Genomic DNA, 288358 nt, shown 5'->3' on the forward strand with positions numbered 1-288358 from the left:
AGACACATCCATGACATTTTGGGCCGAACGAAATTTCTTTCTGTCATGCTTATGACACTTCTATGGCGAAAATTGTGACAAAACCTAGTATCATCATAGATGTGGTAGGCTTCTACTTCTATGACAAAAAATCATGACAGAAAATGGGCTTTTCGTCCTAGGCGGGCCAGAGACGCAGCTGCATGACATTCTTTGGGCTGTCCATGATGGAAAAAACCATGGTAGAAGCGAGGGCCTGGAAAATATTGGGGATTTCCCGGTTACGGTGGCTGGTTGTGGCCGAGAGATGCGCGTTTCTCTCGTACACGTACGAGCGTGTGTGCGAGGTGTTGCGCTCTAACTGAACCCGAGTGAGGCGTTGGGCTCTAACTGAACCGGAGCAATTGTACTAGCTATGTTATTGAGCCCTGATCGATCCCTTGCTGTTAACTGAACCAGAATGATTCCTTCGCTACTGCTCCTAACTGAAGCCGATCGATGCTGCCTCTGGATGAACGGTGAGCGTTGTTGGGGAGTGTTTGGATGAACAGTTCCCAGTGGGGGGGTTGGATGAACAGGACCCCGTGGTAGTAGAGGCCGTTGCCGCTGGATGAACAGGACCATGATCGAGCCTTTTGGGGGTGGATGAACAGGACCCCACGTGTGGAGGACTAGATGAACATGACCCTATGGAGGGCTGGATGAACAGGATGACCCCGTGGAGGGCTGGTTGAACAGTAGCCGGTGGAGGGCTGGATGAATAGTAGCCCGTGGAGGGGTGGTTGAATAGGACCCCGTGGAGAGGGCTGGTGGAACAGTAGCCGGTGGAGGAGCGGTGGAGGCTGGATGAACAGGAGCTCGTGGATGAACAGTCGCAGGTGGAGGCTGGAGGAGGTCGACGGTGGATGAAAAATAGCCCGTGGAGGCTGGAGGGGGTCGACGGTGGAGATGAACAATATCTCGTGGAGTCCCGTTTTGTGGTACGCCACACCCCTCCCGATGAACAGGACCCCCATTTCGACCATAGCACTCCAACACAAGTCCGTTTCCTCAGTTTTGTGGTACGCCACACCCCCCCGATCAACAAGACCCCGTTTCGACCATAGGAGGTCAAAGAGAAGTCCGTTTCCTCCGTTTTGCGGTACGCCAGACCCCTACCGATGAACAGGATCCCGTTTCGACCATGGCTGGTCGAACACAAGGTCTTTTCCTCTGTTCTACGGTACGACATGCCTTGTTTCGATCGGCTGTTCCGTCCAAGCCAGTTGGCTCCCGATGAACATGAAGTATTCTGTTGCCTCCCAATGAACACGACGCATTTCGTTGGCTCCCGATGAACACGACGACGATGTAGTTTCTCTGTTCCGACCCATCCATGTACATGAGCCCTTGCCATACGTATGCGCGAGTAGGCATTCGAGACCCGCCCGTATGTACGTATGTGGCCGTATTTTCTTTCTTGCACCCTAGCTGTACGTACGTGTACGTGCTACGTGCATGCCTCTACTACGACACGCGCGCGCCTGTACTATGACACATGCCCTTCCTTACACGGCCACGATTCATCGCCGTAGCCTCTAGGCAGACCGATCGACCAGGATGTACGTACACGTTCGCGACCAGAATGACAACGCTACGTACGCTTCGACCAGGTGGGTCCCGACTGTCAGACACTTCCTTGCGTGCGAAGATGTAGCTGGTGGGTCCTAGCAGTCAGGGGGCAAATCATTTTTTTGCCCATACTATGGACGCACTTCCTTGCATGCGAAGATGTTGCTGATGGGTCCCAGTAGTCAGGGGGAAATGTTTTTTTTCATGAAATACGGTGGCCCGTCTGGTGGGTCCCTGCTGTCAGGTGGAGGAATCATTATTTTGCACGTAATAAGGAGGCACTTCCTTGCTGCGGATGTGGACCCAACTGTTCGCCTCTCCACGTACAGTAATCTTCCTATGGAAGCCATTCGTTGACCACATTGACCATGCCGCGTCGAGAGCACCCAGGTGGTGGACGATGACAAGGCCGTGGAAGGGGGCGATGCGGACCCGGGGAAGACACGACAGTGGATGCCCACGCGGAGAGGAGTATGAGGGTTCACTCGTTCGGCTGCGGTGTGAGGATGCCGTCACCACAGAATAACAGGGGGTGTGGGTTAGTAGAGGGATGGCCTGGCCAGCGGTGGGAGTAGTAGGGGGCGGTGGGGCTTCTGTGGCAGCACAGCCGGCCACACGAGGCATGACTAGCACTGGTTTAGGCAGCTGGAGCAAGAAGACCAGAGGTTGAAGAAGCACTAAGGCCGTTGGATGGACATCATACAGTCACTGGAGCTAGAACCATTCATATTGACTAAGTTAACAAAGCCCTCCGTCCCCGTCAACTTAGTAGGCCCACCAGTCAGCTTGCCACTATGGTGGGTCCCAGCTAGCTGGGGGGTATTCATTTTTTGTGTGTAATAAGGAGGCACTTCCTTGCGTGCGAATATATAGCTGGTGGATGCGACCTGTCAGCGGGGGGAACATTATTTTCGTGAAATACAGAGGCCCTTCTAGTGGGTCCCAACTGTCGGGTGGAGGAATAATTACTTTTCACGTAATAAGGAGGCATTTCCTTGCGTGCGGCTGTGGACCCAGCTGTCAGCAACTCCACGTACAGTCTACTTCCGATGGATGTCGTTCATTGACCATGTTGATCACTCCGCGCCAAGCGCATCCAAGGTGGTGGATGACGACGAGGCCCCGGACAGCAACGAGCCGGAGATGGGAAGATGCAGGAGTGGATTCACAGACGGATAGGTGTACGAGGGTTAACTAGTTCTGGTGCGGTGTGGTTCGGCAATCGGTGGCGAAGAATAGGAGGTGTGGAGGGTTGAGGGATGGCCTGGCCGGCGGTGGCGTGCTAAGCAGAGCTGCTAGTAGCAGGAGGCGGGAGCAGGTGGTCCCGGCGGCGCTGGAGGAAGAAGACAAGAGATTGAAGATGGATGCCGGTCGTTGGATGTAAATCCAATGGATAACGATGTCAGAATCATTTGTTGACTAAGTTGACAACGACTTGCGTTGGCTTCGGCTTATTTGCCCACATTTCAGCCTCCAAAAATGTGGCACATATTCAACCCATTTTTTCAGAATTTACAGTCAATTTGATCTTTTTTTAGAATTACAGTCCATTTGCTGGGCTGGGTGAACAAATAATGTAGCGTCCATGCGGCCCATTTAATTTTTTCCAAAAAAATTACACGCCATTTGCACTTTCTCGAAATACACGATTTTGCTGGGCTGATTCTAATTATAATGTTGGGTTGGGCACAACAATGTTATCAAAAATTAATAGGGACTGAGCATTTTGTTATAAATATATTTAAATAATAAGTGATTTATTATTACATTCATCCTTAAATCTTACCAAGCTTTTGTACACAATCACCATGATTTTCATGGCCAAAAAATCCAAGATTTTATTGTTAAGAATTTATTTTTATAAGTTAATAAAATGTGGGATATTGTTTTGTTACATATGTAAGTATATGTTAAATATATGATGACAATAACAATAGTATATAATAACATATAAAATAATTTAAATATATATAATATAGTTAGAAGGGAAACATAAGTTGGACCAGGCATTCCTATTCTTATATAGAAAAATAGAACACACCTCTGCGTTTTCTTCAAAAAAAACATAAATTGGGCTGCCGATGTTTTATTAAAATTTACATGAAGGCCCTCAAGAAAATACAAACAGGCATGTCATGGGCTGCACATGTTAAAAAAGAAAGCCTAGATGGGGCAGCCCACAACCCAGCTGATACTTGCTGCCCCAGTGATAATAAATGATACCTACCAGCTCCCGGGCTTCGTTGTGAATTTATCTCCTTTAGTAACTACGTTGAAGCACCTAAAAAATGTAACTACGTTGACAAAGCCGTGGGCCCCAACGTCAATATAGCATTAGGAGGAATTGTTTTTTCAATGAGGCACTATCTTGCGTACGGCCATAGACCTGGTGGGTCCCGACTATCTGCCTCTCCACGTACAGTCCTCTCCAGATTCCTCTCATTTGTTCAGCATGTTCACAACAGTAGACAGCGGCACCGCGGCGAGCACACAAAGGAGCAGGAGGAGATCGGACTGCCTGAGGCAATGCCTTATTTGTAACTAAAGTACTGAACTAGCCAAGTGGCAAAGTGACACTACCCGACAGCTGTTCTGCCCAGGTTCGATTCCACCTGATGTAGGGAAAATATCTCCAATTTTTTTGCCTCTGCCATTATTGACATGTGGGTCCCCATTGTCATCTACGCACACCACGCCCAACACTTGCCAAAACTTCGTCCCTCGTTTTCTCTGTTTTTCGCACACTCGACATTGTGTGGGCATTTTGAAAATAGCATATCTTTTTGACTGTGCATCATATGAAGATGTGATATGCATGAATGTTAATCAGCATGATGTTAACTAGATGGTAGTTCCATTTTTGACCATGAATAAAACTTCCAACTTGATGTTTTCCCTTTTTCAAAAGGCCATGTTAATATAAATGCTCTGCCTCTGAAAGTTGCAGTTTCTTATCTGAAACTGAACTTGCAGTTTCTTATCTGAAACTGAAACTTGCAGTTTCTTCCCTAAGAATCACATTGTCTGCACTTTTATAATCCTATGAAACTACATTTTTAAGTGCTAAAAATAGATCTCTAGAATTCATAAAATAATTCATATGCTCAATACTACAAATCTCAAATTCAAAAGACATTCATATCTGAAAGTACTCTCACAATACACAACACAAAACACAATTCACAACCTGCAAATACTGACAACCCTAAGCTCCTCCCGAGAATTCACAACCTACTTGACTATTGGGATGGGGGGCGGTCCCCTCCTATTCCTTGGCGACAGACAGCTGCCCCGTGAGATGATGTGAACGGCGAGGGAGAGGATGGCGGGGAAGCGTCATCGGGCCAACTTCTTTTCTCCTCTTGCAGTTGGTTTCAATCGACGAAGACTCCACTGGCTCACTATGGCATGACACCCTCACCAACGGCACCGTATAGATGCTCGATCCTTCAATATCTGGTGGATGATCCATCTGGGATCGATACTCCCACCTCCGCTCCCTCACGATCAGATTCAGTGAATCTGTTTGCTTCATGGCCCAGAGGAGCAGCTCTATGTACTCCCGTGCGACTCCCTTCGGGAGTATCGTCGCCTTTTCTCTCTGTTGCAGATATTTGGCCATGGATGTCACCGTCACCGAGACTTGGTCCTTCTTGTCAAACCAAGACTGTACCTCCAACATCCTAGCTAGCTTCACAGGGTCACCGTCTGTGATCCTCATGTATCGGTTGTACTCCTCCATCGATCTACTTCTCGGCAGCACCTTCACTCGTCGGCGGTGGTTTTTGAATGGAAGAGGCGAGGAGCAGCGCTGGTTTTGGATTAGAACAGGAGAGGGGCGATGCTGGTTTTGGATTGGAATAGGAGAGGAGAGGCGGTGGTTTTGAAGTGGAAGAGGAGCGGAGCGGTGCTGGATTTAGATTGGAACAGGAGAGGAGCTGCGGTGGTTTAAGAGGAGAGGAGCGGTATTGGTCTTGGAAGTATTTTTTTGTTTTCCGTATTTTGGGTCAAAGTTTGACCACGTACTGTATTTGACAGGAAAAATGTGAATGCATGTCACCAAAAATTGTATCGTTTGGTTCGTGTTTGAATGTACTTTCAAATTATATTATTTTTGCAACGTATAACATATATTTTCTTTGTGAAAATCATGGTCAATTATGACGCAAAATAAAAGGGAGACTAGTTAATGTGGGGTCACTTTCTTAATTTAAGGGTAAAATTGATCTTGATTTCAATCCAGTCACATCGCGCCGGCCCTCTCGTCCAATCCTAAATCGCTGCCGCACGCTCCTCTCCCTCTTCTCCATTGCAAAAGCACCTCCTCTCCTCTCCATCATCTCCATTCCAAAACCACCGTCTCGCCTCTCCCTCTTCTCCATTGCAAAACCACCCCCTCTCGTCTCCATCATCTCCATTCCAAAACAACCTTCTCGCCTCTCCCTCTTATCTATTGCAAGACCGCCGCCTCTCCTCCCATCTGCCAAAGATAGCACCAGACCACTCAGGAGGACATGTATTGAGAGGATGCAACAGCGAATCAGGCAGATCACCGGCGGCGACCAGGCAAAGTTAGCCAGGTTGAAGGAGATCCTTACTTGGTTTGACAATAAGTGGGAGATTTCGAGGACGGTGAGGGCCATGTGGCAATGTATGAGAAAGAGCGAGATGGCGGCGATGAGGGTGGCATGATCAAGGCAGAGGTGGTTGGTGTACAGGTCGAAGGTCGAGCACCGAGAGGATAACGAATTGATCGAGTACGGTGTGCCGTTCGTGAAGGTGCAGAGTCAGCCGGAGCCAGGAGTATTCGTTCTCCCACCGCAAGAGGAGGCCAGATGGCGAGATGTCGCTTCCCTGCCGTTCTCCACGGTTCCCTCGATGCTCGCCTTGTTTCAACGGCGGCGGTAGGGTTTAAGGTAAGCTTCGCACTAACCTAATCTTCCATCTGCTCATGCTTACAATCAGTGTGACAGCTAATGAAAATCATGCTTACAATCAGTCTCCGAGTACTAGGCTAATCACCCTAAAATAGCTCTGGACTTTTGGGTCAAAGTTGTGACACCGTGTACAAATAAAGAAAAATAGATTGGTGCTTCTTTTCGAAAAGAGTACTCCTTAGAAAACTGCCAATATAAGCTACTAGTATTTGGTTAGAGGATTTGCTGCCGAGAAAGATCTGTCCATAGAGAGCTCCACACATCCCACTGGTGGTGGTGGATGCCAATGCGTGCATGGAGCATGGTTGGTGTTGGTAATTTTTACTTGGCACACCTCGCACTCTGCATATATGCCGGCTCCATCCGTACATTTGTGCAGTTCCACCAAAATGTAGCTAAATAACCGTGTTTGCATAGATAATCAAAAAGCGTGATTACATTATAGTGGCACTAGTTGATGAAACATACACTAATAAATAGAAGAAAAATATTGCGATGGTATCATAGTATGCCATGCTGCGAGGGCGAGATGGGCCCTGTGACGCCTCATACTGGAAATCGACCCAAGTCTCCCCGATACACCTTCTGTCGGTGATGAACATTAGTGTACAATGGTACTACAAGGAGGGGCCTTGAGACATTCCAATCTCTATTTTTGTGTAGGTTAACTAAAATTAAGCACCCAAGTTTGGAGAAATGCTTAAACATTAACAATGGGACTAGTTGATGAAACATATACTAACAAAGAGAAGCACTTTCTTTATATACATTGGAAATGAAATGGTAGAGAGGACACTCGCTCTATTTTAACTGTATTATTACTTCTTTTTATCAGTGGCACTAGGGTCGAGCAGGTGGCAAATGAGGTGTACCGTGTGTCGCAAGGCTGGAGGCCGGGGGTGCTTAGACTGCGATACTGAAGCTGGCTCTTTCAGTCCCTATCTCTGCCCTGATGTTTCTGTGGTAGCATTTGGGTTGTAATCCAAACTTGGTTGAGATGGTGCTGCGTCCCCCTACCCACCTAGCTTATGTGGCGAACTTGTCTCCTGCTAGTACTCAGTCCGTTCTAGTAGTAGTTGCATAACTGCCTGTTTACACTGAGATGTTGTCGGATAATGGTTCTCTATGCTTGGGTTTCTTCAATGAAATCGGAGGAAATCCCCTCTTTCGATATATAAAAAAATCAGTGGCACTAGCGGTGCCAAAACATTGCCTCAAATTAAAAGTGCGACTACATTAAGGTGCAAAATAATAACATTACTGCTTTATCATGGCAGTGCCAAAACAGTAGCGCAAGAGCAGACTCAACATGCAGGATCTTCCGCAAACGGTCAGACCAAAAAGGAACATACCTCGTGATGGGAACCATATCTGTAGTCAATGCCATCGTAGAAGGGATGACACCAATCACCAACATGGATGATTCAATTCATGGGACCTTTTGGTGCAGTTCACCTAAAATTAAGCAATGTCCCATGAGCTAGCAGCTTCTTCTTCATATTTTTAAATAAAAGGGCTCCAGCCCCGGTTCCATTTCCATCAGAAAACAAAACCCATAGAGCTTCTTCTTCATTAGTTGCAATACAATTGAGCAACATCAAGGTTGGTTGTGAAGCTCTTGGAATGTTCAACTATAATTTGGATATCATTTGTGTAGTTCAACTAAGATCAAGCGTGAATGTATATCTCTGTTTGCACACAATAGGTGGAATGGAGGGTGACTAACAAGTGATGAAACAAACATCAAATGAAAAGAAGCATGTTCCTTATCTGAATGGCAATCCTACAAGGACAGTAGCAATTTCTAAAGCAGCAACATTGCTAGATATTAGTGTGGGCATTAGGATTAACTATGACAACCGTTAAATACGACATTACTTTAATGGTGACATTGCTTCATTTTACCAGCAACATTACATTAACAACTGCTACAGAGTTGGTATTTGGGGACAGGAGAGTAGGCGGAACAGGACACTTGCATTTCAAACAAAAAGAAGCAACTTATCATAATGGGAAATTTAGCAGGACATGAAAAAAGTGTCATTGATTCATATTACTAGAGGCATTACATTGAAAACAACATTGGTTGAACGTGTCCTTACTATTAACACTTCGAGTACTACATTTTACCAATGGCGTTACATAAGTGTGGCTCGGGGCAACAAACATCAGAATAGGATATCTGGGTTGGTCCCATTTTTGTTCGGTATAGCCACGTTATACTGTGTGAGGCTAGCAAATCTAGTGCTGGACTTACTCTGTTGACTTGTCCCCCAGTCCCCACTTTATTTCCTTTTTCAACCAATAGGTCGGGTTTATATTGAGTTTGTACTGCGTTTCCCTTTATTTCCCTATTTAGACCAAGCAACCAGTTGGATAGCCAGTCTCTGCTGCATTTCGCCCCCATTATTTCCTCTTTCGACCAAGTCCTAGATTCAGGTAACAAATATTCCCCCACCCACCCCCTTTCTTCCTTGTTTGAACCAAGTAGTACTAGATTCGAGTGCATGAACTAGTTTTACCTCTTAACAGTAAAAATTTAGGTGGCTTTCGAACAACCGATCGATCCTATCTACGAGGGGCCCTGAGAAATAGTAAAAGATACAAATGCAGTAACGACAGGAGCTCGGGAAGTAGAGCAAGGCTGGTTTCGATGGAAGTTATACCTGAGGGTCACCGGGATGTCGCTTGGTGGGTGGCGGGAGGCCAGATCTGCCCACACTACGACAACGAGGAAGAAGGGGTCGGAGACCCTCCCTAGGCAGTTGTCGTCATTTTGATCTAAGGCACCGGATTATAATATAGTATAACACGAAAAAATGCCACATGACATGAAACCATAACCTCACTGCCCAAAGGAGACAACATGAATCCTGGCGGACAAAGTAGATGAGGGATCCATCGATAGATGTCCTAATTAACATAGGCGGCTTGACCTAGATGGCAGCCGAGTAGTCTTCGTGCATGTGCCCCCAGTGACCAGCGCCTTGGAGGAACTCAGTTGTTGTTGTTTACCCCTCGTAGTTATCCGAAGCCCATGACACCTAATATATATTGCGAGATGACAAGAAACCTTTTTTAGATTTCTCATCAAAACTACAGCCCTGTACAACACAGCCTGCACGATATGTAGATGATAGTCAATCCAGGCGTGTCTGCTGGAGTGTGGTCACATGCATGGATGAACTGATGTTCCGTGTCATCCAGGGATCGTCCAGGCACCAACGTCTGTACAACACTTCTCTAGTACTATCGCTCGTCTCTCTCTTCTATTAACTTACGCGACTTGCGGGGCTGGGGAGTGTGCCTATGGCCCGTTCTCAATTGCGGTCCCACATATGTGTGCAAATGCAATATGACGCGCGTTCCATTCAGAAAGCGGCATGCCAGACCGACCGACCATCTGGGGTTCGACGCGAATGCGACGGGCGTGCTGGATACTCCGTACATGTGTACCGCTGTTTTCTTGAGGCTTTGCTCCATAGTGCAATCCATGGATACAAAATTAGTATACTATACTATTTAAAAGTCGAGGGTGGGGCTTTTCCTGCGTGGTAGGTGGGGCAGTTCCGCCTAGTCGATTCGACAGAGACGTGAGAAGATGATGGAGTAGGCTGCTGCAAACGTAGGGCTGTGTGATTTGACAGCGAGTTACTGCTGGACAGGTAGGGGCTCGTGATTTGACTTGCGATTATCATTTTAACTGTGGCGCAATGACCGGCGTGAGTCTCCTAATTCCTAACCAACTCCATGGTATACGGGTGCCTCTCCCAATGCTCCACCATGTAGAGGCTGGCTCTTGCATGTGAGCCCACTCCTCCACTTTTTCCTTGCCTCTTTCCTCCACATATGCAAAAATACCATGTAAGTGGGCTTATATCCCACTATTGTACTTGCTCGTACAGGTCCTAAGCCTGCCACATAGGAATAAAGTCTGATGTGGCAAGTTAATTAAGAAGAAAGAGACTAGTTTGGTGACCCTAGGAAGAAACGGTGCTAAGCGCGTGTACCTAGGTGAAAAGACAATTTTGAGTCTATAGCTAATTAAATGAAGCAAACTTAGCAACAAAAAACTAAGCACCTATGCATTGGGGACTTGATTTGCTAAGCCATTTAATGCCCTTAGCACCTCATCTAAGCACCATTTCACCGGAAGAGGTCACTCCTTGGCAAATGCAATGAATACTATGAAGAAAGAGATAGAGAGAAGTAAAAAAAATACTCTTATAGCCAACCTTATAGCTAACTATGTGATGACTATGTATGACATGCCAACATGAGATAGCTTAACGCCCCGTGTTAAATCTTCATGGGCGCGACCACGCGAGTGAGGCGACGATCGTGGTAGGCGCGACCATGATACGGGCTGCTGGCAGCCCTTGGATCTGAGATCGAACGGTCGCATGCTAAGTTGCTGAAAATTTGTAGAATAACCCTCCATGATAGGATATTCACCCATAGGTCTAGAATCACGCCATGCAACCGTTCGATCTCATATCCAAGGGCCCTCGCAAGCCCGTATCATGGGAGAATGGAAAGCTTTGTATCACCTATAATTTTCCCGACGCTCGACATGACATCGAAAGGCATTTAATTGGGTGTCGAGTAGACATGACATCTAATTGCGCCCCTATAGTACTGTGCATGAATCCATTTATCCACCAGGCGAGCCATTACCTTGTTGTTCGCACGCCCCACTCAGAATTTTTACAGTCGAAAAACCGTTGGCAGTTCGCTCCTACTCGTCCCCGAACATCCTTTAACATTACAACAGTTCGCTCCTAGTCGTCCTGTCCTTTCACATTACGGCAGTTCCACTAATCCTAACCCTCCTACCAAATCCATGGCGTCCCAAATCTCCATGATCAGCGGTGAGCACAAGGTTAGAACCATCAATGGCGATGAGTTCGACATCATCTACACCCGTTCTTATGCGACCGTGAAAGGATGCCTTGCTCGCTTCAGACGCATGTTCAAAAACTCAAATGATGAGTGGGTCGCTGGGCTAGATGTTGAGTACACCACAACCCTGGACAAAGAGAAGAATCTAAAGGAGGAAGAGAAGATGCAACCTGCCATGGTCCAGGTTTGCGTGGATGACTTATGCTTGGTCTACCACATATGCCATGCCGACGTTCAGTGCGAGGAATTTAAGAACTTCCTCAAGGGCAGCCTAGTCAAAGTCGTTACTGTAGACTTTATGAATGACAGAATAGTCTTGGGTCGGATATGCCTCGTTATAGGCAACCCCTTCAACCTCCAGAAGAAAGGGCTGGTGCCCTCCCTTGACCAGCCTTCAATGCTGACCCTGGTAGGAGCCATGGTTCATCCTTCCTACGGTAACTGAAGAAACCTCCGCCCAACTTTCATCGTGCATGGTAGTGGAATGTACTAGATATAGACCACATCCACTACGCTAGAATGAATGGCTGTGTTTGTTTCAATATCTACATGGTTTGGATGAAGACAAAGAGCCAAGTGTGCGGTTCAAGCAAAGAAGTATCGGCCAAGATAAAGAGGGACAAGGACGAAGTCGAGGACGTGGACAAGGACTCCGAGTAAGGTGGCAGTGTCGTTGCTCATGGTGGTTCTAATGCAGTGTCTACCGGATTAGTTTCTTAGTTTAATTTCAGGTGTGCTTAGTTTTATTTGAGGGGTGTGTTGTGCTGAGCCCCCATCAGAACTATGTTATGTTTCTTCTTGTTATATTAACTCTTCATTACGTACATACTAGTATTTCTTACAGTTCATCTTTTAGTTGGTATAGTACTACCACTCGTTTGTTCACATTATATACGTACAATGTATATGGCCAACATCATATAGCCAGCAGTTTAGTTGTCAAAGAATTTCAGGGTGCTTACTTTTGTCAAAGAATTTCAGGGTGCTTAGTTTTATTTGAGGGGGTGTGTTGTGCTGGACACCATTATTGTGACTGAAATCTCTTTTGCCATGTTATAATGACATAAATACCGATGGACCAACATGCCAGCTCTCCCTCTATCACACTACAGTAAAATAAAGTGCGGGGCCTACTTAATCCCAACAGCGTTCTTATTTTCCTACAAAATTATTCGCTTGGTTACTCCTGACAAGAAGAGCCACACTTACCATTGTGAGAATTGGCTTATTTTTGTCATATAACATTGTCAACGGGTTTGACGTGAAAATAACACTCTCTAATGGCATTTTTGAGCAAACATCTAACTTAACGATGTCATTTTTGAGACATCTAATTGCATTTTTTAGGAGGCATCTCATGGATCGATGGCATTTTTGAGTAGTTGTAACCTTTAATGGAAAAACTGAGTAGTGATACACAACTAGTGGCATAAATAATAAGAACCCAGGAATTAAATAGGTATGCTAATTTCTTTAATAGAATTTAGCACCCCATTTAAGCATGTACTAGCTTTTTTAATAGTACTGTCGTGGGTTTGTCACGGTAGATGTCCTTGTGAAAGGACTTAGTCGTGGAGCCATCGCTATGGGTTATCTTAAAGGGGTTAAACCGGACAAGGGGACACGGGGAATTTTATACTAGTTCGGCCCCTTCGAGGAAGGTAAAAGCCTACGTCTAGTTGTGATTGGTATTTCTAGGGTTTCGAAGGCCAGGGAGCGAATCCGCTTTGTCTGGCTCTCGAGTTGTTGTCTGTCCCTAAACCGCTGTTGGGTCGTCCCTTTATATACATAGGTTGACGTCCGCCGGTTTACAGAGTCCCGAAGCCGGATCATAAATGTATCCAGTTTGGTCTCTATCCTTCCTATCTTACAATACAAGTTACAAGACTAAGCCGGTTTACATTTACAGGCTTTAACCCGCCTTTGGGCCTTGGGCCTCCATGAAGCGCCATCATCCTTGCATCTTTATGGGCTTCTAATCTTCAAGGAGTCAACCCGAATACATAAGGCCGTTTTACCTCCAGTAGTAATATCCCCAACATTAGGCCTCAGATTGGTTTGAACTCATTCATGTCAATCTTCTATAGTTAGAAAAATTCTTCCCTCATATCTTCACCTCGATCTTGTAAACCGCCGTGACGTCACACTTCAAAATTATGATAAACCGTCCTGACGTCATCCATCCGTTGATGTCGAAGATTACCTTCATTTAATATGTCTTCAGCCATCGAGGCGACACCCTTATTAACTTATCCATTTTTGGGCTCGTCGATTCCCGCACTTGCTGTTTCATCTCTTCGCCTTATAAATAGGGACAGCGGACCCCTTTTCTTTTCTTTCCGCTACCCATTCATCTTTTCTTCTTCCTCTCGAGGACCTCGCACCCGAGTGCCACCGTCATCTTCGAACTCCGCCTCTGCTTCGCCGTTGGCCGCTGCATCAACCTGTTCGCACCAGAGTTCCACAGCGCCCTTCCGCTGCTTCCGCCGTCGCAGTAAGTCTTTTCCCCTTTCTTTCTTATATCCATTAGGGTTTCCTTGTTCTTCGCTGTTCTTGAGGTTCATCAGAGCTTTCAATGTTACTCTTTCATGGCCTTTAGGTGAATACTTCGTATATGACGTACTCCTTGCCATAGCCAACCTTCCATTGTCACCACAAACCCTTATGCGCAAAGAACTGATCTAGTCCTTCATAAGTTGCTTCGGTTCTGCACCCCTTCTAGATCCAATTATTTTACTTTTCTGTCTTATCTTAGATCCAAAAATTTCATATGTCACTGTGGGATCTGTTTCTATGTCCCTATGAGATCTGTTTCTCCTTACACCAACATAGGCGGTTTAACCTTGTATAAGCAGTCTATGCCATTAGCCCTCTGATAAACCGGAGGAGCATTTTACCTTCATAATTATGCTCCGGTTTAATAGTGTCTGAGTAATCCTGTGCTAGTATTACATTTTCCCTTATTTCATTAGTCTCCGGTTTACACCATTTCACATATCAGTATGTTTCTTACTCCCTTGTATCTTGCATATAATCATGCATAATTTATAAACCGGCCTTTCATTTTCAGCTTGTTTGTTTTGCAATGGCCAAACAATTCACTGCCTGTAACTGGGCTCGTTCCCGGGTTACTGAGACTCAGTTGAATGAGATGGTTACCATCGGCTCCCTGCCTAAGAAGACTGAAATCAAATGGCGAGTTCCAGGAACAGAAAATCCTCCAACCCCTAGGCAGGGCGAGGTGGTGGTCTTTGTTGATCATATAGGCCGTGGCTTCAAACCGCCAGGGTCAAAGTTTTATCGAGATGTACTTGCCAGCTTCCAACTTCATCCGCAAGATATTGGTCCCAACTCGGTTTCCAATCTATGCAACTTCTAGGTCTTCTGTGAAGTATATTTACAAGAAGAACCAACTGCAGAACTGTTCCGGGATTTCTTTCACTTAAACCGGCGCACAAAGTTTGTAAATGGCCCGAACACAGAACTTGGTGGTGTCTCGATTCAAAAGCGGAAAGAAGTTGAATTTCCTCATGCCAAACATCATAGCCACCCAAAGGAATGGAACCAAACTTGGTTTTATTATAGAGACACTTCGCCTGAAGATGAAAATCCCCTCCCCGGCTTTCGTGATCATAGACTATCCAATACTCATCCAATGCCACAACGCCTGAGCTCTTCAGAAAGGGCGAAATATGCTCCTCAACTCGCCAAACTTCGGGCCTTTATGGTGAACGGTTTAACAGGCGTGGACTTTGTACGCTGTTGGATATGATGGAGTATCTTGCCACTAAGCCTGCGTCCTGGTTTAGTGTGTGAATATACCGGCGAGGTTGACGACCCTCAACGCCATTGCAACATCCAATTATCTGAGTAAGAAGTCACTGAAGGTGTAAAAACATTCTGAATGAATCGGAACTGATCTGCAGTCAAACCGGTCTGAGTCCCTTCTATGCCAAGAACAAACCGCCTGTTGTAAGCATTATACTTCCTCTTCATCTCTAATATCTTTAACTTATGCAACCTGTAACCCTTCTTCTTTATATGTAGGGTGATGACCCCTTCTGGAAACAGAAAACCGTAGAGAAAGTGGCAAAGCCGATTGGAGACAAAGCGGTCAAGCCATCCCGCCCAAAGACCAAAGCCGTAAAACGGACGTCAAAACGGAAAACAGCTGACCGGATTAATATGGAGCTTGATGATGATACTGATGATCCAGAAGTTGAGGTAGAACTTGACTCACTTGGCTCTCTTTTCATGCATCTCATTAACAATGATCTTCCTCAGGAGGACGCAGAAGCTAGTCAAGCTGATGATGTAGAGGTAATTACCCTTTCCTCCGGTTCAGACTCTATGCCAGCACAAAAAACTCGCCAAGCAGTCCAGAAAGTAAGCTTTTCTCATCCTCTTGCTCACTTGTATCCAACATTTATTTTGAAGACTCAACATCATGAAGCTCGGCGGACAACCCGGCACAGTGGCCAACAGGTCACTTCAGCCGGTTTACCTGATACTCCAGTTCGGAAACGCCGGTCTGAGGTCTCTCCTACTTCTGACCATTCTTACCCCAAGGCAGGTTATTTCAGACAGCCCCTTAATCCGTCCGATTCAAATTATCAAGTGACACCTCCTTCATCTTCTGGTGAATCGACAGCAACTCAACTCCCCCTTTGAAAACTGTGGCCGGGTGAGTTGTAAAAACCTTTCCTTTCAATGCGCCATAAATTCTTTGAATGGGATGTTAACCCTCTTTTATTCTGTTTGCATGGCCAAAGCCAGACCTAGCAAGAAAGCTCGGGTCACCAATCCGCTAGAAGACCCTGTCACCGAAGAAGAAGAACCAAGAGGTGAACCGGAACAGACTTGTGAACCAGAAGGCCCTCATCCTGAAGCTACTTTTGATCATCCACCCCTTGAAGGCCAACATACCAATGAACCAACAGATGCTGAGCCTGCCGCGCCCGATACTGAAACGACAGAACCAAACCGGGCTAGTCCGGTGAAACACACTGAAATTCCAGTATCATCAACCAAAAATCCTGAAGGCCAAGGTGATGATGTTACTATTACTGGAATGGGCCACAGCTCTCCTGGCCATCCCGTCATTTTGGCTCAGCACAGTGCCAAAGAAGAGCAAGCTGCCCGGGATAAAGGTAAATGGAGCACTGACTTATCAAGCTATGCTCATCTTAACGCTGATGAGCTTCATTCTGGCTTCTTGAACCGTCCGCACTCAAATCGGAATTATGAAGCCGGCTTGGTGAACTTGATGAAAGAACGATATGAGGTAAATTCTTCTCCCTTTGTTGATTGATTTACAACTGAATTACTATCCCAAGTAGCCCCCAAGGGTCGTTTTATGATTCTTAATCATAAACCGGGTCTTTGTAACACTTTAAGCATCTCATCATTGATCCTTGCAACGGTAGGTCTCTAATAATAGATAAGACTCATCTTGAAATAATTAGATAACTTTCCGCAGCATAGCCCCCAAAGGCCGGTTTAACTTGGCAAGTTAATCCGGGTTTTAATCTGCACATCCGCTTTAGAATCGATACACATTAGCCCCCAAGTGTCAAGGACCGTGCTTGCATTGTTCTGGAGACTTGTATAAAATGTAGCACTTTAGAACAAATAGGCATTAGCCCCCAAGTATGAAGAGTATAACTTGTTATATGCTTTACACTTAGCACATATATATATGTTGTTTGTTGAATATACTTTCAATGTTGCAGGCTGAACTGAGAAGCAAAGATGCCCGAAATTCTAACTTGCAAGAAAATGTGAAGTCACAACAAGCCGAGGCTGCAAAAGCCGAAGAGGAGCTGACCCAGGCCCTGGCCGTAATGGAAAAGCTGAAAGAATCCTTCAACCAAGAGCATGCTGAATGGGAAACCGAGAAATCCGATTTAACCAAAAGAGTTGTAGACGCCGAGGCAGCCCTGAAGCCAGTGGTTGAAGAACTAGCCGGTTTGAAACACCAAATCAATGCTATGACCTCTGCTATCTTTGGTAAGTGTCTGCTTATGTGCGTTGCGCCAGTCGATGAATCTTATAACTGACCAAAATGTTGATAAAATCTTTGGCAGGCACTCGGGTCGCTCATCTTGGTACAGATATGCGGATGAATCTCAAAGTGGCATATACATTGGTTCAACAACTATACTCTGGGTCTCAAGGGGTTATTAGCACGACAACTTATAACAAACCGGCTCCAACTTTGATTAAGGAGACCCTTAAGAAGCTGGGCATGTTACCAGCCCGTATTGGTGAGTTGAAGAGAGCAGCTGCCAGAGAAGGAGCTTTAACCGTCCTTATTTGAGCCAAAGCCTGGATTCCAGACCTTGAAGCAGAGGATATCATTAAAGGATACCCAGGCGTTAAAGAAGACGGTTCAAACTTCAACAATGATGATCTTCGGCGGCTGACCAAACTGATGCGGCCAGCAGCCAGCAAGTTGGTTGATGATACCGATTTGTCCCATTTTCAACCGTTTTATGATGCAGAAGGGAAAAGACAGCCAGCCGACATCCATGAAGTTGAAGAACTTGTGCCTCCGATTCGTAAGCACACTTATGCCCCTGATATTAACACTTCCAATCTTATCCATGAGGAAGCAGTGTTCCAAGCATTAACTGGAATCGATTGGTCAACGGCTGATTTCCAGCGTCTGGGGAGGGATGAAGAAGTGCCTACACCAACTGACCCTCAACCGTCAAACCGTCGCGATGAAGAGTCCTGATCCAGCCGCCGGTTTATATGGCTATTGTGAAAAACAATGATATTATTGGAGCCGCTTTGAAGCTTCATGTAATAGGATAGCCGAAACTCCGTTATCTGCCATGCCATCGAGCATGTTTCGTAATACTTTGTGACAATCTGTGCCGCCCTTTGGGATATATTTATGCATAACCCATGATGAATTGCTTTCCAGGGTACAATAACTTAAAAGTATCTAGCGGTTTACCGCTAGACGTGTCATGATGTCCAAGAAGTTTATAATACCTAGATGAATAATTGAGTGTTTGTACAAAAAGTAATGTACATAACATACCTCATTGGTTGACCAAACGGGTATATGGCAAAGGTGTTAATACCAATCCGGAACTTTGATAACTCCATCTTCATAATGCCGGTCTATATATTAAACCGGATCGGGATAACTACCGGATTTTCTTTATAACACTGGTGATTTAGTCAAACCAGACCAGGTCAATGAACACCAGTTTATAATTGATCATGTGCCAACAACTTGTAGTTGAAAAGTACGCCGGGTCAAGGACGTCGGTTTGCTAAAAAATACTTATGATTTTCAACAAACAAAATTCAAATAGGAAAATATGCAAGGCTTTTTACGAGCTGCCAGGCTCCAAATCGAGGCTTTTCATGGGCTGTCAGGCCTCTGAGTTAAACCATTTAACAAAGCCTTTTAAGATGGGCCTCCAATTAACCAATCATCGTTTTAACTTTGACAAGTTCAGGGTCTGTAAAAGATTGACTTGTCAAACGTTCGATGGGTCATACCAGGATTACCTGGACAAGAGTGGCTTACTTGATGAAGGCAGGTTAACCCGGGTTTTTAGGTGAATACACCAGGCTTCCAAGCCGTGGCTTGATAGCCAATTACAAGGGTCCTTTCAAACTCTTTGTTGCTTTGTAAAAAGAGCCCCCAAGTAACTTTGTGAGCGATGCTCAGTGTGTGCCCATGTTTGAGTCTGTACTTTGTACAACACTCTCTTTGGCTCCACAAAATTTTCCCTTTGTGGCTTAAATACCTATCAAGAGGTGTAGCTATGGTGTGAGGACAACCAAGCCCCCTAGTGATATCCCTTCGTGGTTTAAAAACCAATCAAGAGGTGTAGCTGTAGTTCAAATATGACCAAGCCCCCTGGTGATTTTTTTATATCTATGCAGCTGCTAAAGCCGGATTAACAAAAACTCTGCTTTGTTAGTTAACTTGTAAAAGAACACACAGGATATAAAAAGAACAGATACCCCACTTATAACGGAGGCTCCGGTTTATTATATGATATATACACTGTCATAAATATGTACAGATGAAGAGCCTATGGCTTCAAGTATAGTAAGGCCGAAGGAGATCTATGTTCCATGGACTCTTGGTCTCCTCCTCCGATTGACGTGAGTCTTCATGCTCTCGAACATCAACGAGGTAGTAAGATCCGTTGTGCAGATTTTTGCTGACCACAAAGGGTCCTTCCCAAGGTGGGGATAACTTGTGCATATCAGTCTGATCCTGGATGAGCCGGAGCACCAAATCACCTTCTTGAAAGGTTCTGGTTTTAACCCGGCGGTTGTGATAACGTCGGAGATCTTGTTGACAAATCGCCGATCGTGCTGCTGCAAGATCATGCTCTTCATCCAACAGGTCCAGAGAATCCTGACGTGCCTTCTCATTATCAGCTTCAACATAAGCTGCCACACGGGGCGAATCGTGACGGATGTCACTAGGAAGAACCGCCTCCGCTCCATATACCATGAAGAAAGGTGTGTAACCCGTAGACCTATTGGGTGTGGTGTTGATGCTCCATAACACAGAAGGTAGCTCCTCAACCCAACAACCCGACATCCGCTTTAAGGGAACCATAAGCCTTGGTTTGATACCCCGTAGAATTTCTTGATTTGCCCTCTCTGCTTGACCATTAGATTGGGGGTGAGCCACTGACGCTAGATCAAGCCGGATGTGCTCACGTTGACAGAATTCTTCCATCTCCCCTTTTGACAGATTAGTACCATTATCTATTATAGTGCTGTGTGGAAAGCCAAACCGGAATATCACCTTCCTGAGGAATTGAACCGGCGTGGCTGCATCACACTTGCTGACAGGCTCTGCCTCCACCCATTTAGTGAATTTATCAACTGCTACTAATAGGTGGGTCTTTTTGTCCTTAGAGCGCTTGAAGGGTCCAACCATATCAAGTCCCCAAGTTGCAAACGGCCACGTAATTGGAATCATCCGCAACTCTTGAGCCAGAATGTGCACACGACGGCAAATTTTTGACATCCATCACATCTCTTGACTAAATCCTCCGCATCAGTATGCGCCGTCAACCAGTAAAAACCATGGCAAAAAGCTTTGGCAACCAAAGACTTTGAACCAGCATGGTGACCGCAATCCCCTTCGTGGATTGCTCGCAAAATCTCACAACCTTCTTGAGGAGAAACACAGCGCTGAATTGCTCCTGAAACACTGTAACGATGTAACTCCCCGTTGAGTATAGTCATGGACTTGGAACGACGGATTATCTATCGAGCTAACGTTTCATCATCTAGTAACTCGCCCTAGTTCATGTAAGCCAGATATGGGATCGTCCAATCCAGTATGGCATGCAGAGCTGCCACCAATTGAGCCTCCGGATCAGGAATAGACAAATCTTCTTCAGTTGGCACCTTGACCGATGGATTATGCAACACATCAAGAAAGACATTGGGCGGGACCGGTTTATGTTGGGAACCAAGACGACTTAAAGCGTCCGCCACTTCATTCTTCTGCCGGTCTATATGGTCCACCTGATAACCCTTAAAGTGACCAGCTACTGCGTCCACCTCTCGCCGATATGCAGCCATGAGCGGGTCCTTAGAGTCCCAAGTGCCAGACACCTGCTGAGCCACTAGATCTGAATCGCCGAAGCACTTAACCCAGCTCAAATTCATCTCCTTAGACATCCGAAGACCGTGGAGCAAAGCCTCATATTCAGCTGCATTGTTAGTACAAGGGAACATTAAACGGAGGACATAACAAAACATGTCACCTTGTGGGGAAGTTAGTATGACTCCAGCCCCCGAGCCCTCCAACTGTCTGGATCCATCAAAATGAATAGTCCAATATGTATTATCTGGTTTCTCTTCAGGTGCCTGTAACTCCGTCCAATCATCGATGAAGTCCACGAGTGCCTGGGATTTGATCGTTGTGCGGGGTATATATTTGAGCCCATGAGGTCCAAGCTCAATAGCCCACTTGGCAATCCGGCCGGTTGCTTCTCTGTTTTGAATGATGTCGCCCAGAGGAGCTGAACTGACCACTATGATAGGATGGCCCTGAAAATAATGTTTAACCTTCCGGCTTGCCATAAACACTCCGTACACTAGCTTCTGCCAATGCGGGTACCTCTGCTTTGACTCAATGAGCACCTCGCTGATATAATAAACTGGTTGTTGAACCGGATATTCCTTGCCAAGCTCCTTGCGCTCTACCACAATGGCTACGCTAACAGCCCGGGCATTAGCAGCCACATATAATAATAATGACTCTTTATCGATCGGAGCTGCAAGCACGGGCGGTTCAGCTAGCTGCCTCTTCAGATCCTCGAACGCTTTATCAGCTGCCTCGCTCCAGACAAAGTTATCTGTTTTCTTGAGCATCTGATATAAAGGGATGGCCTTCTCTCCAAGGCAACTGATAAACCGGCTCAAGGCTGTAACCGACCGGCCAGACGTTGAACATCGTTAATACACGCCGGTTTAGCGAAGGACGTAATTGCTGCAATTTTTTCCGGATTAGCCTCAATGCCTCTGTTTGACACCAGAAAACCTAAGAGCTTGCCTGCCGGGACACCAAAGACACACTTCTCCGGATTGAGCATCATCTTGTAAATTCGGAGATTGTGAAAGGTTTCTCTTAAATCATCTATCAATGTCTCCTCCTTTCTGGATTTTACCACAATATCATCCACATATGCATGAACGTTGCATCCAATTTGTTTATGAAGGCAATTCTGAACACATCGCTGGTAAGTTGCCTGGGCACTCTTGAGTCCAAAAGGCATGGAAACATAGCAGAAGGCTCCAAAGGGGGTTATGAAGGTTGTTTTCTCCTGGTCCTTAACCGCCATTTTGATCTGATGATAACCAGAGTAAGCATCTAGAAAACACAAACGATCACAACCTGCCATAGCATCAATTATCTGATCAATGCGAGGGAGAGCAAAGGGGTCTGCAGGGCAAGCCTTGTTTAAATCTATGTAGTCCACACACATGTGCCAAGTGCCGTTTTTCTTAAGAACCAGCACCAGATTAGCTAACCACTCTAGATGAAAAACTTCGACAATAAACCCTGCGGCCAACAGACGGGCTACCTCTTCACCTATAGCCTTACGTCTCTCTTCATTGAAGCGGCGGAGGAACTGCTGGACCGGTTTAAACTTAGGATCAATGTTGAGTGTGTGCTCAGCGAGTTCCCTCGGTACACCTGGAATGTCAGAAGGTTTCCATGCAAAGATGTCCCAATTCTCACGGATGAACTCGATGAGCGCGCTTTCCTATTTGGGATCCAGGTTAGCGCTGATGCTGAACTGTTTGGATGAATCGCCAGGAACAAAGTCAACCATCTTAGTGTCTGTAGCCGATTTGAACTTCAACGCCGGATCATGTTTTGTAGTTGGCTTTTTCAAAGACGTCATGTCTACCGGATCAACTTGCTCCTTATAGAATTTTAATGCTTCCGTGGCACAAACCGACTCGGCATAAGCCGCATCACCTTCCTCACACTCCAAAGCAATCTTTCTACTTCCATGTACTGTGATAGTCACTTTATGACCTGGCATTTTAAGCTGTAGATAAACATAACATGGCCTTGCCATAAACTTAGCTTAAGCTGCCCGCCCAAACAAGGCATGGTACGGACTTTTGATCTTTACCACCTCAAATGTCAATGTTTCTGACCTTGAATTATAGTCATCTCCAAAAGCTACCTCCAAAGCTATCTTGCCAACAGGATATGCAGACTTACCAGGTACCACACCATGAAAGACCGTATTTGACGGTTTAAGATCCTTATCTGTCAACCCCATACGGCGGAATGTATCATAATACAAAATATTGATACTACTTCCCCCATCCATGAGCACTTTAGTGAACTTGTATCCCCCAACTTGAGGGGCTACCACCAGGGCCAAGTGACCTGGATTTTCAACCTGGGGTGGGTGATCATCTCTACTCCACAAAATAGGTTCCTCAGACCAACGTAAATACTGATGTACTGCCAGCTCAACAGAGTTTACTGCCCTTTTGTGAAGCTTCTGATCACGTCTGCACAGACTAGTAGTGAAGACATGATATTGCCCGCTGTTCAGCTGTTTGGGATTGCTCTGATAACCCGACTGCTGCTGCTGATTCCCCTGATGGTTGTAACCTCCCTGGTTGCCTTGGTGCCCTTGATTGAGGTGTCCGGTTTGGTTGCCTTGAAACCCTGAACCGGAACCACCACCTCCGTAACCCGGCCCGTGGAAACCTCCTACTGAACCGCCGGGCGGGCCGTTGTCATATTGGAACATATTGGAATTCTTGAAATCCCGCATGATATAACAGTCCTTCCAAAGATGTGATGCCGGCTTCTCCTTCGATCCTTGCTTTGGACATGGCTGATTTAACAAGCGCTCCAAATTGGGGCATGAACCTCCACACCGCTGGGGCTGCTTGCCATTACGGCGCTGACCATTCTCCCGCACATTGGTATTTGCAACAAAGTCCAAGCTACTGTCGGCCTTGCGCTTACCACCGTTTCCATGGCCTGCCGGATTATGCTGTTGACCCTTGGCATTGCCGTTCTTCTTACCTTTCCCCGGTTTGTCCTCCTCTGAATCCGGATCCTTGGTATTATCTGAATTGGCGTATTTAACCAAAGCAGCCATGAGTGTTGACATATCATTGAAGTGACGTTTGAGTCTTCCCAATTTCTGTTTTAGCGGTTTGAAACGACAATTGCCCTCTAATGTAACACTGCAGTGTCTGCATTGATACGATCTGATGAATGCAAAATTGCTGAGACCCGTTTGACCCAATGGGTCGTGGACTCCCCTTCCTCTTGGACACAAGCGGCCAGATCCACGATTGACATCGGCTTCTTACACGTATCTTTGAAGTTCTGGATAAACCGGTGCTTCAATTCAGGCCATGATCCAACAGAGTTGGTCGGCAAGCTCTTCAACCAAGTGCGAGCTGTTCCTTCCAACATCATGGTGAAATATTTAGCACACACTGCCTCATCCACATCTAACATCTCCATTGCCATCTCATAGCTCTCCACCCACGCCTCTGGTTGCAAATCGGCGGTGTAATTTGGTACCTTACGAGGTCCCTTAAAATCCTTGGGCAGTCTTACATTACGCAAAGCAGGGATTAGACACGGCACCCCTAAGGAACTGAATACCACACCTGGCTCCACGGAGGCCGTGGGGTGAACCGGAGTATGTTGCCGTGCTCCGTGTCGAGCTACCAACTCGGCCTCCCGACGTGCGCGGCCATGGTCCACAACATCCTGTGCATTAGCGCCTCCCCCAGCTGGGTTGTTTCCTTGTGGTGAATTTTGGCGACGTGCACTACTGGACATGGCCGGTTCGTCCTCCACGTGTCTGCTATAGCTCCGGCTTGGATGGGGAGTGGAATGAATCCTCTCACGACTATGTGAATACGCCTGTTGTTGATTTAGTGCTGTTTGAAGGAGATCCCTGGCCCGACGTGCTTCCACTGCAACTGGTGACTCGCCGTCGGTTGGGAGGGCCGCCAAGCGTGAAGCGGCGGCCACAATGTTGTCCAACGGGTTGGAATAATGCCCGGGTGGTGTTGGTACATACTGTGACACAACATTGTTCTAGCGAGGCGGGTCCGTCATGCGCGGTTGAACCGACGCTCCTGTTCCCGGCGCCTCCGCCCGATTTAGTATGGGTTGGCCACCAGCTCCTGCTCCTGGTGTGTTGAAGAGATTCTGCGGCTCATAAATCGACGGGAGACGTGATCGATACCTTCTTCTCATGACTTCCTCTGAAGCATTCTGATCCAGCCTAATCCGGTAGGCATGTGCTTCCAATTCAGCCCGCTCTGTAGCCATCCTAGCATTCTCTGTTGCCAGGTCCGCTTTAGCCTGGGCTATCTGATCTTTTACCTTCGCAATCTCCGCATTATGCTGATCCTTGGCTGCTGCATCCACCACTGCGGCCATCAACGTTGCCAAAGCGTCAAACAAATCGGACAGGACTTGGGCTGGAGTCGGCGCTGAGCTTCCTGCCCCTGCTGGTGTGGCTGTTGTTGAACCGGAGAGCATTGCTGCGGCGGTAGATGAATGAAGCGCCGATTGTGTGCCGGCCATGAAGATGGCGGCCCGGTTTGGCAGATCAGGGGAATCCAGAATACTGTTGCCCTCGGATCCTCCATCAATCTGGCCGTCCTACAACTGGTAAAGTGATTTGGTCTCTCCAGAAGACTCGTCATCAGAACAGACCACAGTCTCTCCATTGGACACCGGTCCATCCTCGTATCTCGATCCATGGATGACACCCACGAAAACATGCCTTGCCTCGGGCTGAACCGGCGAAGAACTTGCACGCCGAGCCGTTTCGATGATGTCGGTGTAGATGTCTGGCTCAGGGGCCGGTTCGCAGATCTTGCCGATGAAGACGTGAATCCCACCAAAGGGGACCCGGTACCCGTATTCGATTGAATCGGCCTCAGGACCCCATCCTGCATTGTCGATGTAGAGCTTGCCGTGACGACTCTTTGTCATCCGGCCCACGGCGTATCCCTTAAGTCCATCAAAGCTGCCCTTCAAGAACTCAAAACCATCGTGCGATAGCCCCACGGTGGGCGCCAACTGTCGTGGGTTTGTCACGGCAGATGTCCTTGTGAAAGGACTTAGTCATGGAGCCATCGCTACGGGTTAGCTTAAAGGGGTTAAACCGGACAAGGGTACACGGGGAATTTTATACTAGTTCGGCCCCTTCGAGGAAGGTAAAAGCCTACGTCTAGTTGTGATTGGTATTGCTAGGGTTTCGAAGGCCAGGGAGCGAATCCACTTTGTTTGGCTCTCGAGTTGTTGTCTGTCCCTAAACCGCTGCCGGGTCGTCCCTTTATATACATAGGTTGACGCCCGCCGGTTTACAGAGTCCCGAAGCCAGATCATAAACGTATCTAGTTCGGTCTCTATCCACCTATCTTACAATACAAGTTACATGACTATGCCGGTTTACACTTACAGGCTTTAACCCGCCTTTGGGCCTTGGGCCTCCATGAAGCGCCATCATCCTTGCATCTTTATGGGCTTCTAATCTTCAAGGAGTCAACCCGGCTACATAAGGCCGGTTTACCTCCAGTAGTAATATCCCCAACAAGTACTATATGCATAATTTGGCGACAAAGCGCTAACTATATGTACCACATTTTTTCTTTAATTTCATCTTGTTAGTTTTGCTCCATGGTGCAATCCATCGATACTAGTACTGTACCAAAGCATACATTTTTTAAAAGGCTAGAGGGCGGGGCAGTCTAGCTTGGTCGGTTTCGAGAGACGCGAGGGCCTTTATGATTTGATGGCTCATTACTGCTGGAAGGCGGGGCCTTGTGATTTGACTGCTCGTATAAATGTGCCGACGACCTGAGGAGGAGCAAGGAACCGTGCGGTATACTCAAGTTTTCCATTGGAGTATGACAGAGGAGCACGAAACACGGCAGCCCAGTGCCATATGGCGATAAAAATGATCTAATTTGCTAGTCATCTCATTGTTAGCATTGTTCTTGTCGCAGGATATCTGTGGCCACCAATGGGACCGGGAGGCCCCTTGCTAGTTCGGCGGGGGACATCGCGTTGCACAAAGAGCATACCAGCGTGCGTCAGCACGGCAGAGAGCACACAAGTAATTTACCCAGGCTCGAGCTGACGCGAGGCGTAAGATCCTACTCCTGCTTTGGTGGATTGATGGTGGAAATGAACGTGGTGGTATGTGTTACACTCGCCCGACAAGGCATGCCTCAAGGCTACGGTGATCACAAGCATATGGTGGCTTGGGTTTTGTCAAGTTTCCAACCCACTAACCCCCTCCTACGATTGCCATGGGCCCTGAGGGAGTCCTGGATTAGGGGGTCTCCGGACAGCCGGACTATATCCTCCGGCCGGACTGTTAGACTATGAAGATACAAGATTGAGGACTTTGTCTCGTGTCCGGATGGGACTCTACTTGGCGTGGAAGGCAAGCTAGGCAATATGGATATGTATATCTCCTCCTTTGTAACCGACCTTGTGTAACCCTAACCCTCTCTGGTGTCTATATAAACCGAAGGGTTTTAGTCCATAGGACAACAACCATAACATACAATCATACCATAGGCTAGCTTCTAGGGTTTAGCCCCTCCGATCTCGTGGTAGATCTACTCTTGTACTACCCATATCATCAATATTAATCAAGCAGGACATAGGGTTTTACCTCCATCAAGAGGGCCCGAACCTGGGTAAAACATTGTGTCCCCTGCCTCCTGTTACCATCTGGCCTAGACGCACAGTTCGGGACCCCCTACCCGAGATCCGCCGGTTTTGACACCGACAGGCCCCCTTTCATAGATTAAGGGGTCACGACAGTGGCAAAATAGTCATTACCCACTGATATGATAGCAAACAGTGCTATCATACCTAACTCTGCGGGCTGGCAGGGTGCATTAAATGCACCGCTCAGTGTCACATCACTTTTTGCCCCGCAAGGCCTGCCAGGCTTATCTCGCCAGCAACGCATCTGTTCTCTTGACACGTCGCTAGACGGGTGTCATCTATGGATTTCTTCTGTATGAGTGGGCTGCCATGTGGCAAATTCTGCCACTAAATCACCTTGCGCTTTACACCGCACTGATTGACGACGTGAGTCGCACTTGCATTGCAGGGTGGTTTAGGCCCCGCAAGCCCCGACAGGTGCTGCCGGGGAGTCTTGGTTGCTTGCTTCTGGTGGTGGCCTAGCCCCTTGCTAGGCTCGCCTGCCCGGCGAGGGAGACCCTTCTGTTTCAGTTGTCTTGCTCATTTGGCTTGATCCTGGCCTGTCCGTGCATGAGTCAGGGGAAAATGTATGCCCCTGTATATTTTCACCGACATAAGCCCCCGGACCTGAGCCAACCGTGACGCGTGGCACGTTAGGTTAGTTCCCAAAAGTGCGCGGACATATGTCAGACAAAGGGGATGTGCGGGGCTTCTTTCAGTGGCCAGACAAGTCCAACGGCCACTTGCACAATTATTGCGGGTCATGGGGTTGTGGGACTGTTGCAGTTAAGGTAAAACGGTAACTTTCTAAAGCATCACGCCTCTGTCCCACCTTCCCCTCTCTTAAGAACAGGAAAAACTGGAACAACACGATTCATCTGTCTTCTCGCCATGCTCCTCCATTTTCCTCCTCTGCAAGCCAAACAACAGTTCCCCATCTTGCTTGCTTTCCCCTACCACCCAACGAGTTCCTCCCTCTCTGCACTGCTGCAGCAATTGGGAAGAAACCCGCGAGGTTGTCGACGACCACGGTGAAGGAGCACACCACCGAGGGGAGAAGAAGGTCGGTGGAGCTGAACAAGAAGCGGAGCGAGGACGTTGTCTTCATTCTGTCCAACCTAAGTGGCCCTATCCTTTAGGAAAAGTACTGGTACCTGTGGGGGCGGCCCATCGAGAAGGGGCATGGAGCGCCCACAGTCTACGCAGCGGGCGAGGTGAATCCCCCTGATTCTTATCGGTTCTTTGCTGCGTATTTCATCTGTGGTCTGTGCCCTCCTTTCTCTGAGTTCTTTGAGGCCATCATGAATATCTATGGTTTCCACCTCCTTGATTTAATGCCAAATGCAATGGCAACCATGGCCATCTTCGCGCATTTGTGCGAGAATATTGTCAGGGGGAAGCCCAATGTGGATTTATTCTGGCACTACTTCGTCCCGCTGGTGGAAAGTAGATTTAACCACTCTGGGATTATCAGTTGGATACTGTGGTCAAAGAAGAATTATCTCCCGGGGGATCTCCGTGAGAGATGGGAAGAATGGAGAGGAGACTGGTGCTAGATTCAAGACAAGGCAGCCCCTGAATTTTGTGAAGCGCGGCAGGAGTGTGTCGAGCGCGGAAAGGATTGGAGCGCCAAGGGCCTCTCCGATGACAGGTTGTGCCTGGTGATCAATAGGATCGTCCGCCTAGTGGCTGCCAGGCTAACCATCAAGCATGTGTGGGCAGATTTCCTTCTTCGCCGCATATCACCGCTGCAGGAAAGGGATCGTCCTGCCTGGCTGTACACTGGGGCTGCGGATAGGATGAGGTTGCTGCCGGGACTGGCCAACAATTTGTTAGTTTATGGCCACGCATGGTTGTGTGACCAACTTTTTGGTTGTTTTGAGATGTTTAAGCTCCCGGCAACCATCATTCCCGTGAATGTCCACTCTGCGTGGGATTAGAAACTTAAGTGGATGCCGGATTGCAACGTCGAGGGAGTACCGGGCTCCTGGCAGCTTCCTTCTCTGATGAAGAGCTCAAGTGGTCGAGGTCCTTAGTGGAGAAGGCCACCAAGGCCAAGGATGGCATGTACAAGCTCACCTCTACTGCAGAGGTGTCGTATATTCTGAAGAGAGTCGTGGAGGACAAGGAGGCCCACCGCGCAGAAATGGAGAAGGCTGCGAAATCTGGGAAGGGCAAAGGAAAAACCGGGAGTTCTTCCCAAGGCGACAGCGAGATGCAAACCACGGAAGACACTGCCGGGGATAGCTTTGTCGGGCTAGATGCTCTATCCATGGCAGCAAAGGAGATCCAGAAGGGGGAGGAGACTGAGAGGGAGGGGAGCGCGACAACTACCACTAAGGAGGAGGGTGGCTTGCAGCAGGACCGCAAGCTCCTGCACCGGATCCAGGTCTGCGTACCCGCAGGCGCGCTGCGGCCCGGGGAGCAGCAACCTCCAATCCAGCGCCACCTGCCAAGAAGATGAAGAAGACCTCCGCCAAGATCAACAAGGCCGAGGGGGCGTGCCGTCAATCCTCCTATCTTACCCGGGCCAGGGCATCTACTGCAAAACGGCTGGTGTCTTCGGAGGATGAGTCTAGTTCCAATTCTGGCTCGATTTCTTAGCAGAGCTCATCTCCCCTGGAACCCTTGATGCGGCCGCAAGGACTGAAGATGTCGGAGAGCTCCACCCTTCCGCCTCAGAAGAGAAGACGAGAGTCCCCTCCTCCCATGGAGTTCAACTTGAACTCCATGCTTATTGCGGAAGAGTAACGAGAATTTCTCTTTGCGGTAAACCTCTTCTTATGCAAATTTTGAATGCTTTCACTAACTGAACTATTGTCCTTGTTATCGTCGGCAGGGAAGTGGAGGAGGAGATGGAGACCCTCATCCACCACTCTCGGAGGAAGATTCGGCGCCTCAGGTCACTGAAGGGCGTAGGGGGTTCGACCTCAGCGGGGAAGGATGCGGGAGACGCTGTGTCGAGGCCCCAATCCAGCCCCTGGCCTGGGTGCGGGGACCTGACCCCGCCTGCTGGAGGTGATGCAGATGGCCCTTTAGCCCCTTTGCATGGAGGTAGGGACGAAGTGCCGTGGGACGAGCCTCTCTTGGAGGGGCATGTCTCCCCTGCCGCCCAAGTTGAGGATGTCATCATGGAATCCTCTGCGGCAGAGACGACGCAGAAAACTGCCGGGACTTCTTTGGGAGAGGGCTAGGCCTGTGACCCGGCAATGACTATTGCCGGGGAAACAGAAACCACTGCCCGGCAGACTTCTTCAGGTATCCAGCTTATCCTTTCTTCTCTTCCATACTCTGGAAGCTTCCACTGGCTCCTTTATTTGCTTTGAACCTTCCATTCTCATGTTTGTTTCCTGGCTCCTTCCACCCGCAGCCCCCCAGGCTGAGGAACTAGACTTGTTGGAGGTGGTGGCGGACATAGGGAGGTCAGCCGCAGGTGAGGCCGCAAAGGTCGCGGCCGCTGAAGGGAAGGATCTCGTAGCCGGGGGAACGCATGGTTCCTGGGCAGTGACAGAGCACTCTCTAGAGAGCGCCCCGGTGGAGGAAGTGGTCACCGAGGTGAAGATTCCTCTTCAAACCATGGGCCCACTCCCCTCCACCGGGGGTGTTGTCGACACCCCGCCATATTCCTTGAGCACGCTGGTCGTGGTGTCGCTGTTGCCTGATATCAGAGCCCCCGGCCGGTCTTTGACAGACGCAGAGCTTGATGAAGAACTTCAGCATCTTTTGGCACCACTGCATCTACAAGATGGTGAGGGCGATGATACCGCCGCCATCACCATGGATTTGTCCTTCATCAAATCCATGACGGTGGGCTTGAAGGAGATGCAGGATTGACACGACCAGAAGTGGCAGGAGCTCAAGGAGCGGCGCGAGTCCATCGACAATGTGGATCGGAAGCTGAAGGACAAGTGCCTGGAATTGCGTGAATGGCACGATAAGAAGTTCAAGGCGCAAATGAAGCAGCAAGAGGTCCTTCAGATGATGAGGGAAGATGTCGTGGCTTGGGAGGGGCGCTTGGTGGACCACAAAGCATCTTTGGATGCCAGGGAGCGAGAGATCTCCCTTCGGGAGGTGAATCTCAAAGATACCCTCTGCCCCAAGGATGAAAGTTTGGATGCTTTGGTGCAGCAACACACAAAAGAAATGAAGGATGAGCACGGGGCTGCTCTGGACACCCTCTCCACTGATCACGATGCCCATCTGATGAAGCTTGTTGATGATCTGGACGCTGCATCCTCTGCTAAGGCCGAGCTCGACCGACATGTGGCCAAGTTGAACGAAGACCTTGCCGGGAGCGCCAAGGGGGCGGAGGTGCTTAAAGAAGACGCACGGCAAGCAGAGCTCCATCTAGCTAATGTGCAGTCGCAACTCTCCTCCAAGACCAAAAGCCTTGAAGCCGCCAGCAGCAAACTTTTTGATATGACGTCAAGGATTGGCTCGTTGGAGAAGTCGGCAGAATCTCTTGAATCCTGGCATCAGCTGCAGTCCAAGGACTTGGAAGACACCAAGCGTCTCCGGCAAGATGCAGAGGACAGGCTGAAGGATCGGGTCGACATGTATAACCTCTAGATCAAAAGCCTGATTGATTTTGCTGAGTGCCTTGGGGCCCAAGCTGCGGCGATGGGTTTGGATGGCTCAGTCTACTCAGGCAGCAAGCAGGAAGTCCCGAGTTTCAAGCTGGGGATCTTTTTCAACAAGTTGATCGACAAGCTGAAGGTGCATGAAGAGGGGAGGGGCGAGCGCTTTGCGACCAACTCGCGAAGGCTTGCTCGTGACGCTCTCTTCATGGTTCTGAGCAACATCGCCTGCCTCCACCCAAAGCTCGACCTTGGTGACGGCTTCAAGAAGCCGCTAGTGGGTGCTGATGTTGCCGCTGCCGAGGAGAAGGATGCTCCCCTTGCCGATAGGGTTCTCCATGTTTAAGTTGTCCCTTCTGGTCCTGTATAGAACATGATGCACATTTTGTGTTTAGTCGTCTTATCTCTAGTGTTTATGTGAAACTAATATTCCTATATGGATCTTTAAATGTGTGTTTATACCGTTGAACTCTATATGCTTGTGTTTGTACGATCAATTCCTATGTATGCTCTGGATGCCTGCCGATATCATATTGCCACGGTTGTCGTAAGGGTCCAGCCCTTAACAGTCACTTTGGCATGGATGCGTCTCGATAGGTTTTTCCTAGGTAGCTCTCGGTGCAGCCTCTCATCCTGTGAGCATGGCTCTGGATAGGACGATGGAGCGACCAAAGAAACTAACCGAGGTTCCATCACATGAGGGTTTTCACAATACAAACACTTGCTAGAGTCAAGGAAAAACGACTACAGAAATTTGAAACGCATCAAACAGAAGTGATAGCATGGACTTAGCTTTCATTTTGAGCTTCTTTTTCCTCTGCCAGGCCGTGCACGTTCGACGCGCCCGCGGTGCCCGGAGGAGTAGAGGGCAATCTTGTGGCTTCTTCGCTTCTGGCAATGGCCGGCAAGCATTTCTTGTGATCGGCGGTCATAGGGGCACCGTGGTGAGCTCCCCTGGTCCTCTTCTCTTTTGCTTCCCTCCCCTTGAGTCAGTACGACGACAGCCATCGCACGGATCGTGCCAATGCAGGCAGCCTCACCGAAGTGTGCTTGCCGGGGTATCAATCGACGGACTCATATGATACGCCTCCAACGTATCTATAATTTTTAATTGTTCCATGTTGTTTTATTATCAATCTCGGATGTTTCGTAATCATTTTATATTCATTTTATATCATTTTTTGGTACTAACCTATTGACATAGTGCCAAGTGCCAGTTGCTGTTTTTTCCATGTTTTTTGCATCGCAGAAAATCAATATCAAACGGAGTCCAAATGACTCGAAACTTTAGGAAGATTTTTTATGGACCAGAAGGAAGATGTTGGGCCTTGGTTGCACCTGGGGGAGTCCCGAGGAGGGGACAACCCACCAGGGCACGCCAGGAGGCCCAGGCGCGCACTCGTGGGTTGTGCCCACCTCGGGTGCCCCCCGGACCGCCTCTTTGCTCTATGAATACCCCAAAAATGCCAGAACCCCAGGGGAGTCTACGAAATATTCATCCAGCCGCAGCAGAGTCCAGAACCACCAGATCCAATCTAGACACCATCACGGAGGGGTTCACCACTTCCATTGGTGTCGCTCCGATGTTGCGTGAGTAGTTATTTGTAGACCTTCGGGTCCGTAGTTAGTAGCTAGATGGCTTCATATCTCTCTCTTGATTTGCAATACAATGGTCTCTTGGAGATCCATATTATGTAACTCTTTTGCGGTGTGTTTGTTGGGATCGATGAACTTTGAGTTTATGATCAGATCTATCTTTTTATATCCATGAAAGTATTTGAGTTTCTTTGATCCCTTTTATGCATGATCTCCTATAGCCTCGTATTTCTTCTCCGATATTTGAGTTTTGTTTGGCCAACTTGATCTATTTATCTTGCAATGGGAAGAGGTGCCCGGTAGTGGGTTCGATCTTACAGTGCTTGATCCCAGTGACAGAAAGGGAACCAACACGTATGTATCGTTGCTACTATGGATAAAAATATGGGATCTATATCTACCGCCATAGATAAACGGATCTCGTCTACATCATGTCATCGTTCTTATTGCATTACTCCATTTTTCGATGTGTGGAGTAATAGTATTAGATGCAGGCAGGAGTCGGTCTACTAATCTTGGACGTGATGCCTATGTAATGTCATTGCCTGGATATCATCATAATTATTTGAGGTTCTATCAATTGCCCAACAGTAATTTGTTTACCCACCGTTTGCTATTTTTCTCGAGAGAAGCCACTAGTGAAACCTATGGCCCCTGGGTCTTCTTTCTATATATTTGACTTTGTGATCTATTTTCCTCTTGCATTTATTTTCAGATCTATTAAACCAAAAATACAAAAATACTTTGCTGCACTTTATTTTAGTTGCGATCTATTATCTCAATCTATCACAAGTTTCTCCCTTCCATGCACCGTTTGAGGCGCCGTTACCCGAAAGGGATTGACAACCCCTTTAACATGTCGGGTTGTGAGGTGTTGTTATTTGTGTGTAGGGGCTGTTTACGTTGTGTTGCTTGGTTCTCCTACTGGTTCGATAACCTTGGTTTCATATCTGAGGGAAATACCTACCGCCATTGTGCTGCATCATCCCTTCCTCTTTGGGGAATACCGACGTAGCTTCAAGCGACATCATCATACCAGCATTTTTCTCAGGATTACCCATGGCGGGGGAAATACTGGACCGAGCGGCGCATGGTAATTGTCGACGTCGACGATGCCGAGGCTAAAGCAGTTCGACAACTGACGTGGTAGAGGGATAGGAAGGAGGGAGCTCGTTCCTGCAAGCCTTGTCCCACTTTCCCCTGGACGGTGCTCGGATGGCGATAATGCCATATGAGCCGCCGGGGTTAATCTATCGCCATCGGTGGTTGCCTTGGTCATAAGCGTTGCCACGGCGAATCCTGGAGAGCGACAACGCGGTGGAAGAGTGGATCTTCCCCCTGCTTCGCTTCCGTGTTGCCGCGGGCACCACGATCTATGGCGTCATCAAAGATGGAGACGGTGATGAAGATGACGCGCTGCGCACGCTTTCAGGTTCGCACAAGTGAGCCCCCTACCTAGCGCGCCAAAGATGTCACGGGATAGCCGCGGCCACGTATGGGACCGGGCGGCCCCTTGCTGGTTCGGCGGTACACAAAGAGCATACCAGCGTGCGGAAGCATGGCAGAGAGCACACATGCAATTTACCCAGGTTCGGGCCGTCGCGAGGTGTAAGACCCTACTCCTACTTTGTTGGATTGATGGTGGAAATGAACAAGGTGGTCTGTGGTACACACGCCCGGCAAGGCATGCCTCAAGGCTATGGTGACCACAAGCGTATGGTGGCTTGGGTTTTCTCAAGTTTCCAACCCTCTAACACCCTCCTACGATTTCCATGCGCCTCCTTTTATAGATTAAGGGGTCACCATAGTGGCAAAACAATCATTACCCACTTATATGATAGCAAACAGTGCTATCATACCTAACTCTGCAGGCTGGCAGGGTGTATTAAATGCACCGCTCAGTGTCACATCACTTTTTGCTCGGCAAGGCCTGCCGGGCTTATCTCGCCAGCTCCGCATATATTCTCTTGACATGTCGCTGGATGAGTATCACCTGTAGGTTTCTTCTGTAGGAGTGGTCTGCCATGTGGCAAATGCTGCCACTAAATCACCTTGCGGCTTGACACCGCACGGATTGACGACGTGAGTCGCACTTGCACGGTTGGCGGGGTGGTTTAGACCCCTGAAGCCTGGCCCCTTGATGGGCTCGCCTTCCCGGCGAGGGAGACCCTTCTCTTGCCGACGTCTTGCTCCTTTGGCTTGATCCTGGCTTGTCCGTGCATGAGTCAGGGAAAATGTTCTATTCATGCCTCGCAGAGAAGGTTACACGTTCGGCGGAACACCTGAAGCAAAAGAAGAAACACAGGAGCAAAAGAAGAAGGAAGATTATCACCCCCCAAAAAGAAGGAAGAGACACACACAAGTCTGCGGCGCTGCTCTCTACTACATGAAGGGTTGCTGGCCGCGAAGTCGTAACTGCTTCTTCATCACCTCCACGACCTCCATGTCCTTGCGCGTATCCTCCGCCATCCTCTTCATTCTGTCCATGACACGGGATTTCTCGATGCAAGCCTTCATCATCTGTTCCACGGTCGCATTACGTACCTTGACAGCAGTCGGGTGCTCGGTGTTGAGCTTCGCCAACTCCTCCTTCTGTTCCATGATGAGGGCCTACAGCATCTTCATCGAGGAACTACTATTCTCATGCAGCTTCTTCTAGCCGGCGTTCTCCTCCTTCAGCAGGCCGAGCTCATGGTCGAGATTCACATTTTCCCCCTGAAGTTGTAGGATTTCGCTGCTCGCTTTCTTCTCCGAGGCAATGCTCTTGTTCAGCAGCATCACCAAGCTGGCGGTCAACCCCCCTGCTCATTGAGCTCAGTCGGCATGTCATCGAGGCTCTCCTTCAGCAGCTCCACCAAGCCATGGATGAAGTCCTTCTGCTTATTGAGGTGCTTATTGAGCTGATCAGGCATGCCGTCGAAGGATAACATCTCCAGTGCCGCCAGCTCGGCATGTTTGCCTCCACGGCTAGGGCACTCCTGGGAGCCATCGCCCACTCTTGAGAGATCTTTCGAGGTCTCTGCGAGGCGTGAGCCCTCTCTTTTTTCCACAGCCTTGGTTGCCGCTCGCTTGTTACGAGTAGTTCTCGACCTAGATCTCTGCACACCGGCTATGGCAAGGACGGACGAAGAAGAATGATTTATGAGGAGGAAGGTAGAGTAATTTTCGGTTAGGTAGTTCCCCTTTTTATAACCTAAGTACTAGCACTAGTACTAAAACCTACATAGTGGGAACACGTTCAGGTTTGGTGCGTACTAGTAGGTGTGAGCAGGCCTGCACCTAATTGTAGCAATAGTACTTTGGAATGTGATGGGAACAAGGTAAATATTAATTGATGGTTTTGGTTTCGAGGCCTGAAACGGCTCCCGATGAGTTTAGTGGAACATAAATTTCAAGTACTCCCTCCATCTCAGTTTACAAGGCTTGCACGTGTATATAGGTCGTCAATGTAACTTATATAAAATAAATTGTTCAACATAAAAAATGTATCATTAAAAAATAGAATATTTGAAGTTTGTAATGATATATTTTGCATAATGTATGCCTCTTATTAAGTTGGTCAAATTAACAACCTAGGTACACGTGCAAGACTTGTAAACTGAGATAGACGGAGTGTTGGGGAACGTAGTAATTTCAAAGAATTTCCTACGCACATGCAAGATCATGGTGATGCGTAGCAATGAGAGGGAAGAGTGTTGTCCATGTATCCTCATAGACCGTAAGCGGAAGCGTTATGACAACGTGGTTGATGTAGTCGTACGTCTTCATGATCGACCGATCCTAGCACCGAAGATACCGCACCTCTGATGTCTACTACACAACCTTCTTCTTGTAGACTTTGTTGAGCCTCCAAGTGTAGAAGTTTGTAGGACAGTAGAAAATTTCCCTCAAGTGGATGACATAAGGTTTATCAATTCGTGGGAGGCGTAGGATGAAGATGGTCTCTCTCAAGCAACCCTGCAACCAAATAACAAAGAGTCTCTTGTGTCCTCAACACACCCAATACAATGATAAATTGTATAGGTGCACTAGTTCGGCGAAGAGATGGTGATACAGGTGCAATATGGATGGTAGTTATAGGTTTTTGTGATATGAAAATATAAAAACAGCAAGGTAACTAATGATAAAAGTGAGCACAAACGGTATTGCAATGCTAGGAAACAAGGCCTAGGGTTCATACTTTTACTAGTGCAAGTTCTCTCAACAATAATAACATAATTGGATCATATAACTATCCCTCAACATGCAACAAAGAGTCACTCCAAAGTCACTAATAGCGGAGAACAAACGAAGAGATTATTGTAGGGTACGAAACCACCACAAAGTTATTCTCTCTAATCGATCTATTTAAGAGGCCGTAGTAAAATAACACGAAGCTATTCTTGCCGTTCGATTTATCTTAGAGTTTGTACTAGAATAACACCTAAAGACACAAATCAACCACAACCCTAATGTCACCTAGATACTCCAATGTCACCTCAAGTATCCGTGGGTATGATTATACGATATGCATCACACAATCTCAGATTCATCTATTCAACAAACACAAAGAACTTCAAAGAGTGCCCCAAAGTTTCTACCGGAGAGTCAAGACGAAAACGTGTGCCAACCCCTATGCATAAGTTCACGAGGTCACGAAACTCGCAAGTTGATCACCAAAACATACATCAAGTGGATCACGTGATATCCCATTGACACCACAGATAAGCACATGCAAGACATACATCAAGTGTTCTCAAATCCTTAAAGACTCAATCTGATAAGATAACTTCAAAGGGAAAACTTAATTCATCACAAGAGAGTAGAGGGGGAAAAACATCATAAGATCCAACTATAATAGCAAAGCTCGCGATACATCAAGATCGTGCCAAATCAAGAACACGAGAGAGAGAGAGATCAAACACATAGCTACTGGTACATACCCTCAGCCCCGAGGGTGAACTACTCCCTCCTTCTCATGGAGAGCGCCGGGATGATGAAGATGGCCACCGGAGAGGGATTCCCCCCTCCGATATGGTGCAGGAATGGGTCTAGATTGGTTTCTTATGGCTACGGAGGCTTCTGGCGGCGGAACTCCCGATCTAGATTATTTTCTGGAGGTTTCTGTATTTATAGGAATTTTTGGCGTTGGTCTCATGTCAAGAAGGTGCCCGAATTGTTCACGACGCAGGCCCACGCGCCTGGGGGGTTGGGCACGCCCCCACCCTCGTGGACGGTTCGAGACTCTTCTATCCCAACTCTTTCACTCCGGGGTCTTCTTTTGGTCCATAAAAAATCGTCAAAACTTGGCACATCAATTGGACTCCGTTTGGTATTCCTTTTCTATAAAACTCAAAAACAAGGAAAAAATAGAAACTGGCACTGGGCTCTAGGTTAATAGGTTAGCCCCAAAAATCATATAAAATAGCATATAAATGCATATAAAACATGCAAGGTTGATAATATAATAGCATGGAACAATAAAAAATTATAGATACGTTGGAGACGTATCAAGCATCCCCAAGCTTAATTCCTGCTCGTCCTCGAGTAGGTAAATGATAAAAAATTTGATGTTGAATGCTACCTAACATATTTATCTATGTAATCTTCTTTATTGTGGCAAGAATATTCAGATCCATAAGATTCAAGACAAACGTTTAATATTGACATAAAAATAATAATACTTCAAGCATACTAACTAAGAAATTATGTCTTCTCAAAATAACATGGCCAAAGAAAGTTTATTCCTACAAAATCATATAGTTTGGCTATGCTTCATTTTCGTCACATGAAAATGCTCTCATCATGCACAACCACGATGACAAGCCAAGCAATTGTTTCACACTTTAGTAATCTCAAACTTTTTTCAACTTTCATGCAATACATGAGCGTGAGCCATGGATATAACACTATGGGTGGAATATAATATGATGATGGGGGTTATGTGGAGAAGACAAAAAAGGAGAAAGTCTCACATCGACGCAGCTAATCAATGGGCTAGGGAGATGCCCATCAATTGATGTCAATGCAAGGAGTAGGGATTGCCATGCAATGGATGCACTAGAGCTATAAATGAATGAAAGCCCAACAAAAGAAACTAAGTGGGCGTGCATCCAACTTTCTTGCTCACGAAGACCTAGGGCATTTGAGGAAGCCCATTGTTGGAATATACAAGCCAAGTTCTATAATGAAAAATTCCCACTAGTATATGAAAGTGACAAAACAAGAGACTCTCTATCATAAAGATCATGGTGCTACTTTGAAGCACAAGTGTGGAAAAAAGGATAGTAGCATTGCCCCTTTTTATTTCAATTCTTTTTGGGCCTTTTTTGGCCTTTCTCTTTTTTTGGACAATGCTCTATTAATGATGATCATCACACTTCTATTTATTTACAATTCAATGATTACAACTCGATACTAGAACAAAATATGACTCTATATGAATGCCTCTGGCGGTGTACCGGGATGGGCAATGAATCAAGAGTGACATGTATGATAAATTATGCATGGTGGCTTTGCCACAAATACGATGTTCACTATATGATCATGCAAGGCAATATGACAATGATGATGTGTGTCATGATGAACGGAACAGTGGAAATTTGCATGGCAATATATCTCGGAATGGCTATGGAAATGCCATAATAGGTAGGTATGGTGGCTGTTTTGAGGAAGATAAAAGGAGGTTTATGTGTGACAGAGCATATCATATCACGGGGTTTGGATGCACCGGTGAAGTTTGCACCAACTCTCGAGGTGAGAAAGGGCAATGCATGGTACCGAAGAGGCTAGCAATGATGGAAGGGTGAGAATGCGTATAATCCATGGACTGAACATTAGTCATGAAGAACACACATACTTATTGCAAAAATCTACAAGTCATCAAAAACCATGCACTACGCGCATGCTCCTAGGGGGGTAGATTGGTAGGAAAAGACCATTGCTCATCCCCGACCGCCACTCATAAGGAAGGCAATCAAAGAAACACCTCATGCTTCAAATTTGTCACACAACGTTTACCATACGTGCATGCTACGGGACTTGCAGACCTCAACAAAGTTATTTCTAAATTTCACAATTAGTCAACTAGCATGACTCTAATATCACCATCTTCATATCTCAAAACAATCATCAAGTATCAAACTTCTCATAGTATACAACGCACTTATATGAAAGTTTTTATTATATCCCTCTTGGATGCCTATCATATTAGGACTAAATTCATAACCAAAGCAAATTACAATGCTGTTCTAAATACTCTCAAAATAATATAAGTGAAGCATTAGAGTTTAACAATTTCTTCAAAATAAAACCACCACCATGCTCTAAGAAGATATAAGTGAATCACTAGAGCAAAGGACAAACTACTCCGAAAGATATAAGTGAAGATCAATGAGTAGTCGAATAATTATGTAACTATGTGAAGACTATCTAACATTTAAGAAATTAATATCTTGGTATTTTATTCAAACAGCAATCAAAACAAAAGAAAATAAAATGATGCTCATGTGGTGACTAAAAATATAGCTCCAAGTAAAGTTACCGATGAACGAAGACGAAAGACGGGATGCCATCCGGGGCATCCCTAAGCTTAGGCTCTTGGTTGTCCTTGAATATTACCTTGGGTTTCCTTGGGCATCCCCAAGCTTAGGCACTTTCCAGTCCTTATTCCATAGTCCATCGAATCTTCACCCAAAACTTGAAAACTTCACAACACAAAGCTTAACAGAAAACTCGTAAGCTCCGTTAGTATAGGAAAATAAATCAACACTTTTGGTACTGTTGTGAACTCATTCTAAATTTATATTGGTGTAATATCTTCTGTATTCCAACTTCTCTATGTTTCATACCCTCCGATACTACTCATAGATTCATCAAAATAAGCAAACAACACAATGAAATCAGAATCTGTCAAAAACAGAACAGTATGTAGTAATCTGTATCAAACGTATACTTCTATAACCTAAACAATTCTGAAATAAAATTTTGGACCTGAGTAATTCGTCTATTAATCATCTGCAAAAAGAATAAACCTAATCGCAGTCTCCATTAAAAAATGGCAGCTAATCTCGTGAGCGCTAAAGTTTCTATTTTTTACAGCAAGATCGCAAAGACTTCACCCAAGTCTTCCCAAAGGTTCTACTTGGCAGAAACACTAATTATAACATAAAACAACATATAAACAGAGGCTAGATGAATTATTTATTACTAAACAGGAGCAAAAAGCAAAGAACAAAAATAAAATTGGGTTGCCTCCCAACAAGCGCTATCGTTTAACGCCCCTAGCTAGGCATGATGATCTCAATGATGCTCACATAAAAGATAAGAATTGAAACATAACGGGAGCATCATGAAGCATATGACAAGCACATTTAAGTATAACCCACTTCTATGCATAGGGATTTTGTGAGCAAAGAACTTGTGGGAACAATAATCAACTAGCATAGGAAGACAAGACAAGCCTAACTTCAAAATTTTAAGCACATAGAGAGGAAACTTGGTATTATTGCAATTCCTACAAGCATATGTTCCTCCCTCATAATAATTTTCAATAGCATCATGAATTAATTCCACAATATAACCATCACATAAAGCATTATTTTCATGATCTACAGGCATAGAATTTTTACTACTCTCCACATAAGCAAGACTCTTCTCATTCGGAATAGTGGGAGTATCATAAGAAACTCGAATACTATAAATTGTTTCCACATTAAAATAGTAATATTCAGGAAAAGGGTTATCATAATCATGAAAAGTTTTAATATAATCATCACTACTTTTTATAGCATACACATCATCACAATAATCATCATAAGTAGCAACTTTGTTCTCACCATAATCAATTGAAACCTCTTCCAAGATAGTGGAATCATTACTAAATAAAGTCATGACCTCTCCAAATCCACTTCCATAATTGTCAAAATAAGATTAAACATCCTCCAAAATAGTGGGATTATTACTTCCTAAACTTTACACTCTTACAAACCCACTTTCATCAATATAACCATCATAAATAGGAGGCATGCTATGATCATAATAAATTTGCTCATCAAAACTTGGGAGACTAAAAATATCATCTTCATAAAACGTAGCATCCCCAAGCTTGGGACAAACATTAATTGCAGCAAATACATTCTCAAACATGTCATTCTCGTCAAACATTGCATCCCAAAGCTTGGGCCTTTTCATATCATAAGCATAATCACTCTCATCATTAATAGTATGGATAGCACCAATAGTATGACAATTATCATCATCACAATGAGTAATAGGAGCAACATCATTTGGGAGGGATACCTCTTTACCTTTACTTCTCCCTATTTCCTTTTTCTTCTTCACATTAAGTATGGGTTTAACCCTCTTTTTGGAGATCTTTATTAATGAGATTGGTTGAATAGAAGGCTCCTCCTCGTTACCTGATTCATCATAAGAAATAATAGGAGGGCATTGGGAAGTCTCTTCCCTTTCATTATTATTCTCTTCTTCTTCTATTTGTTTTCTTGTCTTTATGTAATTGGCAATATAAGGATTTTCAATGCAATTCACCGCACAATACATAAAAATTTCTTCTAGATCAAAATCAAGAAATCTATCAAGATTAAATTTTGGAATACCTTTAGTTACATGTTTCATTTCTTCATACCCCAAAAGAAGACTAAGCTCTTTCTGATGCTCAAGGGTAATCAAGTTATCACAATTTTTGGGAACGATTTGATCATGAAACAAATAGCATTGCAGCTTTAAATGACCATGTTCATTGCAAAGTTCACAAGGATGGCGATAAATATTGAATATTTCAGCACAATCATCTAGCCTTTATTGCAACCATTTAGTTTCCAAATACTTATGCCTCTTACGAAATCTATCTTCCCTATGTGGTGTGTTCTTGCAAGCTCTATGTATTTCACAAAAGTTGACATGCTTATAATAGACATTTTCATCATGACTAGTGCAATCATCATTAGTACTATGGATATTCAAAGAATTCATACTAACAACATTGCAATCATGCTCATCATTCAAATATTTAGTGCCAAACATTCTAATGCATTCTTCTTCTAGCACTTGAGCACAATTGTCAGAATCCTTATTTTCATGAAAGATATTAAAAAGACAAAGCATATGAGGTACCCTTAATTCCATTTTTTTTGTTTTCTTTTATTAACTAAACTAGTGATAAAACAAGAAACAAAAAGATTCAATTTCAAGATCTAAAGATATACCTTCAAGTGCTAACCTCCCCGGCAACGGCGCCAGAAAAGAGCTTGATGTCTACTACACAACCTTCTGCTTGTAGACGTTGTTGGGCCTCCAAGTGCAGAGGTTTGTAGGGAAATAGCAAATTTCCCTCAAGTGGATGACCTAGGTTTATCAATCCGTGGGAGGTGTAGGATAAAGATGGTCTCTCTCAAGCAACCCTGCAACCAAATAACAAAGAGTCTCTTGTGTCCCCAACACACCCAATACAATGGTAAATTGTATAGGTGCACTAGCTCGGCGAAGAGATGATGATACAAGTGCAATATGGATGGTAGATATAGGTTTTTGTAATATGAAAATATGAAAACAGCAAGGTAACTAATGATAAAAGTGAGCACAAGCGGTATTGCAATGCTAGGAAACAAGGCCTAGGGTTCATACTTTCACTAGTGCAAGTTCTCTCAACAATAATAACATAATTGGATCATATAAATATCCCTCGACATGCAACAAAGAGTCACTCCAAAGTCACTAATAGCGGAGAACAAACAAGGAGATTATTGTAGGATAGGAAACCACCTCAAAGTTATTCTTTCTGATCGATTTATTCGAGAGTCTGTAGTAAAATAACACAAAGCTATTCTTTCCGTTCGATCTATCTTAGAGTTCGTACTAGAATAACACCTTAAGACACAACCACAACCTTAATGTCACCTAGATACCCCAATGTCACCTCTTGTATCCGTGGGTATGATTATACGATATGCATCACACAATCTCACATTCATCTATTCAACCAACACAAAGAACTTCAAAGAGTGCCCCAAAGTTTCTACCGGAGAGTCAAGACGAAAACGTGCGCCAACCCCTATGCATAAGTTCATGAGGTCACGGGACTCGCAAGTTGATCACCAAAACATACATCAAGTGGATCACGTGATATCCTATTGTCACCACAGATAAGCACATGCAAGACATACATCAAGTTTTCTCAAATCCTTAAAGACTCAATCCTATAAGATAACTTCGAAGGGAAAACTCAATTCATCACAAGAGAGTAGAGGGGGAGAAACGTCATGAGACCCAACTATAATAGCAAAGCTCACAATACATCAAGATCGTGCCAAATCAAGAACACGAGAGAGAGAGAGAGATCAAAGACATAGCTACTGGTACATACCCTTAGCCCCGAGGGTGAACTACTCCCTCCTCGTCATGGAGAGTGCCGGGATGACGAAGATGGCCATCGGAGAGGGATTCCCCCCTCCGGCAGGGTGCCAGAATGGGTCTAGATTGGTTTCTGGTGGCTACGGAACTCCCGATCTAGGTTATTTTCTGGAGGTTTCTGTATTTATAGGAATTTTTGGCGTCGGTCTCATGTCAGAAAGGTGCCTGACTCGTCCATGAGGCAGGCCCACGCACCTAGGGGGGGCACGCCCCCCACCCTCGTGGCCGGCCCGGGACTCTTCTAGCACAACTCTTTCACTCCGGGGTCTTCTTTTGGTCCATAAAAAATCGTCAAAAATTGGCACGTCAATTGGACTCCGTTTGGTATTCCTTTTCCGTAAAACTCAAAAACAAGGGGAAAACAGAAACTAGAACTGGGCTCTAGGTTAATAGGTTAGTCCAAAAAATCATATAAAATAGCATATAAATGCATAATAAACATTCAACATTGATAATATAATAGCTTGGAACAATCAAAAATTATAGATACATTGGAGACGTATCAACCTCCATGATCTGCACACGTTCGGCTCGGTGACGTCCCACGAACTCATGATCCTGTAGAGTGTCGAGGGAGAGCTTCGTCAGCACGATGGCGTGATGACGGTGATGATGATGCTACCAGAACAGGGCTTCGCCTAAGCACCGCTACAATATGATCGAGGTGGATTATGGTGGAGGGGGCACCGCACACGGCTAAGAGATCAATGATCAACTTGTATGTCTATGGGGTGCCCCCTCCCCCGTATATAAAGGAGTGGAGGAGGGGGAGGGGGCCGGCCTCCTAGGCGCACCCCAAGGGGAGTCCTACTCCTACCGGGAGTAGGATTCCCCCTTTCCCTAGTTGGATTAGGAGAGAAGGAAGGGGGGGAAGGAGGAAGGAAAGGGGGGGGCCCTCCCAATTTGGATTGGGCTTGGGGGCGGGGGGAGGGGGCCTCCTTTGCTCCCTTCTCCTCTCTCCCACTATGGCCCAATAAGGCCCATATACCTCCCGGGGGTTCCGGTAACCTCCCGGTACATCGGTAAATGCCTGATCTCACCCGGAACAATTCCGATGTCCAAATATAGTCGTCCAATATATCGATCTTTATGTCTCGACTATTTCGAGACTCCTCGTCATGTCCGTAATCATACCCTGGACACCGAACTACCTTCGGTACATCAAAACACATAAACTCATAATATGATTGTCACCGAACGTTACGCGTGCGGACCCTACGGGTTCGAGACCTATGTAGACATGACCGAGACACGTCTCCGGTCAATAACCAATAGCGGAACCTGGATGCTCATATTGGTTCCTACATATTCTTCGAAGATATTTATCGGTCAAACCGCATAACGATATACATTGTTCTTTTTGTCATCGGTATGTTACTTGCCCGAGATTTGATCGTTGGTATCTCAATACCTAGTTCAATCCTGTTACCGGCAAGTCTCTTTACTCGTTCAGTAATGCTACATCCCGTAACTAACTCATTAGCTACATTGCTTGCCAGGCTTATAGTGATGTACATTACCGAGAGGGCCAAGAGATACCTCTCCGACAATCGGAGTGACAAGTCCTAATCTCGATCTATGTCAAATCAACAAACACCATCGGAGACACCTGTAGAGCACCTTTATAATCACCCAGTTACGTTGTGACGTTTGGTAGCACACAAAGTGTTCCTCTGGTATTCGGGAGTTGCATGATCTCATAGTTATAGGAACATGTATAAGTTATGGAGAAAGCAATAGCAACAAACTAAATGATCATTCTCTAATGAGATGATCCCGTTAATCAAATGACAACTCATGTCTATGGTTAGGAAACATAACCATCATTAATGACGTGATCCCATCATTCTCTAATGACGTGATCCCGTTAATCAAATGACAACTCATGTCTATGGTCAGGAAGAATAACCATCATTGATTCAACGAGCTAGTCAAGTAGAGGCAAACTAGTGACACTTTGTTTGTCTATGTATTCACACCTGTACTAAGTTTCTGGTTAATACAATTCTAGCATGAATAATAAACATTTATCATGATACAAGGAAATATAAATAACAATTTTATTATTGCCTCTAGGGCATATTTCCTTCAGTCTCCTACTTGCACTAGAGTCAATAATCTAGATTATATTGTAATGATTCTAACACCCATGGAGTCTTGGTGCTGATCATGTTTTGCTTGTGAGAGAGGCTTAGTCAGCAGGTCTGCAACATTTAGATCCGTATGTATCTTGCAAATCTCTATGTCTCCCTCCTTGACTTGATCGCGGATAGAATTGAAGTGTCTCTTGATGTGCTTGGTTCTGTTGTGAAATCTTGATTCCTTTGCCAAGGCAATTGCACCAGTATTGTCACAAAAGATTTTCATTGGACCCGACGCACTAGGTATGACACCTAGATCGGATATGAACTCCTTCATCCAGACTCCTTCATTTGCTGCTTCTGAAGCAGCTATGTATTCCGCTTCACATGTAGATCTCGCCACGACACTCTGCTTGGAACTGCACCAACTGACAGCTCCACGGTTTAATAAAAACACATATCCGGTTTGTGACTTAGAGTCATCCGGATCAGTGTCAAAGCTTGCATCAACGTAACCATTTATGATGAGCTCTTTGTCACCTCCATATACGAGAAACATATCCTTAGTCCTTTTCAGGTATTTCAGGATATTCTTGACCGTTGTCCAGTGATCCACTCCTAGATTACTTTGGTACCTCCCTGCTAAACTGATAGCAAGGCACACATTAGGTCTGGTACACAACATTGCATACATGATACAGCCCATGGCTGAAGCATAGGGAACACCTTTCATTTTCTTTCTATATTCTGCAGTGGTCGGGCATTGAGTCTGACTCAACTTCACACCTTGTAATACAGGTAAGAACCCTTTCTTTGCCTTATCCATTTTGAACTTATTCAAAATTTTATCAAGGTATGTGCTTTGTGAAAGTCCAATTAAGTGTCTTGATCTATCTCTAGATCTTGATGCCCAATATATAAGCAGCTTCACTGAGGTCTTTCATTGAAAAATTCTTATTCAAGTATCCTTTTATGATGTTTAGAAATTCAGTATCATTTCCGATCAACAATATGTCATCTACATATAATATCAGAAATGCTATAGAGCTCCCACTCACTTTCTTGTAAATACATGCTTCTCCAAAAGTCTGTATAAAACCATATGCTTTGATCACACTATCAAAGCGTATATTCAAACTCCGAGAGGCTTGCACCAGTCCATAAATGGATCGCTGGAGCTTGCACACTTTGTTAACACCTTTTGGATCGACAAAACCTTCTGGTTGCATCATATACAACTCTTCTTTAAGATATCCATTAAGGAATGCAGTTTTGACATCCATTTGCCAAATTTCATAATCATAAAATGCGGCAATTGCTAACATGATTCAGACAGACTAAAGCATCGCTACGGGTGAGAAGGTCTCATCGTAGTCAACTCCTTGAACTTGTCGACAACCTTTTGCAACAAGTCGAGCTTTGTAGACAGTAATATTACCGTCAGCGTCAGTCTTCTTCTTGAAGATCCATTTATTCTATATGGTCTGCCGATCATCGGGCAAGTCAACCAAAGTCCATACTTTGTTCTCATACATGGATCCCATCTCAGATTTCAAGGCCTCAAGCCATTTTGCGGAATCTGGGCTCATCATCGCTTCCTCATAGTTCATAGGTTCGTCATGGTCAAGTAACATGACCTCCAGAAAAGGATTACCGTACCACTCTGGTGCGGATCTTACTCTGTTTGACCTACGAGGTTCGGTATTAACTTGATCAGAAGTTTCATGATCATCATCATTAGCTTCCTCACTTACTGGTGTAGGAATCACTGGAACTGATTTCAGTGATGAACTACTTTCCAATAAGGGAGACCGTACAATTACCTTGTCAAGTTCTAGTTTCCTCCCACTCACTTCTTTTGAGAGAAACTCCTTCTCTAGAAAGGATCCATTCTTAACAATGAATATCTTGCCTTCGGATCTGTGATAGAAGGTGTACCCAACAGTCTCCTTTGGGTATCCTATGAAGACACATTTCTCCGATTTGGGTTCGAGCTTATCAGGTTGAAGCTTTTTCACATAAGCATCGCAGCCCCAAACTTTAAGAAACGACAACTTGGGTTTCTTGCCATACCACAGTTCATAAGGTGTCGTCTCAACGGATTTAGATGGTGCCCTATTTAACATGAATGCAGCCGTCTCTAAAGCATAACCCCAAAACGATAGCGGTAAATTAGTGAGAGACATCATAGATGGCACCATATCTAATAGGGCCAATTCCAGTTCTGCCCCTAACTCGAACCCACTACTCAGTTTTGCCCCTAATTTTCAGGTATGCTCAGTTTTGCCCCTCCGCCGTTAGTGTCACTTATAGAAATGCCCTTTTGCGCAGTTACCGTCTGGTCAAAGTACTTTGACCATCCAGAAAAAATAGCAAAAAAAATCAAAAAAATATGAAAGTTCGCGGGACTGAAGATATTCAGGTTCGCAAGATGTGTGCATGTTTTTGTTGTGTTTGGACATCGTAGGAGCTCATGGCAAAGGAAAAATAATAATAATTTATGCCTATGAACAGTAAATTCGAAAAAAATAGCAAAAAAGTTCAAAAAAAATTGAATTTATTTGGCGTCAAAGAGGCTTGAGTGCACAAGGTGCTTGCAAGTTTTGGTGATCAAATGACGTACGAGGCGCTCTAGAGAATAAAAACAAAATACTACATTTTTTTCAAAGTTTTTTTGAGCTAAAATTTGTTTTTTTTCTCCACGAGCTCCTACGATGTCCAAACATAATAAAAACGTGCACACATCTGGCGAAGCTGAATATCTTCAGTCCCACGAACTTTCATATTTTTTGATTTTTTTTCTATTTTTTTTAGTTTACTGCACGCATGCGTACACAATTTATGTTTTCCTTTGACACGAGCTCCCGGAGTGTCCGAACGGCATGAAAATGTGCACGCGCCTTGCGGACATGACTATCTTCGATCCCACCAAATTTCATATTTTTTTTTATTTTTTTTCTATTTTTTTAGGACGGTCAAAGACCTTTGACCGGAAGGTAACGGCAGAGAAGGGCATTTCTATAAGTGAAACTAACGGCGGAGGGGCAAAACTGAGCATACCTAAAAATTAGGGGCAAAACTGAGTAGTGGGTTCGAGTTAAGGGCATAGATGTAAATGTCCCTATCTAATAAAGTGCGGTTACGATGTTTGGACACAGCATTACGTTGTGGTGTTCCAGGTGGCGTCAGTTGCGAAACTATTCCGCATTGTTTCAAATGAAGTCCAAACTCATAACCCAAATATTCACCTCTACGATTAGATCGTAGAAACTTGATTTTCTTGTTATGATGATTTTCCACTTCACTTTGAAATTCTTTGAACTTTTCAAATGTTTCAGACTTATGTTTCATTAAGTAGATATACCCATGTCTTCTCAAATCATCTATGAAGGTGAGAAAATAACGATATCCGCCGAGAGCTTCAATGTTCATTGGATCACATACATCAGTATGTATGATTTCCAATAACTCTGTTGCTCGCTCCATTTTTCTGGAGAACGGAGTTTTAGTCACCTTGCCCATGAGGCATGGTTCGAAAGTACCAAGTGATTCATAATCAAGTGATTCTAGAAGTCCATCAGAATGGAGTTTCTTCATGCTCTTTACACCAATATGACCTAAATGAAAGTGCCACAAATAAGTTGCACTGTCATTATCAACTCTGCATCTTTTGGATTCAATACTATGAACATGTGTATCACTACTATCAAGATTTGGTAAAAATAGACCACTAATCAAGGGTGCATGACCATAAAAGGTATTACTCATATAAATAGAACAACCATTATTCTCTGATTTAAATGAATAACCATCTCGCATCAAACAAGATCCAGATATAATGTTCATGCTCAACGCTGGCACCAAATAACAATTATTTGGGTCTAAAACTAATCCTGAAGGTAGATGTAGAGGTAGCGTGCCAACGGTGATCACATCGACTTTGGAACAATTTCCCACGCGCATTGTCACCTCATCCTTAACCAATCTTTGCTTAATCCGTAGCCCCTGTTTTGAGTTGCAAATGTTAACAACTGAACGAGTATCAAATACCCAGGCACTACTGCGAGCATTGGTAAGGTACACATCAATAACATGTATATCAAATATACCTTTCACTTTGCCATCCTTCTTCTCCGCCAAATACTTGGGGCACTTCTGCTTCCAGTGACCAGTTCCTTTGCAGTAGAAGCACTCAGTCTCAGGTTTAGGTTCAGAATTGGGTTTCTTCACTTGAGCAGCAACATGATTGTTGTTCTTCTTGAAGTTCCCCTTCATCCCTTTACCCTTTTTCTTGAAACTGGTGGTCTTGTTGACCATCAACACTTGATGCTCCTTCTTCATTTCTACCTCTGCAACCTTTAACATTGCGAAGAGCTCAGGAATCGTCTTATCTATCCCTTGCATATTATAGTTCATCACGAAGCTCTTGTAGATTGGTGGCAGTGATTGAAGAACTCTGTCAATGACACTATCATCAGGAAGATTAACTCCCAGTTGAGTCAAGTGGTTGTGGTACCCAGACATTCTGAGTATATGTTCACTGACAGAATTATTCTCCTCCATCTTGCAGCTGTAGAACTTATTGCAGACTTCATATCTCTCAATCTGGGCATTTGCTTGAAATATTAACTTCAACTCCTGGAACATCTCATATGCTCCATGACGTTCAAAACGTCGTTGAAGTCCCGGTTCTAAGCCGTAAAGCATGGCACACTGAACTATCGAGTAGTCATTAGCTTTGCTCTGCAAGGTGTTCACAACATCTGGCATTGCTCCTGTAGCGGGTTTTCACCTAGCGGTGCTTATAGGACATAATTGTTCTGTGCAGCAATGAGGATCATCCTCAAGTTACGGACCTAGTCCGTGTAGTTTATACCATCATCTTTCAACTTAGCTTTCTCTAGGAATGCATTAAAATTCAACGGAACAACAACATAGACATGCAAAATACTATCAGGTACTAAGTTCATGATAAATTAAATTTCAATTAATCAAATTACTTAAGAACACCCACTTAGATAGACATCTCTCTAATCATCTAAGTGATCACGTGATCCACATCAACTCAACCATGTTCGATCATCACATGATATGGAGTAGTTTTCAATGGTGAACATCACTATGTTGATCATATCTACTATATGATTCACACTCGACCGTTGGGTCTCAGTGTTCCGAGGCCATATCTGCATATTCTAGGCTCGTCAAGTTTAACCCGAGTATTCTATGTGTGCAAAACTGGCTTGCACCCATTGTATGTGAACATAGAGCTTATCACACCCGATCATCACATGGTGTCTCGACACGACGAACTGTAGCAACAGTGCATACTCAGGGAGAACACTTATACCTTGAAATTTAGTGAGAGATCATCTTATAATGCTATCGTCGAACTAAGCAAAACAAGATGCATAAAGGATAAACATCACATGAAATCAATATAAGTGATATGATATGGCCATCATCATCTTGTGCCTTTGATATCCATCTCCAAAGCACCGTCATGATCATCATCGTCACCCGCTTGACACCTTGATCTCCTTCGAAGCATCATTGTCGTCTCGCCAACTATTGCTTCTACGACTATCGCTACTGCTTAGTGATAAAGTAAAGCAATTACATGGCGATTGCATTTCATACAATAAAGCGACAACCATATGGCTCCTGCCAGTTGCTGATAACTGTGTTACAAAACATGATCATCTCATACAATAAAATTTTTCATCATGTCTTGACCATATCACATCACAACATGCCCTGCAAAAACAAGTTAGACGTTCTCTACTTTGTTGATTCATGTTTTACGTGGCTGCTATGGGCTGAGCAAGAACCATTCTTACCTATGCATCAAAAATCACAAAGCGGTATAGCGATTGCTTTTTGATCTTCAGAAAGAACCCTGTTCATTGAATCCGATTCAACTAAAGCTGGAGAAACACACACCCACTAGCCACCTATGTGTGAAGCACGTTGGTAGAACCAGTCTCGTGTAAGTGTACGCGTAATGCGGTCTGGGTCGCTTCATCCAACAAGGCCGCTGAATCAAGAATCAACTAGTGATGGAAAGCAATATGTATATACCCACGCCCACAACTCCTTCGTGTTCTACTCATGCATATAACATATACACATAAACCTGGCTCGGATGCCATTGTTGGGGAACGCAGTAATTTCAAATAGATTTCTATGCACACGCAGAACATGGTGATGCATAGCAACGAGAGGGAAGAATGTTGTCCACGTACCCTCGTAGACCATAAGTGGAAGCGTTATGACAACGCGGTTGATGTAGTCATACGTCTTCACGATCGACCGATGCTAGCACCAAAGATACGGCACCTCCGCGATCTACACACGTTCGGCTCGGTGACGTCCCATGAACTCACGATCCAATAGAGTTTCAATGGAGAGCTTCGTCAGCACGACGGCCTGATGACGGTGATGATGATGCTACCAAAACAGGGCTTTTCCTAAGCACCGCTACGATATGAACGAGGTGGATTATGCTGGAGGGGGGCACCGCACATGGCTAAGAGATCAATGATCAAATTGTGTGTCTATGGGGTGCCCCCCTCCCGCGTATATAAAGGAGTGGAGGAGGTGGAGGGGGCCGGCCTCCTAGGTGCGCCCCAAGGGGAGTCCTACTCCCACAGGGAGTAGGATTCCCTCTTTCCCTAGTTGGATTAGGAGAGAAAGAAGGGGAGGAAGGAGGAAGGAAAGGGGGGGGCAGCCCCCCTCCCAATTCAGATTAGGCTTGGGGGGCGCGCCCCCTCCTTTGCTCCCTTCTCATCTCTCCCACTATGGGCCAATAAGGCCCATATACATCCCGGGGTCTTCCGGTAACCTCCCTTTACATCGGTAAATGCCCGATCTCACCCGGAACCATTCCGATGTCCAAATATAGTCGTCCAATATATCTATCTTTACGTCTCAACTATTTCGAGACTCCTCGTCATGTCCGTGATCATATCCAGGACTACGAACGACCTTCGATATATCAAAACACATAAACTCATAATACGACCATCACCGAACATTAAGTGTGCGGACCCTACGGGTTCAAGAACTATGTAGACATGATCGAGACACGTCTCCGGTCAATAACCAATAGCGGAACTTGGATGCTCATATTTGTGCCTACATATTCTACGAAGATCTTTATCAGTCAAACCGCACAACGATATATGTTGTTCTTTTTGTCATCGGTATGTTAGTTGCTCGAGATATGATCGTCGGTATCTCAATACCTAGTTCAACCTCGTTACTGGCAAGTCCATTTACTCTTTCCATAATGCTACATCCCGTAACTAACTCATTAGCTACATTGCTTGCAAGGCTTATAGTGATGTACATTACCGAGAGGGCCCAGAGATACCTCTCCGACAATCGGAGTGAAAAATCCTAATCTCGATCTATGTCAACTCAACAAACACCATCGGAGACACCTGTAGAGCACCTTTATAATCACCCAGTTACGTTGTGCCGTTTGGTAGCACACAAAGTGTTCCTCCGGTATTCGGGAGTTGCATGATCTCATAGTCATAGGAACATGTATAAGTTATGGAGAAAGCAATAGCAACAAACTAAACGATCAACGTGCTAAGCTAAGGGATGGGTCAAGTCAATCACATCATTATCTAATGACGTGATCTCGATAATCAAATGAAAACTCATGTCTATGGTTAGGAAACATAACCATCATTGATTCAACGAGCTAGTCAAGTAGAGGCAAACTAGTGACACTCTGTTTGTCTATGCATTCACACATGTACTAAGTTTCCAGTTAATACAATTCTAGCATGAATAATACACATTTATCATGATATAAGGAAATATAAATAACAATTTTATTATTGCCTCTATGGCATATTTCCTTCAGGGAGTACTACACTGCTCAAATGCGGTCGCACAAGTCAGTGATGTAACTGGTCGTACATGTCAGACCCAGCCGATGCGTGTCCCTTCGGTCGCAGGTCCGACCGACCGTCTGTTGGTGCGGCCGACCGTAAAGTATTACGCGATGAAGATTTCTTGTTGTGGCTTCAGTTGATTGTCACGACCAAGCATTCCAAAACTAGTGATAAATTAGTTACCATTTTTTTCCAAATGACCAAGTATTTTCACAGGAATAGAATACATATAGATGGAGTGATTGTCAAGGTTGCAAACCGACATGGCGTTGCAAGTTCACTGCAGCAGCAACCGACTAGGTCACTGAATCGCTTGCGGGGAAGGAGGGTAGCTCACCTCGCCTATGATGCATGCCCAGCGGCACCGCTGCAACTGGTCCCGGGATTTGGCTTCTCCTCCCGCCCATTTGAACAGTTGCACCGGCTGCTCATATCATTGCGCAGGCATGCGCGTTCTTTCCTCCGCAATCAACTTCGTGAATATTATATCTACCATTAGCCCTAGCTTGAAATCAACGCGACTATCGGTGTCAAAACCGGCGGATCTCGGGTAGGGGGTCCCGAACTGTGCGTCTAGGCGGATGGTAACAGGAGGCAGGGGACACAAAGTTTTACCCAGGTTCGGGCCCTCTTGATGGAGGTAAAACCCTATGTCCTGCTTGATTAATATTGATGATATGGGTAGTAGAAGAGTAGATCTACCACGAGATCAGAGAGGCTAAACCCTAGAAGCTAGCCGATGGTATGATTGTATGTTGTCCTACGGACTAAAACCCTTCAGTTTATATAGACACCGGAGAGGGTTAGGGTTACACAAGGTCGGTTACAAAGGAGGAGATATACATATATGTATTGCCTAGCTTGCCTTCCACGCCAAGTAGAGTCCCATCCGGACACGAGACGAAGTCTTCAATCTTGTATCTTCATAGTCTAACAGTCCGGCCAAAGGATATAGTCCGGCTGTCCGAAGACCCCCCAATCCAGGACCCCCTCAGTAGCCCCTGAACCAGGCTTCAATGACGATGAGTCCGGCGCGCAGTATTGTCTTCGGCATTGCAAGGCGGGTTCCTCCTCCGAACACATCACAGAAGAATTTGAATACAAGGATAGTGTCCGACCCTGCAAAATAAGCTCCACATACCACCATAGAGAGAATAATATTTCCACAAATCTAATCTGCTGACACGTTTTGGCAACATGACATTGTGCCATGGCCCGATAATTATTCGAACCGTTTCCTTTAACTAGCCCCACACATAACGTGAGGCAGTTTTTTGACACGTCTTGCCAAAGCAGAGATCGTGTTCCCCTAATTACGGGATTCTCATCAATACGGTTGTGGGTAACCCAACCATGTCTAGGACTCCTAGATTATAGGCAAGTCCCAAACAGCTACGGAGAGGATGCTTGATATTCACCCTCTTTATAAAGGGACAAGGCTTTTACTTTTTTCCCTCCCGCGCTCAATCGAATCCTTCCCCCGCCTCGAGTTCTAACACCAAAGCCCAGGTTAGGTGCTTCGGACCTTCAATCATGTCCGGATCTAGCCTTCAAGGCCGGTGGATGCCCTCCTCCGTTACGGAAGAAGACATCAAGAAGTTGAGGGAGGCCAGATACCTGACCGCCGAGGTTTCGCATCGGCTGCCTGCCCGAGGGCAGGTCGTCCCTACACCTGAACCCAACAAAGACGTCGTGTTCATCTCCCACTTCCTCCGAGGTCTAGGCCTCACTCTGGATCCCTTCGTTAGGGTGTTGATGTTTTATTACGGGCTAGATTTCCACGATCTAGCCCCGGAACCCTTTCTCCACATCTCGACATTTATTGTTATATGTGAGGCCTTCTCCGCATTACCCCTCACTTCGGCCTGTGGCTCAAGACCTTTGACGTGAAGCCGAAGATGGTTGAGGGGCTGGACGTAGCGTGCGGAGGCACATTAATAAGCAAGATAGCTGGAGCTCCATGGCCAAAGGGTTCCATTCCAAAGGTGTCCGGACTATGGCAACAGGAGTGGTTTTACATCACAGTTCCCAGAAGTGCCAAGTGTGCGGCTGCCCCTGCTCTCCGCTCAGGCCCTCCACCACAACTGATGTCATGGATTAGCAGAGGGCTGAGCTGGGGTCCAGCCAAGGACGTGCCTGTACTGCAGAGCCGCATTCAAGATCTCTTCGAAGGAGATTTCAGTTTGATTATGGTAATGCAAGTCATGCTGGTTTGACGAATCTAGCCATGCAAACGCCGGCCCCTCCGCATGTGGGAGATCAACCCAGAAGGACCGCGCGCTATTCAGAATTTCCTCGCCCTGATGCACGAGGAGATGTATAAATCATTCTTCGGACCCCAGATAGAGTGTCCAGACACTACCGAGGATGTGGGCCTGAGCAGCAACCGCACCGCCGACCAAGTAAGTTATCCTCTAGCCGAACACACCGTCTTTCATTTATCATGACGTCATTCTGAGAAATCGCTCTTTGACCAGGACTGGATAACAAAGGCGATGATGATTCGGTGTTCGGCCCCCCTTCCTAAGGGTTTGGAAAATCCGATACTGGAAAATATGCTCGAGCTAGCACCTTGCCCGGAGCCCTCAAAGGAAGATAAAGGGGAATAAAGAAGGCGGAAGCGGGCCTCCACCACTACCTATTCCGACCGAGGGAACGGGCGCCTCCGTGAGGGAGGATAACCAAGGGGAGGAATCTGACATTCTCTCACCCCGGGGAAGGAAGAGGACTACCCCTGAAGATCCGGAAACCAAGGTTTCCAAACGGGAGAAGAAGTCTCCACCAGAGGGTCCTGCCTTGGAGGGTGCTCTTGCCACACAAAGTCCGCGCGGGGATCTGCCCTCTAACGAGCTGTAAGTAATCAAAAAGTACTTTAATAGTGAAGATATACTACTTAACCTCTGAGGAAAATAACCGAAGCATTTATCTTGCAGTTCGGATCTTAGCCCTTCTCAGCAGAGCTCGTCTTCGAGGGATCTTCTTCCGGAGATGATGGAGAGCGAAACGCCTCCCCCGGATTCCCCCTCTCAAGAAGTGGGCGACCTTGAAGTGTCGTCACGGAGGGCCTCTCTGGATCCGGTGAGGCCAGAAGATAATCCTATAGTCACCCGAAGTGCTCATCGTCCGGCTCTTGAAGAGAGCAAACAAAAGAGTCCGACACCGTCTGGTATGCGGTCGGACGTACTGAGGGAGCTGTTGGAGCGAGCGGCCACCTCAGAAGAACACCGTACATTAATGGGTACGGCGATGGAAAGAATTTCGTCCGCCAAAAGCGGATTTCATGAAGCCTTTATGAGTCTACTGACATGCTTTGAGGTACGTGATACTTTTTGATAGTACATCACATTTTGAGGTGTGCCCTGTGTAGATAGTAGCCCCTGAGACTCTGGCTGTCGTCGAGAACGGCGGCGAACAGAGGATCATAGTCCCAGGTAGTAACCAAACCGCCTTTATGTGCAGGTGGTGGAAGCTCCAGTGGCTAGCCGGACTAATGAGTTTGCCGAACTAAAGCGGCAACTGGATGCGGCAGATGCCGACATCGAGCTTGTTAACAAGCGGCTTGACAAGGCACATGGTAAGTAATGCTTTCTGGTGAATGTCACATAGTAAGAGCAGCACGATGCCAGTATCTTTAATATGTTGTGACTGCAGATGGAGTTGCCACCGTGGAGACCCTTCGGGCGGAACTTGCCCGAGCCAAAGAACAAGCAAGGAGTAGTAATGCAGCTGCTTTGAAGGTGGCCGAAGAGTTGAGGGCCGAGAAGGCCGTGCATTGCGAGAGCAAAGAGAAAATGGCCAAGATGGCTGTAAGGTTAAAAGACACTGCCGGCCGTTGCTAGTTCCTTGAAGAAGAAAACCAAGTGAAGGCGACGGACCTTGAAAAGGCCACGATGACGACCAAAGACACCCACTCTGCTATGAGAGCGAAGAAGGAGGAGCTGCGTGAAGCCGGGGATATTGCGGCTGGGAAGCCCTTCATGCTGCGGAGGAAGTTCGGAGATCCACGGTATGCCCCTCTGGATCGACTGTGGAGTTCGGTAGACGCATATATGGACTTGGTGGCGAGCGCTGTCGATGCGGCCAAATACTTCCGAGATCAAACAGATCGTGAAGTGGACAAGCTGTTCTGGTCGCAATTTAACGTTCCAGAGCATCCGCTTCCATTGACTGGTCAGCTAGCCGAATGGGCCGAACTCAATAGGTTGTCCGGACTCGCGATGACGTCTATCGTGGATCCACTGTGGCCGGAAAAGCTGAAGCCGGACAGCTATTTCAGCTTAGTGCAGCAGTTCCTTGGTGCAGTGCCGCGCATCAATGCGATGAAGAGGTCGGCGTGGATAGAAGGCTCGCGGATGGCCCTTGCCCGTGTTAAAGCATACTGGGCGGAGATGGATGCTACCACTGTTGCGGCGCAGGGTTCGGCCATAGGCCGAGTGGCTACCGAGCACTATTTCGAAGAGGTTCTCGAGGGTGCTCGTTTGATAGAGGCCCAGTGCTCGAAGAATATTATGTTTGAGTGACATGTATTCCCATTGTAAACACAATGTTTTTATGAAATTTATTAAGGCTGTGTTTATACTTTTGCCTGAAAGTAATATGATGCCTCATGTGCGGCCATTTATGTATACATGTGTATAACCTGAAAGATTGCAGTCGTCGGCTTCAGCCCCCACGCATATAATGCAGAGGTGTTCGCAGAAGACGCGGGTTCACACTTAACCCAACGTCTTGGCCCTATTAAGGTGGTGATAGCGCAGCGAACGAGACAACCGGACTATAATGCTTTAACACTTTAACTTAGCCATAGGAGTTTGACGGTGGGGCTACTATATAGCCCCTGGTGGCTCCGCACTCTCCCGAATTCGGGGCGCGTATATGCCTGGCCGGGAAACTGCCCTTCGTTAAGGCAGAGAAATTCTAACATTCTGATAGGTCATCGAGTGGTTGACCAGTCTCACGCTATATCATGACAGTCAGTTTTCGGCTTTCTCTACTGAGGTTCTTGTCCGGATGACCCGGGGCACAATCGCAGTAGTTCTCCTAGTGCTACCTTAGCCGATAGAGCGGAACGTAAGGTACCAAAACATAGGAGCCGGGCAAACCCAACACTTGACCAAAGACATGATTCGGAGCTGATGCATATAAGGCCAAACTCGCGACGCCGAACACTCCCTAAGGTATTCGGTCTTTATGGTATAAACCGGGCCTAAATAGTGCCCTTTGTAAGAAGCCCCTGGTGTCCAGGTACGTGCATTATTCTGACGTGGCCACATGCCAAGACGCCAACATCCTTCTCAATTGTACTGAGAATCCGAGGGATGTGTATCAACAAGAGACAGTAAAAAAGGTTGACGCAGGGTCTTAATCTAAAAAGAATCCTTGGGACGGGTCCCTGCTGCACGTCTGCGCCTGTATCTCCGTTGTGCCGTGTCCTGGACGGGTGTAGCACGATGGTCATCTGTAAAAGAGAGGAACTTAGGTGAAAAGTTGTCGTGCAAAAAGGTAGGTTTTAAAGAAACCATGTAAATTTCAAGATGAGTAAAAATTGCCACTTGTCTACGCGCGTTGAGCCCCTTGTGTTTGTGATAGGGGTGTGGCTATCAAACCTGTACGAATTACATATAGCTGCGCCGGACTCGTCTAACCGTGTCCGTGGTCTTGACGACCTATCGAATACTTTAGTTGGTGAGGCCGTTTTAGTGTGCGGCTGCCGAGGCTGCCGCACCCTCCTCGGCGCACGGGGATCGCTTAATATTTCCATTTACTGTAATGATTCCACATGGACCGGGCATCTTAAGCATGAGGGAAGCATAATGCGGTATTGCATTAAAGCGAGCGAAAGCTTCGCGTCCAAGTAGTGCTTGATAGCCACTTTGGAACGGAGCAATGTGGAAGGTTAAATTTTCGCTACGGAAGTTATCCGGGAAGCTGAATATAACTTCTAGTAGTAGGGAGCCCGTGCAATGAGCCCCTGGGCCTGGCGTTACTCCTTTAACGGTAGTATTGCTGAGGCAAATTTTCGTTGGGTCTATCCCCATTTTGCGGATTGTGTCCTGATATATCAGGTTTAGACTGCTGCCACCGTCCATCAGGACTCGTGTGAAGTGGTATCCGTCAATTATTGGGTCTAGTACCAAGGCAGCCCATCCTGCACGCCGGATACTTGCTGACTAATCCCGATGGTCAAAAGTGATCGGTCGAGACGACCGGTGGCAGGACTCCGTGGTGATAGGCCCTTGGGCATATTTCTCTGGGAGTGTCGCTTTGTTTCTCCCCTTGATCACGTGTAACACGTTTACTGTTTTGACTTCTGGTGGAAATTTCTTTTGTTCCCCAGTGTCTTGCTTGAGAGGCTCATCCTCGTCTTCGCTTGGTGTATCCTCCCCCTTGTGTACCGCGTTGAGCTTGCCGGACTGCTTGAAGACCCAACATTCTCTATGGGTATGATTAGTGGGTTTACCAAGGGTGCTATGGATCTGACATATTTGGTCCAGAATTTTGTTGAGGCTGGACAGTTCATCTCTCGCGCCTTTAGAGGGTGGCTTTTACTGACCTGGCTGAGAGCTTTTGAATCCGGCGTTTACCTCCGTGCTCTTCGGGTTGTCTTCTTTATTCCGGCGCTTATTATTTTTGCTGCGTCGTGATTTCCCGTTTTCATCTCTAACTTCGGATGTACTTGGGTCGCTGGTGCTTCATCTGGCTAGCCAGTTGTCCTCACCCGCGCAAAAGCGGGTCATGAGGCTTGTTAATGCTGCCATTGTTCTCGACTTTTCTTGGCCGAGGTGTCTGGCAAGCCATTCGTCGCGGACGCTATGCTTAAAAGCTGCCAAGGCTTTGGCGTCCGGACAGTCAACTATTTGGTTCTTTTTAGTAAGAAACCTGTTCCAAAGCTTTTGGGCTGACTCTCTGGGCTGTTGAGTTATATGACTCAAAACGTCCGCATTCGGAGGTCGGACATAAGTCCCTTGAAAATTTGCTCGAAAAGCATCTTCGAGCTCTTCCCATCTTCCAATGGAGTTTTCGGGGAGGCTTTTAAGCCAATGCCGAGCTGGCCCTTTGAGCTTGAGGGGTAAGTACTTGATGGCATGGAGATCATCTCCTCGAGCCATATGGATATGGAGGATATAGTCCTCAATCCAGACCCCAGGGTCTGTTGTTCCGTCGTATGCCTCTATGTTTACGGGTTTGAATCCCTCTAGAAATTCATGGTCCAACACCTCGTTGGTGAAACATAGGGGGTGTGCGGCACCCCTGTATCCGGGTGTACCGCGTTGTTCGGATGTTTGTTGTGTTGCATCGTATGCTGGAGCACGCTTGCGTGGTCCATAGATGGATCTGGTTGCGCCATCCTTTTGATGCGAGCCCTCGCGTGGATCGCGTGTTGGCTTATGTGTGGCATTGTTTGCCGCTCCATGTTGGCCGTGAGGTCGTCTATCCGGCTAGATGGCCATTTTAATTTTTGCTTGCGGGGGATCTAAGGCCTCCTCATCGAATTCAGGTAGCAACTTCCGCTTTGGGTAGCTCTTGGTGTGGCGATTACCGCTGTACTTCGCTGCTGTGTTGAGTACTTTACTCCATCTGATTCTGAGTGTGTCTTGCGCAGCTTTAAGACTTTGCTTCTGCTTTTTTAGACTCCTCGGGTAGCAACAAGCCTTTGATGGGCATTCTGTTGCTCCGGGTGTCTGTCCGGTGTGATGTCGTCCGGACTATTATCTTTGACAGAGTCGGGTTCTTCGGTTTGATTCTCCGTGTTGCCGAGATCCGGCGATGGTTCACCCTGCTCTAATGCTGGGTCTATATGATCATTGTTTCTGCCGAGGCGGGATTTGGAGCGGTGCTTATGCCACCGCTTTGACTGCTTCTCGAGGGGACAACCCTTCGATGCGTCCTTCCGTTCCTAGTCGTCATTTTCTTTTGGTGTGTCCACCATGTATACGTCATGTGATGAAGTGGGCGTCCTGTGCCCTGTGGGCCATGGTTCCTGTTCGTCTCCTGCATCTCCGTCCATACCATCGATGTCTTCAGAGTCGAGGTCGAGCATGTCAGTTAAGTCATCGACAGTGGCTACTAAGTGGGTGGTGGGTGGGTGGCGAATTTCTTCGTCATCCGCATCCCAATCCTGCCTGATAAGGAGAGAGACCTTAATGAGTTCAGTACGTCGCCGAAGGGCGAGTGCCAAAAAATATCCGCGGAGGTAAACTCCATGATCGGCGGCCAATCGGATTCGCTAGGAACGGGCGCAGGCGGTTCGGAGTCCGTGCCCGGAGAAAGATTCGGCAGTTTGATAACACGGCTCTCGTGCAGGGTAAGGTCGATGTTCGGCTCGATGGCCGCTGAGGGTAAGGCCTCTGTGGAGGGGTCCACCCACCCGTCCATGGACGGCGCAACTGGCTCCGCATTGAGGGTCGGAGCGGCTGCCGGTGCGATCTCCTGAACAGTGTCTGATGGTAGAGCTAAATCGTACTCATCGTGACTGCGTGACGCACAAGGCAGAGGCTCGAATCCGTTGAAGATCAAGTCTCCGCGGATATCGGCCATGTAGTTTAAGCTTCCAAACCTGACCTGATGGCCAGGGGCGTAGCTTTCAATTTGCTCCAGATGGCCAAGCGAATTGGCCCACAGTGCAAAGCCGCTGAATACAAAAATCTGTCCGGGGAGAAAAGTCTCACCCTGGACTGCATCGCTAACGATGATCGAAGGAGCCATCAAGCTCGATGGTGATGACATAGAGGAACTCTCAATGAAAGCACCAGTGTCGGTGTCAAAACCGGCGGATCTTGGGTAGGGGGTCCTGAACTGTGCGTCTAGGCGGATGGTAACAGGAGGCAGGGGACACGAAGTTTTATCCAGGTTCGGGCCCTCTTGATGGAGGTAAAACCCTACGTCCTGCTTGATTAATATTGATGATATGGGTAGTACAAGAGTAGATCTACCACGAGATCAGAGAGGCTAAACCCTAGAAGCTAGCCTATGGTATCATTATATGTTGTCCTACGGACTAAAACCCTCCGGTTTATATAGACACCGGAGAGGGTTAGGGTTACACAAGGTCGGTTACAAAGGAGGAGATATACATATCCGTATTGCCTTGCTTGCCTTCCACGCCAAGTGGAGTCCCATCCGGACACGATAAGAAGTCTTCAATCTTGTATCTTCATAGTCTAACAGTCCGGCCAAAGGATATAGTCCGGCTGTCCGGAGACCCCCCAATCCAGGACTCCCTTAGCGACGCTACCCGATGCTAACATCCCTCAGCATCTCTCCCCTGAGATCGACTTGCAGCTCTGACTTGTGCTGCGCCAGGCGCAACTCCTTGGAACTTCTCTCCAATCGATGCGACGCTTCGTCGATCTGATTTTCCCTTGCTGCCCATCACCTGAACCGCAGCCCTGGCATGTCCTCTAGCGCCACCGATATGTGATTCCAGAGCACTGGATCCCCTCTAAAACACATGTGGGTTTCGCTCAAAGGCAACAGTGTTGCAGGCCACAACAAGAGGGCAGCCCGCGGGATCCTGAGATCTAAGGGATTATCCATGGCGGGATCCTCCATGGTAGCATCCGGTGGCGAGGCGGGGAGGCGAGCCTAGGCACTGGAAGAGCCCTACGAGCCTAAGATAAAGATAGTACTACTCCACTCCGTCCATATTTAAATACAAAGGCCACCAACAGTAGCCCTGGCAAAAATTGATCATGGTGCCTGCGTCCTGCTTTATTGGCCCCTTTTTTGTGGCACTTTTTATGACATGCATAAATACTATGATACTTAAAAATATGGTCAAAATTGGCACAAAATATGAAGGAGACCAATGGAAGTAGCAAATCCATGATTTAACAACTCGCTTGCACGCAATGGAGTAGTAATGTCTTTCTTCCTCCCTCACGTCCACTCAATTTGCATGCGCTATATTAATTGACCATCAATGAAGTGAAGGACTTTACACGCGTCAAATTATCACATCGGGTGGAGCTTCGTACAAAAATGCGCCCCCCGTGTACCCACGTGTGCGTGCGAGGGAATGATTGCGTGCGTGACGTGCGTGCACATCTTTGCTTTGTGCATGTATCGCCAGTGTGCCTCAGAAACGACGAGTACATTCTTCTGGAACCAGCAGCACGTCACTATGATCAATCCACTCAAGGAGGTCGCAACAATGCCTCCACATGTGCCACGTGGCTTCATGAACTGTAAGAGAGACATTGTGTCACATGCCATTGGAATTCTAATTTACGTGTTTTGCACATACTCGAAGTACTAGTAAGGTACACGTGCATTGCACGCATGAGATTTGGCAACTAAATTATGAATAAATACCACACTATAGCATGTAAGCTTTGAGTCAGATATGCATGATGTAGACGTTTGTTTAATTCTTATAGTTCATCTCATTCAAAATCAATTAGTTTTTATAAAAAAGCTAGGGCCTCTTTGATTTGTAGGATTTACAAAACACGGGAATAGGAAAAACATGGGATTAGAGTGGAATGTCGTCTTGAATCATACAGGATTGTACGAGTGTTTAATTGTGCATAGAAAAAATGCAGTATTCTTTCAAAGAGGTTTGAGTGGATGGGATGTTTCCTATGAAATCTAGTGCAAATGAATCCTATGGAAAAAATCCTATGGTTTACAATCCTATGAATCAAACAACCAAGATAGGAAAAATTCCTAAGGATTAGAATCCTCCAAAATTCCTTTGAGAATCCTTTGAATCAAAGAAGCCCTTAATCTATTTTATGATTCATGGAATTGTGCATTGTAAAGCATAAAGTAAAAAAACAAATAATGGCAATTTAACTAAAAAAAGTTTGGGCAGTTATGATACGGAAGATTCTAGAACAAAGGAGAACCACTTGAGTTTTGAGGTTTGTGCATCATGCTTAAGTTCAACCATGGAGTCTGCTAGATTGTACATGTGGCAAAATCCGGTGGGGGCTATAAGATGGTGCGAGGGGCCTAGTGGAGGGAACCTATGAAGGAGTGCTCAAGTGCGAGATTGATATTTAAAGAGAGGGGGCGAGAACGTGCGCTGTTGCGCACAGTAGTGCAGCCATGAAAAATAAATGAGCTAGGGGGCCAAGCATTGCTAATACTTTACGAGGAGGTCCAATTCATCAACTTAAACCATTTTTCCAGCAATTTTCTAATGATCACATTCATATTAGCCTCGATATATAGTGATGTTAGGGGGGGAGGGCCCTTGCTGCCCCCTATCTTTGCCACTGCGCACGTCTGAGAGATGAAGCGGAAGGCATGGATGATGAGCGGGGGACGTTGGATATATAATTAATGTGGGTGTATTAGCTATATAATCCTATATAGATAGGTATAGATTGATCGATGTGGATGTGGGAAAGAGGGTGAGACCTCACTAGATATATAGATTGATCTGTTTGTGTGGAAAACTATGAAAGTCCTAGCTATATGCACACACATAGAGGAACATCGATCATTTTGCCTGCACGTGAGAGATAAAGAATGCCCGATATGGTGGAGAGGGGGGTTTGTGTGTGTGCATGCATGGGAGACAGACCTGAAGAAAAATATTGCATGTGTGTGATGGATAATGTGGACTGGTAATTGATACGTCTCCGACGTATCTATAATTTTTGATTGCTCCATGCTATATTATCTACTGTTTTGGACATTAGTGGGCTTTATTACCCACTTTTATATTATTTTTGGGACTAACCTATTAACCGGAGGCCCAGCCCAGAATTGCTGTTTTTGCCTATTTTAGGGTTTCGAAGAAAAGGAATATCAAATGGAGTCCAAATGGAATGAAACCTTCGGGAACGTGATTTTCTCACCGAATACAACTCAGGAGACTTGGACCCTACGTAAAGCCAATTAACAGGAGGCCACGAGGTCGGGGGCGTGCCTGCCCCCCCCCCCCAAGGCGCGCCCTCCACCCTCGTGGGCCCCCTGTTGCTCCACCGACGTACTTCTTCCTCCTATATATATCCACGTACCCCCAAACGATCAGAGACGAAGCCAAAAACCTAATTCCACCGCCGCAACTTTCTGTATCCATGAGATCCATCTTGGGGCCTGTTCCGGAGCTCCGCCGGAGGGGGCATCGATCACGGAGGGCTTCTACATCATCATCCAAGCCCCTCCGATGAAGTGTGAGTAGTTTACTTCAGACCTACGGGTCCATAGTTAGGAGCTAGATGGCTTCTTCTCTCTTTTTGGATCTCAATACAATGTTCTCCCCCTCTCTTGTGGAGATCTATTCGATGTAATCTTCTTTTTGCGGTGTGTTTGTTGGGACCGATGAATTGTGGGTTTGTGATCAAGTCTATCTATCAATAATATTTGAATCTTCTCTGAATTCTTTTATGTATGATTTGTTATCTTTGCAAGTCTCTTTGAATTACCAGTTTGGTTTGGCCTACTAGATTGGTTGTTCTTGCCATGGGAGAAGTTCTTAGCTTTGGGTTCGATCTTGCGGTTTCCTTTCCCAGTGACAGAAGGGGCAGCAAGGCACGTATTGTATTGTTGCCATCGAGGATAACAAGATGGTTTTTTTATCATATTGCGTGAAACTATCCCTCTACATCATGTCATCTTGCTTAAAGGAGTTACTCTGTTTTTAACTTAATACTCTAGATGCATGCTGGATAGCGGTCGATGAGTGGAGTAATAGTAGTAGATGCAGGCAGGAGTCGGTCTACTAGTCTCGGACGTGATGCCTATATACATGATCATACCTAGATATTCTCATAACTATGCTCAATTCTGTCAATTGCTCAACAGTAATTTGTTCACCCACCGTAGAATACTTATGCTCTTGAGAGAAGCCGCTAGTGAAACCTATGGCCCCCGGGTCTCGTTCTCATCATATCAATCTCCTTCACTTTATTATTGCTTTGCTTTTTTAATTTGCCTTTTACTTTTCACTTTGCATCTCTATACCAAAAATACAAAAAATATTATTTATCATCTCTATCAGATCTCACTTCCGTAAGTGACCTCGAAGGGATTGACAACACCTAAGCGCATTGGTTGTGTTGAGCTATTGTTTTTGTGTAGGTACGAGGGACTCACGCGTAGCCTTCTACTGGATTGATACCTTGGTTCTCAAAATTGAGGGAAATACTTACGCTACTTTGCTGCATCATCCTCTCCTCTTCGGGGAAATCCAACGCAGTGCTCAAGAGGTAGCAAGAAGAATTTCTGGCGCCGTTGCTAGGGAGGTTCGTGCAAGTCAAGATTTGACTCCCGACAACGAGCAATTTCTGGCGCCGTTGCCGGGGAGTCTGTGCAAAAGTCAACATACGAAGTACCCATCACAATCCCTATCTCCAGCATTACATTATTTGCCATTTGCCTCTCGTTTTCCTCTCCCCCAATTCACCCTTGCCGTTTTATTCACCCTGTCTCTCTATCCTCCCTCTCTTTCTCTATTTGCCTCTTTTTGCCCGTTTCTTGTTTGTTCATATGGTTGGAATAGTTGTTTATTTATTACTAAACAGAGAACCTAAGATCTATGGATCCTCGTCCACTTGCTAATCTTTTTAAGAGATCCAATTATGATGAACAAATTGCTAGTGAGTTTTGTGCACTAGATTATCTTTATGAAGTTTTGCTTGAAATTCGTGAATCTGAAAAGCGTGATGAATTACTTTATGGAACGATTCACGATAGATCTTTGAATAAAAAGCATGATTGCAATAATTTTACTATAAATTCTCTTGATGTCAATTATGCTAATAATATGCAAAACCCTAAGCTTGGGGATGCTAGTTTTGCTATGTCTACTACTTGTTGTAATGATCATAATTGGGGTGATTCTTCTTATGATATTGAAAATTTCTTTAAGCCCCATGATGAATATGAGATTGATAATAGTTTTTGCAATATTATTAAAAGTGGGTTTGGAGAGGTCATGACTTTAGTTAATGTTAATCCCACTATTTTGGAAGAGTGTCAACTTTGCATGCATGTGGATCATGTTGAAAGTATTTTATGTGATAGCTATTTTGTTCAATTTGCTTATGATCCTACATATAATTATTATGAGAGAGGAAAATATGGTGGTAGAAATTTTCATGTTACTAAATTACCTCTCGTTATGTTGAGATTGCTATTGTTTCTTTCCGCTTACTTGCATATGCTAGTTTTTGCTTGCCTTGATAATTTGTTTTCCTATAAGATGCCTATGCATAGGAAGTATGTTAGACTCAAATGTGTTTGTCATGTGTTTTATGATGCTCTCTTTGTGCTTCAATTCTTGTCTTTCATGTGAGCATCATTGAAATATTATGGCTAGCTATAAGGTTTTAAAGAAAAGCGCTTGTTGGGAGTCAACCCAATATTTATACTTGCTGTTATTCAATAAATAAATTATTTATCCTCTGTTTTGGTTGTGTTCTTTTATGTTTAATTAGTGTTTGTGCCAAGTAGAACCGTTGGGAAGACTTGGGGAAAGTCTTGTTGAACTTGCTGTAAAAAACAGAAACTTTAGTGATCACGAGAACTGCTGTCATTTTTATTTTAAAAGTGCTATTTAGTTAATTCTTTTTGCAGATGATTAATAGATAAGTTCCTCATGTCCATAAATTTATTTTAAAATTTTTGGGGTTCCAGATATTGTGCTAGCTACAGATTACTACAGACTGTTCTGTTTTTGACAGATTCTGTTTTTTGTGTGTTGTTTGCTTATTTTGATGAATCTATGGCTAGTAAAATAGTTTATGAACCATAGAGAAGTTGGAATAAAGTAGGTATAACACCAATATAAATAAAGAATGAGTTCATTACAGTACCTTGAAGTGGTCTTTTGTTTTCTTTTGCTAACGGAGATCACGAGATTTTCTACTTTAAGTTTTGTGTTGTGAAGTTTTCAAGTTTTGGGTAAAGATTTGATGGATTATGGAACAAGGAGTGGCAAGAGCCCAATATTGGGGATGCCCATGGCACCCCCAATATAATCTAAGGACACCTAAAATCCAAAGCTTGGGGATGCCCCGGAAGGCATCCCCTCTTTCGTCTACTTCTATCGGTAACTTTAATTGGAGCTATATTTTCATTCACCACATCATATGTGTTTTGCTTGGAGCGTCTTTTATGATTTGAGTCTTTTCTTGTTAGTCTACCACAATCATCCTTGCTGTACACACCTTTTGACAGCCATACATAATTTGGAATTTGATAGAATACTCTATGTGCTTCACTTATATCTTTTGAGTTATATAATTTTGCTCTAGTGCTTCACATATATCTTTTAGAGCACGGTGGTGGATTTGTTTTATAGAAACTATTGATCTCTCATGCTTCACTTAGATTATTTTGAGAGTCTTAATAGCATGGTAATTTTCTTAATAATAATATTCTTGGTATTCAAGATTTGTAGAACTTTCTTTTGAGTGCGTTGAATAATAAGAAAAAAATTGATGCTTGATAATTGTTTTGAGATATGAGGATGGTGATATTAGAGTCATGCTAGTTGAGTATTTGTGAATTTGAGAAATGCTTGTGTTAAAGTTTGTGATTCCCGTAGCATGCACGTATGGTGAACCGTTATGTGATGAAGTCGGAGCATGATTTATTTATTGATTGTCTTCCTTATGAGTGGCAGTCGGGGACGAGCGATGGTCTTTTCCTACCAATCTATCCCCTAGGAGCATGCGCATAATACTTTGCTTTGATAACTTCTAGATTTTTGCAATAAGTATATGAGTTCTTGATGACTAATGTTGAGTCCATGGATTATACGCACTTTCCTTCCTTCCACCATTGCTAGCCTCTCTAATACACCACTAGGGAAAAGCCTAGCAGCAGCGCGGGGCGATGCGCTACTGATAAGGCGCTACAGCTAACGTATAGTAGTATCGTGCCTCCGCTGATGCTACTGCTAAATCGACTTAGTAGTAGCGACTTCGCGGAGGAGCGCTACTGGTAATTACTAGTAGCGCTTCTCCCATCCCACGCTACTACTATTATTCCATATTTTATTTCTTTTTCATTTCATGTTGTATTCATACACCTCTATACAAGTTTTCATACAACAACAATTTAGAGATTGTTTTTACATCATAATGAGTTATTACATCATTGGGTGAAAGAACCGTGGACTAGTTTCAAGTGGATGGACATCCACTTGAAACTAATCCGCGGTTCTTTCACGCAATGATATTATAAATATCATCATCATCATATCATTAACAACTTATCATCACAATACATCATTTTCATATAACACCTCCTCATGATCATCGTTTTGATTGATGATACATCACATAGCAAGTTGGTCACTAGTCATAATCACAACTACTCCTCATCATCAACCCTAAAACATTGTACCACATAATAAACCTATTGTACCTCATAGGACCTACTACATTCTCTTAGGACCTACTATATTCTCTAAGGTAAAATAGCAAAAAACAAGATAGCCCCTGGCTCTCCATTATGGAGGATGCAGATTATCATGTCTCCAATTCTTGCCTTTTGCTTAATGTTGCTTCCAAGAACCTCCTTACGAATGTCCAAACATTTTTCCACTCTTTGATTAGCAAGTGTTCACCGGTTTCAGAAATCAGATATGCACAGGTGAGATCCGTAGGTTGACCTGGTTGTATGTTCAGAACTTCAAGGCGACCATTGTAATACATCAGATGAGGCACACAATCCATCAGGATTTTCTATTGAAAAACATAGTAATAACTTCGTAGTTAGCAATGATGTACTAGTTTTAGAAGTATGCAAAAGATGAACGGATGTCGTAATAGTAAAAAAGCTTACGAGGGTATCTCCATAGAAGTTATCGTGGTTCAACACGTGCACTAGTGGCACGTATTCACTGTAATTTGGAGGAGTTCGATAATAGGTATTGTAATTCTCAAAGAAAGTACAAAATGCGATCAGATGATTTTTCTTCTTATAAGTTAATTCGGAGCCATCAGTGTAGTGGGTTTTGTCTACCATCTTCTGCACATTCTTTGAAGATTCAAAATAAGTTGTCAATGGAAATAAGCTGTCAACTATTTTGAAATAAACAATATAAATTAGTTAATAACTATGTTTGAGAAACTCACATTGCGGTAGAATCGGAAGCGTATCAACAAGGACCCAAATGTCCATATTGTTTTGCTCGATGTCAGGATCACCAAGATCCATGGTGACAATCATAGCCTCATAAAAACCATACATTTTGCAAAGTGCTTCCCAATTTTGGCAACCAAAATGGGTTACGCTCTGAGAATTGTACAGATTTACTTCAAAATCGATATCATGATGGGACCTTAGGTGTATTTTCTTTGTTTGAAAATTTTCATGGTCTTCAAAACCCATCCTCTCCAAGAGATAGCGTCTTGCATGGCATGGGATAAGCTAGTCGAATTGTAAAAGATGAAAATTAGACATTGAAATAGTTGAAGTCATGCTTAATTACGAAAAAAACACTTGTCGTTGTCGTGTACCGTTTCAACATCGAAGGTCTCCTCGAGCTTAATGCTGAAGCGTCGATCTTCGTCCAGCTCAACGAACATGTCGCACATACCTCGATCGTCGTGGCACCAGCTGCACTCCCCCGGGAGACTGTCGTCGTCTGAGTACGACATTTTGTACGTTCATAATTGAAAGATTAAACTTGTACAATTAAATATATGTACTAAAAACCTAAATTAGATCATTATTTTTCGAGAAAATCTAGGGCACTCGATATTTCCTACATATTCTAGCACAAGTCATGCAAGAATTCACGGAAAAATCCGGCATGACCTTTGCTAAAAAAGGACATATCGAGCGCCTGAAATTTGCTGGAACGGAAATTAATCAACACTCCGGCAAAACATAGGCCACTCAGAGGTGTAAACTGAACATGAACGGCCACTTGGGCAACAACATATCCTATTTGAGCAAATATGACATGTTCAACTAGTTTTATTAATTCAACTAGTTCTTACTAAATATAAACTTACTATAAATAGAAAAAAGTAGTTCTTTCTAAAAATAAAGTAGTTCAACTAGTTATATTAATTATCTTACTAAAAATACATTAGTTCTATTAATTCAACTAGTTCAACTAGTTTATTAATTTACTTACTAAACTAGTTCAACTACAACTAAAGTAGTTCAACTAGTTTATTAATTTACTTACTAAAAATAAAATATTTGCTTTAACTAAAAAAATAAACTAGTTCTATTAATTTTCGTACTAAAAATAAAATAGTTGTATTAACTCAACTAGTTCAATTAAGCACTTACTATGAATAAAAATAAACTAGTTTTTACTAAAAATAAACTAGTTCAACTAGTTATATTAATTTTCTTACTAATTCTATTAAACACTTACTAAAATTTAACCCTAACTAATTTTATGAACTCTAAAATTTAATCCTAACTAATTCGATGAACTCTAAAACTAATTTTACTTAACAACTACTGCCATAATTAGCATCTAATTTGATGAACCCTAACTAATTAGATGAACTCTGAAATTTAACCCTAAGAACCCTAGCTAGGCAGAGGTAGGGGAGGAGGAGGAGGAGGGCGTGCTCACCTCTGGCGTCGGCGGAGTTAGGGAGAGGGGCACGCGGCTTCGAGGTTGGGGACGGGGTCGGGGCGGCGGGCGCACGGCGGAGGGTGGCGATGTAGGGGGGGTTGTCGAGGTAGGGGTCGGGGGCCGCGTCGAGGTCGCGGTCGGGGGCGGGGGCGGCGTCGAAGGTGTACGGAGAGCGACGGGTCGCGCGCGGAGGCCGACGAAGATGCATGGCGGCAACAGCGGAGGAGTAGGGATTTGGGGGAAGTGGCCATGGGGAAGAACGAACCGCGCGGTTAATTAAGTTAAAAGTAGCAGTAGCGCGTTCCAGGAAGTGCGTTGCTGCTACGGTAGCTATAGCGCATTTCCTAACAAGCACTACCGCTATTCCTTCTCTTTTTTATTTGCTTTCCATTCAATTTTATTTTCATTAGCAGTAGCGCCTTTGTCCGTAAACGCGCTGCTACAAAACAAGTAGCGGTAGCGCGGTTCCACGTAGATCGCTACTACTATGTGTAGCCTATCGGCTAAGCCGTGGGAATTTTAGTAGTAGCGGTTTTGTAGTCGGGCACGCTACTGCTATAACGGTATCTGTAGCGCGCTTTTAAATACCGCGTTGCTGCAAATTAGCACTAGTGTGCATTTTTATCCCGCGCTACTGCTAATGTTCTGTGTATAGGGTTTTCCCTAGTAGTGATACCGCGCACTTTTTGCCGGTATCTTACATCCACCAAATGCCTTCCTCAAAACAGCCACCATACCTACCTATCATGGCATTTCCATAGCCATTCCGAGATATATTGCCATGCAACGTTCCACCATTCCGTTCATTATGACACACTCCATCATTGTCATATTGCCAGCATGATCATGTAGTTGACATCGTATTTGTGGCAAAGCCACCTTTCATAATTCTTTCATACATGTCACTCTTGATTCATTGCATATCCCGGTACACCGCTGGAGGCATTCATATAGAGTCATATTTTGTTCTAAGTATTGAGTTGTAATTGTTGAGTTGTAAGAAAAATAAAAAGTGTGATGATCATCATTTTTAGAGCATTGTCCCAAGTGAGGAAAGTATGATGGAGACTATGATTCCCCCACAAGTCGGGATGAGATTCCGGACGAAAAAAAGAGGCCATAAAAAAAAGAGAAGGCCCAAAAAAATGAGAGAAAAAGAGAGAAGGGACAATGTTACTATCCTTTTACCGCACTTGTGCTTCAAAGTAGCACCATGATCTTCATTATAGAGAGTCTCTCATTCTGTCACTTTCATATACTACTGGGAAATTTTCGTTATAGAACTTGGCTTGTATATTCCAATGATGGGCTTCCTCAAAATGCCCTAGGTCTTCGTGAGAAAGCGAGTTGGATGCACACCCACTTAGTTTCTTTTGTTGAGCTTTCATACTTATAGCTCTAGTGCATCCGTTGCGTGGCAATCCCTACTCACTCACAGTGATATCTGTTGATGGGCATCTCCATAGCTCGTTCATACGCCAAGTTGATGTGAGACTATCTTCCACTCTTTTTGTCTTCTCCACAACCACCATTCTATTCCACATATAGTGCTATATCCATGGCTCACGCTCATGTATTGCGTGAAGATCGAAAAAGTTTTGAAAATGTCAAAAGTATGAAACAATTGCTTGGCTTGTCATCGGGGTTGTGCATGATTTAAATACTTTGTGTGGTGAAGATAGAGCATAGCCAGACTATATGATTTTGTAGGGATAGCTTTCTTTGGCCATGTTATTTTGAGAAGACATAATTGCTTTGTTAGTATGCTTGAAGTATTATTATTTTTATGTCAACATAAACTTTTGTCTTGAATCTTTTGAATCTGAATATTCATACCACAATTAAGAAGATTTACATTGAAATTATGCCAAGTAGCACTCGGCATCAAAAATTATGTTTTTATCATTTACCTACTCGAGGACGAGCAGGAATTAAGCTTGGGGATGCTTGATACGTCTCCAACGTATCTATAATTTTTGATTGCTCCATGCTATATTATCTACTGTTTTGGACATTATTGGGCTTTATTATCCACTTTTATATTATTTTTAGGACTAACCTATTAACCGGAGGCCCAGCCCAGAATTGTTGTTTTTGCCTATTTTAGGGTTTCGAAGAAAAGGAATATCAAACGGAGTCCAAACGGAATGAAACCTATGGGAACGTGATTTTCTCACCGAATACAACTCAGGAGACTTGGACCCTACGTCAAGCCAATTAATAGGAGGCCACAAGGTAGGGGGGCGCGCCTGCCCCCCTAGGCGCCCCCTCCACCCTCGTGGGCCCCCTGTTGCTCCACCGACATACTTATTCCTCCTACATATATTCACGTACCCCAAACGATCAGAGACGGAGCCAAAAACCTAATTCCACCGCCGCAACTTTCTGTATCCACAAGATCCCATCTTGGGGCCTGTTCTAGAGCTCCGCCGGAGGGGGCATCGATCATGGAGGGCTTCTACATCATCATCCAAGCCCCTCCGATGAAGTGTGAGTAGTTTACTTCAGACCTACGGGTCCATAGTTAGTAGCTAGATGGCTTCTTCTCTCTTTTTGGATCTCAATACAATGTTCTCCCCCTCTCTTGTGGAGATCTATTCGATGTAATCTTCTTTTTGTGGTGTGTTCGTTGAGACCGATGAATTGTGGGTTTATGATCAAGTCTATCTATGAATAATATTTGAATCTTCTCTGAATTCTTTTATCTATGATTGGTTATCTTTGCAAGTCTCTCCGAATTATCAGTTTGGTTGGCCTACTAGATTGGTGGTTCTTTCCACGGGAGAAGTGTTTAGCTTTGGGTTCGATCTTGCGGTGTCCTTTCCTAGTGACAAAAGGGGCAGTAAGCCACGTATTGTATTGTTGCCATCGAGGATAACAAGATGGGGTTTTTATCATATTGCATGAAACTATCCCTCTACATCATGTTATCTTGCTTAAGGCGTTACTCTATATTTAACTTAATACTTTAGATGCATGCTGGATAGCGGTTGATGAGTGGAGTAATAGTAGTATATGCATGCAGGAGCTGGTCTACTTGTCTCAGACGTGATGCCTATATACATGATCATACCTAGATATTCTCATAACTATGCTCAATTCTGCCAATTGCTCAACAGTAATTTGTTCACCCACCGTAGAATACTTATGCTCTTGAGAGAAGCCACTAGTGAAACCTATAGCCCCCGGGTCTCTTTCTCATCATATCAATCTCCATCACTTTATTACTGCTTTGCTTTTTTACTTTGCCTTTTACTTTTCACTTTGCATCTCTATACCAAAAATATTATTTATCATCTCTATCAGATCTCACTTTCGCAAGTGATCGTGAAGGGATTGACAACCCCTAAGCGCGTTGGTTGCATTGAGCTATTGTTTTTGTGTACGTACGAGGGACTCGTGCGTAGCCTCCTACTGGATTGATACCTTGGTTCTCAAAAACTGAGGGAAATACTTACGCTACTTTCATGCATCATCCTCTCCTCTTCGGGGAAATCCAACGCAGTGCTCAAGAGGTAGCAGTAGTGTGTGTGTGCATGCATGCACGAGAGAAAGTTAGTGGTACAATTATAAGGAGAAGATGACTGTGTGGTTGTAAAAGACTAGGTGAGGTCATAACCAATATATAGTTGAATTTAAATATCTGAATAAGAGATCGTGATGTTTGAAACCCATGCATGCATGAATATAACTGAGATATGCGCGGTGTGGTTTGGAAACGAGCATGTTGTATTGTATACACAATGAACAAGGTGAGACTGATTTGAATTTCAAATACCGATGGCAGACATCGTTTGGCCACATTGCATCCGTGCATGGACACACTATTCTAATTGAAGATGATGGGTGGCTTTCCCATCACATATCTATATCTATACACCTATATATTATATTTTATATTTTTTATATAGTGTGCGAATAACTTTAACTTTGAAAGATGGTCGTTGGATGAAGCCAATCCGATGGTGCAGAGATGGCAAATCTAAGCACTACTGGTCGTTGGATATCATCTAGATTCTTCTAGATTTTGCCACATGTACAATCTAGAAGACTCCATGTTTGAACTTAAGCATAATGCACAAACCTCAAAACACAAGCACTTCTTCCTTTTTCTTGAATCTTCCGTATCAGAATTGCCCAAATGTTTTTCTACATGATTTGCCATTATTTGTTTTTACTTTATGCTTTACAACGCACAATTCCATGAATCTTTAAATAGATCAGCTTTCTTATAAAAACTAGATGATTTTGAATGAAATGAACTATAAGAATTAAATGAACATCTACATCATGCATATATGACTCAAAGCTTACATGCTATAATGTGGTATTTATTCATAATTTGGTTGCCAAATCTCATGCGTGCCATGCATGTGTACCTTACTAGTCTAAATGGTGTTTGTGTGTGTGTTGTGCGTGTTAAACACATTGTACGTAGTATCATACATGGTTTAGATTCCGAACATCTAGTTAGAGCATACATGTACCATGATTTGAATTCAACATAAAATGGATACATATATTTGATTTTGAGATCGTATGAACATGTAGTTCGTATTTATATAGGAATTTACTTCTCCTATATTCGTGACATGTGTTGTGAAGGTAATATTTAGATGGTTGTATAACTAAGCCGAGTACAATCCCATTCAAACAGGGAAAATGTACTCAAATTTAGTCCATATGCAACACACATTGTTTTTTTATTGTTGAGGGAAGTGCAAATTGTTTTGGTACTGTACACGTTATGTTTGTTGTCCAATTTTTTTTTACTTTTTTTGTCGTATTTGAATGCATTTATAGTAATATAGTAAAACGGGACATGGCTCTCTCTAGTGATGAGGCGTGAATTGTCTTTTTTGGGGTACACGTTAAGTTTGTTCTCCCAAAATTTCAAGTCGCGCCTTGTTATGCCAAAATTTCAAACTAGCATCTCTGTCTATCTGCTGCAAAACTCCCACCTCTTCAACCCGCGCCTTGCTACCCCAAAATATTAAAGATATATATTTGTCTCGTTGTGCTCCAAAAACGCCCTCCATCTCAACCCGCGCCTTGCTATCCCAAAATTACAACGCGCGCGAAAACTCCCACCTCCTGCCAAATCCCGACATGCGAAATGCCCGTGATACCCCTGAACCGAAAGAACCGCCGATCTCAAATCGGTGGGGGTACTTTCATAACATACCCAACATTTAGGACAAGCTCGTCCCTAAGCCATGGTTCTCCACTCCATTCCCATCTGCCCACATATTCGTACATCGAGGCCGCGAAAACCCGTGAAGCCCCACACCCTTCTCCATCCGCCACCCAGCCGGAGCCTCTTCCCTGATGACATCGTCCACAGCAATACCTCGACGTCCCTCATCCACCATACTGGATGAGGATCCATCATCGATCTCGTCGTCCCGTTGGTTCAGCCACCCCATCTGCCACCTCCAAGTAGCTGCCCCGATGTTCCCCTCATCTTTCGTGCTACCTCCATTCCCACACCGCCTCTTCACCTGCACCAACGGAAAAGCAGCATCATCACCAATTCCTAGGATGAAGTTGAGGCCAAATCGGCACCACCAAAGAGGTTGTACACTAATCATCGCATTTTCATGTTGATTCGATATCACGGTGCTGCTGGCGCTCGGTCTCAAGCCGACATGGTGCGGCTCCATCCACGGCGGCGCCGCCGGCCACTTCCTCCACGACGTCTCTCCCTCGGCGGCGACGTCCTCATTAGTAGGAGCTGCTGTTGCTTTAGCTCTCCCTCGCGCTGCTCCTCTACTCTTGCTCTCGGTCCCCTGCCTGGTCTGCTCTTGCTATTTCTCTTGCTCGTGCTGCTGCTCTCGCTCTTGCTCTTGCTTGCGATGCTCCTCCGATTTGGCTACACTCTAGTCGACTGAATCGACATTTGGGTCGGTCGATTTTTAGGGGGTGGAGGGCTCACCGGAGTTAAGGAAGAACTAGCCATAGCAGGGAGGGGGGCTCGCCGGAGAGCTACCCCACTATCTATCTTAGGGTTTAGGGTGGGGGCGGTGGTCGCGGGTGGTGGCGTGGGGATCGCCGGAGAAAAAGCTCGGCACGGGGGGTAGGGGCTAGAGGGATCTCTAGGGCGGCGGCGGACTGGCGGTGGGGAGTGGTTTCGAGGCGGGTGCACCGCCGGCCACGGGCAGTGGGGGGCGGCAGTTTGACTGGTGGTGGCTGGCGGCTTAGGGGGATGGAGGTTGAAGATGAAGTGCTACATGACCAGCTACCCTGGCTCTCGCAGGCGCTGCTACTACTGCTTTTTCTTCTACTAGTGCGTTCAGTTTCAATAGTAAAATTCAATTTCGATAGAAAAATTCTGTTTTGACAGTTAAGTTCAGTTTTGACAGTTAAATTCAGTTTCGAGAGTTAAGTTCAGAGATGAGCGGCTGGTGTATTTTACATCTAGCATTTTGTGGTTATGTATTTTACGTCATCTATTGGAGATGCTATTATAATTCCACTCAGGTTAACGTTGCGTCTCTTGTCCTGCTTCAGCCTCGGCATCGTACAACTGACCGGAGCTGCGCCAATGATGAAACCCTCCATCACAGTTGAGATGTACCCCGGGCTCAACATCCAGACGCCTAAGATCTTCTTCCCCTCCTCCGACAGCCAAGCTAGCCAGAGCATCCTCACCGACCAACCCAATCATGCTGAGATCGACATGGCTTCGCCAAAGAGGTTGTACACTTGTTGCATCTCATTTTTACTCTACATATTATATATATTGTCCACTGAGCACACGTAGTAATGTGAAATATGATTATTTTATCCTACTATATGACAAGCAGTGAGGTACCAGGAAACTTAGCTATCCGTGATGGACTTTCTTGAACGCCATCATTATTTATCTCTGCGTGTTTGAGTTGTGCATTTGTCGATGGGCCTGGGAGTTGAGCTAGTAGGGCAGTGGCCTGGGTCCCAAGTAGTAGAAGTAGCACAAAAACATTTTTTGAGTGTAGGATTTTCCTTGCTCAAGCCTAACTAATAGAATCGCCAGTGCTTGAAAGGAAAAGTGAAGGATAAACATAGGAATTGGAAAGTTTCCTATGGTACTACTATTCATGCATTTGGTTCAAAGGAATGGAGCAAAGGAAAATTGTAGGATTTGTTACTTTAGTGTCTCCTTGAAAGAAAAACCATAGGATTTTAATTTCCACTTGTCCTCCTTTTGAAATTCCTATTCATGAAGCACAAGACTAAGAGATAGTAGCATAATAGCAATATAACCATACATTTTCTTATGGTTTGACTTAATATCACCATGCTTCTTTGCATCATGTGATCTTCCAATTCTTGTGAACCAAACACCCAGATTGGCAGAAATCATGTGTTTTTAAATTCACTGTTTTGCACGTGCATTCCTATCCTATTCCTATCTATTTCCTATCCCTGCACTATTAGAATCCTCAAATTCAAACAAGCCCTTACACAATTACTTCTGTTACAGATAGGTGTCAAAGAAATCCTTGTGTGGTTTGTCCTGCTCCTGTTGCATTGTGTTCCACCCCAGCTCAGCTGCTCCAACGACGGAAGGGTCCACCACAGCAGGCATCCTCTCTCCATACTATCTTTCGCCGCCACAGATCTTCTCTCCTGGCGTCGGCATCCACGAGAACTACATTACCATCATCAACTGAGCAGATGACCTTGAGGAATACATGGGTCCACAAGAGAGGTCGCACTCTTCCATGTCTGCTTACCTTATGCATGGCTTAATATGATGACATGCTACTTTATCATCGTGTTCACCTATTAGACTCCGAGTCAGGTCCAAACTAATGCTGAAACTTGAGTTTTTAAATGGTTGTGGGGTACATATTGGGGCAGCAATCAGTACTATCTGTCTACTATCTGGTTAATCTTGGGTGTCTACTATGAGTTTCATGTTGGGTGCAAACAAACATTAAAGGAGCCATTATCTGTATTTTTTTAACTAAAGCTATTATCTGCCTGCTATCATTGGTTTTGGGTCTATCCATAGTTTGCTACCATCACTCTGGATTTGTGCATGCACTCTTTACATAATCTCACTATGTTTTATTCCTATGCATGTCAGTTATTGTACACAATGGAATTGAACATGTAGAGCAAAAGAGACGAGTCTTGCGTGGTAATAAAATTTAATGCAGACGTCACTCCATGGTAGGCGCAAAGGCAGCCCCCTCCACCCATTTTGGATTGTAATCAAGAGGAAGATAATTGTTCTGAGGGGGATTCAGAAGGAGAAGACCACTCCTATTTACCCCCTGAGGCCTTCACTCTAACTTGGCATGCTGATGTTGGTAATATCATGCATATGGTGCTTGCATTGCTTACTTTATACATCAAATATGTCATCTGCTTAGTTTAGACATGCTTTGTGTGAATGGCATCTGTTTAGTTTCCTTATCGTATATGTGAATCATCCAATGCCATCTTTTTTAGCTAGGCATCATATATGTGAATTTTGCAATGCCACCCTGGTTAGCCAGTCATCTTATATGTGAATTATATCATGCCATCATTTTTTTATTACGTGTTAAATTTGTCAACAATTTTAGTACATTCAATTACTCTTCCTATGCATCAGCCATTCGGCACGGTCATGGAAAAATCTGGAGTTGAAAGAAGGTCTTTAGAGCAGACAATGCTATCTGACGAAGCGCATGTCTTGCTGGTTACGGATAGCTCCTTAGAGGAGGATTTAGAGCCAGATGACCAGTCCTATCCCCCCTGAGGTGCATGCTCTAACTTGGCAGGGTTATGCTGCATATATCGTGCATATGGTATCTTGCATTGCTATGTCATTTGCTTAGTTTAGACATACTTTGTGTGAATGCCACCTGTTAAGTGTCTAATTACCATATATGTGAATTATGCAATGCCATCTTGTTTCAAGACATTATATATGTGAATTATGCAATGCTATCTTGTTTCAAGGCATTATATATGTGAATTATGCAATGCCATGCTGTTTAGCCAAGCGTCATATATGTGAGTTATATCATGACGTCCTTTTTTTGTATTTCTCATTGCATTTGTCGACAATGTTTGTATATTCAACTACTCTTCCTATGCATCAGCCATTTAAATTGGTGATGGAGAAATCTTGAGTGTAAACAAGGTCTTCAGAGTAGACAATGCTACCTACTGAAGCAGATATCTTGTTGGTTACAGATAGCTCTTCAGAGGAGGATTCAGAGGCAGATGACCAGTCCTATTATCTCCCTGAGGTGTATGCTCAAACTTGGCAGGGTTATATTACTCATATCATGCATATGTTGTATTGCAATGCTTAGTTTTTACATCATATACACAATATTGAATGCCATCTCCTTAGCTGACACATCATATATGCGATTGCCCTCTGCTCACTTGCTTAGTATATAAATCACATATTTGAATTATATCATGCCATGATGTTTACATAGACAGCATGTATATGAATTATGGCTTGCCAACCCATTTTCTAAAGACATAATATAGTTATATCGTTTCATCCTGTTTACATAGTCATCATATTTTGAATTATGTCATTCTATCTATGAATTATATCATCCATCCAGTTTCCATCGACGGCATGTTTGTGATTTATGGCATGCCAACCACTTTAATAGACACATCATATAGTTATATCATGTCATCATGTTTACATAGTCATCATATTTTGAAGTATGTCATTCTATCCTGTTTAGTTAGCCATCATACATGTGAAATTGTGTCATGCTATCCTATTTAATTAGCCATCATATATGTGAAATTATTTCCTGCTATTTTGCTTGGTTAGACAACATAAATGCGAATTATGTCATGCCCCGTTTTCTTCCCTACTATCCATTGCACTTGTCTATCTTACAATGTCTATACATTCAATTACTTTTCTTGTTTATCAGCCATTTCAATTGGAGGGGGTGATGGTAGTATCTGTGGGAGTAAAAACACGGTCTTCAGAAAAGATCGTGCTACCTGTCGATGCAGATAGAACCACGGTTGTACTTGCCAAAGAACCAGCCCCACCACACATAACCCAGACTCACGCAGATTGTACCCCTACCCAATTGGACAAAGAACCAGCTACACCCCTTCTAACCCCAACCCCAGCAGATAGTAACCCAGTTCCAGTTGACACAGCTGTCGGTGTCAAAACTGGCGGATCTCGTGTAGGGGGTACCGAACTATGCATCTAAGGTCGATGGTAACAGGAGACAGGGGACACAATGTTTACCCAGGTCCGGGCCCTCTCTATGGAGGTAATACCCTACTTCCTGCTTGATTGATCTTGATGAATATGAGTATTTCAAGAGTTGATCTACCACGAGATCGTAATGGCTAAACCCTAAAAGTCTAGCCTGTCTGACTATTATTATGAGGATATATGTCTATGGACCTAGCCCTCCGGTTTATATAGACACCGGAGGGATCTAGGGTTACATAAGGTCGGTTATAGAGAAAGGAATCTTCATATTTGGTCGCCAAGCTTGCCTTCCACGCCAAGGAGAGTCCCATCCAGACATGGGTAGAGTCTTTGGTCTTTGTATCTTCATAGCCCATCAGTCCGGCCCATATCTAATAGGTCGGACGCCCGAGGACCCCTTAGTCCAGGACTCCCTCAGTAGCCCCTGAACCAGGCTTCAATGACGAGGTGTCTGCCGTGCAGATTGTCTTCGGCATTGCAAGGCGGGTTCCCCTTTCCGAATACTCCAAGATAGTCTTCGGACATGACGAACGTGTCCGGATCTGCAACACAAGTACCACGCACAACCGCAGAGAGTATAATATATCACGAGTCCAATCCGCCGACAACTTTTTGTAATGTGACATCACGTTTGACCGGTCATTATTTCAAACCGTTTCTTGTCCTACTGTTCCATGTTTTGAGGCACGATTTTTATTGGCACGTCTTGTCGAAACAGAGATCGTGTCCCCTTATTGCGGGATTCTCATCAATACGGGCATGGGTAACCCAACCGTTCCATTGGAATGATACCTTTGGAATAGGCAGGGTTTCAGGCTTAGGAGGAGGCATTCGATATCCGCTGCCTTTATAAAGGAGCCAAGGGCCGTCATATTTTACGCCGACCCTTTCCTCAGCCCTTCCAACTTCGAGTTCTCGCACCCGAGGTTCGACTTCATTGCTTAAAGCTTCCCAATCATGTCCGGACCCAGCCCACAAGGCCAATGGGTGGCTTCCTCTATTACAGAGGAGGACATTGTGAAGGTTCATGCAGCTAGATACCTGACCGCGGAGATCCCCCACAGGCTTCCTACTCGAGGACAGGTTATTCCTACTCCTAGATCCGGCGAGAGGGGCATATTCATCTCCCACTTCCTGCGAGGGCAAGGATTTGCTCTACATCCCTTCGTCCGGGGGCTCATGTTTTACTACGGACTAGATTTTCACGATCTAGGCCCGGATTCTTTCCTTCACATCTTGACGTTCATCATCACGTGCGAGGCCTTTCTCCGTATTCCCCCACACTTTGGCTTATGGCTCAAGACGTTTAGTGTGAAGCCGAAGGTAGTCGACGGGGAACAAGCGGAGTGTGGAGGTGCTAGAGTGAGCAAGCTTACCAATGCTCCCTACCAAAAGGCTCTTTCACGGAAACTCCCAACCTATGGCAGTGGGAGTGGTTTTACGTCACTCAACCCCGTGGTACCAAGTGGGCGGCTATACCTGCGTTTCGATCTGGCCCTCCATTACAACTTGCATCATGGATTAATAAGGGACTAGACTGGGGATCAATTGATGAAGTGCAGACTGTACAGAGCCACATCCGAAGCCTCCTTGAGAAGGACGTCGGTCTTATCAACGTGGTTCAAGTAATGTTGGTCCGCCGGGTTCTGTCGTGCCAGCGACGGCCTCTCTGTATGTGGGAGTTTAATCCGGAAGGTACACGGACCCTCCAAGACTTCTTCAGTACTACGCACAAAGGAATGTGGAAGTTGTTTTTCAGGAAACGAAAACAGTTGCCGGACACCACCGAGGACATCGGCCTCGACCGCAACCATCCAGATACCTCGGTAAGCGCTCAACTCCCAAACAATTTCTAGCTATGTGTGTCATAGTGCGATACTGATCACACTATCTTCTTCCAGGGCTGGATGAAGAAAGCAGAGCAAATTAGGTGTTTGGGCCCCCTTCCCGAAGACTCAGCGGGTCCCGTATTAACAAGGATGCTGGCACCGGCACCATACCAGATCCTTGTGAAGGAGGATAAGACAGAGAGCGGAAGGACCGAAGGTGGCCTCCATCCCGGAGGTATATTAGACGCTGCATCCGGGGAGATCAAAATCCCATCGCCTGGAGACAAAGATAAAGGAGAAGCAAACATCCCTTCCCCTCATGGTAAGAAAAGGGTCGCCTCCGAAGGTCACGAGCAAAAGGCTCCTAAGAAAGCCAAAATGCCCCTGTCGGGCGGCTCAGGCTTGGAGGACGACATCATCGTGTAGCCGCATGGTGAGGACAAGCCTTTAGCCAAATCATAAGTTAACAAGGGTGTTTTAAACATATCCCATTCATCTCCTGTGAGCAAGGTAAAATCTAAAATATATGTTTTTACAGCTCGGCACACAGTCTTCTTCAACAATCCTCTTGCTCGAGGGATCATCTCCCGGAGATGATGGAAAGTAGGACACCTCCACCGGTCTCCTCGCCCAATAGGGCGGACGACTTCGAGGTGTCGTCCCGGAGGGTCTCTCCTGATCAACAAGTGATGCGCGGGATGATGCAAACATTAACCGAAAGTGATACTTCGGAAGCCCAGGGTCCGGGGGGCAACAATAAAGGCCCTGGACTGTGCGGCTTATAGCCGGAGACAACTCTAGGGACGAATGGATGGATCCCTTCGAAGGGATGCCGTGCTGCTATAGCAGCTTCCGGAGATCCAGAAGCGCTGGATATATTGACGAACAAGCTGCGACAGGCGTCCGTCTCCGAGAACCATCGTACCTTGATGGGTACGGTGGTTGAAAAGGTCCTGTCCGCGAAAAGCGTATTAAATGAGGCCTTCATGAGCCTGCTAAGAGGCTTTGAGGTTTGTACTATAATGCTTTCGATTATGTTTTATTCACAAAATACTCCTGTGTATAGATAGTAGCCCCTGAGACTCTGATTGGCTCCCAAGGGAGGCGATCAGAGGATCAAAAGGATATGTCCAGGAAATAATCTGACTACTTAGAACACAGGTTGTTACCTTCCCGGCTACTGCTCGATCCACAGAGGTTGTAGATCTGCTGCGGAAGATTGATGAGGCGGATGATGGCATCACACTTATCAACAGGAGACTTGACGAGGCACAAGGTATGTTTTTAGGGCAGTCAGTATATGTATGTATGATAATATATGCACGAAGCTAGAATTGTATACTAAGATGCGCATAACTGCAGATGGTGCTGCCGCGGTGGAGGCCTTTCAGGCTGAACTTGCTCTAGCGAAGGAGCAAGCCCGAATGAGTAATTTGGCTGATGAATTAAAAACCGAACAGGCTGCTCGGCGCTAGTGTGAGGAGAGAATTTCCGTCATGGCGTGCGAGCTAAAGGAAACCACTGTCCAATGCGAATTCCTCGAGAGGATAACAAAGCCAAAGCGGCCAATCTCGACAAGGACTTACAAGAGGCGAGAGAAGCACGATCCGAGTCTAGAGCGGCTCAGGAGGAGATCCGGCAAGCTGGGGAGATAGCGGCTGGTAAGCCTTTCTTGTTACAGACTAAATTCGGCGATCGGAAGTATTCCCCGCTTTATCAGTTGTGGAGCTCTCCAGACGCATTCTTGGACCTGCCGAAGAGCACCTCCAATGCGGCGCAATTTTACCAAGCACAGGAAGGGTGTGCCATGGAGAAGCTTTTTTGGTCACAATTCGGCGCGCCAAAGCGTCGGCTGTTACTGAATGAACAGATGGCCCAATGGGCCGACCTCCACAGGATATCCGGTTCTGCCATGAAGGACATCATAGTCCGGATGTGGCCTACTGAGACAATTCTGAATAGTTATTTTGGTTTGGTGTAGCGGCTTGTTGATGCGGTGCCGCGTATCGATGCCGTTAAGCGTTCAACGTGCATTGAAGGTGCATGGATGGCCTTTGCCCGCATCAAGACATACTGGGCGAAGATGAAGGCCATCGACGTTGCAGCGAGGAGTCCCCCCAAGGGCAAGGAACATTACACACCAAAGCATTATTTCGAGGACGTCTTAGAGGGTGCCCGCTTGATAGAGGGTCAGTGTTCGAAAGACATGATATTCGAATGAAATGTGTTGAAATTGTAAAAGACAATATTATGATATTTGCTTAAAAGTTTTGGTTCCTCATGTGCGGCCGTTTTTGTTTAATCTTAAAGTTTTCTAGTCATTGGCTTCAGCCTCCCCCCCCCCCCCGTAAAAAATACAGGGGTGTTCGGAAAAGCACTTGATCGCTCTTAACCCAACATCTTTGTCCATGAAGGAGGTGTCAATGCGGTGAACGAGGCAATCAGAATATAGGGCGTTAACACTTTCACTTAGCCATAGGAGTTTTATGGTGGGTCTAGTATATATACCCTGTTATGTATACGGTTATCCCTATATGGTGCTTTACATGTAATACGGAGGGAATCACAAAAGATTCCGATAAGACATCGAGTGGTTGACCAGCTCTCGCCGCATCATGACAGTCAGTTTTTGGCTTTCTCTACTGATGTGTTTGACCAGATGAATCGGAAATACAATTGCAGTAGTTCTCCCTTTACTACCTTAGCCGATAGAGCGGAACATAAGGTAGCAAGCACAGGAGCCGGACAACCCAACTATTGACCCAAGACATGATTCGGAGCCGATGCATATAAGGCCAAACTCGCGACGCCGAAGTATGCTATAAAGTTGTTCGGACTTGTTGGGGATTTATTTTGTTCCCATATCGAGCCCCTAGCGAGTTTTGTCGGAGTGTGTGAAATAACACAAGGAGCAAAATTCAGTTCTTTAGAGGAAAGTGAATACTGGATACAGATTATGTTCACTAGAACTTGAGTGATATGCCAATCATTGTTTTGTATATAATAACGCCACGACCCCAGCTATTTGACATGCCAGGGGTCGACGGCTGAGGAAGAAGGCACTTTACAGGCTCGCAAAATAGAGAGTGCGGTCTACAAAAAGTTGTTTTGGACCTCCTGTCGCACGTCTGCGCCGCCTTTCCTCAGTGAAGCCGCTCCTTAACAGGAGTAGCCTTTGGGTGAATGTACAAACCCGAACTCCGATAGAGTCAGTGAGATGACCAGCCTTTGAGTCACCTGTGGTAAAGGATAGTGAAAAAAAAGAGTAGTTAGAAAAGAAAACAAGGAGGTTATGGGAGTACTTGGAGGCCCATCCGTATTGTGCTTCCGCCGATGCCCATGGTATTTTAAGTGCATAGTTATGTATGCATGGTACAGATTTTGCGGGTGTATGACACGATCGGCGGAAGCCGAACTGCTAATCCAGCTCCAGAATTGGTCAGTCCTGCGGAATGGAGACTGGCAGCTTAATGGCCGACAAGGTATGCGGTTTAATAAGACCGCTTTGTACTCCGGCTGAAGGAAACGTAGTATGATCCTCAGTCCAGAGGGAGTGCTTCTCATGCTCCCTTGTAGGGGTGTGTGTCACGTATACCATGTTCATTGTTTTTACCTCAGGGGGAAATTGCTTCTGACCCTCAGTATTTGGTTGGTGAGTTTCTTTGTCATCGCTATCACCAGGCGGCCTCTTCCCCTTGTGTTCAGCGTTGAACTTGCCGGCCTCCTTGAAGACCCAACAACTTCTGTTGGTGCGATTAGCTGGTTTATTAGGGTTGCCATGAATCTGGCAGGGCCGATCCAATATCTTGTCTAAATTGGATGGTCCGTCTCTGTATGCCTTGAATTGATTTTTCCGTTGACCGGGTTTGTGGCCGCTGTATCCGCCGTTGAACCGTTGTGTCGTGCGTTCTTTCCTCATCATTACTACGTTTGTGATTGCCCCGTCGTGGTTTGCCATTGCCGTCTCGGACTTCCGAAGTGCTCGGATCGCTGGCGTTGTTGCTTCTACGAGCGAGCTAGCTGTCTTCTCCCACGCAAAAGTGGGTCATCAGAGTGGTAAGGGCTGACATGGATTTCGTTTTTTCTTGACCGATGTGGTGGGCGAGCCACTCGTCTTAGATGCTGTGTTTGAAGATCGCTAGGGCTTCCGCGTCCGGACAGTCGACGATTTGATTCTTTTTAACTAAGAACCTAGTCCAGAGCTTCCTAGCTGACTCTCCGGTCTGCTGGACGATGTGACTTAAGTCATTGGCATCTGGTGGCCGGACATATGTACCTTGGAAGTTGTCACGGAAGGCGTCTTCCAAATCCTCCCAACTGCCAATAGTGTTTTAAGGCAGGCTGTTTAGCCAATGCCGAGCTGGCCCTTTGAGTTTTAGTGGGATGTATTTGATGGCATGAAGGTCATCTCCACGGGCGATATGGATATGGAGAAGGAAATCCTTGATGCATACCACGGGATCAGTTGTTCCATCATATGATTCGATGTTCACGGGTTCAAACCCTTCTGGGAATTCGTGCTCCATTACTTCATCTGTGAAGCAAAGATGGTGTGCGGCACCTCTATAATTGGCCACATTGTGACGTAACTCCGATGGGGTCCGTCTGCGGTTTTCGGCCCGGGTGTGACTAGGCTTGTTGCGTCCGAATAGATGGTCGTCGTCATGTGTCGGGGCATGTCCTCGCGATCCATAGATCGATCTGGTATGTCCTGCTCTATTATCCAGGTCCTGCCGCAGGTTGTGTGTATGACCACGAGCTATTTTATCTCTGTCTTTATGGTGAGGTGGGGCGGGCTGATGTTCGGCTTGAGTTGCCGCTTTGTCCTGACCGCGTGGTGGTTGGTTAGCCGCATTGTGCAATGATGGTATGGGCTCCGGCGCCTCATCATCGAACTGAGGTAGCAATTTGCGCTTCGGGTAAGTTTTGGCTGGGCGCTTGAGGCTATATTCTTCGGCTGCTAGGACATCAGTCCATCTATCATTGAGCAGATCTTGGTCAGCTTGAAGCTACTGCTGCTTCTTTTTCATGATCCTTGCAGTCGCTATTAGCCGACGCTTAAAGTGCTCCTGCTCCTGAGGTTCCTCAGGCACGATAAAATCCTTGCTGCCGAGGCTCGCCTCATCCTCGGAGAGTGGAAGATAATTATTGTCCTCCGAGTCGTCATTTATGGCCTATTCATCAGGGCTAACTTGCCCGTTTTCCCGATCATCCTGTTCGACAGATCGTTCATCGGGATCTTCTGTGTGTCTTCGGCATTGTTCGGAGTGTTATCGTCTCCCGTGCCGGTGTTGTTGTCTTTGTTGTGGTGTGATTTAGAGTGGCGCCGCTGATGCCAGCGTTTTGGTTCTTTCTTAGCAGGTTCATCCTCAACTGGATTATTTTTTTCATCGCTGCTATTTTCTTTTGGTGCATCCACCATGTATACGTCATATGAGGAGGTGGTCGTCCATCGTCTGATGAACGGCTGGTTTTGGGCCTCCTCTTCTCCTGCATCGTCATTCATACCGTCGATGTCTTCGGAGCTGTAATCGAGCATGTCGATTAAGTCTTCAACAGTGGCCATGAAGTGGGCGGTGGGTGGGAAGTGAAATTCTCCGTCATCAGCCTCCAGTTCGAACCGGATATAATTCGGCTGAGAGTCCCCCACCAGGGATAGATTTTTTAGTGAGTTTAGCATGTCACCCAAAGGCGAGTGTCGGAAGATGTCCATGGAGAATGGTTTGATGATCGATGACCGATCAACCTCGACACACGCGGACACACAAGGTTCGGAACCTGTAGCCAGAGATGAGTCCATGGTTCCGGTGACACGGATGTCACTTGAAGTTAGGTCTGTGTGCAACTCCAACGCCTTTGAGTCTGCGGCTTCCGCGGCGGGGTTGAGCTTCCCGTCTTCGGATGGCGCGATCTGCTCCGGATCTAGGGCTAGAGCAGCTACAGGTACTATCTCTTGGGTATGGTCCGATGACAGATTTACGTCATGTTCATCATGGTGGCAGGGAGCGGCTGCCGTGGTCTCGAATCCGTTGAAGATCAAGTCTCCATGGATATCCGCGACGTAGTTCAAGCTTCCAAATCTGACCTGATGGCCAGGGGCGTAGCTTTCATCTACTCCAGATGGCCAAGCGAATTGGCCCGCAGTGCGAAGCCGCCGAACATGAAGATCTGTTCGGGGAGGAAGACTTCCCCTTGGATAGCGTCGTTGTAACTGATTGAAGGAGCCATCAAACCTTTAGACGACAGCACAGTGGAACTCTCAATGAAAGCACCAATGTCGGTGTCAAACCCGGTGGATCTCGGGTAGGGGGTCTCCGGACAGCCGGACTATTTCCTTTGGCCGGACTGTTGGACTCTAAAGATACAAGATTGAAGACTTCGTCCCGTGTCCGTATGGGACTTTCCTTGGCGTGGAAGGCAAGCTTGGCAATACGGATATGTAGATCTCCTCCCTTGTAACCGACTCTATGTAACCCTAGCCCCCTCTGGTGTCTATATAAACCGGAGGGTTTAGTCCGTAGGACAACAACAATCATACCATAGGCTAGCTTCTAGGGTTTGGCCTCTCCGATCGCGTGGTAGATCAAGTCTTGTAATACTCATACCATCAATATCAATCAAGCAGGACGTAGGGTATTACCTCCATCAAGAGGGCCCGAACCTGGGTAAACATCGTGTCCCCTGACTCCTGTTACCATCCGCCTTAGACGCACAGTTAGGGACCCCCTACTCGAGATCCGCCGGTTTTGACACCGACATTGGTGCTTTCATTGAGAGTTCCACTGTGCCGTCACCATAAGGCTTGATGGCTCCTTCGATCATCGGTAACGATACGGTCCAGGGTGAGGTTTTCCTCCCCGGGCAGATCTTCGTATTCGGTGGCTTCGCACTGCAGGCCAACTTGCTTGGCCATCTGGAGCAGATCGAGAGCTACGCCCCTGGCCATCAGGTCAGGTTCGGAAACTTAAACTACACTGCCGACATCCGGGGAGACTTGATCTTCGACGGATTTGAGCCCATGTCAGGTGCGCCGCACAATCACGACGAGCATGACGTAACTCTGCCGTCAGACAGTGTTCGGGAGATCGCATCTTCAATTACTCCAGCCCTAAATCCGCAGCAAATTGCGCCATCCAAGGATGGGGGGATATACCCCACCATGGAGGCTGCACTCTCAATGGCGATAGAGCCAGATACTGACTTCACCGCTTACGAGAGCCGTGTTTCCGAACCACTGGATTCATCTCTGGCCACGGACTCCGAGCCGCCTGCGTCCATGCCTATCGAATCCGGTTGGGTGCCGATCATGGAGTTTACCTGCACGGATATCATTCAGCACTCGCCTTTCAGCGACGTGCTAAATTTATTAAGGTCCCTCTCCTTGTCAGGAGAACCTTGGCCAAACTATGTCCGGCTAGAATGGGATGCGGACGACGAAGAAATTCGCTGCCCAGCCACCACCCACTTAGTAGCCACTATCGACGATTTAACCGACATGCTCGACTTCGAATCCAAAGACATCGACGGTATGGACGACGATGCAGGAGATGAACTGGAACCACCACCCGTAGGGCGCTGGACCGCCACCTCATCATATGATATATACATGGTGGACACCCCCAAAGAAGGCAATGGCGACAAGACAACGGAGGATGACCCCTCCAAGAAGCAACCCATGCGTCGACGTCAGCAGCGCTGCTCTAAGTCCCGCCATAGCAAAAGTAGTGATACCGGCACAAGAGACAATAACACTCTGGACAGTGCCGAAGACGACAACAATCCCCTCTAGCATGATTTAGAGTGGGAGGACGAACAAGCTAGCCCTCCAGAGCGGGCAGCAGACGAAGAATCGGAGGAGGACAATTATATGCCTCCCTCCGAAGACGAGGTGAGCCTCGGCGACGAAGAATTTATCATGCCCGAGGATCCCGTCGAGCAGGAGCGCTTCAAGCGTCGACTTATAGCCACAACAAATAGCTTGAAGAAAAAGCAGCAACAGCTTCAAGCTGATCAAGACTTGCTAGCAGACAGATGGACCAACATCCTTGCAGCCGTGGAATAGAAACTCGAGCGCCCAACCAAGAGTTATCCAAAGCACAGGTTGCTACCTCACCTCAAGGAGGAAGCATTAAAACCCACATCAACAGTGTATGATGCGGCTGACCGGCCACCTTGTGGCCGAGACAGAGAGGCATTTCAGCCCGAAGTCCAGCCCGCACCCCGCCGCCAATCAAACAAAAATACCAAGGCCTGGGGCAACACGCGGGACCTGCGAGACGTATTGGAAAACAAGGCAAATCATGCAAGATCGATCTACGGATCACGGGGGCGCGTACCAACACGCGACGATGATCGTCACGCCGGATACACTAAAAGCAAATCTGGCCGAGCCGAACACAGCAGACAAGACTCATACGAACCGCGTCGTGATATAGCCCGGCACAGAGGCGCCAGACACCCCTTATGCTTCACTGATGAAGTAATGGATCACGAATTCCCAGAAGGGTTTAAACTCGTAAACATTGAATCATACGATGGTACTACAGACCCCGCGGTATGGATAGAAGACTTCTTCCTCCACATTCACATGTCCCGCGGTGACGACCTACATGCCGTCAAGTATCTCCCGCTAAAAATCAAAGGGCCGGCTCGGCATTGGCTCAATAGCTTGCCGGAAAACTCCATCGGAAGTTGGCAGAAGCTGGCATAGGCATTCCTGGACAATTTCCAGGGCACTTATGTGCGACCGCTGGACGCTGACGATTTAAGTCACATAACTCAGCAGCCAGGGGAATCGGCCAGGAAATTCTGGACCCGGTTCCTAACCAAGAAGAACCAAATTTTTGACTCTCCAGATGCAGAGGCCTTAGCGGCATTTAAGCATAATATCCATGACGAATGGCTCACCCGGCACCTCGGCCAAGAGAAGCCAAAATCCATGGCAGCCCTTACGACACTTATGACCCACTTTTGTGCGGGCGAAGATAGCTAGTTGGCTTGTAGTACCAATACAGCAAGCAAACCTGGCATATCAGAAACTAGGGATAGCAACGGCAAACCACGACACAACAAATACAAGCGCTGCAAATGCGGTAAAAACACCGAAAATATGGCAGTTAATGCTGGGCTCAGGGGCTCAAAGTCCGGTCAGCGGAAAGGGCCACCCAAAAATAAAATTCCGGGTCCATCCAGTCTGGACCGCATACTCGATCACCAATGCAAAATTCATGGAACCCCAGAAACGCCAGCCACCCATACCAACGGAGAATGTTGGGTCTTCAAACAAGCCGGCAGGGCAGGCGCCAAAGACGAAGAGGGGTCTCAAAGCGACGATAGCGACGAAGAGCCCAGATCACCGAACAGAGGAGGGCAAAAGAAATTCCCCCCCCCCATACTCAATCGGTGAATGTGGTAAATACCACCCAAATTGCCACAAATCATCTGGTTAACGCTAATTATGGGAATCCAGCCACACTAATCCTCGACCCAATAGTAGATGGGTTCAACCTCACTCGAGTCCTTATGGATGGATGTAGCAGTTTACATCTGCTTTACCAGGACACAGTGCGCAAGATGGGGATCGATCGTTCGGTGACCAAACCCACTAAAGCCACTTTTACAGGCATCATACCAGTGATTATCAAGTACTGCTCGGACGAACCGCGTTGGCTCGATTCAACGCGGTGCCACATTATGCCTACCGTAAGCTCAAGATACCCGATCCACGCGGCGTCATCACGGTTCATGGCAAGGCCGAACCTTCCTTCGGCACGAACAAATACACCACTGCCTTAGCAGCAGAAACAACGAACAACACCTTGCCGCCGAACCTCGAGTCAACGTCCAGGCTCCCGGACACCGTCAAGGGGCTCCGAACTATTTCGTGGAAGGATACCCCGCCTTGTCCAGAGCTCAACTAAACACTTCGGCGAAAGCCATGACAGGCCGAACTCAGCGGTTCAACCGCCCTCCGGCACGTATACATTTCTTATATTTCCTTCGCAGGTTCACCTTTGCACCAACCAGGATGGACTACACGGAGGCAGCTTAAACGCGTTAAGGAATCCTTAGACATTCCCCGCAGTGAACGTCCGGATATATTATGGATCCGCACTCAACCTCCTCCCCCTGGTCACAGCAGGTTCCGCTATCACAACTCCTTTTTTATCACATTACTTGTACCCATACGCATAGACGTATTATTCAAATACAACATGTGGATTTATATGACGTTTTACCTGTTGATTATTTCTTATCGAAATCATTTTGTCAAGTGGCATCCGTACACAGTGATATGCCTTAAATATGCCAGGGGCTTCGTTTTTTCCGTAACATGGCAAAAAAAGTCCGAACACCTTCATGGAAGTTCGGCACCCTGAACCTATAGCATTATATGCATCAGCTCTGAATCATGTCTTGGGTCAATAGTTGGGTTTGCCCGGCTCCCATGTTTTGGTACCTTACGTTCCGCTATATCGGCTAAGGTAGTAGTGGGAGAACTACTGCGATTGTGTCCCGGTTCTTCCGGATGAGCACCTCGGTAGAGAAAGCCCAAAACTGACTGTCAAGATAGGACGAGAGCTGGTCAGCTGTTCGAGTGGTCAAAAAATCTTTAAGGGATTCTCCCGCATAATGCCATAACCAATGCAGCATGCGATGGATCGGTTTTTCCTCCGATCAGGTGCTTATAGAGCCCCTAGTACGGTCTTCCGAACACAAGGGTTGCGCTGACCATACTAAAGCTCTTATGGCTAACTGAGAGTGATAAAGCCTGGTTAGTTGTGCTGAGCACCTCCTTCAGAGGACCCAAAACTGGGATAAAGACTGCTCAGGTTTATCCCAAACACCCCCGTACTTCTTACATGGGGGCAGAAGCCGACGACTGGCCAACTATCAGTTTTAACATAAAAACGACCGCACAGGAGGGTAAACTTTTACATAACAGGCGACATATAAACGACCTGGTTCAAACATTACAATGGACAACATGATTGACATTCATGGAAATATAATGTCCTTCGTGCATAGCTCCGCTGCAAGGTAGGATCCTTTCAGGACACTCTTATAATATAATTCGGGCTTGCGGTGCTCCTTCCCCTCTGGCGGTCCCTCGGTCTCTAGCTTTTCGGCATCCATCTTCCCCCAGTGCACTTTTGTGAGGGCTAAGGCCATTCGTGCTCCTTCTATACAGACCGACCGCTTGATGACGTCAAGTCGAGGGCAAGCGCTTACAAGCCGCCTCACGAGCCCGAAGTAGCTGCTTGGGATTGGCTCAGCAGGCCATAGCCGGATAACCATATCTTCCATGGCTGGTTCCGTCGCCTTATGCAGTTCGATCAGCTATTTCATTTGATCGACAAAAGGCACCGGATAATTTGGCGCCAAATACTGCGACCAAAAGAGCTTATCGGCAGTGTTCCTCTCTTTGGCTCGGTAGAATTGGGCGGCATATGATATGCTGTGAGGTAGCTCGGCAAACACACCTGAGAAATCCGGATTCACAATCAGAAACATAGTTTTCCCCTTCAAATATTTGCTTTACATGGGAAAAGCCTTACCCACCGCGATCTTCCCCGCCTCTTGGATCCCCTGCAGGGCGCTTTGGGTTTCCCCCCGGGCATCGCTCGTGGCTTGATGCACCTTGGTGAGTTCGGACTCTTTCTCCGTTAAACTCTGCTCCAAGGTCTCGCATGTACTTACGGCCTCTTGCAGCTCCTACTCAACTTTAATAACTCTGGCCTCGTGTTTCTCGCGAAGAGTTCACACCGTGGTCGCCTTTTCCTCAGCCTCGGTCACGACCCTTTTGAGGGCCTCGACTTCGGTCATAACCCCTAGCAAAAATTATGTGGCTTATTTCAAACTGAACATTTATTTCACAATAAATGTGTGCAACGCCTGTGCATACCTTGTTTATCCCTCAACTACATTTTCAATTGGCCAATTTCTTCTATGGCCCACTCCAGACTTCGATTCAGTCCAGAGATCTTCGCAGTCCGAGAGGCAGCAGCCGCTACAGGTATCTGCTTAAAATAGAAGAGAAATCAATGTCACTCAATGAGTCTTCCTGTGATCATCAATTCGATCCCCTATCCGATTCTTTCTTTCAACAAACAGTGTATCAGGGGCTACTATCTATACTATGACACTCTTCGACAACTCATAAAACATACCTCAAAGCCTCTTATAAGGATGATACAGGCTTCGTTAAATCCAGTCTCAATTGACTGAATCTTCTCAATCACCGCACCCATAAGGGCACGGTGTTCGTCAACGATGGAGGCGTCTCATAACGTCACCAATAAAGCATCCAACACCTCTAGATGGACAGAGGTCGCCGGTGGAACAAGCACGCCCCCTCCAGCCGAAGGAGGCTGCCTTCTTGACTCTCGAGCCGTATAGGCCTCTGGAATCGCACCCGGTGGGGAACCGGACTCAGGACCGCGCCCGCTGTCAGACCCCATGGGAATCTTTTCCCCCACGTGTCCGGCCCCTGAGGTTTGACCTCCAGGCACCGCCTTCATAGTTTCTTCCTTTCCTCCTTGGCCGGGGTCCTTCTGGGACGAAGCCTCAGTGTTATGCACCTGTTTGGAGGAAGGGGCCTTTGGGGGCGTCCCGCTCTCCATAGCATTTGAGCTTAGCAGATCCTATGATGAGGAATGTTTGGTACGGGACCTCACCGGACTACCAAAAAATATGGCTTAAGGTTAAAATACTAAGCCACGATGAGTCAGGACGCTTAAACGTACTCGGATTTTATATACTTACGAGTTCACCAGGGGCTGGGCCCTGGGATCCCATGTCGGGCCGTTGTTGGCGGTGATAGTGGACTCCTCCGGAAGAGATGCCCTTCCCCTTTTGGGCAGTTCGGCCTCCAAGGGTGCGGAGGCCGTCCTCTTCCTTCTTCCCCCCGCAGGGGATTCACCTTATTCCTCCTTTTCATCCTCTTCGAAGGCGGAATGGGCATCAGAGCCTTCGGTTATTGTGTCTGAAGTGTCACGACGACGAAGGCCGCCCCGGGTCTTTTTGGCCTCCTTCTCGGCCGTCTTCTTTGGCACCTTCTAAGCGCCGGGACCAGCATCTTCTTCAGAACTGGGATGGCCAAGTCTTCGGGCAGCGGGGCTGGACAATGGATCCGCTCGCCTTCTTCGTCCAGCTCTGGGAGAGTTGAATAAACACGCGTCAAGCGCTTCCTTTGGGTCATGCGGATAGAAAAGTTCGATAAACTCACCGAACTTGCAGGGCGGGACAGTTGGTACCCGAGGTCTTCGGCGGAGTCCAGCCATGATTTGCTGGACTTGAAAAACACCTTCCAAATGTCCTTGTGTGAGGAGCCAAAGAACCCTCGCAAGGTTTGGTGCCAGGCCGGATCGAATTCCCACAGATTGCAAGTCCGGTGTTGACAAGGCAGTATCCGGCGGACTAACATCACCTGGACTACGTTGACAAGTTCAACGTTCTTATCCCCCATATCTTTAACGCGCGTTTGGATCACCGACAGTTCGTTGGATGAGGACCAGTCCAGGCCTTTCTTGACCCAGGATGTAAGCCGCAGAGGGGCGCCGGATCGAAACTCGGGAGAGGTGGCCCATTCCTTGCTGCATGGCTCAATGATGTAAAACCACTGTTGTTGCCACTCCTTGACATAATCATTAAAGGTTCCCGTTGGCCATATGACGTTGGGCATCTTGCTCACCATGCGCCCCCACACTCGGCGTGCTCGCCGCCCACCACCTTGGGCTTCACATTAAAAACCTTCAGCCATAAACCGAAGTGCAGCGAAATGCGGAGAAAAGCTTCGCACACGACAATGAATGTCGATATGTTGAGGAAGGAATTAGGGGACAGATCATGAAGATCGATCCCATAATAGTACATGATGCCACGAACGAACGGGTGGAGGGGAAACCCTAGCCCACGAACAAAGTGAGGGAGGAATACAACCCTCTCGTGGGGTTCTGGAGTAGGGACGATCTGTCCCGCCGTTGGGAGATGGTGGCTGATTTTGTTGGCCAGATACCCGGCCTCCCGAAGCTTTTTGATATCCTTCTATTGGACGGTAGAGGCCATCCATTTGCCTCCTGCTCCAGATCCGGACATATTTGGAAGACCTTTTGTGGGTAGAGAAGGTGAATGCTCGGGCGCTGGAGCCTGAGCAGAATGGAATGAATCGGGAAGAAGGCATGGGTGAAAAGAGTGAATCCTTGTCCCTTTATAAGGGCGGAAGAGGCGATGCACCTCCCCACTCACCTGGTAAAACCCCTTATTCCCCAAGCACCGTAATTGATGGCGCGGTTGGGTTACCCACATCCGTATTGATGAGAATCCCGTGATAAGGGAATACGATCTCTGCTTCGACAAGACATGTCAAGAAAACCGCCTCGCAATATATGCAGTGCTGGTAGAGAAAAACGGTTCAAATAATAATCGGGCCATGGCGTGATGTCATGTTGCTAAACATGTCAGCAGATTAGATTTGTGGAAATATTATTCTCTCTACAGTGGTATGTGGAACTTGTTTTGCAGAGCCAGACACTATCCTTGTGTTCAAAATCTTCTATGGAGTATTCGAAGGAGGAACCCGCCTTGCAATGCCGAAGACAAATCTGCGTGCCGGACTCATCGTCATTGAAGCCTGGTTCAGGGGCTACTGAGGGAGTCCTGGATTAGGGGGTCTCCGGATAGCCAGACTATATCCTTTGGCCAGACTATTGGACTATAAAGATACAAGATTGAAGACTTCGTCCGTGTCCGGATGGGACTTTCCTTGGCGTGGAAGGCAAGCTTGGCAATACAGATATGTGATCTCCATTGTAACCGACTCTATGTAACCCTAGCCCCCTCCAGTGTCTATATAAACCGGAGGGTTTTGTCCGTAGGACAACAACAATCATACCATAGGCTAGCTTCTAGGGTTTAGCCTCTCCGATCTCATGGTAGATCAACTCTTGTAATACTCATATCATCAATATCAATCAAGCGAGACGTAGGGTATTACCTCCATCAAGAGGGCCCGAACCTGGGTAAACATCGTGTCCCCTGCCTCCTGTTACCATCCGCCTTAGACGCACAGTTCGGGACCCCCTACCCGAGATCCGCCGGTTTTGACACCGACGTCGGGTAGGGGGTCCCGAACTGTGCGTCTAAGGTCGATGGTAACAGGAGGCAGGGGACACAATGTTTACCCAGGTTTGGGCCCTCTCTATGGAGGTAATACCCTACTTCCCGCTTGACTGATCTTGATGAATATGAGTATTACAAGAGTTGATCTACCACGAGATCGTAATGGCTAAACCCTAAAAGTCTAGCCTGTTAGACTATGATTATGAGGATACATGTCTATGGACCTAGCCCTCTAGTTTATATAGACACCAGGGGGATCTAGGGTTACATAAGGTCGATTATAGAGAAAGGAATCTTCATATTTGGTCGCCAAGCTTGCCTTCCATGCCAAGAAGAGTCCCATCCGGACACGGGTAGAGTCTTCTGTCTTTGTATCTTCACAGCCCATTAGTCCGGCCCATGTCTAATAGGTCGGATGCCCGAGGACCCCTTAGTCCGGGACTCCCTCAACAGCACCGTCTCCACCATAGAGTACCCAAACACGAGCAGTTAGTAAGGCAACTTCAGTGCCCAAAGAACGAGGACCACCACTCCGAACCCCAAGTCAGCGCTTAAAGGAGAACAAGAATTGTTCTTAGGTCAGGTTCCGTAGCTATGGTTCATACTACTTTGCTCTTGCATCACTGTATTTACTCATACCAACTAATTTCAAATTTGAAGGATGCAATTGAAACTCTAATGGCTCATCAGGTATGTTTTAAACCTGTTTCGTTAATGTGTTTGCTGTTGTAACTTGCTCTATGTTGATTTTAGTTTCAATTGAATAAATATTTATGTTCTCATGCCATGCACATTACAAGTGTTGTTATTGCTGTGTAGTTTCCCACACTTATATTCTTTCTATGTTGCTTTGTCTTAAATAGATATGATTCGAACTGTCTCTATCTTGATTTGGCAACATAAACTAGAATGATATAGACCATACAGTGACCATACTACATAGATGTATGTTTGTTTCATGTTGTTATCCTATCCACCTTACTACTGAACTGGTTTACCAAAATGAGTTTCATATATAACATGGTAAACCTGTAATGTGTTTGTTTGTTTCTCTTTTATAACAAGGATAAAATATTGGAGAAGAGTACCCCGTTATGCAATGGTAAAGGAAGTAATGCAAATAAGGTTCAAGATAGTGATACATCCCTGTTCGTATCCAAGAAAGCTAATAAAAACTATATTGAAGACATTGAGACAACCCCAAAGTCCTGTATTGATGTAGTGTTCGAGTTACTGGCTACTACTGCTGGCACCAGCTCTTCGAACTCGCTGCCTGAATCAGTTCGGCTTCTTGAGTCTCAACTTCAAGTTGAAAGACATCAATCAGATGTTATGCGACAGGAAGCCAAAGGACCGAGGAAGTCCCTGTAGAATTCAGATGCATACTTTCTGGTGCAACAACAAGTGCTAGAGGATTTAAGCGCCAAATAAGAGAAAGTTAATAAGCTTACTAAGCATCTTGCGAGCATTATGGGTACCCAGGATATTGGTTCTTGAGCTCTTCTGTAGTGGTTTCAGTTCTGGACTTGTTCTGCTGCGGTGTTTATTTGCACTGGTCGCCAACTTTGACAACTAGCGTATATGATATGCTGCTTTGTTCCCTATATTTGCACTGGTGGCGAACTTTGATGCCCAGTGGATGTAATATGTGTAATAGCCGTGATATCCTAGCGTAAGTTGCTTGCTTATTTATTTCCTTGTTGTCTTGTTTATTTGTTTGCTTGTAGTCAGTGCAGTTCTTTTTCCGCGGTTTGCTAGTGGCCGCAATAACCTATTTTTTAAAACTAGGCTAGAATAACCATGGGCTACATATTACTGTAGTTACCATGGGCATCCTACGGGCCATAGAAACAATAGGCCTTCTATAGGCCGTAGAAACAATGGGCCTTCTATGGGCCGTAGCATCAATGGGCCTTCTACGGGCCGTATGATTGATCGGCCAAACATGGGCCAATAACAGACCGCATTATGGGCCATAAATGGGCTAGATTTTGAATCGTCCATTCATGGGCCGACAATAACGGGCCGTCGAATTAACGGCCCACAAACGGGCCGATTGTAACCACGGGTTGTATTTGGCCCCCAAGCAGAAAAGGCCAGTAATGGGCCATAAGTAACCAAATGCTGGAAATGAGCCCAAGAATAAATGGGCCATGAGAAGGCTGAAAGATAACACAGGTTGGAAACGGCCCAATGGAATAATGGGTCGTTAAAGGGTATAAAGTGGTACATTGTTCATTGCGACCAGATTCACCATGGGCCGTTAATGGGCAAGAGTTACAAATGGCCTCGTATGGGCTGAAAGACATCATGGACCATACATGGGCCGAAAGTTACAACGAGACGGAATCATATTGGAAGGCCCAGATGAAGCTACTGGGCTTAATTCCGATAGGCCGTAACGGGCCATGAGTTAGCGGGCTGTAAATGGGCTATATACGAACAGGCCGTTAATAGGCTTTCCGTGGGCCAACCCGCTACCTTTTGACCAAGTCAAACGAGCCGGCCTTTTCACATGAATGGGCCTCTATTGGGCCGTGCCACATGTCGATGTATCATAGGTGCCTCCTGTCCAATGAATGGATGACATCTCTCCCAACGATGAGCCAACACGTGTTTCCTCCGGCCAATGAGAATTTTACACGTGGAAAATTCTCATCGGTCCGGGCTGTTAGCGGGTTATTGGATCCAAAACCAGACCCGATAGCTTAACGGCGACCCGTTATGGTGGATGCCACGTGTCGGTCACCCTTGACGAAAGCAGTTCCATGACGCACCATTTATCGTCATGGAAGTGGACACTTCCATGATGATAATTTTGGTAATGTCATGGAACACTTCTACGACATCACAGGTATGATTATCTTGATTCTATCATAAAATTGTCATGGATGTACATGCATGATAGAGAACGTGACCTACTGTGACAAACATGTATCATCACGGAAGAGTATTTTTTTTGTAGTGTAGGTTTGCCGTCGGTGGTAGACGGCAAAGAGCTTTGCCGTCCGCATTTGGTGCCTTTGCCGTCCGCCATGGCAGACGAAAATAAGCTAATTCATGTAGTGATAAAAGTAAGTACTGAAGAGTAAAAGATATACCCTTCGTAGAGGGAAGCAAAGGTTGTCATGCACTTTTTATTTTTGGATGCCCAAGCTCTTAATGCAAAGGAATGTCACGTTATATTGCCCCTTATGATAGCAACCTTTATTATGTAGTCCGTCACTTACTTTGCCATCACAAGTTCATACAATGCTCAATTTTCCCTTACAATAAAAGATCAAACATATTTAGGAGCAATTGTTATTGCTTTATGCACTGATGGCAACTTACTTGAGGGATCTTATTCAATCCATAGGTAGGTATTGTGGACACTCATGGCAAGAAACTGGGTTTAAGGGTTTTTGGATGCAAAAGTAGTATCTCTACTTAGTACAAATTTTTTCCTAACAAAAGATCCTAAGCAAACACCACATGTTGGAGGATCCATGACAATATAACTTTTATGCAGATATACCCAAACATAACTCATTATGTTGTCTTCCTTGTGATGCGGAGCATCCCAAGGTCATCCCCATGGACCTATCTACATCTCACACGACACCACTTTGACCAATGCCACGAGCCCGTGCGAGAGCTATAAAAAACGAGGTTAACTCTCTCCTTGTTGAACTCCCCTTTGACCCACTTGAGGCATGGCTACTACCTCAAATGGAGATGCTTTGTGTGCTTAGGTACCAAGGAACCAACCAAGGAGAAGTTATGGTGCAAGATGGACATCAAGAGCATGAAGAGGGTCCACCCAGTTTGGAACGAGCGGTACTACCGCCCACACCAAGCGGTACTACCGCTGAAGGCACACAAGCAGCACTACCGCCCAACATCCGCCCTACTACCGCAACATCCATGCAAGCTCCTTTGATCAAGAGGAACGAGTCCGGTACTACTGCTCAACATCCATGCAATCTCCTGTGATCGACCGAAACAAGTTTGGTACTACCGCCCAGCACAATCGGTACTACCGCTGAAGCCAGCGGTACTACCGCCCGAGCGGCCGGTACTATCGCCCTGCCTATGCGTAGCGAGAGGGGCTTTCCCTGTGTATCCCCTGCTTACCTCTTGGACTATATATACTCATCCCTTAGCTCTGAACTAGGGTTAGCGTTGTGATAGCTCATATGTGAGATAGAGCCTCACTCATCCATCCGGATCTACTCCACCGAGAGAGACCGTCACCTCTTCGGAGAAGATCCATCTTAGATTCAAGACCCCTAACAGGAAGACCTCAAGACCTCCTCATGGACAAGAACCGGTTAATCTATGTATCGTCCTTTGTTGGATTCGGATAGTGTATCTCTTTGTGTTTCGAGGATCTAGCATATGTGTGATCGCTCTTGTTGGTTTGAGTGATTCTCTCGTGTTTCCCCTCGTGTTTTCCCCTTGTATTCTTTGTGTTCTTCGTGGGATTCGCTCCAATCATGAAAGATCGCCCCCTAGGGTTCTACCCTACATCATGTTGGATCAGAGCAAGGTTGATCACGAAATTGGAGCCCCTATCCCCTTGTTTTCTAGCCTAATTTTGTTGTGTTCTTCCCTAATTTCGAAAATCCCCACCAAAAATAGCCCCAATTTTTTTTGTGATTTTTTGGTGCGATGAATTTTTTTTGGATTTGATCCATGGACTTGCTTTGTTACTAGTGGATCTAGCATCTCCCCAATTTTCTCCACTTTCCGTCCATGAAATCTCTTGAATTTTGACCCCAAAATCATCCTGTTCCGCCCCAAAAACTCATCCCAATCCAGAATCGCGAACTTTCCTGACACGAGCGGTACTACCGCCCACCTCAAGCGGTACTACCACTGAAGCACCCCAAGCGGTACTACCTCTGAACTCAAGCGCTACCACCCTCCCTTCCCAGTTTCAGCCATAGCCGATTGACGGTTTTGCCTAGGTCCTCCACCCTATTATCCACATTACTACCACCACTTCCACCTTGCCAACTTCATTATGACCTTTTGACTTTGGTTTTGAGAATTTGAGTTGTGGGTCATCGTTTCCTAGGGTGTTTCGGCTAACTAGGAACAGTTCGACATCGACATCACCGCCGCTCATCTTCACCACGGACTCATCATCAATGACGACCATTTCACCATTTTGACACCTCACTGTAAGCAAGAACGGTAACCTCCATACCATCTTGGTATTGTGATATATCATCATTGTACATTCTTGCCATTGCATTGATAACCCCATGGACCATTTTGCGTACCTTTCCTATCCAGACTAGCCTTTGAGTATTGCCGGCAACGTTACTTGTGCACATTAGTGATCATACTTCCCATAGCATTCGTACCATACAATCGTGGTGCATATCTTGGTATCATCTCTTGTGTCACAAGGTTGTCATAAGCATACACAATAGCTATCTTGGTTCATGAAGTTTTGCATGAGAAAAGAGCTCAGAAGAGAAATAGCCATCCAAGCTTTTAAGCAAAGAGGAAATATAAGCAAAGAGCTTATAAGCAAGAACCATAGCATCATACTACATTAAGATTGTCATACTATATCATCTTGGATCATATCACCGGAATACCATACATATATCATACTTGGGATTAAAGTCGTTGCATTTTTGCTTAGTAGGTTGTGCACAAGTTTTGTATCCGCCTATTGTGCAATCGTGCTAGCTTCTCTCTACTGTTGTGCAACAAGAGCATTTTTGTGGATTCCACATTTTGGCTCATTTCTTGGTTGCACGACCCCACTTATCTATTAGCGTGTGTGTTTCCGTCTACCATATCTTGCTATTGGTCTACTTGTTGCATTTGCAAATTTGCGAATCTTTTCCAACATTATTGAGGCTCACTAACAATTGCATCAAATTTTGTGCCACCATCCTAACCAAGCTCCAACATAAGCTTTTACTTGGGTAGGTGTGAGAAACCGACAAGAATTGGTACCAATGGTGCTATTTCCTTGTTCCACATTTGAGTGATCATTGATCCATCTTCAACATCGGTCAAGGTACATTTGGTAGTTCTTCTCTCTCTCCCACTCACATATTTGTTTGGAATGATGGATAGGCCATGTACTTCTACCAACCCACTCTTCATCGATCAAGACGACGGCATGTCCTCCTACGTCACAAAGAGCCACCTCTTTGGTGCACAACGAGTTTTGCATCAAGAGAAACAAGCAAGGGCGACCGCATCGACCATCTCACCACCGACTTACGACTCTCCAAGAAACGTACAAGAGACTACTCCAACAACAAGCTCGATGAACAAAAGAAAGAGAATAATGCAAGAATGGACGAGATTCGTGCCTTGTTGGTGAACCGCTCTTCTACCTCTTCATCCTACTCAAGACGAAGCTGCTCAAGTCGACACTCCGACGACACCATCTCCAGCTCAAGTACTCCGACATCAAACACTCTTCGACGAGCCGCGTGCCAAGACCATCAAGCAAACCACAATCCTCTACACGACTACGACTCTCAAGAGCAAGTTCGCATGCAAGAACATCGACACCGTCAAAACCAAGCTACTTTCGCGCAAGCACAAGAATGACAACGCCAGTGCCAACAAGAAGAGGAAGAGCGAGCGCGACAACACCAAGATGCACAAGATGCCGAGGCACAACGTCAAGAACAACAACAACGAGAAGCTCAAGCACTTGAAGCACAACATGCCCTTCGAGATTCAAGTCGATCCGTAGCCACGCGCAACCGGCAATCCCGTGAGCAACAATAAGTGATTCACGATGAAGTTCAAGAACGAATATATCAAACTTGCTTTAATCGCAAGTTCCTCAAGCTCCTCCACAAGCTCAACAAGCTCCTCCACAAGATCGACAAGAACATCAAGTTCACCAAGAGCATGAAGATAATGGAAATCATCCAAGGCAAGAGAAACATGAGGTTGACACCCCTTCACGTTAAGGGCGTTATCATCCCCAACCCCAACACAATGAAGAGCCATGCTACGGCAAGATAAAGTTCACCATGCCCAAGTTTTCCGGAAGCAATGATCCCGAAGAGTAACATTCATGGGCATTGAAGGTTGACAAAATCTTTCGCTTGCACAATTATGAGGAAGAGAAAAATATCATGATGGAATCCCTTGAGTTCCAAGACTACGTCCTCATTTGGTGGGAATAAGTCATTGGGTGCTATGAGGCAAGAGGTGAATCACTCGTCACTACTTGGGAACAAATGAAGGATGTCATGAGAGCACGTTTTGTGCCAAACTACTACAACCGTGACCTTCTCAAGAAACTCCAACTCCTCAAGCAAGGAACCAAGAGCGTTGAAGAGTACTACAAGGAAATGAAGATTTCCATGATAAGAGCCAATGTCACGGAATATGATAAACAAACTATGGCACGTTTCTTGAATGGACTCAATCATCCTATCAAGAAGATGGCCGACTTCCAACCTTACTCCAACCTCATCGAGCTAGTGCATCAAGAAACCAAGGCGGAGCAGCAAGTGCAAGATGACTTCAAGTATGCCAAGTACTCTTCCAAGAGCTACGGCTTCTCCAATACCCAATCGTCAACGACTCCAACACCTTCTACGTCAACCAAGCCATCTACAAGCAATGACACCAAGTCAAGTTACAAGAAAACTAGGACAACCTCAAGTCATCCTCCTACTACAAGCAATTTCAAGCCAAGAGCTTCATCATCATCTACCCCAACCGATGAGACCATTAAGACAAGTTCCTTCAAGTGCTTCACATGCGGCGGCCGAGGCCACAACTCCTTTGAGTGTACCAGCAAGTGCGCCATGATCCTCAATGACGACGGAACCTATGACTCCATGAGTGAAGAGGAAATGGAAGCCCTTGAGAAAGTGGCCATGCACCAACTAGTGAATGAAGAGGAAGATGATCAAGTTTTTTTGACGAAGATTCAAGCCCTGCTCTTGTTGTCTCTAAGGTCTTGATACTTCACCATCAACAAGACAAAGACCAAAGTTGCCATATTTTCCACACCAAGGCCAGCATCAATGGAAGGTTTGTGAAGGTCATCATCGTTGGAGGGAGTTGCCATAACTTAGCAAGTGAAGAACTATGCTCCAAGCTCCAATTGGTGAAGATGAAGCACCCACATACCTACAAGGTTCAATGGCTAAGCGACTCCGGCACTATCCATGTTAAGCATATGGTACAAGTTTCCTTCAAGATCGGAGCTTAAAAAGACACTTTGGAGTGTGATGTTGTTCCTATGTCCATTTGCCACCTACTTCTTGGATGGCCATGGCAATTTGACCGAGGTGTCATCCATAATGGACGGACCAATCACTATAGCTTCAAGATGAAGGGTAAGGAGTATGTGCTACGACCTATGTCTCCAAGCCAAGTGATCGCCGACAAGCAAGCCATCCATCGTGGAGAGAATAGTGAGAGAGCGAACCACCAAAAAGAGAGTGAGCGCCACATGGCCAAATTGAGTGCCTCCACGATGAGCGACAAGAAAAACCTAGTCCTATTTGCCACCAAAAGTGAGATGAGAGCAGTGTGTGAGAACCCATCAAGTGTCATGCACTATGTCCTTTTGTGCAAGGATGAGGCAACAAAACTAACAACTCTCACAATCTACCTTTCATGTTATCTTCTCTATTGCAGGAATTCCCAAACGTTTTCCCCAACGAGCTACCTCCGGGTCTACCTCCACTATGAGGCATCGAACACCAAATCGACCTGATCCCGGGAGCACCACTTCCGAACAAGGCTCCCAACCGCGTCAACCCCGAGGAAACTAAGGAGATCCAACAACAAGTACAACAATTCATCGACAAGGCCATGTAAGAGAAAGCTTGAGCCCTTGTGCCATACCGGTAATCCTTGTTCCCAAGAAAGATATTACATATTGCATGTGTTCCGATTGTCATCCTATCAATGCTATTACCATGCATTATCATTACACTATTCCATGCCTAGATGATATGCTATATGAGCTTAGCGGAGCCACCATTTTCAATAAAATTGATCTTAAAAGTGGCTACTATCAAATATACATCCAAGAAGGTGATCAATTGAAAACCACATTTAAGACTAAATTTGGCTTATATGAATGGCTTGTTATGCCAATGGGTTTATCCGAAGCACCCGGTACTTTCATGCGAGTCATGCACTTTGTTCTTGGGCCCTATATTGGTGTATTTGTTGTGGTTTATTTTGACAATATTCTTGTGTTTAGAAAATCGCTCAAAGATCATGCCACCCATCTTAGAACCCTGTTGCAAACCCTTAGGAAAGAGTGCCTTTATGCTAATATGGGCAAATGCCTTTTTGGTGTTGATAAGCTTGTTTTCTTGGGTTTCGTTGTGTCTTCTAAGGGTGCTCATGTTGATGAATCTAAGATTAATGCTATTAAAACTTGGCCTCAACCAACCAACTTGCAACAAGTGCATAGTTTTCTTGGTCTAGCCAGTTTCTATCATAGATTCATCAAGGATTTTAGCACCATTGCATCCCCTTTTGCATGCTTTGAGTAAGAAAAATGCACCATTTGTTTGGGGACGATCCCAAGACACCGCATTTAATGAGCTTAAGAATTTGCTTACTCACGACCCCGTGCTTGCATTACCCAACTTTGACAAACCTTTTGAAGTTCATTGTGATGCTAGTGGTAATGACATAGGAGGTGTGTTAATGCAAGAAAAGCGCTCCATAGCTTACTTTAGTTAGAAACTTTCCGAAGCGCAACTCAATTACCCCATCTATTACAAAGAGATATATGCTTTAGTGCAAGTTTTGCGTGAATGGCAAAATTATCTTTGCCCTCATGAATTTATCATCCATACCGATCATGAAACACACAAGTATCTTAATGGACAAACTAACTTGAACAAGCGTCATGCTAAATGAGGTGAATTCATTGAGTCATTTCCTTATGTCATCAAGTATATCAAATTCAAGGAAAATGTTGTGGCGGATGCGCTTTCCCGCAAATGCATGCTTGTTACTAAACTTGAATTGGATGTCATTGTCTTTGTGCACATAAAAGACTTGTATGCGCATGATCCTACTTTTGCTATTCCTTATGCCAAGTGTTTGACGCATACATCTTGGGAACGCTATTACATCAAAGATGACTATCTTATGAGAGCTAACAAACCTTACATTCCTGAGTCTTCTCTTCGTTTGTTACTTTTGCAAGAATCTCATGGAGGACTAATGGGACAGTTCGGACGCGACAAGACATTTGCTACGCTCTCCAAGAAATTATTTTGACCCAAGATGTTCTGCCACGTCTCATGATTCACCAACCGATGTTCGACATGTCGCAAAGCTAAGTCCAAAGCTCAAGCTCATGGTCTTTATACACCCCTTCCAATTCCATATCACCCATGGGAAGATATTAGCATGGATTTTGTGCTTGGTTTGCCTAGGACTAGAAATGGAAAGGATTATGTGTTTGTTGTTGTGGACCGATTCTCCAAAATGGCTCATTTCATTCCTCGCAACAAGATAGACGATGCTTCACATGTTGCGAATATTTTTTATAGATAAATCTTGCGCCTACATGGAGTGCCCAAGACGATTGTCTTGGACCAAGAAGTCAAGTTCTTGAGTTACTTTTGGAAGACCTTATGTGCCAAGCTCGGAATCAAGCTACTATTCTCCACGGCATACCATCCACAAACTGACACCCAAGCGGAAGTGACGAACTGAATGCTCTCCACTCTACTTCGTGTGTTGATCAAAAGGAACATCAAGGAGTGGGAGGAGTGCCTACCCATCGCCGAGTAAACCTACAACCGCGTAAGACAGTCGACTACCGGCAAATCCCCTTTCGAGGTTGTCTACGGTTTCAACCCGTTGTCCCCATTGGACATTCTTCCTCTACCACTTCAAGAGCGCATCAGCATGGACGCGAGTGCATGAGTTAAATATCTCAAGAAGATGCATGAAGATACAAGGCACACCATCGAGCGCCAAGTACAATGACTCGCAACCAACCTCAACTTCAACAAGCAACCCATGATATTCAACATTGGTGATCTCGTGTGGCTACACCTTCGCAAGGACCGCTTCCCAACGAATGCGAGTCCAAACTACTACCACGAGCCGATGGACCCTTCAAGGTGCTAGCACGCTACAACATCAATGCTTACTGGATCGACCTTCCAAGCAAAAAGTATAACGTGAGAGACGGCTTCAATGTCAAGGATCTCTCGCCCAACCATGGTGATGAAGACTTTGATCCGAGGTCAGATCTTTCCCAAGGGGGGGGGAGATGATGCGGAGCATCCCAAGGTCACCCCCACGGACCTATCTACATCTCCCACGACACCACTTGGACCAATGACAAGAGCCCGTGTGAGAGCTATCAAAAACGAGGTTAACTCTCTCCTTGTTCAACTCCCCTTTAACCCACTTGAGACATGGCTACTACCTCAAACAGAGATGCTCTGTGTGGTTAGGTACAAAGGAACCAACAAATGAGAACTTATGGTGCAAGATGGGTATGAAGAGCATGAAGATGGTCCGCCTAGTCTGGAATGAGAGGTACTACCGCCGACACCAAGCGGTACTATCGCTGAAGGCACACAAGCGGCACTACCGCCCAACATCCGCCCTACTACCACAACATCCGTGCAAGCTCCTGTGATCAAGCGGGACGAGTCCGGTACTACCGCTAAACATCCATGCAAGCTCCTGTGATCGACCAGAACGATTCTGGTACTACCGCCCAGCCCAAGCGGTACTACCGCTGAAGCCAGCGGTACTACCGCCTAAGGGGCGTCGGTGTCAAAACCGGCGGATCTCAGGTAGGCGGTCCCAAACTGTGTGTCTAAGGTTGATGGTAACAGGAGGTAGGGGACACGATGTTTACCCAGGCTCGGGCGCTCTCTATGGAGGTAATGCCCTACTTCTTGCTTGATTGATCTTGATGAATATGAGTATTACAAGAGTTGATCTACCACGAGATCGTAATGGCTAAACCCTAGAAGTCTAGCATGTATGACTACGTTATTGAGTATCCCCTATCCGGAGTAAGTCCTCCGGTTTATATAGACACCGATGGGATCTAGGTTTACATAGAGTCGGTTACATAAGATGGACTCTTCATAGTTGTTCGCCAAGCCCGCCTTCCACGCCAGGGAGAGTCCCATCCGGACACGGGTACAGTCTTCGGTCTTCATATCTTCACGGCCCATCAGTCCGGCCCATAGATAACAGGCCAGACGCCCGAGGACCCCTTAGTCCAGGACTCCCTCAGTAGCCCCTGAACCTGGCTTCAATGACAAGGTATCCAGCACGTAGTGCTGTCTTCGGCATTGCAAGTCGGGTTCCTCCTTCCGAACTCCCAGATAATCTCCAGACAAATTGATCGTGTCCGGACCTGTAACACACACTGCACATAACCGCAGAGAGAATATAATAACACACGAGTCCAATATGCTGACAACTTTAGCAATGTGACGTCACGCCTGTCTAGTCATAATTTCGAACTGTTTTACGCCCCACATTTCGAGAAGCGGTTGTCACTGGCATGTCTTGTCAAAGCAGAGATCGTGTCCCCTTATTACGAGATATTCATTAATACGAGCGTGGGTAACCCAACCGTCATGCGAGAAAGATTCCTTAGGACTAGGCAGGTTCTTAGGCTTAGGAGGAGACGTTCGATACTAGAGGTGTATATAAAGGAACCAAGGGTTGTCTCTTTATGCCAAACCTCTCCTAAACCTCCCCAACCCCGAGTTCCAACACCCAAGGTTTGACTCCATTGCTTTCAGCCTTCCCATCATGTCTGGATACAGCTCCCAAGGCTGATGGGTGGCTTCCTCCGTTACAGAGGAGGAAATCACAAAGCTTTGGGCAGCCAGATATCTGACCGCAGAGATCCACCATCGGCTTCCCGCTCAAGGACAAGTTATCCACACCCCAAGATTCGGCGAGAGGGTGGTATTTGTCTCCCACTTCCTCTGAGGGTTAGAGTTTCCTCTTCACCCCTTTGTCCGAGGGCTAATGTTCTATTACAAACTAGATTTTCATGATATTGCCCCGGACTCTATCCTCCATGTCTCGGCGTTTATCATTACCTGCGACGCCTTCCTTCGAATTCCCCCACACTTAGGCTTATGGATCATAACCTTTAGTGTGAAGCCGAAGGTAGTCGATGGGGAACAGGCGGAGTGCGGCGGTGCTACAATCAGCCAACTCGCGAACACCACCTGGCCAAAAGGTTCTTTTTCCGAGGCTTCCAATTACAGGCAGCGGGAGTGGTTTTATATTACAGAGCCCCATAGTGCTAAATGGGTAGCTGCCCCCACCTTCCGTCCTGGCCCACTGAGGGAGTCCTGGATTAGGGGGTCTCCGGACAGCCGGACTATATCCTTTGGCTGGACTGTTGGACTATGAAGATACGAGATTGAAGACTTCGTCCCGTGTCCGGATGGGACTCTACTTGGCGTGGAAGGCAAGCTGGGCAATACGGTTATGTATATCTCCTCCTTTGTAACCGACCTTGTGTAACCCTAGCCCCCTCCGGTGTCTATATAAACCGGAGGGTTTTAGTCCATAGGACAACAGACAATCATACCATAGGCTAGCTTCTAGGGTTTAGCCTCTCCAATCTCGTGGTAGATCAACTCTTGTAATACGCATATTATCAAGTATAATCAAGCAGGACGTAGGGTTTTACCTCCATCAAGAGGGCCCGAACCTGGGTAAAACATTGTGTCCCCTACCTCCTGTTACCATCCGCCTTAGACGCACAGTTCGGGACCCCCTACCCGAGATCCGCCGGTTTTGACACCGACATTGGTGCTTTCATTGAGAGTTCCTCTGTGTCGTCATCATTAGGCTTGATGGCTCCTTCGATCATCGATAGCGATGAAGTTCGGGGTGAGACTTTTCTCCCCGAACAGATCTTTATGTTTGGCGGCTTCGCAAGGCGGGCCAACTCGCTTGGCCATCTGGAGTAGATCGAGAGTTACGCCCCTAGACACCAGGTCAGGTTTGGAAGCTTAAACTACACGGCCGATATCCCCGGAGACCTGTTCTTCGACGGATTCGAGCCCCTTCCTAGTGCGCCACATGGTCACGATGAGCATGATTTAGCTCTGCCATCGGACAGTGTTCAGGAGATCGCACCGGCAACCGCTCCGACCCTCAATTCGGAGCCCGTTGCGCCATCCATGGACGGGTGGATAGACCCCGCCACGGAGGCCGCACTCTCATTGACGATCGAGCTGAGTATCGACCTTACCCTTCACGAGAGACGTGACGCCGAACTACCGGATTCTTCCCCAGCCATGGACTCTGAACCGCCTACACCCGTGCCTATCGAATCCGACTGAGCCGATCATGGAGTTTACGTTCGCGGATATTTTTGAGCACTCGCCCTTCGGCGACATACTGAACTCATTAAGGTCTCTCTCCTTGTCAGGAGAGTCCTGGCCGAACTATGTCCGGCAGGATTGGGATGCGGATGACGAAGAAATTCGCCACCCACCCACCACCCACTTAGTAGCCACTGTCGAAGGTTTGACTGGCATGCTCGACTTCGACTCCGAAGACATCGACGGCATGGACGACGATGCAGGAGGTGAACAAGAACCACTGCCCACAGGGCACTGGACAGCCACCTCGTCATATGACATATATATGGTGGACACACCCAAAGAAGGCAATGGCGACGGGACAGCGGAGGATGACCCCTCCAAGAAGCAACCCAAGCGCCGACATCAGCGGCGCCGCTCTAAGTCTCGCCAAAGCAAAAGCGGTGACACCGGCACAGGAGATAATAGCACTCCGGACAGTGCCGAAGACGACAACAATCCCCTCCAGCAAGATTTAGGGCAGGAGGATGGAGAAGCCAGCCCTCCCGAGAGAGCGGCAGATGGAGAGGTGGAGGATGATAATTACATGCCTCCCTCCGAAGACGAGGCAAGCCTCGACGATGACGAATTCGTCGTGCCTGAGGATCCCGTCGAACAAGAGCACTTCAAGCGCCGGCTTATAGCCACGGCAAATAGCCTTAAGAAAAAGCAACAACAGCTTCAAGCTGATCAAGATTTGCTAGCTGACAGATGGACTGAAGTCCTTGCGGCCGAGGAATATAAACTCGAACGCCCCTGCAAGAGTTACCCAAAGCGCAGGTTGCTACCCCGACTGGAGGAGGAAGCACCAAAATCTACATCTCCGGCATATGACGCGGCTGATCGGCCACCTCATGGCCGCCACAAAGAGGCATTCCAGCCAAAAGTTCAGCCCGCACCCCGACGCCACTCAAATAAAAATGTCAAGACATGGGGAAATACGCCAGACCTGCGAGACGTATTGGAGGACAAAGCAAAACACGCAAGATCGATCTACGGATCGCGAGGGCGCGCCACTTCGCGAGACGATAACCGTCACGCCAGATACAGTAAAAGTAAGTCCGGTTGGGCAGAACACAGCGGACAAGACTCATTTGAGCTGCGTCTCAATATAGCCTAGTACAGAGGCGCCGCACACCCCCTATGCGTCATAGACGAAGTAATGGATCATCAAATCCCAGAGGGTTTCAAACCCGTAAATACAGAATCATACAATGGCACAACAAATCCCGCGGTATGGATCGAGGACTTCCTCCTGCACATCCACATGGCCCGCGGTGACGATCTACACGCCATCAAATACCTCCCACTTAACCTAAAAGGAGCATCTCGGCATTGGCTCAACAGCCTGCCAGCAGAATCCATTGGTTGTTGGGAAGATCTGGAAGCCGCATTCCTTGACAAATTCCAGGGCACTTATGTGCGACCACCAGATGCCGATGACTTGAGCCACATAATTCAGAAGCCAGAGGAATTGGCCAGGCAATTCTGGACACGGTTCATAACAAAGAAAAATCAAATCGTTGACTGTCCGGATGCAGAGGCCCTAGCAGATTTTAAGCACACCATCCGCAAAGAGTGGCTCGCCCGGCACCTTGGCCAGGAAAAGCCGAAATCTATGGCAGCCCTCACGACACTTATGACCCGCTTTTGCGCGGGAGAAGACAGCTGGCTGGCTCGCAACAATAATATATCAAAGAACCATGGTACTTCAGATACCAAGGATGGCAATGGTAGGTCACGTCGCAACAAACACAAGCGCCGCATTAACAACGACAATACTGAGGATACGACAGTCAATGCCTGATTCAGAGGCTCTAAACCCGGTCAGCGGAAAAAGCCATTCAAAAGAAGCACTCCGGGCCCGTCCAGTTTGGACCGTATGCTCGATCGCTCGTGTCAAATACACGGCACCCCCGACAAGCAAGCCAACCACACCAACAGGGATTGTTGGGTGTTCAAGAAGGCCGGCAAATTAAATGCCGAAAACAAAGATAAGGGGTCACACAGCAATTACGAGGAGGAGCCCCGGCCGCCGAACACCGGAGGACAGAAGAGGTTCCCCCCACAAGTGCGGACAGTGAACATGATATACGCAACCCACATCCCCAAGAGGGAGCGGAAGCGTGCGTTAAGGGACGTATATGCGTTGGAGCCAGTCGCCCCAAAGTTCAACCCATGGTCCTCCTGTCCGATCACCTTCGGTCGCCGGGACCACCCCACTAGTATCCGTCATGGCGGATTCGCCGCGCTGGTCCTAGACCCAATCATCGACGGATTTCACCTCACTCGAGTCCTTATGGACGGTGGCAGCAGCTTGAACCTGATTTATCAGGACACGGTGCGCAAAATAGGTATAGACCCCTCAAGGATCAAACCCACAAAAATGACCTTCAAAGGCGTCATACCAGGTGTAGAGGCCCATTGCACAGGCTCAGTCACACTAGAAGTGGTCTTCGGATCCCCGAATAACTTCCGAAGCGAGGAGTTAATCTTCGATATAGTCCCGTTCCGTAATGGCTATCATGCACTGCTCAGGCGAACCGCATTCGCGAGATTCAACGCAGTACCACACTATGCATATCTCAAGCTCAAGATGCCAGGACCTCGGGGGGTCATCACAGTCAATGGAAACACAAAGCTCTCTCTCCGTACGGAGGAGCACACTGCGGCTCTCGCAGCAGAAGCGCAAAGCAGCCTCTTAAGGCAATCCACCAGTTCGGCGATTCAAGACCCGGACACCTTCAAGCGCACCTGGAGTAATCGGCAACAAGACTGCCTGGCACGTTCTGAGCTCGCATAGCAATGCGGCCCCCACCCCAGTACCAGCCAAAGGGCGAAATCCGTGCCACGCGTACATAATTATGCATTAAACATACCATGGGCATAGGTGGGGAGGGGGTACGACCACGGCACGCCCCAAGACGCGGCTCAACCGCACTAGGGGCTTCCCGCTTTGTTATTTTTCTCTCTTTCAGGACTTCAATCTCTGGAAACCCCGTCCCGGCAGCACGGTTGCCGGACACACGATCCAACAACCAAGGAGGCAGAAAGCTACGTCGCACCATGGAACTCCCAGGTGGTCTCTGACAACGAGTGAAATACCTACTTTAAATACCATTCCTCAGCTTGCCCTTGGAGGGGACATGTCAAATAGTCCTACTTTTTGCTTATCGCACTACTTGTATCATTCTGCTTTAACGCACCTTTTTGAATAAACAATGCATAGAACTAGACTATTATCGCTTTCTCTATTCTTATATATATATATGTTCATTCATGACATTCAGCACCCGTACACTCTGGTACGGCCAACACGCCAGGGGCTTAAGCATACCCCATAATACGGCATGAGAAGTCCGAACACTTTTGACAGTGCGGCACCCCGAACTTATAGCATTATATGCATCAGCTCCGAATCATGTCTTGGGTCAATAGTTGGGTTTGCCCGGCTCCCATGTTTTGGTACCTTATGTTCCGCTATATCGGCTAAGGTAGCACTGGGAGAACTACTGCAATTGTGCCCCGGTTCAGCTGGGCTAAGCACCTTAGTAGAGAAAGCTAAAACTAACTGTCATGATAAGGCAAGAGTTGGTCGCTGTTCGAGAGGTTTCGAGTCCCTAAAGACTTACGCCGCTTAGAGCGAGGAGTCAGCTTTGTCCGGCTTAAGGCATGTATAGCGCCCCGAATTCAGCCTTCCGAATACTAGGGACTTTGCCAAAATTTAAAATTATAGAATTCTATGGCTAAGTGAGAGTGATAAAGCATTATAGTCCGGTTGCCTTGTTCATTGTGCTGAGCACCTCCCTCGAAGGACCCAACAATGGGAAAAAAGAGTGCTCAGGTTTATCTCGAACACCCCATCACTCATGGCATGGGGGCAGAAGCCGACGACTAGCCATCTCTCAGATTTGATAAACAGCCGCACAGAAGGTAATATTTTAAATTCAAACAAGCGTTGCATAGCGCATATGAACAAGTTTTCATAATACAGGATCACACGAGCAAGTTCATTCAAAAATTACATCTTTTGCACACTCGTCCGCCACAAGACGGGCACCCATCAGGACACCCTCATAATACATTTCCGGGTGGCGATGCTCCTTGCCCTGCGGCGGCCCCTCCTTCACCAGCTTCTCAGCGTCCATCTTGGCCCAGTGCACCTTTGCACGGGCAAAAGCCCGGCGGGCACCTTCTATACAGACGGACTGCTTGATGACTTCCAGATGTGGGCAGGCATCCACAAGCCACCTCACCAGGCCGAAGTAGCTGTTGGGAAGGGAGTTGCCAGGCCACATCCGCACTATAAAGCCCTTCATGGCCTGTTCGGCCGCCTTGTGCAGCTCAACCAGTTGCTTCAGCTGGTCGCTCATAGGCATCGGGTGTTCGGTCCCAGTATACTGAGACCAGAACAGCTTCTCCGTCGAGCTTCCCTCCTCGGCCTGGTAAAATTTCACGGCATCCGACACGCTGCAGGGCAAATCTGCGAATGCTCCTGGACAGCTCCGGACTCGAGTAAGTAACAAGTAATTTACTTTCACATGCTTGCTTTGCATATTAAATGCCTTACCTGCCACTATCTTCCTCATCGCCTCAATCTCCTGGAGGGCCTTTTGGGCTTCAGCCTTGGCATTCTTTGCGCTCTCGAGGGCCGCGGCAAGCTCAGACTCTCGTGTCTTCGAGTCAAGCTCCAAAGCCTCATGCTTCGTCACAAGAGCCTGGAGCTCTTGCTGCACCTTGCCCACTCGTGCCTCTTGCTTTTCCCGCTCGGTGCGCTCCTTGGCCGCTTTGTCTTCGGCCTCGGACAGCGCTTGCTTTAGGGTCGCCACTTCTGTCATGGCCCCTGGCACATTCATGATGATCCTGTCATTTCACAACCACATTTTATTTTATATATATAGACAAGGTATTACTTACCTTTGTTCTCCTCAAGCTGCCTCTTGGCAAGGCCGAGCTCTTTCTCGGACCCCTCGAGGTCCTGCTTCAGTGCGGCGACCTCCGCAGTCAGTGCGCCAGAGGTCAGCAGCGAAGCCTCCATACGCATACAGACATACTTATATTAGACTCCTACATATTTTATTTGATCCTCTATTCGGCTTTTCTTTGTGAACACCAAACATAGCATCAGGGGCTACTGTCTATGCGGTAATATTTTTCCTATATTTTAAATACTTACCTTAAAGCCTGTTAGAAGGCTGGCATGGGCTTTAGTCAGTCCAGTCTTGGCGGACTGAACCTTCTTGATCACCGCACTCATAATAGTGCGGTGTTCTTCGTCGATGGAAGCGCCGCGAAGCACTCCTAGTAGGTTGTCCGGTGCCTCTGGATGGACAGAGGTCACCGGCACGTGCGTCTTGCGCCTTTTGGAAGGGGGTCGCCTGCCCGAGTCCGGAACCACTGGAGGTTCCGGCGCGGTGTTCGGCTGAGAGCCGAACTTGGAGCCCTCAGGAGCCTTTCTCCCTTTGCTCCTGGAGTCCGAAAGGTCGCCTTGAGGCGCCTCCGGGACTGTCTCCCCCCGGCTCGGTGCCCCTTGAGACAATACCTCGACATTGTCCGTAGGGCAAGGAGAGGCGGCAGTTGGAAGTGTATCACTATTCATGTCCGACGAGTCCAACGAACCGTCCGACGATGAAACATCGATACGGGCTTGGGGCGGACTGCATAATCATATTCGGCGTTAGGGGAAGCAATGCGACAAAGGTATGCTATGAGTTACTCTGGTATCCGAATACTTACGACTTCGCCAGGGGCTTGGCCCTGAGCAGCCACTCGTCTTCGCCGTCGGCGGCGGTGGTGGAGCAGTCCGAAAGGAGAGTTCTTCCCTTCTTGGACCCTTCAGCCTCCCCGGTTGGGGCGGCCTTCCTTTTCTTGTCTCCCCCGGCTAGAGGAGGAGAATCTTCATCTTCCTTCTCGTCGTTTTCATGGGAGGAGGGTGTCTCGGTGTTATCGAACGATGAGTCTGATACCACCTGGCACCGGGAACTCTTTCAGGTTCCCTTGGCCTTCTTCTTGGTCTTCTCCGGCACCTCGTAAGGAGCCGGAGTCCGCATCTCCATCAGGAGAGCATCCACAGTGTCTTCGGGCAGAGGGGCCAGACAGTCAATCTACTCCGATGCCTTCACCCAGTCCTGTCAAAGGCATGGGAGCTCAGACCCCGCACATGGTTAAGCTATGGGAAATAAATATCCTACCAGATGTACAGAACTTACCGGATTCGCAGGGTGCTTCGCTCTTAGCCCGCGGTCCTCGGTGAGAGAGGGAGGGACCTCGACGCCCTTGAACAGCACCCTCCAGACGTCTTTGTGCATCGTGTCGAAGAGCTCGCTTAGAGTCTGGTGCCGGGCCGGGTCGAACTCCCATAAGTTGAAATCCCGTTGTTGACACGGGAGGATCCGGCGGAAGAGCATGACCTGGACTATGTTGACAAGCTTAAGTTTCTTGCTTGTCATGTTCCGGATACACTTCTGGAGTCCGTCCATCTCCACCGATGAACCCCAGGACAGGCCCTTCTCCTTCCAGGAAGTGAGCCGCGTGGGGATTCCGGATCAAAACTCGGGGGCCGCCATCCAGTTGGTGTCGCATGGCTCGGTGATGTAGAACCACCCCGATTGCCACCCCTTTACGGTCTCCACGAAGGAGCCCTCGAGCCATGCAATGTTGGGCATTTTTCCCACCATGGCTCCACCGCATTCCGCTTGTTGGCCGCCTACAACCTTCGGCTTGATATTGAAGGTCTTCAGCCATAGGCCGAAGTGGGGCCAGATGCGGAGGAAAGCCTCGCGCATGATGATGAATGTCGAGATGTTGAGGATGAAATTCGGGGCCAGATCATGAAAGTCCAGCCCGTAGTAGAACATGAGGCCGCGGACGAATGGATGGAGGGGAAACCAAAATCCGCAGACGAAATGGGGGAGGAAAACCACCCTTTCGTGAGGTTTTGGGGTAGGGACGATCTGCCCCGCGGCTGGCAGCCGGTGCGCGATATCCGTGGCTAAGTATCCGGCTCCACGTAACTTTTTGATGTGCCCCTCCGTGACGGAGGAGGCCATCCACTTGCCTCCTGCTCCGGACATGTTTGGAGAGAGTTGAGGAGGAGGATGCAGACTTGGGCACTGGAGCTCGAGTGCGCAAGAATGGATGAGCAAGGAGGAAGAAGGCGTGGGTAGAAAAAGGTGAGATCTTATCCCTTTATAAGGGCCAACTAAACTATGCGCCCTCACTTGCCTGGTAAAACTCGCTTATCCCCCAAGCGACGTAATTGATGGCGCGGTTGGGTTACCCATGTCCGTATTGATGAGAATCCCGTAATAAGGGGAACACGATCTCTGCTTTGACAAGACGTGTCAAGAAGCCGCCTCGTGTTATGTGCGGGGGCTGGTTAAAGAAAAACGGTTCAAATAATTACCGGGTCGTGGCGTGATGTCATGCTGCCAAAACGTGTCAGTAGATTAGATTTGTGGTAATATTATTCTCTCTACGGTGGTATGTGGAACTTATTTTGCAGGGTCGGACACTATCCTTGTATTCAAAATGTTCCGTGGTGTATTCGGAGGAGGAACCCGCCTTGCAATGCCGAAGACAACACTGTGCGCTGGACTCATTGTCATTGAAGCCTGGTTCAGGGGCTACTGAGGGAGTCCTAGATTAGGGGGTCTCTGGACAGCCGCACTATATCCTTTGGCTGGACTGTTGGACTATGAAGATACGAGATTGAAGACTTCGTCCCGTGTTCGGATGGGACTCTACTTGGTGTGGAAGGCAAGCTGGGCAATACGGATATGTATTTCTCCTCCTTTGCAACCGACCTTGTGTAACCCTAGCCCCCTCCGGTGTCTATATAAACCAGAGGGTTTTAGTCCGTACGACAACATACAATCATACCATAGGCTAGCTTCTAGGGTTTAGCCTCTTCGATCTCGTGGTAGATCAACTCTTGTAATACCCATATTATCAAGTATAATCAAGCAGGACGTAGGGTTTTACCTCCATCAAGAGGGCCCGAACCTGGGTAAAACATCGTGTCCCCTGCCTCCTGTTACCATCCGCCTTAGATGCACAGTTCGGGACCCCCTACCCGAGATCCGCCGGTTTTGACACCGACACCCACCATTACGGCTCGCATCATGGGTCAACAAGGGGCTAGACTGGGGATCAGTGCATGAAGTGCGGACCTTACAAAGCCGCATCCGAACCCTCCTAGAGAGAGATATTGATCTCGTTAGTGTGATCAAAGTGATGTTAGTTCACCGAATCCTGCCCTACCAGCGCAGGCCTCGCCGCATGTGGGAGTTTAATCCAGAAGAACCACAAACCCTCCAACACTTCTTCGGCGCCACACACGAAGGGATGTGGAAGTTATTTTTTGGGAAGCGGAATCATTGGCCGGATACTGCTGAGGACGCAGGCCTTAACTATAATCGTCCGGATACCCCGGTAAGCACTTGGCTTTCGAATACTTTGTGGTCATGCATACAACAATATAGCACTGAGCAAGCTATCTTTTTCCAGGGCTGGACAAAGAAGGCGGAACTGATTATGTGTTCGGCCCATCTGCCCAAGGGTCCAGCGAATCATGTTCTAACAAGGATGCTAGCCCCAGCCCCATACCTGATGCCAGAGAAGGAGGACGAGGTAGAGGGCAAGAAGATCAAGGTTGGCCTCTATTCCCAGGGAACCTCGGACTTTGTGTCTGGAGGAATAAAAATCTCCTCATCCGAAGATAAAAGGGAAGGGGGCCACTATCTCCTTCTCTCCCAACAAGAAGAGGGCCGCCTCTGAAGATTGGGAGAAGCAGGCTCCTAAGCGCGGCAAGATGCCTCTGGGGGCAGCCCGGGCCTGGAGGACGTCAAAGCGTAGTCTCATGACTAGGACAAGCCTTTGGCCAAATCGTAAGTGAACAAGGTTGTTTTAAACCTATCCTGTTCTTTCCTTATGATGCGTGGAATATATATATTTGTTTATTTTTGCAGCTTAGTGTGCAGTCCCCTTCAACAATCCTCTTCCTCGGGGGACCTTCTCCCGGAGATGATGGAAAGCAAGACGCCCCCACTGGCTTCTCCGTCCAATAGGGCAGACGACCTTGAGGTGTCGTCGCGGAGGGTCTCCCCCAACCAACAAGTGATGCTAGGGATAACGAAGACGGTACACGAAGGTGATACTTCGGCGGCCCAGGGTCCGGAGAACAACAATCAAGACCCCAAACAACTCGGAATGCAACTGGATACAAATAAACGGATCCCTTCAAAGGGTGACCGTACTACTTCGGCTTCCTCTGAAGATCCAGAGGCGCCAGATATCTTGACGAACATGCTGCGGCAGGCGTCCATTTTAGAGGAACATCGTACCTTGATGGGTACGGTGGTAAAAAGGCCCTATCCGCAAAGAGCGGATTGAATGAAGCCTTTGCGAGTCTGCTGAGAGGCTTCGAGGTTTGTACTATAATATGCGCAATTTTTATTCAGAGAATAGGCCTGTGTATAGATAGTAGCCCCTGAGACTCAGGTTGGCTTCCCATAGGAAGCGAACGGAGGATCAAAAGAAATATCGGAGGACTAATCTGATTAACTTGGAACACAGGCTGCTTCCCCCTGGCTACTTCCTAGACTGCGGATATTGTAGAGCTGCAACGGATGCTTGATGTAGCCGGGGATGACATTACGTTGATTAATATGCGTCTTGACAAGTCGCAAGGTATGTATTCGAAGGATTCCCTATACCTACATTTTTGCGATATAAGCATGACGCTGAAAGTTGTGCCTGGCTGTAGATGGGGCTGCCGCCGTTGAAGTTCTTCGGGCGGAGCTAGCCCGGGCCAAGGAGCAAGCCCAGTGTAGTAATGCGGCTGTTGAGAAGGCATCAGCTGAATTAAAAGCCAAACGAGCTGCACAGCGTCAAGACAAGGAGAAGATATGCACGATGGCACTCGAGCTAAAAAGTGATGCTAGCCAATGTGAACTCCTTGAGAAGGAGAATGAAGCCAAGACGACTGAAGTTGACAAGGCCCTACGAGAGGCGAGAGAAGCGCGGTCTGAATCCAAGGCAACCCGTGAGGAGATCCGGCAAGCGGGAGAGATTGCAGCAGGTAAGCCATTTTTGCTACGGGCTAGTTCGACGATCCGAACTATGCTCAGCTTAACCAATTGTGGAGTTCTCCAGTCGAGTTTTTAGACTTGTCGAAGAGTTCATCCGATGCGGCGCAGTATTATCAGGCGCGAGACGGGTACACAACAGAGAATCTTTTCTGGTCACAATTCGGCGCCTCGAAGCGCCCCCTGTTGCTGAATGAGAAGATGTCCCAGTGGGCCGAGCTTCATAGGATATCCGGTGCTGCCATGAAGAACGTCATAATCCAGTTATAGCCAACTGAGCCTGTCCTGAACAGTTACTTTGGCTTGGTGCAGGAGCTTGTTGAAGTAGTACCGCGTATTGACGCTGTGAAGCGATCGGTGTGTATCGAAGGTGCACGGATGGCTTTTGCCCGAGTCAAGACATTCTGGGGAAATATGAAGGCCATCGACATTGCGGTGAAGAGTCCACCCAAGGGCAAGGACTGCCACGAACCGGAGCATTATTTTGGAGACGTCCTTGTAGCCGCCCACTTGATAGAGGGATAATGCTCGAAAGACATAATGTTCGAGTGAAGTGTATGAGAATTGTACGAGACAATTTTATAGTAAATTTATTTGTATATTTTGCTCGAAAGCTTGTGTTCCTCCTGTGCAGCCGTTTTAATCTAATCTGAAAGTTTTCCAGTCGTCGGCTTCAGCCCCCTTGGAGGAAGTACATGGGTGTTCGAAAAAGCATCTGATCACTCCTGACCCAATGTCTTGGTCCGTGAAGGAGGTTTCAATGTGGCGAACCAGGAAACCGGACTATAGGGCGTTAACACATTCACTTAGCCATAGGAGTTCTACGGTGGGTCTACGACATAGCCCCTAGTATGTATGCAGCTTACTCATACGATGCGTTTACATAATTGACCGGAAAAGAGGTCCTTCGTGTGACATAGAGGAATCGCTAGAGATTCTGGTAAGTCATCGAGTGGTTGACCAGCTCTAGCAGCATCATGATAGTTAGTTTTTCGGCTTTCTCTACTGAGGTGCGTCCCCGATTGAACCGATAGCACAATCGCAGTAGTTCTCCCATTACTACCCTAGCCGATAGAGCGAAACGTAGGATAGCAAGCACAGGAGCCAGGCAACCCAACTATTGACCCAAGACATGATTCGGAGCTGATGCATATAAGGCAAAAAATCGCGACGCCGAAGTGCGCTGTAAAAGTTGTTTGGACTTTGTTGGCAACTCATTTGTTCCTGTACCGAGCCCCTGGCAAGTTAAGCCGGGATATATCTATGAAACAACCACAGGAGGCGTATTCATTTTGCGAAAAGATGCGAGTGATTAATTCGGATAATTTGAACTGGGACCTGAGTGATATGCCAATGGTGACTTGATATACATAAAGGCCATGACCCCGGCAATTTTATATGCCCAGGGTCGGAGGCAGAAGAAAAAGGCATGTTATAGGCTCGAAAAGAGAGTGCAGTCTACAAAAAGTTATTTTGGACCTCCTGTCACATGTCTGCGCCGCCTGTCATCAGCGAGGGTAATCCTTGAAAGGAGTAGCCCCGTAGGTGAGTGTACGGATCTGAACTCCTATGGGGTCGGTCGTAGGTGTTTCCCCTTTGCGCCACCTGCTTTTAAGAGATAATGAAACAAAAGAAAATAGGAAAACAGTTAAAGAATGTTACCGGAGTGCCTGACGACTTGTCCGTATTGTGCTTCTGTCAATGCCCATGGTATCTTGAGTGCGTAATTGTGTGTGTGCAATATAGTTTTAATGGGTATACGCAGAGGGCAGTGGAGGCCAAACTGCTATTTCTGTTCCCTATTTGATCGATCTTCAGGGGGAAATTGCTTCTGCCCTCCGGCATTTAGCTGGTGATCCATTCCGCTATCCCTATTGCCTGGTGGCCCATTTCCATTGTGTCCGGCGTTGAGCCTGCCGGCCTGCTTGAGAACCCAACAGCTTCTGTTGGTGTGATTAGCTGGTTTATTGGGGTGGCCATGAATCTGCAGGGCTGGTCCAATATCCTATCTAGTTTGGATGGTCCATCTATGTTTGCCTTGAATGGATTTTTCCATTAACCGGGCTTGGGATTGCTAAATCCGGCGTTGACCGCTGTGTCGCATGATCTTTCATTATCATTGCGACTGTTGTGTATGCTTCATCGTGGCATGCCATTGCCGTCCGTATTTCAGAAGTGCCCGAGTCGCTGGTGTTGTTGCTTCTATGAGCGAGCCTGCTGTCTTCTCCTGTGCAAAAGCGGGTCATTAGAGCAGTAAGGGCTGTCATGGATATAGGTCCTTCTTGACCGAGGTGGCGTGCAAGCCATCCATCTCGGACGCTATGTTTAAGGGCCGCAATGGCCTCCGCATCCGGACAGTCGACGATTTGGTTCTTTTTAATTAGGAACCTGGTCCAAAGCTTCCTGGCTGACTCTCCGGGCCGCTGGACAATGTTACTTAAGTCATCGACATCTGGTGGCCGGACATATGTTCCTTGGAAGTTGTTGCGAAAGGCGTCCTACAAATCCTCCCAGTTGCCGATCAAATTTTCCGGTAGACTGTTTAACCAGTACCGAGCTGGTCCTTTGAGTTTTAGTGGTAGGTATTTGATGGCATGAAGGTCGTCTCCGCGGGCCATGTGGATATGGAGGAGGAAGTCCTCGATCCATACCATGGGATCCGTTGTCCCATTGTATGATTCGATATTCATGGTTTGAACCTGTCTGGGAATCCATGCTCCATTACTTCATTTGTGAAGCAAAGAGGGTGTGCGGCGCCTCTATGTTGGGCCACATTGCGGCGTATCTCCGACAGAGTCCATTTGCGGTTTTCAACCCGGGTGTGGCTAGGTTTGTCATGTCCGAATAGGTGCTCGTCATCCTGTGTCGAGGTATGTCCTTGCGATCTGTAGATCGCTCTTGAGTGTCCTGCTTTGCTACCCAAGTCTTGTTGACGGTCGTATGTATAACCCCGAGCTGTTTTATTCTTGCTTTTATTGCGAGGTGGGGCGGTTTGGTGTTCGGCTTGAGTTGCCGCTTTACCTGTGCCTAGATGTGGTCGACCTGCCCGCATTGTGCGATGATGGTATGGGCTCCAGCACCTTATCGTCGCCCTGGGGTAGCAATCTATGCTTCGGGTAGCTTTCGGCTGGTCCACTAAGGTCGTATTCTTTGGCGTCTATGACTTTGGTCCATCTATCATTGAGCAGATCTTGGTCAGCTTGAAGCTGCTGCTGCTTCTTTTTCAGGCTCTTTGCAGTGGCTATTAGTTGGCACTTAAAGCGCTCCTGCTCACGAGGTTCCTCAGGCACGATGAAATCCTTAGTGCCAAGGCCAACCTTATCCTCAGAGAGCAGAAGGTAATTTTCGTCCTCCGAATCTTTGTGTGTGGTCTGTTTAATGGGGCTAGCCTGCCCATCTTCTTGTTCATTAGTTGTATCAATGGGGTCTGCGTTGTCATCGGCATCATTGTCCATGTCGTCGATATTCTCATAGTCGTAATCAAGTGTATCGATCGAATTCTCGACTGTGGCTATGAAGTGGGTGGTGGGTGGGAAGCACAATTCTCTACCGTCAGCCCCTGGTTCGAGCCGGATATAGTTCAGCCGTGAGTCCTCCGCCGAGGACAGGTTTTTTAAGGAATTTAGCACATCGCCCAAAGGCGAGTGTTGGAAGATGTCTGCGGCGCTGAATTTGAATATCGATAAACGATTAAGCTCGGCATCCGCACGGTTCGGGACCTACAGCCGGAGACGAGTCCGTCGTTCCGGTAGCATAGGTATCGTGTGAGACCAGGTCCATGTGCTGCTCCAACGCCGTGGAATCTGTGGCCTCTGAGGTGGGGTTAATCCTCCCATCTTTGGATGGCGCGGCCTGCTCCGGCTCTAGGGCCAGAGTGGTTATAGGAGCGATCTCCTGGATGCGGCCCGATAACATATTTAGGTCATGATCATCGTGGTGACTGGGAGAGGCCACCGCGGTATCGAATCCGGCGAAGATCAAGTCTCCACAGATGTCTGCGACGTAGTTCAAGCTCCCGAGTCTGACCTGATGGCCAGGGGTGTAGCTTTCGATCTGCTCCATATGGCCAAACGATTTGGGCCGCAGTGCGAAGCTGCCGAACACGAAGATCTGCCCGGGGAGGAAAGTTTCTCCGCAGACAGCGTCATTATTGACGATTGAAGGGGCCGTCAAACCTTCCAGCAACGGCACAGTGGAACTCTCAATGAAAGCACCAATGTCGGTGTCAAAACCGGCGGATCTCGGGTAGGGGGTCCCGAATTGTGTGTCTAAGGTTGATGGTAACAAGAGGCAGGGGACACGATGTTTACCCAGGTTCGGGCCCTCTCTATGGAGGTAATACCCTACTTCCTTCTTGATTGATCTTGATGAATATGAGTATTACAAGAGTTGATCTACCACGAGATCGTAATGGCTAAACCCTAGAAGTCTAGCCTGTATGACTACGGTAATGAGTATCCCCTATCCGGACTAAGTCCTCCGGTTTATATAGACACCGGGGGGATCTAGAGTTACATAGAGTCGGTTACATAAGATGGAATCTTCATAGTTGGTCGCCAAGCCTGCCTTCCACGCCAAGGAGAGTACCATCCGGACACGGCTACAGTCTTCAGTCTTCATATCTTCACCCCCATCAGTCAGGCCCATAGATAACATGCCGGACGCCCGAGGACCCCTTAGTCCGGGACTCCCTCAGCCAGTACTACCGCCCTGCCTATGCGCAACGAGAGGGGCTTTGCCCCGTGTATCCCCCACTTACCCCTTGGACTATATATACTCGTCCCTTAGCTCTGAACTAGGGTAAGCGTTGTGATAGCTCATATGTGAGATAGAGCCTCTCTCATCCATCTGGATCTACTCCACCGAGAGAGACCGTCATCTCTTCGGAGAAGATCCATCTTGGATTGAAGACCCCTAACGAGAAGACCTCAAGACCTCCTCACAGAGAAGAACGGGATACCCTGTGTATCGTCCTTTGTTGGATTCAGATCGTGTATCTCTTTGTGTTTCGCGGATCTAGATATATGTCATCATTCTTGTGGTTTTGAGTGATTCTCTCGTGTTTCCCCTCATGTTTTCCCGTCGTGTTCTTCGTGGGATTCGCTCCAATCGTGAAAGATCGCCCCCTAGGGTTCTACCCTACATCACCTTGTCCAACTTCAACTAATATGCTCAAGTTTGAAAATAATTAATGGGTATTCACAATCATAGAAGATGTCCAAGATAATATATTTGTATGTGAAAGTTCTCTTCCTTATACTAATCATTCATGAATTGCTTGTATGACCAATATTGTGATTGCCAAACTTCAAAAGATTTCACTTTCTAAACCCAATGTGAAGCTACCAGTAGGCATGATATGAACATATAGTTTCAACTTCATGATAGTCAATTCATTCAACAATTTACTCATAGGATATAGGTGAAGCACAAGATTAAAAGACAAACTACTCCAAAAAGATATAAGTGAAGATCTCACGAGTAGTTAAGTAAATGGGTAGCTAATTGAGGACTCTCATTTATTTAAAACCTTTCAGATGTAAGTATCTTATTAAAACAGCAAGCAAAATAAAATAAAATGGCATTCTAACAATAGCACACATCATGTGAAGAAGCAAAAACCTTAGGCTCAAGCGATACTAACCGATAATTGTTGAAGAAGAAAGGTGGGATGCCTACCGGGGCATCCCCAAGCTTATATGCTTGAGACTTCTTGAAATATTATCTTGGGATGCCTTGGGAATCCCGAAGCCTGAGCTTTTGTGTCTCCTTAATTCCTTTTATATCATGGTTTCCCTAAATCTTAAAAACTTCATCCACACAAAACTCAACAAGAACTCATGAGATAAGGTAGTATAAACATGCAATAAACTAATCATTCTCTACTGTAGAAAATCTCTAAAATTATTATTTAACATTGCCTACTAAATGCCTCTGCATACTTTATACTCCTATCCTCTAATAGAATCATTACACAAGCAAACATATGCAAACATAACAACGATCTGCCAAAATAGGACAGTTTGTAAAGGATGCAAGAGGATTCATTATTCTCTAACTCCAAAAATTCTGAAAATTTACCACACTGTAGAAAATGTATCATATCTTATTCTGCAAAAAGTTTCAACATTTTATCACATTCTGACTTTTTCAAGAATTCACGCACTAGTGTGCAACTTTTTGTTTTCAAACAGCAACATACAAACTTGCAAAATAAGAATGGCAAAGGATATACTTGACTTTTTTTGAAATAAATGATGAAAAACATTATTCTAAATAACAATAAGCAAATAAAAACAAAATAAAATGAATCTCCAAGCAAAACTCATATCATGTGACGGATAACAATATAGCCTCAAGTAATGTTACCGACATTGTTGGAGACGAAAGAGGGGATGCCTTCCGAGGCATCCCCAAGCTTAGTTGCTTGGACCTTCCTTGAATATGACCTTGGGGTCCCCTTGGCATCCACAATCTTAGGGTCTTTTTACTGCTTATTCTCCTCATATCGATATCTCATCCAAAACTTGAAAACTTCAATCCCACAAAACTTAACGCAACTTCGTGAGATAGGTTAGTATGATAAAACAAACCATTCACTTTGGTACTATCAAAGACAAGATTCATATTTTTCTCACACAATACCTATTGTACCTTATCATTTCGACAATTTATATTGAGCAATATAAGCCATAGAAATTATAAAACAAGCAAAACTATGCATTGAAAATATAAATTGTAAAAAATAGAGCAGTCTATAGCAATTTGTACTCTAACCATACTTATGTAACTCCAAAAAAATTTGAAACTTAGGAAGATGTGGACAATTTGTATATCAATCTTGTGTAAAAAAATTCAGACACTCATGTGCTTTTTTTAAATTGTTTTACTGGACGCAAAAGTTTCTGTTTTCCAACAAGATCAAATCAACTACCACCAAACATAATCCCAAAGGCTTTACTTGGCACTTTATTGAAACAAAAGCTACAAATCATGATTACTATAGTAGCCTAATCATGTAAAAACATAAAAACAGTAGGGGTAAATGTTGGGTTGTCTCCCAACAAGCGCTTTTCTTTAATGCCTTTTAGTTAGGCATCATGCTTTCGATGATGCTCGCATAAAAGATAAGAGCTGGAACATAACGAGAGCATCATGAAACACATGGCATGCACATTTAAGCCTAACCCACTTCCTCCGCATAGGGATTTTGTGAGCAAATAACTTTTGGGAGCAAGAATCAACTACCATGGGAAGGCAAAACATGCATAACTTCAAAACTTTCAACACATACAGAGGAAACTTGATATTATTCAGATACCAAGAAGCATCTGTTCCTCTCTCATAATAATTTTCAGTAGCATCATGAATGAATTCAACAACATATCTGATGTAGCTTGAACTACGTCGGTATTTCCCCAAAGAGGAAGGGATAATGCAACACAACTATGATAGGTATTTCCCTCAGTGATGAGACCAAGGTTATCGAACCAGTAGGAGAACCACACAACACTATGTAAACAGTACCTGCACACAAAGAACAAATACTTGTAACCCGACGTGTAAGAGGGGTTGTGAATCCCTCCCAGATAAAAAGATAGGTAAATTTATAGTAGATTAGATAAATAGATCTCGCGGGAACGTGAGATAAAATAAATAAGAAAAAATGCAGCAAGGTATTTTTGGGTTTTTGGAATAATAGATCTGAAAATAAAAGCAAATAAAAATAGATCTCGAAGGAAATTATGATAAAGAAGAGACCTGGGGGGCCATAGATTTCACTAGTGGCTTCTCTTGAGAAAAATAGCATATGGTGGGTAAACAAATTAGTGTTGGGAAATTGATAGAACTTCAAATAATTATGAAGATATCCAGGCAATGATCATTATATAGGCATCACGTCCAAGATTAGTAGACCGACTCCTGCCTGCATCTACTATTACTCCACACATCAACCGCTATCCAACATGCATATAGTGTATTATGTTCATGGAGAAATGGAGTAATGCAGTAAGAACGATGACATGATGTAGACAAGATATATTCATGTAGGAATAGACCCCATCTTGTTATCCTTAATTGCAATGCTACATACGTGTCATGTCCCCTTCTTTCACTGGAATTGAGCACCGTAAGATCGAACCCATCACAAAGCACCTCTTCCCATGGCAAGAAAAATTGATCTAGTCGGCCTAAGTAAACCAAAGATTCAAAGAAGAAATACGAGTCTATAAGTAATCATGCATATAAGAGATCAAAACTCAAATAACTTTCATGGATAAAATAGATCTGATCATAAACGCAAAGTTCATCAGATTCCAACAGAGGAAGCCATCTAGCTACTAACTATGGACCCGTAGGTCTACAATGAACTACTCAGGAATCATCGGAGAGGCACCAATGAGGATGATGAACCCCTCCGTTATCGTGTCTAGATTGGATATGTAGTTTATGGAACTTGCAGTGGCTGGAATTGTGCTTCGTCGACTCCCCTAGTGTTTTTGGAATATTGGGTATTTATAGAGCAAATAGGCAGTGCGGGAGGCCATCGAGGTGGGCACAACCCACGAGGGCACGCCTGGCCCCCCAGGCGTGGCAAGGTTGGTTGTGCCCCCTAGGAGCACCCCTATGGTACTTCTTTGGCCCATCCCGTGCCTTCTAGCCCAGAAAAATTCTACAAAAAGTTTCACTGCATTCGGACTCCGTTTGGTATTGATTTTCTATGAAGTAAAAATCAAGCAAAAAACAGCAACTAGCATTGGGCACTATTGTTGGATTCTGGGTTCCGGCAAACCCTTGAGGTTCGAACTCTGCGGTGCGCATGAAGATCTCTCCCTAGCTCGCTCTCACAACGATCTCAAGGCCTAGCTCGCCGAACCCAAGGAACAAGAGACACGAGAGTTTTATACTAGTTTGAGCCACCATTGTGATGTAATACCCTACTCCAGTGTGGTGTGGTGGATCACCTCGCGGGCTGTGGATGAATCAATACAATGGATGAACAACCTCCTGAGGAGAGGTGTTCTTGAGCTTGATGAGCTGCTGAGATGGCCTTGGTGGATTGGATCCGATCCAAGATGAGCTGATCCTTGACTACGGTGGTGGCTAGTCCTATTTATAGAGGCCCCGGTCCTCTTCCCAAATGTTAGGCGGGAAGGGATCCCACAATAGCCAGTTTTGAAGGGAGACAACTAGTACAAGTTATCCTGACAAAAGGTGGTCTTCTCCTGCCAAAGGCTCTGGTGGTGATGCCGCCATGGGCTCCGCGGTGACCTCCGTCCTGCCGTCCTGCTGGTCTTGGTCTTGTTGCACCGATATGGAAACCTTTGCTCGATGCCTCGGGACTCCTCGCCCGCGCCTGCTTCTTTAGAAGCAAAGAGGAAACTGGCACTCTGCGCCCGCTGGCGCCCACCTGGCTTCGGTCATCATGGCTCACGTCACGCAAACCTCGTGAGGTGTCCCTTGCATAGATATCTCCGCTCCTCAGGAGCCATCCTAGCGAGGCCACCCCTGGGGAGGTCTTGGTGACGTCTGCCTCGCGAAGCTTGGCCCCTCACGACGGTCTTGAGTGATTGCTGATGAAGATGGGCCATACCAGGCCGTTGGTGGAGCCACGCCCTGGGCCGCAGGTAGGCAAGTTTGGGTACCCCCATTCCCAGGATGCCGACAATAGCCCCCGGGCACAAGGCGCGCTCGGACTTGGCATTGAGGCGAAGCCAAAGGGCAACTACAGAGCGCCGTGGGCCTCAACCGCCTGCGGCCTTGATTAACGCATGGCGATTGGCAGGGCGTTGGCGTATCCCTTCCCCACGCTGCCTCGGCAACTGCCCGACTTGACGAGACCCTACTGCATGCAGAAGAAAACCATCATTACCATAGATCGTGGAGGCCGACGGTTGGTCTCCCTCTGGCTATAAATGAGGAGAGGGGCGGAGCCCCTGTTGCTCATCTCTTCCTCCATCTAGCTTGCTTCTTCTTCCTCTTTGCTCCACCGCCTTGCAGTGACACCTATGGTGCCGACAAAGAGGTTCTTGGCCGCAGAGAAGGGGAAGGCTTGCCAGGAGGGGCCCGGCTCGCCACCGCCTAAGAGGGGTCGTGGTCGCCCTCGCAAGCATGCTGCAACCCCTGCTGTGGTCCCCTGTGGGCGCAGACGAACTTCTTTGGGGTTCGGCGCCATTCCTGGCGGCCGCGGCGGTGTCTCCTCGCACGCCTGGGGCCGCCAGAGATGCGTTAGTCCCGCCCACAAAGGGAGGTGCGCTATGGTCGCCCGGCCTCACCGGTCGTGCTTCCATTCGGCGGAGGTGCTGCCAGAGTTCGTTGTGTGTTCGGAGAACCCGGGCGGCACCTGGCTTCAGCTTCCGAGCTCCTTTGCCGGTGAACTGTCGGCCACGGGTCCTGGCGGCCTCTGGCTACAGGCCCACGGCTACTGCAGCAAGACTTCATGGGTCGCAGTGGAGTTCTCTGCCGCGGGCAACGTAGCCCTAGCCCACGGCTGGCAGACGTTTGCCCGCGCGCGCAGTCTGAGTAGCCGATGCGCCATCCACTTCAAGTATGACGGTGACGCGACCCTCTTCGTGAGGGTGTTCGGGGAAGATGGTTGCCGTGCCGGGTACTTCCCTAAAGACAGCGAGGGTGACGAAGTGCTCGTCCTTGGCGACGGCAGGGACGAGGATGAGGGTGGACTTGCCCCTGGCGACGGCTGTGGCTCGTTCGGCAACGACAGCTCCTCCTCCGGCGAAAGCCCCAGCAGTGGCGGCTACGACCAGCCGCCACATCGTTGGGCTCACTTAGAGGACGGCAGCGGGTCATCCTGTCACCGCGCCCTAGTGAAGCGTGAGGAGGGCTCTGGGTGAGCCTATGGGGCCGGTCCTCGTGAGCAGCCGCGTCATACGAGCCACTTTTGCCTATCCTTTCCTTTCCTCCTGCATTACAAGAAACAAGTATGGGGCCCTGCGAGGGCGTGTAATGAACCGTAGTGCTCATGCTGCTTTGTGCTATGTTTATTGTCTCTGGATTGTGTTGCAGAATCTGTGCTTTATGCGGGCGTAGAGGAATAACTTAGCTTGATACATCCAGGGTAGCTTCCACCTTGTGAGGGCGCGTGCCTCGTGGCATCTGGTGAGGCTTCCCTGCCGCCGACTCAGGCGACATCGCGACGCTGTGAAAAATCGTTAGGAAATCCTTATCCCTCCTTGCATGAGGCCTCAGGCATGGGCTGATCATGGCCTAGTGCACCACGTCGCAGTACCCGTAGGGCACAGACTTAAAAGAAAGGGGGGGTGCGCCGATCACAAGCTCAATCGAGGGCGCCTCACGGAGACCAGGGGAGCACGCACGCACGCACACCTGACAAGCCCCCTCGCGCGACGTGCGTGGGAGAGCGTCGGGTAACTGCCGCCCTCCCTGGTGCAATACAAAGAATCGAGGGAAGAATCATAAGGAAGAGGGGATTCAATCAAGCCATTGAGAAACGTCAGAACTTCAAATTCCACTAAAAAGGGGCAAACCAAATACAAAAAGCAGATGAACAGCCGCGTCCGGCACCTAGTCTAGTCTTCTCACTAGCGCGGAGCTAAGTGCTGCCACTAGGACATGGGAGGGAGCTCCCGAGGCCCGAGGGCGGCACTCTGAAGACTCCGGGGCGTGTACAGCCCCACTTATTATTACGTGAGAGTGTCATGAGCGGAGACCTTCACCGGCACTGGGCCTTGCTTCATGGGTAGAACTTTCGGAGGTGCTGGATGTTCCAGGCGTTCTGGATGGGGATCCCGTCCTGCGTCTCCAGGCGCGTGACGCCAGGCCTGGAAATGTGGGAAATCCTAAACGGGCCCTCCCACATGGGTGAGAGCTTATGCAGCCCTTCCCTGTAGAGCACCCGCCTCAGGACGAGATCACCACTTCGAGCGTCCTGGAGCAGACGATGTGGTAGTGATACCATCGCAATGCCTACTAGTACCTTGCTGCTTGGAGCGAGGCTTGGCGGTGGCGTTCCTCCCCCAGCACAAGGTCCATCCCCCGCATGGTGTCCTGATGCGTCTCATCAAACGCCATGACCCACGCGGAGCGATTCCTGACCTCGTGAGGGGGAACCGCTTCTGCTCCATACACAAGGAAGAACAGGGTGTTGCATGTTGGCTTGGTGGCAGTGGAGCGGATGGACCACAACACGACTTGAGATCGTCGTGCCAGCCCCTGCCCCAAGCCTCGAGCTTCCTCTTGAAGGTCCTGGTCTTGAGACCTCACAAGACCTCCGTGTTGGCGCGCTCGGCTTGTCCATTGCTCCTGGGGTGTGCTACTGAAGAGTAGCAAATCTGCATTCCAAGGTTAGCACAATATGCCTTGAAGAGATTGCTACTGAACTGTGAGCCATTGTCGGTGATGATGCGGTTAGAGACCCCAAACCGGCTCACGAGGTCATTGATGAACGTGACCGCGGACCCAGCTGGGATGGTACAGACGTCTTCCACCTCCGCCCATTTGGTGAACTTGTCAATGGTGACGTAGATGTAGCGGTAGCCCCCGGCACTCGAGGGAATGGACCTAGGATATCCATCCCCAGACCAAGAAAGTCCAGGAGAGTGGGATAGTCTCAAGGCCTTGAGTTGGCTGGTGGATTTGCTTGGCATGGAACTGGTAGGCCTCGCATGATCTCACCAGCCCGGTTGCGTCGTTGAGTACCGTGGGCTAGTAGAACCCGCTGCGGAATGCCTTGCCCACTAGGGTGCGCAATTATGAGTGATGCCAGCAATCTCTGCCATGTATGTCGGCTAGCAGCTCGCACCCCTGCTTCCTGGAAATGCATCGCAAGGAAACATCGTTTGGTCGTTTTCTGTATAGCTCACCATCCAGGATGCAGTATGTTGTAGCGTGCCAGGACACGCGCTCTGCGTCCTCCTCCTCCGGTAGTATTCCCTATCCCAGTATGCCCTGAACTCTTCAGTACAACACCCCTCCTGAGGTTCGGGCGTGAGGAGCAGGCGTGCTCCTGAAGTCGGGCCGCAGGCTGGGGCTCCTGAGGTTGGTGGCGGGAAGCTCCTCCCGAGGCGGTGCAGACCCCGTAGCTGGAGGGGCCGAGAAAGGTTTGAAGAGCCGCTCATCGAAGATGACAGGCTCCTGTGGCTGACGCTTTGTAACACCCACGGTGCGGCTATATCTCCCACGTGTCGGAGCACGACTTAGAGGCATAACCGCATAGTAGGCATGTCGCAAGAGGGGTAATCTTTACACATCCCATGTACTGAATAAGAAAGGGATAAAGAGTTGGCTTACAATCGCCACTTCACACAATTACAAGTTAAACATACATCATCCAGAGTACAATCAAGGTCCGACTACAGAACCAAAATAAAAGAAGACAACCCCAATTGCTAGATCCCCGATCGACCCGACTGGGCTCCACTACAGATCAACAGGAAACAAAACAACACAACGAACAAAATCTTCATCGAGATCCCACTTGAGCTGGGTTGCGTCACCTGCACTGGTATCATCGGCACCTGCAACTGTTTCGAAGTATCTGTGAGCCACGAGGACTCAGCAATCTCACACCGGCGAGATAAAGACTATTTAAGCTTATGGGTAGGAAAAGGTAGTGAGGTGGAGCTACAGCAAGAACTAAGCATATATGGTGGCTAACTTACGCAAAAGAGAGCGAGAAGAGAAGCAAAGCACGGTCGAGAAGCTAATAAGTGATCAAGAAGTGATCCTGAAACTACCTACGTTCAAGCATAACACAAGAACCGTGTTCACTTCCCGGACTCCGCCGAAAAGGGACCATCACGGCTACACATGCGATTGATTCATTTTAATTAAGTTAAGTGTCAAGTTCTCTACAACCGGACATTAACAAATTCCCGTCTGCCCATAACCGCGGGCATGGCTTTCAAAAGTTCAAAACCCTGCAGGGGTGTCCCAACTTAGCCCATCACAAGCTCTCATGGTCAACGAAGGATATTCCTTCTCCCAGGAAGACCCGATCAGACTCGGAATCCCGATTACAAGACATTTCGACAATGGTAAAACAAGACCAGCAAGACTGCCCGATGCGCCGACATCCTGATAGGAGCTGAACATATCTCGTTTTCAAGGCAACACCGGATGAACACTACGTACAGCTAAAACCAGCCCTCAATTTTCCCTGAGGTGGTGCCGCAAGTGGCTCTGGTTCGGACCAACACTTAGACAAGCACTAGCCCGGGCGGGTTAAAATAAAGATGACCCTTGAGTCTGCAGAACCCAAGGGAACGTGATAGGTTGTTAGGCAAATGTAAAACCAAGGTTGGTCATTGCTGGAGGAATTTTATTCAAAGCGAACTATCAAGGGGTTCCCATTATAACCCAACCGCGTAAGGAACGCAAAAATCAACGAACATAACACCGGTATGACGGAAACTAGGGCGGCAAGAGTGGAACAAAACACCAGGCATAAGGCCGAGCCTTCCACCCTTTACGAAGTATATAGGTGCATTAGAGTAAATAAGATATAATAATGATATCCCAACAATATCCATGTTCCAGCATGGAACAAACTTCATCGTCACCTGCAACTAGCAATGCTATAAGAGGGGCTGAGCAAAGTGGTAACATAGCCAAACAACGGTTTGCTAGGAAAGGTGGGTTAGAGGCTTGACATGGCAATATGGGAGGCATGATATAGAAAGTGGTAGGTATCGCGCCATAGCAATTGAGTGAGAAACTAGCAAGCAAAGATAGAAGTGATTTCGAGGGTATGATCATCTTGCCTGAAATCCCGCAAGGAAGAAGAACGAGTCCATGAAGAAGGCACAAGGACGAAGTCGAACGAATCCTCACAACACCAGAATGGAACCGAAGCTAACGAAAGAAGCTACCCGGAAACAAGCAAGCAACATGGTGAACAACCCTCACATAAACATGGCATGATGCACAATCAAGTATGATGCATGTCCGGTTTTAAAGAGGCATGGCATGGCAAAGTGCACAAACAAAACTACAAATTAAGTGGAGCTCAATAAGCAACGAGTTGCATATTGACGGAACACCACATGACTTATTTAGTTCTCTCTCGTTTATGTAGTCAACAATATTAAATGTTGGTTAACATGGCAAGAGGCGAAGCATAACAAAACTATACCATCTAAACAATTTAAATGGGGCCGGATATAACAAACAACATATCCGGTAAATCCCCATATGCATTTAGCAAATTATTGCAAACGACAATTATAAAAAAATTTAAAAGTTGTTATCATGATGCGGGTGACATATGCAAGTTGTATGCAATTTTATGAAAATGTTGATGAGAGCATGATATGAAGCCTTTGTCATCGTGGCGGAAACGAAAGGGGTGCCGCGGCAATGAATCTGAAAATGATGTCGTGGCAACATGTCGGTTCCAGTAGCTCATGGAGATACCGTGCAAAAGGAAAAGTGACGGGAGCGTGTCATGCAAGGATGGTGGGGTGCTCCCGGTAACCGGGTTCCCACGGGTCGATGACGGTGCCAAGTGAGGGAAACAACTAACGTTCACGGGCGGATACAACATGCATCTCATACAACTCATGCATTCGTTCACAGACGTCGTCTCGGGGTTATACCTTCGAAGCGTGTGTTTGGGACGGTTCGGATTCGATGGTAGTTGTGCATGGTTCATCGCGAGATGTAGTCGTTCTTGCGAGGGTAGTGGTACACGGTCGGAGCGGGACTTGACGCATCCGAGGACTCCGGGCGCTGTGGTACTTGCGAATCTGAGTGGTCGAACAGGTTCACGAAGAAACTTATGCGACACCGTGGAACTTGGTGCATCCAAAGGGAACTTGACGGGTCCAAGTCCTCCGGGGGTCGACGGTACTGTCGTGGTACTCGGTGTCTTATCGAACCCACGTGACAGTATTTATTCACTCGACGGTCTTTGGCGACGGTAGTCGTACACTCTTCGTAGATGTTCCGGGTTGTCACCGATCATAGTCGATGTAGCTGAACTTGATGGTCGTCGACGTCGTGGTACTTTTTATCTTGGCGCCCTCTTGGGCTTGACATAGATGAAACAGACGTGATGATGGATACTCAGTGCCCAGCGACAGCTACAGTATGGTACACGGGGCAGGGGTCTTCACCTGTCATTGTTGCACTTCGGGTACCACTTAAGGAAGGTGACCCCTGAGGATTCGACGAAGGCACTAACCACGGAGATGCATAGATGGTGCTTGGAGGCAGCAGCGGGTGGCAACCAAACGAGCAAGGCAGGCGGCATAGGAGGTGAGGGAGAAAGCATGCTGCTGGGGATAGCCCCATCCATGGCGAGGTGGAGATCGAACAGTGCTGGATCTCGGTGCAAGGCGTGTGCAGAGACAAACCAGACGTGGTGGTGGCCTCCTGCAAGGTCACATGGATGACGACGGGGTTGGGGCGGTCCGGGGAGGTGGAGATGGGGCCGGCGACGATGTGCAGAAGGACGAAGAGGTGGAGCTCAGGGAAGGAGCACAGCGCGGCAGAGGAGGGTTCACAGCATGCGGGGTTGCTGCTTGAAGCTACTCCGGTGACCTGCGGCTCGCGGCCGACGGCTAAAGCGAGCGCTCCGCTTGGGAAGAGATCCTGCTCGATCCAAACGAGAGGAGGCGAGCCTGGAGGCCGGGCATGGCCGGGGTGGTGTAGGCGAGTGAGAGGAGGGAGGAACGGGCGATGGGGACTGAATGTGCTAGTGATCGACTAGAGGGGGGTGAATAGGCGATTTTTATGAAAGTCTTCAAAACATGGAAGTTTCGAAGACAAACAATAGAAATAAAACTATTATCATGCAGCGGAAGGTAGACTACCCTAAGCAAGCCATAGTCAAGTATTCAATGAAGCACAACGACTAATAGCAGCTAGGCAGTATAGATCAGGTAGGAAGATAGTGTGAAGCCAATCAGAACAAGCAGTCACTCAGTGAAGACAAAAGATAATGCAATCATACAATGACTTCACTAGAGCCAACAGTAAGTAAAGGAATGGGAAGGATGAAACCAGTGACTCGTTGAAGACAATGATTTGTTGGACTAGTTCCAGTTGCTGTGACAACTGTACGTCTGGTTAGGGAGGCTGAGATTCAACTCAGAAGACCACGTCTTTGCCTTATTCCCCTTGAGCTAAGGACACTCAGTCCTCGCTCAATCACTCTGGTAAGTCTTCAAGGTAGACTTCCAAACCTTCACAGACTTTGTTCACCGGCGATCCACAATGACTCTTGGATGCTCAGAACGCGACGCCTAACCGGCTGGAGGATTCACAGTCCTCAAGTGTAATAAGTCTTCAGATCACACAGACAGGAAGACTTAAGTGATGCCTAACACTCTTTGGCTCTAGGTGTTTAGGGCTTTATCCTCGCAAGGAATTCTCTCTCAAAGGCTTCGAGGTGGGTTGCTCTCAAACGACAAAAGCCGTACACTAACTCTGAGCAGCCAACCGTTTATGGTTGTAGGGGGTGGGCTATTTATAGCCACTAGGCAACCCGACCTGATTTGTCCGAAATGACCCTGGGTCACTAAGGAACTGACACGTGTTCCAACGGTCAGATTTCAAACACACACGGCAACTTTACTTGAGCTACAAGCAAAGCTGACTTACCCAGCTCTGGATAAGATTTGCTCTCATTGTCTTCGCTCGAAGACATAGGATTTTGGTTAAGCATCACTTCAGTCATTCTGACTGGTTCACTTGGACCCCACTTAACAGTACGGTGGTTCCTATGACTCAACAAAGAAGAAAAAGAACGACGAAACAACTAAGTCTTCGCGCTCCATAGTCTTCACCGATGTCTTCTCTTGTCATAGTCTTCAATGTGAATGTCTTCACATACCACCTTTGACTTCAATGTCTTCATACATTTTTAGGGGTCATCTCTGGTAGGAAAACCGAATCAATGAGGGACTTCTACCTGTGTTATCCTGCAATTCTCACAAACACATTAGTCCCTCAACCAGGTTTGTCGTCAATACTCCAAAACCAACTAGGGGTGGCACTAGATGCACTTACAATCTCCCCCTTTTTGGTGATTGATGACAAACTGGTTGAAGTTTTCAACGGGGAATAAAATATGTGAAATTGTAAAGGATAGGGTATTGTCTTCATAAGTTGCAAGGGCTCCCCCTGAAGATGTGCATATAAGTAATTTGCTTTGGAATGCAAATGCACATGGCAGGTTGTACTTGTGGAGATCCTCTTCAACCTATGATGACAATTCATCATGCATGATATGATATAACGAAGATAATGACATGCATAATGGAAAATGGGCGTCTGCAAAATGATCTAAGTGCGGAATTTATCATCGCACATGCGGAATTTATCATCGCATCACAGAATAGCAAATAAGTAGCAGACGACCATCGAGTTTAAGTGTTACAACTCAAAGAACCAAATGTATCGAAAACGAGAGTTGTAAGCACTTGGCAAAAGTAGCAAAAAGTAAAGCAACCACCCATATTGACCCGCTTGAAGACTATCAACTCATATGCTTCTCCCCCTTTTGTCAGTGAGGACCAAAAAGGTTTGAAGACATAGAGCGCCTACTCGTTCCCATGCGGTGCAGGCGAGGCAGCAGGGTCGTCGTTGAGATCCGGTGGTGCAGAAGAGCTTGGTGCAGTGTCGACACACGCTGAAGTTGGAGGAGGTGAAGTTGCATCATCTTGGTCATCAATGACTCTGGCATTTACTGTCGCAGCTAAGGACGAGTAGTCAGAGTCTTCAAGTGAGGGAGTCCGACGCAAGTGAGCATTTCTGGGAGGAGTTGAGTCAAACTTGAACCGTTCGGTGAAGCCATCGTCTTGCAGATCAGCTTCAGCACTAAGTAGGTCAAACTCTTCCACGACCTCCGACAGGTTTCATGAGTGACAAAGGCATTCTTGGTGGCAAGATTGCGAATGCGGTTGACATCCACCAAGAGGCTTTGCATCTGACGCTTAAGCCAGTCGTGATGTTTGTCCTGTTTCTGATGCAGCGCGACGAGAAGCTCTCGGTCATTTAGGACACGAGATCGTCTTCGAGGCCTTTGCGCAATGGTGCTACCAGTGGCGTCAGTCTGAGCGCGAGGGGCACGTGTGTTACCAGCAAGAGGATAAACACGAGAAACTGCTGGAACTCCTTCAATAGGCTGGGTGAAGCTTTGGTGATCAACATTGTGAAGATAAATGGGATCCTTAGCCGGCTCTGGGTAAATAGCTTCAACTGACAGATCAACCTCTGGCAAGAATATGAGATGATTGCGCGCAGACGGCTGATAGTTGAAGGCGGAGTGACGCTTGATAAGACGCATGACCCATGGAGCAGAGAATTTCAACCCAAAGATGTCGGAGCCAGATGCAGCCAACTGCCTGATGAAGAAGTCTTGAGCATTGAAGCTGATGCCATTGAAGATATAGAAAACCAAAGTCTTCATTGCTCCTTCAAGCTTCGCTGCAGATGAATGTCCTTTGACAGGCCATAGAGTCTTCCTGATGATATGGTAAATGGTGCGAGGCAGGTACTCTAGGTCTTCAACAAAGAACTCAGATGGGTATTCAGCGTCGTGAGGCAGAGGCTTCATCATGCTCAGCATTTGACTCATGTTGGGTTCTGGCTTCTGAAAGATGCTTTCCAAGGCATTTTGGTGTTGTTGACAACCTGGTTCATAGTATTCACCAGGAGTGGGCAGGCCTGTGAGCTCAATGATATCAAGAGCTTTAGCTTCATGATGGACATTGCCTGTCATCCACTCAAGGACCCAAGTCTTTGGATCCCTGTTGTAGCCTCGAATGTGGAGAGTTGCATAGAACTGTAGCAGAAGCTCTTCATTCCAGTGCTCCTTATCTGTGACAAACTGCAACAGTCCAGCATCTCTGAAGCAATCCAACGCTTCTTCAAGGCAGGGCAGGCCAGCTATAGCTTCAGAGTCGAGGCGCATATGTGGAAATATGCGCTCTTGATTGTATAGGACGCAGGAATAGTAGCTGCGCTGCTGATAGCTCCAGAACCGATCTGATGAAATGCGAGGTCTGGTATAAGGGTTCTTGGAGCTGTTGAAGAAGGTGTTATGTGCCACGAAGCCATTCACATTGAAGACCCCAGGTGAAGTGGCAGTGCCTGGGAATCGTGGAAGTCTTGGCTTGGGCTTTTGGACTTGAGGTCTGTGCTCGACATGATACTCAAATTGTGGACCCGCAGCAGGTGGAGGAACCAGAACGGGCCAGCGGACCATAACAGGCTGACCACGATCAAATGCCAGCTCAATTGTATGAGGTCTTGGAGGGGGAACAGGAGCATTGGCATTGTCTTCATGGGCTTCAGGGGCCACATTGGGTTCAGGTGCTTGTACCTCAGGTGCTTCAGCATTGACTTCGGGTGCTGCAGTGGCTTCAGATGCTTGGACTTCTGGCACCGCAGTAGCTTCAGGCACCGTATTAGCTTCAGCCATGACGACGTCATTGGCTTCAGCGGTGATGTTGGTGGCCGCCTCAGGGTTGTTAACCTCCACTTCAGGAGCTGGAGGGTCGGACACGTTCTCCTCGAGAACAACATCTTGGTGGGACGGGGGTGTAGCAACTCTTTCAACTCTTGGTGCTTCTTCTTCATCGGCTGATGCAGCCGGAATATCTTCAGCCATTTTGGCTTCGGACTCAGACACGTGCATAGTGGGAGTGACTTGGGGCCTTGGTCCTTTGCGAAGCCTGCGTAATGCTGGCGACGCTTGTGGAGATGGAGTGCGCTGGGCCTCAAAGTCATCGTCTTCTTGCACTGGTGGGGTAGCTTGCGGTTGGGGAGAGCTTGGAGTGTCTTGTCGTTGTGGGTGATCAGCCCACGATGCATCCTGAGCAGTTGGCGTCAGAGGACGACCAATGCTGATGAGTTCGCTGTGCGTGAGCACAGGCGATGATACCAATTGGTGCTCGATCTGAGGAAGGACTTCATCATCTTCAACATTGTCGTGAGGACCAATGTCTTCAGCTGCGGTGGGGTCAACAGCTGGATTGTCTTCAGCTTCAGGAGCCTCTGGAGAAGCAGGCTCATGAATTACCACTTGGCGTTCTTGATTTTCAGACGCAGGACGAGCCACTGAGATTGGCTCGACCTCAAGGGGCTCTGTGGGAGCAGCCCGATCTCTCTTCTTGGTTTTGCGTTTCTTGGTTGGAGGAGCATCATCAGTAGTTCCCTTGGTTTTGCGCTTTCTGGCTTCAACTTCAACAACCCTTGTTTTCTTCAGTTCTGAAGCCACTGTGGGGACCTTAGGCTTCGAGCCTGTCATACTGGCTGGGAAGACAATTGGATGTACTTCCTGCCTTGGTGCTTCGGGTTCTACCACAGCTAGCTTCTTCTTCTTCTTGGCCGCCATTCTGGGGTTGATTCCTGGTCGCCCCAAGGCCTTGCGCTTTTCAGCCTCATTGTATCCTTGGACACATTTAGCAGCAAGATCCTTCATGCGCTCACGAGAACCTTTGGCTTCTTCGCGTTTGGTTCGGAATGCTTCCTTAAGCTCATGCATCATGGTCTGGAAGTTCTGAATGTCTTCAACGTTGAGCTTGGCCATGTGCTTCTTGAACTGAGCCTTTTCATAATCGATCTTATGCTTCAGTTCAACAATCTTCTGAGCTAGAGCCAGCTCAGCAGCAATGGCTCCATGGAAGGCGACGCTTAGGCCAATCGGAAGCTGAAGATCATCAAAGCTGACATTTGGGCTGTCAAACCATTCATCAATGAATGTGTTGATGATTTCAACATCAAAGAGAGGAAGGTCATTGAAGATTTCTGCCTCTTGCTTGCTCTTGATCAGCTGCTCAAGAGCATCATCGCCAAGATCGTCGTCACTGGACAGATCAATAGCGTCATTGCACAGAATAGCAGCAGCAGTCAGTTCTTGGCTAGTGGGTTGCAAGGGCATCTTCACTCTGGAGGGCTTGGAGATGCGTGACAAATCTTCAGACTGCACACTGTGTTCAGGAGGTGCAGTGGCCAGAGGCTTCGCATGTAAGACCTTTGGTGCAGGAGCAGGCTTTGAAGCTTTAGGCTTTTTCAGTTTCTTTGGCTTCGGTGGTGCAGGCGCTTCATCAGATTCAGCGTCGTCTGCAGGCTCATCCACGGCTGTCCCTTGAACCATGATATGAGTGATGAGACCTTCTAGGTTGTAGAAGGGCCCAACAAGATTGGGTTCAGCTTCGCGTGTGCCATCGGCACGAGGAGCAGAGGGGCCTGGATTGAAGTCTAATCCCCGTGACTTCTTGTTTTCTTTGGCCGAGTTCCTGGCAAATTGAAGGTTGCGCTTGAACAGATTATCGTCGCGGCACCACAGTAATGAAGATGGGTCTGCATCTGCAGGCTGTGGTCCACGGACCATGCAAGGATAGAAGCCTTGTTCAATGGCTTCAGCTCTGGACCTGGGTTGAAGATTTCTGTATAGAATGTCTCCCCATGGTCGTTTGATGGCATTCTTCTCAGCATACTCCTGGGTCACGAACTTGTACTTGAACCACTGTTCTGCCCAATATCTTCGAATCCATTGGATTCGAGTTTTGCGCTGATTGTAGTCCTCCTCTAGATCTGTCTTGTACAGCTCATAGAGGTCAGGAGGCAAATCTCTTGAGGTGTTGCCACGATGCTGTCTACCACCCTTCCTTGCAGATTTCTCTGGTGCCATGAAGGTTAAACTGAAAGGCTTCAAAGCTGACAAAGTCTTCCGTCTACTGGTCAGACAAGAACTGGCTTGAGGAGAATTTATATGATGTTGTAAAAATTCTGCAAATGAATGCAGACTATGAGAACCAAGGGATTCTCCCATGGACATGTACCTGTGACAGCATTAAGGTGCGAGGGAAGGGGAAGAGGTCATATGCATTCTTAGAAGATTTTGAAGATAAATCAGTTTAGAAGACATTGACCTCATAGTGCGAAGACATTCACTCATAGATAGAGAGTTGGTTCCAGATTTGTACGAATCCACGAATAAGTACAAGTGAGGAATCTAACTACTTTGTGAAGCATAAGTGAACATACTAGGCATATTATGAGATGCAGTATGAAATAGATTCAACTTGTGTGAATAGAAACTGCTTGTGGTAGAAAATGATGAATCTATAGGATCAAAGGGGCCGTAAAAAGGAGGTTTTATTTACCACACGAAGAACTGCTAGACGGAGTGGAAGAGGAGGCCGAGCAGTTCGAATCTTCCGTGCCCTAACTTGGCGACGGAGGACACCTACGGCGACGGCGGAGAAGACGATGTCCGCGGTCGGCGTGAAGACGGCGTCGGTGAGGTCGCGACAGTGAAGCGCTTCGTCGCCGGCGTCGTCGGAGGCTAGCGGTGGCGCTAGGGTTTTTCAGAGAGTGGAAGAAAGGATAATGACTATGGTGAGGCATGTATATATAGGGATAGGGACGGCACAGTGTTATTACACAGGTGCCCCTGGCGATTCACATCTGAAGGACACGTGGCTATCATGCAACACATCGGAGGTTGTTCCACGTTCCCACGCACGCCTGGATTGTCGGGTGGTCGTTCCCACTTCTCCGGGTTTCAGGTGAAAGGATTTAGCATTGAAAACGGATTAATGTTTTTCTCTGTGTCTTCTGCTGACAAGGACGCAGAGAAGACATTTTGACAGTTTCAATAGAATGCATATGATTTGGATAGATAGACTTGAGATAGAAGCATAGAGGGGTTAGGGTCCGATCACATTCACTTAGTTCAAAAGATTCAGTAAGAAGCCATAGCTATAAGTGAATGCTGTAGAGGACGGAAACCAAATCAGTAGTTGAAGATAAACATGAGGACATTTTAACATTGAAGACAAACAAAATGCGAAGACTTTGCAAATGTAACGCCATGAGAAAAACACTTCAAAGGGAAAAAATTTGGTGGTGGCGTTACCCACCGTATAGGAAATATTAGACCCAGACACGGCGCACAATTATCGTGGCGCTCCGAAGTCAAATTCCACGTTAATATATTCACACTCAGAATGTAAGTCTTCATTGATTGAAGATATACTTTACTTCGTGTGTTGCACATCTAAGTCATCAACATGCTTAAGTGTTAGGATGTGTGCCTGATCACAGGACATTTGAGGATTCCAAGATATTTAGCTCACACCGTAACTTGCAAAACCTCTTCTCATCCAAGGGCTTGGTGAAGATATCTGCCAATTGCTCTTCAGTGTTGACGTGTATGATATCAATATCTTCCTTCATAACATGATCTCTGAGAAAGTGATGACGAATTTCAATGTGCTTTGTCTTCGAGTGCTGAACTGGGTTGTTGGCAATCTTGATGGCGCTTTCGTTGTCGCAGTAGAGTGGCACTTGCTTCAGATGAATGCCATAGTCTTTGAGTGTTTGCTTCATCCATAGAAGCTGAGCGCAGCAAGATCCAGCAGCAATGTATTCAGATTCAGCAGTGGAGAGAGATACACAGTTCTGCTTCTTTGAAGACCAACATACAAGTGATCGTCCCAGAAAATGACATGTGCCTGATGTAGACTTGCGATCCACCTTGTCACCAGCATAATCAGCATCCGAGAATCCAACTAGATCAAACTCTGAGCCCTTTGGATACCATAATCCTAGTGTTGGGGTGTGAGCCAAATATCTGAGAATTCGCTTCACAGCTAAGTGATGCGATTCCTTTGGTGCCGCTTGGAACCGGGCACACATGCAAACACTAAGCATGATATCTGGCCTAGATGCACATAAATAAAGCAAGGAACCAATCATGGAGCGGTATACCTTTTGATCGAACTCTTTACCATTGTCGTCGGGACCCAGATGGTGTTTGGCTGGCATTGGCGTCGTGTAGCCTTTGCAGTCTTGCATTCCAAATTTCTTCAGGCAATCTTTGAGGTATTTCTCTTGGGATATAAAGATGCCGTTGCGTTGCTGACGTATTTGAAGACCAAGGAAGAACTTCAGCTCACCCATCATGGACATCTGATATTGCTCTTGCATCATATATCCAAACTCTTCACTGTATTTCTGATTAGTGCAGCCGAAGATAATGTCATCCACATATATTTGGCACACAAACAGTTCACCATCATATGTCTTCGTGAAGAGAGTGGGATCGAGAGAACCAGGTTTGAAGCCTTTGCTCTTCAGGAAGTCTTTGAGTGTGTCATACCAAGCCCGAGGGGCTTGTTTGAGGCCATACAGTGCCTTGTTGAGCTTGTACACCATGTCAGGATGTTTTGGATCTTCAAAGCCAGGCGGTTGTGCAACATACACTTCTTCTTCAATCTTGCCATTGAGAAAAGCGCTCTTCACATCCATTTGATACAGAAGAATGTTATGATGATTTGCATAGGCCAGCAGTATGCGTATAGCTTCAAGCCTAGCCACAGGAGCAAATGTTTCATCGAAGTCAATCCCTTCAACTTGAGTGTATCCTTGAGCAACGAGACGAGCTTTGTTTCTGACAACTTGACCATGCTCATCTTGCTTGTTGCGATATATCCATTTAGTGCCTATTATATTGTGCTTACGAGGATCAGGACGGTTAACCAGTTCCCAAACATTATTCAGCTCAAACTGTTGAAGCTCTTCTTGCATAGCTTGAATCCATTCAGGTTCCATGAAGGCTTCATCAACTTTCTTGGGTTCAGATATTGAGACGAATGCGAAGTGCCCACAGAAGTTTGCTAGTTGTGTTGCCCTTGAACGAGTGAGTGGACCTGGTGCATTGATGCTATCAATTATCCTTTCAATCTGTACTTCATTTGCAACACGAGGATGGACAGGACGAAGATTTTGCTCTTGCTGATCATTGTCATCGTTAGAAGGATTGTCTTCAGGCTGAGCATTGTCTTCAGGTTGATCAGGTGCAGAGATGATAAGTTCCTCTTCAGGCTGAGCTTCAGATGGTATGATTTCTCCAGTTCCCATAAGTTTGATTGATTCACTGGATGGAACTTCATCTAGCACATTTGGCAGGTGCTCTCTTTGCGAGCCGTTAGTCTCATCGAACCGCACATCCACAGTTTCAACCACTTTATAGTGAAAGAGGTTGAAGACTCTGTAGGAGTGCGAATCCTTTCCATATCCAAGCATAAAACCTTCATGTGCTTTCGGTGCAAATTTTGAAGTGTGATGTGGATCCTTGATCCAGCACCTGGCGCCAAATACTCTGAAGTAACTGACATTTGGCTTCTTGCCAGTAAGGAGCTCATAGGATGTCTTGTTCAGAAGCTTGTGAAGATAAACACGGTTGATGATATGGCATGCAGTATCAATGGCTTCAGGCCAGAACTTTCTTGGAGTCTTGTATTCATCAAGCATCGTCCGGGCCATCTCAATAAGTGTTCTGTTCTTGCGTTCCACGACGCCATTCTGCTGCGGCGTGTACGGAGCTGAGAATTCATGTGTGATGCCCAAAGTATCAAGATAAGTATCTAGGCCAGTGTTCTTGAATTCAGTGCCATTGTCACTTCTGATGTGCTTGATCTTGACGCCATAGTTGTTCATGGCTCGATTGGCGAAGCGTCTGAAGACATCCTGCACTTCAGTCTTGTAGAGGATTATATGCACCCAAGTATATCTTGAATAATCATCAACAATGACAAAGCCATAGAGACAAGCAGTAGTAGTAAGAGTTGAGTAATGAGTGGGACCGAAAAGGTCCATGTGGAGCAGTTCGAAGGGTTGAGTCGTTGTCATGATTGTCTTCGAGGGATGCTTGGCTCTCTCATCTTTCCTGCTTCACAGGCACCGCATAAGTGATCCTTCTTGAACTTGACGCCCTCGATGCCTATGACATGCTTCTTCTTTGCAAGAGTGTGCAAGTTCCTCATGCCAGCATGCCCTAGCCTCCGATGCTAGAGCCAACATTCAGAAGCTTTTGCTAGAAGACATACGGCAAGTTGTGGTCCTGTTGAGAAATCTACCACGTACAAATCAACTTTCTGATACCCTTCAAAGACTAGAGACTTGTCAGATTCCATTAGAACAAGGCAACGATATTTTCCAAACATCACAATCATGTTCAAATCGCAAAGCATTGAGACAGACATTAAGTTGAAACCAAGGGATTCAACAAGCATGACTTTATCCATGTGTTGATCCCTTGAGATTGCAACTCTACCTAGACCCAATACCTTGCTTTTACCAGTGTCAGCAAATGTGATGTGACTTTTGTCAGATGGACGTAAGGTTGAGTCCATGAGAAGACTTCGCTTGCCAGTCATGTGATTAGTACACCCACTATCAATAATCCATTCTGAAGCAGCTGGTGTCGTACCCTACAGTGCAGTTAGGGGGATAGGCTTCACGAAGAGAATTGTGAAGCATAAACATTTGACGAGCAAGTGGATTATGAAAGCTTAGATCGAGGTTAGGACTGATAGGGCAAGTAGCAAGCGACTCAGGAACAAAATACATAATAAGACCATTTGGGCATTTGATCTTGCGCCCTACAAGATGTTTAAGGTCCCCAGCAATAGCTTCAGACGAATTTGATTGTCGGCTGGAGACCTTTCCCTGCAAAAGAGAGTTAAGCTTTCTTAGCCACCCACATCTTCAAGGGTGGCTTCGAAGCAATGAGTCTAAGTGCAGCATCTGAGAATTTTGGCTTTGGAGCCCTAGCAAAAAGTCTTGCAGGTGGACAATAGTACTCATAAGAATAAGCAGAGTAGTTCTTGGTCTTATGAACATGGCGGTTTGATGAAACGCGCTCATATTCATAGGCCTGAGTATGGCTTCCCTGCAAAACATTTGCATTAGTGCGACTCAGGTGAGTCCTTTGTCTGTATGAAGCCTTTGGACCATATGAAGCCTGTGGTCTGGGGTTTGTCTTCTTCACTTGTGGTGTCATGACGACATTCACAGGAAGATTCTCCAACAACCTTTTCGGCACCCAGACTTTCTTCATAGGTGGCCCATTCCTGCAGTTAGTACCAATATACCTGGCAAACACTTCACCATTCTGATTCTTAAACAGTTTATAGTTTGCATCAAAGGATTCATCAATAACAATGGGATTAGCACAATTGAAGCCTGACAGAGTGGATGGATCCACTGAGGGTTCCTTTGCAGCAACCCATGTGGTTTTGGGGTACTGCTCAGGTTTCCAGTAAGAGCCATCAGCATTCATTTTCCTTTCGAACCCAAGACCCTCTTTCTAGGGTTTCGGTTCAGGATCTGCCTTTTGAGGACATCACATAGTGTCTGATGCCCTTTGAGACTTTTGTACATCCCTGTTTCAAGCAATGTCTTCAACCTAGCATTTTCATCAGCAATTGCAGTGGTATCCTCAGCAGAGGGGTTAGTTACCACATCAACAGTTGAAGATATTGCAATAGTAGCAGCAGTAGAACATCCAGGAACAGAAGTAGCATTGTCACGCTCAATGCATTTAAGACATGGTGGTTCAAATCCTTCCTGAGCGGGACTGATCTGTTTGGCGCGAAGTGACTCGTTTTCCTTTTGAAGATCTTCATGAGCCGCTCTCAATTTCTCAAGATCTTGCTTCCTTTGAAGATAATCATAGGAAAGCTTTTCATGAGTTGTTGAGAGCGATTCATGACGACTTTCAAGTTCCTCATACTTAACATGAAGATTTTTTATGTCTTCAATTAAGGACTGAGATCGAGTCATTTCAGCGTCTAACAGGTCATTGCTTTTGTCTAATAGTTTTTGAATATGTTCCATAGCTTTCTGTTGTTCAGTTGCAATTTTAGCAAGTGTTTTGTAGCTGGGTTTGGAACCACAATCAGAGTCATCTTCACTGGATGTTTGATAGTGAGTAGTGCGTGTGTTTACCTTGGCACCGCGTGCCATGAAGCAGTAGGTGGGAGCGGAGTAGTCCTTGTCATTTGCATCGGTGTCGGTGATGAAGTCATTGTCTTCAGTGTTGAAGATGGACTTGGCAACGTATGTTGTAGCCAGACTCGCAACGCCAGAATCGGACTCCTCCTCAGACTCCACCTCCGCCTCCTCAGAAGCGGACTCCTCCTCTGAATCCATTTCCTTGCCAACAAACGCACGAGCCTTGCCAGATGAGCTCTTCTTGTGTGATGAAGACTTTGAGGAAGACTTGGAAGAAGACTTTGAGTATTTCTTCTTCTTCTTGTCATCAGAATCATACTCCTTGCTCTTCTTTTTCTTCTTGTTCTCATTGTCCCACTGCGGACACTCAGAGATGTAGTGGCCAGGTTTCTTGCACTTGTGGCATGTTCTCTTCTTGTAGTCATGAGCAGAAGCTTCATCATTCCTTGAGCTTGATCGTGAAGACTTTCTGAAGCCTTTCTTCTTGGTGAATTTTTGGAACTTCTTCACAAGCATAGCAAGCTCCTTTCCAATGTCTTCAGGATCATCAGAACTGCTGTCAGATTCTTCTTCAGATGAGGAGACAGCTTTTGCCTTCAAGGCACGAGTTCGCCCATAGTTGGGACCGTAGATGTCTCTTTTCTCAGAAAGCTGAAACTCATGTGTGTTGAGCCTCTCAAGTATGTCAGACGGATCGAGTGTCTTGAAGTCAGGACGTTCTTGAATCATCAGGGCTAGGGTGTCAAACGAGCTGTCAAGTGATCTCAGGAGTGTCTTGACGACTTCATGCTTGGTGATCTCAGTAGCGCCGAGGGCTTGAAGCTCATTTGTGATGTCAGTGAGTCGATCAAACGTGAGCTGGACATTCTCATTGTCATTTCTCTTGAAGCGGTTGAAGAGGTTGCGAAGGACACTGATTCTCTGATCTCTCTGGGTTGAGACGCCTTCGTTGACCTTGGAGAGCCAGTCCCAGACTAGCTTAGATGTTTCCAAAGCACTCACACGGCCATACTGTCCTTTGGTCAGATGACCACAGATGATGTTCTTGGCAGTGGAGTCCAGTTGAACGAACTTCTTGACATCAGCAGCGGTGACACCTTCACCAGCCTTGGGAACGCCATTCTTGATGACATACCATAGGTAGACATCAATGGCTTCAAGATGCATGCGCATCTTATTCTTCCAGTAGGGATATTCAGTTCCATCGAAGACTGGGCAAGCAGCGAGACTTTGATTATCCCTGCAGTCGACATAGCTAAAACTCCAGGTGGTTAAACCGAATCACACAGAACAAGGGAGTACCTTGCTCTGATACCAATTGAAAGTGCTAGTGATCGACTAGAGGGGGGTGAATAGGCAATTTTTATGAAAGTCTTCAAAACATGGAAGTTTCGAAGACAAACGATAGAAATAAACCTATTATCATGCAGCGGAAGGTAGACTACCCTAAGCAGGCCATAGTCAAGTATTCAATGAAGCACAACGACTAATAGCAGCTAGGCAGTATATAGATCGGGTAGGAAGATAGTGTGAAGCCAATCAGAACAAGCAGTCACTCAGTGAAGACAAAAGATAATGGAATTGTACAATGGCTTCACTAGAGCCAACAGTAAGTAAAGGAATGGGAAGGATGAAACCAGTGACTCATTGAAGACAATGATTTGTTGGACCAGTTCCAGTTGATGTGACAACTGTACGTCTGGTTAGGGAGGCTGAGATTCAACTCAAAAGACCACATCTTCACCTTATTCCCCTTGAGCTAAGGACACCTAGTCCTCGCTCAATCACTCTAGTAAGTCTTCAAGTTAGACTTCCAAACCTTCACAGGCTTTGTTCACCGGCGATCCACAATGACTCTTGGATGCTCAGAACGCGACGCCTAACCGGCTGGAGGATTCACAGTCCTCAAGTGTAATAAGTCGTCAGATCACACAGACAGGAAGACTTCAGTGATGCCTAACACTCTTTGGCTCTGGGTGTTTAGGGCTTTGTCCTCGCAAGGAATTCTCTCTCAAAGGCTTCGAGGTGGGTTGCTCTCAAATGACAAAAGCCGTACACTAACTTTGAGTAGCCAACCGTTTATGGTTGTAGGGGGTGGGCTATTTATAGCCACTAGGCAACCCGAGCTGATTTGTCCAAAATGACCCTGGGTCACTAAGGAACTGACACTTGTTCTAACGATCAGATTTCAAACACACACGACAACTTTACTTGAGCTACAAGCAAAGCTGACTTACCCAGCTCTGGATAAGATTTGCTCTCATTGTCTTCGCTCAAAGACATAGGATTTTGGTTAAGCATCACTTCAGTCATTCTGACTGTTTCACTTGGACCCCACTTATCAGTACGGTGGTTCCTATGACTCAACAAAGAAGAAAAAGAACGACGAAACAACTAAGTCTTCGCGCTCCATAGTCTTCACATGTTGTCTTCTCTTGTCATAGTCTTCAATGTGAATGTCTTCACATACCACCTTTGACTTCAATGTCTTCATACATTTTTAGGGGTCATCTCTGGTAGGAAAACCGAATCAATGAGGGACTTCTACCTGTGTTATCCTGCAATTCACACAAACACATTAGTCCCTCAGCCAGGTTTGTCGTCAATACTCCAAAACCAACTAGGGGTGGCACTAGATGCACTTATAGGGACACTGAAGTTGGATGGCTGGAGGACGAGCAGGGAAGGGCGAGGAGAGGGGCTCCTCTGGCAGCGTGAGGAAGAGATCGAGCAGAAGGGAGAGGTGGCGCAAGGAAACGAGGGAGAGGACAAGGGTTCTGGGAGATGGGGGCTTTGGTCTATAGGGTTGTGGCCTGCAAGGACATGGGCCTGCGCTGGGGTGGATTGGGCCTACAGAGGCCTGGGTCTCTCTTCTCCCTTAGGTATTTAAAAAAACCTTTTTAGAAAACAGAAAACCGCAAAGAAATAAAGGAGAGAAAAGAAAGGATTAGAGGAAGGATTTGGGCACGCGGATTATTTTCCCAGACTCGCAAAAAGGTGCATGGTTCAAGAATATTGAAGTGGGCAAGATTGCAAGGATTAAACTCAAAAGCATTTGAATTTAATTCAAATGGTTTGAACAAGGGGTAGGATTTTGAAGTGCCCAAAAATGTTTGGAATTTTGGAGGAACCTCGGTAAATGGGAAGAGAAATTTTGGCAAGGTTTTGAAGTCAAGCTTGAACTAGAAAAGACATGGGGAATATGCAAGTATGTTGATGGGTGATTCCGAAAAAGGAATATTTATTATAGCTCCCTAATATTGGGAGGGTATGTTATAAAGAGAACACACCATGTGAATTCCCTCGGTTTAAATGGACCGAAGATCCATACGGTTTATTTATTTGAGTTGCAAAGATTAAAGACATGATGGCATGATGACATGATGCAAAGATGGATGCAACAGAAAAAACAATACACATGATGAAACTCGAAAACCATGGAAGGCATCTGAAGCTCCGGTCTTGGGGCGTTACACGCTTGGACTCCCTCATGGCGACGTTGTCGGATTCCTTCTTCGTGCCGCGAGGCACGTGCTGCAGCTCCAGGCCTAGAAATTGCTTCTCCATCTTGCGCACCTCCGCGAGTTATGACTCCATGTGCTCATCCCTTGGCTCATACACTTTGTTGGAAAAGTTTACGAGGAGTTGAGAGTCGCCCTTGATGGTGATGTGTTTCACTCCCAAGGCCACCGTAGCCTTGAGGCCGGCGATCAGCCCCTCGTATTCCACGATATTGTTGGAGACCTTCTCGCCCCACTGTAAGCAGAGTTGCACAGCGTAGTACAGCTTGTCTTGGGTGGGCGAGATGAGCACGGTGCCAGCCCCCACGCCTTGGCGTGCAAAGGCGCCGTCAAAGTACATGACCCAGCCATCTGGCGCTTCATTTCTTGGCGAGAGTGATCGGCTCTCGCCTGCTTTGGGCTCCGAGCGTCGGTCCTTTCTGCCACGAAGTCAGCGAGGGCGGCTCCCTTGATGACCCTGGTTGTGCTGAACTCCAGCTGAAATGCTTGCAGTTCGATGTTCCACTCGGCGACTCTTCCCGCAGCATTGGTGCTCCGGAGCACCCTCTCTAGTGGGTAGGCCGAGATGACCTTGATTGGGTGGCCTTGGAAGTAACGACGCAGCTTACGTGAAGCCACCAGGAGCGCGAGCAAGAGCTTCTGTGGCATGGGGTATCATGCTCTTGCGTCTCGTAACACCGTGCTGACGAAGTATACCAGGTGCTCCACTAGGGCGGGAGCGTCGGTGGAGCCTGTGGCCTCCGAAGGTTCTGGTGCCTCTCGAGGTGGGGGGCCTCAGGAGCTTGGTCACCCGTCATGGCCTCGGCGGGCCCAGAAGCGCCGTCTTGTGGGGCCTGATCGTCTGCGGGCATCGTCGTGGCTTTAGCATCATCGTCTTGGTGCCACACCGTCCCGACTGGCATTACGCGGCGCATCCTTGGCCTGGCACTCCTCCCAGACAGCCACCAACGCCGCGCTGGCTGAGTGGGGCATGGCGTCCAGATAGAGCACCAGGGGCTCGAGGCGTCGAGGCGCGACCATCACCGGAGGGCCGGTCAAATATATCTTGAGGTCTTGAAATGCCAGGTCGGCCTCTAGGGACCACTCGATGGGCCCTTATTCTTCATCAGCTTGAAGAACGGTAGTGCGCGTTCTCCCAGCTTGGAGATGAAGCACCCCAACAAGGTCACGCAACCCGCGAGCTTCTGCATTTCCTTGAGAGTTTGCAGCGGGCTGATGTCTTCTATCGCCTTGACCTTTTCTGGGTTGGCCCCGATCCCCCTGTGTGATACGAGTGAGGGAGTCCTGGACTAATGGGTCCTCGAGTGTCCGGCATGTTGGACATGGGCCGGACTATTGGACCATGAAGATACAAGATGGAAGGCTTTCTCCCGTGTCCGGATAGGACTCTTCTTTGCGTGGATGGCAAGCCAGGCGGCCGGATATACTATTTCCTTTCTATGTAACCGACTTTGTATAACCCTAGTCTCGTCCGGTGTCTATATAAACTGGAGGGTTGGTCCGTAGAGAGACTGGACAATCATAACAAGATAGGCTGGACTTCTAGGGTTTTAGCCATTACAATGTCGTGGTAGATCAACTCTTGTAACTCCCATACTCATCAATATTAATCTAGCAGGACGTAGGGTTTTACCTCCATCGAGAGGGCCCGAACCTGGGTAAACATTGTGTTCCATGTCTCCTGTTACCATCAACCTCAGACGCACAGTTCGGGACCCCTACCTGAGATCCACTGGTTTTGACACCGGCATTGGTGCTTTCATTGAGAGTTCTGCTGTGTCGCCGCCAAGAGGTTCGATGCACCATCAATCATCCACAACAACATTGTCCAGGGAGAAACCTTCCTCCCCAGACAGATCTTCGTGTTCGGCGGCTTCGCACTACGGGCCAACTCGCTTGGCCATCTAGAGTAGATCGATAGCTACGCCCTTGGCCATTAGGTCAGATTTGAAAGCTTGAACTATGTCACGGACATCTGCGGAGACTTGATCTTTGACGGATTTGAGAGCACGGCAATAGCCGCTCCCTGTCGCCACGATGAACATGACTTAAATCTGTCATCGAACCACACCCAGGAGATGGAACCTACAACCGCTCCGGCTCTAGATCCGTAGCAGATCACGCCATCAAAGGACGGGAGGCTTAGCCTCGCCATGGAGGCCGCAGACTCAGCAGCGTTGGAGCTGCACACAAACCCAAAATCAAGTCAGATCTATGTTGCTAGAACCTCGAACACGTTTCCGGCTACAGGTTTCGAGGCATGTGCGTCCGCGCACGACGAGCTTGATCGGGCGTCGATCATTGAATTTAGCTCTGCAGACATCTTCCGGCACTCACCTTTAGGAGACGTGCTAAACTCATTAAAAACACTCTCCCTAGTGGGGGACTCACAACCGAATTATATCCGATTTGAACCGGAGGCCGGTCACGGAGAATTTTGCTTCCCACCCTCGCCCACTTAATAGCCACTGTCGAAGACCTACCTGACATGCTCGATTACGGCTCTGACGACATTGATGGTATGGACGACGATGCCAGAGAAGTAGAGGCCCAAAACCCGTCGTTTACCGGACGCTGGATGGCCATTTCCTCGTATGACGTATACATGGTGGATGCACCAAAAGAGAACAGCTGCGATGACAAGGAAGATCCGGTTGAGGATAAACCTCCCGAGATAAAACCAAAGCACCGACGTCTGCAGCGCTGCTCTAAGTCACACCGCAACAAAGACATCAACACCGGCACAGGAGAAGATAACACTCCGGAAAGTGCCGAAGACAATGAAGACCCCGTTCAGCCAACTTCCGAACAGGACGAATGGGAAGATAGGCGAGTCAGCCCTGACGAACAGGCCGTACATGAAGACTCGGAGGACAGTAATTACCTTCCACTCTCTGAGGACGAGGCAAGCCTCAGCACCGAGGATTTCATAATGCCTAAGGAGCCTCTCGAGCAGGAGCGCTTCAAGCGCTGGCTGATAGCCACTGCAAGGAGCTTGAAAAAGAAGCAGCAACAGCTTCAAGTTGATCAAGATCTGCTCAATGACGGATGGACTAATGTCCTTGAAGCGAAGAATATGGCCTCAAGCGACCACTCAAAAGTTACCCGAAGTGCAAATTACTACGTTAATTCAACGACGAGGCGCTGGAGCCCATGCCATCAGCGCACAATGCGGCTGACCGACCGCCACATGGCCAGGACAAAGAGGCAACACAAGCTGAACACCATCCCGCCTTACCTCACCGAAAGGCAAAGACAAAACTGCTCAGGGATACACGTATGATCTCCGCAGGGCCTGAAGAATAAAATAGGTCTGGCCAGATCGATCTACGGATCACGGGGGCGTGCCTCGACGCGTGACGACGGCTATCAAGCCGAACATGGCAAGTACAAACTTGTGAATATTGAATCGTATGATGGAACCACAGACCCTGCGGTATGGACTGAAGACTTCATTCTCCATATTCATATGGCCCGCGGTGATGACCTTCATGCCATTAAATACCTCCCCCTAAAACTCAATGGTCCAGCCCGGCACTGGCTGAACAGCCTGCTCAAAAATTCCATTGGCAGCTGGGAGGACTTAGAAGAAGCCTTCCTTGACAACTTCCAAGGTACATATGTCCGACCTCCGGATGCCGATGACTTAGGTCACATAATTCAATAGCCCAGAGAGTCGGCTAGGAAACTCTGGACTAGGTTCTTAACTAAAAAGAACCAGATCATCGACTGTCCGGATGCCGAAGCCTTGGCGGCCTTCAAACACAGCATCCAGGACGAATGGCTCACCCGACACCTCGGCCAAGAGAAGTCGAAGTCCATGGCAGCCCTTACAGCACTTATGACCCGCTTTTGCGCGGGCGAAGATAGCTGGCTAGCTCGTAGCAATAACAGGGCAAGCGAACCTGGCACTGCGGAAGCCAAGAATAGAAACGGCAAGCCCCGATGCAACAGACACAAGCGTCCAAACAATGGTGACAATACCGACGACATGGTGGTCAACGCCGGATTCAGCGGCTCCAAGTCTGGCCAGCGGAAGAAGCCATTCAAAAAGAACAACTCGGGCCCATCTAGCTTGGACCGCATACTCGATCGCCCATGCCAGATACACGGCACTCCTGACAAACCAGCCAATCACAACAATAGAGAATGTTGGGTTTTTAAACAGGCTGACAAGTTAAACGCCGAGAACAAGGAGAAGGGTCGCAAAGCAAAGACGATGACAAGGAGCCCCGGCCACCGAACACAAGGGGACAGAAGAAGTTTCCCCCCCAAGTTAAAATGGTGAACATGATATACGCTGCCCACATCCCCAAGAGGAAACACAAGCGCGCATTCAGGGACGTCTACGCGATGGAGCCTGTCGCCCCAAAGTTCAACCCATGGTCTTCCTGCCCGATCACTTTTGATCGCAGGGACCATCCGACTAGTATCCGTCATGGCGGTTCAGCCGCACTAGTCCTCAACCCAATCATTGATGGATTTCACCTCATGCAAGTCCTCATGGATGGTGGTAGCAGCCTGAACCCGGTCTATCAGGATAGAACGTGCAAAATGGGCATTGTTCTTGGTGCCTCCTAACATTTAGGGGTTGTGGCAGTGTCTCGGGGAGTTGAGCTCCGAGGTGTTGTCATCACAATTTTATCGTTGTAGTTCTGGAATACCTGAGTTTCGCCGACATTGAAAATCTCTTTTATGCAGTTGTTGGTGAGATAACCTCGACGCCACCCAGTACTGGGGTGGGAGTTCAGGGAGTATTTCCATAACTCGTATAACAGATGCTTTTTGAAGGTTGAGGTAAATGATTTCCGAAGGTTTCTTGGTTATGTGTTGAAGGATGGATACAAACTCGATGTAGGATTTGTTAGTTTTGGGTGAGATATTATGCTTCCCCTGTATCCCCAATACCTGATTGCATAACCGGAAAGTTTCGGGAGTTGATAAGTGGGAATTCAAGTAGCTCCTAGAATATCTTTCCAACAGACACATGATACGATATGGGATCTATCATATGTTTGTTTCCGGCTTATTTTGCAAGCCAATCCATTGTTTTGTTTTTTTAAGTTGTGGTATTCGAGTTGCTTCAATGTCAAGTGTTGAATCCATACCTTTTTCCTAAATTGTGTTCTCATATTTCTATGGGAATATTAATCCTTCTTGATCATCGAGATTGTCATGTCAATCCATTTCAACCGGTGTGCTTCTCTTCAAGTGGATCCGATCATTTCAACATCCGCAAGATCAATTCTAAGTTTCTCAACGGTGTTTGTTTCATCCGTCCGAAGTTGTCCTTGTTTTCCCGCCCTCCCACCCTTTTTCTTCGAGGACTAAGATTTCTTAATCAAGTATCCATCTTATGGATGTGAAGACTCTTCATTCTTGTCTTTCAATGTTTTACCCGGCGGTTCTCATGAAGATGCTCTACAAGTTCATCATTGTTCGTTCTCTTTCTTCTCCGTTGGTTTCAAGTCAAGCCTTGTCGATCACATCCTTTTGCTCATTTCAAAAGCTTTTCCCATGCCGGTGCACATCATAATCATTCCCCGCTTGCTATTCAATTGTTCCAAAGTGCTGAAGATATCTCAGAAGGCTCGTCTTTTTAGTCAAGATGGATTCAACTTATTTCGAGGTTGTTATCTCATTCAAGCCATTTAATTCAATCGATGCAATCTCCCTTTCAAGTAATCATTTGAAGGTTTTTATTTTGAGTGGGCCCTAACCCACAGGTCTTTTCCCAGGATCTTACCTGACTCTTCTATTTTTCCGGAGTTACTCTTAAATTCTTTTCCAAGTTTGACGTAAGAATGTATTGTCATCAGTCATATGTCTTTCTTCAAGATCTAGCAAATTCTTTTCATCGTCGGTTCAACCTTTCTAATTTTCATCCCAGGGTATCTCAACAATTCATGGTGGTGTTTCTCATCGTCTTTTTCAACATTTGAAGACCGAAGAAGAGTTTTTTCCTCCAAATCTTATACGTTCTCTCAAAGATGCGTAGTTCTAAGCTTTATGACATCCCCTCATAATTGTTTTCGATTGTGAGAATGCTTTTCACCCTTCCGGAACAATTCAAGAGTCTTTTCAGTTTGATTCTCTGGATCCCATCAGCTCAGAATTATTCGTTCCACCTTTTAGCTCTCGTTCTCCAAATCTTACCGGTACATCGTTCAAGTATCCCCTAATCAGCTTGTGATCTCTTCGTTCTCTTGTATCAAATTCCTTCAAGTATTTTAATTCGTTTCTAATTCTTCCTGGTGTTTCGCTATCTTTTCTTCATTTGTTTTCAAATCTTACGGTGGTTCATTCAAGATTTCTCTTCCTTCGTTATCATATCAATTCATACGTTCTTTCCAAATACTACCGGTGGATTGTTGAAGTCCTTCTCAAGTTTACTCTATATCTCTCTTAATCCTTTCAACGAGAATAAGTAGTATGCCAAATCCGTTTCTTGTCATCAATTTAATTGATGAAGGATAAGCATAATGTAATTCTTATTCTTGTTTCATCCAAGTGATTAATTCCTTATTCTGGGGGTTCATCAAATTCTTGGTTTCAATTGCTCATCTTTCTTTACCGAAGTTCCTAGATCTCTCAATTATATCAACACGAAGCTCCATCTAAATTGTTGCAAGGCTCCTACCGTGGTAGGCATGTTGCTAGAGGGGTAATCTTTACACATCCCATGTACTGAATAAGAAAGGGATAAAGAGTCGGCATACAATCACCACTTCACACAATACATAAAGCCATACATCATCTATAATACAAACAAAGGTCTGACTATGGAACCAAAATAAAGAAAGACAACCCCAAATGGTAGATCCCTGATCGTCCCAACTGGGCTCCTGATGTAGGGTAGAACCCTAATCGCCCGATCTTTCACGAAGGGAGAGGATCCCGCGAAGAACATGAGGAACACGAGGGGAAAACGAGGGAAATCACGAGGAGAAACACGAGATAATCACTCAACCAACAAGAAATAGTCACACATGTGCTAGATCCTCGAGTACATAAAGTAAGATACACGATCCACGATCAACTAGGGACGATACACGGTAACCGGTCTTCTCCGTGAGGAGGTCTTGAAGTTCTTCTCCAAAAGGAGGTCTTGAATCCAAAGGGATCTTCTCCGTAGAGGCCGCGGTCTCTCTCATGGAGTAGATCCGATGTGGATGAGCGAAGCTCTATATCTCAAATGAGCTATCACAACGCTAACCCTAAACTGGTGAAGATGGAGAAGTATATATAGTCTAAGCCACGAAGGGGTAAGTGGGAAAGGGATACATGGGCTTCGGCCTGATTCTTTGCATGCAGGCAGGACGTAAGTTCCCGGTGGGGCCGGAAGTTCCGGGCTCCGGAAGTTCCCGATAGGATCCGGCTGGGTTCCGGGCTATCCAGAGAGTTGGCGCGCTCGGGGCTGGTCTGGACTCCGAGGCCGGAGGTTCCGGGAAGGTCAGAAGGTCCGGGGGCCAGAAGTTCCGGGCAGAGGGCGGAAGTTCCGGGCTTTCCAGAAGCTTGTCCTTGCTTCTTCTTCCTTCTCCTCTTCCATGCTTGGCCTTGGTCCTTGGATCCTCCATGGTCGTCTCGGTTGTACCTGAGTATATGCAAGGTCCATGCATGAGGTAGTAGCCATGTCTCATATGTGGAAAGTGATGGTTCGAAGAGGAGTGACTTCACCTTGTGTCCAATGGCGTATGGTCGAGGTCTCATCGTATGTCCTCTTGGGGCTTGGGGAGTATTCGAAGTGTATAGGGGGATGATCGTAGGATGCTCCGCATCATCTCCCCTCCCTTGGGAAAGATCCGACATCGGATCGAAAACCTCATCACCATGGAAACGGTTGTCGTGGACGGACTTGTAGTTGGATGGAGTGGAAGACGTTGTGCAATCCAAGTACTCCAAGGTGTCGCCGGAGTGGTATACATGCAAAAAGAGATAACACAAACGACACTCGGAAATACAATGGTTGGAGCACACAAAGTGTCCATCATGTAAGAATGAGTCTGTGCAACAAGATTGTTCGTGGCAAAGCACATGAAGCTTATCAAGATGATCTAGAATGATATGCAAAGCATTCATGGGAGAAAATGCAATCAATGTGCACACAGATGTGTTGTGAATATGATCAATGCAACCACGGTGCAAAATGATGTCATAGAGAGACGGTGTATCAAAAGCATGAACATGGTAATTGGTGCTCAATGTGACTATGTGATCATGCAATTGATGGTGGGCAATATGATCATGATGTATGAATATGCCGTCAAGAACGATCACAATAAATTTGCTAAGGAAATGCACAAGCTCATGTATCATGGATGACATGGAAATAGATGCAACAAGGCAATCATAATGTGAGTCAATCCATGCATAAGATGCAAATTTGTTATGGGTGGTGTTGTGGTAGAAGTGGTGGTTCGATGGTGAATCCACTAAGTCCGAGCAATCCTCAACTTGAAGGTCCATAGAGCCAATCTCCCATGTCGCTCCTCCGTTCACGAGATGTATCATGTAGACAACAAGAAGGAGACAACAATGAAAGAGTGACCCATCCAATATGCGTAATTGAGGATGGCTCAAAGGGAAGGAGTTCACCTTTAGGAGATTCTCACAAATGTTGGTGTTGCACATCGTGTATGCCTTCACATGACCAAATTATCTCATGAAGGTATCACCTTGTGAATCCTTCAAAATGAAAGAACATGACAAACACTCGGAAAAACAAATGAGGTTAGCGGAGATGCAAAACCTATCATTCGTGTGGTAAGATACCCAACAAGTGTATGAATTGTGCTCATCATAAGAAAGGACAAGGGAGCATTTCATAGTATGGAGGCATATGATGCGAGAACAACCAAATAGAATAGGCGCAATCAAGCAAGCATGCATCACAAGTAAAGTGTCCAAGTCTCCAAGATCAATAATCATAGATGCAACAATTGGAGGAAAGCGACAATGAACAAAATATATCATGCGAGAGGCATGAACATATACGTCATCAACCCAAGAAAGCATGTAAGAATGGAACATGGGTGATGCGACATAGTAAGCTATCATATGAATCAAGGTAAGCAAGCTAGTAGTGCAAAGATGCAACATACTAGAAGGAATCATGTCAAGTATGTCATGTGTGCAAATAGTAGTCATGAATAATGCACAAGACACATCACAAGCATGAAGGCATGATATGAGCAAAATAGCATCAGTAGCATGAGGCACATGATAAACAAGGCAATAGTAACAATGATCTCCAACAAGCATGCAAATACACATAGGAGTAGCATAATGGTGAATCATGGGTAGATGCAAGCAAGGGTCACAATTGCAGGGCAAAGACATAGTGAACACGGGAAAATGGGCATAACGTAACAAGTGATATATAGCCCATAGCCATGTGAGAGACAAGTAGAATAGATGCGCGTAGTCATTGCGCGAAGAGAACGGTGGGAAGGGTAGTTTCATGGGATCCCAAGTCATCTATGCTCTCAAGAGCTCGTTTCGTCAACTCTTGGGATTGAGAGGTTGACGAGTATACGTGAGTACCTACACAAAACAAAGACAAAGGGAAAATTGTTTGTGCGTGGTAGATGTACACGTCATCCATCATGATGCGCATGTGCTTGTGCTGGTTAGCACAGAATATCCAATGCTCGAATAAATGAGATGCGTGATATAGAAACATGTCATCCATCATGATAGGTTTGTTGTTATGTATAGCATAATGGAGACTCAAATTGTGTAATGCATCACAAGAAATATGTAGAGCATTGTTATTCATGGAATGCATATGGTGCAAGCAATTATGGGAATCATGCCAAGTACGGAATGCATCAAAATCTCCTAATATGTATGCGGAAAATATGGGGGTCTCCTCATGAGCATTAATGGAAACATCTCTTGGAGAATATTGACAACATCCAAAACAAATCATATTTGGTTCTATGTGATCATGGCATGGCATAGTAGATGAATTGCGCAAATCATGTAAAGGAAGCATGGCAATATCATCACATGAAAAACAAAAGCCAATGACCATCATCTCGTCATCTATGCCATAAGTGCAAATGGGATTTATGTTAATGGGGCATGCATAGCTACTATGTTGAGATTGAAATGATGCGATATGAGAGATCTCACTCATAGCATATGACAGGTTCAATGGATTGTCAAACATGATGTGACCAATAGAATTTTCACATGATATTCTATGGAGCATAGCATCACAACTAGGCAAATCAACATGATCATCATCATATTCATCATAAATAGGTAAGTCATGACATGAAAAAGTCGCACTAGTATGAAGCATGGGAATAGGTGTGTCAACATCATGCAAGCAATCATTCGTAGAATAGTCCACTAGTGGGACAAGAGAAGCACCATCACCTATGTTACCTTTGGAGCATCGCTCATGTGTTGTAGGTGAGGTGTCGAAGACCAAGTCGTTGTCATCTTCATCTTGATGGAACCATGTGGGGGTGCATCATCTTCCACCATGGCCATCGTCATCTCCATTGGAGGTATGGACTCGTCGAGGATAGGCGTGTCGTCATGTAGGAGACCTAGCACCAAAGAAGAAAACACACTCGGAGTAGAAGTTAGGTTGTTAGAGATCATAGTGGCCTCACATGCCATGTCAACTACCTCACTAAGTGTTGTGGCTCACTCACTCCCGGTATGATGCTCTCACTCATATGGTTGGTGGAGTCACTCAAATGGCTCTCAAACTCACATAGGATGTGTGGCATGCTCTCATGTATGGGGCTAGTGGTGGTCACACTCATCCTCTCATAGGAAATGCACTCAATGTCATCTATGGTGGTCAGAGAGATGTTGGTGCAAATGTCTCCATGCTCAATCATGTCATAGTTGTAGCCATGGATGAAGGCCGAGGATGGCACATCATCACTCTCCTCTAAGACCAAAGATAAGGTCTCATGTGCGGTCTCGTAGCTTGACTCGGAGTATGAGTCCAATATGGGTGCCATCTTCATGTTGTTGAAGAGGTTCATGCTCGTCGCCATTGTCGAAGAGGATGGCCCTAGCTCAACCGTCATGTCGCCATCTTGTTGTTGGAGGCCCATATGATGTGGCACTTCATAGATCGTCTCCATGACCGAAGGGAATTTCCCATGCTTGGTCATCTTCCTTGAGGGGCTTCCGAATATGGAAGTGTCGCCCTCGCTCGTAGGTGGTCGCCTTGTAGTTGAAGATGTCGATGTAGGCGAACTCACGGGGAGTAGGCGAAGATGTCGTACGTCCAAAGGCGAAGATGCCTTGATAGCACTTGGCAAAGATGCCGAAGTGGTTGGTGTAGTCGAACCTCCATTTTGGTGGTGCTCATCTCGTGGTCTTCTCTTATGGTCATGATGTTTGGACTTGGCGTGAAGTAGGGCTTGTTGGGACTTGTGGATTTGCGCTTGGCGAGCATCTTCATGATGACGGTGTCATTGTCGCACTTGAGCTTGTAGTAGATGTCGTTCGTCGTCGTCGTGCACATGTTGCTTTGAGATGACTTGCCCTTCATGACGAGGTGGATCACGAACGTGATGGTGGTCGCCATGGAGATGCGGACGTTGATGACTTGCGATTGCATCATTTTTGCGCTCCGAAGACTTGTGACTTGAACATCGCCGCCTTGAGGATGATGAAGGGGAAGAATGGTTGATCAACAAGGTCCGAATCTCCTCCATACTTGCATCTTGCTCCTCCTTTTGTGCGGAAAGCTTGTTGTCGATGTAGTCCCTTTTCCTTGCTCCGGAGTGACGAAAGTCGATGGAGAGGTTCTCGATGCGCTCTCGCAATCTTGATTGAGCGCCTTGCATTTGTCATTGTAGATCGAAGATTGACGCTTTGGTGATGTAGTTGTTCACGCCGTTGTTGTTGTCGAAGACCGGAGATGAAATGCCTTGCCCATCCATCACTCCAAGAGAAAAATGTGAGTGGTAGAAAGAGAAGAACAAATACCAAATGTACCTTGACCGAAGTTGAAAGTGGATCAATGATCACTCCAATGTGGAAAAGGAAATAGCACAATTGTTACCAATTCTTGTCAGTTTCTCACACCTACACAAATAAGGCTTATGGTGGAGCTCGGTGAGGATAGTGGCACAAAAAATTTGATGCAAAATGTTAGCAAGAGTCAATAATGTTGAAAGAGATTCACAAATTCGGAAGTGAAACAAGTAGACCAATAGCAATATGTGGCACACAGAAACACACACACGGATAGATAAATGGGGTCGTGCAACCAAGGAATGAGCTCAAAATGTGGAATCCACGGAAAATGCTCTTGTTGCACAACTCTAGAGAGACGCTAGCATTATTGCTCAATAGGCGGATATGACACTTGTGCACAACCTATAGGAGACAAAAATGCAACGACTTCTATCCCAGTTATGCTATGTATATGATGTTCCGGTGGTATGATCCAAGATGATCCGATATGACAATCTTATGCAATGTGGTATGATGCTATGGCACTTGCTTACGAGCTTCTTTGCTCTTTCTCTTTTTCTTAAAAGCTTATTCTCTTTTTTGTATGTATGGACACTTTTGCACAATGCACAAACCAAGATAGCTATTGTGTATATGCGGGAACAAACTTAAGGCACACGAGATGAATACTCAAATGATATGGTATGTATGGAATGTATGGTGTAGATCACTAATATGCACAAGTAACGTTGCCGGCAATACTCAAATGGCTAGTCTCGATAGGCAAGTAACGCAAAATAGGCTAGGGGTTATCAATGCAATGGCAAGGGAATATACAATGGAGGGATACCACGATACCAAGATGATATGGAGGTTACTGTCCGTGTCGATGATGAGTGGCGGTGGTCTTGATGGAGATACCAAGATGATGGAGACTCGTCCCTAAGTAGCCGAAACACCTTAGGAAACGGAAATACCGCGAACACAAAATCTCAAATGTCAAAATGGTGGTAGCGGGATGCGGTGGTGGACTATACACGGTGTCGGAGATGGAAGCACGGTCCCTAAGTAGCCTAAACACCTTAGGAGACACAACTCACAACACAAACAAAATTGGGTTATGTTGGGGTGGCAGAAGTGTATGGTTGGTAAGCCTATGCGGAAGTTATGGTGGTGGTTGTGGTGGTTGATGAATAAGCAACCGTCCCTAAGTAGCCTAGACACCTTAGGAGACTCAAATCACTCCTCAAGCAACCACATATGCGATGGGGAACAAAATTGGTTAGGTTGCGGAAGTCGGTGGTGGTGTAGCGGATGATATGGTGGAAGGCCTAGGCAAAGATGCCAAAATTCCAAATATTTGATGGTGTCAAAATGTGGTGAAACTAAGGTGAGGTCCTCGGGCACGTCGATAGCTTCAAAACGAGCCAAACAACACTCAAATCGGACTTCGGAGTGAAAAGTTGTGATGAAAACGGTGAAAGAGGCTGATGCTGAAATTCTGTGTAATGTTTCTGGTTAGGCCGGAAGTTCCGGGCCTAGGGCCGGAAGTTCCGGGGGTCGCGGAAAAAGTCTCGGGGAAGCCGGGGGATTTTGGGTAAACTCTCTGTTTAGCCCGGAAGTTCCGGGGTAAGGACGGAAGTTCCGGGGGAGTCCGGAAGTTCCAAGGGTCGTGGAATTTCTTCCGGAACAAACCCTAAATTCCAGATCTGAGAATGGGGGCGGAAAAACTCGATTTCCAATGTCAAAATTGGGAAGATTTTGTGGATAGAAACGGGGGAAAAGATGGGGAATGCTAGATCCACTTGAGACACAACGAATCCATGGATCAAAATTAACAAAACATCATCAAAACCAACAAATCACAAAAAAAATTGGGGCTATTTTTGGTGGGGATTTTCAAAATTGGGGAAGAACATAACCAAATTAGGCTAGAAAACAAAGAGGGGAGGCTCCGAAATCGTGATCAACGTGGCTCTAGATACCAAGATGATGTAGGGTAGAACCCTAATCGCCCGATCTTTCATGAAAGGAGCGGATCCCGCGTAGAACACGAGGAACACAAGGGGAAAACAAGGGAAATCACGAGGGGAAACATGAGATAATCACTCAACCAACAAGAAATAGTCACACATGTGCTAGATCCTCGAGTACATAAAGTAAGATCCACAATCCACGATCAACTAGGGACGATACACGGTAACCGGTCTTCTCCGTGAGGAGGTCTTGAAGTTCTTCTCCAAAAGGAGGTCTTTAATCCAAAGGGATCTTCTCCGTAGAGGCCGCGATCTCTCTCGTGGAGTAGATCCGATGTGGATGAGCGAAGCTCTATCTCTCAAATGAGCTATCACAACGCTAACCTAAACTGGTGAAGATGGAGAAGTATATATAGTCTAAGCCACGAAGGGGTAAGTGGGAAAGGGATACATGGGCTTCGGCCTGAGTCTTTGCACGCAGGCAAGCCGGAAGTTCCGGGTGGGGCCGGAAGTTCCGAGTGGGGCCGGAAGTTCCGTGCTCCGGAAGTTCCCGGCAGGTTCCGGCTGGGTTCCGGGCAATCCAGAGAGTTGGCACGCTCGGGGCTGGTCTGGACTCCAGGGTCGGAGGTTCTGGGAAGGTCGGAAGGTCCGGGGGCCGGAAGTTCCGGGCAGAGGCCGAAAGTTCCGGGCTTTCCAGAAGCTTGTCATTGCTTCTTCTTCCTTCTCCTCTTCCATGCTTGACCTTGGTCCTTGGATCCTCCATGGTCATCTCGGTTGTACCTGAGTATATGCAAGGTCCATGCATGAGGTAGTAGCCATGTCTCATATGTGGAAAGTGACGTTTCGAAGAGGAGTGAGCTCACCTTGTGTCCAATGGCGTATGGTCGAGGTCTCATCGTATGTCCTCTTGGGGCTTGGGGAGTATTCGAAGTGTACAGGGGGATGATCGTAGGATGCTCCGCATCAGCTCCACTACTGATCAACAGGAAACGAAACAAAACAACTATCAAGATCTTCATCGAGCTTCCACTTGAGCTCGGTTGCGTCACCTGTACTGGCATCATCGGCACCTGCAACTGTTTGGAAGTATCTGTGAGCCACGAGGACTCAGCAATCTCACACCCTCGCGATCAAGACTATTTAAGCTTAAATGTAGGAAAAGGTAGTGAGGTGGAGTTGCAGCAAGCACTAAGCATATATGGTGGCTAACTTACGCAAATAAGAGCGAGAAGAGAAGCGACGCATCGGTCGTGAACTAGAAGTGATCAAGAAATGATCCTAAAACTACTTACATTCAAGCATAACTCAAGAACCGTGTTCACTACCCGGACTCCGCCGAGAAGAGACCATCACGGCTACACACGCGGTTGATTCATTTTAATTAAGTTAAGTGTCAAGTTCTCTACAACCGGACATTAACAAATTCCCATCTGCCCATAACCGCAGGCACGGCTTTCGAAAGTTCAAAACCCTGCAGGGGTGTCCCAATTTAGCCCATCACAAGCTCTCACGGTCAACGAAGGATATTCCTTCTCCCAGGAAGACCCGATCAGACTCGGAATCCTGGTTACAAGACATTTCAACAATGGTAAAACAAGACCAGCAAAGCCGCCCGAATGTGCCGACAAATCCCGATAGGAGCTGCACATATCTCGTTCTCAGGGCACACCAGATTGTCCAAGGTCCCGGTAGGCCAACCCAGAGTTGCCCCTGGTGGTCACCGGCGGCTGACAGGTTGGACCAACACTCAGAGGAGCACTGGCCCGGGGGTTTAAAATAAAGATGACCCTTGAGTCTGCATAACTCAAGGGAAAAAGGCTTAGGTGGCAAATGTTAAAACCAAGGTTGGGCCTTGCTGGAGGAGTTTTATTCAAAGCGAAGTGTCAAGGGGTTCCCATAACACCCAACCACGTAAGGAACGCAAAATGAAGGAACATAACACCGGTATGATGGAAACTAGGGCGGCAAGAGTGGAACAAAACACCAGGCATAAGGCCGAGCCTTCCACCCTTTACCAAGTGTATAGATGCATTAAAGTAAATACGATATAATAATGATATCCCAACAAAATCCATGTTCCAACATGGAACAAACTTCAACTTCACCTGCAACTAGCAACGCTATAAGAGGGGCTGAGCAAAGCGTTAACATAGCCAAACAATGGTTTGCTAGGAAAGGTGGGTTAGAGGCTTGACATGGCAATATGGGAGGAATGATATAGCAAGTGGTAGGTATCGCAAAACAATAGAGCGAAAAACTAGCAAGCAAAGATAGCAGTGATTTCGAGGGTATGGTCATCTTGCCTGAGATCCCGCAAGGAAGAAGAGCGAGTCAATGAAGAAGACAAATGGACGTAGTCGAACGAATCCTCACAAACACGACGTTATCGGAACTAACCCAAAGAAGCAACACTGGAAAGAAGCAAACAACATAGTAAACAACCACCACATAAACATGGCATGATGCACAACCAAGTATGATGCATGTCCGGTTTAATGATGCATGGCATGGCAAAGTGCACAAACAAAACTACAAATTAAGTGGAGCTCAATAAGCAATGAGTTGCATATTGACAGAACACCACATGACTTATTTAGTTCTCTCCCATTAATGTACTCAACAATATTAAATATTGTTAAACATGGCAAGAGGTGAAACATGAGTAAAATACACAGTCTAAGCAATTTAAATGGGGCCAGAAAAATCAAACAACAATTCCGGTAAAACTTCATATGCATTTAGCAATATAATTCAAACAACAATTTTTAAACATTTTAAATGTTATTATCATGATGCGGATGACATGTGCAAGTTATGCAATTTTATGAAAAGGTTGACATGAACATGATATGAAGCATTGTCGCCATGGCGGAAGGAAATGAGGGCCACGTCAATGAATCCGAAAATGATGCCACATCAACATATCGGTTCCGGTAACTCATGGAGATAGCGGTGCAAAAGGATGTGTGGCGGGAGTGTGCAAAAGATGGTGGGGTGATCCCGCTTACTGGGTTCCCACGAGTCGATGGCATGGAAGTGAGAGACACTACGGACACGATGCAGACAAAGGGTGCATCTCATACAACAGAAGCAATTGTTCTCGGACGGTCATCTTAGGGTTATACCTTCGAAGCCTGCATTTTCAAAGCGTATCGAGTTCGTCAAGGGAAGTAGTCGTTCACGGGTCGTTGTGGGATGTAGTCGTTCATTTCCGTAGATGTTCGGGGTCACGACACAACACTTGACGTCCACGGGGTCTTCAGCGATGGTTGTGGTACATGTTTTGTAGACGTTCGGGCGGCGGTAGTGGTACCCGTTTTGAAGGTGAACTTGATGAATACGAATCCCTTCGGTGTTGTCGTGGTACTAAGGGTTTTCGGACTTGACAGCTCCGAGTCCTCCCGGGGTCGACGGTAGTCTCGTGGTACTCGGAGGAAGTAGTTGTACTCGCGGTGTTCGGTGACGGTAGTCGTACATGTATCGACAAGGTACTTGGCGCATCCTTGGTCCTTCGGGTTCGGCCTTGATGATTTTGTACATGGTAGAAGGGGTACTGGATAGTTCTGGCACTTGGCAAAAATCCTGTGACGGTATATGATGATCTTGGTTCGGGATTTGGCATCGTTCAACAGGGTACTTCTCGGGACAACCGACAAAAACAGAGAAGCACGAGGGGCACTGGTTAGGATGGAGCTCAGATCCTTAGCAAGGAAGAGATGCAGGGGTTCGAACGGAGCCGAGGCTAGGCCTGTGGAAGCAGGGAATGACGAGTGAGACTGACAGAGGAGCTACAAGAGCGGCGCTCATGGGAGAAGGCAAGGCAGTGCGGCGCTGGACGAACAGGAGCATCGAGGAGGGCAGGGTGTAGGTGAACCATGGAGGCCGGTGGTGCCGTGGCCGTGCGGGTCAGGCGAGCTCACGGCAGGAGGCGCTCGGGCGCGGGGTAGATCTTGGTCGCGGTGGCGGCTGGGTTCTTGCCGGTGGAGGAGGCTGACGGAGAGCGCCGAGGTGGAGGCGACCCGATCCGGCGGCGGGGAGCTCCATCGGAGTAGGAAGGACTGCGGCGACAACCATGGGGGCTCCTGCTCCTGTTGGGCGATGAAGATAGGCGCAGTGCCCATGGCAGGGGCGGAGGCGCGGCGCCCCGGGTCGTCGGTGTCCGGCAGGGTCGCGGTGGCGGCCTCCAGCGAGGGAGCCGGACGGAGGCGGTGCGATGGCGGCACTGGAGGGACGGGGAGAGGGAGCGATGCGGCGGAGTGGGAGGACGTGACGAGGGGCATGTGTGCGGCGCAGAAGGAAGGATGGGATCGATTCGGTCCCTCTGGTGGCGGGGTGGAGATGAGGGAAAGGGAGAGATCGATCGGGAGATGAGGGTTAGGTTAGGATGGATCGGGCACGGCTGGGCCTTAGCCTAGTGGCCAGCTCGGCTGCTGCTGGGCCTGAGTGGCCTGCGGCTAAGGAGGCCCAAGAGGCATGGCTTGACCCTTTCTGTCTCCCTTCTAATTTGCTTTAACAGAAAAACAGTTAGAGAGGAGAAAAAGAAAGAGAGGGTTAGGGAAAGAATATTTCAGAAAATAAAATATTCTTGGAGCTCCGGAACTTTGCACAAATAGAATAAAATGGTTTGGCAATATGTTACAGATAGAAAATAATTCAAGTTTGAATTAGATTCAAACTTGAGCCATTTTTGAATCCAACCAAAACAAGTCCAAAGGATCTGAGATTTGGCAGAGAGGGTGTAGTAATGGTTTAAGATTAATAGGAAAAGAATGAACATTTTAAGGAACAAAATAATGCCACTTGCAATAAGTGGGTGAAATTTGCAAGAAGGAAGAAGTGAAATGGTTTGCACTTGGAGAAAGGGCCTTGGAGGAAAGATCATGGATGCAAAAATAGTTTAGAAACGAGAGGGATTTATAATGCAAGTTTGTTGCGGTTAATTCCAAACTAATGGAATGTTTTATATAGCTCCCTAATAATATTGGGAGTATATGTTCTAAAGAGAAACACCATGTGAATTCCCTCGGTTTAAATGGATCGAAGATCCATACGATTTGCTTGTTGAGAAAAAGATGGCATGATGACATGATGCAATGCACATGATGCAAAGATGAATGCAACACAGAAAACAAATCACACAATGAAACTCAGAAACCCTGGAAGGCATCTGAAACTCTGGTCTTGGGGCGTCACAACACTCCACCACTACGAGAGGATCTCGTCCCGAGATCTAGGATGGCACCGGATAGAAAATGAAAGAGGAAGAGGTAAAACAAAGTTGCTTCTTTGACAAACGAGTGAAACCTGAGAACCTTGAGAGGTTAAACAGTTTTGAGAAGAGAATACAACGGAGATGAACGAGGTTGAAAACACTCCGTTAGAAAGGAGGAACAAGGAACATTATGGGAACCTTGTAGGTTAAAAGACATAAGAAGAGGGTTGCAATGGACAGGAAGTACATGCAAGCACTCTGGATGAAACAAGATGTACAAGGAACGATAATGATCAATTACGACAACATTCCGGTTGGAAATGGAAGGTAAAGAATATGAACTTGGCAAAATGAAAGCACTTGGATGAGAGTTCGGTTAGAAGAGGAATGATAGACACAACACTCCGGTTAAAACAAGATAGAGAAGGAATAAGAATGATATAATTTGGACAGCACTCCGACTATAAATGGAAGGAGTTCAACATGAACTTGACAAGATAAGAGGATACTTGAAAAGAGGACACGACACTCCAGTTGAATGGATAAGCAAAGGAAAGAACATGGTCTTTGACAAAAAAATGGGATGATGGGTTGAAGAGAGCAACATCACAATGCCTCCGGAACAAAAGTAAGAATGAAATCAAAAGAACGGAGGAGAAGACCACATCTTCTACCTCAAATGAGCTTGGAAAGGCATCTTTAGGAGAAGGGTCAAACGGAGTTGTTGGAAATCCAACAACGAAAAGAGTAAGCTTGTTGTGGACTTATGGGAAATATCTAGAAACTTGAGGTGAGATTCTGCCACTAACGAAAAAACAATAGATTGGATTGATATAAACAAAGAGACGAGAAACTTATTTCACTGGGAGGATAAATAAAGAACTAGGGTCGTTTATAAGTACCATAAATAGCACAATCCTTAGGGAAAGCTTTAGGTGAAATATAACCCAAGATAACTCCAATGAAGAGATTGATGGGTTGCAAAGGATCTCATGAACGAAATGAAAATTATGGGTTTAAAATATGTCATTCCAGACAACTTGTGAATCATGAAACACGAAGGGAAATTGTCAAGAGTGACATAACACCACCTCAAAAGATGAGATATGAAAGAATTGCTCTTCGGAATGCAAGATGAAGAATGCCTGAACTCTTCAAAACACGACATGTGTTGAACACAATGTTTATTTTAGAGTATATCTTGTCGGATCTTAACTTCAAGAGAAATCTTAAAGAACGAATGAAGAATGAAACAATTCCTTGATGAGCCACCATGTTGAGCCTCTAGAATAAGGAATTGAATTTACTCGATGAAACAAGAATAAGAATTACATTATGCTTATCCTTCACCTATTAAATTGATGACAAGCAATGGATTTGGCATACTACTTATTCTCGTTGAAAGGAATTAAGATAGATATAGCGCAAACTTGAGAAGGACTTCAACAAACCACCGGTAGGATTGAAAACAACGGATAAATTAATATGAAAACAAAGGAAGAGAAACCTTGACCGAACCACCGTAAGAGTTGAAAAAGAAAGTAGCAAAGGCACAATTCACCGGGAAGAATTTGGGAAACAAACGAAGATACTTGAGGGGATTTAGATACATGAGAACGGAGAGATCATGAACTGATTAGAGGATATTTGAACGATTCACCTGTAAGATTTGGAGAACGATAGCTACACGCTGAGAATGAATAGTTCTAAGATGATGGGCTCCGGAGAATCAAACTGAAAAGACTCTTGAATTGCTCCGGATAGGAGAAAAGAATTCTCACAATCGAAAGTAATTATGAGACGATGGCAGGAAGCTAGTACCATGAATCTTCACGATAACAGATATGATTTAAGAGAAACTGTTCTTCGGTCTTCAAAATCTGAGAATGACGACGAGAAACACCACCAAGAATTTTTGAGACACTCTGGAATGATTAAAAGAGGAAAGGTTGAGCCAAAGATGAAAAGAATTTGAAAGATCTTGGAGAAGGCAATTGACTGGTGATAACTCATTCTTACGTCAAAATTTGAAATGAATTTGAGAATAACTCCGGAAAAATTAGAAGAGTCAAATAAGATCCTGGGAAAGACCTGTGGGTTAGGGCCCACTCAAAAGAAACACCTTCAAACAATTACTTGAAAGGGAGATTGCACCGGTTGATTTAAATGGCTTGAATGAGATAACATCCTCAAAAGAAATTGAGCGAATTGAGAATGGAAACTTGAATCTTCTGAGATATCTTCAGCACTCCGGAACACTTGAATAGCGAGAAATGGATGATTAAGAGGTGCATCGGCATGAGAAAACATTTGAAACGAAGAAAAAGATATGATCAACACCGAAAGCTTGAATTGAATCCAACGGATAAGAGAAGACAACAAAGAATGATGAACTTGAAGCTTCGTTAGTATCTTCCTGAGAATCACCGTATAAGAACATTGACGGGAAAGAATGGAGAGACTTCCCATCAATAAAAGGGATACTTGATTAAGAAGTCTGAGTCCTTGAAGAAAAAGGATGGGAGGGTGGGAAAACAAATGCAACTTAGGACGGATGAAACAAACAATGTTGCGAAAACCGAGAGGTGATCTTGCGGATGTTGAAATGATCGGATCCACTTGAAGAGAAACACGTCGGTTGAAAAAAATTTGACATGACAATCTCGATTATCATGAAGGATTAGTATTCACATAGAAGTGTGAGAACACCACTTAGGGGAGGTATGGAATCAACACTTGACATTGAAGCAACTCGAATAACACAACTCAAAACATAACAAAGGATTGGCTTGCAGGATAAGCTGGAACAAACATATGATAGATCCCATATCGTATCATGTGTCTGTTGGAACAAATTCCTACGTGATACTTGAATTCCCACTTATAAACTCCTGAAACTTTCTGGTTATGCAATCAGGTGTTGGGGATATAGGGGAAGCATAATATCTCACCCAAAACTAGCAAATCCTACTTCCAGTTGTATCCATCCTTCAACACATAACCAAGAAACCTTCGGAAATCATTTACCTCAACCTTCGAAAAGCATCTGTTATACAAGTTATGGCAATAGTCCCGAACTCCCGCCCCAGTACTGGGTGGCGTCGAGGTTATCTCACCAACAACTGCATAAAACAGATTTTCGATGTCGGTGAACTCAGGTATTCCAGAACTGCAACGATAAAATTGTGACGACAACACCTCGGAGCTCAACTCCCCGGGACACTGTCACAACCCCTAAATGTCAGGAGGCACCAAGAACAATGTTCTCGTCACAAAACCATCAGAACGATTCCAAGATACCCGCGTGATCCTAAAAAAAATTCGTGAAATTTGAGTAGAGAAGGGTCAAAACTCTACATCACGAGGCCTCACCAGAGCGACGAAGGGACTGAGGAGTAAAAAGAATCCTACTCTCCGATATATATAATCCTAAGACTCAAAACATTTTGTTCTAGACACAACAACATCAGCGTTTCGATCAAGCAGGGGCTCCTAAGTCGGGGAAGGCTCTGATACCAACTTGTAACACCCACGATGCGCCTATATCTCCCACGTGTCGGGGCACGACTTAGAGGCATAACTGCATGGTAGGCATGTCGCAAGAGGGGTAATCTTTACACATCCCATGTACTGAATAAGAAAGGGATAAAGAGTCGGCTTACAATCGGCACTTCACACAAATACAAGTTAAACATACATCATCCACAATACAATCAAGGTCCGGCTACGGAACCAAAATAAAAAAAGACAACCCAAATGCTAGATCCCCAATCGTCCCAACTGGGCTCCACTACTGATCAACTGGAAACGAAACAACACAATGAACAAGATCTTGGGACGATTGGGGATCTAGCATTTGGGTTGTCTTTTTTTATTTTGGTTCCGTAGCCGGACCTTGATTGTATTGTGGATGATGTATGTTTAACTTGTATTTGTGTGAAGTGGCGATTGTAAGCCGACTCTTTATCCCTTCCTTATTCAGTACATGGAATGTGTAAAGATTACCCCTCTTGCGAAATGCCTACCATGCGGCTTTTGCCTCTAAGTCGTGCCCCGACACGTGGGAGATATAGCCGCATTATTGGTGTTACATGGGATGCGGAGGAAAGCCTCACACACGACAATGAATGCTGCAATGTTGAGGAAGAGTTGGGAGCTAGATCATGGAAATCTAGCCCGTAATAAAACATGAGTCCGAGGATGAAAGGGTGGAGAGGAAACCCTAGCCCATGGACGAAATGGGGGATAAACACCACCCTCTCATTGGGCTTCGGGTTGGGGACAATTTTCCCCTTGGCCGGAAGTCTATGAGCGATTTCCTTCGCCAGATACCCGGCCTCCCGAGGCTTGGTGATGTCCTTCTCCTTGACGGAGGAGGCCATCCATTTGCCTTGTGCTCCAGATCCGGACATTGTTGGAAGTTCTTTCTTGAGGCGGAAAGGGTGAAGACTTGGGCGCTGGAGCTCGAGAGTGGGTAGGTGCAAAGAAAGAAGGTGTGGGTGAAAGAAGGGAATCCTTATCCCATTATAAAGACGGTGAATATCAAGCGCCTCCCCACTCGCCTTAAAACTCGCCTGTTCCCAAGGGATGTGCGAACGGCATGGTTGGATTACCCACACCCGTATTGATGAGAATCCTGCGATAGGGGACACGATCTCTACTTTGACGAGACGTGCCAATAAAGCTGCCTCTCGAAATATGGAGCAACAAGCCGAAAAATGGTTCGAAATAATGACCAAGAGGTGATGTAGTGTTATGTTGCAAAAAGTTGTCAGCGGATTGGACTCGTGAAATATTATATTCTCTGCAGTGGTGTGTGGAACTTGTTTTCCAGATCCGGATACGATCTTTATGTTCGGAAACTGTGTCGGAGTATTCAGAGGAGGAACCCGCCTTGCAATGCCGAAGACCATTTATGTGCCGGACACCTCGTCGTTGAATCCTGGTTCAGGGGCTACTAAGGGAGTCCTGGACTAAGGGATCCTCGGGCGCCCGACCTGTTGGACATGGGTTGGACTATTGGGCCATGAAGATACAAGATGGAAGGCTTTCTCCCGTGTCCGGATAGGACTCTTCTTTGCATGGATGGCAAGCCAGGCGATTGGATATACTATTTCCTCTCTATGTAATCGACTTTGTATAACCCTAGTCCCCTCCGGTGTCTATATAAACTGGAGGGTTGGTCCGTAGAGAAACTGGACAATCATAATCAGATAGGCTAGACTTCTAGGGTTTTAGCCATTACGATCTCGTGGTAGATCAACTCTTGTAACCCCCTACTCATCAATATTAATCTAGCAGGACGTAGGGTTTTACCTCCATCGAGAGGGCCCGAACCTGGTTAAACATTGTGTTCCCTGTATCCTGTTACCATCAACCTCAGACGCACAGTTCGGGACCCCCTACCCGAGATCCACCGGTTTTGACACCGACAACGAGGAAGCCCAGAAGCTTGCCGAAGGGAACAGCAAACACGCACTTCTCCGGATTTAGTCGCGGTCCACCTGGCATTGGCTGGTGAAAGTCTTCTCCAGGTCCTAGATAAGGATTCTTGCCTCCCGTGATTTTACCACGATGTCGTTGATGTAGGCTTCAGTGTTTCTCCCTAGCTACTAGCCCAGGGAGACGTGCATCAGCCGCTGGAAGGTCGCCCCAACATTGCATAGCCCAAACGGCATGCAGGTGTAGTAGTATACCCCACACGGGGTCAAGAAGGCCGTCTTCTCCACGTCTTCCACCGCCATCTTGATCTGGTGGTAACCCGAGAGTGCGTCCAGGAAACATAGCAGGTCGCACTAGGCGGTGGAGTCGACGATCTGGTTGATGCGCGAGAGTGGGAACGGGTTTTGGGGGAGACTTTGTTGAGGTTGGTGAAGTCGACACACATGCGTTCCTTCCCACCTTTCTTGGGCACGATGACGGGGTTCGCCAGCCATTCCGGGTACCGGACCTCGCGAATGACACCTCCTGCTTGTAGTTTGCGAGTTTCCTGGACGATGAAGGACTGCTTCTCCTTGGACTGTCGCGCGCCTTCTACTTCACGGGGCGCACATTGGGGAACACCCTTAAGCAGTGTCCGACTACCCCCCTTGGGACCCCTACCAGCTTCTTGGGCTCCTAGGCGAATACCTCCTTGTTTGCGCATAGGAACTTCACCAATGACTCCTCTTAGTCCGGGTCGAGGTTAGCGCCTATGGTGAAGGTGGCTCCCGAGGATCCATCCTCCTCGATCGGCACTTGCTTCCTTTCGACCCAGTCCTAAGTGAACAACTGCTTCTTTTTCGCCGGCGCGGATACCTTAGCTCCTGGGGCGGCTCCGTCGGCCGAGCGCGCTGCCGCGGCGGCCCTGAAGGTGAGCTTGAGGGCCATTAGAGCGTCGTTGGTGTCTCCATCCACGGTGAGGACGCCGCTACTGCCCGACATCTTTATGAGGTTCTAGGCTGGATGGGTCGCTGCCATGAACTGAGCCAGGCCAGGGTACCTGAGGATGGCGTTGTATGGGAGGCCGATGCGGGCGATGTTGAAGTCGATCAGCTCGGTGCGCTAGTTGTCCCGGGTACCAAAGGTGACCGAGAGGCATATTTGCCCCACGGGGCTAGTGGATCCGGTACCGACTCCGGAGAAAGGCTTGGTGGGAGGGAGTCAGCCGTACGGCACGTGAAACAAGCCGAAATCTTACACAGAGAGCACATTGAGGCTAGCTCCACCGACGATGAGGGTCTTGCTATTGGCGATGTTGCAGATGGTGGGTGCATAGAGCATCGGGAGCGCGCCCGAGCCTGCAGTGGTAGCGGGGTGGTCCCCTGAGTCGAAGGTGAGGTCGGCCTTGAACGCCACCCATCCTGGAGGGGCTCCCCGCTCCGCGGAGGCGGCACCGATCTGGCAAAATAATTGCTTGACATGGCGGTCTGAGGGCGGTGCCCGCGAGCCGCCAAGGAGAGCCGCGCCGGCGACACGCGCCAGCGCTGCGAAGCGTGCGACAAAAATGTCGCGCAGCTCCTCCCAAGAAGCCACAGAGGACCCCGGGCAGGTTGAGCAGCCAGGCGCGCAGTGCGCCAGTGAGGACCATAGGAGACCAGTTGGCCATGACCTTGTTGGGTCCTCCAGCCTCTAGAACGGCCTCCTCGTATGCCAGTAGGAAGTTCGACGGATCCGCCATGCCGTCATAGTGGGTGGCATTTCTGGCCTGAACTTGTGCGGCCATTGCACCCGCTGTAAGGAGGGGACGAGGGCCCTAAGCCCCATGGTACTGTCGCGGGCTTCCGTCGGCCTAGTCGGAGGAGCGGTGCTGGCCATGGGGGCCAAACGGTGAGGTGAAGCTTCGGCACACCCTACCTAGCATGCCAAATGTCGGATTCTGGGTTCCGGCAAACCCTTGAGGTTCGAACTCTAGGGTTTGCATGAAGATCTCTTCCTAGCTCACTCTCGCAACGATCTCATGGACTAGCTCACCGAACCCAAGGAACAAATGACACGAGAGTTTTATACTGGTTCGGGCCACCGTGGTGGTTTAATACCCTACTCTAGTGTGGTGTGGTGGATTGCCTCGTGGGCTGAGGATGAATCAGTACATAGGATGAACAGCCTCCTGAGGAGATGTGTTCTTGAGCTCAATGAGCAGGTGAGATGGCCTTGGTGGAGTGGATCCAATTCAAGATGAGTTGATCCTTGACTACGGTGGTGGCTAGTCCTATTTATAGAGGCCCTAGTCCTCTTCCCAAATGTTAGGCGGGAAGGGATCCCACAACGGCCAGTTTTGAAGGGAGACAACTAGTACAAGTTGTCCTGGCAAAAGGTGGTCTTCACCTGCCAAAGGCTCTGGTGGTGATGCCATCGTGGGCTCAGCGGTGACCTTCTTCCTAGCGTCCTGCCGTCCTGCTGGTCTTGGTATTGTTGCACCGATATGGAAACCTCTGCCTGACACCTCGAGACTGCTCGCCTGTGCCTGCTTCTTTAGCACCAAAGAGGAAACGGGCACTCTGCGCCTGCTAGCGCCCACCTGGCTTCGGTCGTCATGGCTCACGTCACGCGAACCTCGCGAGGTGCCCCTTGCATAGATATCTCTGCTCCTCGGGAGCTAGCCTAGCGAGGCCGCCCCTAGGAAGCTCTTGATGTCATCCGCCTCGCAAGGCTTTACCCCTCGCGAGGGTCTTGAGTGATTGCTGATCAAGATGGGTCGTACTAGGCCTTACGTGGAGCCACGCCCTGGGCCGCAGACAGGCAAGTCTGGGTACCCCCGTTCCCAGGACGCCGACAACTATGTCAACAGGTTAGTCCCAAAAAATGATATAAAGTTGCTATAAAATGATTGTAAAACATCCAAGAATGATAATATAATAGCATGGGACAATCAAAAGTTATAGATACGTTGGAGACATATCAACATCCCCAAGCTTAATTCATGCTCGTCCTCAAGTAGGTAAATGATAAAAAGAGAATTTTTGATGTGGAATGTTTCCTATCATGTTCATCACATATTCTTTTCTTTTGTTGCATGGACATTTGGACTTCTATATGATTGAAAGAAATAGTCTAGTCTTGACATGAGGATTTCAATACTCAAGCATATCAATAAGGAACCATGTCTTTCAAAATATCAACACTAAAGCAAGTTATCCCTAGCCCATTATGATCAATAATTGATCCATTCATGAAACACACTCACATATTAGCTACACCCTATGCTCAAGTATGATCATAATGCCCCTTAGTTGGTGCTTTATAAGAGAATGGAGACTCAAATAAAAATAAAGTTTGCATAAAGTAAAAGAAACGCCCTTCACACAGGGAAGTAAGGATTTGTAGAGGTGCCAGAGCTCAAAGCGAAAAAGATAGAGATAAAACATTTTGGGTGGCATTCCTTTCCTGTCAATGAAAATGATTGAGTAGTTCCCAATACTTTCCATGCTAGATATATCATAGGCGGTTCCCAAACAGAAAATAAAGTTTATTCCTTTTTCCACCATACTTTCACATTCCACGACTAACCGAATCCACGGGTGTCGTCCATACCAACACTTTCGAAGGAATTTATTATTTGACAACATAAAGTAAATTCATTTTTCATTTCGGGACTGGGCATCCCTAGTACCTTTATTGTACTCTCGTGCAATGACAAGTGAATAAACACTCATCTTGAGAATAACACATCTAGAATGGAAAAATATTAGCCACCCCGTACTGTTTCATGAGTGGTACGAGCACACAAAAAGGAAATTTATTTTGAAGATTAGAGATGGCACATAACAATTTGCTTAGAACGACACTGAAATACCGCATATAGGTAGGTATATAGTGGACTCATATGGCAAAACTGGTTTAAGGATTTTGGATGCACAAGCAGCAATCATACTCAGTGGAAGTGAAGGCTAGCAAAAGATTGAGAAGCATCCAACCAAGAAACGAAAAATCTCATAAGCAAGCATTAAACATAACTAACACCGAATAATGCACCACAAGTAGGATGTAATTTCATTGCATAACTATTGATTTTGGTTCTTGCATAGGGAATCACAAACCTTAACATCAATATTCTTACTAAAGCATAATTATTCATCAACATGACTCACATATTATATTATCACACCGCAAAACTATTACAAAGGATCAAGTTTATTTTGTCCAATGATCTTCATGGAAGTTTTTATTATATCCCTCTTGAATATATATCACTTTGGGACTAGTTTAATATGTTTCTTTTGATATCTCAAACAAATCTAATTGAAGAACATGAGCATAAAAAGTTTCTTCTCTCAAAATATTTTAAGTGAAGCATGAGAGAATTTCTAAAAAAATTACCAACTCTCAAATAAATCTAAGTGAAGCATGAGAGAATTTCTTCAAAAATAATAAACCACACCGTGCTGAAAAAGATATAAGTGAAGCACTAGAGCAATTCCATAGCTCAAAAAATTGAAGTGAAGCACATAGAGAAATTCTAGCAAATCATGGCATAATTTTGGCTCTCTAAAATAGGTGTATTTAGCAAAGATACTTGACTTAAACTAAAAAGAAAAATAAGCAAGGACTCATATAATACAAGACGCTCCAAGAAAAACTCATGATATGTGATGAATAAAAATATAACTCCAAGTGAAATATCGATCGTCGTTAGAAGAAAGAGGGGATGCCACTCGGGCATTCCCAAGCTTAGTTGCTTGCTTCTCTTTTAGATAATAGCTTGGGATGACATGGGTCATCCCCAAGCTTAGGCTCTTCTTACTCCTTATTCCTTCATCCATCATGATCTCACCCAAAACTTGAAAACTTCAATCACGCAAAACTCAATAAAACCTTCGTGAGATCTGTTAGTATAACAAAGCCAATCACTACTCTAAGTGTTGTTGCAAACCCATTCATATTTTATTTTCCCATTATATCTACTGTATTCCAACTTTACCATGGCTTATACCCTCCAATGCAAACCATAGATTCATCAAAATAAGCACAGAACACAAAGAAAACAAAATCTGTCAAAAACAGAACAGTCTGTAGTAATCTGAAAACTTCGAATACTTGTATAACTCCAAAAATTCTGAAAAAACAGGAAAACGTAGGAAATTTTTATATCAATCTTGTGTAAAACATTCAGAATTTTATCATGCTCCTGTGATTTTTAATAATTCTGCGACTGGCACACAAAGTTTCTGTTTTTCAAGCTCAATAAAATTTCCTTTAGTGGCAAAATCCAAAAGTTGTCTATGATGCAAGGTTAAACCTATTGTTACGTCCATTTTGCATCATGCTTTTATATCAATATTTATTGCATTATGGGCTGTTATTACACATTATGTCACAATACTTATGCCTATTCTCTCTTATTTTACAAGGTTTACATAAAGAGGGAGAATGCCGGCAGCTGGGATTCTGGCTGGAAAAGGAGCAAATATTAGAGACCTATTCTGGACAGCTCCAAAAGTCCTGAAACTTCACGGATGATGTTTTCCAAATAGAATAAAAAACATTGAGCGCAAGAACTTCACCAGGGGGGCCACACCCTTCCCACGAGGGTGGGGGGCGCGCCCTACCCCCCTGGGCACGCCCCCTACCTCGTGGGCCCCCTGGTGGCCCTTCGGTGACCATCTTCTGCTATATGGACTCTTTCGATGGGAAAAAAAATCATAAGCCATCTTCTCGGACGAAACTCCGCCGCCACGAGGCGGAACCTTGGTGGAACCAATCTAGGGTTATGGCGGGGCTGTTCTGCCGGGGAAACTTCCCTCCTGGAGGGGGAAATCATCGCCATCGTCATCACCAATGCTCCTCTCATCGGGAGAGGGCAATCTCCATCAACATCTTCATCAGCACCATTTCATCTCAAACCCCTAGTTCATCTCTTGTACCCAATTCTTGTCTCCAAGTCCGGGATTGGTGCTAGTAGGTTGCTAGTAGTGTTAATTACTCCTTGTAGTTGATGCTAGTTGTTTTAATTGGTGGAAGATCATATGTTCAGATCCTATATGCACATTAATACCCATATGATTATGAACATGTTTATGCTTTGTGAGTAGTTACTTTTGTTCCCGTGGACTTGGGAGAAGTCTTGCTATTAGTAGCAATACTAGGAAAAGGCCTACTAGTGGCGCACCAGTTTTGCCTACTAATGGCGCACTACTAGTGCGCCACTAGTACCATGCCACTAGTATTTTTTACTAATGGCACAACACTGGTGCGCCATTAGTATACCAGATACTAATGGCGCACCTTTAGTGCGCCATTAGTATGCCTAGAGGTGCGCCATTACTATCTGACTTAGTAATGGCGCACCACATAGAAGTGCGCCATTAGTAATAAATTTTTTTATTTTTTTTTCAAATTTTTTTAATTTAAAAAAATCAATTTTTTTTATTTTTTTTCTTAATCTCGGGTCACTATGGCTTAATCTTGGGTCAATATGCTTACTCTCAGGTCAAATCGCACTCTGTGGTCAAACTTCCAGAAAGGTCACCCATCCTCACACTACTCCAGCCCAAGCATGCTTAACTTCAGAGTTCTATCCAACCCCAGCACCAGCTCACTTCACAAGCACTTGTTGATATATCTAGCATATCAATCCTATTAAACCTTGTTGATGTTTAGGACTTTGTTCATGTTCATGAGTGTGATGAAATTTTGAAAAAATATTTCAAACTTTCGTTCATATTACGTATCATATTTTGAAAAAAAAAATCTGAAAAAAATCGAAACTAATTTTTTTCTGTTACTAGTGGCGCACCTAGCATACGGTGCGCCACTAGTAAGTTTGAAATTTTTTGAATTTTTTTGCCTCCAGATCTTAAAAGCCCCGTAACTTTTTTCTGTTAGGTTTTTGAGGATTTTGAAAATGTTTAACGGGGTTCCCCCATTTAAATTTGGATGTAACTTTTCGAGTAGATAATTTTTCATATAGAAAACTTTTTAATCCGAGTTCGTATGCAAAAGTTATGCCCATTTTACAAATTCCAGAGAGATTTTGCAAATAAAGTCGAAATTCATATTTGTAAAATTTCCCAACAACTAGACCACATATCACATGGGAAACTTATTTTCTTTTATTTTTTTGACATTTTCATCATTTTCTTTTATTTTTTTAAAAACTGAAAAGGCGGTCCAAGGGGGGGGGTGTGCATGCGAGGGAATTTTTGGGCCAAGTTAGTAATGGCGCACCATGGGAGTGGTGCGCCAATACTAGTTTAACTAGTAATGGCGCACCGTGGGTGTGGTGTGCCATTACTAGTTTAACTAGTAATGGCGCACCACTCCCACGGTGCGCCATTACTAGTTTTGAAAAAAAAATTGAATTTTTTTTACTAATGGAGCACCGTGGATGTGGTGCGCCATTACTAGTTTAACTAGTAATGGCGCACCACTCCCACGGTGCGCCATTACTAGTTTTGAAAAAAAGAAATATTGTTACTAATGGCGCACCGTGGATGTGGTGCGCCATTAGTATTTGGACACTAATGGCGCATCAACACATGGTGCGCCATTAGTATATAGTAGTGGCGCACCACATGTCTGGTGCGCCATCAGTGTCAATTCCATCTATAGCCCTTTTCCTAGTAGTGTAGTCATGTGAATTTGATATTCGTTCGATATTTTGATGAGATGTATGTTGTCTCTCCTCTAGTGGTGTTATGTGAACGTCGACTACATGACACTTCACCATTGTTTGGGCCTAGAGGAAGGCATTGGGAAGTAATAAGTAGATGATGGGTTGCTAGAGTGACAGAAGCTTAAACCCTAGTTTATGTGTTGCTTCGTAAGGGGCTGATTTGGATCCATATGTTTCATGATATGGTTAGGTTTACCTTAATACTTTTGTTGTATTTGCGGATGCTTGCAATAGAGGTTAATCATAAGTGGGATGCTTGTCCAAGTAAGGGCAGCACCCAAGCACCGGTCCACCCACATACCAAATTATCAAAGTATCAAACGCGAATCATATGAGCGTGATGAAAACTAGCTTGACGATATTTCCATGTGTCCTCGGGAGCGCTTTACATCATATAAGAGTTTTTCCAGGCTTGTCCTTTGCTACAAAAGGATTGGTCCACTTTGCTGCACTTTATTTACTTTTGTTACTTGTTGCTCGTTACAAATTATATTATCACAAAACTATCTGTTACCACTTATTTCAGTACTTGCAGAGAATACCTTGCTGGAAACCGCTTATCATTTCCTTCTGCTCCTCGTTGGGTTCGACACTCTTACTTATCGAATGGACTAGATAGATCCCCTATACTTGCGAGTCATCAAGACTCTTTTCTGGCACCGTTGCCGGGGAGTGAAGGGCCTTTGGTAGGTGGAATTTGGTAAGGAAAAATTTATATAGTGTGCTGAAATTTACTATCACTTGTTACTATGGAAAGTAATCCTCTGAGGGGCTTGTTCGGGGTATCTTCACCCCGACCAGTAGAGCAAAGAGTTGCTCCTCAACCTACTGAACCTACTGAAAATGAAAATGCTTGCTTTGAAATTCCTTTTGGTATGGTAGAAAAACTGCTAGCTAATCCTTTTTTAGGAGATGGAACAAAACATCCTGATGAGCATCTAATATATGTGGATGAGGTTTGTGGATCATTTAAGCTTGCAGGTGTACCCAGAGATGTTGTTAAGAAGAAGGTCTTCCCCTTATATTTGAGGGGAGATGCATCCACATGGTATAGGCTATGTGATGATATGGACTCTTGGAACTACAAACGATTGAAATTGGAATTTCATCAAAAGTTTTATCCTATGCATCTTGTTCATGGTGATCGTAATTATATATATAATTTTTGGCCTCGCGAAGGAGAAAGCATCGCTCAAGCTTGGGGGAGGCTTAAATCAATGTTATATTCTTGCCCCAATCATGAGCTCTCAAGAGAAATGATTATTCAAAAATTTTATGCTCGGCTTTCTGGTAACAATCGCACCATGCTTGATACTTCTTGTGCTAGCTCTTTTATGATGAAGACTATTGAATTCAAATGGGATTTATTGGAAATAATTAAATGCAACTCCGAAGATTGGGACCACGGCAATGGTAAGGAGTCAGGTATAGCACCTAGTTTTGATTGTGTTAAATCTTTTATGGATACCGATATTTTTCGTAAATTTAGCACTAAATATGGACTTGACTCTGAGATAGTAGCTTCTTTCTGTGAATCTTTTGCTGCTTATGTTGATCTCCCCAAGGAGAAGTGGTTTAAATATCATAATCCAATAGAAGTAAAAGTAGCTGCACCTATTAAATTTGAAGAAAAGACTATTACTTATAATGATCCTATTGTTCCTACTTCTTATGTTGAGAAACCACCTTTCCCTGTTAGGATAAAGGATCATGCTAAAGCTTCAAATGTGGTTCGTAAAAGCAATATTAAAACATATACACCTCCTGAGTAAGTTAAAGTTGAACCTAATATTACTATTGTTAAAGATCTCCTATCAGATAATATAGATGTGCATGTTATTTATTTCTGTAATGAAACTGCTAGAATTGCTAAACCCCGTGATACAGATACACCTAGACCTGTGGTAGGCATGCCTGTTATTTTAGTTAAAATAGGAGATCATTGTCATCATGGCTTGCGTGATATGGGTGCTAGTGCTAGTGCAATACCTATTGACTTATACAAATACATCATGCATGACATTGCACCTGCTGAGTTAGAAGATATTGATGTCACAATTAAACGTGCTAATAGAGATACTATTTCACCAATGGGAATTGTTAGAGATGTTGAAGTCTTGTGTGGGAAAACTAAATATCCTACTGATTTTCTTGTTCTTGGTTCCCCACAAGATAGTTTTTGTCCCATTATATTTGGTAGACCCTTCTTAAATACTATTAATGCTACCATAGATTACAAAAGGGATGTTGTTACTATCGGTTTAGATGATATGACTCATGAATTTAATTATTCTAAATTTAGTAGACAACACCGTGAAGAAGAATTACCTAGTGAGGATGAAATTATTGGTCTTGCTTCTATTGCCGTACCTCCTAGTGATCCTTTATAACAATATTTGCTAGACCATGAAAATGATATGTTTATAAATGAAAGAAGGGAATAAGATGAGGTATTCTTTAAACAAGAACCTATTCTGAAAAACAATTTACCTGTTGAAATCCTAGGGGATCCTCCTCCACCCAAGGGTGATCCCGTGTTTGAGCTTAAACCGTTACCTGATACTCTTAAATATGCTTATCTTGATGAGAAAAAGATATACCCTGTTATTATTAGTGCTAACCTTTCAGAACATGAAGAAGAGAGATTATTAAAAACTCTAAAGAAGCACCGTCCTGCTATTGGGTATACTCTTGATGATCTTAAGGGCATTAGTCCGACTCTTTGTCAACATAAAATTAATATGGAAGAAGATGCTAAACCAGTCCATGATCATCAACGCCGTCTGAATCCTAAAATGAAAGAAGGGTAAGAAAGGAGATACTAAAGCTCCTTGAGGCAGGTATAATTTATCCCGTTGCTGATAGTAAGTGGGTAAGTCCTGTCCATTGTGTCCCTAAGAAGGGAGGTATTACTGTTGTTCCTAATGATAAAGATGAATTGATTCCTCAAAGAATTTTTACTGGTTATAGGATACTAATTGATTTCCGCAAATTAAATAAGGCTACTAAAAAAGATCATTAGCCCTTACCTTTTATCGATCAAATGCTAGAAAGATTATCCAAACATACACATTTTTGCTTTCTAGATGGTTATTTTGGTTTCTCTCAAAGACCCGTGTCAGCCAAAGATCAATCAAAGACTACTTTTACTTGCCCTTTTGGTACTTTCGCTTATAGACGTACGCCTTTTGGTTTATGTAATGCACCTGCTACCTTTCAAAGATGCATGATGGCTATATTCTCTAACTTTTGTGAAAAGATTTGTGAGGTTTTCATGGACGACTTTTCCGTCTATGGATCTTCTTTTGATGATTGCTTGAGCAACCTTGATCGAGTTTTGCAGAGATGTGAAGAAACTAATCTTGTCTTGAATTGGGAAAAGTGCCACTTTATGGTTAATGAAGGTATTGTCTTGGGGCATAAAGTTTCTGAAAGAGGTATTGAAGTTGATAAAGCCAAGGTTGATGCTATTGAAAAGATGCCATGTCCCAAGGACATCAAAGGTATAAGAAGTTTCCTTGGTCATGCCGGTTTTTATAGGAGGTTCATTAAGGACTTCTCAAAAATCTCTCGGCCTCTGACTAATTTAATACAAAAAATATACCATTTGTCTTTGATGATGATTGTGTAGAAGCATTTGAAATACTTAAGAAAGCATTGATCTCTGCACCTATTGTTTAGCCACCTGATTGGAATTTACCCTTTGAAATTATGTGTGATGCTAGTGATTATGCTTTAGGTGCTGTTCTAGGACAAAGAGTTGATAAGAAACTAAATGTTATTCAATATGCTAGTAAAACTCTAGACAATGCTCAAAGAAATTATGCTACTACTAAAAAAGAATTCTTAGCAGTTGTATTTGCCTGTGATAAGTTTAGACCTTATATTGTTGATTCTAAAGTAACTATTCACACTGATCATGCTGCTATTAAATATCTTATGGAAAAGAAAGATGCTAAACCTAGACTTATTAGATGTGTTCTCTTGCTACAAGAATTTGATTTACATATTGTTGATAGAAAAGGAGCTGAGAACCCCGTCGCACACAACTTGTCTAGGTTAGAAAATGTCCTTGATGACCCACTACCTATTGATGATAGCTTTCCTGATGAGCAATTAAATGTCATAAATACTTCTCATACTGATTGTAACATCCCAAATTTTCAATTTGGAATGTTATACATTAGATCATCATGCATATCATATTTTATTTTGCTTTTGGTTTTGATCCTAGAAAATCCTAAGCAACTCAAGGACCCACGGAGAGAGTTGGGGATTTCGTTATTTACATATTTGAGTTTTCTCAAATTTTGTAAACAGGATCACTTGATTTTATTTATTTTATCATCAATTATTTCTATTACAAAAATATGAGAGAGGGAATAAAATGACTTTCCCAAAATATAGAGATATTGAGGATTTAATAAAAAAATCAAATAAGTTTTATTTCGGAGTTTTTCGGTTTTTTATTTGAATTTAGGAAAAATGCGCGTTTTTCAAAATTGCATTTAGGGCCCAAATAAATGTTCACTTTATCGGGCTTGATTTTAGAAACCCGGGAAAATTTATTTCGTGATTTTTGGAGTCAGTTTAGTATTTCTTTTTATTTTTCTTCCGAGCGTAATTATTTAAAAAAAACAGCGGAACCGACTATGGGCCGTAGTCGGCGAGGACTCTCCTGGCCGGGGCCTTTATAAGGCGCCGCCCTGGGGCCCGAGAGCCCACGCCAGCCCCGCGCCCGAAACCCTAGCTAGTCGCCGCCGCCGCCGCCGCCGATCCGCCGGAGCCGCGCGCCGCCCGAGGTTCGCCGCCTCGACTTCCGTGCCGTTATTTAAAAAAAAATCCGTTCGTCGTTTTTCTTTTTCGTCGGATTTTTCCGCGGTTATTTTCTGATCGCGATTTCTGATCCGATTTTCGTTTTAGTATAACTTTTCGCTTGTTTATCGGAATCAGGCGATTCAAGCGCCTGGAGTTTCGTCTCGAAACCCTCTTTCAGAATAATCAACTTAAACAAGTTTTTGCTACTGTAAAAATTTGATTTAGATCCAGATTTCTAGAACGAAGTTGTTTTCTTTCGCCGTTTGATTTCTTTTGCTTCGTTCGATTTGCAAACCAGGGTTCTTAAGTTGAACTTTCTGGTTAGATCTTCTATTTGAGTTTTACCTGTGCATTAGATGAGTACTTATTGTATGCTTGTTTGTTTGTCTGCGATAGAATACCCGGAGTGCGCCGCCTGTTACTTTGAATCTCTAGGTTTCGCGGATCATCAGCAAGGCAAGTAACACTTTGATCATACCTTTTCTACAACCCAGTTTTATTGCATTAGATCAATCCTCACACATTGCATGATTAGGATCTAATTAAATTGTGGGATGGGAAGTAGATGAGGTAGTACCTATTACCTGTTTATTATCAAACCTTTGGGAGTTACTTCTACGTTTGCTTATTATGCCATGCTATGCTAGTAGACGTGGATTGGGTGAGTGATATCCATGACAGATGTGAGATTGTTAATTAATGGTTTATCTAAGGTGGCAACCTAAACACACATCTGGGTGGATTGAGGCACCTGGGTATTCCAGGACTTGCCTGTTTTTCTTTTGGACCGCCACCCAGGCTCAAAGGGATCATGAGATTATTCATACTAGAAACTTCCGTGTGCAGCCACAAGCCATTATGGGCTCTGGCATAGTTGATTAAGTTGTGCGAACTCTTACAGTGGTAGACTAGCAGATGTAGGGGATGTAGGTGGTACGGTCTACCCGATCGTAAGGTGCTAGCGCTTCTGAAAGACTATGTCTCAGTCATCCGTCTTCTCAAACACCATGTAGTGCGAGAAAACAAACGGAGGCGATCGAGTCTTGTGGGGAAAAGTGCGCAAACCTCTGCAGAGTGTAATAAACTAATCATGGTTAGCCGTGTCCCCGGTTATGGACATCTTGAGTATCTAGTACCTGGATTTTCATGTGAATCTCAACATGTTACTCTAAAGTTAATTTTGTTGGGTTTAATGATTTTTAATTGGGATTGAGAATGCTGTCAACCATTCTCAATGTTTAACAACCACCATGATAGTAATTAAATTTATTCCTTTGAAGTAGGGAAAAATTGGCTTTACGCAAAAACTGTAACCATAGAGCTTTCCACCAGCCAAATATGCATATAGTATAGCTGTTGCATTCCATTACTCTCTATGTGTTACCTTGCCAGCATATTCCATGTGCTGACCCGTTTTCGGGCTGCAACGTTAATGTTGCAGACTTTTCAGACAACGATTAAGGAGTTTTTAGGTCATGGTTCTATACTCAGTGATGCCGTTGGAGTTGATGGACTCACCTATCTTCCAAGCCTTTCGCTGTTATCGTTATTAGATGGCGTTAAGCCATATTTATTGTAATAAGTTCTCTTTTGAGACATTCGATGTAATAAGTGTGTGATTGCTACTCTGCTATAAATCCTCCGAGTACTGTGTGGTGTCAGCATTACTGATCCAGGGATGACACCGGAGCACAGAGATCAGACTGTTTGAGGTCTGGTCGCTACAGAGATGGTATCAGAGCACACGCTGACTGTAGGACACGACCACTAAGCTAAAGACCTAGATCACTACTCACTCTCTTCTCTTCTGACCTCTCATCTTTTCTACTTTTTAGGATGGCGGATGCAAGGAACAAGTTCACCCAACCGGATGAAGATACACCCTTTGGACGCCACTTGAAGGAAGTCACTAGATACCTGAACATAGGAATACCAAGCTTCACGGGAACCTACAAGGCCACTTTACCTGAAGAAGAGCGCTGGATGATTCAAGTTCAAGTTCCAGGAAGGACGTTCATGCCCGTCACTGAGCCCATAGAGTTTTCTTTTGATGCACCAACTTGGAGTCTAGGAAAGAGTATGGCAGCTCACATCGCCATGGGACGCATTGGAGAAGTCTACCGCAAGGATCTCAAGGATACTATCTACCAGATTTGCGGACACCGAGATGAACACTGGGAGATGATCAGCACCAGGAAATATAGATCAATTGCAGCTTTTATTCAGGAGTTAAAATCAGCACATTCGACGACAGGAGAATCAGATGTGCGCCGACATGATAGATCTGAAGAAGGCTAAGACTAGAATCAAGGAACTAGAGGAAGAACTCAAGGCTACACGCGAAGATTATGAAGAAGAAATTGAAGTATTGGTGGATAAGAATGCCGACCTAACTATGAAGCTAGCAATATTTATGGGAGGCCCGACACCAGTAGATGAAGACGAAGAACCCAAGGAGATTAGCCCGGAAGACTACATCATCATCGACGGCACCGACTCGGAACAAGATAGTAGCAATGACGACTATGTTGATGAAGCAGGAGCAGATATCATGGAGTCTACAACCGTAGAATATTTCTAGTAGACCACCTCATCAGTAGTAGTAGTCCACCATGTAAATATAGTAGTCCGATGCGATAGCTAGATCGATTGAATGCCTTTGTTTGTTTGTTTGTTTGAGTGAAGTGAATTGTTTGCTTTTGCCTCATGTGCATATGGGTAGTGTTTTCTCTTTAGACCCCCTCTATTCTTATATCTCGTCTTTTCTAAACCCTCAGATGCCTCCGAGACGTGACCCCGGATTTGCCTTTCCGCCGGAGCTCACTCAGTTGATCCAGCAGCAGAACACTTTGATGCAGTTGCTAGTTCAGAATCAGAATCAGGGAAACAACAACAACCCACCACCACCACCACCACCTGTTGACCACTTAGCCCGTTTTCTTAGGCTGAATCCGCCGGTGTTTTCCAGTAGCACCGAGCCGATAGTAGCAGAGGATTGGCTCCTCAAGATAGCTAGGGAGTTGACCACAGCAGGATGCACAGATGCGGAGAAGGTTAAGTTTGCCGCACATCAGTTAGAAGGACCCGCAGCATCCTGGTGGGAGAATTTCACAGCCACCTTCCCAGTCGACACTGTCACATGGGATCAGTTTCAGCAGGCTTTTCGTACTGCCCATGTTTCAGCAGGAGCAATGGCCATGAAGGAGCGTGAGTTTCGTAACTTGTGCCAAGGAGGACGGACAGTTGGCCAGTATGTGGAGGAGTTTAGTAAGCTAGCACGTTATGCCCCAGATGATGTTGCTACGGATGCAGCTAAGCAGGAGAAGTTCCTGGAAGGACTGAATGATGAGTTGAGTATGCAGTTGATGGTAGCCACCTTCAACAACTACCAGGAGTTGGTAGATCGTGCTCTTATGATTGAAGGGAAGCAGCAGCAAATTGAGAACCGCAAGAGGAAGTATGGACAAGGAAAGTATAATTCAGGAGCTCAGCAGAAGCCACGTTTTACCCCTAGACCGGGAGGACATTTTAAGCATACCCATGGAGTAGGTAGCCCGCACAATCACAATGGCACCAAGAGTGGTAATGGGAATGGAGGAAGCAATGGACAGAACCGCACCAACCCATCAACCCCAGCCAAGAAGGACTTGAGCCAAGTCACTTGCTATAAGTGTTCGAAGCCAGGACATTATGCAAATGAATGTCCTGAAGGCCAAAATGGCAATGGAAGTTCTGGGAAGAAGCCGAACCCTTTCAATAGGGGACAGGTGAACCACGTTAGCCTGGAGGAGGTTGAAGCTCGGCCCGATGCAGTAATAGGTAAGTTTTTGGTTAAGTCATTTACTGCACTCGTTCTTTTTGATATTGGTGCATCGCATTCATACATATCAAGGGGATTTGTGGATAAGTATAACCTACCAACCCAAGCCCTTAGGTCACCCATGTTAGTAACCTCGCCAGGAGCAGAGTATATGGCTAGTCTATGGTGTGATCGGTTACCATTAAGGATTGGTAACTATGTTTTTCCCTCAGACCTAGTAGTATTGGAATCTCAATGATTGGATGTGATATTAGGCATGGATTGGTTATCAAAGTATGAAGGGAATATTGAGTGTGCTAGTAAGTCAATTTTGCTTACCACACCAGAAGGGAGAAGGATCAAGTATGTATCCCGGCATGTGCCAAACAGGACACAAGTAAATTCCTTATCAGGAGTTGTGCAGGAGGAAGTATTAGTGGTAAAGGATTTTCCTGATGTATTTCCCGAAGAGTTGCCAGGAATGCCACCGGATCGAGACATTGAGTTTTTGATTGAGCTTTTGCCAGGCACTGGGCCAACATCGAAGCGACCATATAGGATGCCAGCAAAAGATTTGGTTGAAATTAAGAAGCAGATTAAGGAGTTACTGGATAAGGTTACATTCGCCCAAGTTCTTCGCCTTGGGGATCGCCAGTACTTCTAGTGGAGAAGAAGGATGGATCGTTAAGGATGGTTGTTGATTATCGAGGATTGAACGAAGTAACAATCAAAAACAAGTACCCGCTACCAATGATCAATGATCTGTTTGATCGATTGCAAGGGGCTAAAGTATTTTCCAAGATCGATTTGCAATCAGGGTACCATCAGTTGAAGATTCGAGAACAGGATATTCCGAAGACAGCTTTTACCACCAGGTATGGGCTGTATGAGTATACCGTTATGTCATTTGGTCTGACTAACGCGCCTGCCTATTTTATGAACATGATGAACAAAGTGTTTATGGAGTTTTTGGATAAGTTCGTCGTAGTGTTCATTGATGATATCCTGGTATATTCGAAGAATGAAGAGGAGCATAAGGAGCATTTGCGTTTGGCACTTGGAAAGCTCAGAGAACACCAATTATATGCCAAGTTCAGCAAATGTGAGTTTTGGTTGAAGGAAGTAGGATTCCTTGGACACGTTATATCCGGAGAAGGTATAGCAGTAGATCCCGCTAAAGTTGAAACCGTGACCAAGTGGGAAGCCCCAACAACAGTTGGAGAGATCCGGAGTTTTCTTGGACTCGCAGGATACTACCAGAGATTTATTGAGAACTTCTCAAAGATTGCGAAGCCTATGGCGGAGTTGCTGAAGAAGGATACTAAGTTCAAATGGACTGAGGAGTGTGAGGCAAGTTTCCAGGAATTGAAGAACCATTTGGATACCTCACCAGTGTTGATTTTGCCAGATCAAACCAAGGATTATGAGGTGTATTGCGACGCTTCACGTCGAGGACTTGGAGCAGTGCTTATGCAGGAAGGGAGAGTTGTTTCGTATGCTTCACGACAACTGAAGCCTCACGAATTGAATTATGCCACGCATGATTTGGAGTTAGCGGCCGTAGTGCATGCATTGAAGACATGGAGTCATTTCCTCATTGGAAATCATTGTGAGGTGTACACGGATCACAAGAGTTTGAAGTACATTTTCACACAGAAGGAGTTGAACCTCAGACAAAGGAGATGGTTGGAGCTCATCAAGGATTATGATATGAGATTGCATTATCATCCCGGGAAGGCTAATGTAGTAGCTGATGCATTAAGCCGCAAGAGCCATGTTAATACGTTAATGACGGGAGAAATACCCAAGGAGTTAGCAAAAAATCTTCGTGAACTATGTGTGGAAATAGTTCCGAGAGGCTATGTAGCAACGTTGGAAATTCAGTCAACTTTGATGGATAGAATCAGGGAAGCTCAAAAAACTGACAAGGAGATTGCTTCTATAAAAGAGAAAATGAGCCAAGGAAAAGCTAAAGGATTTCGTGAGGATGAGCACGACACCCTATGGTTTGAAGACCGTGTTTACGTACCCAATAACCCGGAGATCAGGAAGTTGATTTTGCAAGAGGCACATGATTCACCGTATTCGATTCACCCAGGAAATACCAAGATGTATTTGGATTTGAAGGATATTTGCTGGTGGACCGGAATGAAGAAGGATATTGCGGAGTATGTACCAGTTTGTGACGTATGTCAGAGAGTAAAGGCGGAGCATCAGAAGCCAGCAGGATTGTTGCAACCATTGCCGATACCCGAATGGAAGTGGGATAAGCTTGGCATGGATTTTATCACGGGATTACCAAGGACTCGTTCAGGCTATGACTCGATTTGGGTTGTAGTTGATCGATTGACGAAGGTAGCTCATTTCATCCCAGTAAAGACCACTACACAGTGCTAAGTTGGCAAAGATATACATGACCAGGATCGTATGTTTGCATGGAGTTCCGAGGAGCATCGTATCAGATAGAGGAACCCAGTTTACCTCAAAGTTCTGGAAGCAGTTGCATGAGACTTTGGGTACTAGGCTAGAATTTAGTACAACTTTTCATCCGCAGACAGATGGACAGACCGAGAGAGTCAATCAGATTTTGGAGGATATGCTGAGAGCTTGTGCGCTAGATTATGGATCTAGTTGGGACGATAATTTGCCATATGCAGAGTTCTCTTACAATAATAGCTATCAGACCAGTTTGAAGATGGCCCCTTTCGAAGCTTTGTACGGAAGGAGGTGCAGGACACCGTTGTCATGGGACGAAGTTGGAGACCGCCAGTTGTTTGGACCAGATCTGATTAAAGAGTCTGAACAGAAGGTGAAGTTGATTCGCGATAGGCTCAAGGTAGCCCAGTCCAGGCAGAAGAGCTACGCAGATTCTAAACGCAAGGAGACAGTTTACGAAGTCGGAGACAGAGCTTATCTTCGAGTATCCCCACTTCGAGGGATTAAGCGCTTTGGAGTTAAGGGGAAGTTAGCGCCACGATTTGTAGGGCCATATCGAGTTTTGGAGCGTATGGGAGAAGTGGCCTACAAGTTGGAATTGCCAGAAGGATTGACAGGAGTTCATGATGTGTTTCATGTTTCTCAGTTGAAGAAGTGTCACGCGGAGATGGCTGACATACCTTTGAGAGACACAGTGCCATTAGAAGCAATTCAGTTGGATAACAATTTGACCTATGAGGAGATACCAGTCAAGATTCTCGAGTTTGCCAGCCGAGTCACTCGCAGCAAGGTTATCAAGTTTTGCAAAGTTCAGTGGAGCCACCACACGGAGGATGAAGCCACCTGGGAGCGAGAGGAAGATTTGCTCAAGGACCACCCTCACCTATTTTCTAGCCAACCCGAATCTCGAGGGCGAGATTCATCTTAAGGGGGGTAGGTTTGTAACATCCCAAATTTTCAATTTGGAATGTTATACATTAGATCATCATGCATATCATATTTCATTTTGCTTTTGGTTTTGATCCTAGAAAATCCTAAGCAACTCAAGGACCCACGGAGAGAGTTGGGGATCTCGTTATTTACATATTTGAGTTTTCTCAAATTTTGTAAACAGGATCACTTGATTTTATTTATTTTATCATCAATTATTTCTATTACAAAAATATGAGAGAGGGAATAAAATGACTTTCCCAAAATATAGAGATATTGAGGATTTAATAAAAAAAATCAAATAAGTTTTATTTCGGAGTTTTTCGGTTTTTTATTTGAATTTAGGAAAAATGCGCGTTTTTCAAAATTGCATTTAGGGCCCAAATAAATGTTCACTTTATCGGGCTTGATTTTAGAAACCCGGGAAAATTAATTTCGTGATTTGTGGAGTCCGTTTAGTATTTCTTTTTATATTTCTTCTGAGCGTAATTATTAAAAAAAACAGCGGAACCGACTATGGGCCGTACTCGGCCAGGACTCTCCTGGCCGGGGCCTTTATAAGGCACCGCCCCGGGGCCCGAGAGCCCACGCCAGCCCCGCGCCCGAAACCTAGCTAGTCGTCGCCGTCGCCGCCGCCGATCCGCCGGGGCCGCGCGCCGCCCGAGGTTCGCCGCCTCGACTTCCGTGCCGTTCTTTAAAAACAAATATTCCGTTCGTCATTTTTCTTTTTCGTCGGATTTTTCCGCGGTTATTTTCTGATCGTGATTTCTGATCCGATTTTCGTTTTAGTATAACTTTTCGCTCGTTTATCGGAATCAGGTGATTCAAGCGCCTGGAGTTTCGTCTCGAAACCCTCTTTCCGAATAATCAACTTAAACAAGTTTTTGCTACTGTAAAATTTGATTTAGATCCAGATTTCTAGAACGAAGTTGTTTTCTTTCGCCGTTTGATTTCTTTTGCTTCGTTCGATTTGATTCTTTTTGCAAACCAGGGTTCTTAAGTTGAACTTTCTGGTTAGATCTTCTATTTGAGTTTTACCTGTGCATTAGATGAGTACTTATTGTATGCTTGCTTGTTTGTCTGTGATAGAATACCCGGAGTGCGCTGCCTGTTACTTTGAATCTCTAGGTTTCGCGGATCATCAGCAAGGCAAGTAACAGTTTGATCATACCTTTTTCTACAACCCATTTTTATTGCATTAGATCAATCCTCACACATTGCATGATTAGGATCTAATTAAATTGTGGGATGGGAAGTAGATGAGGTAGTACCTATTACCTGTTTGTTATCAAACCTTTGGGAGTTACTTCTATGTTTTCTTATTATGCCATGCTATGCTAGTAGACGTGGATTGGGTGAGTGATATCCATGACAGATGTGAGATTGTTAATTAATGGTTTATCTAAGGTGGCAACCTAAACACACATCTGGGTGGATTGAGGCACCTGGGTATTCCAGGACTTGCCTGTTTTTCTTTTGGACCGCCACCCAGGCTCAAAGGGATCATGAGATTATTCATACTAGAAACTTCCGTGTGCAGCCACAAGCCATTATGGGCTCTGGCATAGTTGATTAAGTTGTGCGAACTCTTATAGTGGTAGACTAGCAGATGTAGGGGATGTAGGTGGTACGGTCTACCCGATCATAAGGTGCTAGCGCTTCTGAAAGACTATGTCTCGGTCATCCGTCTTCTCAAACACCATGTAGTGCGAGAAAACAAACAGAGGCGATCGAGTCTTGTGGGGAAAAGTGCGCAAACCTCTGCAGAGTGTAATAAACTAATCATGGTTAGCCGTGTCCCCGGTTATGGACATCTTGAGTATCTAGTACCTGGATTTTCATGTGAATCTCAACATGTTACTCTAAAGTTAATTTTGTTGGGTTTAATGATTTTTAATTGGGATTGAGAATGCTGTCAACCATTCTCAATGTTTAACAACCACCATGATAGTAATTAAATTTATTCCTTTGAAGTAGGGAAAAATTGGCTTTACGCAAAAACTGTAACCATAGAGGTTTTCCACCAGCCAAATATACATATAGTATAGTTGTTGCATTCCATTACTCTCTATGTGTTACCTTGCCAGCATATTCCATGTGCTGACCCGTTTTCGGGCTGCAACATTAATGTTGCAGACTTTTCAAACGACGATTAAGGAGTTTTTAGGTCGTGGTTCTATACTCAGTGATGCCGTTGGAGTTGATGGACTCACCTATCTTCCAAGCCTTCCGCTGTTATCGTTATTAGATGGCCTTAAGCCATATTTATTGTAATAAGTTCTCTTTTGAGACATTCGATGTAATAAGTGTGTGATTGCTACTTTGCTATAAATCCTCCGAGTACTGTGTGGTGTCAGCATTACTGATCCAGGGATGACACCGGAGCACAGAGATCAGACTGTTTGAGGTCTGGTCGCTACACTGATCCATGGTATGCTGATTATGCTAATTATATTGTTGCTAAGTTTATACCACCTAGTTTCACATACCAGCAAAAGAAAAAGTTCTTTTATGATTTGAGGCGTTACTTTTGGGATGACCCACATCTTTATAAAGAAGGAGTAGATGGTGTTATTAGACGTTGTGTACCTGAGCATGCATAGGAACAGATCCTATGCAAGTGTCACTCTGAAGCTTATGGAGGACACCATGTTGGAGATAGGACTGCACATAAGGTACTGCAATCTGATTTTTATTGGCCTACTCTCTTCAAGGATGCCCGTAAGTTTGTCTTATCTTGTGATGAATATCAAAGAATTGGTAATATTAGTAGACGTCAAGAAATGCCTATGAATTATTCACTTGTTATTGAACCATTTGATGTTTGGGGCTTTGACTATATGGGACCTTTTCCTTCCTCTAATGGTTATACACATATTTTAGTTGTTGTTGATTACGTTACTAAGTGGGTAGAAGCTATTCCAACTAGTAGTGCTGATCATAACACTTCTATTAAAATGCTTAAAGAAGTTATTTTTCCAAGGTTTGGGGTCCGTAGATATTTAATGACTGATGGTGGCTCACATTTTATTCATTGTGCTTTCCGTAAAATGCTTGCTAAATATGATGTTAATCATAGAATTGCATCTCCTTATCACCCTCGGTCTAGTGGTCAAGTAGAACTGAGTAATAGAGAACTCAAATTAATTTTGCAAAAGACTGTCAATAGGTCTAGAAAGAATTGGTCCAAGAAACTAGATGATGCATTATGGGCCTATAGAACTGCATATAAAAATCCTATGGGTATGTCTCCGTATAAAATGGTCTATGGAAAAGCATGTCACTTACCTCTTGAACTAGAACACAAGGCTTATTGGGCTATTAAAGAACTTAATTATGATTTTAAACTTGCCAGTGAGAAGAGGTTATTTGATATTAGTTCACTTGATGAATGGAGAACCCAAGCCTACAAAAATGCCAAGTTGTTTAAAGAAAAAGTTAAAAGGTGGCATGATAAAAGAATACAAAAGCGTGAGTTTAATGTAGGTGATTATGTATTGCTATACAACTCTCGTTTAAGATTTTTTGCAGGAAAACTTCTCTCTAAATGGGAAGGTCCTTACGTTATCGAGGAGGTCTACCGTTCCGGTGCCATAAAAATCAACAACTTTGAAGGCACAAATCAGAAGGTGGTGAACGGTCAAAGAATCAAACACTATATCTCACGTAATCCTATAAATGTTGAAACCAATGTTATTGAAACTGTAACCCCGGAGGAATACATAAGGGACACTTTCTAGAACATTTCAGACTCCGAAAAGGAATAGGTATGTGGTACGGTAAGTAAACCGACTCCAAAATAGTTTTTAAGGCAATATTTCTCCGTTTTGGAATATTTAGAAAAATAGAAAAATAAGCAGCAGTCCGAAAAGGACACGAGGGCTCCATGAGGGTGGAGGGCGCACCCTACCCCCTGGGCGCGTCCCCCTACCTCGTGGGCACCTCGTGTGCTCTCCGGACTCCGTTTTCTTATAGGACACGTATTTTGGTCGGTAAAAATTCATTATATAACCTCCCGAGGGTTTTGACTCCCGTATCACGCAAAATCTCCTGTCTTTGTTTCGAGCTGTTTTCTGTCAGGGTTCTCAAGGCCCGGCACTATGTCGTCTCCCTCCTCGTCCAACCATGAGGGCAATGATGCTTGGCTAATGAAGATAGAGCTGAAGAGAGAGGAACCTATGGAGATCAACAAGGATGAAGGGATCAAGAAGGCCATGGAGGACCAAGTTCCAGCAACAGAGAACACCCGTCAACTGGATCACAATCTTCTTACTCCAACAGAAATCGAAGCTTTCAAGATGATTGAGTTGGCTCATATACAAAATAAGTATCTCACACGTGAAAATATTTTGTTGAAGGAGCATATCATCGCACTCAAGGGCATTATCCGCAAGCTAGAAGACCTCCTACGCTCGATGTGCGACTATCCATCATCAACAACTCCACCTTCTTCTCCAACAAAGAAGAATTGAGTATCTGGTATGGGCACTCCACTTGGCAACTGCCAAGCTTGGGGGAGTGCCCCGGTATCGTATCACCATCACTTTTATCTTTACCGTTTTTCTTAGTTCGATCCTTTTGGTAATATCTTGATCTAGTAGAATAAAAGTACTTAGTATGATCTAGTTGTGAGTTTTGCTTTATTACCCCACTATGTAATCAAGTCTGTGAGCTATATAATAAAGATTAGTGTTGAGTCAAGGGCTTGATTATTTTGCCATGATCCTAAGTGAATAAAAGAAAAGAGAAAGAAATAAAAAGAAACAAAAAGATCATGTGACTCTTATGGAGAGTAATGAGCTCACATAGAAAGGGTATGATGAAAAAAAGTTATTGAGGGTTGACAAAAATAGTTTTGGTCATCGTTGAAATTAATAGGAAGTAATAAAGAAAGAGAGGTCTTCACATATAAATATACTATATTGGACATATTTTATGATTGTGAGCACTCATTAAAATATGACATGCTAAAGAGTTGACATTGGACAAGGAAGACAATGTAATGGGTTATGTTTTCTTACATCTGAGATAAATTATATTGTCTTGGATCCTCCAACATGTTGAGCTTGCCTTTCTCCCTCATGCTAGCCAAATTCATTGCACCAAGTAGAGATACTACTTGTGCTTCCAAATACCCTTAAACCAGTTTTGCCATGAGAGTCCACCATACCTACCTATGGATTGAGTAAGATCCGTCAAGTAAGTTTTCATCGGTGCAAGCAATAAAAATTGCTCTCTAAATATGTATGATTGATTGGTGTGGAAGAAATAAGCTTTATACAATCGTGTGAAATGGAAGTAATAAAAGCGACAGACTGCATAATAAAGGTCCATATCACAAGTGGCAATTTAAAGTGACGTTCTTTCGCATTAGGATTTTGTGCATCCAACCATAAAAGCGGATGACAACCTCTGCTTCCCTCTGCGAAGGACCTATCTTTTACTTTTATCTCCTATACTGCAAAATAGTCAAGGTGATCTTCACCCTTCCTTTTTACATTTTATCCTTTGGGAAGCACAATATGTTGGAAAGATCCTGGTATATATGGCTAATTGGTTGTGGGTTTTCATGAACTATTACTGTTGACATTACCCTTGAGGTAAAACGTTGGGAGGCAAAACTATAAGTCCCTATCTTTCTTTGTGTCCGATTAAAACTCCATACCCATAAGTATTGTGTGAGTGTTAGCAATTGTGAAAGACTATATGATAGTTGAGTATGTGGACTTGCTGAAAAGCTCTTATACATTGACTCTTTCCTATGTTATGATAAATTGCAATTGCTTCAATGACTGAGATTATAGTTTGTTAGTTTTCAATGAAGTTTACGATTCATACTTGATATTGTGATTGAATTATTACTCTAGCATAAGAAATCATATGACAAGAATTATATAAGTTCATGTTCTAAGAATGATCATGATGCCCTCATGTCCGTATTTTATTTTTATCGACACCTTCATCTCTAAACATGTGGACATATTTTTCAATTTCGGCTTTTCGCTTGAGGACAAGCGAGGTCTAAGCTTGGGGGAGTTGATACGTCCATTTTGCATCATGCTTTTATATCAATATTTATTGCATTATGGGCTGTTATTACACATTATGTCACAATACTTATGCCTATTCTCTCTTATTTTGCAAGGTTTACATAAAGAGGGAGAATGCCAGCAACTGGGATTCTGGCTGGAAAAGGAGCAAATATTAGAGACCTATTATGCACAACTCCAAAAGTCCTGAAACTTCACGGATGATGTTTTCCAAATATATACAAAACATTGAGCACAAGAACTTCACCAGGGGGGCCACACCCTGCCCACGCGGGTGGGGGACGCGCCCTACCCCCCTGGGCGCGCCCCCTACCTCGTGGGCCCCCTGTTGGCCCTCCGATGACCATCTTCTGCTATATGGACTCTTTCGATGGGAAAAAATAATCATAAGCCATCTTCTTGGATGAAACTCCGCCGCCACGAGGTGGAACCTTGGTGGAACCAATCTAGGGTTCTGGCGGGGCTGTTCTACAGGGGAAACTTCCCTCCCGGAGGGGGAAATCATCGCCATCGTCATCACCAAAGCTCCTCTCATCAGGAGGGGGAAATCTCCATCAACATCTTCACCAGCACCATCTCATCTCAAAACCCTAGTTCATCTCTTGTACCCAATTCTTGTCTCCAAGTTCGGGATTGGTGCTAGTAGGTTGCTAGTAGTGTTAATTACTCCTTGTAGTTGATGCTAGTTGGTTTAATTTGTGGAAGATCAAATGTTCAGATCCTATATGCACATTAATACCCATCTGATTATGAATATGTTTATGCTTTGTGAGTAGTTACTTTTGTTCCTGAGGACATGGGAGAAGTCTTGCTATTAGTAGTCATGTGCATTTGGTATTCGTTCGATATTTTGATGAGATGTATGTTGTCTCTCCTCTAGTGGTGTTATGTGAACGTCGACTACATGATACTTCACCATTGTTTGGGCCTAGAGGATGGCATTGGGAAGTAATAGGTAGATGATGGGTTGCTAGAGTGACAGAAGCTTAAACCCTAGTTTATGCGTTGCTTCCTAAGGGGCTGATTTGGATCCATATGTTTCATGCTATGGTTAGGTTTACCTTAATAATTTTGTCGTATTTGTGGATGCTTGCAATAGAGGTTAATCATAAGTGGGATGCTTGTCCAAGTAAGGGCAGCACCCAAGCATCGGTCCACCCACATACCAAATTATCAAAGTACCGAACACGAATCATATGAGCATGATGAAAACTAGCTTGATGATATTCCCATGTGTCCTCGGGAGCGCTTTACAACATATAAGAGTTTGTCCAGGCTTGTCCTTTGCTACAAAAGGATTGGGCCACTTTGTTGCACTTTATTTACTTTTTGTAACATCCCAGAATTCTAAATTTTGGAATGTTATAATAAATAGATAGATTGATTGATTGTTTGATTGTTGTGTGATTGATTAAGTGAAATTCGAAACTTTTTGAAAGTTAAATGAGAGGGAATAAAAGGACTTTCCCAAACTTTCATTTTGCATTTATGATCTCCGGGAATTCAAATTCTTTTCACCACGAAACCCTCGAGAGAAGATGACATGACTTCTTCCATTTATTTAAATGACAAGGGGTGTTGAAAATATTTGAATTTCATTTGAGAATATTTCCAATTCTGAAACTTTATGCAACTCAATGATATTCACGAGCGAAGATAAAATGACTTCTTCAAATTATATGAAATATGAGTTGGGAGTTTCAAAGGATCAATTTCAAAGTCCTTTTGGAATTAATTTTCAATTTGGATTTATTTGAGTTTTATTCAAATTATTTTTCTCCAAAAATAAAATACATGGAAAATAGGGTAACATGATTCCCTACAATAGAAAATTGGAGAGAAATAAATTTGAATTCATTTTGGAATTTTTAAACTGATTTTTGTTGGATTTTATTAGAGCAGTAGCACTCTTGGCTTTCTCTAAATTTGTGTGGATTTTATTTGACTCTAGAAAATGTTCAGCTTGTAGGAAATTTTTTTCTGAAAATTTTGATATACTATATGCCTATAGTATATTTTATTTTGTTTTTTTATTTTGCTTCAAAATTGTTAAAAAACTCTTCGACCAGTGCCAGGCCGAAGCCTTGCACTGCTCTCTCTCTCCCCGCGCCAGGCCAGCCGGCCCAGCCCAGCAGCGGCCCAACGCGCCCGCACCCATCCCCGAGCTCCAGCGGGAGTCCGCCGCCCGCACGTCACCGCCGTCGCGCCGCCGTGACCGACCCGGCCACCCCGCAGCCTTGGCCCCTCCTCCACGCCACCGTCGTCCCCTCCTTTATAAGGCCGGCCCCGGTCCCCTCTTCTCTCCCCTCGCCTTGCATCTCGCGTCTCGCCACCGCCGGCGAGATCCGCCAAGCTCCGCCGCCCGAAGCCGCCACTCTCGCCTCCGATGACCACCGCCGTCGCCACCATCGACTCCGCCGCGCTACGCCGCCTCTCCCCGACCCCTTTGCCGGCCTCGACGACCACCGGAGTCGCCTCGCTGTTTGGACCCGACGCCGCCGCCGGCGTTCTTCCTCACCGCCGCCGACCCGTCGCCGCAGTAAACCACCGGCCGCCCTCGTCCGTTCGATCTAGGATAGACGGCTAGGATTAGATCTAATCGTTTTTTATTTCCGAACCGGTACTTGTTAAATAGCGAACGCTCGCTGTTTACCTCTTCGCAGCGAGCAAACTCGTTAGTTAGCGTTCGGTAACGAACGTTCACTTTTTATAGTTTTTCTTTTTCTTTTATTTTAGTTTTCGGCCAGGGACTCATCTGTGAAGGTTTTATTTACAGTTTAGTCCCTAAACTTCAAACGATCATTACTTCTCAACCATTTGTCCAAATCCAACGAAACCAACGCTCACGCCTTCGTTATGATCCCCTCTATCCAGTAAAACAACTCAAACATGTTTTTGAAAAGTTTAAAAATTTGATTTAGACCAGATTTGAATTCAAACTTTGTTTGATCATAACTTGAGTTTCGTAACTCCGATTTAGTTGATTCTTTTTGCAAATCGAAGCTCTTGAGCTAAACTTTCTGATAAGGCCAAATTCACTTAATTTTGGTACTGTTAGAAATTGTTTTATGTTGCAAGAGTTATTTTCTTGGTTTTGACATTTTCTGAATTGTTTTCTTTGTTCTCTCCGATCTTTGAGTGATTGCTTATGTGTGGTTACTATTGCTTGCTTACGATAGATTGACCGGAGTGTGACGAGTAGAGCTATCAATATTTTTGAGTGCGAATCATCTTCATCAACATTGCAGGCAAGTTCACACTTTGATCATATCCCCTTTCATACCCAGTTTTTATGCATTAGTTTCACCCTCAAACATTGCATGAGTAGGATTGATAACATGTGGGTATTGGGAAGTAGTTGATGAGGTAGGAAACTATTGCCCTGCATTCAAAACTTGGGAGTTACTATTACGTTATGCTTATACTGTCATGCTATGCTCGTAGACGTGGATTGGGTTTTGAGAGTATTCATGACAGATGTGAGATTGTTAATTAATGGTTTACTTAAGGTGGCAACTTAAACACACATCTGGGTGGATTGAGGTACCTGGGTATTCCAGGATTGCCTGTCTAGGCACCTGGGTAGACCAGGATTCCCTGTTTTTTTATGGAGCGCCACCCAGGCTCATAGGGATCATGAGATTTTTCATACTTGAAACTTACGTGTGCAGCCACAAGCTATTATGGGCTCTAGCATAGTTGATTAAGTCGTGCGAACTCTTAAAGGGTAGACTAGCAGATGTAGGGGAAAGTAGGTGTAACGGTCTATCCATCATAAGGTGCTAGCGCTTCTGAAACACTATGTCTCGGTCATCCGTCTTCTCAAACACCATGTAGTGCGAGAAACCAAACGGAGGCGATCGAGTCTTGTGGGGAAAAGTGCGCAAACGTCTGCAGAGTGTATAAACTAATCATGATTAGTCGTGTCCCCGGTTATGGACATCTTGAGTATCTAGTACCTGGATTATCATGTGAATCTCAACATGTTACTCTCAATTAATTTTGTTGGGTTTTGTTTAATCATGATGCTTAATTGGGGTTGAGAATGCTGTCAACCATTCTCAATGTTTAACAACCACCATGATAGTTAAATAAAATTTATTCCTTTGTAGTAGGGAAAAATTGGCTTTTCGCAAAAACATATAACCATAGAGCTTTTCCACCAGCCATATACGCATATAGTGATAGCCATTGTTCATCATTCTCTATGGTGTGAATTTGCTAGTACATTCAATGTACTGACCATTTGTGGCTGGAACGTCTCATGTTGCAGGATTTCTTACGACGAGTAAGTGATACGTTAGGGTTATGATTTCTACACTCAACTTTGCCGTTGGTGTTGATGGGAATCCACAACCTTGTTATTTCCGCTCTTTTGGATTGAGGTAATAGTATCTTACATTACTTATACATGTGATTTACCTCTGTTATAAATCCTCGAGTACTGTGTGTGTCAGCATACCGATCTAGGGATGACACTTAAGCACAGAGACTTGATCCATTTGGGTCGGGTCGCTACACTTTTGTTACTTCTTGTAGCGACCTGACCCGAATGGATCACGTCTACTGTGCTACGGTGTCATCCCTGGATCAGTAATGCTGACACCACACAGTACATCGAGGTTTTATAGCAGAGTTGCAATCACACACTTATTACATCGATGGCTAAAAAAAACTTATTACAATAAATATGGCTTAAGGCCATCTAATAACGATAACAGCGGAAAGCTTGGAAGATAAGTGAGTCCATCAACTCCATCGGCATCACTGAGTATAGAACCACGACCTAAACGCACCTCAATCGTCGTCTGAAAAGTCTGCAACATTAACGTTGCAGCCCGAAAACGGGTCAGCACATGGAATATGCTGGCAATGTAACACATAGAGAGTAATGAAACAATAAGCCTATACTACATGCATATTTGGCTGGTGGTAAGGCTCTATGGTTACAGTTTTTGCGAAAAGCCAATTTTTCCCTACATCAAAGGAATAATTTTGTTTAACTATCATGGTGGTTGTTAAACATTGAGAATGGTTGACAGCATCCTCAATCCCAATTAAAAATACTCATTAAAACCCAATAGCTTTTATTTGAAGTAACATGTTGAGATTCACAAAGATATTCAAGTACTAGATACTCAAGTTGTCCATAACCGGGGACACGGCTAATCATGATTAGTTTGTTACTCTGCAGAGGTTTGCGCACTTTTTCCCACATGACTCGATCGCCTCCGTTTGGTTTCTCGCACTACATGGTGTTTGAGAAGACGGATGACCGAGACATAGTCTTTCAGAAGCACTAGCACCTTACATGTGGGGTAGACCGGTACACCTACATCCCCTACATCTGCTAGTCCACCCCGTAAGAGTTCGCACAACTTAGTCAACTATGCTAGAGCCCATAGTAGCATGTGGCTGCACACGGAAGTTTCTAGCATGAAAGATCTTATGATCCCTTTGAGCCTGGGTGGCGGTCCAAAAAAAAACAGGCAAGTCCTGATAGACATCAGGTGCCTCAATCCACCCAGATGTGTGTTTAAGTTGCCACCTTAGATAAACCATTAAAATTATCAATCTCACATCTGTCATGGATATCACTCACCCAATCCACGTCTACTAGCATAGCATGGCAATATAAGCAAACGTAGAGTAACTCCCAAAGGTTTCATAAGTAACAGGTAATAGGTACTACCTCATCTACTTCCCATCCCACAATTTAATTTAGATCCTAAACAATGCAAGTGTTTGAGGGTTGGATCTAATGCAATAAAACTGGGTAGTAGGAAAGGTATGATCAAAGTGTTACTTGCCTTGCTGATGATCCGCGAGTCCTAGGGTTTCGAAGTAACAAGCGGCGCAATCCGGGTAATCTATCGCAGACAAACAACAAGCATACAATAAGTACTCATCTAATGCACAGGGAAATCTCGAATAAAAGATCTAACCAGAGAGTTCAACTTAAGAACCCTGGTTGCAAAAGAAAGAACGAAAAACAAACGGCGGAAGAAAACAACTCGGTTCTAGCAAGTTGAAACTAGGTCAAAATTTTACTGTAGCAAAAGCTTGTTCAAGTTGATTAGACGGAACGGCGGTTTCGAGGCGAAACTCCAGGCGCTTGAATCACCTGATTCCGGTAAACGAGCAAGAAGATAGACTAGAAAGAAGATCGGATCTGAAATCACGATCGGAAGAATCGCGGAATAAATCCGACGAGAAAAGAGAACGACGAACGGTTTAAACGAACGGACGTTCATTAACCTAGAAGAATCCGGTGATCGCGTTCGTTAGGACGAACGGTCCGGCGAACGGTCCAAAGCAACTAAATCGGAAAAGAAAACAAATCCGATCTAGGGTTTCGGAAAAGAAAACCGAACGAAAAACTGATCTAGAAAACCGGAACGGTTTAGAGAAGAAAAGAATCGGAACGATTAGAAGAAAACGATCCGAGAAAAGAAATAGATGTAGCGCGGGGCAACCTTGGCGAGGTCTCCGGTGAGCGGGGCTCCGGCGGCGTGTGCAAGGTGCGGCGGCGGCGGCGCGGGTGAGGGGCGGCGCGGTGAGGGGCGCGGTGGTGAGGAGAGGTGTTGGTTTGATGGTTTAGAGGGGGGGGTGCTTGGGTATTTATATTGGGGAGGGAAGGGTTTTTGCTTGGGGTAGGGGACAAGAAATAGATTAGGATTAGGAAACAAAAGAGGGAAAAGATCTAGAAAAAAAACGAAAGTAGATGAATCCTACTAGGAATCCACAAAGGAAGCGGCGACTCCCTGGCTTGGCGCGCGCGGTGGCCTTGGCCTTGGCCTTGGCCGGCCGGTGGCTTGGCGGCTTGGGCCTTTGGCCCAAGGCGCTTCAGTTTTTTTTTTAAAAAAACGGTCTCGCGCGCAGAAAAAAAATAAAAAAAAATCTAAACGAACTCCAAAATTAATAAAGTAAACTTTCCCCGACTCCTAAAAATGAGTCGAACAAAATAAACTTTACTCGGGGCCTAAAATGCAATTTTTTTTAAAACACGCATTTTTCCCTAAGGCAAATAAAACGCAAATAAAACTCCGGCAAAACCAAAATGGGTTTATTTATTAAATCTTCATTTTTTTCCTAAATTTGGGAAAGTCATATTATTCCCTCTCTCAAAATTTTTATAGGAAAAACTTTATGAAGATAATTAAATAAATCCAAATGATCCTATTTTCAAAATTTGAGAAATCCCAAATATGAAAATAATGAAACTTCCAACTTTCTCTGAGGGTCCTTGAGTTGCGTGAAATTTTCTAGGATCGGAAAATGCGAGAAAATATGATATGCATGATGACCTAATGTATAACATTCCAAATTGAAGATTTGGGATGTTACAAACCTACCCCCCTTAAGATGAATCTCGCCCTCGAGATTCGGGTTGGCTAGAAAATAGGTGAGGGTGGTCCTTGAGCAAAACTTCCTCTCTTTCCCAGGTGGCTTCATCCTCAGTGTGGTGGCTCCACTGAACTTTACAAAACTTGATAACTTTGCTGCGGGTAACTCTGCTGGCATAATCGAGAATCTTAACAGGTTTTTCCTCATATGTCAAGTCATCCCTCAACTGAATTGCTTCCAGTGGCACTGTATCTCTTAACGGTACCTCTGCTATCTCTGGGTGACATTTCTTCAACTGAGAAACATGGAATACATCATGAACTCCTGACAGTCCTTCTGGTAATTCCAACTTATAAGCAACTTCTCCCATACGTTGCAAAATCTTATACGGTCCAACGTAACGGGGTGCTAACTTTCCTTTAACTCCAAAACGCTTAACTCCTCGAAGCGGGGATACTCGAAGGTAAACTCTGTCTCCGGTTTCGTAAATTATCTCCTTGCGTTTAGAATCTGCATAGCTCTTCTGCCTAGACTGGGCTACCTTGAGCCTGTCTCGAATCAACTTAACCTTCTGTTCAGACTCCTTAATCAAATCTGGTCCAAAGAATTGACGGTCTCCAACTTCGTTCCATGATAACGGTGTCCTGCACCTCCTTCCGTATAAAGCTTCGAAAGGGGCCATCTTCAAACTGGTTTGGTAACTATTGTTATAAGAAAACTCCGCATACGGTAAGTTTTCGTCCCAGCTTGATCCGTAATCTAGTGCACAAGCTCTCAGCATATCTTCCAAAATCTGATTGACTCTCTCAGTCTGTCCATCGGTCTGTGGGTGGAAAGCTGTACTGAATTCCAATCTAGTTCCCAATGTCTCGTGCAACTGGTTCCAAAATTTCGAGGTAAACTGGGTTCCTCTATCTGATACGATGCTCCTCGGAACTCCGTGTAAACACACAATTCTGGTCATGTATATCTTTGCCAACTTAGCACTGCTATAGGTAGTCTTGACTGGAATGAAATGAGCTACCTTTGTTAAACGGTCGACTATAACCCAAATCGAGTCATATCCTGAACGGGTCTTTGGCAAACCTGTGATGAAATCCATGCCTAGTTTATCCCACTTCCATTCGGGTATCGGCAATGGTTGTAACAATCCTGCTGGCTTCTGATGTTCTGCCTTTACTCTCTGACATACATCGCAAATAGCTACATACTCCGCAATATCCTTCTTCATTCCGGTCCACCAGAAAGTGTTCTTCAAATCCAAATACATCTTGGTATTTCCTGGGTGAATCGAATAGGGTGAATCATGGGCTTCTTGTAAAATCAACTTCCTGATTTCTGGGTTATTGGGCACATAAACACAGTCTTCAAACCATAGGGTATCGTGTTCATCCTCACGAAATCCTTTAGCCTTTCCTTTGCCCATTTTCTCCTTTATAGAGGCAACTTCCTTATCTGCCTTTTGGGCTTCTCTGATTTTGTCCATCAGTGTCGACTGAATCTCCAATGTTGCTACATAGCCTCTCGGAACTATTTCCAAACATAGCTCTCGAAGGTCCTCGGCTAACTCATTGGGTATTCCTCCCATCATTAGGGTATTGACGTGGCTCTTACGGCTCAATGCGTCTGCTACGACATTAGCCTTTCCGGGGTGATAATGCAATCTCATATCATAATCCTTGATAAGTTCTAACCATCTCCTTTGTCTGAGATTCAATTCCTTCTGTGTGAAGATGTACTTCAAACTCTTGTGATCCGTATATACTTCACAATGATTTCCAATGAGAAAATGTCTCCACGTCTTCGGGCATGCACAACGGCTGCTAACTCCAAATCATGAGTGGCATAATTCAACTCATGGGGCTTAAGTTGTCGTGAAGCATACGAAACAACTCTTCCTTCCTGCATAAGCACTGCTCCAAGTCCTCGACGTGAAGCGTCGCAATACACCTCGTAATCCTTAGTCTGATCTGGCAATATCAAAATTGGTGAGGTAACCAATCTTTTCTTCAACTCCTGAAAACTTGCCTCACAGTCCTTAGTCCATATGAATTTGTTATCCTTTTTCAACAACTCAGTCATAGGCTTAGCAATCCTTGAGAAATTCTCAATGAATCTTCGGTAGTATCCTGCGAGTCCAAGAAAACTCCGAATCTCTCCAACTGTCGTTGGTGCTTCCCAATTAGTTACGGTCTCAACCTTTGTGGGGGTCAACTGCTATTCCTTCTCCGGATATAACATGTCCGAGAAATCCAACTTCCTTTAGCCAAAACTCACATTTGCTGAACTTGGCGTATAACTGATGTTCCCTTAATTTCTCCAAAACCAAACGCAAATGTTCCTTATGCTCCTCTTCATTCTTTGAATAAACTAGGATGTCATCAATGAACTCTACGACGAACTTATCCAAAAACTCCATAAACACTTTGTTCATCAGGTTCATAAAATAGGCAGGTGCGTTAGTCAATCCAAATGACATAACGGTATACTCGTACAGTCCATATCTCGTGGTAAATGCAGTCTTGGGTATGTCTTGCTCCCGAATCTTCAACTGATGGTACCCTGATTGCAAGTCGATCTTGGAAAACACTTTGGATCCTTGCAAACGATCAAACAGATCATTTATCATTGGTAGTGGGTACTTGTTCTTGATTGTTACCGCATTCAATTCACGATAATCAACAACCATTCTCAAAGATCCATCCTTCTTCTCCACTAACAAAACGGGTGATCCCCAAGGTGAAGAGCTTGGGCGTATATAACCTTTATCCAATAACTCCTTAATATGCTTCTTGATTTCTACCAAATCCTTTGCTGGCATCCGGTACGGTCGCTTCGATATTGGGCCTGTACCTGGCAATAACTCAATCAAAAACTCAATGTCTCTATCCGGTGGCATGCCTGGTAATTCCTCAGGAAATACATCAGGAAAATCCTTCACCACTGGTACTTCTTCCTGCACAACTCCTGATAAACAATTCACTTGTGTCCTATTTGGCACATGCCGGGATACATACTTGATCCTTCTTCCTTCTGGTGTGGTAAGCAAAATTGTCTTACTGGCGCAATCGATGTTTCCTTCATACATCGACGGCCAATCCATACCAAGAATCACATCCAGACCTTGGGATTCCAGAATAATTAAATCCGTTGGGAATACATGCCTTCCTATACTCAATGGTACTTGAAAACATCCTTGTCTGGCCATGTATTCTGCTCCTGGCGAGCTTACTAGCATAGGTGTTTTAAGAATCCTAGTGGGCAGGCTATACTTTTCCACAAATCCCCTTGATATGTATGAATGCGATGCACCAGTATCAAAAAGAACGAGTGCAGTAAATGACTTAACCAAAAACTTACCGATTACTGCATCGGGCTGATCTTCTATCTCCTCCACATCAATGTGGTTCACCTGTCCCCTATTGAAAGGGTTCGGCTTCTTCCCAGAGCTTCCATTGCCATTTCCATTCTGGCCTTCAGGACATTCATTGGCATAATGTCCGGTCTTCGAACACTTGAAACAGGTGACTTGACTCAGGTCTCTCTTGGTTGGGGTTGATGGGGTTGTTCGGTTCTGGCCGTTGCTTCCTCCATTCCCATTCCCATTCTTGTGGCCATTATGGTTGTGCGAGCTACCTCCTCCATGGGTGTGCTGAAACTTAAATCCCGGTTTAGGGGTAAAACGGGGCTTCTGCTGGGCTCCTGAGTTATACTTCCCCTGTCCATACTTCCTCTTACGGTTCTCAATCTGCTGCTGCTTTCCTTCAATCATAAGGGCTCGGTCTACTAACTCCTGGTAGTTATTGAAATTTGCTACCATCAACTGCATGCTTAGTTCATCATTCAGTCCTTCCAGAAACTTCTCCTGCTTAGCCGCATCTGTAGCAACATCATCTGGGGCATAACGGGATAGCTTACTAAACTCCTCCACATACTGGCCAACAGTCCTTCCTCCTTGGCGTAAGTTGCGAAACTCACGCTTCTTCATGGCCATAGCTCCTGCTGAAACATGGGCAGTGCGAAAAGCTTGCTGAAATTGATCCCATGTGACAGTGTCTACCGGGTAAGTGGCTGTGAAATTCTCCCACCATGCGGCTGCGGGTCCTTCAAGCTGATGTGCTGCAAACTTCACTCTTTCTCCATCTGTGCATCCTGCAGTGGTCAACTCCCTTCCTATCTTGCGGAGCCAATCATCTGCTACAATCGGCTCGGTGCTACTGGAGTACACCGGCGGATTTAGTCTAAGGAAGCGAGTCAAATGATCCGCAGGTGGTGGTGGTGGGTTGTTGTTGTTGTTGCCCTGGTTCTGCACCAATGTTTGAATCAGGGTGTTCTGCTGCTGGATCAGTTGGGTGATCTCTGGCGGGAAAACGAATTCGGGGTCACGTCTTGAAGGCATCTGATGGGTTTAGAAAAGAAGAGAAATTTAGAATAGAATGAGGTCTAAGGGGAATCACTACCCAAATGCACATGAGCGAATGCACACAAAATCACTCCATTCAATCAAACAAGGCTTACAACGATCTAACTATCGCAAGTGCGTGTATAATGTTTACATGGGGGAAAACACTACTAATATGTGGTGGTCATCTAGAAATTTGAACCGGTGGAAGATTCCATGATGTCTGCTCTAGCTTCGTCTTCAAAGTCGGGTTCACTTGGATCCGAATCAGTGTCGTCGAGGATGATGTAGTTGTCTGGACATGCGACGTACTTGTCTTCATTCTTGAGCTCCAATTTCTTCTTGAGTTCCTCAATCTCATACTTAAGATTGTGTCTTGCTAGAGCTACGATCTCGTCCATGTAGTCCTTGCGTGTAGTCTTCATCTCTCCTTCTAGCTCGATGATCCTTGCCTTCGCATTCTTCAACTCTACCATATCATTGCACATCTGGTTCTCATGGCGTCGTATGTGCTGGTTTAACTCTTGGATAAAAGCTGCAATGGATCTATCCTTCTTGGGGCTGACTATGTCCTTCCTGGAACGTGAGCGTGAATCTTCCAGCGCTCCTCTTCAGGCAGAGTGGCGTTGAAAGTCCCGGTGAAACTTGGTAGTCCAATGTTCAGGTACTTGGTAACTTCTGGATTTCGCTTGAAGGAAGTCTAAAAGGTGTGCCTTCATCTGGTTGGGCGTACTTAATCTTCGCGTCCTTCATCCTAAAGAGTAGAATAGATGAGGAGTTAGAAAATGAGGAGAGAGTAGTGATCTATGGCTTTAACTTAGTGGTCGTGTCCTACAGTCAGCGTGTGCTCTGATACCATCTCTGTAGCGACCTGACCCGAATGGATCACGTCTACTGTGCTACGGTGTCATCCCTGGATCAGTAATGCTGACACCACACAGTACATCGAGGTTTTATAGCAGAGTTGCAATCACACACTTATTACATCGATGGCTAAAAAAAACTTATTACAATAAATATGGCTTAAGGCCATCTAATAACGATAACAGCGGAAAGCTTGGAAGATAAGTGAGTCCATCAACTCCATCGGCATCACTGAGTATAGAACCACGACCTAAACGCACCTCAATCGTCGTCTGAAAAGTCTGCAACATTAACGTTGCAGCCCGAAAACGGGTCAGCACATGGAATATGCTGGCAATGTAACACATAGAGAGTAATGAAACAATAAGCCTATACTACATGCATATTTGGCTGGTGGTAAGGCTCTATGGTTACAGTTTTTGCGAAAAGCCAATTTTTCCCTACATCAAAGGAATAATTTTGTTTAACTATCATGGTGGTTGTTAAACATTGAGAATGGTTGACAGCATCCTCAATCCCAATTAAAAATACTCATTAAAACCCAATAGCTTTTATTTGAAGTAACATGTTGAGATTCACAAAGATATTCAAGTACTAGATACTCAAGTTGTCCATAACCGGGGACACGGCTAATCATGATTAGTTTGTTACTCTGCAGAGGTTTGCGCACTTTTCCCACATGACTCGATCGCCTCCGTTTGGTTTCTCGCACTACATGGTGTTTGAGAAGACGGATGACCGAGACATAGTCTTTCAGAAGCACTAGCACCTTACATGTGGGGTAGACCGGTACACCTACATCCCCTACATCTGCTAGTCCACCCCGTAAGAGTTCGCACAACTTAGTCAACTATGCTAGAGCCCATAGTAGCATGTGGCTGCACACGGAAGTTTCTAGCATGAAAGATCTTATGATCCCTTTGAGCCTGGGTGGCGGTCCGAAAAAAAACAGGCAAGTCCTGATAGACATCAGGTGCCTCAATCCACCCAGATGTGTGTTTAAGTTGCCACCTTAGATAAACCATTAAAATTATCAATCTCACATCGGTCATGGATATCACTCACCCAATCCACGTCTACTAGCATAGCATGGCAATATAAGCAAACGTAGAGTAACTCCCAAAGGTTTCATAAGTAACAGGTAATAGGTACTACCTCATCTACTTCCCATCCCACAATTTAATTTAGATCCTAAACAATGCAAGTGTTTGAGGGTTGGATCTAATGCAATAAAACTGGGTAGTAGGAAAGGTATGATCAAAGTGTTACTTGCCTTGCTGATGATCCGCGAGTCCTAGGGTTTCGAAGTAACAAGCGGCGCAATCCGGGTAATCTATCGCAGACAAACAACAAGCATACAATAAGTACTCATCTAATGCACAGGGAAATCTCGAATAAAAGATCTAACCAGAGAGTTCAACTTAAGAACCCTGGTTGCAAAAGAAAGAACGAAAAACAAACGGCGGAAGAAAACAACTCGGTTCTAGCAAGTGGAAACTAGGTCAAAATTTTACTGTAGCAAAAGCTTGTTCAAGTTGATTAGACGGAACGGCGGTTTCGAGGCGAAACTCCAGGCGCTTGAATCACCTGATTCCGGTAAACGAGCAAGAAGATAGACTAGAAAGAAGATCGGATCTGAAATCACGATCGGAAGAATCGCGGAATAAATCCGACGAGAAAAGAGAACGACGAACGGTTTAAACGAACGGACGTTCATTAACCTAGAAGAATCCGGTGATCGCGTTCGTTAGGACGAACGGTCCGGCGAACGGTCCAAAGCAACTAAATCGGAAAAGAAAACAAATCCGATCTAGGGTTTCAGAAAAGAAAACCGAACGAAAAACCGATCTAGAAAACCGGAACGGTTTAGAGAAGAAAAGAATCGGAACGATTAGAAGAAAACGATCCGAGAAAAGAAATAGATGTAGCGCGGGGCAACCTTGGCGAGGTCTCCGGTGAGCGGGGCTCCGGCGGCGTGTGCAAGGTGCGGCGGCGGCGGCGCGGGTGAGGGGCGGCGCGGTGAGGGGCGCGGTGGTGAGGAGAGGTGTTGGTTTGATGGTTTAGAGGGGGGGGGGTGCTTGGGTATTTATATTGGGGAGGGGAGGGTTTTTGCTTGGGGTAGGGGACAAGAAATAGATTAGGATTAGGAAACAAAAGAGGGAAAAGATCTAGAAAAAAAAACGAAAGTAGATGAATCCTACTAGGAATCCACAAAGGAAGCGGCGGCTCCCTGGCTTGGCGCGCGCGGTGGCCTTGGCCTTGGCCTTGGCCGGCCGGTGGCTTGGCGGCTTGGGCCTTTGGCCCAAGGCGCTGCAGTTTTTTTTTTTTAAAAAAAAACGGTCTCGCGCGCAGAAAAAAAATAAAAAAAAATCTAAACGAACTCCAAAATTAATAAAGTAAACTTTCCCCGACTCCTAAAAATGAGTCGAACAAAATAAACTTTACTCGGGGCCTAAAATGCAATTTTTTTTTAAAACACGCATTTTTCCCTAAGGCAAATAAAACGCAAATAAAACTCCGGCAAAACCAAAATGGGTTTATTTATTAAATCTTCATTTTTTCCTAAATTTGGGAAAGTCATATTATTCCCTCCCTCAAAATTTTTATAGGAAAAACTTTATGAAGATAATTAAATAAATCCAAATGATCCTATTTTCAAAATTTGAGAAATCCCAAATATGAAAATAATGAAACTTCCAACTTTCTCTGAGGGTCCTTGAGTTGCGTGAAATTTTCTAGGATCGGAAAATGCGAGAAAATATGATATGCATGATGACCTAATGTATAACATTCCAAATTGAAGATTTGGGATGTTACACTTCTTGCTCGTTACAAATTATCTTATCACAAAACTATTTGTTACCACTTATTTCAGTACTTGCAGAGAATACCTTGCTGGAAACTGCTTATCATTTCCTTGTGCTCCTCGTTGGGTTCGACACTCTTACTTATCGAAAGGACTACGATAGATCCCCTATACTTGTGGGTCATCACCTTTGTAAAAATTCGGAAGAAAAATTTATGCATCCCCTTTTAGATTGCAAATGCGATAGGATTCCATCATCCTATGGCAAGCATCATTCAAATTTTCTCCTTGTCTCTGTTTGAAGTATAAAACTTCAAAATCCGGTCACAAAGGAGGAGTAGTCATGTTGTCCGTAGCAACAAGATCACAAGTAAAAAGATAGATCAGACGAGAAAACGGCTAATGAAAACGAGGGCGAATAAACGGAAAATTCTTATGAAGTGGGGGAGATGAAAACGAGAGGAAAATGGAAAATAATGTAAATTGCAAGGAGATGAGATTTGTGATTAGGAACCTCATGGATGTTGATGATGTCTCCCCAGCAATGGCACCAGAAACTCCTTTTGATGCGGCTTAAACTACGTCAGTATTTCCCCAAAGAGGAAGGGATGATGCAGCACAATTACGGTAGGTATTTCCCTCAGTGATGAGACCAAGGTTATCGAACCAGTAGGAGAACCATGCAACACTATGTAAACGGTACCTGCACACAAAGAACAAATACTTGCAACCCGACGTGTAAGAGGGGTTGTGCATCCCTCTCGGGTAAAAAGATAGGTAAATTTGTAGTAGATTGGATAAATAGATCTCGTGGGAATGCGAGATAAAATAAATAACAAAAAAATGCAGCAAGGTATTTTTGGGTTTTTGGATTAATAGATCTGAAAATAAAAGCAAATAAAAATAGTTCTCGAATGCAAATATGATAAAGAAGAGACCTGAGGGCTGTAGATTTCACTAGTGGCTTCTCTCGAGAAAAATATCATACGGCGGGTAAACAAATTACTGTTGGGAAATTGATAGAAATTCAAATAACTATGACGATATCCAGACAACGATCATTATATAGGCATCATGTCCAAGATTAGTAGACCGACTCTTGCCTACATCTACTACTATTACTCCACACATCGACCGCTATCCAGCATGCATCTAGTATATTAAGTTCATGGAGAAACGGAGTAATATAATACGAATGATGGCATAATGTAGGCAAGATCTATTCATGTAGGAATAGACCCCATCTTGTTATCCTTAATAGCAACGATACATACATGTCATTTCCCCATCTATCACTGGGATTGAGCATAGTAAGATCGAACCCATCACAAAGAACCTCTACACATGGCAATAAAAATCGATATAGTCGCCCTAACTAAAACAAAGATTCGAAGAAGAAATACAAGGCTATATATAATCATGCATATAAGAGATGAAAACTCAAATAACTTTCATGGATAAAATAGATCTGATCATAAACTCAAAATTCATCGGATCTCAACAAACACACCGCAAAAAGAGTTACATCGAATAGATCTGTAAGAGACCATTGTATTGAGAATCAAAAGAGAGAGCGGAAGCCCTCTAGCTACTAACCACAGACTCGTAGGTCTACAATGAACTACTCATGCATCATCATAGAGGCACCAATGAGGATGATGAACCCCTGCGTGATGGTGTCTAGATTGGATTTGTGGTTTCTGGAACTTGCGGTGGCTGGAATTGTGTTTCATCGACTCCCCTAGGGTTTCTGGAATATTAGGGTATTTATAGAGCAAAGAGGTGGTGCAGGAGGCCACCGAGGTGGGCACAACCCACCAGGTCGCGCCTGGTCCCCCAGGCGTGCCCAGGTGGGTTGTGCCCCCTCGAGGCACCCCTATGGTACTTCTTTGGCCCATCCTATGTCTTCTGGCCCAAAAAATTCTCCAAAAAGTTTCGCTGTGTTTGGACTCCGTTTGGTATTGATTTTTTGTGAAGTAAAAAAACAAGCAAAAAAACAGCAACTAGCACTGGGCACGATGTCAATAGGTTTGTCCCAAAAAATGATATAAAGTTGCTATAAAATGATTGTAAAACATCCAAGAACGATAATATAACAGCCTGGAACAATAAAAAATTATAGATACGTTGGAGACGTATCAATATGTATCACTTAAAGCATTCTTTTCATGATCCACAAGCATAGATATTTTGTTACTGTCCACAGAAGTAAATTTATTATCATGAATAGTCGTGGAAGCAAACTCAACAAAATAGCTATCATGTGATTGAAAATTAAAATCATGATGACAAGTGTCATGGTTATCATTATTCTTTATAACACACATGTCATCACCATAATCATCATATATAGCAACTTTGTTCTCATAATAATCAATTGAAACCTCTTTCGAAATATTGGATTCATCACTAAATAAAGTCATGACCTCTCCATATCCACTTCCATGATTATTATGATAAGATTCAACACCCTCCAAAATAGTGGGATCATTAGTACCTAGAGTTGAAACTGTTTCGAACCCACTTTCATCATTGTAATCACCATAAATAGGAGGAATGCAATCATCATAATATTTTTTCTCATCAAAACCTGGGACACAAAAAATATCATCTTCATCAAACATAGCATCCCCAAGCTTATGGCTTTGCATATCATTAGCATCATGGATATTCAAAGAATTCATACTAAAAACATTGCAATCATGCTCATCATTTAAAGATTTTATTCCAAACATTTTATTGAATTCTTCTTCTATCAATTGAGCACAATATTCCTTTACATCATTTTCAAGAAAGACATGATAAAGATGAACAATATGAGACCACCTCAATTCCATTTTCACCTCAATTCCATTTTTTGTTTTCTTTTATAAACCAAACTGATGATAAAATAAGAAACTAAAAGATTTGCAAGATCTAAATATATACCTTAAAGCACTCACCTCCCCGGCAACATCGCCAGAAAAGAGCTTGATGTCTACTACACAACTTGTTCTTGTAGACTCATGTTGGGCCTCCAAGCGCAGAGTTTTGTAGGACAGTAGCAAATTTCCCTCAAGGGAGGCGTAGGATTAAGATGGTCTCTCTCAAACAACCCTGCAAGCAAATAATAAAAAGTCTCTTGTGTCCCCAACACACCAAAACAATGGTAAATTGTATAGGTGCACTAGTTTGGCGAAGAGATGGTGATATAAGTGTAGTAATGATAGTACATATTGATTTTTGCAATGGGAACAATAAAAAACATCAAGGTAGCAAGTAACAAAAGTGAGCACAAATGGTATTGCAGTGCTTGAAAATGAGACCTAGGGTCCGTACTTTTGCTAGTGCAATCTCTCAACAATGCTAATATAATTGGATCATATAACCATCCCTCAACATGGGATGAAAAACCACTCCAAAGTTCCTATCGAGCGGAGAACATAAGAAGAAATTGTTGGTAGGATATGAAACCACCTTGAAGCTATTATTTCCTATCAATCTATCCAAGAGTTCGTACTAAAATGACACGAAGTTATCCTTTTCGACCGATCTATCCAGAGTTTGTACTAAAATAACACCAAGTTATCCTTTCCGATCGATATATCAAGAGTTTGTAGTAAGATAATACCAAATAATTTCAGATTCATAATACTCAATCCAACACCAAGAACCTCAAAGAGTACCCTACCGGAGAAACAAAGATGAGAATGTGCATCAACCCATATGCATAGATTACCCCAATGTCACCTCGGGAATCCGCGAGTTGAGTGCCAAAACATATATCACCATTGTCACCATAGGTATTCATAGAAAGACATACGTCTAGTGTTCTCAAATCCATAAAAGTATTCAATCTGATAAAACAAAATCTCAAAGGGAAAACTCAATTCACAACAAGATAAAGAGCAGAAAACACCATATGATCCGACTATATTAACAAAGCCCATGATACATCAAGATCGTGACATCTCAAGAACACGAGAGAGAGAGAGAGATTAAACACATATCTACTGGTACAAACCCTCAGCCCCGAGGGTGGAGTACTCCCTCCTCATCATGGTGGCCGCCAGGATGATGAAGATGGGCATCGGTGATGATTTCCCCCTCTGGCGGAGGGCCGAAATGGCGTCTAGATTGGTTTTTTGTGGCTATAGAGGCTTGCGTCAGTGGAACTTCTGTTCTAGGGTTATTTCTGATGGTTTCCCTATTTATAGAATTTTTTTGTGTTGGTTTCGCGTGAAGATGGGCTCGAGGTGAGCACAACCCACCACACCATGGGTTGGGCTCCAGGCGCGCCCCGGTGGGTTGTGCCCTCCAAGTGGCTCTTTTGGCTCTCCCATGAAGCTTCGGGGGTCTCTTTTGTTCCAAAAAAATCGTCAAAAAGTTTTAGCTCATTTGGAGAACTTCCATTTCATCACCAAAACCAACACCACGGCAGTTCTGCTGAAAACAACGTCAGTCCGGGTTAGTTCCATGCAAATCATACCAAAACAATATAAAATATTTATAAATATGGCATGAATACTTCATAAATTATAGATATGTTGAAGACGTATCACTCATCATCTTCTTGAACCTTAGGCACTGGGCCTTGTTCTTCTCTGCAGCTGAGATATTCCTTGTGGATCTCTTTGGTGCAGTGGACTTGGGTGTTTGAGCTAGAACTGTGGGCTTGGGGGCAGACTTGGGCTTTAAAGGAGCAGCACCAGTCTTGATAGCATCTTCCATCTTCTATGACTTGGCAGGAGGTGCAGTAGGTTGTTCCTCTTCCTCTTCTTCTTCCTCATCCCTCATCATGGATGGTCTTCCAACCACTCTTGCAATGGTCTTTTTGACCCTTTCTTTCCTCTTCTTTCCACCAGCAGCTTCTTCTTCCTCTCTAGGCTCAAGTGTAAATTACATAGTCTCTTGTGTTGAAGCTTTGGCTTTGGACATTGGTGTCCTCTTTGTAGGAGCCTTTTTGGAAAGGCCTGGCTTGGTGGCAGCAGCAGCACCAACTTATTCTTTCTTCACAATTTTCTTCTTGGAGGTCACTTCCTCCTCAATCACATAGTCCTCATCTTCACTGTCGGAATTCCTTTTCTTCCTCTGCCTGGTAGCTGCCTTTGGCAGGTTGTTGGGGGTGCTTCTGCTTCCCTCATCATAGCTACCAGAGGGACTAGTGCCCTCACTAAGGTTGAGTTGCTCTTCAGACTTGTTCTAGCTGTCACTGGCTTTTGACATCTCTGCAACTGACCCTGCGAAAAGATGTGTGTGGGTAGAGTAGATGAGCATCACAAAATGCAGCTTATTTTTGCAAAAGTTGAGACAAAACCTTAACTTCAGTTTTCTGTAGAAAGCATTTCAGAGCTACCAATTTGATAATCTCGGTGACACCAATGCACTAACAAAGTCTAAACATGTAGTTTCTGTCAGACCGAGACGCAGTTCGGTGACTCCGAGATGCTACGGTTTAACTGAGAAAGTGCTTTCGGTCTCAACAATTAGTACACTTCGGTCAGACCGACTAGTACTTAGTGCAATGGTCAGGGCCAATCGGTGTGACAGAAAACGTCAATTCGGTCGGTCCAAGATGAGTTTGGTGGAAACCTAACCCTAAGATTTTGCATCAAATCTATTCTAGAGGATGATTTGTGTGGATAAGAAGCTTTCAATCATGGCAAGAGTAAAGGCATTTGCTTTGTGCATTGAATCGGAGTAAAGGAATAACACAGAGGGCCGAACCATTCCCTAACTTGGTGGTGGTTTGGTACGACAGCAACGGTGTTGGCGATGTACGTTGACGGCAATGGAAACCTGCGATGACGGCGCACATGTGGAGATGGCGACAACCCGGAGACCAAGGGGGCAGCAGTAATAGGGTGCAGGAGCAAAGAGTGTGAAGGATTTTCCAAATGTTGGGTCAGTGATATATGTACCCATATGTTGTCGGTGGCGCTGAGTGGAATGTCTCGGTGGCACCGAGATGCGAAACTGCTTGCAGTTGTAGCAACTCGATGAGACCGAATCATTCTAATTGGTGGCACCAAGGTGAAAACCTAGATCAACTTAATTGTTTCGGCGAGATTTGGCCTGACCGAAATTCACTAAGAGGTATTGGAAGTTAGCCCTTGACGGATCGGTCACTCTGAGTGCTCCTCACTCGGAGGCTCCAAAAGTGACTTGTTCAAATTTTGTGATGTAGCATGAATAGAGTTTAATAAGAGAACATGCATAGATAGCTAGAGCGAGAACTTATGCATTCTTTTCCATAAATTTGGCAAATAAAAACCAAACAATAAAAACTATAAACGGATGTCCTCGAATGGAGAAAATTATGCAACCAACATGCTCACACAATAGGATAGTGAATGAAACATGTGACAAAGCATGCACAAACACTCTAGCATCTATCAGGCAATGGGAATGACTAGGTCATCTATACATGAGTATATTGACTTAGGAGTCAAATGAGAACATTTGATCATAGGTCATACTCATCGTTTAAGCACAAGTGGGGTTACCACTTTTACATAAAGCGTTGTTGTGTTCACACCATTAGAGTTTCTTTAGCTCAATTTTAAGAGCAAAGCTCCCCCTAGATGTGATATCCCCCCTAAGAGGGATGAAATAACCTTGGATGTTGTCGATGATGACTTCATGTAGATGTTGAAGATGTGGATGCTCAATGTTGATGTAGATCATTTGGAGCAATCCATTAGAGTGTTGCACTTTCAATACCTACATGGGTTAGTCCCACAAGAAACACATAAGGATATCCATAGACATAAGAGTGAAGCACACACATAACAATGTCCATGAAAGCATTAGGTTACCTTGTCCCTTGTCTTACCAATAAGAGAGTTTGTGACTCCATGAACTAGTGCAATATATGAAAGTTGATTGCACAATTGTAGGGAGCCGTACACTCATTGGAGTAGTGTCAGAGTCTTCCACAATTGAAATTTGATTATGATTGGAGTAGTGTCTGGAGTCTTCTCTTTTCTTGTAGGAAGTCGTACACTCATTGGAGTAGTGTCCGGGTCTTCCACAATTGTAGCAATTACAATCACGACTAGAAGATCTTTTGTCATTATAGATCTTGACTTGGAGCTTCTCCCTTTGCTTCTATTCTTGTAGAACTAGTTGAAGTTCTTCACCATTAAACTCAATTCCTCATTGGATACTTATTTATCACTTTATGTTGTGGGAGGATCACTTGAAGCTTTGTAAGCACCGCTTGACTTGTTATGGAGCTCTTCCTTATCGTTGAGTGACATCTCATGAGCAACAATTATACCAATGACTTCCATGGGCTTGAGATCTTTGTAATTGGGAATCATTTGGATCAAGGTGCATACGGTATCATATTTTCCATCCAAGGATCATAGGATCCTCTTGATAATGAATTTGTCCGTCATCTCTTCGCTTCCTAAGCCGGCAATCTCATTTGTGACGAGAGCAAGCCTAGAGTACATCTCAGTGACTCCTTCACCATCCTCCATCTTGAACTTGTCAAGTTGACTTTGAAGCACATCCAATTTGGACTCCTTGACGGACTCGGTACCTTCGTCCATATCAACCAAATATCCCAAATCTCTTTTACATTCTCAAGGCGGCTAATTTTGTTGAATTCTTAGGGGCACAATCCATTGAAGAGAATATCGCAAGCTCGAGCATTGTATTGTAACATCTTCATTTCTTTCGCTGACGTTCATGATCCGGTTCTTTTCCATCCTCGAGGAAATCACCTTGCAAGCCAATGTGCACAATAGCCCAAACGATGGGTTTATGACCAAGAATATGCATTTTCATCTTATGCTTCTGCTACCTCTTGAGCTTGCATTGATTTTTCCCTTGAAGAGGAAAGGGTGATGCAGCTAAGTAGCGTAAGTATTTCCCTCAGTTTTGAGAACCAAGGTATCAATCCAGTGGGAGACAATGAGACAATCCACCGAATACCTGCACAAGCAAACACCAACTTGCAACCAAGCGACAAAGGGGTTGTCAATCCCTTCACAATTATTCGCAAAGTGAGATCTGATAGAGATGGATAAATGGTAAAGTAATATTTTTGGTATTTTTGGTTTGGAAAGGAAAGTAAAAGATTGCAAAAGAATGTAAATAGGAAACTTGAATTGTAGATCGGAAACTTATATGATGGAAAATGGACCTGGGGGCCATAGGTTTCACTAGAGGCTTCTGTCAAGAAAGGAATTATTACGGTGGGTGAACAAATTACTGCCGATCAGTTGATAGAAAAGCGCAAAGTTATGACAATATCTAAGGCAATGATCATGAATATAGGCATCATGTCTGTATTAAGTAAACCAAAACGATTCTACATCTACTACTATGACTCCACACATAGACCGACTCCTGCCTGCATCTAGAGTATTAAGTTCATGAAGAACAGAGCAACGCATTAAGTAAGATGACATGATGTAGCGGGATTAACTCAAGAAATATGATGAAAACCCCATCTTGTTATCCTCGATGGCAACAATACAATACGTGTTGGTTCCCCTTCTGTCACTAGGACCGAGCAGCGCAAGATTGAACCCAAAGCTAAGAACTTATCCCATTGCAAGAAAAACCAATCTAGTTGGCTAAAGCAAATCGATAGTTCGAAGAGACTTGCAAATATATGAAATCATGCATAAAAGAATTCAGAGGAAATTCCAATAATATCATACATAAGCTGATCATAAATCCAAAATTCATCAAATCTCGGCAAACACACCGCAAATGAGTATTACATCGAATAGATCTCCAAGAACATCAAGGAGAACATGGTATTGAGAATCAAAAGAGAGAGAAAAAGTCATCTAGCTACTAGCTATGGACACGTAGGTCTGTGGTAAACTACTCACGCTTCATCGAAGAGGCAATGGTGTTGATGTAGAAACCCTCCATGATCGAATCCCCCTCCGACAGGATGCTAGAAAAGGCCCCAAGATGGGATCTCATGGGTACAGAAGGGTGCAGTGGTGGAAAAGTGGTTTCGTGGCTCCCCTAGAAGTTTTGGGGTATAAGAGTATATATAGGAGGAAGATCTAGGTCAGGAGGCTGTCGAGGGGCCCACAAGGTTGGGGCGCGCCCACCCCCCTGTGCGCCCTCCATTCTTGTGGCTGCCTCGTGGCTCTTCCGACTTGTACTCCAAGTCTCCTGGGTGTCTTCTGGTCCAAGAAAGATCATCGTGAAAGTTTTATTCCGTTTGGTATTCCTTTTCTGCGAAACTCTAAAACAACAAAAAACAAAAACTTGCACTCGACTCTAGGTTAATAGGTTAGTCCCAAAAATCATATAAAATAGCATATTAATGCGTATGAAACATCCAAAATAGATAATATAATAGCATGGAACAATCAAAAATTATAGATGCGCTGGAGACGTATCAAGCTTCTCCAAGCTTAATTCCTGCTCGTCCTCTAGTAGGTAAATGATAAAAACATAATTTTTGATGTGGAATGCTACCAAACATATTTATCCATGTAATTCTCTTCATTGTGGCATGAATGTTCAGATCTGTAAGATTCAAAAAAAGGGTTTTATATTGACATAAAAACAATAATACTTCAAGCATACTAACAAATAATTATGTCTTCTCGAAATAACATGGCCAAAGAAAGCTTATCCCTACAAAATCATATAGTCTGGCTATGCTCCATCTTCATGACACAAAATATTTAAATCATGTACAACCCCAATGACAAGCCAAGCAATTGTTTCATACTTTTGACGTTCTCAAAATTTTTCAACTTTCGCGCAATACATGAGCATGAGCCATGGATATAGCACTATAGGTCGAATAGACGGTGGTTGTGGAGAAGAAAAAAAGGAGATAGTCTCACATCAACTAGGCGTATCAACGGGCTATGGAGATGCCCATCAATAGATATCAATGTGAGTGAGTAGGGATTGCCATGCAATGGAGCTATAAGTTTATGAAAGCTCAAAAGAAGAAAACTAAGTGGGTGTGCATCCAACTCGCTTGCTCATGAAGACCTAGGGCATTTCGAGGAAGCCCATCATTGGAATATACAAGCCAAGTTCTATAATGAAAATTCCCGCTAGTATATGGAAGTGATATCATAGGAGACTCTCTATCACGAAGATCATTGTGCTACTTTCAAGCACAAGTGTGGTAAAAGGATAGTAACATTGGCCCTTCCCTCTTTGCTCTCATTTTTTATTTGGGCATTCTCTCATTTTTTGGCATCTTTTTTTATCTAGAGTCTCATCCCGACTTGTGGGGGAATCATAGTCTCCATCATCCTTTCCTCACATGGGACAATGCTCTAATAATGAAGATCATCACACTTTTATTTACTTACAACTCAAAGATTACAACTTGATACTTAGAAAAAAATATGACTCTATGTGAATGCCTCTGGTAGTGTACCGGGATGTGCAATGAATCGAGAGCGACATGTATAAAAAATGGTGAACGGTGGCTTTGCCACAAATACGATGTCAACTACAATGATGGAGCGTGTCATAATAAACAAAACAGTGGAAAGTTGCATGGCAATATATCTCGGAATGGCTATGGAAATGCCATAATAGGTATGTATGGTGGCTGTTTTGAGGAAGGTATGTGGTGGGTTTATGGTACCGGCTAAAGTTACGCGGTACTAAAGAGGCTAGCAATGGTGGAAATGTGAGAGTGCGTATAATCCATGGACTCAACATTAGTCATAAAGAACTCACATACTTATTTTAAAAATATTTTAGTCATCAAAACAAAGTACTATGCACATGCTCATAGGGGGATAGATTGGTAGGAAAAGACCATCGCTCGTCCCCAACCGCCACTCATAAGGAAGACAATCAATCAATAAATCATGCTCAGACTTCATCACATAACGGTTCACCACACATGCATGCTACGGGACTCACAAACTTTATCACAAGTATTTCTCAAATTCAAAACTACTCACTAGCATGACTCTAATATCACCATCTTCATATCTCAAAACAATCATAAGGAATCAAACATCTCATAGTATTCAATGCACTTTATATGAAAGTTTTTATTATATCCCTCTTGGATGCCTGTCATATTAGGACTAATTTTATAACCAAAGAAAATTACCATGCCGCTCTAAAGACTCTCAAAATAATACAAGTGAAGCACGAGACTTCATCAATTTCTATGAAATAACACCACCGACGTGCTCTAAAAAGATATAAGTGAAGCACTAGAGCAAAATTGCGCAGCTCAAAAGATATAAGTGAAGCACATAGAGTATTCTAATAAATCACGATTCATGCCTATCTCTCCCAAAAGGTGTGTACAGTAAGGATGATTGTGTAAAACTAAAAAGCAAAGACTCAAATCATACAAGACGCTCCAAGCAGAACACATATCATGTGGTGAATAAAAATATAGCCTCAAGCAAAGTTACCGATAGACCAAGACGAAAGAGGGGATGCCTTCCCGGGGTATCCCCAAGCGTAGGATTTTTTACATCCTTGCATATTACCTTGGGGTTCCTTGGGCATCCCCAATCTTAGGCTCTTGCCACTCCTTATTCCATAGTCCATCAAATCCTTACCCAAAACTTGAAAACTTCACAACACAAAACTCCAACAGAAAATCTCGTAAGCTCCGTTAGTATAAGAAAATAAATCACCACTTTTGGTACTGTTGTGAACTCATTCTTTATTTATATTGGTGTAATATCTACTATATTCCAACTTTTCCATGGTTCATACCCCCGATACTAGCCATAGATGAGCAAACAACACGCGAAAAACAGAATTTGTCAAAAACAGAACAGTCTGTAGCAATCTGGGTATTTCTAATACTTCTGTAACTCCAAAAATCCTGAGAAATTAGGAAGTCCTATACAATTTGTATATTAATCCTCTTCAAAAATAATTTGTATTTTATAGCGCTTCTGTTAGAAATGAAAACTAATCTCCTGGGCACAAAAGTTTCTGTTTTTCAGCAGGATCAAATCAACTATCACCATAAGCTATCCCAAAGGTCTTACTTGGCACAAACACTAATTAAAACATAAAACCACATCTAACCAGAGGCTAGAAGAAATATTTATTGCAAAACAGGACCTAAAAAGCAAGAACAAAAATAAAATTGGGTTGCCTCCCAACAAGCGCTATTGTTTAATGCCCCTAGCTAGGAATAAAAATAGGAATAGATCTAAGTATTGTCATCTTTGGCATGCAATCCATAAGTGGCTCTCATAATAGATTCATAAGGAAATTTAATATTCTTTCTAGGGAAGTGTTCCATGCATTTCCTTAACAGAAATTGAAATCTAATGTTTCCTTCTTACATATCAATAATTACACCAATCATTCTAAGGAAAGGTCTACCAAGAATAATAGGAAATGTAGGATTGCAATCTATATCAAGAATAATGAAATCTACGGGCACATAATTCCTATTAGCAACAATAAGAACGTCATTAATTCTTCCCATAGGTTTCTTAATAATGGAATCCGCAAGATGCAAATTTAAGGAACAATCATCAAATTCACAGAAACCTAACACATCACATAAAGTTTTCGGAATCGTGGAAACACTAGAACCCAATCACACAAAGCATAGCATTCATCTTTTTTAATCTTAATCTTCATAGTAGGTTCCCACTCATCAAAAAAATTTCTAGGGATATAAACTTCCAATTCTAGCTTCTTCAAAAGATTTCATCATGGCATCAACGATATGTTTAGTAAAAGCGTTCTTTTTATTATAAGCATGAGGAGAATTCAACATGGATTGCAACAAGGAAATACAATCTATTAAAGAACAATTATCATAATTAAATTCCTTGAAATCCAAAAGAGTGGGTTCATTCCTACTTAAAGTTTTGACCTCTCCAACCCCACTTTTATCAATTTTTGCATCAAGATCTAAAAACTCCGAATCATTGGGACGCCTTCTAACTAAAGTTGACTCATCTCCAGTCCCATCTTTATCAGGATTAACATTGCAAAACAAGGATTCAATAGGATTCACATCAATCACTTTAATATCTTCATAATTTTTTCACGGAAAGCAGAAGAACATGCTTTTATAAACAAATCTTTTTTAGCGCGCATCTTAGCGGTTCTCTGTTTGCACTCATCAATGGAAATTCTCATGGATTTGAGAGACTCATTGATATCATGCTTTGGTGGAATAGATCTATGTTTCAAAGAATCAAGAGAAATTATATCCACGTTTCTAGCCAAATCATCAATCTTAAATAGTTTTTCTTCAATCAAAGCATTGAAATTCTTTTGCGAACTAATAAATTTTTAACACTATTCTCAAAATCAGAGGGCATCTTATTATAATTACCATAAGAATTGTTGTTAGAATTACCATAATTACTAGGAAACGACCTAGGATTAAAATCACCTCTATATGCATTATTACCTAAACTATTCCTACCAACAAAATTCACATCCATAGATTCATTATTGTTTTCAATCAAAGTAGACAAAGGCATATCATTAGGATCAATAGGAGCAATCTTGTTAGCAAACAATTCCATAAGTTCATCCATCTTTCCACTCAAAACATTTTTTTCTTCAATCACATGCACTTTTTTACTAGTGGAAGATCTTTCGGTATGGCATTGAGAATAACTAACCATAATATTATCTAGGAGTTTAGTAGCTTTTCCTAAAGTAATTTCCATAAAAGTTCCTCCTGAGGCCAAATCTAAAAGATTTCTAGAAGCAAAATTCAATCCAGCATAAAAGTTTTGTATAATCATCCACAATTTAAAACCATGAGTAGGGTAATTTCTAATCATGAATTTCAACCTCTCCAAAGATTGTGCAACATGTTCATGATTAAGTTGCTTAAAATTCATAATATCGTTCCTAAGGGAGATGATCTTAGCGGGAGGAAAGTACTTGGAAATAAAGGCATCTTTACACTTATTCCATGAATCAATACTATTTTTAGGCAAAGATGAAAACCAAGTGTTAGCGCGATCCCTAAGTGAGAACGGAAATAGCTTCAACTTAACAATATCATTATCCACATATTTTTTTCTTTTGCATATCGCACAAATCAACGAAATTATTAAGATGGGATGTGGCATCTCAATTGGGTAGGCCGGAGAATTGATCTTTCATAACAAGATTCAGCAAAGTGGTATTAATTTCACAAGATTCAACATTAGCATCGGGGGCAATCGGAGTACTAATAAAATCATTGTTGTTTGTGTTGGAAAAGTCACACAATTTGGTATTATCTTGAGACATCGTGACAAAGCAAGCAATCCAACACACCGGCACACAAAAAACAAATGAAGAAGATGAACAGAAGAGGGGCGAAGAAAAAGGCGAATATTTTTGAAAATCGTTTTAGAAGTGGGGGGGGACGAGAGGCGAATGGGAAATAATGTAATGCAAGGGATGAGAATTTATGATGGGTACTTGGTATGTCTTGGCTTGGCGTAGATCTCCCTGGCAACGACGCCAAAAATCCTTCTTCCTACCTATCGAGCTTGCGTTGGTTTTTCCCTTGAAGAGGAAAGGGTGATGCAACAAAGTAGCGTAAGTATTTCCCTCAGTTTTGTGAACCAAGGTATCAATCCAGTAGGAGACAATACGACAAGCCACCGAATACCTGCAAAAACAAACACCAACTTGCAACCAATGTGACAAAGGGGTTGTTGTCAATCCCATCCCGGTTATTCACAAAGTGAGATCTTATAGAGATGCATAAATGGTAAAGTAATATTTTTGGTATTTTTGGTTTATGGAATGGAAAGTGAAAGATTGCAAAAGAAAGTAAATAGGAAACCAGAATTGTAGATCGGAAACTTATATGATGGAAAATAGACCCGGGGGCCATAGGTTTCACTAGAGGATTCTCTCAAGAAAGGAATTATTATGGTGGGTGAACAAATTACTGCCGAGCAATTGATAGAAAAGTGCAAAGTCATGACGATATCTAAGGTAATGATCATGAATATAGGCATCACGTCCGGATCAAATAGACCGAAACGATTCTGCATCTACTACTATTACTCCACACATCGACCGACTCATGCCTGCATCTAGAGTATTAAGTTCATGAAGAACAGAGTAACACATTAAGTAAGATGACATGATGTAGCGGGATTAACTCAAGCAATATGATGAAAACCCCATCTTGTTATCCTCGATGGCAATAATACAATACGTGTTGGTTCCCCTTCTGTCACTAGGATCGAGCACCGCAGCAAGATTGAACCCAAAGCTAAGCACTTCTCCCATTACAAGAAAAACCAATCTAGTTGGCCAAACCAAATCGATAGTTTGAAGAAACTTGCAAAGATATCAAATCATGTATAAAAGAATTCAGATGAGATTCAAATAATATTCATAGATAAGCTGATCATAAATCCACAATTCATCGGATCTCGGTAAACACACCACAAAAGAGTATTACATCGAATAGATATCCAAGAACATCAAGGAGAACATGGTATTGAGAATCAAAGAGAGAGAAAAATCCATCTAGCTACTAGCTATTGTAGGGACCTGACCTCAGACGGTCAAGTCTCTGTGCTTAAGTGTCATCCCTGAATCGGTATGCTGACACACACAGTACTCGAGGATTTATAACAGAGGTAAATCACATCTATAAAATAACATAAATACTATTATCTCAATCCAAATAGCGGAAGTAACAAGGTTGTGGATTCCCATCAACACCAACGGCAAAGTTGAGTGTAGAAATTCTAACCCTAATGTATCACTTACTCATTGTAAGAATCCTGCAACATGAGACGTTGCAGCTACAAAGGGCTAGTACATTGAATGTACTGGCGAATTCACACCATAGGATAATGATGAATAATAGCTATCACTACATGCATATATGGCCGGTGGAAAAGCCCTATGGTTATAATATTTTTGCGAAAAGCCAATTTTTCCCTACTGCAAAGGAATACATTTTATTTAACAACAAAGTTGGTTGAAAACATTGAGAATGGTAAACCCCATCTCAATCCCAATTAAAAGGTAATTAATAACCCAACAAAATTAATTTAGAGTGATGAGATCAACATGATAATCCAAGGACCAGATACTCAAGATGTCCATAACCGGGGACACGGCTAGTCATGATTAGTTTGTACACTCTGCAGAGGTTTGCGCACTTTTCCCCACAAGACTCGATCTCCTCCGTTGGATTTCTCGCACTACATGGTGTTTGAGAAACGGATGACCGAGACACAGTCTTTCAGAAGCGTTAGCACCTTACGATGGGTAGACAGTACCACCTACATCCCCTACATTTGCTAGTCTACCACTGTAAGAGTTCACACTACTTAATCAACTATGCTAGAGCGCATAATAGCTTGTGGCTGCACACGGAAGTTTCTAGCATGAATAATCTTATGATCCCTTTGAGCCTGGGTGGCAGTCCATAGGAAAATCACACGGTACCACGGAATTTCCAAAAAATACAGGCAATCACTGGGTTCCCCAGGTGCCTCAATCCACCCAGATGTGTATTAAAGTTGCCACCTTAAGTTGAACCATTAAATAACAATCTCACATCTGTCATGGATTCACCACCCAATCCACGTCTACGAGCATATCAGAGCAGTATAAGCATAACGTAGTAGTAACTCCCAAGGTTTGAATGTAGGGCAATAGGTTCCTACCTCATCGACTACTTCCCAATACCCACATGTTATCAAATCCTAACCATGCAATGTTTGAGGGTGAAACTAATGCATAAAACTGGGTATGAAAGGGATATGATCAAAGTGTGAAATTGCCTTGTACTATTGATGAAGATGATTGGCACTCATAACTCTTGATAGTTCTACTCGTCACACTCCGTTCAATCTATCGCGAGCAAGCAATAGTAACCACACATAAGCAATCACTCAAAAGATCGGGAAGAACGAAGAAGGCAGTTAAAAAAACATCAAAACCAAGAAAATAACTCTTGAAACATAAAAAAATTTCTAACAATACCAAAATTATGTGAATTTGGCCTTATCAGAAATTTTAGGTCAAGACCTTCGATTTGCAAAAAGAATCAACTGAATCGGAGTTATGAAACTCAAGTTATGTTCAAAAGAAGTTTGAATATGAATCTGAACAAAATTCGAAATTTGAAAATTTCAGAAAGTTGATGTGATAGGCTCACTGGATAGGTGAAAACAAGAAGAAGCTATAGGCGCTGATTTCATCTAATTTGGATAAACAAGTGAAAAGTTATGGCTATTTGAAAAATCTGGGCCAAACTGTTTTACGGAAGAAAAATAGCTACGGCTAAGGTCTAATGTATAAATACGTAGACTAATTGATAATCTAATTATTCTATCGTATTAGTCTAGAAATAAAAAACTACGGAAGTATAAAAAGAAAAAAACGAAGAAAGATACCTTTATAAGGCAGAGAAAAGATGACTTCGGAGAGAGGAGACAACTTTCAGAAGTCGCGCCGGAGAGGAGGAAAATATTTTTCATAAATGAATCTAGTCAAACCAACATATTGATTTAACCCGAATTGGATGATTTTTGGAGGCTCGATGGGTCTATAGTCGCGCCGGGTTAAATCAATATTTTGGTTTGACTAGATTCATTTAAGAAAAATATTTTTCTCCTCTCCGGCACGACTTCTGAAAGTTGTCTCCTGTCTCCGAAGTCATCTTTTCTCTGCCTTATAAAGGTATCTTTCTTTGTGTTTTTTCTTTTTATACTTCCGTAGTATATTATTTCTAGACTAATACGATAGAATAATTAGATTATCAATTAGTCTATGTATTTATACACTAGACCTTAGCCGTAGCTATTTTTCTTTTGTAAAACAGTTTGGCCCTGATTTTTCAAATAGCCATAACTTTTGACTTGTTTATCCAAATTAGATGAAATCAGCGCCAATAGCTTCGTCTTGTTTTCACCTATCCAGTGAACCTGTCACATCAACTTTTTGAAATTTTCAAATTTCTAATTTTGTTCAGATTCATATTCAAATTTCTTTTGAACATAACTTGTGTTTCGTAACTCTGATTTAGTTGATTATTTTTGCAAATCAAAGCTCTTGACCTGAAATTTCTGATAAGGCCAAATTCACATAATTTTGGTACTTTAGAAATTGTTTTATGTTTCAAGAGTTATTTGCTTGGTTTTGATGTTTTCCGAACTGTCTTCTTTGTTCTTCCCGATCTTTTGAGTGATTGCTTATGTGTGGTTACTATTGGTTGCTCGCGATAGATTGAACAGAGTGTGACAAGTAGAACTATCAAGAGTTATGAGTGCAAATCATCTTCATCAGCAGTACAAGGCAAGTTCACACTTTGATCATATCCCTTTCATACCCAGTTTTTATGCATTAGTTTCACCCTCAAACATTGCATGGTTAGGATTTGATAACATGTGGGTATTGGGAAGTAGTTGATGAGGTAGGAACCTATTGCCCTGCATTCAAACCTTGGGAGTTACTACTACGTTATGCTTATACTGATCTGCTATGCTCGTAGACGTGGATTGGGTGAGTGAATCCATGACAGATGTGAGATTGTTATTTAATCGTTCAACTTAAGGTGGCAACTTTAATACACATCTGGGTGGATTGAGGCACCTAGGAAACCCAGTGATTGCCTGTATTTTTGGGAAATTCCGGGGTACCGTGTGATTTTCCTATGGACTGCCACCCAGGCTCGAAGGGATCATAAGATTATTCATGCTAGAAACTTCCGTGTGCAGCCACAAGCTATTATGGGCTCTAGAATAGTTGATTAAGTAGTGTGAACTCTTACAGTGGTAGACTAACAGATGTAGGGGATGTAGGTGGTACTGTCTACCCATCGTAAGGTGCTAACACTTCTGAAAGATTGTGTCTCGGTCATCCGTTGTAGTGCGAGAAATCCAACGGAGGAGATCGAGTCTTGGGGGGGGGGGAGTGTGCAAACCTCTGTAGAGTGTACAAACTACTCATGATTAGCCGTGTCCCCGATTATGTACATCTTGAGTATCTGGTTCTTGGATTATCATGTTGATCTCATCACTCTAAATTAATATTGTTGGGTTGTTAATTACCTTTTAATTGGGATTGAGATGTGGTTTACCATTCTCAATGTTTTCAACCAACTTTGTAGTTAAATAAAATGTATTCCTTTGCAGTAGGGAAAAATTGGCTTTTCGCAAAAACATTATAACCATAGAGCTTTTCCACCAGCCATATATGCATGTAGTGATAGCTATTATTCATCATTATCCTATGGTGTGAATTTGCCAGTACATTTAATGTACTGACCCTTTGTGGCTGCAATGTCTTATGTTATAGGATTCTTACGACGAGTAAGTGATATGTTAGGGTTACGATTTCTACACTCAACTCTGCTGTTGGTGTTGATGGGAATCCACAAGCTTGTTACTTCCGCTATTTGGATTGAGGTAATAGTATTTATGTTATTTTATACATGTGACTTACCTCTTTATAAATCCTCGAGTATTGTGTGTGTCAGCATACCGATCCAGGGATGACACTTAAGCATAGAGACTTGACCGTCTGAGGTTGGTCCGCTTCAGCTATGGACCCATAGGACTGTGGTAAACTACCCCTGCTTCATCGGGGAGGCAATGGTCTTGATGTAGAAACCCTCCATGATCGAATCCCCCTCTGACAGGATGCCGGAAAAGGCCCCAAGATGGGATCTCATAGGTATAGAAGGTTGCGGCGGTGGAAAAGTGGTTTCATGGCTCCCTGGAAGTTTTTGTGGTATAAGAGTACATATAGGAGGAAGATCTAGGTCAGGAGGCCACCGAGGGGCCCACAAGGTTGGGGGGCGCCCTCCACCCTTGTGGTCGCCTCGTGGCTCTTCCGACTTGCACTACAAGTATCCTGGGTGTCTTTTGGTCCAAGAAAGATCATCGCGAAAGTTTTATTCCGTTTGGACTCCGTTTGGTATTCCTTTTCTACGAAACTGTAAAATCAGGAAAAAAACAGAAACTGGCACTAGGCTCTAGGTTAATAGGTTAGTCCCAAAAATCATATCAAATAGCATATTAATGCATATAAAACATCCAAAATAGATAATATAATAGCATGGAACAATGAAAAATTATAGTTATGTTGGAGACGTATCAGCTTCCAAATAGCAAAATTACTACCATCAATGTAAGGACCTCTATGGTGGTAATTTCCCTCGCTAGATGCCATACTCTCCTAGGTTGTGAAACCAAGTTATGATCACCAAAGCAATGGAAATCAAGGCAAATGGAGACCAAAGCTCTGATACCACTTGTAGGATCGAAACTAGGTCTAGAGGGTGGTGATTAGACTACTTGACCAAATAAAAATATAAGATTTTCCCAATTTTAGTTGTGGGCATATTTTAGCAATTAGCACACATCAAGTAATCAACCTACACATGCAATTCTAAGAGTGTAGCAGCGGAAAGTAAAATATTGCATATGAAGGTAAAGGGAAGTGTTTGGAGAGTGCAAATGCAATGATGACATGGAGATTTTTGGTGTGGTTCCGATAGGTGGTGTTATCGTACATCCACGTTGATGAAGACTTCAACCCATGAATGGTAACAGTTGGCGTGTCCATGGAGGGCTCCACCCACAAAGGCTCCACCAAGAAGCAACCTTTTCTATCCCACCATGACCATCGCCCACGAAGGACTTGCCTCACTCGGGTAGATCTTCACGAAGTAGTAATATAGACCTAACCTCGTGGTGAGATCCGACCTGTTGTTGCGGCCCGATCTTTCACGACACTCCACCAGCAACAGCAGAAACCTCTCACCCGTGTACACGATTTATGCGAAGTAGAGGGATTGAACCCTACGGTCCATTACGAGAAAACCAAACTCGACGACAATACTCACGCACAAAACAATTTCTACAAAGAAATCACAACACAGAGGTTTTCTAAAGATTTCTCCAAAACTTGATACAGGTGTCTACCTTGAAAACACATCGTGTTTATTTCATATAAAATATAACCTACCTTTACATGGCTCACGTACTTGACCTTATATAATGATTAACCCATCTAACAAACTCAAGATGTCTACCCCCGATAGAATATATCCTTCTATTAATTTAAATAGAGCATGCCTTTTACATCTCGGCAAGTACTAACCTGACTCAAACAAAAACTCTCTCCCTAATAATAAAGCATGGATTGACTTTGTCGGGTTCACCGTCACAATACGCTTCTTCCCGTGAATTTACGTTTTCAGTTTTTTCACCTATATTATTTTCGCTATCTAAGGTGGTACTATTTACATGGAATTTTTATTCTTTTTTCTTACATCGTTAGCCTATGTGTGGCATCGAAGTATTTTGTAAAAATTAAAAAATAGTGTGGGCGGCAGGGTCGAACCCACGACCTTCAGTATGCACATCCGAAGCAATACCACCACGCCAAGAAAGTTCTATTGTACTGAATTAGAAGTTGTTTTATGTATACTCTTTATTAAATAGAAGAAAGTTTTGCCTCCCATGTGTTCTACGTGTGGTGTCCGAGCGCCGCTTTGTCTGGCCCGTGCCGAGGCCGAGCCGGGCTTGCAACATGCCTTATTCTTATGTCAACTATAGAGCAGCCAAAAAAATATTGATTTCATGTGAGATTAAACTCAAGACCTCACCTTTTGTCTAAGATGTACAACCAACTAGGATATTGTATGAATGTTGAATAGTACCACCTCGCTACCTTGGAGTTATTCCTACATGTTTATATACTTTGCAAATTACAAGAAATATCAACAAGTAAGAACAAACAAAGAGGCTAATTATATGAGAAATAAAGAAGGAAAGAGAGGACAATTACACAAGTGGAAAAAGAAGGAAAGAGAGGGGATGTGGACCAAAAGAAGGAAGGAAAGAGAGGTGCATATAATTAAGAGGGAAGGAAAGAGAGAGGCGGAGGGAAAGAGGCTAATCTTCTATAGACGGGGTGTAAATAAAGAAGGAAAGATAGGAAGGAAAAAGATAGAGGCTATATGAGGTGCATATAATTAGGAGGGAAGAAAAAAGGAAAGAATAATTATGTTGGAAAATATAGCCTCCCGCATTGTTCCTACATGCACAATCCTACAAAATTGATATTTCTTTTTGGAAATCGATCTCTCCTTTATTTTTTTTTTGAAAAATTATATAGTTATTAGATGAAAAATACATCAGGGAATCCTCCCCCACTATCCTATAGACATTTAGATTTCATGGCCATAGAGTCACTAACATTAGGGAAAAAGGATAGAGAGCGTGTAACACCCACGATGCGGCTATATCTCCCACGTGTCGGAGCACGACTTAGAGGCATAACCGCATCGTAGGAATGTCGCAAGAGGGGTAATCTTTACACATCCCATGTACTGAATAAGAAAGGGATAAAGAGTTGTCTTACAATCTCCACTTCACACAAAACATAAATATAGCATTACATCATCCAGAATACAATCAAGGTCCGACTATGGAACCAACACAAATAAAGACAACCCCAAATGCAAAGATCCCCGATCGCCCCAACTGGGCTCCTCTACTGATCGTACGGAAAGGAACATAGTAACGGCCTGAATCCTCATCGAACTCCCACTTGAGTTCGGTCGCGTCCCCTGAACTGGCATCATCGGCACCTGCATCCGGTTTTGGAAGTAATATGTGAGTCACGGGGACTCAGCAATCTCACATCCTCGCGATCAAGACTATTTAAGCTTAAGGGGGTAGGAAAAGGTAGTGAGGTGGAGCTGCAGCAAGCACTAGCATATATGGTGGCTAACTTACGCAAATGAGAGCGAGAAGAGAAGCAAAGCACGGTCGAGAAACTATAATGATCAAGAAGTGATCCTGAAACTACTTAAGTTCAAGCATAACACGATACTGTGTTCTCTTCCCAGACTCCGCCGAAAAGAGACCATCACGGCTACACACGCGGTTGATCCATTTTAATTAAATTAAGTTCCAAGTTTTCTATAACCGGATATGAACAAATTCCCATCTGCCCATAACCGCGGGCACAACTTTCGAAAGTTCAAAACCGTGCAGGGGTGTCCCAAATTAGCCCATCACAAGCTCTCATGGTCAATGAAGGATATTCCTTCTAGCGGGAAGACCCGATCAGTCTCGGAATCCCGGTTACAAGACATTTCGACAATGGTAAAACAAGACCAGCAAAGTCGCCCGATGTGCCGACAAATTCGGATAGGAGTCACACGTATCTCGTTCTCAGGGCACACCGGATAGGTCAAGCTACGATTAAAACCAACCCTCAAGTTACCCCGAGGTGGCCCCGTAGGTTGCCCGTTTCGGACCAACACTCAGAGGAGCACTGGCCCGAGGGGGTTTAAAATAAAGATGACCCTTGAGTCTGCAGAACCCAAGGGAAGGTATATGGTGGTAGGTAGGCAAATGGTAAAACCAAGGTTGGGCCTTGCTAGAGGAGTTTTATTCAAAACAAACTGTCAAGGGGTTCCCATAACACCCAACCGCGTAAGGAACACAAAATCAAGGAACATAACACTGGTATGACGGAAACTAGGGCGGCAAGAGTGGAACAAACCACCGGGCATAAGGACGAGCCTTCCACCCTTTACCAAGTATATAGATGCATTAAAGTAAACCAGATATATTAATGATATCACAACAATATCCATGTTCCAACAAGGAACAAACTCCATCTTCACCTGCAACTAGCAACGCTATAAGAGGGGCTGAGCAAAGCGGTAACATAGCCAAACAACGGTTTGCGGGGAAAGGTGTGTTAGAGGCTTGACATGGCAATATGGGAGGCATGATATAGCAAGTGGTAGGTATCGCGGCATAGCAAAAGAGCGAGCAACTAGCAAGCAAAGATAGAAGCGTTTTTGAGGGTATGGTCATCTTGCCTGCAAAGTTCTTCGAGTTGACGAAAGCTTGATCCTCGTAAGCATACTCAATGGGTGCCTCGATCATGTACTCGTCTCCCAGCTCTACCCAAGGAAAGCACACAAGCAAAAGACCAACAATCAATCACGGTGCAATGCACAAGCAACATGATGCAAAACATGGCAATATGCGGGATGTTATATGCAATGCATATGCATGCTCCGGAAGGAAAAAATTGAACCAGGCCTCAACTTGGCAAACCAAGTGTGCCGCTGGAAAGATGAGTTGATTTAGGTCGAAATCGATATAAAGATCACTGGAAACGGATGCACGGTTTGCAAATGGCAAGCAAAACAATAATGGCACAATTATGTGATTAACATCACGATGCCATCTAGAATGCAACAGGAAACTAAGCTACTGCACTCCAACATAGCAACAAAGCACATGGCAGTGATCTACTCAAGATGCTTGACAAAAATGAACACTGAGCTATGGCTAAAACACACAAGAGCAGGTTCAAATAAGCATGGCAAAAGTGCAAAAGATATCAGCTTCACAGACTTGGTGAAAATACTAACATGTCAGGAATTAACATCAGGAAGCAATGTTTAGAGCAAGATAACAACATGCTTGAAAGTGCTAGTGATCGACTAGAGGGGGGTGAATAGGCGATTTTTATGGAAGTCTTCAAAACATGGAAGTTTCGAAGACAAACGATAGAAATAAACCTATTATCATGCAGCGGAAGGTAGACTACACTAGGCAAACCATAGTCAAGTATTCAATGAAGTGAAAGCACAATGACTAATAGCAGCTAGGCAGTAAAGATCAGGTAGGAAGATATTGTGAAGCCAATCAGAACAAGCAGTCACTCAGTGAAGACAAAAGATAATGCAATCATACAATGACTTCACAAGGACCAACCGTAAGTAAAGGGAAGGGAAGGATGAAACCAGTGACTCGTTGAAGACAATGATTTGCTGGACCAGTTCCAGTTGCTATGACAATTGTACGTCTGGTTAGGGAGGCTGAGATTCAACTCAGAAGACCTCGTCTTCACCTTATTCCCCTTGAGCTAAGGACACCCAGTCCTCGCCCAATCACTCTGGTAAGTCTTCAAGGTAGACTTCCAAACCTTCACAGACTTCGTTCACCGGCGATCCACAATGACTCTTGGATGCTCAGAACGCGACGCCTAACCGGCTGGAGGATTCACAGTCCTCAAGTGTAATAAGTCTTCAGATCACACAGACAGGAAGACTTAAGTGATGCCTAACACTCTTTGGCTCTGGGTGTTTAGGGCTTTATCCTCGCAAGGAATTCTCTCTCAAAGGCTTCGAGGTGGGTTGCTCTCAAACGACAAAAGCCGTACTCTAACTCTGAGCAGCCAACCGTTTATGGTTGTAGGGGGTGGGCTATTTATAGCCACTGGGCAACCCGACCTGGTTTGTCCGAAATGACCCTTGGTCACTAAGGAACTGACACGTGTTCCAACGGTCAGATTTCAAACACACACGGCAACTTTACTTGGACTACAAGCAAAGCTGACTTATCCAACTCTGGACAAGATTTGCTCTCATAGTCTTCACTCGAAGACATAGGATTTTGGTTAAGCATCACTTCAGTCATTCTGACTGGTTCTCTTGGACCCCACTTAACAGTACGGTGGTTCCTATGACTCAACAAAGAAAAACACAGAACGACGAAACTGCTAAGTCTTCGCGCTCCATAGTCTTCACGCGATGTCTTCTCTTATCATAGTCTTCAATGTGAATGTCTTCACATACCACCTCTGACTTCAATGTCTTCATACATTTTTAGGGGTCATCTCTGGTAGGAAAACCGAATCAATGAGGGACTTCTACCTGTGTTATCCTGCAATTCTCACAAACACATTAGTCCCTCAACTAGGTTTGTCGTCAATACTCCAAAACCAACTAGGGGTGGCACTAGATGCACTTACAATCTCCCCCTTTTTGGTGATTGATGACAAACTAGTTGAAGTTTTCAACGGGGAATAAAATATGTGAAATTGTAAAGGATAGGTTATTGTCTTCATAAGTGGCAAAGGCTCCCCCTGAAGATGTGCATATAAGTAATTTGCTTTTGGTATGCAAATGCACATGGCAGGTTGTACTTGTGGAGATCCTCTTCAACTTATGATGACAATTCATCATGCATGAAAAGTATTTGAAGATAATGACATGCATAATGAAAAATGGATGTCTGCAACGGAATTTATCGTCGCACATGCGGAATTTACCATCGCATCACAGAATAGAAATAAGTAGCAGACGACCATTGAGTTTAAGTGTTACAACTCAAAGAACCAAAGGTATCAAAAATGAGAGTTGTAAACACTAGGCAAAATATAAAACCACCGCCCATATGGACCCGCTTGAAGACTATCAAACTCATATGCTTCTCCCCTTTTTGTCAGTAAGGACCAAAAAGGTTTGAAGACATAGAGCACCTACTCGTTCCCATGAGGAGTTGGTGAAGCAACAGGGCCGTCGGAGTTGGTTGGCGGTGCAGACGAACTCGGTGCAGTGGTGATTCGCGCCGAATGTGGTGAAGTAGCATCGTCTTCATCATCGATGACACGTGCATTCACTGTTGCAGCAGAGGAGGAGAACTCAGAGTCTTCAAGAGATGGAGTACGTCGCAGCACAGTCCTTCTTGGAGGTGTTGAGTCAAACTTGAAGCGTTCAGAGAAGCCATCATCTTGAAGATCATCTTCAGAACACATAAGCGTCAGCCCTTTCCATGTACGCCGATAGGTTTCATGGGCAACAAAGACATTCTTGGTGGCAAGGTTGTGAATCCTGTTTACGTCCACCAAGAGGCTTTGCATTTGGCGCTTCAGCCAGTCATGATGCTTATCCTATTTCTGATGAAGGGCAACCAGAAGCTCTCGGTCATTGAGAACACGGGATCACTTCTTGGTCCGTTGTGCAATGGTGCTTTCAGTGGCTTCAGTGAGGGCACGATGAGGTGCACGGGTAGTACCAGCCAGCGGATAAACACGAGTGACTGCTGGGTCGCCTTCAATGTGTTGAGAGAAACTTTGCTTATCAGCATTCTAAAGACTAAGGGGCTCCTTGGCAGGCTCTGGATAGATGGCTTCAACTAACATATCAACATCAGTCATAAAGATCCGATGATTGTGAGCAAAGGGCTGATAGGTGACAGCTGAGTGTAGTTTGATCAGCTGCATAATCCATGGAGCATAAAACTTCAAGCCAAAGACATCAGATCCTAATGCAGCAAGTTGGCAGATGAAGAAGTCTTGTGCATTGAAGCATTTGTCGTGAAGAATATGGAAGACCAAAGTCTTCATTGCACCTTCCAGCTTTGCATGTGGAGAATGTCCTTTGATGGGCCAGAGAGTTCGCCTTATGATGTGATAGATAGTGCGTGGCAGATACTCAAGGTCTTAAACAAAGAACTCCTTAGGATATTCAGCATCTGGAGGCAAAGGCTTCATCATGCTAAGCATCTGACTCATGTTTGGTTCAGGCTTGTGAAAAATGCTCTCCATAGCTGCACTGTGAAGCTGACAACCAGGTTCATAAAGATCTCCTGGAGTGGGCAGACCAGTGAGCTCAATAATATCAAAGGCTTTGGCTTCGTGATGAACATTGCCTGTCATCCACTCAAGGACCCAAGTCTTCGGATCTCTGTTGTAGCCACGAATATGAAGAGTGGCATAGAATTGGAGCAGCAATTCTTTGTTCCAGTGCTCCTTGTCAGTGATGAACGCAACAATCCAGACTCTCTGAAGCAATCCAGAGCTTCTTCGAAACAAGGCAGACCAGTTATGGCTTCAGTGTCAAGACGCATATGTGGGAAAATGCGACCTTGATTGTACAGAATGCATGAGTAATAACTGCGCTGCTGATAGCTCCAGAACCGATCAGAAGATATTCTTGCCTTTGAGTAGGGGTTCTTGGCGCTATTGAAGAAGGTGTTGTGTGCTTTGAAGCCATTGATATTAAAAGATCCGGGTGCAGATGCAGTACCTGGAAACCTGGGCAACCTTGGCATTGGCTTCTGAACCTGAGGCCTGTGCTCGACATGATAGTCAAATTGAGGACCAGCAGCAGGCGGAGGAGTCAGAAAAGGCCATTTGACAGTGATGAGCTGACCATAGTTGTATGCTTGCTCCATAGTATGTGGCCTTGGTGGCGGAACAGGAGCAGTGGCATCAACAGAGGCGTCAGGCTGCACATCTATTGCAGGTGCATCATTGGCTTCATTAGCTTCTAGCACATTGGTTGGTGCAGGCTCCACATTTGCTTCAGCCATGACTACGTCATTGGCTTCATTTGTGTTGGTGGTGGCAGCCTCAAGATTCTCAACCTCCACTTGATGAGCAGGAGGGTCGGGCACAGACACGTTCACTTTAGGAACATCTTCTTCAGAGATTGGGGGTGTAGGGACATGATCTTCTTTTATTTGTCATCGGTTGATGCAGCCGGATTGTCTTCAGCACCTTTGGCTTCAGACACGGAGACATTCACTGTCGGAGTGGCTTCTGGGAACACTTGACGTGCAACAGATTGGGGCACTTCTCCTTCTGGAACGTTCGAAAGGGGGACTTGAGGCCTTGGTCCTTTGCGAAGCCTGCGTAACGCTGGCGACGCCTTTGGAGATGGAGTTGGCTGGGCGTCAAAGTCATCTTCTTCTTCTTGCACGGGTGGTGTGACTTGTTGTTTGGGAGTACTCGGGGTGTCTTGTTGTTGTGGGTGATCAGCCCATGATGCATCCTGAGCAATTGGCGTCAGAGGACGACCAATGCTGATGAGTTTGTTGTTCATGAGAACAGGCGATGATACCAAGTTGTGCTCGATCTGAGGAAGAACTACATCATCTTCAACATTGTCATGGTGACCAATGTCTTCAGCAGCGGTGGGATCAACTACTGGAATGTCTTCAGCTTCATGAGCCTCTGTGGAAGCAGTCTCATGAACAATCAGTTGGCGCTCGTGGTGTTCAGATGCAGGGCGAACCATTGAGATAGGTTCAACAACTAAGGGCTCTGTGGGAGCAACCCGGTCCTTCTTGGTTTTGCACTTCTTCTTAGAGGGAGCGACATCAGAAGCTTTAGGATTTTTCCTCTTTCTGGCTTCAGCCTCAGCAGTCCTTGTCTTCTTCAGTTCTGAAGCGGTTGACCTGACCTTTGGCTTCGAGCCAGTCATGCTGCTTGGGAAGACTATGCGAGGTTCTTCCTGCCTTCAAGGTGCAGATTGGTCAGTTGAGGGCTTCTTCTTCTTTGCAGCCATTCTGGGGTCGATGCCAGGACGACCAAGGGCCTTGCGCTTCTCAGCCTCATTGTAGGCTTGCACACACTTGTCAGCCAGGCTCTTCATGCGCTCACGAGAACCTTTAGCTTCTTCACGCTTCTTGAGAAAGGCTTCCTTGATCTCGTGCAGCATAATCTTGAAGTTTTTCACATCTTGCACGCTGAGCTTGGCCATGTGCTTCTTGAACTGAGATTTCTCATAGTCGATCTTTTGCTTCAGTTCAACGATGCGCCGAGCTAGAGTTAGCTTAGAAGCAATGGCGCCAGTGAAGGCGACACTGAGGCCAATTGGAAGTTGCAGATCTTCAAGGCTGAGGTTGGGCATGTCAAACCACTCATCAATGAAGTTGTGGATGATTGCCACATCAAAGAGAGGCAAATCATTGAAGATCTCTGCTTCTTCCTTGCTCTTGATCAGTTGCTCAAGAGCGTCATCTGCAAGATCTTCATCGCTGGACAGATCAATGGCGTCATTGCGCAGAATAGCAGTAGCAGTCAGTTCTTGGCTGGTGGGTTGCAAGGGCATCTTTACTCTCGAGGGCTTGGAGATGCATGATAGATCTTCATACTACACACTGTCTTCAGGAGGTGCAGTAGCCAGTGGCTTCGCCCATAAGATTTTTGGTGCTGAGGCAGGCTTTGAAGCTTTAGGCTTCTTCAGTTTCTTTGGCTTTAGCGGTGCAGGCGCTTCATCAGATTCATCGTCATCTGCAGGCTCATCCATGACTGTCCCTTGAACCATGATATGAGTGATGAGACCTTCCAGGTTGTAGAAGGGCCCAACAAGATTGGGTTCAGCTTCGCGGGTGCCATCGGCACGGGGAGCAGAAGGACCAGGGTTGAAGTCTAGTCCCAATGACTTCTTGTTTTGCTTAGTCGAATTCTTGGCAAACTGGAAGTTGCGCTTGAACAGATTGTCGTCACGACACCATAGCAATGACGATGGGTCTGCATCCGCAGGCTGTGGTCTACGGACCATGCAGGGATAGAAGCCTTGTTCAATGGCTTCATCTCTGGACCTGGGTTGAAGATTTCTATATAGGATGTCTCCCCATGGTCGCTTGATGGCATTCTTCTCAGCATATTCCTGGGTCACAAACCTGTACTTGAACCATTGCTCAGCCCAGTATCTTCGAATCCATTGGATTCGTGTCTTGCACTGATTGTAATCCTCTTCTAGGTCTATCTTGTACAGCTCTGAGAGGTCATCTGGCAGATCTCTTGATGTTCCCCCTCGATGCTGTCTGCCACCCTTCCTTGCTGATTTCTCTGTAGCCATGAACTTCAAACTGAATGGCTTCAACACGTTCAAAGGTTTCAAGGCTTCCGCTTGCTGGTCAAACAGGAACTGTCTTCGGGAGAATTTATATGATGCTGTAAGAATTCTGCAAATGAATGCAGACTATGAGAACCAAGGGATTCTCCCACGGACATGTACCTGTGACAGCATTAAGGTGCGAGGGAAGGGGAAGAGGTCATATGCATTCTCAGAAGATTTTGAAGATAAATCAGTTTAGAAGACATTGACCTCATAGTGCGAAGACATTCACTCATAGATAGAGAGTTGGTTCCAGATTTGTACGAATCCACGAATAAGTACAAGTGAGGAATCTAACTACTTTGTGAAGCATAAGTGAACATACTAGGCATATTATGAGATGCAGTATGAAATAGATCCAACTTGTGTGAACAGAAACTGCTTGTGGTAGAAAATGATGAATCTAAAGGATCAATGGGACCGTAAAAAGGAAGTTTTATTTACCACACGAAGAACTGCTAGACGGAGTGGGAGAGGAGGCTGAGAAGTTCGATCGTCTGTGCCCTAACTTGGCGATGGAGGACACCTATGGCGACGACGGAGAAGACAATGTCTGTGGCCGGCGTGAAGACGGCGTCGGTGAGGTCGCGGCAGCTAAGCGCTTCGTCGCCGGCGTCGTCGAGGGCTAGCGGTGGCGCTAGGGTTTGTGCGAGAGTGGAAGAAAGGATAATGACTGTGGTGAGGCGTGTATTTATAGGGACAGGGACGACACAGTGTTATTACACAGGTGCCCCTGGCGATTCACATCTGAAGGACACGTGGCCATCATGCAACATATCGGAGGTTGTTCCATGTTCCCACGCACGCCTGGATTGTCGGGTGGTCGTTCCCACTTCTCCGGGTTTCAGGTGAAGGAATTAGCATTGAAAACAGACTTAATGTTTGTCTCTGTATCTTCTGCTGACAAGGACGCAGAGAAGATATTCGACAGTTTCAATAGAATGCATATGATTTGGAGAGATAGAGTTTGAGATAGAAAGCATAGAGAGGTTAGGGTCCGATCACATTCACTTAGTTCAAAAGATTCAACAAGAAGACATAGCTATAAGTGAATGCTGTAGAGGACAGAACACTAGAATATATATATATATATATATATATATATATATATATATGAGAAAGACAATCAAATCAACATAGTGAAGATAATCATGAAGACAAGTTGAGATTGAAGCCAAACCAAATGTGAAGACATACCAAACGTAACGCCATGAGTGAAACACTTCAAACAGAAAAATTTGGTGGTGGCGTTACCCACCGTATAGGAAGTATTAGACCCAGACACGGCGCACAATTATCGTGGCGCTCCGAAGTCAAATTCCACATTAATGTATTCACACTTAGAATGTAAGTCTTCATTGATTGAAGCTATACTTTACTTCGTGTGTTGCACATCTAAGTCATCAATATGCATAAGTGTTAGGATGTGTGCCTGATCACAGGACATTTGAGGATTCCAAGATATTTAGCTCACACCGTAACTTGCAAAACCTCTTCTCATCCAAGGGCTTGGTGAAGATATCTGCCAATTGCTCTTCAGTGTTGACGTGTATGATATCAATATCTTCCTTCACAACATGATCTCTGAGAAAGTGATGACGAATTTCAATGTGCTTTGTCTTCGAGTGCTGAACTGGGTTGTTGGCAATCTTGATGGCGCTTTCGTTGTCGCAGTAGAGTGGCACTTGCTTCAGATGAATGCCATAGTCTTTGAGTGTTTGCTTCATCCATAGAAGCTGAGCGCAGCAAGATCCAGCAGCAATGTATTCAGATTCAGCAGTGGAGAGAGATACACAGTTCTGCTTCTTTGAAGACCAACATACAAGTGATCGTCCCAGAAAATGACATGTGCCTGATGTAGACTTGCGATCCACCTTGTCACCAGCATAATCAGCATCCGAGAATCCAACCAGATCAAACTCTGAGCCCTTTGGATACCATAATCCTAATGTTGGGGTGTAAGCCAAATATCGAAGAATTCGCTTCACAGCTAAGTGATGCGATTCCTTTGGTGCCGCTTGGAATCGAGCACACATGCAAACACTAAGCATAATATCTGGCCTAGATGCACATAGATAAAGTAAAGAACCAATCATGGAGCGGTATACCTTTTGATCGAACTCTTTACCATTGTCGTCGGGACCCAGATGATGTTTGGCTGGCATTGGCGTCGTGAAGCCTTTGCAGTCTTGCATCCCAAATTTCTTCAGGCAATCTTTGAGGTACTTCTCTTGAGATATGAAGATGTCGTTGCGTTGCTGACGTATTTGAAGACCAAGGAAGAACTTCAGCTCACCCATCATGGACATCTGATATTGCTCTTGCATCATATATCCAAACTCTTCACTGTATTTCTGATTGGTGCAGCCGAAGATAATGTCATCCACATATATTTGGCACACAAACAGTTCACCATCATATGTCTTCGTGAAGAGAGTGGGGTCGAGGGAACCAGGTTTGAAGCCTTTGCTCTTCAGGAAGTCTTTGAGTGTGTCATACCAAGCCCGAGGGGCTTGTTTGAGGCCATACAGTGCCTTGTTGAGCTTGTACACCATGTCAGGATGTTTTGGATCTTCAAAGCCAGGCGGTTGTGCAACATACACTTCTTCTTCAATCTTGCCATTGAGAAAAGCGCTCTTCACATCCATTTGATACAGAAGAATGTTATGATGATTTGCATAGGCCAGCAGTATGCGTATGGCTTCAAGTCTAGCCACAGGAGCAAATGTTTCATCGAAGTCAATCCCTTCAACTTGAGTGTACCCTTGAGCAACGAGACGAGCTTTGTTTCTGACAACTTGACCATGCTCATCTTGCTTGTTGCGATATATCCATTTGGTGCCTATTATATTGTGCTTGCGAGGATCAGGACGCTTAACCAGTTCCCATACATTATTCAGCTCAAACTGTTGAAGCTCTTCTTGCATAGCTTGAATCCATTCAGGTTCCATGAAGGCTTCTTCAACTTTCTTGGGTTCAGATATTGAGACGAATGCGAAGTGCCCACAGAAATTTGCTAGCTGTGTTGCCCTTGAACGAGTGAGTGGACCTGGTGCATTGATGCTATCAATTATTTTCTCAATCTGTACTTCATTTGCAACACGAGGATGTACAGGACGAAGATTTTGCTCTTGCTGATCATTGTCATCGTTAGAAGGATTGTCTTCAGGCTGAGATTGTCTTCAGTTGTCATTGTCTTCAGGTTGATCAGGTGCGGAGATGATAAGTTCCTCTTCAGGCTGAGATTCAGATGGTATGATTTCTCCAGTTCCCATAAGTTTGATTGATTCACTGGATGGAACTTCATCTAGCACATTTGGCAGGTGCTCTCTTTGTGAGCCGTTAGTCTCATCGAACCGCACATCCACTGTTTCAACCACTTTATAGTGAAAAAGGTTGAAGACTCTGTAGGAGTGCGAATCCTTTCCATATCCAAGCATAAAACCTTCATGTGCTTTTGGTGCAAATTTTGAAGTGTGATGTGGATCCTTGATCCAGCACCTGGCACCAAATACTCTGAAGTAACTGACATTTGGCTTCTTGCCAGTAAGGAGCTCATAGGATGTCTTGTTGAGAAGCTTGTGAAGATAAACACGGTTGATGATATGGCATGCAGTATCAATGGCTTCAGGCCAGAACTTTCTTGGAGTCTTGTATTCATCAAGCATCGTCCGGGCCATCTCAATAAGTGTTCTGTTCTTGCGTTCCACGACGCCATTCTGCTGGGGTGTGTACGGAGCTGAGAATTCATGTGTAATGCCCAAAGTATCAAGATAGTGTCTAGGCCAGTGTTCTTGAATTCAGTGCCATTGTCACTTCTGATGTGCTTGATCTTGACGCCATAGTTGTTCATGGCTCGATTGGCGAAGCGTCTGAAGACATCCTGCACTTCAGTCTTGTAGAGGATTATATGCACCCAAGTATATCTTGAATAATCATCAACAATGACAAAGCCATAGAGACAAGCAGTAGTAGTAAGAGTTGAGTAATGAGTGGGACCAAAAAGGTCCATGTGGAGCAGTTCGAAGGGTTGAGTCGTTGTCATGATTGTCTTCGAGGGATGCTTGGCCCTCGTCATCTTTCCTGCTTCACAGGCACCGCATAAGTGATCCTTCTTGAACTTGACGCCCTCGATGCCTATGACATGCTTCTTCCTTGCAAGAGTGTGGAGGTTCCTCATGCCAGCATGCCCTAGCCTCCGATGCCAGAGCCAGCATTCAGAAGCTTTTGCTAGAAGACATACGGCAAGTTGTGGTCCTGCTGAGAAATCTACCACGTACAAATCATCTTTCTGATACCCTTCAAACACTAGAGACTTGTCAGATTCCATTAGAACAAGGCAACGATATTTTCCAAACATCACAATCATGTTTAAATCGCAAAGCATTGAGACAGACATTAAGTTGAAACCAAGGGATTCAACAAGCATGACTTTATCCATGTGTTGATCCTTTGAGATTGCAACTCTACCTAGACCCAATACCTTGCTTTTACCAGTGTCAGCAAATGTGATGTGACTTTTGTCAGATGGACGTAAGGTTGAGTCCATGAGAAGGCTTCGCTTGCCAGTCATGTGATTAGTACACCCACTATCAATAATCCATTCTGAAGCAGCTGGTGTCGTACCCTACAGTGCAGTTAGGGGGATAGGCTTCACGAAGAGAATTGTGAAGCATAAACATTTGACGAGCAAGTGGATTATGAAAGCTTAGATCGAGGTTAGGACTGATAGGGCAAGTAGCAAGCGACTCAGGAACAAAATACATAATAAGACCATTTGGGCATTTGATCTTGCGCCCTACAAGATGTTTAAGGTCCCCAGCAATGGCTTCAGACGATTTTGGTTTTCGGCTGGAGACCTTTCCCTGCAAAAGAGAGTTAAGCTTTCTTAGCCACCCACATCTTCAAGGGTGGCTTCGAAGCAATGAGTCTAAGTGCAGCATCTGAGAACTTTGGCTTTGGAGCCCTAGCAAAAAGTCTTGCAGGTGGACAATAGTACTCATAAGGATAAGCAGAATAGTTTTTGGTCTTATGAACATGGCGGTTTGATGAAACGCGCTCATATTCATAGGCCTGAGTAAGGTTTCCCTGCAAAACATTTGCGTTAGTGCGACTCAGGTGAGTCCTCTGTCTGTATGAAGCCTTTGGACCATATGAAGCCTGTGGTCTGGGGTTTGTCTTCTTCACTTGTGGTGTCATGACGACATTCACAGGAAGATTCTCCAAACATCTTTTCGGCACCCAGACTTTCTTCATAGGCGGCCCATTCCTGCAGTTAGTACCAATATACCTGGCAAACACTTCACCATTCTGATTCTTAAACAGTTTATAGTTTGCATCAAAGGATTCATCAATAACAATGGGATTAGCACAAGTGAAGCCAGATAGGGTGGATGGATCCGCTGAAGGTTCCTTTGCAGCAACCCATGTGGTTTTGGGGTACTGCTCAGGTTTCCAGTAAGAGCCATCAGCATTCATTTTCCTTTCGAACCCAACACCCTCTTTCCTAGGGTTTCGGTTCAGGATCTGCCTTTTGAGGACATCACATAGTGTCTGATGCCCTTTGAGACTTTTGTACATCCCTGTTTCAAGCAATGTATTCAACCTAGCATTCTCATCAGCAATAGCAGTGGTATCCTCAGCAGAGGGGTTAGTTACCACATCAACAGTTGAAGATATTGCAATAGTAGCAGCAGTAGAACACCCAGCAACAGAAGTAGCATTGTCACGCTCGATGCATTTAAGACATGGTGGTTCAAATCCTTCCTGAGCTGAACTGATCTGTTCGGCGCGAAGTGACTCGTTTTCCTTTTGAAGATCTTCATGAGCCGCTCTCAATTTCTCAAGATCTTGCTTCCTTTGAAGATAATCATAGGAAAGCTTTTCATGAGTTGTTGAGAGCGTTTCATGACGACTTTCAAGTTCCTCATACTTAACGTGAAGATTTTTTATGTCTTCAATTAAGGACTGAGATCGAGTCATTTCAGCGTCTAACAGATCATCGCTTTTGTCTAACAGTTTTTGAATATGTTCCATAGCTTTCTGTTGTTCAGTTGCAATTTTAGCAAGTGTTTTGTAGCTGGGTTTGGAACCACAATCAGAGTCATCTTCACTAGATGTTTGATAGTGAGTAGTGCGTGTGTTTACCTTGGCACCGCGTGCCATGAAGCAGTAGGTAGGAGCGGAGTAGTCCTTGTCATTTGCATCGGTGTCGGTGATGAAGTCATTGTCTTCAGTGTTGAAGATGGACTTGGCAACGTATGCTGTAGCCAGACTCGCAACGCCAGAATCGGACTCCTCCTCAGACTCCACCTCCGCCTCCTTAGAAGCGGACTCCTCCTCTGAATCCATTTCCTTGCCAACAAACGCACGTGCCTTGCCAGATGAGCTCTTCTTGTGTGATGAAGACTTTGAGGAAGACTTGGAAGAAGACTTTGAGTATTTCTTCTTCTTCTTGTCATCAGAGTCATACTCCTTGCTCTTCTTCTTCTTGTTGTTCTCATTGTCCCACTGCAGACACTCAGAGATGTAGTGGCCAGGTTTCTTGCACTTGTGGCATGTTCTCTTCTTGTAGTCATGAGCAGAAGCTTCATCATTCCTTGAGCTTGATCGTGAAGACTTTCTGAAGCCTTTCTTCTTGGTGAATTTTTGGAACTTCTTCACAAGCATAGCAAGCTCCTTTCCAATGTCTGCAGGATCATCAGAACTGCTGTTAGATTCTTCTTCAGATGAGGAGACAGCTTTTGCCTTCAAGGCATGAGTTTGCCCATAGTTGGGACCGTAGATGTCTCTTTTCTCAGAAAGCTGAAACTCATGTGTGTTGAGCCTCTCAAGTATGTCAGACGGATCGAGTGTCTTGAAGTCAGGACGTTCTTGAATCATCAGGGCTAGAGTGTCAAACGAGCTGTCAAGTGATCTCAGGAGTGTCTTGACGACTTCATGCTTGGTGATCTCAGTGGCGCCGAGAGCTTGAAGCTCATTTGTGATGTCAGTGAGTCGATCAAACGTGAGCTGGACATTCTCATTGTCATTTCTCTTGAAGCGGTTGAAGAGGTTGCGAAGGACACTGATTCTCTGATCTCTCTGGGTTGAGACGCCTTCATTGACCTTGGAGAGCCAGTCCCAGACTAGCTTAGATGTTTCCAAAGCACTCACGCGGCCATACTGTCCTTTGGTCAGATGACCACAGATGATGTTCTTGGCAGTGGAGTCCAGTTGAACGAACTTCTTGACATCAGCAGCGGTGACACCTTCACCAGCCTTGGGAACGCCATTCTTGACGACATACCATAGGTCGACATCAATGGCTTCAAGATGCATGCACATCTTATTCTTCCAGTAGGGATATTCAGTTCCATCGAAGACGGGGCATGCAGCGGAGACTTTAATTATCCCTGCAGTCGACATAGCTAAAACTCCAGGTGGTTAAACCGAATCACACAGAACAAGGGAGTACCTTGCTCTGATACCAATTGAAAGTGCTAGTGATCGACTAGAGGGGGGGTGAATAGGCGATTTTTATGAAAGTCTTCAAAACATGGAAGTTTCGAAGACAAACGATAGAAATAAACCTATTACCATGCAGCGGAAGGTAGACTACACTAGGCAAACCATAGTCAAGTATTCAATGAAGTGAAAGCACAATGACTAATAGCAGCTAGGCAGTAAAGATCAGGTAGGAAGATATTGTGAAGCCAATCAGAACAAGCAGTCACTCAGTGAAGACAAAAGATAATGCAATCATACAATGACTTCACAAGGACCAACAGTAAGTAAAGGGAAGGGAAGGATGAAACCAGTGACTCGTTGAAGACAATGATTTGTTGGACCAGTTCCAGTTGCTGTGACAACTGTACGTCTGGTTAGGGAGGCTGAGATTCAACTCAGAAGACCTCGTCTTCACCTTATTCCCCTTGAGCTAAGGACACCCAGTCCTCGCCCAATCACTCTGGTAAGTCTTCAAGGTAGACTTCCAAACCTTCACAGACTTCGTTCACCGGCGATCCACAATGACTCTTGGATGCTCAGAACGCGACGCCTAACCAGCTGGAGGATTCACAGTCCTCAAGTGTAATAAGTCTTCACATCACACAGACAGGAAGACTTAAGTGATGCCTAACACTCTTTGGCTCTGGGTTTTTAGGGCTTTATCCTCACAAGGAATTCTCTCTCAAAGGCTTCGAGGTGGGTTGCTCTCAAACGACAAAAGCCGTACTCTTACTCTGAGCAGCCAACCGTTTATGGTTGTAGGGGGTGGGCTATTTATAGCCACTGGGCAACCCGACCTGGTTTGTCCGAAATGACCCTTGGTCACTAAGGAACTGACACGTGTTCCAACGGTCAGATTTCAAACACACACGGCAACTTTACTTGGACTACAAGCAAAGCTGACTTATCCAACTCTGGACAAGATTTGCTCTCATAGTCTTCACTCGAAGACATAGGATTTTGGTTAAGCATCACTTCAGTCATTCTGATTGGTTCTCTTGGACCCCACTTAACAGTACGGTGGTTCCTATGACTCAACAAAGAAAAACACAAAACAACGAAACTGCTAAGTCTTCGCGCTCCATAGTCTTCATGTGATGTCTTCTCTTATCATAGTATTCAATGTGAATGTCTTCACATACCATCTCTGACTTCAATGTCTTCATACATTTTTAGGGGTCATCTTTGGTAGGATAACCGAATCAATGAGGGACTTCTACCTGTGTTATCCTGCAATTCTCACAAACACATTAGTCCCTCAACTAGGTCTGTCGTCAATACTCCAAAACCAACTAGGGGTGGCACTAGATGCACTTACACTAAAACACACAAGAGCAGGTTCAAATAAGCATGGCAAAAGTGCAAAACATATCAGCTTCATAGACTTGGTGAAAATACTAACATGTCAGGAATTAACATCAGGAAGCAATGTTTAGAGCAAGATAACAACATGCTACAGGAACAGAACATAGCAATACAAGGGCTAGCATGAATCTACTCAAAGCATAGAACAAAAGTCCCTTACTGACCATAAGCCAAAAAGGATCAGAAGATATGATGGCACCCATGTAAACATAGCTACTTTGCATGTTTGTGCTAGTCACCACAATGATCACAATGGCATACACCCCTGTAAAGATGGCATGGCATAGCCCAAAACACATCTAGAGCTCATGACCATCTGCATCACACAATAAATGTAGCAAAAATGACAAATGCTCATACTCTGCTAAGAATCAGCATCTAACATTTTATAGCACTCTTGCATCAGTCATTTGGGCATCAAGATGGAGTCAAACAAGATGGTGCAATGGAACAAAATGAAGAGCACATCATGATGAACATTTTGATATATCATGCATGCAAAATGGAGCTACGGTGACATAGTTATGGCATGTTGAACAGGGCTTGAAAATAACAGAGAAAAAGACTTAGGAAAAATTTCAACCTCCAGATCTAGAGTTGACTTTGGCACGCGAACCGAGGCATGGTCTGGATCTCTCGCCGGAGATGTGGGACGCGGTGGAGTAGACGGGGAGCTCACCGGCGAGGTCGTGGTCGGGCGGATCCGGCCGCGGCTCACCGGATCCAACCGGTTACCGATGAAGGGCGGCGGCGCAGGACGACCAGGAGCCGGGTGGCTGGGAGCTTGATGCGGTGGCGGGGAGGCTCGGCGAGGGTCGGCGGCGGCTGGAGTAGTCGGCGGCGAGGAGAGGAGGCGCTCGGGCGGCGGGCGGAGCGCTCGGGCCGCGGGGGCCGGAGGCGGGCCCGGCGGGCTTCGGCGGGGAAGTGGGCGCGACACCACTTGGCGCTCCCTGATTGGTCGGGCGGCGGCGAGCGGACGCATCCGGCGGACGCGGACGTGTCCGGCGGTGCGGGAGGAGCGGGGCTAAGGTTTTAGACCCGAAAATTGGACGGGGAGGACATATTTATAGGTAGGAAGAGTTTGGAGAGTCCAAATGAGGTGCAGTTTTTGGCCACGCGATCGTGATCGAACGGCCGAGAGGATGGAGGGGGTTCGGATGGGTTATTGGGCCACTTTAGAGGGGTGTTGGGCTGCAACACACACGAGGCCTTTATGGTTTCCCGGTTAACCGTTGGAGTATCAAACGGACTCCAAATGGAACGAAACTTGACAGGCGGTCTACCGGTGGTGTACCAAGGCCGCTTGGCAAATCTCTGTCCATTCTGAGAAAGTTTAACACCCGGACACGAAAAGAGAAAAAAGGGGGCGTCGGAGGACATAGGAGTGCCGGATTGCAAAACGGACAACGGGGAAAATGCTCGGATGCATGATATGAACACGTATGCAAATGCGATGCACATGATGACATGATATGAAATGCATGACATGGACAAAATGCAAAACGGAGACAAAACCCAACCACGAGGGAATCTCATAACTTAGAGCCGGGAACAACAGAGTCGGAGTTACAAATATGGTAAGTTACATCCGGGGCGTTACAACACTCCACCACTACGAAAGGATCTCGTCACGAGATCTAGGGCTGAAAGAACTCCGGATATTCGGAACGGAGGTGGTCCTCGCGTTCCTAGGTGGCTTCTCTGTCGGAATGGTGTGACCACTTCACTTTCGGGAATTTGATAGACTTGTTACGAGTCTTGCGCTCAGTTTCTTCAAGAATAGCAATGGGATGCTCATGATAAGACATGTCTTCTTGGAGATCAATCTCTTCAAAGTTGATGGTGCGGTCAGGAGTCTTGAAACACTTGCGAATCTGAGACACATGAAACACGTCGTTCACATTTGCAAAGTTGGATGGAAGCTCAAGTTGATAGGTGAGATCGCCTCTTTGGCCAATGATCTTGAAAGGACCCACGTATCTAGGGGCAAGCTTCCCTTTGATACTGAAGCGACGAGTGCCTTTCATTAGAGCGACACGGAGGTAGACATGGTCTCCGATCTCAAAAGCCAAGTCACGATGCTTGCTATCATAGTAACTCTTCTGACGCTTTGCACGGCTTTGAGATTTTCACGGATGACTTTACACATTTCTTCAGCCTCTGTGATTAAGTCATTGCCAAGAAGTTGGCGTTCACCAGTCTCTGACCAATTAAGAGGAGTACGACACTTTCTGCCATAGAGAATCTCGAATGGGGCCTTACCTGAACTTGCTTGGAAGCTGTTGTTGTAGGAGAACTCAGCATATGGAAGACAATGTTCCCACTTCAGACCAAAAGAAATGACACAAGCCCTGAGCATATCTTCAAGAATTTGATTGACTCGCTCGACTTGTCCACTAGTTTGAGGATGGAAGGCTGTGCTGAAGCGAATGTTGGTGCCCATGGCCTTCTGAAAGGAGTCCCAGAACTTAGAAGTAAAGATGCTTCCACGATCTGAAGATATCAACTGTGGAATGCCGTGCAAGGATACAATCCTGGATGTATATAGCTCTGCCAACTGAGCTGCCGTGATAGATTCTTTGATAGGAAGGAAATGAGCCACTTTAGTAAGCTTGTCGATGATAACAAAGAGAGTATCATTTCCATGCTTGGACTTGGGAAATCCAGTCACGAAGTCCATCTCAATATGGTCAAACTTCCATTCCAGAATAGCAAGAGGATGGAGGAGACCAGCTGGCCGTTGGTGTTCTGCTTTCACTCTTCTGCAGACATCACATTCATTCACGAACTGAGCAATTTCTCACTTCATTCAAGTCCACCAATATGACTGCTTGAGGTCATGGTACATCTTTGTACTTCCAGGATGAATAGATATGAGTGAATTGTGTGCCTCGTTCATAATGACTTTACGAAGGTCACCTTTAGGAACAACAATTCAATCCTCGAAGAATAGAGTATCTTTGTCATCAAGGCGATAGCACTTGTACTTGGGTTGGCTCTTGGCGATCCCATTCTTCACCTTCTTCACCATTGCATCAAGAAGTTCTGCCTCATGAATTTGATCTTCCAAAGTAGGAGAGACTTGGAGGTTGGCAAGAAATCCTTGAGGAACAACTTGGAGATTAAGTTTGCAGAAAGCTTCACAAAGATCCGGTTGGAAGGGCTTGAGAATTAAACTGTTGCAGTAAGCCTTCCTGCTCAAAGCGTCTGCAATGACATTGGCCTTGCCTGGAGTATATTCAATACTCGGATTATACTCTTGAATCATTTCGACCCAACGAGTCAGCCTGAGGTTGAGATTGGGCTGAGTGAAGATGTACTTGAGGCTCTTATGATTAGTGAAGATGTCCACTTTCCTTCCCAACAAGAGATGTCTCCATGTTAAAAGAGCATGGACAACTGCCACCAACTCGAGGTCATGAGTGGGGAAGTTCTTTTCGTTGGGCTTCAACTAGCGAGAGGTATAGGCCACAACTTTCTTCTCTTGCATTAACACAGCACCGAGACCTTGCAGGGAAGCATCACAGAAAACTTCGAATGGTTTGGATTCATCAGGAGGAGTCAGAACTGGAGCTGTGACTAACTTCTCTTTCAGGGTGTTGAAAGCGATGTCACATTCAGGCGTCCAGACATACTTCACATGCTTCTGAAGGAGGTTGGAAAGAGGCTTTGCAATGTTACAGAAATTCTCAACGAATCTTCGACAATAGCTTGCAAGCCCAAGAAAGCTGCGGAACTGCTTCACATTCTGAGGCGGTTCCCAATTCACAATTGCAGACACCTTCTCAGGATTAACAGCTATGCCCTTGGCGGAGATGATATGCCCAAGGTAGAGAACCTCATCGAGCCAAAACTCGCACTTTGGAAACTTCGCATAGAACTGATGTTCTCTGAGTTTGTCCAGCACCAATCTCAAGTGCTTGGCATGATCCTCCTTGTTCTTGGAAAAGACCAAGATGTCATCGAGATACACCAAGACGAAATCATTTGTGTAAGGGTTGAATATGAAGTTCATCATGCGAGAGAACATTGGAGGAGCATTGACAAGGCTGAAAGACATGACAGTATATTCATAAGAACCATAGCTTGTTTTGAATGTTGTCTTGGGGCTATCTTGTTCACGAATGTGAATCTGATGATAATCCGTACGGACGTCAAGCTTGGAGAAAACTTGAGAACCTTTAAGTTTCTCGAAAAGCTCATTGATGTTGGGAAGTGGGTGCTTGTTCTTTATTGTCTTCTTGTTCAATGGACGGTAGTCGACGCAGAGTCGTTTCGTGCCATCCTTTTTCTTGACAAAAAGAACACCACAACCCCATGGAGAAGAACTCGGTCGGATCAGATCCAGACGCTCTTGTTCATCGAGTTGTTTCTTCAATTCCTTCAATTCCTTTGGCCCAAGCTTGTAAGGACATTTGCAAACAAGTTCCGTGCCAGGCTCAAGATCAATGAAGAATTCAACTGGCCGGTAAGGAGGCATTCCTGGAAGCTCTCCTGGAAAGACGTCTTGATATTCACAAACAACTGGAATCTGAGAGATGGCATTCAACTCGCCCTTCTCTCATTGAGAGAAAACAACCGAATGGTTTCATCACGAGCGGCATAGATGATCACATCCTCAGACGAGTGTGTCAATTGAATATGCCTGGAAGCACAATCAAGCTAAGCCTTGTGCTTAGAAAGCCAGTCCATGCTGAGAATTAGATCAATATCCGAGTCACCAAGAACAATTGGAGAAGCCAGAAATTTGTAGTCGCCCATCTTGATTGACACATCAGGAGCTATCATGCTAGAGCTCAAACGTGTACCCGGAGAAATGGCAGCCATGGGTTTAACCAAAAGTGAAGTGTTGAAGTCATGTTTGGCAAAAAAATGGTCTTGACATGATACAATGCAATGCACCAGTATCAAAAAGAACTTTTGCAGGAATAGAGTTAACTGGAAGGTTACCCATGATCACTTCTGAAGAGTCCTCTGCCTGATCTGCGTTCATCATGTTGACCTTAGCATGCTTGGGATTATGCTTGACCACTTCATTGCTGGCAGATCTCACAGGAGGAGGAGGCAGAAGGCGCCTTTGGTTGAAGCATTTGTTCGCATAGTGCCCTTTCTGCTGACATTTGTTGCAAGTAACCTCTGAGAGCGGACAGTGATAAGGAGCACTTTACCTTGGAGCATGAGACGGAGCTTTGTTCTATTAGCATGCGTTGGGTGGGTGGGAAGATCCATTGCCACCCTTACTCTTCTCCTGATAAGGCTGGCGGAACGGAGGAGGAGGAGGCAACCAGAACTTCTGTTGCTTAGCTGCCACTTGAGTTGAAGAAGAAGATGGAGTTGCATCCCTGAATCTCTTCTTAGAAGCATCGCACTTGAGCTGAGCAGCTTCTTGCTTTTGTGCCATGTTGTAGAATTCATCATACTCGGTCGGCTCAAAAAGCACGAGAGCTAGTTGCAGATCTTCTCTAAGGCCACCTCTGAATTGATAAATCATGCTCTTCTCATCAGGGACGTCTTGTTTGGTGAAGCGAGCGAGCCTCTGAAATAGAATGTTGCATTGGTAAACACACATGCTGCCTTGCTTCATATGGCGGAACTCCTCGCGCTTACTCTCAGCAACACTTTGTGGAATGTGGTGAGCTTTGAAGTCTTGGCGGAAATCATCCGAGGTAATCACACGACCTCCTCTGGAATCTTTGTATTGTTGATACCACTCAGCAGCTTGGTCTTTGAGTTGGAACGAACAAACTTGACAAAGTCCTCATGTCTGACATTACTCCACTCAAAATGTTTGCAGATATCCACGAGCCAATCGTCAGCGTCTGTGGCCTCGACGTAGTTACTGAAGGACTTCGGCTGGTTTGCGAGGAACTGATTGAGGGTAGCAAACTGAGCTTGATTGTTGCCTTGGCCTTGATTTCCTTGGTTGCGCTCTTGCAAGAGTTGCAAAAGCATCTGGGTGTTGGCGTTGGTGGCGGCCATGACAGCTTGCCACGCCTCCGGAGGTGGAGGTGGTGGCGGAGGTTCCGAATTCTGACGCGTTGGAGGAGCCATCCTGAAGAGGGTGACATCCGTTAGCATCTTGAAAGACATATATTCAAGCTGAATCAATGGATGGAAATTGCAACATATAGCCTTAACATTCGAACAAGAATGAACAAATGAATTCCAAAGTAAATCATCACACTTCCATAAGTTGAGAAGCCACTTAGATAGAGATAGAAGAATAAATCAACAAGGTATGGATATGAGCAAATAATTGGTAAGGATTACCCAATCAAAAACAAAATATCTGCGGGAAGAATACTAGAGCTACATGAATTCCCACCTATAAAACTCCCGAAACTTTCTGGTTATGCAATCAGGTGTTGGGGATACAGGGGAAGCATAATATCTCACCCAAAACTAGGAAGTCCTACATCCAGTTGTATCCATCCTTCAACATATAACCAAGAAACCCTCCGAAATCATTTACCTCGACCTTCGAAAAGCATCCGTTATACGAGTTATGGCAATACTCCCGAACTCCCGCCCCAGTACTGGGTGGCGTCGAGGTTATCTCACCAAAAACTGCATAAAGGAGATTTTCGATGTCGGCGAACTCAGGTATTCCAGAATTGCCACGATAAAATTGTGACGACAACAGCTCGGAGGTCAACTCCTCGGGACACTGCCACAACCCCTAAATGTTAGGAGGCACCAAGAACAATGTTCTCGTCACAAAACCATCGGAATGATTCCAAGATACCCTCGTGATCCTAAATTTTTTTAGTGAAATTTGAGAAGAGAAGAGTCAAAACTCTACGTCAGGAGGCCTCACCAAAGCGATGAAGGGACTGAGGAGTAAAAATAATCCTACTCTCCGATGTATATAATCCTATAAGAGTCAAAACATTTTTTCTAGACTCAACAACGTCAGCGATTCGATCAAGCAGGGGGCTCCTAAGTTGGGGAATGCTCTGATACCAACTTGTAACACCCACGATGTGGCTATATCTCCCACGTGTCGGAGCACAACTTAGAGGCATAATCACATAGTAGGAATGTCGCAAGAGTGGTAATCTTTACACATCCCATGTACTGAATAAGAAAGGGATAAAGAGTTGGCTTACAATCGCCAGTTCACACAAAACATAAATATAGCATTACATCATCCAGAATACTATCAAGGTCCGACTACGGAACAAACATAAATAAAGACAACCCCAAATGCATAGATCCCCGATCGCCCCAACTGGGCTCCTCTACTGATCATCCAGAAAGGAAACATAGTAACGTCCTGAATCCTTGTCGAACTCCCACTTGAGTTCGGTCGCGTCCCCTGCACTGGCATCATCGGCACCTGCATCTTGTTTTGGAAGTAATCTGTGAGTCACAGGGACTCAGCAATCTCACACCCTCATGATCAAGACTATTTAAGCTTAAGGGGGTAGGAAAAGGTAGTGAGGTGGAGCTGCAGCAAGCACTAGCATATATGGTGGCTAACTTAGGCAAATGAGAGTGAGAAGAGAAGCAAAGCACGGTCGAGAAACTATAATGATCAAGAAGTGATCCTCAAACTACTTACGTTCAAGCATAACACGAGACCGTGTTCTCTTCCCGGACTCCGCCGAAAAGAGACCATCACGGCTACACACGCGGTTGATCCATTTTAATTAAGTTAAGTTTCAAGTTTTCTACAACTGGATATTAACAAATTCCCATCTTCCCATAACCGCGGGCACGGCTTTCGAAAGTTCAAAACCCTGCAGGGGTGTCCCAACTTAGCCCATCACAAGCTCTCATGGTCAACGAAGGATATTCCTTCTAGCGGGAAGACCCGATCAGTCTCGGAATCCCGGTTACAAGACATTTCGACAATGGTAAAACAAGACCAGCAAAGCCGCCCGATGTGCCGACAAATCTCGATAGGAGTCACATGTATCTCGTTCTCAGGGCACACCGGATAGGTCAAGCTATGAGTAAAACCAACCCTCAAGTTGCCCCGAGGTGGCCCTGCAGGTTGCCCGTTTCGGACCAACACTCATAGGAGCACTGGCCCGGGGGGGGGGGGTTAAAATAAAGATGACCCTTGAGTCTGCAGAACCCAAGGGAAGGTATATGGTGGTAGGTAGGCAAATGGTAAAACAAAGGTTGGGCCTTGCTGGAGGAGTTTTATTCAAAACGAACTGTTAAGGGGTTCCCATAACACCCAACCGCGTAAGGAATGCAAAATCAAGGAACATAACACCAGTATGACGGAAACTAGGGTGGCAAGAGTGGAACAAAACACCGGGCATAAGGCCGAGCCTTCCACCCTTTACCAAGTATATAGATGCATTAAAGTAAACAAGATATAATAATGATATCCCAACAATATCCATGTTCCAACAAGGAACAAACTCCATCGTCACCTGCAACTAGCAACGCTATAAGAGGGGCTGAGCAAAGCGGTAACATAGACAAACAATAGTTTGCGGGGAAAGGTGGGTTAGAGGCTTGGCATGGCAATATGGGAGGCATGATATAGCAAGTGGTAGGTATCGCGGCATAGCAAAAGAGCGAGCAACTAGCAAGCGAAGATAGAAGTGATTTCGAGGGTATGGTTATCTTGCCTGCAAAGTTCTCTGAGTTAATGAAAGCTTGATCCTCGTAAGCGTACTCAACAGTTTCCTCGATCACATACTCGTCGCCCGCCTCTACCCAAGGCAAGCACACAAGCAAAAGACCAACAATCAATCACGGTGCAATGCGCAAGCAACATGATGCAAAACATGGCAATATGTGGGATGTTATATGCAATGCATATGCATGCTCTGGAAGGAAAAGATTGAACCAGGACTCAACTTGGCAAACCAAGTGTGCCGCTGGAAAGATGAGTTGATTTCGGTCGGAGTCAATATAAAGGTCACTGGAAACGGATGCACGGTTTACAAATGGCAAGCAAAACAATAATGGCACAATTATGCGATTAACAGCACGATGCCATCTAGAATGCAATAGGAAACTAAGCTACTGCACTCCAACATAGAGCACATGGCAGTGATTGATACATCTCCAACGTATCTATAATTTTTGATTGCTCCATGCTACTTTATCTACTGTTTTGGACTATATTGGGCTTTATTTTCCACTTTTATATTATTTTTGGGACTAACCTATTAACCGGAGGCCCGGCCCAGAATTGCTGTTTTTTTGCCTATTTCAGTATTTCGAGGAAACAGAATATCAAACAGAGCCAAAAACCTAATTCCACCACCGCAACTTCCTGTATCCACGAGATCCCATCTTGGGGCCTGTTCCGGAGCTCCGTCGGAGAGGGCATCCATCACGGAGGGCTTCTACATCAACACCATAGCCCTTCCGATGAAGTGTGAGTAGTTTACTTTAGACCTTTGGGTCCATAGCTAGTAGCTAGATGGCTTCTTCTCTCTTTTTGGATCTCAATACAATGTTCTCCCACTCTCTCGTGGAGATCTATTCGATGTAATCTTCTTTTTGCGGTGTGTTTGTTGAGATCGATGAATTGTGGGTTTATGATCCAACTTATCTATGAATAATATTTTAATCTTCTCTGAATTCTTTTATGTATGATTGAGTTATCTTTGTAAGTCTCTTCGAATTATCCGTTTGGTTTGGCCAACTAGATTGGTAGTTCTTGCAATGGGAGAAGTGTTTAGCTTTGGGTTCAATCTTGCGGTGTCCTTACTCAGTGACAAAAAGAGTTGCAAGGCATGTATTGTATTGTTGCCATCGAGGATAACAAGATGGGGTATTTATCATATTGCATGAATTTATTCCTCTACATCATGTCATCTTGCTTAAGGCGTTACTCTGTTTTTAACTTAATACTCTAGATGCATGCTGGATAGCGGTCGATGAGTGGAGTAATAGTAGTAGATGCATGCAGGAGTCGGTCTACTTGTCACGGACGTGATGCCTATATACATGATCATACCTAGATAACCTCATAACTATGCTAAATTCTATCAATTGCTCAACAGTAATTTGTTCACCCACCGTAGAATATCTATGCTCTTGAGAGAAGCCACTTGTGAAACCTATGGCCCCCGGGTCTATTCTCATCATATCAATCTCCATTGCTTTATTTTACTTGTTTTGCTTTTACTTTTTACTTTGCATCTTTATACCAAAAATACCAAGAATATTATCTCTATCAGATCTCACTCTCGTAAGTGACCGTGAAGGGATTGACAACCCCTAAGCGTTGGTTGCGAGTTGCTACCGTTTTGTGCAGGTACGAGGGACTTGCGCGTGACCTCCTACTGGATTGATACCTTGGTTCTCAAAAACTGAGGGAAATACTTACGCTACTATGCTGCATCACCCCCTCCTCTTCGGGGAAAACCAACGCTAGCTCAAGACGTAGCAAGAAGGATTTATGGCGCCGTTGCCGGGGAGGCCTACGCCAAGCCAAGTCAAGATTTACTCTGCCATCAACGAGCCATTTCTGGCGCCGTTGCCGGGGGGGCCTACGCCCAGTCAAGTCAAAACTTACTCTCCCGTCAACGAGCCATTTCTAGCGCCGTTGCCGGGGAAGCCTACGCAAAAGTCAACATACCAAGTACCCATCACAATCTCTATCTCTCGCATTACATTATTTGCCATTTGCCTCTCGTTTTCCTCTCCCCCACTTCACCCTTGCCATTTTATTCACCCTCTCTTTCCCAATCTCCTCCTCTTTTTCCCTTTGCCTTTTGTTTGCTCGTGTTTTAGTTTGCTTGCTTGTTCGTCACGATGGCCATACCTAATTTTGGTGATCTTCACCTTAAAAGGCTAGAAGATATCGAAAACAATGTCAGGAAGTTTATGTCTTGCAATTTGAGCATAATAATTTCTTTAGAAACGAGCTTAAGGAACAAAAGAGTTTTATGAGTTATATGAATAAAGATCTCGATGATATGTCCAAAGAATTTGATGGTGTAAGAGCCCAAATTGCTCATCTTGAAAAAATGACCGCTGAAATTTCGGATATGCAAGCCACCTTAGTCAATAAGATGGCCGCTAAACCGAATAACTATGAGAATCAAGATGAAGATCTAAAAGTTATTGATGGTCCCCTATTAAATCTTTGTTTTGCAATATGAATCTTGATGAATCTGATTATGATCTTCCCTTACCTAGAAGGCGTTCTAAGAATTCTGAGTTTTTAGATCCTGATGATGAAATTGATAAAAAAAGGGATTGAAAGAAATAAAAATCTAGATATTGCTAAACCCACTATTTTGGATCTCAAGGAATTTAACTATGAAAATTGCTCTTTAAGTGATTGTATTTCCTTGTTACAATCCGTGTTAAATTTTCCTCATGCTTATAGTCGAAATAAGGCCTTTACCGAACACATTGTTGACGCCTTAATGCAATCTTATGAAGAAAAGCTTGAGTTGAAAGTTTCTATCCCTAGAAAAATCCATGATGAGTGGGAACCTACAATTAAGATTAAAATTAATTACGAGTTTCATGCTTTGTGTGATTTGGGTGCTAGTGTCTCTACTATCCCCAAAGCTTTGTGTGATTTGTTAGATTTCCGTGACTTTGATGATTGCTCTCTAAACTTGCATCTTGCGGATTCCACTATTAAAAAGCCTATGGGAAGAATTAATGATGCTCTTATTGTTGCAAATAGGAATTATGTGCCCATAGATTTTATCGTTCTTGATATAGATTGCAATCCTTCATGTCATATTATTCTTGGTAGACCTTTCCTTAGAACGATTGGTGCAATTATTGATATGAAGGAAGGGAATATTAAATTCCAATTTCCCTTAAAGAAGGGCATGGAACACTTTCCTAGAAATAAAATAAAATTACCATATGAATCTATCATGAGAGACACTTATGGATTGCCTACCAAAGATGGCAATACCTAGATCTATCCTTGCTTTTATGCCTAGCTAGGGGCGTTAAACGATAGCGCTTGTTGGGAGGCAACCCAATTTTATTTTATGTTTTTTGTTTTTGGTTCTGTTTAGGAATAAATAATCCATATAGATTCTGTTTATATGTGGTTTTATCTTTTAATTAGTGTTTGTGCCAAGTTAAACCTATTAGATCTTCTTGGAAGATAGTTATTTGATCTTGCTGTAATTTCCAGAATCTTTGCGCTCAGTGCCCGAATTGTCAAAAATCACCAGAACGTGATAAAATAGTGGTTACAATTGCTTCTGATCAATAAACAAATTTCCCAGGTCTTCTAATTTTGGTAGAATTTTTTGGGTTCCAGAAGTTTGCGTTAGTAACAGATTACTACAGACTATTCTGTTTTTGACAGATTCTGTTTTGCGTGTGTTGTTTGCTTATTTTGATGAATCTATGGCTAGTAAAATAGTTTATAAACCATAGAGAAGTTGGAATACAGTAGGTTTAACACCAATACAAATAAAGAACAAGTTAACTACAGTACCTTAAAGTAGTATTTTGTTTTCTTTCTCTAACGGAGCTCACGAGATTTCTATTGAGTTTTGTGTTGTGAAGTTTTCAAGTTTTGGGTGAATTCTTTTGATGGATTATGGAACAAGGAGTGGAAAGAGCCTAAGCTTGGGGATGCCCATGGCACCCCCAAGATAATCCAAGGACACCAAAAAGTCAAAGCTTGGGGATGCCCCGGAAGGCATCCCCTCTTTCGTCCACTTCCATCGGTAATTTACTTGGAGCTATATTTTTATTCACCACATGATATGTGTTTTGCTTGGAGCATCTTGTATTATTTGTGTCTTTGCTTGTTAGTCTACCACAATCATACTTTCTGTACACACCTTTTGAGAGAGCCATGTATGAATTGAAATTTGTTAGAATACTCTATGTGCTTCACTTATATCTTTTGAGCTTGATAGTTTACTCTATGTGCTTCACTTATATATTTTTGAGCGTGATAATTTTTGCTCTAGTGCTTCACCTAGATCTTTTAGAGCATGGTGGTGGTTTGTTTTAAAGAAACTTGATCTCTCATGCTTCACTTAGATTATTTTGAGAGTCGTTAATAGCATGGTAATTTGCTTAATGTTAATATACTTGGTATTCAAGATATGTGAAACTTTCTTTTTAGTGGGTTGAATACTAAGATAAGTTTGATGCTTGATAATTATTTTGAGATATGGAGGTGATAATATCATAGTCGTGCTAGTTGAGTAGTTGTGAATTTGAGAAATACTTGTGTTGAAGTTAGCAAGTCCCGTAGCATGCACGTATGGTTAAAGTTGTGTAACAAATCTGAAGCATGAAGTGTACCTGGCTTGTGCATCCTTACGAGTGGCGGTCGGGGACGAGCGATGGTCTTTTCCTACCAATATATCCCCCTAGGAGCATGCGCGTAGTACTTGATTTTTGATGACTTCTAAATTTTTGCAATAATTATATGAGTTCTTTTGACTAATGTTGAGTCCATGGATTATACGCACTTTTACCTTTCTGCCACTTGCTAGCCTCTTCAGTACCGTGCATTGCCCTTTCTCACATTGAGAGTTGGTGCAAACTTCGCCGGTGCATCCAAACCCCGTGATATGATACGCTCTTTCACACATAAACCTCTCTATATCTTCCTCAAAACAGCCACCATACCTACCTATCATGGCATTTCCATAGCCATTCCGAGATATATTGCCATGCAACTTCCACCATCATCATCATCATCATCATCATCATCATCATGACATGCTTTACTTTTGTCATATTGCCATTGCATGATCTTGTAGTTGACATCGTATTTGCGGCAAAGCCACCATGCATTATTTTTCATACATGTCACTCTTGATTCATTGCACCATCCCGGTACACCGCCGGAGGCATTCATATAGAGTCATATCTTGTTCTAGTATCGAGTTGTAATCATTATGTTGTAATCAATAGAAGTGTGATGATCATCATTATTAGAGCATTGCCCAACCAAAAACAAAGAGAAAGGCCAAAAAGAAAGGAAAAAAGAAAGGCCCAAAAAAAGAGAAAATAAAAAGGGCAATGCTACTATCTCTTTTTCCACACTTGTGCTTCCAAGTAGCACCATGTTCTTCATGTTGAGATGACATAATTGTTTGATTAGTATGCTTGAAGTATTATCATTTTTTATGTCAATATGAACTTTTGTCTTGAACCTTTCGGATCTGAATATTCATACCATGATTAAGAAGATTTACATTGAAATTATGCCAAAGTATCACTCCGCATCAAAAATTCTCTTTTTATCATTTACCTACTCGAGGACGAACAGGAATTAAGCTTGGGGATGCCTGATACGTCTCCAACGTATCTATAATTTTTGATTGCTCCATGCTACTTTATCTACTGTTTTGGACTATATTGGGCTTTATTTTCCACTTTTATATTATTTTTGGGACTAACCTATTAACCGGAGGCCCAGCCCAGAATTGCTGTTTTTTTGCCTATTTCAGTATTTCGAGGAAACAGAATATCAAACGGAGCCAAAAACCTAATTCCACCGCCGCAACTTCCTGTATCCACGAGATCCCATCTTGGGGCCTGTTCCGGAGCTCCGCCGGAGAGGGCATCCATCACGGAGGGCTTCTACATCAACACCATAGCCCTTCCGATGAAGTGTGAGTATTTTACTTCAGACCTTCGGGTCCATAGCTAGTAGCTAGATGGCTTCTTATCTCTTTTTGGATCTCAATACAATGTTCTCCCCCTCTCTCGTGGAGATCTATTCGATGTAATCTTCTTTTTGCGGTGTGTTTGTTGAGACCGATGAATTGTGGGTTTATGATCCAACTTATCTATGAATAATATTTGAATCTTCTCTGAATTCTTTTATGTATGATTGAGTTATCTTTGCAAGTCTCTTCGAATTATCCGTTTGGTTTGGCCAACTAGATTGGTAGTTCTTGCAATGGGAGAAGTGTTTAGCTTTGGGTTCAATCTTGCGGTGTCCTTACTCAGTGACAGAAAGAGTTGCAAGGCACGTATTGTATTGTTGCCATCGAGGATAACAAGATGGGGTATTTATCATATTGCATGAATTTATTCCTCTACATCATGTCATCTTGCTTAAGGCGTTACTCTGTTTTTAACTTAATACTCTAGATGCATGCTGGATAGCGGTCGATGAGTGGAGTAATAGTAGTAGATGCAGGCAGGAGTCGGTCTACTTGTCACGTACGTGATGCCTATATACATGATCATACCTAGATAACCTCATAACTATGCTAAATTCTATCAATTGCTCAACAGTAATTTGTTCACCCACCGTAGAATATCTATGCTCTTGAGAGAAGCCACTAGTGAAACCTATGGCCCCCGGGTCTATTCTCATCATATCAATCTCCATTACTTTATTTTACTTGTTTTGCTTTTACTTTTTACTTTGCATCTTTATACCAAAAATACCAAAAATATTATCTCTATCAGATCTCACTCTCGTAAGTGACCGTGAAGGGATTGACAACCCCAGAGCGTTGGATGCGAGTTGCTACCGTTTTGTGCAGGTACGAGGGACTTGCGCATGACCTCCTACTGGATTGATACCTTGGTTCTCAAAAACTGAGGGAAATACTTACGCTACTGTGCTGCATCACCCCTCCTCTTCGGGGAAAACCAACGCTAGCTCGAGATGTAGCAGTGATCTACTCAAGATGCTTGACAAAATATGAACACTGACCTACGGCTAAAACACACAAGAGCAGGTTCAAACAAGCATGGCAAAAGTGCAAAAGATATCAGCTTCGCAGACTTAGTGAAAATACTAACATGTCAGGAATTAACATCAGGAATCAATGTTTAGAGCAAGATAGCAACATGCTACAGGAATATTTGACTCAACTCGGCTTAGGGAAAACATCAACTTGGTGGCACCAATTGCATCAACTCAGTGAGACCAAAGCGAAGCAATAAGGCAATAGAGAAGATGTCAAGCCAACTCGGTGTGACTGATCGCAATTCCGGTGAGATCGAAATAATTGCAACAAGCAACATAGACTTGGTAAGGCCATCTCGGTGAGACCAAGATCCATACCGGTGTGACCAAACTATTGGGGTTTCTGGCAGTGGCTATGTCAAATGAACCCAGTGGCGCCGGATAGGAAATATCGGTGGGGCTAAGTTAGACTTTGGGTTTTGGACATATTTGGAATGAGAAAGTGGTTGAGGGCTTTGGAGCAATATCACTAAGCATTTTGAGCAAGTAGACCATTAAGCAACACCTCATCCCATTTTTATAGTATTGGCTTTCCTATGGACTCAATGTGATCTTGGATCACAAAAATATAAATGAAGAGTCTTGAGCTCTAGCCAATATATGTCCTTAGCATTTTGAGAGGTCCACATATCTAGTCCATGCAATGTCATTCATTGAATTTTCTGAATTATTAAACTTGGATGGATGTTAGTTCAATGAGCAACATGTTGTTATGAATTACCAAAACCACCCGGGGATTAGTTGCATTTTCTACTTTAGCATCACTGCTAGCCAATATTCCTATTCGGTAAGCAACTCCTTGCTAATCATATCTCTATACGACTCTTGTCGGTCGGGTAGGTATCTCATACCCCGGCTCCAACCTTCCTTGCCACAAGGCCCAAAACCATTTCATAGCCTTGTCAAGTTAACCTGATGCAGTGCATGTCCGTGTCCGACATGAACCCTTCAGTTCGAGGACACATATTAGCACCCCAATTTTATGAGCCCACCACTAGACATACTTGACGTGGGAAGGTGCAACATCGGGGATGGCAATTTTCTTGATATTAACTAGGGATCTTTCTACCATTTTAACATGCAGAAAAATAGAGAAGCATAGGAATCACAAATAAGCATATATTGTGAAATAGCATCGCTCGTTCATGGTTGTTCTTCCAGGTTGGCTCCAACTCCGATGGCCATCTAGGAACTCCATATTGTTCGTCACACCGGGATGCCAAGCCGCCAACCTGGTCTCTATTATCCAACTACTACAACTAGTAATGAATTTTCTAGAGAGTCACAAGTTGACATGCAGGTCGTTATCATTATAATGACAACACTTTGGCTCCTGCTGGCTGACAAACATGACACAGAAGCCATGTGAAATTTACACACATGCATCACATACACATGAGCCATACTATTCACATCAAACCTGCAAAACAAAGTTATGCACAGAATCACACTCTACCGGTTTGAGTGATCATGTAGGAAATACAAGGCGCTATGCACACGTTTTCGGAATGCACATATCCCATCTGTACTCCGATCACGCCAAATTTTATGATCTGACCAATATCATCGATCATCACAAATACGATTCGGATTTATGTTTCACTGTTAACCTCGATGGGGGATACTGAGTGGTACGGGTAGGTTGTGTCATGACCTCATCGATTCCGATCATTAGAAAACATAGCCACATCGATCCCCATGTGCAGTTGATCTCATCAACCGTGCACACAGCAGATCTCATAAATGACAACAGATCTCATCTGCCGCCTCCACATATCTAATATGCATATGATCTGAAACCAAACCCTATAGCAGAGGATCTGATACTACTGTTGGGATCTATGGTAGGGTGCGTCAGCTGCAAATTTAAATTTCCTATGTGGAGAACAACCAGGAACATGCTACGGGAGATGGATCGCAGATCGTTACCACTAGACGTGCAGTGTCCTGCAGTGGAAGTAGAGTTCGGGCAGCGCGTCTATGGATTCGTCTCCTCCTTGTCGATCTCCCACGTGGCCGATCGGATCCCGTGAACAGGCTCGCCGGAGTGGCGCAAGTGCACAGCCTCTAATGGTATCCGCACGTGCAGGAGGAACACAATGCGGCGGACTGCTACGTCTGATCACTTAGTCGGCAGCGAGTGGAGGTGGCAATTCAAAACACATGAAAAACCTCGTGACAACGCCGTAGCGATCCACCCAATGAGTGTGCCGCACCCCCACTATATATAGGCATCCGTCGCAGGCTCAACACTTAGGCCTCGCATGGATCCTAAAGCCCAAAGTCTTTTCAGTCTGGATCAGAGTCCGAGTAGGATTACATCTGACTCGTGGAGTCGGATCGGGCCTCACATGTTCCTTCCCTTAAGTGCGTGACCCCTTAGGTTCTCATTCACTTGGTCGCTAGTCATATCACATTTGTCTCTTCTAGTCAGTACCGGCCTCTAGCAAAGCGTGCCGACTCCAAGTGTCCGATGAAGCGGGTAAGGCGAACTTGTACAACGTGTCACACTTCTATTCCCTTTGCCACACAATATATGTTGTTGGGCTCAAGGCGAGTCTGTCATCCTTGTGCTAGCCCGGCCTCTTTCTCGTTCCAGTGATGCGACCACAAACCGGATTATCTCATAATCCTTGTCGCATGGCCATGCTTATCTTGGTCAGATCACATGAGGGTCCTAGATTATATCTCTCCTAATCGGAGGGGCAAATCCCATCTTGCTTGACCATGTCTCGCAACATGGGTCTGGACAAGCCCAAAACCTACCTTTGTAACTACCCAGTCACGGAGTAGCGTTTGGTCAGCCCAAAGCAGGTATGTCACCATCCTCAGTACATGCTCTAGCTCAGGTCTTAGGACATAGAACGTATGTTGTACTAGACACTCACAGATGACATATCGCTGCATCTCATAGGTGGGTCTGTCCGACTCAGACCTTATCTCTACTCGGATCCGACTATGTCGAATCTGACCAGATCCTTCTGAGTCCATATTATCTGGTTATCATCCAATGCTTCATGGCTAGTGAGACCGAGCCATCCACTGTGTCATATGCTAGTCTAGTCGGTTGCGCGTGCACACAACCCTTTTGATTAGGGACCTTTTAGGACATTCATCATAAAATGCATAGTCCCACAAACAAGTCACATACTTGTTGATACACATCATTGATAATGTCCAAGGACTATCTTTATTCATAAACACATAGGAAATATCATCATACATGATTGCCTCTAGGGCATATCTCCAACATTACATGAGGCGGTGGTTCTGATTCCTCTCTCGCGCTAGCCTGAACCTCAAGTAACTAGATTCTGCTAATTGTCTGCTATCGAAACCTTTATGGTTGGCGCCCGAGAACTGCTCCACTTGCACCTGACACTCGGGCCACTCATCGTACACTCCCAGAACCTTCCCTCTGTACATGACATACACTTCTCGCCATCAAGGATCTATGCAACTGTTAGAGATGCATCTTCATCAGGAGAATCAACAAATAATATGCAACAAAATATACTTGAGCAACACGAAAAGAAAGGGTTAGAAAATAGATGCAACATATAGTACACATAAATAATCAACGTAGTTGCAGCACACGCCTAACTAATTAACTAGAGGCACACAGTTCATCATACCCAAACTAACAAACTAGCGTTAGGCAAGTTCGGCAGATGGTGGACATCACAAAGTTTCATCGCTACTGAAAGTATACAAGTTCAACCGACACATCATCAACAGCAGCATTGTCAATCACTGGAAGTTCCATCCATCCATATCATCAAGGATGCACCCTAGCTTCTTGAACGGCGTCAAGTCCTGACGATGTAGGCCTATGCGAGTTTGGATGTCATCTCGTGATATAGGGTTGTGGTGCAACATCCCCTTCTTGGGCGCGTGGTGCCCATGGGTAGCCCTAGATAAGTAAATGACAGCTGGCCAATAGAGAAGCCAAAGATAGCTGCAATTTCTGCCGCCAGCACAGGATCGAGGTTGATGGGAACCATAGTTGATTTTTGGAAGTTAATCTTGATCCCCACAGAAGTCACGTAATCAATCAAGATATCTCTCATCACTTGTGCTTGCGAGGTGCATGACGACGTGGTGGCTGCCATGGCCGGAGTGGCCAGTGGCAGGAAGGGTGGCCGCCAGGGCCGGAGTGGCCACCGGTGGTGGGAGCCTAGGAGAGGGAGTCGCCTAGGAGAGGGATTTCGGTAGGAGGGAGTAATATACCGGTGCTTAGGTCATGTTCTTACGTGAACAAACATTCTGCTTATGATTAACCCCCTTGCAAGCATCCGCAACTACGAGAAAAGTATTAAGAATAAATGCTAACCATAGCATTAAACTTTTAGATCCGAATCAGTCCCTTACAGAATAGTGCATAAACTAGGGTTTGAGCTTCTGTCACTCCGCAACCCATCATCTAATAACTACTCCATAATGCATTCCCTTAGGCCCAAAATATGGTGAAGTGTCATGTAGTCGATGTTCACCTGACACCACTAAGGGAATCATAGCATACATAGCATCAAAATATCAAACACATATCAAGTACCGCAGAGCTCCCCGAGGAGAAAATGCATTTGATCCACCCCTGCCACTTATCATCAAAACCCATATGGCGCATGATCTCGATCATCGCTCGTGCTGAATAGTATCAAATGCCTTCGCGAAGTCCAGTTTCAGAATACAACAAGCTCTCCTGGATGCTTGGCATTGGTGGATGTATTCAAAGGCCCAGGACAAGTAGTCCTGGATCGATCTCCCTTTAAGGAATCCATACTGATTCCGATGTATGATCTTAAGCATGGTTTTCTGCAGGCGATTAGCAAGCAATTTAGTTATGAGTTTTAAGTAGCAGTTAAGAAGCCTGATGGGCCTAAAATCATTGGCAGTTTCTGGTGATTGGGTCTTTGGTATGAGTGTTATGAAGCCAGAGTTCAGGCTCTGGAGATCTAGGGCACCGTCATAGAAGTCTGCGCACAGTCTATAGAAGTCTTCTTTGATGATGTGCTAGCATGACTTCATAAAGCAGCCCTTAAATCCATCGGGTCCCGGGGCTCTGTCAGAGGGCATTTCACGAACTATTCTGTCAATCTCCTCATGCGTGAAAGGTTTGGTTAATTCATCCAGCCCTTTCACCTTCTTAATGATTCTTGAAAGATCAAACCTCATTTCATACACCCCCTTTTTTCACTACAAGAAATATGTCAACTAGTGACCTTCTATCGGTGATCCTGGAAGAATTGGTCATAGATCTATGACCATTTCAGACCAATTGGTCAAAAGCTGTTCGGGGGGCTCCAAACCCTAAACTATAACGACCATTTTGGTCAGAAAGGTCGTAATTTCCTTACACGAAATGGTCATAAAGCAGATAGCACTGGTCTGCTGCCTTATTTCTAGCTGATCATGACCAATATAGATGGTCATAACCTTGTAAATTGTGGTGGGTTGCTATGACTAGGCGCCACCTCATTAGTTTTGCCTATGTGTCATGTCCATGTGGCAATTTTTGCCCTAGGTTGTGAAGCAACCTATATTTCTGTCATTCCCAAAATTCCCCAAAAAATCTCATAAATTCTTTGGGTCATTTCTTTGTCAAATATGTAAAAAACCTTCCTTGCCTAGTTCAAAAATAATTCAACAATATTCATTTTCATATTCTATTTAGAACAACAGTTTATGAAGGAAGTACCACTTCGGCATGTCCAAATAGTATCCATTTTCTACAGTGCTTTCCTATGCCCAAATAACCATCCTCCACCAAATGCCAGCTCAATCCTTTCATTATTTTGAGCCCAGCTTCAACATTCGTATTTATGTCTAGTGTGGTACTTTGCAAAGCAAGTACCACCTAGGATCCTCCTTCTGAGCTGAAAATTTGTGAAGACGGTCTTCTTAGGAACTGATCATCCTCAGCCAAAACACATGCCCATTAGCCATGTATATTTCCTGTACCGCTAATCAAACACTTGGCTGCTAATTCATGTTTGAGCATCGATCGGTCTCCTCGTGATAATCTTATGTTGTAATTTTCTTCCTAGCACCTACCTGGGGAGTTTCCAACCCACTAGACATGCCTAGGCTCCCCAGAACACATGGCAACGCCACGGTCACGCGGTGACCACGCGACGGGCATGCGAGTTTACGCGCTCTAGAGTTGGGGCCCTCGGCCACTGCCCAAACTATGCCATGAATGTGGCCATAAGATTGATCATTTGGCTTGAAAGCCATTGATCTCCACACATGATAGCTCGTTTCTGAGAACACTTTTTTAAAATAATTGCCGTATTACAAGTTTGTTATTTTTCCTGGGAACTTGGCCACATATAATGACACAATGCGAAGGTTTCCCAATTATTTGATTTTTTTTGAATTTTTTATGCCCTTTTCAAAATGCGGTCAAAACGGTGGGAATGACCGTTCCTAGCTAGTGGTTGAATCTTGGAATTTTTTTGGTGTTTCTCTGATTAAATAGATACTTATGTACCTAGAAATGATTTTTGGAAAAAATAAATAGCAAACTATGAGGCAGCTGCAGTTCAAATTTGACCCGCTTCCAACTGAATCGACGGAAATTTGTCTTTTTCACGAGAGGTGGATCAAAACTTTTTACACCCAACCATTTTTTCAATTGTGCATTAAATATGTCCTAGTATTTTATAAAAATGATTTGGTCCAATTTTGCAACAATTATTTTGGAGGTCCTTCACAAAAAAACCTCCTTTTGGGCACTCGAAAAATGGAAAATGGTTTTTTCGTCCAAAGAAAATGAAAACTTCCTTAGGCAACATTGTTTGCCATTCCAATATGCACTCTTGTGCACAATATGAGATCATTTGAACAAACTGTGCCATGAATGTGGCCATAAGATTGATCATTTGGCTTGAAAGCCATTGATCTCCACACGTGATAGCTCGTTTTTGAGAACACTTTTTTAAAATAATTACCGTATTACAAGTTTGTTATTTTTCCTAGGAACTTGGCCACATATAATGACACAAATGCGAAGGTTTCCCAATTATTTGAGTTTTTTGAATTTTTTATGCTCGTTTCAAAATGCGGTCAAAACGGCGGGAATGACCGTTCCTAGCTAGTGGTTGAATCTTGGAATTTTTTTGGTGTTTCTCTGATTAAATAGATACTTATGTACCTAGAAATGATTTTTGGAAAAAAATAAAGAGCAAGCTCTGAGGCAGCTGCAGTTCAAATTTGACCCGCTTCCTACTGAATCGGCAAGAATTTGTCTTTTTCACCAGAGGTGGATCAAAACTTTTGACACCCAACCATTTGGTCAATTGTGAATCAAATATGGCCTAGTATTTTATAAAAATGATTTGGTCCAATTTTGCAACAAATATATGGTAGGTCCTTCACAAAAAAACTCATCTCGGGCACTCAGAAAATGGAAAATGAATTTTCTGTGCAAAGAAAATGAAAACTCCCTTAAGCAATATTGTTTGGAATTCCAAGATGCACCCTTGTGCACAGTATGAGATCATTTGAACAAACTATGCCATGAACGTGGCCATAAGATTGATCATTTGGCTTGAAAACACTGAATCTTCATGCGTGATAGCTCATTTCTGAGAACATTTTAAAAAAATAATTGTCGTATTAGAAGTTTATTATTTTTCCTGGAAACTTGGTCACATAAAATGACACAATGCGAAGGTTTCCCAATTTTTTGATTTTTTTGAATTTTTATGCCCCATTCAAAATGCGGTCAAAACGGCGGGCATGACCGTTCCTAGCTAGGGGTTGAATCTTGGATTTTTTTGGTGTTTCTCTGATTAAATATATACTTATGTACCTAGAAATGATTTTTGGAAAAAATAAAGAGCAAACTATGAGGCAGCTGTAGTTCAAATTTGACCCGCTTCCTACTGAATCGACGGGAATTTGTCTTTTTCGCCAGAGGTGGATCAAAACTTTTGACACCCAACCATTTGGCCAATTGTGCATTAAACATGGCCTAGTATTTTATAAAACTGATTTGGTCCAATTTTGCAACAAATATGTTATTGGTCCTTCACAAAAAAACTCATTTTTGACACTAGAAAAATGATTTAAAATAGTTAGAAAGATCAGAAATGCATACAAATTGGTGCTCATACATAAAATGTGGTCTAACTTGAGTGAAAATTTGTGTGATGCCCTTTTGCAAAATATTTTTGATAGTTGATTCACAAATTATTTTAAATCACAGATTCTCAGACCAATCAGAACACTTCTCACGAATCACCCCACTCTATCTAATCTGAACCGTCCAAACCAGGCGGATCCAACGTCTCCCACTCGCTCTCAGCAGGCCAAGCCAAACCCTAACTCCACTCCTCTCCCCTCTCTCCCCCGATCTAGATGCACTCCTCGCAGCTACCACCTACCTCCCGCCCCCGATCCAGATCCCACCGCTCGCGCCCGTGCGCCACCACCCGCTCCTCCTCGCCTCCCGTAGGACGTAGACCCCCATGCCGCTCTTCCTTCGCCCGCCCACCCACCCCGTCCCTTCCGCCGCATAACGAACACAAGCCGGCCATGGCAACGATCCTCAATGCCACGGAGGAGGAGTGCTGGCGGTGGTGCGCTCCACCTCGCAGCTCGCCTGGGCCGACGCGGGCGCCAAGGTCGCCGACCTGGAGGTGGCCCACCTCTGCGCCGAGGTGCAGCAGCACGTCCTCGCCGGCCACTGGCTTGACATGGCCTCCCTCATGCTCGCCTTCGTCGACCTTCTCCTCCAATCCCCCAGCGCCCCCGACAAAGGTCAGTCCTCCCCTCCCCTCTCTGTTCTCCGCCCTCCCCTTGCTGAATCGCTCCTTGCTTATCCCACGTTGTTGTGTGTAGCCGCAGATCTCGAGTGCGTCCTCACCGTCATTTGCAACCTCTTCACCAAGGCCGGATCCGAGGATGAGGCGCTGGAGATCGCCAAGCTCCTCTGCGCCAAGCTCACACACCAGCCGGGCGAGAAGCCCACGCTACGCCGGATCCGAGCTTCTTCCCCGTCGGCCGCCGCGCGCCTCCGCCCGTCGATCTGCGTCGCCCTAGCTGCTCCAACGTCTCCGGCCTCCCAGAGCTCGTCATCCGCACCGCGGTGAGCCCCTCAGCCGATCCCCCTGTTTGGCCCCCTCGATCTGTCGTCGTATGTTGCCTGCGCTCGCCGAGGCCGCCATAGCCGAAGCTTCGCGTCCATGCGCGCCTGCATGCCCCTGCCGCCTGCAGCCATGACCTTGCACCTGTGTATGCCATGCCGCCTGCTGCCGCCTGCTCGCCGACCGCGCCCCGCTCGTGCCGGCGCGCCCCCTCGCTCGCGTACTATTGCCGCTGCTCCTGCTATTTTCTACTGCCTACTGCCGCATACTGCTGCTCGCCAGATGCCGCAGCTACTCACTGCTGCTGCTACTCTTGCACTGCTGCTGCTGATGCTACTCGTTATGGAATTCATTATGGAATTTGGTGCAGTGTACCATCAGTCACAGCTGCTGAGTTAGCCAGTTAGGTAGTAGTACATGACAGTGAACGGCTCAAAAGTATTTCTGTGTTTGATGCATGGCCTATCTTACTTCGTGCTTATACATTCTGTTCTGTACCTAACTTATATTGGAAGCCTCTGCAGAAGAAGAGTGGGGAGAACATCAACAACAAGACGCAGCTGGTGATTAAGAGCGGCAAGTACACGCTCGGCTACAAGACCGTCCTCAAGATGTTGCGCAGCTCCAAGGGTATGGATCTTTTTGTCACTATCGATTGATTTATTGTTGTGGCTGATCTGCTAGTTCCTTTGTCTGCTGGATCCGAAGAGTAGTACTATAACATACGCTCGGGACCATGTTAATTCCTGAGATTCGTGATTAGCTTTTGTAGAATGAGGTGGTTAATATCTGTTTTGTGGCTGTTAATTGCTTGTTGTACTTATTTGTGAGATAAGCTGAACTGTGTACATATTTGCTTCACGTGTGTAGTGATACCTGCTGAAGTTTGTAGCACTGAAACTTTTAGTTCATAGAATTGGGACTGAAGTTTACCTCATTGCCTTGCTTTTGCCGTGCCTTAGAGGCGAATGCATTGTCTGAGGCAATTGCATCTTTGTTGGGTAGTCTGGAGTTTAAAACTAGTATAGCAAGATGGATTTTGCTTGCCATTTAGGGCATTTATAGATAGTTTGTCTCTAATTTTCATTTCTACAAATTTATTCCAGTGGTTTGTGCTTTTGTAATAATTTTTACTTTTTGTT

This window comes from Triticum aestivum, chromosome 2A, assembly GCF_018294505.1.
Source record: "Triticum aestivum cultivar Chinese Spring chromosome 2A, IWGSC CS RefSeq v2.1, whole genome shotgun sequence".
In the NCBI taxonomy this organism is placed as follows: Eukaryota; Viridiplantae; Streptophyta; class Magnoliopsida; order Poales; family Poaceae; genus Triticum; species Triticum aestivum.